This window comes from Schistocerca cancellata, chromosome 8, assembly GCF_023864275.1.
Source record: "Schistocerca cancellata isolate TAMUIC-IGC-003103 chromosome 8, iqSchCanc2.1, whole genome shotgun sequence".
In the NCBI taxonomy this organism is placed as follows: Eukaryota; Metazoa; Arthropoda; class Insecta; order Orthoptera; family Acrididae; genus Schistocerca; species Schistocerca cancellata.
Window position 1 is genome coordinate 349,940,706 of NC_064633.1, and position 288,358 is coordinate 350,229,063.

General features: G+C 44.4%; 1 protein-coding gene, 1 long non-coding RNA gene and 1 pseudogene across 2 annotated transcripts; all 3 read right to left on the reverse strand.

Moving 5' to 3' along the window:
* Nucleotides 1-32,001: 32,001 nt before the first annotated feature.
* On the reverse strand, nucleotides 32,002-44,319 carry LOC126095116 (uncharacterized). The gene is made up of 2 exons (XR_007521910.1): nucleotides 44,148-44,319; nucleotides 32,002-32,890 (listed from the first exon to the last, which is right to left on the reverse strand). It is a non-coding gene; the product is annotated as an uncharacterized LOC126095116 (long non-coding RNA).
* A 3-nt stretch (nucleotides 44,320-44,322) lies between these two features.
* LOC126095576 (uncharacterized) lies at nucleotides 44,323-226,715 on the reverse strand (the record flags this gene model as incomplete). Its single annotated transcript, XM_049910352.1, has 7 exons — nucleotides 225,955-226,715; nucleotides 157,791-157,847; nucleotides 88,356-88,430; nucleotides 75,347-75,601; nucleotides 60,364-60,561; nucleotides 53,573-53,809; nucleotides 44,323-44,502 (listed from the first exon to the last, which is right to left on the reverse strand). Coding segments are annotated over exons 1-7 (1,173 nt in total), but the record flags the coding sequence as incomplete, so codon positions are not given.
* On the reverse strand, nucleotides 120,041-120,158 carry LOC126095821 (5S ribosomal RNA; annotated as a pseudogene).
* Nucleotides 226,716-288,358: the final 61,643 nt, after the last annotated feature.

A 288,358-nucleotide genomic window follows, 5' to 3' on the forward strand; every position in this document is an offset into this window, starting at 1 on the left:
TTTCTTTAAATGGAACCCCGTTAGTTTTGTTAGCACATCTGAACATATAAACAAATACGTAATCAGTGCCGTTTGTTGCATTGTAAAATGTTAATTACATCCGGAGATATTGTAACCTAAAGTTGACGCTTGACTACCACTCCTCAACTGTTCGATCGTGTGTATCGGAGAGCACCGAATTACGTAGGGATCCAAAGGGAACGGTGATGGATCTTAGGTACAGAAGAGACTGGAACAGCACATTATGTCCACATGCTAACACCTTTTTATTGTTATTAGCCCGCATCTCGTGGTCGTGCGGTAGCGTTCTCGCTTTCCACGCCCGGGTTCCCGGGTTCGATTCCCGGCGGGGTCAGGGATTTTCTCTGCCTCGTGATGGCTGGGTGTTGTGTGCTGTCCTTAGGTTAGTTAGGTTTAAGTAGTCCTAATGGCTCAGAGCCATTTGAACCTTTTTATTGGTCTTTTTCACTGACGCACATGTACATTACCATGAGGGGTGAGGTACACGTACACACGTGGTTTCCGTTTTCAATTACGGAGTGGAATAGATTGTGTCCCGACATGTCAGGCCAATAGATGTTCAATGTGGTGGCCATCACTTGCTGCACACTATTGCAATCTCTGGCGTAATGAATGTCGTACACGCCGCAGTACATGTGGTGTAATGTCGCCGCAGGCTGCCACAATACATTGTTTCATATCCTCTGGGGTTGTAGGCACATCACGGTACCCATTCTCCTTTAACGTACCCCACAGAAAGAAGTCCAGAGGTGTAAGATCAGAAGAACGGGCTGGCCAATTTATGCCTCCTCCACGTCCTATGAAACGCCCGTCGAACATCCTGTCAAGGGTCAGCCTAGCGTTAATTGCGGAAAGTGCAGGTGCACCGTCATGCTCATACCACATACGTCGACGCGTTTCCAGTGGGACATTTTCGAGCAACGTTGGCAGATCATTCTGTAGAAACGCGATGTATGTTGCAGCCGTTTGGGCCCCTGCAATGAAGTGAGGACAATGAGGTGGTCGCCAATGATTCCGCACCATACATTTACAGTCCACGGTCGCTGTCGCTCTACCTGTCTGAGCCAGCGAGGATTGTCCACGGACCAGTAATGCATGTTCCGTAGATTCACTGCCCCGTGGTTTGTGAAACCCGCTTCATCGGTAAACAGGTAGAACTGCAACGCATTCTCTGTTAATGCCCATTGACAGAATTGCACTCGATGTTTAAAGTCATCACCATGTAATTGCTGATGTAGCGACACATGAAACGGGTGAAAGCGGTGACGATGCAGTATGCGCATGACACTACTTTGACTCAGTCCACCGGCTCTCGCAATGTCCCGTGTACTCATGTGTGGGTTCATGGCAACAGCAGCTAACACACCAACTGCACCCGCTTCTCCTGTGACGGGCCTGTTACGGACCCGTTTGCGTGCTACGACCATACCTGTTGCATACAGTTGGCGGTAGATGTTTTGCAATGTGCGGCACGTTGGATGCTCTCTGTCCGGGTACCGTTCTGCATACACCCTGCAGGCTTCAGCTGCATTTCGTCGACACTCGCCATAGATGAGTATCATCTCCGCCTTTTCAGAGTTCGAATACACCATGGTCACAGTTCCTACAACACTACACTATCACAGACGTCTGGTAACACTGTGTACTACAGTTGGTCTGCGTGCGGAATAACAATAGCAGCAAGCGTTAGATGCGGACACTGCGACAGCTAGACCAAACCACAACAGTGCACTACAGCCACACTCGTAAACACGGTCGTCATCGTAAACATGTCCCTGCAGATGCTGCTCGCCGACCGTGGCCCGTGTTTGTTACAACACGCAACTGAGCGTCAACTTTAAGTTACAATATCTCCAGATGTAATTAACATTTTACAATGCAACAAACGGCACTGATTACGTATTTGTTTATATGTTCAGATGTGCTAACATAACTAACGTGGTTCCATTTAAAAAAACGTAGGTGTGTGTTAAAAAACATACTTCCGTGCATTTTTGTATGGTTTATATTAAACAATTACACTAGCCCCTCTCCTCACGTTCGGTCTGTGGAATCGGTTCGTCAGTATTTGATGTGGTTTACGAAATATATCCAACGGTAACGTTAGGTGACTCACCCTATATATATATATATATATATATATATATATATATATATATATATATATATATATATATATATATATATATATATATATATCTGTGTGCGGGGGAGGGGGTGCGTAGGATACAGTTCTTGGAAGGGGGTCCAGCGAGGGAAGAGAAAGTTTGGAAAATGAGAGGGTGTAAATTTTATTACAGCTGGGAATAATATCTGCAAAATTTTACAGAAAAGAAGTTCTTCGCTTGATTTATTCTATCACAGATAGATTATAAAATATGTAGTCAATTCCCAGACACTTTATAAACCTTCATCTACCTTCTTAAGATCATGGTATAGCCTTTCACCTGTATTTCAATCAATTCGCTTTCAGTCTTGAAACGTACGTTATGACATTAGAAAATAAGAACTATATTACCCGGAATTCATTATTTTAGATGTGCTCAGAATATGTATCGTGAAGCCATCGTACAACAGCATCATGAATCAGTACTGAAGAAGTTAAGCATCAGTTGACCAGTTGTCGAAAGTGTGTGATTCGTGTTGAATCCTGTCTAGTGGTCGAATAGGGAGTGTCTACGAAAACAGCTTTCTCGGATCGCTAGAGAAACAATTCAAACAAATCATGTTAATGAGTTTTACTATGAAATGAACAATGACAGTACTTAACTTTCAGTATGACCAGATGTGTCGCAAGCAGAGGGTGACAGACAAAATAAACAAGCTTCTTCAATATATACAGTTTCTAAGTCGCTGGTCTTGAAGTACCTTATCTTGATGATGTTGTAGAAATGGACTGCGACCAGTCGGCGCTGGGATTATGTCCTCGTCGCGTAGAGGCCGCTGGTGTCGTATTGTCGTCCTGAAGAAGGTTCGGTCAGCGTGGAAATGGCTGACGTCGTCTCACAGCCCTCTCTGCTCTCCCGTTTGACTGGCATGCCAGCGCTTGACTTTACGCCATAACATCCGTCCGCCACCCACCTTCCCCTCCCATCTTTCTATTGTAAAGGGAGCTCGACAACGGCGGGGCAGACAGGAGTGTGTATGCGCTGACTGGAAGCTGTGGCTACAGGGGACGTCAGACTTCCAGTATCCCGCCATCCGACCTTCGCTCTGGCGGAAAACGACCCGAAGGGTACACATTCACCACCTGAGGCCCATAACCAGATGTAGAGGGTGTCGGCTCCTGCGGCGTGGGCGGATCCAGCTCCATGTGTAGGACGAGAGGAGGTGGAGGAGGCGAAGGCACCGTCTCCGTGGGGTCGTCCAGCGGTGTCGTGTTGACATCCTCTGGCAGCTGGTATGACCACGCTGTCCTCGGGATCCTGAACCTGGGGGAAGAGATACAGAAGGATCACCGTGAAAATGACAGTGGAAAATTTGATTGCGATGCCGGCGCTGCAATCCGTCTGGGTCTCAAATGAGATACATCCATGTGCCAAGTCGACGAAGGATCTCGTCTCGCGCTCACCGTCTGCTGCCGCTAAAAACGCTGAAAAACACAATATCATGCGGCGGAAGTGATACTTGCTGCCGTCCTTCGGCGTCGGACACTGAGGGGAGTGGACCAGGTGGAGCAGTGACCGATGGCGGCGGCCGTGAAGCAATTCCGCCGGCGATGGTCCATCTCGTGGATGCGAACGATACAAAGCGAGAAACGATTGCAATGCTTGATCCGTCGTGTGTGGGGTGCGAAGTTTGGCAATGTGCTGCTTTAAGGTTCTGACAAACCATTCCGCTTCGCCGTTTGACTGTGGATGGAACGGTGCACTAGTTAGATGCTGTATGCCATTGCGTTCACAGAATGTTTCAAATTCATACGACGTGAAGTGAAGGCCGTTATCAGACACTATGACTTCAGGCAAACCTTCGAGGCAAAAAATTGAGGACAATACCTGAATTGTACTACGTGAAGTTGTCGAGTTCATTGGCACAGCAAAAGGAAACTCGCTATAACAGTCTGCCACGACCAACCAATGAGTGCTCCAAAACGGTCCTGTAAAGTCTACGTGCACACGTTACTATAGTGATTGCGACTCAGGCCAAGCAGAGAATTTTTGCGGCGGAGCGAACTGATTTTCCGCACATGCTCTATTTGGGGATCCGTACACTGCCAAGTATAGTGTCGACGCGCTGTTTCGTACGAACAATCCCCCAGTCTCCATGGTGAAGTAACTGCAACACTTCTTTTTGCAAAGCTTTGAGAATCAACATACATGACTGTCCACTGTTATTTTGAATGAGAATCACGCCTTTCTGTACAGCGAAGCTATGCTGACGTACAAAGTATCGAATGGTTCAAATGGCTCTGAGCACTATGGGACTTAACTACTGAGGTCATCAGTCCCCTAGAAATTAGTACTACTTAAACTTAACTAACCTAAGGACATCACACACATCCGTGCCCGAGGCAGGATTCGAACCTGCGACCGTAGCGGTCGCGCGGTTCCAGACTGTAGCGCCTAGAACCGCTCGGCCACCGCGGCCGGCCTACAAAGTATCGGCGCACTGCAGAGTTCTTTATGCTATTCAATGAGCGAGCGTGACCTGTGCAATTTCCCGATAGTTTAGAGCAAAGGACTAAAGCAATTCAGAATCCTGAGCGTCTAAGATGCATCAGAAGCTTCGAAGTCTGTGTCAAGGCTAATCGGAAGAAGTGAGAGTGCGATTGCATTGCCATGTTGAGATGTCGGACGATACACAATCTCGTACTGGTATTGTGACAACAACAAAGCTAATCTTTCCAATTTTTTGTCAGTTCGTACAGGAACCGGCTTCGTCGGATGAAACAAGAACTTCCGTGGCTTGTGATCCATTACTAACTAGGGAACCTCCCCATCGCACCCCCCTCAGATTTAGTTATAAGTTGGCACAGTGGATAGGCTTTGACAAACTGAACACAAATCAATCGAGAAAACAGGAAGAAGTAGTGTGGAACTATGAAAAAAAATAAGCAAAATATACAAACTGACTAGTCCATGCGCAACATAGCCAACATCAAGGATAATGTGAGATCAGGAGCGCCGTGGTCTCGTGGTTAGCGTGAGCGGCTGCGGAACGTGAGGTCCGTGGTTCAAGCCTCTCTCAAGTGAAGAGTCCTCTTTAATTTTCTTTATTTTCGCAAAGTTATGATCTGTCCGTTCGTTCATTGACGTCTCTGTTTACTGTAATAAGTTTAGTGTCTGTGTTTTGCAACCGCACCGCAAAACCGTGCGATTAGTAGACGAAAGGACGTGCCTCTCCAATGGGAACCGAAAACATTTGATCACAATGTCATAGGTCAACCGATTCCTCCACAGGAAAACACGTCTGATATATTCTATACGACACTGGTGACGGCATGTGCGTCACATGACAGGAATATGTTGTCGACCCACCTAACTTGTACACTTGGGGAATGGGTAAAAAGATTCTTCTACCTAGCCCGATTTAGGTTTTCTTGTGGATGTGATAATCACTCCCAAAAAAGTAATGAAAACATAAAGAGTTTGTCAGATAAACTGCAACAAATGAATGCAACGGTTTCACAGTCGCACAATTTTCCCTGTACTCTGTCAAAACATATGTTTCAACGTTTTCAAATTTTTTCGTTTAGGTGTAGCGTCCCCTTACTACTGCGCAGTTACCTCGCATCGGACGGACGGATGGACAGACGGACAGATAATAATTGTCTGAAAATAAAAAATTAAAATTTTCGCTTGTAGAAAGACTTTTATTTTTTTATTTTTTTTACCTGGATTCATCCCAAAAACAGACGTTTTGCCATTTTTTTGTTGTTTTTAATACATTCTTAATGTGGTTTTACTTTATACCACAACAAAAATAAATGTATCTAGCACCGCATCGTGCTCTGAGAAAAAGAAAACAATATCTCGGCATGTTCCTACACCGAGGTGATGTATATGGGAAAAAAAGTGCTTCATACACGATGCAGAAGGGTGTGTCGCTACTCTCCTTACGCTACATCATCCAGGTACGTCTTAACGTATATCATGTTGTTCCACCGAGAATCGAACTTAGTCATGTCAGCTCACTCAATGGGTATCTTCTCCTACCTATTGATGATCCAGCTGCGTGGAGGGTCGCGTAGGGCATTCCCTAAGTAATTAGAAAAATACTGTCTGCATTTTGGGTTCCGTACGATCTTGCAGTGTCGTTCTTGTAGGTAGTTCCAAAAGTCTAATACATCTTTAGGTCCATCGTGAAATTAGTAGTGTACCGTATGCGCACGGATCCACGTGACAGCGTTGGTCTTGGCACGCGGGAAATACTGTTGATCCGGAAATAGTAGAAACCGAGGTGTAATGTGTTCCGGAGTCACTCGTAGAAAATACGACAAAATTTGTCGCACCAAGCGCCATACGTCTTCTGCCGCGCCACATGTGAGACGGTGTTCGTCCGTGTCTGGTATCCCGCAGTCTACGCAGACAAGCGATTCCGCTATGTTTATCTTGTGGAGGCGTGATCGGGTGATCTGTTTACCATTGACTGTGATGTACCATGTGGATCGGACGGCTGTGTCCAGTGGAACCGCGTGAATCGTCTTCCACACCACCTTCCAATTAACCTGAGGGCTTTTGGTCTCCACGATGTTTGGTGGGCGCCTCTGCTGTAGGACGTGATATATATCCCGCGCCGACGCCTGTTTCGTCGGTGGTACTACGATACGGACATAGCTGTGTTCCATGTAAAAGTTCCCGAAGTAGTATAAGGGTGGGGGTATGTCTTGTGTCGTCAGTGGGGGCATAAGGGAGGGCGGAGCTAAGGACTCCAACAGCAAACCTGTCGAACTTTCCGGGTGGTGGGGCCACAGCTTATGTGTGAGCTGACATACAGGGCCACAGCTCTGTCGTGGACATGGACTAGACCAAGACCTCCCCTTTCTGGTGGAAGGGTCAGTGACCCATAACTGACTTTGAAGAGCATGCCTGTACTGACGTAGGCTCCGAATGCCGCTAATAGACGTCGAGCCATCAGTAACGGTATTGGGAGAACACGCGCTATGCCTGCCGGAGAGACCGAGCGGTTCTAGGCGCTACAGTCTGGAGCCGCGCGACCGCTACGGTCGCAGGTTCGAATCCTGCCTCGAGCATGGATGTGTGTGATGTCTGTAGGTTTGCTAGGCTTAAGTAGTTCTAAGTTCTAGGGGACTGATGACCTCAGAAGTTTAGTCCCATAGTGCTCAGAGTCATTTGAACCATTTTTGAACACGCGCTATGTGTGGAAGGCGCGATGCGAGGTAAACATTGACGAAGTGTGTCCTTTGGAGAATGTCGAGGGTTCGCAGACGAAGGTTGAAGATCTGGACCCGAATTTGTTGTAATAAGCGGCGGTAGTTAAGAGCCGCGGTGCACCGTATGTCGTCGTGAAACTCTATTCCGAGACATTTGATAGTGCCACGAAGCTGTAGGGGCTCGACACACGCTGGGGTCAACCCGTCTCCTATGGCCATGGCGACCGATTTGGCGACGTTGAGACAGCTGCCGGAAGCCACACCGTACGTGGTAATCCATTCTAGTGCTCTGGTGACATCGTCGTGATTGCGGAACACGAGAACCAGGTCGTCTGCATATGCTGTACAGCGAAATGTGACGTCACGTATGGTAAGACCGGTGAGGCGTTGACGGAGGCCACAGAGGAGCGGTTCCAGTGCCAGAGCATGTAGTAACGTCGACAAGGGGCAGCCTTGACGCACGGAGCGGAAAATCGGGACTGCGAGAGACGCCCGTTAAAGAGCACTTTGGAAGTCGCCCCTCGGAGGAGGCGCATCACGACGTCTGTGAATTGCTGTGGGTACTGCATGTGCTGGAGAATGGACGTTAGGTACGCGTGATCCACTCGATCAAAAGCTTAGCTAAAATCTAGTGATGCCAGCGCTCCCGGGATGCGGCGTGCCCTGGCTAGGGCTATTAAGTCACGGTATCGACACAGTGCTGTGTGGATGTTGTTGATACCCCCTAGGGAAGTCTGATCTGGCGAGATGACGTAAGGTAGGGTCGGTCGTAGACGGGTTGCTAATAGTCTGGTGAATATCTTCATGTCGCAGTTGACGAGTGTTAGCGGGCGGTAATCTTGTATTCAAGCCCCACCTTTAGGCTTGTGAACCGGTATAATTATTCCTTCTACGAAGGCCGCTGGGAGCGGCACCGTGGGGGACATAAGCTCCCGACAGATGTCTGTTAACTTGGGAGCCAGTAAATACTGGAAAGTTCTATAAAACTCCACAGGGAGCCCGTCGGGGCCAGGAGACTTATTCGCCGCTCCTTTACCGATGGCGTCGATAACTTCTTCTTCCGTAATGTCGTTCAATAATTCAGTTTGTAAATCCTGTGGGACAATGCCGTAAACCAGTTGTGAGACTGCTGTCACCGTCGTCGGGTCGGAACATTGAGCAGAATAAAGTCGTGCGTAACGGTCGAAGAAGGCTGCAGCAATATCGCGTTGTGTGGTGTGATGATCGCCGTCCTCAGTGGTGATAGCATGATCGTCCCTTCGAGGTGTCGGCGCATATGGACTACGATCTGTGGTTTCGTACGCTGAACTGTCAGCTGTCGTTCCGGTGTGGGTGGCAAGGAGGCGCATTCGCGAAGGACGGTGAAATAAAAATCAAGGGTCTGCCGCCTCCAAGCAGCAGTCTCACGACCATACGTAATAAAGGTTCGCCGTAGGGCCGGCTTGGCGCAGGTTAACCACCAACTAATCGACGTAGGATACGTTGGGAGGCGGAGGACGCACAACTCCACGTGTCTTCGATGGCGCGTCGACAATCCGGAGAAGCGAGATGAGCAAGGTTTAATTTCCAGGGATGTCGGCTGCGCCACACCCGTTGGCGACTAAGGGTGACGGCACATATATAGGCCTCGTGATCAGAAAAGGCTACTGGCCACACCTCCGCGCCACTCACCATTGCCGCGAGAGAACGGGAGACGTAAATCCTATCGATGCGACTAGACGAGTGACTCGTGAAATGGGTGTATCCCGGTCTATTTCCTCGGACATGTTCCCATGTATCTACCAGCTGGAGATCGCCGATGAGTGTCCCAAGTTTGGGGCACGGTGAATGGCGTGGCAGCTGATCTTTAGGTGCTTGGGTGCAATTGAAATTGCCCCCTAATATCAAGTCATCGTGCCTGCCCTGAAAAACCGGTGCTATTTCTTCTGCGAAGAAGGGCGATCGGTCACGACGGCGATTCGTTCCGGAAGGGGCGTACACATTGATAAACCGGACGCCTTGCACCGTTACGGCCATTCCTCTAGCGTCGGGGAGATATCGGACTTCGTCCGCCTCGAGGCCCTCTCTGAGGAGAATGGCGACTCCACTGTTAGTTGGCGAGGCGTGGGACACATGAGCCGTATAACCATACATACCCGGGAAATCGGCTACGAAGACTTCTTGGAGAAAGACAATGTCAACGTCTGCTGCATTGAGCATGTCTTGGAGCAGCGACAACTTCGTACGTGTCCGAATGGTGTTAATGTTGATGGTCGTTAAGCGATAGGTCTGTAGATCGTCTCCTGCGGTGGGGGCTGCCGTCAGTGTCGCCGTAAAAGGTGGGGCCTGTGATCTGCTGGCCGCGTCCGCGCCGTCATCTGTTGCTACTCGGGAGGGACCGATGTGTGGGAGGAGAGACCCCTCTCCTCGTGCACCACAGCGGCCGTAGAATCGTCTTCAATGTCATCCGCCCAAGGTCCATAAGTTAACGGTGGCTGCGGTAGAACACTTGTGGGCTGAGTGACTAAGGGTGAATCCGCAGTTGTTTCCAGTTGTGTATCAACGGCGGGCGCTGTGCTGGCCATCCGTTTGTCCGAGAGAGCGGAATCGGGTTTGTCAAAATCAGACAAAGTGACAGGTGAGGGCGATCTCGTGTCATCCATTTTCCTCGTCGTTTCGTCGGCCGTCCGGTCGTCAACGGGAGAAGACGTCCGCTGGAGGCAATCGTCTGAGGGTGTGCGACGTCGCTTTTTATGTTTTCTCGGTGACCTTTGTTTGCGGACGTGGGTTTCTGTGTCCGAAAGAGTTTGTGGTTCCCATATAGCATCCCCCTCAGGTTGAAAGGCAGAGGTCGGTACAATCCTAGCGTCGAGTTCCATTCTTTCGTCCGAATCTTCATGTAGAGTCGATGGGCGACGTTCTTCAACCCCTGCAGACACCGTAACAGTGTTGGTCAATCCAGGACCGGCGACAGGTGCGCATTCTAACGCTTCCTGTCTTCCGGGGGCGTTGTCGTCTGTCATGACGGTCGATCGTGTCACCTCTGCGTAGGGCCGTGAGCGTAGGAGGTGGTGTCGTGTCATGCAATGGAAGTTGTGTAACCCGACGTTGAATACACGCCGAGCGCACATGACCCTCCTGGCCGCAACCAGAACAAGTACGAGGTTGGCCGTCGTACATATTGCTCGACAGCCACCTATGACTAAGTAGGACGGCACATGTTGCTTTAATTCAATTTTCACTTGTCGGACGCCGTTGAGGACTTGGTACGTCTCGAAGGTGTTCCATTTTTCGGCCACGTGGCTAATTACCGTCCCATAAGGGCGGAAAGCTGAGGTAACGACGTCCGGTGGTACTTCGAAAGGGAGTTCGAAGACTCTTAGTGTGCGTCATCCTAGTCCAGCATGGTCAACAGTAACCTCTCCGATGTGACCATCGGAGTGTTTGAACATGAGAGTGTTCGCGCATATGTTCACAACTGCGTGACATAACTCGTCATCGACCATCTTGGCGTAAACGACGCTACTTGTGATGGATAGGTGGATACCGATGATGTGCTGTGTTGGTATTTGAACTTCGTCACGGATGAATCGTTCGACTTCAAAGGCTCGTGGTCGTGCGTAGTCGGGCTGGAAGCTGATCTTGATGGTAGCTTTCCTGTACGAAGGAGCCATGGCGACTCAGTGTTAACGGACGCGAGTATTAGCTGCGGCGAGGAAGTAAACAAACTACGCGCGCTCGCGACTCTGCGGACGGGACCGCGACTCTGCGGACGAGACGTAAACAAGACGTCCTCGCCGCTCACCGGCCGAAAGCAGACTGACTTGAACCAAGGACCTATGGTTCCGCAGCTGCTCACGCTAACCATGGGACCACGATGCTCCCGACCTCACATCGTCCTTGATATTGCCTATGTTGCGCATGGACTCCTCAGTTTGTATATTTTGCTTATTTGTTCATAGTTCCACACAATTTCTTCCTGTTTTCTCGATTGATCTGTGTTCAGTTTTTCAAGACCTATCCACTGTGCCAACTTATAACTAAATCTGAAGGAGGTGCGATGGGGAGGTTCCCTTGTAAGTAGAAAGTTCTGACATACAAATAGTGGTGGAATTTGGTGAAACCACACACAGTAGCCAATGCCTCTTTCTCAATTTGTGAATAGTTACACTGAGCTTTGGACAACACTTTTGATGCGACAGCAATAGGCCTGTCTTTATCACCAAATCTACGCGAAAACTTTGCACCGATTCCGTAAGAGGAAGCGTCAACTAGCAACATAACTGGTTTATCAGAATCAAAGAGAACCAATCATCGATCACTAAGCAACGCTTCTCTAAGTATTTCAAAAGCTTCTTGGCACTCATCTGTCCAAACAAAGGGAACACTCTCTCGATGCAAGCGGTGCAACGGATCTACGATTTGCGCCGCATCTGGTATGAACCGAATATAATAGTTCATTTTGTCTAAAACTGATTGCAATTCTGTGGCATTGCGAGGAACTGACACATCACGTATGGCTAACAAATGTGACTGAAGAGGATGTACACCTTGACTATTTATGACGAAGATACTGCTATTTAGGTTTAAAAAATCCACACTTGTCCAGTCTACACTATAGTCCTGCATCAGACAACACACGGAACAAAGCACGCAAATTTGCGATGTGTTCTTCAGATGAAGGACATGCTACAACAATATCGTCCAAATACTTTGAACAGTTTGGTACTAGAGCAGTCAGCTGTTCCAAATACCATTGGAAAATAGCGGGTGTGGAAGCACAGCCAAAAGGCAAACGCAAATATTCAAACAAACCCAAAAGAGTGTTCACAATACACACGGTTTGAGATTCTTCATCTAGTGGTATTTTTGAAGACTTGCGTAATTTTTGAAAAGTAGCGACCAGCGCCTAATTTAACACAGAGATCCTCTGGTTGTGGCAATGGATAAGTATCATTCGCAGTTTGTGGGTTGACTGGCGACTAAGTATCAATCACAGTTTGTGGGTTGACTATAAAGTCAACACAGAGGCAAATGCGACCTGAAGGTTTGTGGAGCAAATCAAGTGGATTTGCCCATTGACTAGTTTATATGTGCGCAATAGCTCCGCTATCTTGCAATTCTTTAAGTCCAGCAGCCACTTTAACCAACAATGCAATGGGAACAGTTGTGGCCTGGCAAACTTTCGGCTAAGCATTGAAAACAAAGTGTCTAGCCTTGCCTAAACTCTCAGAAAAGAGTTCTGGGAATTCTTTCAGCAAGCTAGCTATACTGTCTTTTGCATTGAATGCAGTCAGTGGCAACACAAATTTCCTGAATTTTAAAGGCAAATAAATCTAACGAATCAAAACCAAATATGTTCTCACACTCGCATGATTGTAACACAGTGAAAGTTAGTTCACATCTGCAAGAGATAGAGTGCAGGCAAAGCACATTTTCTGAGAATGGAACTGTCGTTTCCGTTATAAGCTATCAGGTGCATGCTTGTTTTAGACAGGTGTGGGGAGCCTAACAGTTCAAATGTGTTACAATTCAGCAATGTAACAGAGGCACCAATGTCCAACTGAAATTTCATACATTTTTCACTAATATGCAAATGAACAAAAGTTTGTTGGACTGCTGTAGCACCGTAGAAACCATTCGCTTGCTAGTTCTGCTAATACCCGCAGCAGGCTTTGAATACACTGCATTGATTACATCGGCCTTGTGAAGAGATTTTTATGAGTGGGCGGAATTCTTATGTTGTTCCATTGCATGCGACCTTTTTGGCCACAAGAATAACACTGTGTTTTTCGGGACGGACAGGCTTGACGTTTGTGCCATGAATAGCACCAAGGGCATGACTTAATTCTGTTTGCCTGTTTGGAGAACTTCTTATGTGGCGTGGTGAACTGTTTATGTGGCGTGGCTGGTGCAAGCTGTTGCTGCCTAGATAGTGTCGGAAGATCCATGCGGCTTTTCGCGGATGATGCTGTAGTATACAGAGAAGTTGTAGCATTAGAAAATTGTAGCGAAATGCAGGAAGATCTGCAGCGGATAGGCACTTGGTGCAGGGAGTGGCAACTGACCCTTAACATAGACAAATGTAATGTATTGCGAATACATAGAAAGAAGGATCCTTTATTTTATGAGTATATGATAGCTGAACAAACACTGGTAGCAGTCACTTCTGTAAAATATCTGGGAGTATGCGTGCGGAACGATTTGAAGTGGAATGATCATATAAAATTAATTGTTGGTAAGGCGGGTACCAGGTTGAGATTCATTGGGAGAGTCCTTAGAAAATGTAGTCCATCAACAAAGGAGGTGGCTTACAAAACACTCGTTCGACCTATACTTGAGTATTGCTCATCAGTGTGGGATCCGTACCAGATCGGGTTGACGGAGGAGATAGAGAAGATCCAAAGAAGAGCGGCGCGTTTCGTCACAGGGTTATTTGGTAACCGTGATAGCGTTACGGAGATGTTTAACAAACTCAAGTGGCAGACTCTGCAAGAGAGGCGCTCTGCATCGCGGTGTAGCTTGCTCGCCAGGTTTCGAGAGGGTGCGTTTCTGGATGAGGTATCGAATATATTGCTTCCCCCTACTTATACCTCCCGAGGAGATCACGAATGTAAAATCAGAGAGATTAGAGCGCGCACGGAGGCTTTCCGACAGTCGTTCTTCCCGCGAACCATACGCGACTGGAACAGGAAAGGGAGGTAATGACAGTGGCACGTAAAGTGCCCTCCGCCACACACCGTTGGGTGGCTTGCGGAGTATAAATGCAGATGTAGATGTAGATGCCTACTGGGCCGGTAGTGAGCAAGTCAAGGCGCAACCTGGTGGCTGCTCAGATTTATCGCCCAGCACAACATCAGAATCGTACTGATCTAGTATCTGCACTAGGTGCTGGAATGATGTATCACACTGTTTCAAAACCTGTTCTCTAAGTTTGACATCAGTTACACTGTACACGATTGCATGATGCAACATCAGATCTGAACAGAAAGCACCACAATCAAATCTGAATTTTGCATTTCCTCGTCATACCCTGCAAATCTATTAGCCACTCGCAATGCTTGCTCTAGCCATTTCTTATTACGAAAGGATTGGTACCCAGCTGCCATTACGTTCACTTGTTGGTCATAATAGTCAGTTAGTAAAAATATAACCTGATCACACGAAAGTTTATTCAGAGTGGCGTTAGGGAACAATTTCTAAATGAGGTGAAGCACTGCACTTTGTACCATTGACAAAAAATTGTCCATTGTGAACAATTACGTGAGCTTCAAACTGTATCAACCACTCGAGCCGTTCCTCTTTTTTTTCATGAGACTGGCGAAATGGCGGAATGGCACTCGGAGTTACAGTTGTATTTTGCACTGGTGTGGTAGGTTGTTTCACCAGGAGCTGCTGTACTGTGTTTAGCAGTGCAGCGATTTGTTGGGTCTGAAACAGCAACATCTCTGTTAGCTGTGTCGTATCTATTGCTTACAGCTGAGGCGCCTGAACAGGGGGTGGGGGAGATGGGTTGCTCATAGTGGGAGAGGTAAATGCGATAAACAGACAATGCAAGCAATGAAAATGAACACACAATCAAAGAAAATTTCGGCAACGCCCATCTGAAAACATTGATTAGCAAAACCACTATACGAGACATTGGTAAAGCAAGTAAACATACCTCTGCAACGGCAAAGACAAAGTAGAATTAAGGAGGCAGGAAAGCACAACAGAAAATTTCTGGCAGCTAGGATCTGGGTTCCATCCCACCCTCATTGCCAATGTTGAAACCTGCCTAGTCATCGAATATGTGGTCTCTAGGAAACCTTTCTCGGATCGCTAGACAAACAGTTCAAACAACTCGTATTAGTGAATTTTATTATGAAATTAAAAATGACGATGCTTAACTTTGAGAACGACATAGATGTGTCACAAGCAAAGGGGACAGAAAAAATGAACAAGCGTCTTCAGTATATACAATTTCGAAGTCGCTGGTCTTGAGGTGCGTAATCTGAGTGCTGCTGCAGAAATGGGCTGCGACCAGTCAGCGTGGCCCTTACGCCCTCATCGCATAGAGACCGCTGCTGTCGTGTTGTCGTCCTGGAGAGGGGCCGGTCTGCGTGCAATTGGCTGATGTCACAGCCCTCTCTGTTCTCTCGTTTCTGACTGGCGTGCTGGCGCTTGACTTTACAATGTAACAATTCACTTACCAGATATTCAGGATAATTTCTTACCTGATCTCTAAGCAGGTATCTTTTACCACAGGTTTTGTTCATGGTGTCGTAGCTTTTCATGATTTTGAAAATTATATAGACATGTACACGGCAACTGATACAACCATCAATATTTACTACGCCACACATGGAATGAACATGAGTATATCTGGTATTGTGAAGCACAGTTAACCGTATCTAACTTTTTGAACCAAATGATGGTCCACTCCAAAATTGAAACTAATGCTAAATGAAGAGTGCGCTGCCATACAGGTGACTAAAACATAACACTAAGGAAGTTCCTAAAGGCTGCTGATCACAGTTGTTTTAGCTATCTTTCTTATCATATTATTTCCTCTTATTCGCTCGTGAGGGCAACCCACTTTGATTCGCAATAACTAAATGTGCTTGTTCTACACGGAAACGTCCGCACTTTGTCGATTATGATTACCTTAAGCCCATACTTTGCATACACACGTCGAAAAAACTGCGTCAAGAAACATACTTCTGTCACATTTTCAGAATTTGAATAATAATTTCGTTATGTCATTGTAGTCCAGAGAATATTTTCTACACTTCTGAGTGCACTACATAGATTTTCACGACGTTCATAGTCGTGGTTAGTCTAAGGAACAGTATTTTTTTTATCCACAGCAATCAATCGAAGTCGAAATATTTGGTTATGTTTAGACTATCTTTTCATTTATGAATTTCTGGATAATCTTAAGATAAGAGCCTCGAGACCCTCTTCTACAGCTAACCAGATATGCTTCATGTGTTGCCAGTACATTCTTTATGACACTTACTGTATGCTAGTACAGGTACAAAATTTAGTATGTAATATATCATTTAGAAATAATAGTGATTCTACGCCATACTATTAGGAAAAACAAATTTATATTCGTTTTCATAGAATGGAATAGTAGAGACAGTTAAACAGATTAGTCATGGCAGCTGTGGAACTGCAGCCAGTGATAGATGAGAGAGAGGAAGTAAGAGAAATTGTAGAATGTAGGCAACGAAGAGAAGAGCGAAACTAAAAGTTTAGGTGAGTAACAAAAAAGGAAGAGTAAAAGTTTAGGTGAGTGAAAAAAGGAAGAGTAATTGAGGAAAGGGCGCTATAAAATACTTGCTGACATCTTCTAGTGTCAAACCTGTGGACTCAAGACATATTAATTCCTGAGATTGAACAATCTTGATTTGTTGTTCACGGAAATGTGGCCGATATTTGTTATAAATACGGAATGCGTCAAAGTATTCAATGGTACAGTATAACATAATGGGCGATGAAGTGATCTTTTTATGTTCTGTGTTGATTCATCTCTAGCTAGTAGCACGAATGCCAAAAATTAAAGTGTTTAAAATACGTCACTTTAATTCAATCGAAAGCATACCTTGTATACTGAATCACGCAACTGAAACAAAAGGTTTTCTGCACCATTATACACCAAGTTCAGAGTAGCCATTCCTAGCAGGTAGTGTGACTTACTGTGAGAAGTACCAAGGCCGTTATTCTGCTGTACTCCTCGCTTAAGCGGCCGTAGGTGAGAAGACATTTACTACATAATATATTTTAAATTGGTAATTTGTTTATTACGTTGTTCATAATTTTTATTTTTCATGTGGAGCACATCAGATGTACAACATTTCGACTGCAGTACTTTCACTTAAACGGCCATCGTACATCCTGAGACAGAAGTAATAGGACCAAAAAACAAAAAAAATTGTCGACCGCAAGAAGATTCCAGCGTTGAGGCTGCAGACCACCGCGTTCACCATCATAAAATTAATAACTGAACCTGTGCTGTTTCGTAATGGTAATAACATCATCATCATCATCATCATCATTTAAGACTGATTATGCCTTTCAGCGTTCAGTCTGGAGCATAGCCACCCTTATACAGTTCCTCCATGATCTCCTATTCAGTGCTAACATTGGTGCCTCTTCTGATGTTAGACCAATTACTTCAAAATCATTCATAACCGAATCCTGGTCCCTTCTCCTCGGTCTGCCCCGACTCCTCCTACCCTCTACTGCTGAATCCATGAGTCTCTTGGGTAACCTTGCTTCTCCCATGCGTGTAACATGACCCCACCATCTAAGCCTGTTCGCCCTGACTGCTACATCTATAGAGTTCATTCCCAGTTTTTCTTTGATTTCCTCATTGTGGACACCCTCCTGCCATTGTTCCCATCTACTAGTACCTGCAATCATCCTAGCTACTTTCATATCCGTAACCTCAACCTTGTTGATAAGGTAGCCTGAATCCATCCAGCTTTCGCTCCCATACAACAAAGTTGGTCGAAAGATTGAACGGTGCACAGATAACTTAGTCTTGGTACTGACTTCCTTCTTGCAGAAGAGAGTAGATCGTAGCTGAGCGCTCACTGCATTAGCTTTGCTACACCTCGCTTCCAGTTCTTTCACTATGTTGCCATCCTGTGAGAATATGCATCCTAAGTACTTGAAACCGTCCACCTGTTCTAACTTTGTTCCTCCTATTTGGCACTCAATCCGTTTATATTTCTTTCCCACTGACATTACTTTCGTTTTCGAGATGCTAATCTTCATACCATAGTCCTTACATTTCTGATCTAGCTCTGAAATATTACTTTGCAAACTTTCAATCGAATCCGCCATCACAACTAAGTCATCGGCATATGCAAGACTGCTTATTTTGTGTTCACATATCTTAATCTCACCCAGCCAGTCTATTGTTTTCAACATATGATCAATAAATAATATGAACAACAGTGGAGACAGGTTGCAGCCTTGTCTTACCCCTGAAACTACTCTGAACCATGAACTCAATTTACCGTCAACTCTAACTGCTGCCTGACTATCCATGTAAAGACCTTTAATTGCTTGCAAAAGTTTACCTCCTATTCCATAATTTTGTAGAACAGACAATAACTTCCTCCTAGGGACCCGGTCATATGCCTTTTCTAGATCTATAAAGCATAGATACAATTACCTGTTCCACTCATAACACTTGTCCATTATTTGCCGTAAGCTAAAGATCTGGTCCTGACAACCTCTAAGAGGCCTAAACCCACACTGATTTTCATCCAATTGGTCCACAACTAATACTCGCACTTTCCTTCCAACAATACCTGAGAAGATTTTACCCACAACGCTGATTAAAGAGATACCTCTGTAGTTGTTACAATCTTTTCTGTTTCCATGTTTAAAGATTGGTGTGATTACTGCCTTTGTCCAGTCTGATGGAACCTGTCCCGACTCCCAGGCCATTTCAATTACCCTTTGTAGCCATTTAAGACCTGACATTCCACTGTATTTGATGAGTTCCGACTTAATTTCATCCACCCCAGCCGCTTTATTGCACTGCAATCTGTTGACCATTTTTTCCACTTCCTCAAATGTGATCCTATTTTCATCATCATTCCTATCCCATTCTGCCTCGAAATCTGAAACATTACTAATCGCATTTTCACCTACATTGAGCAACTCTTCAAAATATTCCCTCCATCTGCCCAAGGCATCCACAGGATTCACCAGCAGTTTTCCTGACCTGTCGAAAATACTTGTCATTTCCTTCTTACCTCCCTTTCGAAGACTGCTAATTACACTCCAGAATGGTTTTCAGCAGCTTGACCCATAGTCTCCAACCTGTTTCCAAAGTCTTCCCACGATTTCTTCTTGGATGCTGCAATTATCTATTTGGCTTTGTTTCTTTCTTCAACATAACTTTCTCTGTCTACCTGGTTCTGGTATGTAGCCATGGTAATAACAAAAAAATTAAATTAAAATGTGTTGGTTTGAAGTCAATTCTGTGTTATCAATTCACTAGTACTGTTTTTGTTACTGGTATGTACGCGCACATCGTTGAAACTAATAAATTATAATGAATAGTGAGAAAATCCAAAAAGAAAAAGTTTCATTGATTATTGTTATGGGAGCAACAAGATGAATCGTTTAACGCTAATAAAATGAGAAAAAATTACTCCAAGAATAGTTTTAGCAAGTTGTTGTGGTTTTCAGTCGGAAGAATGGTCTGACGCAGGTCTTCACTATAAAGTATTCTGTACAATCCTGATCATCTCTGCATAACTACTGCAACCTACACCCATCTGAACCTACTTACTACACTTCAAATTTGCTCTCCCTCATTTAGCCAAGCTATGCCACAAATTCGCTTTCTCCAGTTCGATTTAGTACCTCCTATTTAGTTACTGCATGTACCCATCTAATCTTCAGCATTATTCTATAGCAACACATTTCATGTCTGTATCGTTTATGATTCATGTTTCATTTCCGTGGAACAATGTACTCTATATAACCATTTTAACCAGTGACTTTCTAACAATTAATTTTATATTTGATTCTTTTTCAGAAACACTTTTCTTGTTAGAGCCAGTCTGGGTATTACACTCTCTCTACTTCGGACATCGTTGCTTTGAAGGCAATTCTCGTCAGTAACACACCTACGATGTTAATAAATAACGCTATTACTAGTTTTATGAAGTGATATTAACTGAGAGATTACTGCAAAAAGAAACTGATTTTAATATCAGAGCTAATAAGAGCTCCAAGAATACCTCTGTGTTTCCGTGAGAACAGATTGTAACTGCAAAAGAAACGATTATGATTTATTTCACCCATCAGCTATAAAAACTGTAATTTTTTGGTTTTCGAGATGCTTCTATAAATAGACAGAAACTAAATCCAACTAAAGTTTTCACTTTACTGAAAAAGACCATTAATCGCGAGTTTCAAAAATAGCTGTGAAAATTAGGATCTGTAGTGATGAACAAAATTGATGACTCTTACGAACGCACTAACACAATACGAGTTTATCTTCGCACAAATAAAGGAAAAAATTACCGCGTGAACGAGACAGTGGACCGCCTGGTTCCGTAAAAAGTCGAGGAGGGTGCGTTCATAGTTCATATCTGTTGAAGTACGTACTTGATAAAGAAGAGCGCCTAGGAGCAAGTACCATATATGGTGCCACACCCGGAGTTTCTTCCATAGCCTGACGCATAAACCGTAAATAGCATAAGAACTGATACGCTGTTATAGCAGGGGCTCATCCCTCCATATCAGACCCAACTGGAAGAAGGGATGTACGGTGTGCTCTATTACACAGGATATCAATACGAAAATAAGAAGTTCGTGCTCCGCATGCCAGCGCAAAGCGAGGGGAGGGACAATGCTCCCATAACGCCTCATGCTGATGGGGAGATTGAAGTGATGCCATGGGGAAAAACGTGCGACGTACCACAACTAGTTCCGGCAGACGGCCTCACTGACTGAAAGGACAATATTCATGCACAGAATGTGATTTATCTCCAAAACACGTTCACTCCATCTGTACTTCACGATCATTTCGATCAGCTGCTGTCGAGGATGCTGCTGTCGAGGATTAAAGTGCGTTTGTACTCGCCATATTTAACGGAAATGATTATCAGCGTTGCTCTAATCTGGCTTCAGTATACGGCAATACTTCTGATGAAACAGGCTGCTACATGTCGTTACCGAGGTGTTGCTGGTGTTGTCCGTTGGGGGTGCAGTACGTTCCTAATAGTCGGGTAAAATGTGTCTCCTTTCTTTGCTGTATCTCACGAATCGTGTGATCTGATGATTTTGCTTCATTTCACATTTTTGTCCACTTTGTTCACACACGTAGAGGCACTCGATTTGTTTCTTGGCTACACTCTACATGAATGAAGAAGTGAATAAAAGAAACAACCAGCAGCACTGGAATTATAAAGCTAAGTATAAAAATACTACTGTCTGATAAAGGGCATTCTCTCCACTATCGTCGTATTAGAATCAGATCCGCAGTAGTGAACAATAATTTTTAGGAGAAAATAAATATGATTATGATGATGATTAATAAACTGTATATTTTCTAAGTTTTCTAAACTTCTTGGAAGTGCCAACCTCTTCATCCCAGAACAGCACTTGCAACCTACACCCTCAATTATTTGCTGTGCGTATCTGGTCTCTGTCTTCCTCTTCAGTTTTTACTCTCTACAGCTCCCTCTAGTACCATGGGCGTTACTCTCTGATGTCTTTACAGATGTCCTATAATCCTGTACCTTTTCCTTGTCTGTGTTTTCCTCTCTGATTCTGCGCAGAACCTCCTCATTCCTTACCTTATCAGTCCACCCAATTTTCAACATTCGTCTGTAGCACCACATTTCAAATGCTTCGACTCTCTTCTGTTCCGGTTTTCCCACAGTCCATGTTTCACTACCATACAATTCCGTGTTCCAAACGTACATTCTGAGAAATTTCTTCCTCAGATCAAGTCCTGTGTTTGATAGTAGTAGACTTCTCTTGGCGAGGAATGCCCTTTCTGCCAGTGCTAGTCTGATTTTGATGTCCACCATCCTTCATCCATCATTGGTTATTTTGCAGCCTAGGTACTAGAATTCCTTAACCTCACCTACTTTGTGATCATCAGTCCTGATGTTAAGTTTCTCGCTGTTCTCATTTCTGCAACTTCTTATTACTTTCGTCGCTCTTTGATTTTCTCTGAATGCTTGTTCTATACTCATTAGACTGTATATTCCGTTCATCAGATCGTGTAATTTTTCTTCTCTTTCATTCAGGATAGCAATGTCATTAGCGAATGGTATTACATATATCCTTTCACTTTGAATTTTAATTCCACTCTTAAACTTTCTTTGATTTCAATCATTGCTTGTTCGATGTGCAGATTGAATAGTAGGGGCGAAATTACACCCTTTCCAATCCGAGCACTTCGTTCTAGGTCTTTCACTTTTATTATTCCCTCTGACTCTTGAACATGTTGTATATCATTTTGTATATCACCAGTCTCTCCCTACAGCTTAACCCCATTTTCCTCATAATTTCGAACAGCTTGCTCCATTTGACACAATGGAACGCTTTTTCCAGGTCGACGAGTCCTATGAACGTATCTTGATTTTTGTGGTCTTGCTTCAGTTATCAATTGCAATGTCAGAATTGCCTCTCCGGTGCCTTTACCTATCTTAAAGCTAAACTTTATCACATGTGTTTCTATACTTTATCACATGTTAATCACTTTCGAATACATCGTGGGAGCAGACAGTGATCAATGTTATTACTAACAGTTACTATTGAAATCAGTCTTGATCAAAAATTTATTGATTCTGGTAACCGGTTTCGACCACACCTGCGGTCATCTTCGGACCAAAATGCTGTATGAGCAGGAGCTTCCTTCTGGTGGTAAATAGAGCATTTTGGTCAGAAGATGACCACAGGTGTGGTCGAAACGGTTACCAGGATAAATAAATTTATGATTATGACTAATTTCAATAGTAACTATTATTTATCATATGTGTTTCCATGCGCACATGCACCAGCTTGGTAGCTCTTATGTCCGTTTGATTTACCCTGATCTTTGTATACATTACTTTCTACAGTTCATAGCTTTGTTCGCAGAGATATAGCGCATTGATGAAATTACCTAAACATTTGATTGTGACACTGCCAGAAAGAAGTAGCATAATCAGGGAGAACGTCATTTTACTGCCAAGTGAGATGACAGATAGTTCATACGATAGCAAATTCAGAATAAAAGAAACGTATGAAACATACATATCACAGCAAAAAGTATCCAAACAGTCGCATCAGTACATACTATACCCCTTCGGGGCGCTGCGCATGCCTGTATTCTCAATCAAACGATCATAAAGGTGCAGGTAGGCATTCTGTGATATACTGTCCCAGTCATCCTTCGGCTTCGGCAATAGTTCTCGCAAGCCCTGTAGAACAAATAAGTTCCCACTTGGTCATGTCCCACACGTGTTCAGTTGGTGAGAGACGTGGCGATGATGACGTCAAGGGCAGTTGTACACCACGAAAAGGACGTTGCATCACAGCACCCGTAACTGAACGTGCATTGTCTCACTGAAAAAACGTATCACCTTCCTGTGGAAGGAATGGTAGTATCACGGTGATAACCTGGGCAATGTAGCAGGCACTGATTACTTTACCCTGCAGAGCAGTCAGTTTGTAACTTATGCACCCCCCCCCCCTCCCCCCCCCCCCCCCCCACACACACACACACAATGAAGCCTCGTTGGGCACCTGTGGGTTGTGGGCACTCTGGAATAAGCAACTCACCAGGTTTACGTCATACATGTGTATGCTCATCACTCATGTAAGACTGAATCTGTTCTCATCACTGAAGACAACAGAGCGCCGTCCTACTGTCCAGTCACGACACCATAGTAGCAATGACTGGCAGTGTCGCTGTATCAGTGGGCCCCTAGCCAGAGGCACACGTGATCTTAGTCCTGCTGCAGTGGTTCCTGATGGCACAACAGGTGCATCACGTGCCCACTGCTCGCACAATGTGTCGATCTCGACGTGCGTCTACATTATGCGAACGCCGAGAACCTGGTCTACAGGTGTGGTAATGTTCTACAAAACACTGTTGAAATCAACGACACACCATCGATGCACTGAGTGGAACATATGAAGCAATCTGCTGATATATCCACCGTCCGGCAGGCCCACAATGCGACTGCGTTGAAATGGTTGAAGCTGTTCGACAGGAGTACCTATTCGTCGGTGTGGTATGATTGTAGCCTAGAATGTATGTAGCAAACACTGTTCACCTCTAAACTCACCTACAGTCACTGCCTACAGAGCCAAACCAGAGGGTTCACACAACAGGCCTCCTGAGCGTAATCTGATAGCCGATGGCCGTGACAAATGAATCATTAAGACTAGAAACCCTCAGAATGCACATCTTATACCTTGGTGTTAATTAACACAGTCCCGGAACGTGTTGCATTTTTTGTATTCGGCATTTTGTTTCATAGGTAATGAATATCTCAAGTCTTTTTACCAAACGTTAGTAAACAACTGATACCTATAGGAACGTCGAAGATATCTGAACCTTAGATACATGAAACTTCTGTATGCATTTCTAGTAACCAAAAAGCAAAAGTCGAAAGCGAGTCTGATTGTAACTGTTATACAGTCTCTCATATTGATAGTGGTGTCAGCAGTTCTCCGGTAAATTCCTCTTTCCAATACCAAACTGTGTTTCAACATTCCGGTAAAGATCACGAGTTAAAGTTTCGGAGGAAGTTCTACTTAAAAAGCCCGACTTCTCTTTTTGTTGCTAAAGTTTCATCGTGTCCTAACACGGGATAGAGGGAAGACAAGGGCTTTGAGATCATTCTGGTTGGTTGGTTGTTTTAGTGGAGGAGAACAGACAGCGAGGTCATCGGTCTCATCGGATTAGGGAAAGACAGGGAAGGAAGTCGGCCGTGCCCTTTAGAAGGAACCATCCCGGCATTTGCCTGGAGCGATTTAGGGAAATCACGGAAAACCTAAATCAGGATGGCCGGACGCGGGATTGAACCGTCGTCCTCCCGAGTGCGAGTCCAGTGTGCTAGACACTGCGCCACCTCTCTCGGTGAGAGATCATTCTGCAATTTCCGAGTGGTGAGGAGCAAATGCAGAAAGAGAAATTGCCAGTGAAGGCAAGCTGATGAACTGGATCACCGCCAAACACTGTCACAGGACACCTACGAGAGGCGCGGATTCTGGGACATGACAGGATACTCGCAGCAGGAGACTCATGGAATTCACTACACTACTTACTTGGAATCAGACTAACTACTACGCTGCGTAAGCCCACTGGCTTTGCAGTTCTCTGGAGCAAGTATCAAGCTTGCTGCCTCTGCTAAGACGTCCCGTTTCGTGACCATCTTGTACTCTGACCCCTTACAACAGCGTCTTGGCGGTTCTCTGAAGTGAAACTTCTCCCCTGCGACAGCTGCCTAGAGGGTCTGCAGTTTGCAGGTCTCTAATGATACCGTTTAGCTGCGGTAACCTAAACGCTAACACTCTTGCTTGCTCTCTGTATTGTGTCTCTGCTTTCCAATCTTGGAGCGTCCTTGATGGCTCCCAACAACCTTAAGGGTAACAACGTACAAGTGAAATGTGTGTGAATTCCTAAGGGATCAAACTGCTGAGGCATGGGTCCCTAGACTTACACACTATTTAAACTAACTTATGCTAAGAACAACACACATACCCATGCACGAGGGAGGACTCGAACGTCCGGCGGGAGGGGCCGTGCAATCCGTGACATGGCCGCGGTCACCGCACGGCAATGTACAAGTCATTAAGTTGTCAATACATTACAGTTTTTCGTTGTCAAAAACATAGCGAGCCACGGTCGCATGCATTAGTTTCGTTTCTCATTTCGCGTTCGAACTGAGGTCCATGTAAACACATTTGGCCTTAACATTATTTGGCGCAGACATTTCTCTCTCACAGACAGAGCAGTCCAACATAACTACCCACATTTCAGTCAACTGGAAAATAGCGAACTTACGGAGAGACAGGCTAAATCCAGGAAGATGGTACGTATCACACTGTAGTTAACTTGTTTTTGTAATATGTGTTTAAATTTTGGTTTTTACGTGGATTTATAGAATCGCCGTACAGCAAAACTGTTGAAAACCAAAATTATACAGAACGGATATCTATCGTCCACAGAGAATAATGGCACAGTGCGGTTAAGTGTTACTCCGCAATTGTCAGCTGACGATCGGTGACCACACTTCCACTTACCTGCTTATCTCAGCTGCATCCGGTGTACGACGGAGCTCTCGACAGTGCCACATGTCTCTTCCTCAAAACTTTCTATGTAAATTATTCTGTTACTATTTATAACACAGACTTCATTAGAAGATTCGTGATCATATCGTTGTTTTACAGTAGTATGCGCTGTGTACGAACAAAAAGTGGCTGGAAACATAGCAACTTAGATGTGTTTTTTAGCCTTTCTCTGTAACAATAGGGATTTTTCCCTTCCTTATATTTTATTATTTATCTCCTTAAGTTCCATATTTTAGGCGATTCTTGTTTTAGATATTTCTTACATTGTGACACGTTTTAGGAAATTAAAAAAAAAGTATCTGTGCGAAGGGGGCACTCTTACATCCTGTGGTCGCAGTTGGGTTTCTGTTGACCTCTACTTTTAGTTACTGACACACTTGCATGCGCTCCGGGGGCAATCAACTCCCTATATTTTAAGGCTGCGCCTTATACCATACGTTAGATGTTACAGAGAAAAATATTTTGAAAAGATTATTATAGAATGTTTTTTATTATTTATTGTGACTTTTTGATCGTAGGATCGCTTAATGATGGTAGTTAGTATTGTAAAATGGAAGTGCCCGCTATATTATTTTTCCTGGTCTACAAATTAATTCGACACCGTGAATAATTTAAGAATTTTACGAGTAATAATAGTTGTAATACACACAAATTCTTTTGAGGGAAAAAGTTAGGGAAATATTAATCACAACTGTTTATTTTCGTGCTCAGTTTCGGCTTACATTGGTTATCTTCAGATGTGTTATCGGTCATGTGGAGAAGATGAACTGATGATTCCAAATAATGTGACAGTTTGCATATAAGTGCGTTGATCACCTCTGGAACACAGTACAGTAGCGATTCTATGTGGCATGAATTCGAAAATTCCTTGGTATGTTTCTGGAGGGATGTGACATTACATGTCTACGTACAGACCACGTAGTTCCTACACATTAGAAGAATGAAAAATCTGGTAGAGATGGAAGTTGAAGAAAGTGAATTTGGGCTCCAGATAAATGTAGGAACACGCGAAGGAACACAGCCCCTTACTTCTTTTAGAAGATAGGTTCAAAAACTGTAAACCTACATTTATATGAGGAGCGTTCAATAAGTAGTGCAACATCTTTTTTTTTTCTTTTTTGGAAGCAGGTTTTTTTCAGGCTTCCCAAACTCCATACTATTCCCCACTCTTTTGGCTACAATAGATGCTTAGGGCGATTTCATCACACGTATCTCAGATCATAGCATTGACTACAGCTATCATCCTGAAAAGCCACTAAGTTTTATCTAATCAGTATGTACGCGACAGCATGCATACCTAATATGCGCTATGCATAAGAAAGGGATTCTATGGTGCCCGTACCTCGGCTTCTGTTAGTGATAAAAGGTGGGGTCAAATGCTTTGCATAGCCCTTGGCCTAGGAATCAAATGCATACCCAACAGAAGGATTGTCTACACTACAGGGTTAAAATATGAATATTACACACTTCCTCCTCCTTAGGCAAATGGAGCAAATGAGTTGGTTCCTTTTGCATTTGATGTGATATACGGTGGGTTTATGCGACTTATGGAGGCAGCATTAGTTCTTGGGCAGTTTCTCGGAAAACCCCTCAAAATGGGTTTTCTTTTGTTACATCTTCGCCGTCACCAGAGGACCAAATCACAACCGAGGATTTTATGCACAGCAAGCAGTTGAAATTCTTACGATACATACTTAAAACCTCGCTCACCAACTGCCTTGAAAATTTTCTTGATGGCTTAATCCATTTCCAGGATACAGAGGTTATAAATTACCCTACTTACACACGTAAAATCCGGTATGAGGCAAAATGTATACAATAAATAAGATACAGAGGTTCAAATTTTCCTTCTTGTTTATTTAAAGTACGCACATAAAAGCCTGTGTTAGGCGAAAACGTAGTTTATAAAGTGACGAAGCATGGTGAAGTACGCTGTAAAGTGTACCCATTATCATCTGGGAACCTCATACTGTAGTAATGAAACACATGCAAAATGTTTGTGCAAGTAAAATCTGGTGTGTGGTATAACATTAGTTCTGCGTTATTTCAATTTCATGTAAGTGAACTATCTAAATTTTACTGGCCAGTATATATATATATATATATATATATATATATATATATATATATATATATATATATATATTCCATATGAGTTACACGCTCCGCTGCACCAGGGAGAAGAAGGGAACCAGCGGAAAAATGCTTTTGGAGTACAAGAAAAGCGAATATGTTCGTGTTCATTTAAGAGACTTTGAGTGAAAAGTTTGGTGCCAATTGCCTCATTCTACCTTCCACACAGCCTTTAAAGATTTTGCAAAAAGCTGGCTTGTGAACAAATTCACACTTTTTTACGCTGACAGAGAAGAAGACAGCGCAGTGTCAGAGAGACGGAAAAGTAATAAATCTTGGAACATATTAGACAGTAGTTGTGTTGTAGGAAGAGTGAAGGAGGCAATGGTAGTGTGAGAGAATGCGAGGGACACAGTCGCAGTGGGACTTGGTTGTTGAAGAATGGTAGGAAAAGAATGAAAGCGTCATGTCGGGGGGACAGGGGGGGGGGGGAGGGGGGGCTGGAGGAATAAAGAGAAAGAAATAGTGGAAGTGGGTGAAAGCCAGTGATAACCAGAGTCAGAGTGTGTGACAGTGACAATGGGAAAGAGAGAGATATGACACTGAGAAAAGACAGCAGCAGTAGAAAGGTAGGAATGAGATATTAGCAGTAAGAGAGAGAGCAAGGGGAGACAAGGGGACTGTAGTAGTAGGACAGATTGAAGTTGATCGTGGCTGTGACACAGGAGAGAATGTCAGAGACCCACAAAGAACTAATGACAAGGAAACTTCCTGGAAGATTAAAATTGTGTGCCCGACCAAGACTCGAACTCGGGACCTTTGCCTTTCGCGGGCAAGTGCTCTACCATCTGAGCTATCGAAGCACAACTAACGCCCAGTACTCACAGCTTTACTTCTGCCAGTACCTCATCTCCTACCTTCCAAACTTTACAGAAGCTCTCCAGCAAACCTTGCAGAACTAGCACTCCTGAAAGAAAGGATATAGCGGAGACATGGCTTAGCCACAGCCTGGGGGATATTTCCAAGACAATGAGTTGGGCTGAATCAGTGAGTGAGTGAGGGTGACTGGTAGTGTATTGGTACAAGAAATTTACAGAAATGCACTAGTGGTTGGGAATGAGTTATAGTTAGGGAAGCTTGTAGGAGTTCAAGGTGAGTTCCACACTAAAAAATAGTGCAAGTATGTTTGCATGTCAAAATTTTTGTGAAAATTTGTAAAGGTACAGAGGAAGAGAGAATGAGGCAGCTGGTACCCCACTCTTCAGTAAGAGCCTTTTAAATAAACAGGAACATATTCCCATTTTTGGGCGCTGATAGGTGCATTTTCTTCTGCTAGTTTATTCCCTAACTTATTATGTGTTTGTACCTTTTCCTTTATGCAACTTTTTGTCAGAACATTGTATCCTCTACAATAACACAGCAATTGAATGCAGCATGAATACCTCTTATCTCGTCATACTTGTGTCGTTATTTAAGGAATGTGTTCCTATTTTTGCAAATTTGTTTAAATGTTGATTGCAACAGATATTAAAAACTGTGGTAATTTAAAAGTGGTCTATGTTTCTGCTGACGTCATCATTGAAAAGAGTAATAAAAGACACTTCTATCAGGCAGATATAGATAATTGTTTAAACAGTATTTGACATTATGTTTTTATTTAGTGTGAACAGTCTTGTACAAGAACACTAGCTTATTTATTTGTGAATAAACCTTACTTATAGTTATTGTGAATGTTCTGAATGTGACCAAAGGTTATAAAAGTCCTTTATTGATATATTGTTGTAATATGTTTGTTTAGTGCAGGAAGTGGTGAAGCTGAGTCAAATCCATGTCTGTAGAATGTAAGAACGATGTATTTTTGGTACGGATGGTCAACAGCCAATTGATATGTAGATAATGGTAGAATACTGCTGGAGTCATGTGGAGGCAGAACCCTTCCAAGTGTGCATCAAAGGGAGGAATTCTACACACATTTACAATAGTTTTGGAAGAAGGAGGACATGCCTGAGGGAACAAGTATGGTTTGGTCACTTGGGTGAGTGATTTCAGACAATGAATGTCTGTTACAGTACTCTTACTTCTCCACTTGAATTCAAGAATTGAGAACATACAGAGTATGAGTATCTACTCATTATCTGTTATGTGTTATTGTATCAACTGTCATGCTGAAGTACGAATTATTCTGCACTGTAGAAAATTTCGTGTACTTTGATCATAGAATGGACTTAGTTTTAGAAAGTCTGGATGACTGTTTATCTTGGGGATTCTGCTACCATTTTCATAATGCTCTCAGCCCAACTTTGCTGCATTTAATATGGTTATTATTCTTTTTATATGTCCATCCTTTGGACAGGAGGTCTTTGGGATGATGGCCGTTTACTATTCTGAGAAAATAAAAAGCCTACAGATGTCCTTTTATTTATTTTGCTGCAAACAGTTTCGATGCTTCAGTGGGCTATTTTCAGGCTGTAGTTGATGTGGAAGGGGTTGACACTATCCCTCTATATATTGCATCAGTGGCCAGCATAGCTGGCTACACAGGTTATCTGAAAACTTTGGTGTCAGCACTCTAGCTGTCAACTGCCAACTGTCTGTAATGTATCTGGTTATCATATGAGCACTTTCCATTTATTTCGAAATCCCTTCTTGGAAAAATATCATTCAACAGAAGTCTTTGGCAACATCTACATCAATTTCAGAGCCTAGAGTAGAACCTTTTTTTAATTAAATATTCATTTATCTGTTATTCAGTGTTACTATTTATTTTATTAATTCACTCTTTTATCTGATGCATAAACTCTTTGGTTGCAGCATCACAAATTCATGTTATTATTTGCCACATGTTACCTGCAGGGCATGAAAGTGTAGCTCAACCCTACAACATTACTGAGCTATTATTTTTAAATGGAGCTGAGTATAGCCCAGTTAACTAAGGTACAAGCAACAACAGGTAAAGCTGCAGTTGGTTTGCTCATGTGGAATACTGGTTAGAGAAGTTACTACTTAGGGTGTATCCATTAGGCAACATAGCAACTCACAGCAATAGTATTTTATGAATAGAGACCTGCATTATAAGAATTACACTTGGTGTCATTTCTACAGCATTCTGCAGAGACCTCTTCAAAGTATGTGATATCCGGACAGTTTTGTGATTTATACATTCATTACTGTTATTAGTTGCTTTAAATTTGATTCTTTATTCAAATATGTGGGTATAATTCAGTGACTTTGCATTTTTAGAGGAAAGAGTGAGATACATGTTTGTATTCATTTTCACCTGCCTGGTGGAATATGTTGAAAGTCCCATGGACAACGTTGATTTCAAGGCTGAATTAAAGGTTTTCCTTAAGTATTTTTGTGCCTACTATGCTAATACCAATATGGTTCCTTTGAACAGGACATCACCAATTCCTTGAATCACCTTTTTCATATTTAAGACTGTCTTCGGAGTCTAATGGCATTATCAAACATGTGAAAGGATCTAAGGTTTGTTCCTACTAGTCTTCTAAAGGTCACACACTCTCGATAATATACTGGATCATTGTGTAGTTGTTAGAACTGGTCTGTCATCATATTATGTATTAATGGTTCAATGCAAAATACTAGTCATCTTTTTTGTCCTTTTAGAACTACTGTTGTTACTAAATAGTTTTGTTCCATTTTGTCTCTTGTGTTATCTGCGGTGCAGTTTGTTCATAAGTAATTCTTTGTCTACAAAAAAACTGAAATTCTTGTTTTCAAATTTATGAGACCTGGTGAATGAATGTTAAATAATTGAATAATATTGTAAAAAAGTTTTATTGAAGAGAGCATGTAGAAAACAGTTCACTTATGTTTTCTTTCTCAGGCATTACATGTCTGTAAGAAATTAACTGTAAGTTATAGGATTTTATGACAGTGTTCAGTACCATACATTTAACAATGACACTAAGGAAATCAGAAGATTACATTCCCTATTAATAAGATAACACAGCAAAAATATGCAGAAGAATTTTGCTAGGAGTCCAGAAAGTGAATGTTACTCTCTGTAAGCAGGAAAATTGCGAATAATGTTCATTCTGCAATGTAATTTGTGATGTTTTGGAACAGTGACCATGCTTCTAGTTCTCATTCGAGAGGTAATACAAAACAATTAATAAACAGTGTCAATCTCATTAGATATACAATTTATACAACAAACACCTCTCACAAACATAAAGTCTGCTAAGTTCACGCATTGCATTACCAGTTATCTACAATCGACATCAGTAGAACAATTTTCCTTGAAAGAACACTTGCACATTGCAGCTCAGCACTGAAAACTTTGTTCTATATTTTGGCAGTCCATGCTAATCCATCATAAGCAAAGCATTCAAGTCACTCACATACCAATCACTTTACAATGGTGTATTTTGTCTTTTTTCTGTCTGAAAAGGTTATACACAACACAATCACTAAAACGAAGCCTATGGTAATATGTACAGGAGGAATCCTTCCATTCTATCGGCGTCCACTAATGAGAAAACGCTCGAAGTAGTTGACTAGACGTGGTTCCAGACACTCCTCAGTAGTTCAGCTGAATTCCAGCTGACAGCCCTCACCAGAGTTGAGGTCAGAGGAGTCAAGCTTGCACTTCGAGTGGCCTCTTCGATTCGTGAAGCGTCTCTTGTAGAATGTGCTGCCGTGAATCTGGGGACAGATTGGAAGAAAAGATAAATTACTCTCTCAGGAGGTACATCAGAGCAGGCATGCATCGCTATTCATTTACGAGTCTATGACAAGAGTAAATGTGAAGTTCACAATTAAGAAATTAAGTTCTTGCTTCCATTTTGTCACCAATCTGCAATGATCTAAGGATGTATACGCTACAGTTCGCAACTGAATATAGGAGTATACTACTAGACGGATACTCTCAATAGAAAAAAACGGTAATTATTATGGGTATAATGACGAATCATTGAGCCGTTTTCTGTTTTCTAGCTAGTTCCGTCAAGGTGTACGTCTAGTGGCTGAGTATAATCCATAACGTTCAAATGAGACCAGGAATATTGAGCTATATGAGTAAATAACCTCCCGAAATACTGCAGTTGCTTGGGTGCGAAGATAACGACAAACTAGTGCGATTTTTCACGAGAAGCATGAAGCACCTTGATAAATGCGCACGTTGGAGAACTTCCAGATTTTGGTAGTTCTGGTCATCGTTCCTTACACTCAACTTATCAAAAGCTCTGTTTGTAGTTGTGACCACGAAAAACCAGTACTGACGTTCCAGATGCTAAAAAAGAAAGAAAGCTCCAGCGGGAAGAACGACACCCATCCAGATAGGTGAGTGAGTTCAAGTGTTCGTTTCGTGTCGGCCAGATTGGTTGTGGTTTTTTGGTGGTTTTCCACATCCACAGAGGTAAACAATGGGCTGGTTCCCTACTCCGCATCAGTTACATGATTTGCAAATACTTTTAAAATCTTATCACGTTTGACCACGCAATGTACACAAGACACAGACGGAATGGGTACACAGATTCCTCCTTTTGAGAGTGGTGACCCCATAGTAATAACAGCCGATATTCATGTTCTCTGTGTGATCGGAGAAGTGCCACACTAGTTCTCGGACGGCATTGGCTGGATAAAGGGATTTAAAGGTAGAATGAATGTGTCACTCTGCGGCGGGGGTGAGAGATGTTTTAAAAATTCCTGGTAGAATAAAATTGTGTCCCGCCTGGAACCTGGAGCCTTGCCTTCAGCAGGCAATGCACTTAGCGACCTAGCTGTTCTGGCATATTTCACAACTCATTTTCAATGCTTCTCTTATGCCAGTCTCCCCTTAATTACATTCCAAAACTCCCCAAGCGCTCTCCTGCATACCTTGGAAAACTAGCACTCCTAGAAAAATAGAGACCACAAGGCATTTTTTCTGTGATGGAAACAGTGCCACGTGTCTGTGTCTGCTTGAAGCGTAGTGCAGCATCGAATCAACGTTACTTAGCCTGCCACAACAATGTGTAACTTAATTTTTGAAGTCCCCTCCTATTTGACGTAACAAGATGTACTGTTTCTTTAAATTTTTGATCTGATGATGCAATCTGCCGAAACGCGTTCTCCATTTGAAGGAATAAAGTGCGATACATGCAGATAACTTCTGCGAAAATATAGAGTGTATCTGTCGTAGTAGTTTTCGACAAGCCGCCCTAACCACAAAAGCTGTTACTGGAAAAGCTCTTTAAAATGACTACTGAAACGTGGAAGACTGGATTCTAGAATCTACTTTTAATCTAGTTTTAAAAAGTACTTGCTCAGAGTTCGTGCATCACTGTCGCAGTTAGGATCCAATGCCTACGTCTGGCTAGAGACAAACTGATGCGATTCTTAGCAGAGGGCATCGTTCTATAAAAAGACACAAGAGATTCCTGTCACCCATCCCACTCCGGGTAGTCTCAAACGTTTGTAAATCAGAACCTTTTGTGGACTGGACATATATTCGTTCGATTTTTTTCGCTCCTCTCAAAGCACAGAGATCTAAATTTAATAAACCGCTCGGAAGATAAAATATTTCACCACTCTCAAATCTTAGCCATTCTTTTGACCACAAATCACATTCTCAGTACTCTGTTAACCACACATTCTCAGTACCCTCACCACAGAAAATATGTAGTTGACAGTAAAACAGCATGCTTTCTCAGTCCAGTTCACTAAAGCGCTCTTTGTCTTTAATCTTTAACGGAAAAGTGCCGTTTCGTGTACAGTGTTCTGTTTGTTAACATGCTTCGGAGTGCCACTTAAAGGTTAGACCACGAGCACATTGTCACTTTACGTCAAGAACTAGAGTATACCTCTCAGACTATTCAGCAGGTCTTAGGAGACACACGACACTGAAGCTCTGTTTCTCAGAGGTTTCCCGCGGTCAACAACATCAACAACACCAGCTGACGACGTTTACTACAAACTATAGCTCACAGGTGGAGCAAAGAGAACGCAACTCAACCACGGGATAGCTTTTGGAGACACTGGTAGTGTTCGTCAACCCAGACAGCATGCCATCGTCTTCACCTACAGCTATGCTGCAAATAAAGCTTAAGTACATGACATAGGGTTCATCGAACCAGAACCACATTCACACCGTTTCACTACCACACTTACGACAAAGGTATGTGAAAAAAGAGCACTTCACTCTTCCCGACGGAGCTCTGAATTCTTTTCTTTTAAATACATTCATCAGTTCTCCCTACGAAGATTGGCGTGAACAGAATATTTTCTAATTCGATGGAGAAAGTTGATGATTGAAATTTCGTGAAAAGATCTCACGGCAACGGAAAACGCCTTTGTTCTAATGACTGCCTCCGCAATTCGCGTATTACACTACTGGCCATTACAATTGCGACACCAAGAAGAAATGCAGATGATAAACGGGTATTCATTGGACAAATATACTAGAACTGACATGTGATTACACTTTCACGCAATTTGGGTGAGAAATCAGTACCCAGGACAACCACCTCTGGCCGTAATAACGGCCTTGATACGCCTGGCATTGAGTCAAACAGAGATTGAATGGCGTGTACAGGTACAGCTGCCCATGCAGCTTCAACACGATACCACAGTTCATCAAGAGTAGTGACTGGCGTATTGTGACGAGCCAGTTGCTCGGCCACTATTGACCAGACGTTTTAAATTGGTGAGAGATCTGGAGAATGTTCTGGCCAGGGCAGCAGTCGAACATTTTCTGTATCCAGAAAGGCACGTACAGGACCTGCAACATGCGGTCGTGCAATATCCTGCTGAAATGTAGGGTTTCGCAAGGACCGAATGAAGGGTAGAGCCACTGGTCGTAACACATCTGAAATGTAACGTCCACTGTTCAAATCACCGTCAATGCGAACAAGAGGTGCCCGAGACATGTAACCAATGGCACACCGTACCATAACGCCGGGTGATATGCCAGTATGGTGGTGACGAATACACGCTTCCAATGTGTGTTCACCATGATGTCGCCAAACAAGGATGCTACCATCATGATGCTGTAAACAGAACCTGGATTCATCCGAAAAAATAACGTTTTGCTATTCGTGCACCCAGGTTCGTCGTTGAGTACACCATCGCAAGCGCACCTGTCTGTGACGCAGCGTCAAGGGTAACCGCAGCCACGGTCTCCGAGCTGATAGTCCATGCTGCTGCAAACGTCGTCGAACTGTTCGTGCAGATGGTTGTTGTCTTGTAAACGTCCCCATCTGTGGACTCAGGGATCGAGACGTGGCCGCACGATCCGTTACAGCCAAGCGGATAAGATGCCTGTCATCTCGACTGTTACTGATACGAGGCCCTTGGGATCCAGCACGGCGTTCCGTATTACCCTCCTGAACACACCGATTCCATATTCTGCTAACAGTCACTGGATCTCGACCAACGCGAGCACCAATGTAGCGATACGATAAACCGCAATCGCGATAGGCTGCAATCCGACCTTTATCAAAGTCGGAAACGTGATGGTACGCATTTATCCTACTTACACGAGGCATGACTACAACGTTTCAACAGGCAACGCCGGTCAACTGCTGTTTGTGTATGAGAAATCGGTTGGAAACTTTCCTCATGTCAGCACGTTGTAGGAGTCACCACCGGCGCCAAGCTTGTGTGAATGCTCTGAAAAGCTAATCATTTGCATATCACAGCATCTTCTTCCTGTCGGTTAAATTTCACGTCTGTAACACGTCATCTCCGTGGTGTAGCAATTTTATTGACCAGTAGTGTATATCTGATACACACTCTCCCCTGTTTCGTAACAGTTCATTACAACTGCCCTTCTTTGACTTTACTGATGTCTTCCGACAATCCTGTCTACGCACGGACATGCGTAGCTTGGGCAGTGTCAGTGGGTTCGTTGCATCGTCTAAGTGTCCTGAATATAAAAAAAGGCAGTTTTTGGTTCTCCTTCCCCATATTTCCTCTGTGATCGTTGCAGTTTACGTTCTCCGTAATTGTACTCAGGATATTTAGCTGAATCGGCGGGTTATCGTGTAATCGAAAAGTAATGCATTCCGTTTAGTACTCATGCGGATGACCACACAGTTTTCAGTTTTTGAAATCGATTGACACTTTTCGCAAGATACAGATATCTTTCTCAGTTCACTTGCCACGTCAATTAGAGATAAAATTCCAATCTTTCGATGAGATCCAGCATCATCCTTATCAGGGACTAAACCTGAGTGTCGTGAGTTGGCTAGATTCTCAGTCCTATACCCCCTCCCCCCAGAACGGCATCCGATTTTCTGCATAGCGCGTACAGAGGCTGGGCACTATGTCCGTAGACTTTCTTTGCTTGCACTCTCTATCTAACATTGCTTGCATCACTATCCATTGCATCAGGCAGTGAACTGAGGGGAATTATTCCTCTGTGTTTTATTCTTGTCAAGTACACGCTTCCAGGCCTTGCGAAGGGCATAGTCTCTATTGAAGTTGTTTTCAAAGAGTCAGTTTTCAACAGAGTCCCATTAGTTCGAAGCGTGAACCAGTATTCTAGTTTCTTTAAACGAGATCTTGTGTTTACTTAATAGCTTGTGCTCTGTCATCACTAATCTATCCAAATTATTGTACGTAAGATGATGCTTGATCCAACGATCGGCAACCGCCCGTATAGACTGACCCACTTGATTCTTGCTACCCTCACATAGCATGTTACAAATTCCCGGCGCTGTCAATTCGAGGCTACCCTTTAACTGGTCGCAACATTTCTTTAATTTTTCTGGGAGGCAGGAAGAGTGTTCTGATTCCTTGCCTGTTTAGGACTTCACCTATTTTGGTAGTTGTTGCACTGCAGAATAGAAGCCGCGGCATGTGTTGGTCCTTTTGGCTTGTTGGAAAGGAGTTGTGTCTTGGTTTTCTCAATGCGTTGTTCTGATGTCACTGACAGGATGCCTGGTGCTTTTGAACACCGTCGTGCATAATCTCGGAACCCAGGTGATCCTTGTACGAAACACGTCTGGCTCTGTTACTAATGTGTTCAGAGTAGCTCTTTTCAGAGTTGGATGGTGAAAGCTTCGGATACATATCCGTATCAGTCGGTGTTCTGTACACAGAGTGGTCCAGTCGTCCGTCTAATAACCCATAGCTGTTCCATCAGTCGTTTATCACTTAGCCCATGCATGGAAGAGTGCACTTGACAAGGAAAAAAAAAACACAGGAGAATTCTGTACTTCCCGCAGTTCACCGCCTGTTGCGATGCATGACACTGTAACAACGCCTGATACAGAGCGCGAGCGAAGTCTACGTACGCAGAGCGTAACACCTCTGTACGCGCCTTAATGACGTAATCCAGTCGACCGGATGCCGTTCTTACGATATAAAAGACGGAACCTTGCCAGCTCACGACAGTCAGTTTTAGTCCCTGACGAAGGCGGTGGTGGATATCATCGAAACCTTGTAATTTTTACCGAATATTACGCGGCAAGTGAACCGATAAATTTTTACGCGTGGACGCTGCTGCGAAAAGCTTTGTATCCATACATCTATCTTGTCTACATCGTTTGGAGTTGGTCCTCACATTCTGATGACTTTACTAAACGATAATTGGCAGCATTGCCTCCAAACAACCTAAGATGACTGTTCAGATTGATCTTCATTTACAAACGTTAAGAACAGCAGAGGGCCTTAACACTTCTTTGGGGAACATCATGTATCACTTCTGTTTAACTCGATGATCCTTATACTATTTCATAACAATAAAGAGTGATTCACGACGAGCGAGATCCTCTGAATCCGAATTGTGTGAATATATAATTTTGTCGGAGGTTATACGTAATTTTCGATCACGGTAGAGGTCTATATGAACCAAAATCTTGCTGCAAACCGATGTCAGTGATATGGAACCCTAATCCAGACAATTATTCCTATTTCATTTCTTATGTACTGGCGTGACTTGTACAATTATGCAGTCCTTAGGTAAGGATCTTTCGTCGCGTGAGCGGTAGAATATGGTGGCAAAGTATGGGGTTATTATATAGGCGTAATATGAAAGGAACCTAATCCAGTCAGTCAGTGTGGCCTCTTGGGGTTCATTAAAGTTAACTGTTAAGCACCTAGTACTGTGGCGCGCGAAGAAGGGGTGCAAGAGATAGGAACGGGTAATTACGGAGTCGGTATTTCTTCACCGGGGAGTGCAGGATTTTTCTGAAGCATAACGATTGTTGTAGAGCAGTCTGGAGTCGGCTATGTGGCAATGAAGGTCTCAGGGCTACACTGCCGCGAGTGCAGCCATGAGATTAGTCAATGACATACCGGGCTCGTACTATGTACAGATGTTGGACAGCTCTCATGGCTATCGGGTATAAATGAGGACTGTGCAGTATCAGGATGTAATCTACCAGCCCTGCAGTCAACATTTCTATGATGCACGTTTTCTTTCGAGACCACACCACAGCCACCTCTAGAGTGCTTTCCTGCAGGGAGCAGGAATCAGCAGAGAGGAATCGCATGCAGTACCTGCTGACGTGAAGCAGACTGTGTGATACCATTAGGCCCTAGAGGTTTGTCGTCACACTCTCGTTCACGCTGTTCCAGTTCGCCTGCCCCTAGGTGGGCAGCTGGGCACTCACAGGTAGCAGTTGCGCTGGGACGGGTAAACAGCTGAAGTATGGGCAGGGCTGTCAGGTCGCAGCACGTGACAGTTTTGTTCTGGCTGAACACACGCGGGCAGGGTTGACCAAGTTATTCGCACATGCTGAGAATGCGTGGAACAGAGCCACCTGGTGCGTTGCCTATACTTAGTCGAGATAATGCCGTGGGCTGAGCATGGCAGTTTCGCGCGCGTGCCTGAGCCAATCACGTAACGGGAGCTTGTCTGTGTGGGAATGTTTCATTGTCGCTAGAGTTGTGTAGGCCATTGTTTTCGCCTTCAGCCGTTTGCTTTACGCATTTGAAACCTGGCAAGGGAGTTGCCCGCCGTTAAGGACCTTGTTACGCCCCCTCGATTATAGCGCCACAGCTGAGGGGCACCCGGCAGCGCACGCGCCCTCTCGGGCAGTGTTAGTACAGACTGCTTTAAGTGGCCTCGGAATGAGTCGCCGTCGAAGAGTGGGACAGAACTGACCAGCAGCGTCTCGACTACAATGAGGACAGCATGCCAAAGAGTAGCTGACTATGTTACGAGGAGCTTTCAATAAGTATTGCAACAAAAAAATGGCTCTGAGCACTATGGGACTCAACTTCTGAGGTCATTAGTCCCCTAGAACTTAGAACTAGTTAAACCTAACTAACCTAAGGACATCACACACATCCATGCCCGAGGCAGAATCCGAACCTGCGACCGCAGCGGTCTCGCGGTTCCAGACTGCAGCGCCTAGAACCGCACGGCCACTTCGGTCGGCAGTAGTGCAACACATTTTTTTTCTGAAAGCACCTTGATTTTATTCAGGATTCCAATACACCTTATTATTCCCCACTCTTTTCGCTACAAAACCCTATTTTTCAACATAACCTCTGATGAGTACGACGGTCTTACCCCAGGACCTATATGACCACAATGGTAGTTCTCTACTGGTCGACGTTGGAACTAACGTCTTGCTCCATCAATAACCTCCCCATCATCCACGTTGAGCTTCCCATGGAGTGCACTCTTCACTGGGCCAAACAGATGAAAGTCGGGAAGTGCTACAGGGTGGATGAGCAATAACGGACCAGTACGTTTCGTGAGCTACTTGCGTTGTCATGTAGAAGGACAAGTTCGTTTGCATTTTTGTGGCGCCAAACATGCTGATGTCGGTTCTTCAGTTCCCTGAGAACAGAGCACTACACTTCAGAATTGATCGTTGCACCATGACGACGGACATCAATTAGAATAACCTCTCCATAGTCCAAGGCAAACCTACGTTTCTAGCATTTGTAGATTTAGAGAAAGCTTTTGCCAATGTTGACTGGAACACCCTCTTTCAAATTCTGAGGGTGGCAGCGGTAAACTACAGGGAGCGAGAGGCTATTTACAATTTGTACAGAAACCAGATGGCAGTTATAAGAGGTGAGGGGCATGAAAGGGAATCAGTGGTTGGGAAGGGAGTGAGACAAGATTGTAGCCTATCCCTGATGTAATTCAATCTGTATATTGAGCAAGCAGTAAAGGAAACAAAAGAAGAAATCGGAGTAGGAATTAAAATCCATGGAGAAGAAATAAATAGTTTGAGGTTCGCCGATGACTTTGTAATTCTGTCAGAGGCAGCAAAGGACCTGGAAGACCAGTTGAACGGAATGGACAGTGTCTTGAAAGGAGGATATAAGATGAACATCAACAAAAGCAAAACGAGGGTAATGGAATGTAGTCGAATTAAATAGGGTGACGCTGAGGGTATTAGATTCGGAAATGACATGCTTAAAGTAGTAAATGAGTTTTGCTATTTGGGGAGCAAAATAACTGATAATAGTCGAAGTAGAGAGGATTTACAATATGTAGACTGGTAATGGCAAGCAAAGCGTTTCTGAAGAAGAGAAATTTGTTAACATCGAGTATAGATTTAAGTGTCATGTATGGAAGTGAAATATGGACGATAAATAGTTTGGACAAGAAGAGAATAGAAGCTTTCAAAATATGGTGCTACAGAATAATGCTGAAGATTAGATGGGTAGATCACATAACTAATGAGGAGGTACTGAACAGAATTAGGGAGAGGAGAAATTTGTGGCACAGCTTGACTAGAAGAAGGGATCGGTTGGTGGACATGTTCTGAGGCATCAAGGGATCACCAATTTAGCACTGGAGGGCAGCGTGGAGGGTAAAAATCGTAGAGGGAGACCAAGAGATGAATACACTAATCAGATTCAGAAGGATGTAGGCTGCAGTAAGTACTGGGAGATGAAGAAGCTTGCACAGGATAGAGCAGCACGGGGAGCTGCATCAAACCAGTCTCTGGACTGAAGACAACAACAACAACAGTCTCGGAAGACCGCAACTACGACTTTACTAGCTGAGGGTGCGGCTTTGGTATTTATCTTTGGAGGACAGGGTGGTGTGGCGCCACTCCATGGATTTCTTTCCGGGTGGGAGAGATGAACCCACATGCCATCGCCTGTGACGATGTTCGATAAAAAGTTGTCACCATCAGCCTCTTAACGACTTCCGCACAGATCGTCAATAGTAGCTGTTTATGATCTTCTGTCAGGTGGCGTAGAACCCAGCGGACACACACACACACACACACACACACACACACACACACACACACGCCTTTCAGTATCCCAGCTGGTGGACGAGTATGTCAGCATTACCAAAAGAGACATCTAGTTGAGCCGCGAGGTGTCTGTGATCCGACGATCTCTCTGAATGGGAGTGCCTCGACGTTCCTACATAACCGGAAACACAACTGCCGGCACGCGGGAGGTCGGACTGATTTACGGCACCTTATAGCGATGTTGACAGACGTCTGGCCCAACGACTCAACGTGCTTTTGTTCTCTGCCAGGTCACTGTACATATTCTGTAAGCGCCTATGAATATCCGTGATGCTCTGGTTTTCCACCAAAAGAAACCTAGTCATAGCTGACTGCTTGGAAAGCACCTCCGCTACAGACGCTATTTTGAAGGCTACGTATAACGCCACCACCAATAGGAACATAAAAATACAAGTGCTGAAGCGGGAATATTCTACAATGTCAACAACAAAGTCTGCATTTTTTTCAACAGAAACTGTCAGAAAAAAAAAAAAACGTGTGGCATTACTGATTGAACGCCCCTCGAGCGATTCATGGCGCAGAGCATCACGGTATTTAATGTTACCCCACAGATCTCAGAGATGACCACTTTCACAAAGACTGCTCTATATTTGTTGTTTATTAGTTTTTATGTCACAGTAAAGCTATTTCTTCAGTTTTCAACGTATAAATTTTACACTCCCATTTCCCACCGCCGGGGACGGCCATGACACACATGGATAAATATACAAGTGAGGAAAAACATTTTTGATCACTTGGATAACGTCATATTTCAGAATCCACGAAGAGCTGCAGATTAAATCTTTATTAACTACTTTGTTAACACCTTCAGGAATCATACAGTTACTTACAACAGCCTGCATCACAACTTTCTTACGGTTATTGTCATTACAACGCAGTGACCTTTCCATTTTTGACTGTCGAAGGTTGTCAACCTTAGTTGGAGCAAGCTCCGATTTACAACTCAAATTACAGTAGATGACCTAAAAAACAAGACAGAGAAAACCAGAATACTGCAAGACCCGCAAAGCAGACTACAAATGAAAATCAATAAAAGGAGTACAGGAAGAGTTGTCTCAGATGAAGAAAGAAAGAAAATATCTGAAAGAATGAAGAAATATTGGGCAGACAGAAGAGCAAAACACCTTTCATATAAGAATAGCCTCTAATAATTATATTACCTAAATATATTAAGTTATTGTCGAACCAAATTGTATCCATTTGTAACAACTTGTTTAGAACTTTGTATTTTTGACTACAGTGGTCCAATGAAGGCCATAAAATAAATAATAATAAAATAAAAAAAATAAAAAACAACGCAGTGACATAAAATGGCTATCATTTTATGTGATGGCACAATATAGGCTGTTCTAAATAATTTGATGGTATCTGAAGATGACCATATGATCGAAACCAGGAGTTAGTAAAGAATTATTTTATCAGACGCCGTGCGGGGTAACCAAGCGGTCTAAGGCAAGTTGTCACGGCCCGCGCGGAGACCCCCGTCGGTGGTTCGAGTCCTCCCTCGGTTATGGGGAGCGTTAGGTAGATTAAGTAGTGCGTAAGCTTATGGACCGATGACCTCAGCAGTTTGGCCCCGTAAGACCTTACCACAAATTTCCAATTTTTTGTTTTGTCAGACGTTCTTTATGTTTCTTAAATATGCCCTTTTCTTCCTAAAAATTAGGTGCTACGAGGCATCAGCTGCACATAAAGGTTTTGGAGAATTTAGTAGCGGTAGAAGCAGTGGATTTGTGGGTTACCTGGCAGGTCGGTGGTGTGCACGCCGGCCTCCTCGTGGCCGATGAGACTCCACTTGTCGTCGCCGGGGGCGGGCGTCCGCCTGCAGGCGCGGGAGGCGCAGTCGGCCAGCAGGTAGAGCGCGGGCGTGGCGAGCGCCAGCAGCGTCAGCGCCACCAGGGCGTACAGCGAGGCCCAGGGCAGCGCCGGCCACTGGCCGCGGGCCGGCGGGGGCGGGGGCGGCGCGGGCCTGCCCGACGCAGAGGCGGCCTCGGGGGCGAACAGCTCGCGACGCACGGCGGGCGCGCTCACGCCGCTCGTGTCCAGCCGCAGGGGCTCGCTGTGCGACAGCGACCGCGAGTGCCACATCAGCTCCACCTGCCGGCCAGCGAACGCACTCGCTCAGGAAGGAAGACAGCACCAAAGTATGGCTTTACAGAGGAAAAAGTCTGTCTAGGATGTTAATAACCAAGATTTAAACTTAGTGCAGGATTCGTAAGTCCAGTACGCCTTCGCTACTGTGATATACCTGAGTGTAGAGAAAATCCCACTTCAGACCATGCTTTACAAGCCAGGAGGAAGAAGGGACGTAGGAAGACCCAGAACGAAGTAGCAGTAAAAAGTGAAGACGGAACACTTCAAGGGCACTTAGTTTCGATTAGCCAATGTGGCTTTCGTCCAAATTTCTCCTCCGATGACCAACGTTTCTATCTCACACTTCTTCTATCGCATAAGCTTAGGAACTGACAATTTTCAATATTCGGATACCTTCCTCTCGAAAATACCTATGTGTTACTCTTTTTTTGTTTTTTCTTTATTGTATTATGATTTTCCCCCCCCCCCCCCTAGAGGAGGGGGCGGGCTCTGCAGCCTACGGATAAAGTTAAAAAACATAATGAGACAACAATAAAAAGAGGTGATAAAACGGTGTGTGTTTAAAACTGGTACATGGCGGAAAAGTTTTGAAGAAAACATAAAAAACAGTTTAGAGATGCTGTAAAAACACTTAGGAAATAGGCAGGCACAATTAAGAAAACATGGCTACCGTCTGATATCTGTTTGCAGCACTGTAAAAAGGGGACTCACAACACTGAACATGCACAGAAAACACTGCACTATAGAGTACAAAGGCGTATGGGTATGGGGAGGGGTAGGACCCGGACAGATGGGGGGGGGGGTAAGAGGGGGCAGCTGATGGAGGGAGAGGTCACAGAAAAGGCGGGAGCAGGGCGGATGCGAGAAGGGAAGACAGTGGAGGTGAAAGAAGAAGGACTCAGGGGGAGAGAATGGAGTCAAGGATTGGGTAGATGGAGAAAAACAGGATGGAAGAGGGGGGAGAGGAGCCCTGGGAAAGGACAGAGGGAGGGAGGGGGAGGTGAGGATCATAGTTGACAGGAGGGATAAATGGAGGAGAGAGATCATCATCCAGTTGATGGAAGCCACCTCAGGAAAGGAGATGAAGGGTGCAGAGGTGGAGGGTAGGGGGGGACACAATGGTGAAGGTGCAGTAGCGGGTGGGGGTTGGAGAGGAGAGGAGAAACCAGGAGATGAGGGGGATCAAGTTGGTGGGAGGTGTAGACGACACAGACATGCTCGAGGAAAAGGAGCAGATGGGGGAAAGGAATCATGTCATAGAGGATCTATGTGGGAGACAGAAGTCATATACAGAAGGTGAGGCAGAGTGCATTGCGCTTAGGATCTGAGGGACTTGGGGGGGGGGGGCGGATATCCAGGTGGGACTGGTATAACAGAGGAAGGGATGGATTAAGGATTTGTAGGTGTGGAGGATAGTAGAGGAGTTCAACCCCCATTTCCGAACAGAGAGGAGTTTAAGGAGATGCAATTGTGGGTTTTGGATTGGACAGAGCGGAGGGAACCAGGTGACGTGACGGTCAATGGTGAATCCAAGGTAGGTGACGGTGGGGGAGAGGCCGACAGGACGAGCAGATGGTAAGGGAAAAATCAAGAAGCCTGAAGGAGCGAATGGTACGATCTACGATGATTGCCTGGGTCTTGACCGGATTTATTTTGATCCACTGGTTACACCATGTGGCAAAAGGTCTAGGTGATTGTGGAGAAGACGTAGGGACTGTTGGAAGGGTAGGAGTGAGGGCAAGGAAGGCGGTTTCATCGACATACTGTAAGAGATGGACCAGAGGGGGGATTGGGGCATATCTGCTGTGTACAGGAGGTAGAGGAGAGGGGAGAGGACAGAGCCCTGGGGCACACCCCAGAGGGTGCGGCAATCGGCGTTATGGATGGTAACGTAGGAGGGCCGGTGGAAGAGAAGGAGGCAATCAGACAGACATAGTTGATCGGAAGGGAGTAGGTCGGGAGTTTAAACAAGAGACTGGGATGCCATACATGGTCGTAGGCCTTTTTGAGGTCTATGGAGACAGAAATGGTGAAGCGACAGGAATTAAGCTAGAGAGAGAGGAGATGAGTGAGGTGTAGGAGTTGGTCATCGGCAGAGAAGGAAGGCCGAAAGCGACATTGGGGAGGAGGTGGTATCAGTGGAAGTGGTGACAGATGTACCAGGCAAGGATGGATTCCAAGAGCTTGCTGAAACACCCAGGTGAGACATATAAGGCGATAGACAGAGGCATCAGATGAAGGCTTGTTGGGTTTGGAGTACATTAGGATATGGTGGGTTTTCCACAGGTCGGGGTAGAAGCCAGTGGCAAGGATAACGTTGTAGAGGGCAGCATGGACTGCAATAAGAAGGGAGGGCAGTGTTTGAGATGGCAGTAGGTAATGCAGTCGTGGTCAGGAGCGGTATTGCGTTTAGTGCAGAGTGTGAATCTGATTTCCTGTATAGTGATGGAAGTGTTGAGTCCTAATGGTGGTGTGTGGCCCAAGTACTGGAAGCTAGGAGCAATGGGAGAAGTGGAGGTATCCGTACATTTGATGATGTTGGGGAAGAAGGACTAATAAAATTGGGGATCATTTGGAATGGAAAAGCATCGGATAGGTGGGAGGCAAAGTGGTTGGTCTTACTGAGGTTGTCAGGAAAGGGACGGTCATCAAGGAGGAGAGTGTACTGGGAGGTAGGGCGGTTCCCAGTAAAGCGGTGGAAAGCAGACCAATACTTGGAAGAGCTTCTCGGGAGCGTGGCGTTGAGTTGTGTGCATGTCTGTCGCCAGGCACGGCGTTTCTTCCCAGTAAGCAAGTTGCGGGTGTGGCTTTGAAATTGCCGGTGGCTGGTGAATGTGTCCCGGTCACGAGTGTGGAGGAAAGATCGGTAGGGACGACGGGATTCACGAAGGACAGGCAGTGAGGGTGGATGACTTTGGTAGGGACATGGGTGGCGACAGCGTCAGGCAAGATCTGGTGGAGGAAGGTAGCAGTTCAGGAGATGTCAGCGGGAAATTGGAGGGTAGGGTCGTGTCGTTCGACCTGGGTGTGTATGGAATCCCAGAAGACATCCCAAATGGCACGGGAGTAGTCGTGGACAAGTTTAGGAGGAATGTCAGGGCGAGCAACGGGGCGGGGATAGCGACCATCACTGTGTTGACATTACAGTCTCCTCTTAAAACTCCATACATATGCACTTACAACTAACCATGTCTGTCTCATTCATTCCTTTCTATCAAACTACCTACTTTTCCAACTTATAATAATACCCAAACCATCTACCGTGCTGAAGATATATCTCAAAGCTCTCTCCTACACTACGTGATCAAAGTAATCCGGACATCCCCAAAAACTTACGTTTTTCATATTAGGAGGATTGTGCTGCCACCTACTGCCAGGTACTCCATATTAGCGACCTCAGTAGTAGTCAGACATCGTGAGAGAGCAGAATGGGGCACTCCGAGGAACTCACGGACTTCGAACATGGTCAGGTGATTGGGTGTCACTTGTGTCATACGTCTGTACATGAGATTTCCACATTCAAATGGTTCAAATGGTTCTGAGCACTATGGGACTTAACATCTGAGGTCATCAGTCTCCTAGAACTTAGAACTACTTAAATCTAACAAATCTAAGGACATCACGCACATCCCTGCTCGAGGCAGGATTCAAACCTGCGACCGTAGCAAAACCTGCGGCCGGCACTTTCCACATTCCTGAACATTCCTATGTCCACTGTTTCTGATGTGATAGTGAAGTGCAAACGTGAAGGGACACGTAATCCTCGTCTGTAGACAGACAGACTGTGGTTACACATCAATAACATCCCTGTAATGGACTGGCTTGCACAGAATCCTGACCTGAATCCTACAACTTCGGGATGTTTTGGAATGCCTACTTCGTGCCAGACCTCACCGACCATCGATACCTCTCCTCAGTGCAGCACTCCGTGAACAATGGGCTGCCATTCACCAAGAAACCTTCCAGCACCTGATTGAACGTATGCCTGCGAGAGTGGAAGCTGTCATCAAGGGTAAGAGTGGGCCAACACAATACTGAATTCCAGCATTACCGATGGAGGCGCCACTCTAACTTTTAAGTCATTTGCAGCCTGATGTCCCGATACTTTTGATCACATAGTGGATATTCTCTACATTGCCGATATGCCAAAAATCACTCCATGCAGTCCACATCATTCAGTATGTTTATAATGCTGCTTTCATAGCCCCTTGCCCAACACTTCATAAATCCTAACGACCTCTCCAACTCCATCGTAATCAGATTTCCTTCTGGAGAACTTGTGGCTCCAGAAATAGAACCCTCCAAAATGCTGACAGTAATTATAGAATAAACTATTCATACAATTGGGTGTGAAGGATACTTGGAGAATGCTACTTATCAGCGTGCATAGTAACAGTAGTGAAGTACGAGAAAATGGTTGAGCCGCAGGGTGTTTCAATGTCTTGCATCACGCTCCAGAAGTGGTTACGTTTGTCCGAAGATAGCGGGTGCGAAGCATGGTGCATGGAGGAGGCGGTAAGCGTCGGTGACATTGAGACGGTTTTGGAGTGAGGACGGGAGAACGAGGGTGGCTTAACAGTGACAGAGTAACGGTCGGCTCGGTCTGTACTGTGGGAACGTGGTCCCATACTGTGAATCCTCAGGTTTGTGCGTGGTATGTAGCCCGAGTGCCTGGGGAATGATTCGTTGGTGACTAGTGAAGCAACGTAAGTGGATCAAGGTGGATCAAGGTGGAACCGCCTGACCAGCGGAAAGACAGTGCTTTCAGCATTATGCTGGATGAGCAGCTGTGACAACTTTCCTCACCATTAACGTTTCGCGGTCGCTGTGTAAACATCTGTGAAATATCACTGTATGTGGTGTGCGTGTCTCATCTGAGACCATCGGCACTATGGTCACTCCACCCCGTTTCGATTTGTGCTCGGACCTACTAATTTTGGCCGAGTGGTTCTAGGCGCTACAGTCTGGAACCGCGCGACCGCTACGGTCGCAGGTTCGAATCCTGCCTTGGACATGGGTGTGTGTGATGTCTTTAGGTTAGTTAGGGGTAAGTAGTTCTAAGTTCTATGGGACTGATGACCTCAGATGTTAAGTCCTATAGTGCTCAGAGCCATTTGAACCATTTTCAACCTACTAATTTCGTCTCGCCGAGGATTTGGAAGCACAAGTATTAAAGGTAGGATTGCAATCACTAGTCAGCCTTCCTAGCTTGAAGTGCCACTAATGTGTACATTTCTGAGGTGTGTTAAATTTTAGTTTTTTTTTCTTTTTTTTTAAAAAAAAAAAAAGACCACTGCTGTGCATTTTATGTGTGTTTCCCTAATACTTAATGTCCGGAAAAAATTTTGCTGGTAGTTTATGCTATTGGCAATAATTAGGTATTAATAGCCGTCTCTTTTTCTTTAGAGTATTTCGTGGCATGTTTATACTTACCAAGAGTACTGTGCTTCTCAAATGGCTCTGAGCACTATGGGACTTAACATCTGTGGTCATCAGTCCCCTAGAACTTACAGCTACTTAAACCTAACTAACCTAAGGACATTACACAGATCCATGCCCGAGGTAGGATTCGAACCTGCGACCGTAGTAGCCGCGCTACTGTGCTTTTCCCTTCGTTTAAGTTAATCATCTATTGTATGATCTTGTTGTTTCGCCAAATGTTGTGCCTATCTTTTATGGGAGGAGCATTCATCCATATTTGGCACCTGCATCCTACTTAGAAAATTTTGCTTTGTTAATTTTTGAAAAGGTTACCCGCACCTCCCTCGAGTTAAAAAGGTAGTTATTGCACTGTGCTGCAGTGTGAGAGAGCATGGTGTTAACCGCTCTATTGTGGGCTTCCGTAGTGATTTACCACAGTAGCTTTCTTGTCGTAAAATGTCTTATGGCACTTCATTTGGCCAGTGAAATAATTTCCTCTTCCCCTGCACTTTTGCGGTTGGTTCCATCAGTGGGCTTACTGCGTGGCTCTGCAATACATTTGGATGCAGACCATGTTAATTCCAGGAGGAGATTTTCACTCTGCAGCGGAGTGTGCGCTGATATGAAACTTCCAGGCAGATTAAAACTGTGTGCTGGACCGAGACAAAGGCAAAGATCTCGAGTTCGAGTCTAGGTCCGGCACACAGTTTTAATTTGCCAAGAAGTACCATGTTAATTGTTTGTTCTGGCCTGATATTTAAAGAAAGGTGTCAGGGTTATGGTGTTGTTCACTCTTTAGTCACTTGTATACTTGCAGCTCCCATTTGTGAGGCGTCCCTTTGTGGCATGTCATCAGCCACTGGTGGCTTGTTGATAAGCAGAGTTTCTTACATGTGTGAATGCGTTCGCTCCTGTTAACATGGTCCTTCACTGGTAATTTTCTCTAACCCAAGCAGTGAGTATTCATAATTTGTTCAGGCACTTACATGTCTCTGAACAATTTGTTCTAAAATCACAATTAATGATTTTTAGAAACTTTTCTTAAGGCAAGCGCTGAAATTTGTTATTTGTTCAGACAATTGTTGACTTCTTTAAGTAATTTGTTCTAAATCAAGGATTAATACTGTTTTAATTTACCATAAAACAGGCATTTGTATGGTCCTTCAATATCTGATTGCAAACAGGGTGAATGTCTTTATAACTGTTTAAACAGAAAGGTCAATGTTTTGTAATATACTTGCGTGAGTACAATATTTAATAAAAGGAATTAAAAATTGGTTGAGTCACTGTTGTCCAAGTGCTTCTGATCCCATGACAACCAGGAACAGAAACTGTGTACTGGTGGCGTTGTGGTACAGTGGCGTTTGTGATTATTACAGTGCGGTCACTTTATTGTGTATAGTAAAATCTAAATGCGAAAGTATGTTCTCGCTGTCAGATGTGAAAAGATGGTCATCAGAAAAAAAGTGTTGTCAATACCTAATTTCGTTGGTTAAAATGTTATAAATAAAAACCTTCCTGCAGTGCAATATTTACCAGTCTTCCAGCCACATTGCGCATTCTATATTAAAGGTATCTTGATTGGACTTTCTTCTAAAGTAATACAACAACAAAAATAAAAATATGTACATATAATATTGAATCACAGGGAAAATTGTGCTGCGACTATGTCGCATCTCATTTTGTGGACATAGTTACAGTAGCTACCAAGACCTTTTCCTGATAGGCCTACTTAACTTGATCGTCAATTCGGTCCGCGCTTTTCTTTATTTTTTTAGTATAATACAACCAGTTCATGCTTACGAACCTGCCTTACCACTGAAGGCGTCAATTTATCTTTTTCCACATTTTCTCTAAGTAAATTAGAACAGAGAATTCATTCCCATTACCGATAACACTGTATAGTGGCAGGAAAGTATCTGTATCTTACTTAGAAAAGCAGTTTCTACATAAACAACCATACACACACATACACACACACACACACACACACACACACACGAACAAACCAAGATTGACATTTGAACAAGAATTCTTTGGGCAAGAGTAACAAAAGACGCCAAAAGTACACTGTGGTTTGCCTGAACCAGCTATCGATTTTGTTATTTGATGTCTTCAGTAATGTCTGAAAAACACTGAAAGTGCTACAGTTTAACATTTTGGTTTGACAATTCGGAATGGGTGGGCGGATAGGCGGACGGCAGCGCAGTTGGGGTGGAAGAATATATAGAATTCTTTACATTCGCTCCAGAAGCCCCCACATAAACTGCTTGCTTACAGTGCTCATATAATATTACAACTTCATGTTTCTTAGGTGGACTCTATGAAATACGAGAGTGAGTCATATCAAAACCTTAAATATTTTTTTAAAAATATTATTTATTGTGCAGAAGTGGTACAAAGCTGTATCATTTTTCAACAATCTCCCCCACGCTCAATGCAAGTCCTCCAGCGCTTACAAAGTGCATAAATTCCTTTAGAAAAAAATTCTTTTGGTAGTCCGCTCAACAACCCATGCACCGCGTAGCGTACCTATTCATTAGAACGGAACTTCTTTCCTCTCATTGCCTCTTTGAGTGGTCCAGACATATGGGAATCACTTGGGGCAAGGTTTGGTGAGCATGGTGGATGAGGAAGACACTCATAATGTAGGTCTGTGTTGCAACTGTTGTACGGGCAGTGTCATGTTCCAAAAGGACACCTGCTGACAGCAGTCCACGTCGCTTTGATTTGATTGTAGGCCGCAGATGATTTTTTAGGAGATCAGTGTATGATGCACTGGTGACAGTGGTCCCTCTAGGCATGTAATGCTCCAAAATGACGCCTTTTTCGTCCCAAAAGAGAGTCAGCATAATCTTCCCTGCTGATGGCTCTGGTCGAAACTTCTTTGGTTTTGGTGATGGGGAATAGCGCCATTCCTGGCTCGCTCTCTTCGTTTCCGGTTGGTAGAAGTGAACCCAGGTTTCGTCCTCAGTAACGATTAGTGCAAGGAAGCCATCACCTTCTCGTTCAAAGTGCCGAAGAAGTTCTTCACAAGCATCAACACGTCGTTCTCTCATTCAGGCGTCAGCTGCCGTGGCACCCATCTTGCATACACTTGGTGAAACTGGAGCACATCATGTGCAGTGTGGTGTACTGATCCATGACTAATGTGTGACCACGTTGCAATGTCGTACAGTGTCACTCGGCGGTTTTCCTTCACTATGGCTTCGATTGCTGCAATGTTCTGTGGAGTCACAACTCGTTGTGCCTGACCTGGACGAGGAGCATCTTTCACTGAAGTCACACCATTTGCGAACTTCCTACTCCATTCGTAGACTTGGTGTTGTGACAAACATGCATCACCGTACTGAACCTTCATTCGTCGATGAATTTCAATAGGTTCACACCTTCACTACCCAAAAACCCAATAACAGAACGCTGTTCTTCTATGGTGCAAGTCGCAAGTGGGACGGCCATCTTTATACTGATACTGCGACGGTATGTGTGCATCTGCACTATGCTGCCACCTACAGGCCATTTTGCACGCTGTTTGTAGCACGCTTACCGACTTACAGGATAACGGGGCGAAATTTCGATTTGTTATTACAAATTTAAAGTTTTCATTTGACTCACCCTCGGATAATGTATGTTTGTAACAAGAAAAATTTACCCGAATGTGAAACACAGTGTCAGGCCAGAGAGAGAGCGTGACGCAGGAGGAGTCGGTGTAGAGGTTTCCGGTGATTCCCCCGCCGTCCACCTCCCACGTGACTAGGTACAGCGGGGAACCCCCGTCGCGTCGCGCGGCCAGCAGGTCCTTGTCCGGCGCTCGCCACGATAGCTCCGCGATCACCAGCACTCCCTGGTGGATCACCGACAGCACCTCGACCGACCACACGCTGCCGTCCTGCAAAACAACACAAGGCACACATGCTCTCAGTCCACCTCTCACCTTACATGAGAATCAGTCGTGCCCACGAATAATCACTATGACCATGTGCAGATTAACATAGACACTGATAATGCCGCTTTAAATTTTCTTCTCTTTCATTATCCTTACTGTTTCTGATAACACTAAGTACGGCTTCAAATTTACTATGATAATCAACAGACTTGTGAATCTTGTTTTTCTTTATTATTATTGTTATTATTATTATTATTATTATTATTATTATTATTATTATTAGCGCCAGGCATAATATTGGCCTCCCCCATGAACCATTATTGTTGTGCTTGAATAATGTAAATTGAAACCAACAGCTGTATTGCGATTCAGATATCGTTTGTTCAAATCTTGCTACCAGTTAGAAAGGCAAGCTTCTATAAAAAGTTTATAATGACAATGCTTCTATTGGTTGTGCTCTTGATACAACTTTCCCGAAGTTCTGAAGAAACACTACGTAAGACTGTAACCTACTGTGGAAGTATTCTATAATGAGCGAACAGTTTCGATCAAAGACCACCACTCAAGTTAACAACAAGAGTTACACTGGAATACAATGACGGCAAAAAAAGGAGCACAGTGTCGAAAATTCGACTATGCCTTTTCCGATCTTATTTTTAACATTCTGCTCTTTAGACGTCATCGTTTTCCGTTATAACTCTTGCTGTTAATCGAAATTGTAATGGAGGACGACATTCTTTGGAACCGGTCGCTTGTTAAAGAAATTTTTAACAGCACCTTACGGTATTATATGGTGCCATTTCTAAAACACTCTTAAAGGTCAAGCAGTAAAGAGTGAAAGCAACTATGAGCTACAGCGAGATCTGAAACCCAAAATCAGAGTAAAGACAAACCTGTCAAAAGCTGTAATTTTGCTTCAGTAAGACGCGCCCCCAGCACATTCAAAATCTTTGTTTTCAGCTGCTGGAGCATAAACGGTGTAGGTCTGAACTTGCTCCAACCAATCTCCACTTTTTTTGATCGGGTGAAGTAGCACCGTCTGATTACGAGACAATGCAGGCGATCCAAGAGTTGATCCCACAAAGCTTTTTTCAGGACGGAATTGGGAAGCTTATCAAGCACATACAGGTTGGGGAGATTACAAAAATGACTGATGCTACTCACATTGTCATTTTCTCACTACTACATTGCCTTTTTGAATTGCCCTTGTAAAATCTCTAAGAAATAACATCCCGTAATTTCCCTTTCCATCTCGACTCCCTAATTCTGAAGAGACATCTACACCTGCAGAGCGCTCTTGTTATTCTGTTCGACACGCAAGTATCGTGAGAATTCGATAGCGTGCAAACATTTAGCAAACTTTTTGTTCCTTCACAGTTCTTGTTGTTTACTTTGTAATTCACAGCTGAGAAAACACTAAATGAAACAGTGGTTTTACTTTTCTCATAAGGAATGACAACGACTGATACTGATTGCAACACAAGCGAAACATATTTGCCAACGCAGTACATTTTTCTGTCACCTACGACTTGAACAACTCTTCTGGCCTTGTCGGGAGTCCTCTCGTAATCTTTTTCATCCTGACGTAATATCTGGTCCTGGCTACTTTCTATACTAAGAGCTTCCCCAGATTGTCCGAGAAAACCAATAACAGCAGACGGAAAAGCAGGGGCATGGTCACCAATCTTAAAGATAACGCTAGGCTACGCCCAGGCAACGGCACGCAAGCTGCACTCTGCAGATTGCGTTTTGGTTGTGCTGAGGTATATGGCCTTCGTCGATCGATTTACAGCGTGTGTGTATGGTTGCGGGAAGTTTTCTTCGTGTATGAGACCAACCACATACTAAAACTTGCCAAAACGCAGGTTTCCGCTGTAGAGGAGAGCTACTACGCCCGTAGCAACTGAAATCACTCAACAGAGGAAAGTCCACTGGACCTGACGGGATACCAATTCGATTCTACACAGAGTACGCGAAAGAACTTGCCCCCCTTCTAACAGCCGTGTACCGCAAGTCTCTAGAGGAACGGAAGGTTCCAAATGATTGGAAAAGAGCACAGGTAGTCCCAGTCTTCAAGAAGGGTCGTCGAGCAGATGCGCAAAACTATAGACCTATATCTCTGACGTCGATCTGTTGTAGAATTTTAGAACATGTTTTTTGCTCGAGTATCATGTCGTTTTTGGAAACTCAGAATCTACTATGTAGGAATCAACATGGAGTCCGGAAACAGCGATCGTGTGAGACCCAACTCGCTCTATTTGTTCATGAGACCCAGAAAATATTAGATACAGGCTCCCAGGTAGATGCTATTTTTCTTGACTTCCGGAAGGCGTTCGATACAGTTCCGCACTGTCGCCTGATAAACAAAGTAAGAGCCTACGGAATATCAGACCAGCTGTGTGGCTGGATTGAAGAGTTTTTAGGAAACAGAACACAGCATGTTGTTCTCAATGGAGAGACGTCTACAGACGTTAAAGTAACCTCTGGCGTGCCACAGGGGAGTGTTATGGGACAATTGCTTTTCACAATATATATAAATGACCTAGTAGATAGTGTCGGAAGTTCCATGCGGCTTTTCGCGGATGATGCTGTAGTATACAGAGAAGTTGCAGCATTAGAAAATTGTAGCGAAATGCAGGAAGATCTGCAGCGGATAGCGGATAGGCACTTGGTGCAGGGAGTGGCAACTGACCCTTAACATAGATAAATGTAATGTACTGAGAATACATAGAAAGAAGGATCCTTTATTGTATGATTATATGATAGCGGAACAAACACTGGTAGCAGTTACTTCTGTAAAATATCTCGAAGTATGCGTGCGGAACGATTTGAAGTGGAATGATCATATAAAATTAATTGTTGGTAAGGCGGGTACCAGGTTGAGATTCATTGGGAGAGTCCTTAGAAAATGTAGTCCATCAACAAAGGAGGTGGCTTACAAAACACTCGTTCGACCTATACTTGAGTATTGCTCATCAGTGTGGGATCCGTAGCAGATCGAGTTGACGGAGTAGATAGAGAAGATCCAAAGAAGAGCGGCGCGTTTCGTCACAGGGTTATTTGGTAACCGTGATAGCGTTACGGGGATGTTTAACAAACTTCAGTGGCAGACTCTGCAAGAGAGGCGCTCTGCATCGCGGTGTAGCTTGCTCACCAGGTTTCGAGAGGGTGCGTTTCTGGATGAGGTATCGAATATATTGCTTCCCCCTACTTATACCTCCCGAGGAGATCACGAATGTAAAATTAGAGAGATTAGAGCGCGCACAGAGGCTTTCAGACAGTCGTTCTTCCCGCGAACCATACGCGACTGGAACAGGAAAGGGAGGTAATGACAGTGGCACGTAAAGTGCCCTCCGCCACACACCCTTGGGTGGCTTGCGGAGTATAAATGTAGATGTAGATGTACATGTAGATGTAGATGTAGATGTTTCTTCAGGGAAGCCATAGAGATTCACAAACATAAAAATACGGAACGACAAAAAGCCTTAAGGTATGCGGTTCCTGGGTTTCCGAGTTTCAGCGAACGATTGTTGCAGGTAATGAAGGAAAATCACAGTGCTAAAGACCAGGGAAAAGCCTTCAGATGTTGGCGCGATAGGTACGTAAGAAGAGTGGAAATGCAGAACGTTCTAAAAGCCATTTCTTCGTAAAACGCATTTTTAGTGCTGTTGTGTTCTCGATAATCTGTTTTATGTCCCGAGCTTTGATACAGCTGGCAAACGAAGGAGAGAGACATTGAAACATAAATTAAAGGATGGCGCCAGGTCTTTATGTCAAGCTATGTATACCTCTGAAGTTCCAAAATTTAAAAGATAGTGAGTGGTTTCAGTTGACCACACATTTCTACGAGGTGGGGCGAACAAAAGTGGCCCAGACGAGTGGATCCAAGCGTTAAAGGAGGAGGAAAAGACCTACAGCTACGTGCAACAGGATGCCGTGAAGGAGTTGTTAGCAGAGGTCAGTCTCGTCGTGGCCCACCAGCTCACCTGAACTGCCAGAGTACGATTACTTGTGTGGGGAATCCTAAAGTCTGAAGTGTATCGCAACACTCCTCATAGTGTTGATGAACTGAAGCAGAACATTTCGGATGAGATTGCAGCAGTTTCAGCAGTCCAGATTCGATCCGCCTTCAGCAGCTTACTGATCAGGGCCTAGAAGTGTCAAGACATGAATGGTGGTCAATTTCATCATCTGCTACAGTCAGATTAGCAATACATTATCCTTTGCCCTCCTGTGTTTCTTTGAACCCTGCAACTCTGTTCTCCGGGACACTTATTTGCCGCACCCTGTGAAAGTGAAAAGCTTACTCTTTTTCTGCTGTGTTCTCACAACTACAACCCAGTGTCTCTGTATGAATGGCACTTCGAATAAAAACATTCTTCCTGCTATTTCGTCGAAAACTAACATTTTGAGACCGTGGCTAAGTACAAAACACAAGCTGATCCTTGCAAGAGAACACCAATCAGCCAGTCCTTCTTTTCTTTTTTTACACAAATAGTGCCGTTACCGGTTCCGCACCGATAGCTTCATCTGCAAACGGCTGTTCATGTGTATATTACGTCAGTTGTTGTTTACATTAGCTGTTGAAAAGAAACAAATGCAATATACACATAAACAGCCGTCTGAAGACGAAACTGTCGGTGCGAAACAGGTAACGGCATTTCTTTGTAAGAAAAACAGCATTATTAAGAGTAGCTGGTTGCTGTTTTCTTCTTTGCAAGAACCAACCTGCAAAAAATTTCTTATTGACGACCTGTAAAAACTTTTCTATCGGCCGCTAAAATCAGTCATTTCCCTGATATGGCACTTAGAACGTTCTTAATGAAGTGTTTCTTTTCTAATTTGTTGGAATTTTTATACCGTAATGCGATGAATAGCATAATCCGAAGGTATCAGACTACCTTCTCAATTTTCTGAATGTAAATGAGTTACGTAAAAAGAAAAGTTCCCAAGCCAAGATCGCAGAAAAAAAGCATTTTGTTGATCGACCGGTTTCGACAGGGCCGAGCAGTAGTCATCGAATCTTATACTTTTCAGTTTTTACAACATATTAATCATCAGTGTTACTAATCGCTTCGCACTGCATGCGCTTTGTATTGCATTCAAAAGCATGAGATCCGATAATGACAGCATAGCTCTGTCGAAACTGGTCATCAAATAAAATGCTTTTTTAGCGATCTTGGCTTACGAATTTGTCTTAGTTACCATACATCGCACATCGCCTCCAGAGTGTCCGCGTCAGGACCATACGAGGTGATTCCTATCGACGTTTGAAAAAACCAGAAGCGAGTTAGATGCCGTTGCGACAAATAAGTTTAAAACAAGAATCACACGGAGCCGCAAAAGTGGATGACAAACGTTGAACATATGACGTCGCAAGATGACGTACCACGCCGCACGTGCAGCGGTTGGGCTTGTTGTGATCCTACATTCGCTTGTAGGGGGCAGTGCTACACATCGCTGCATAACGGGGAAAATTTCGAACACCTTTTGTATATGTGATTTTTTGAAAAAGCAGAAGCCACAGAATTACTGTCATCGCTGGAACCAGGCAAAATCTGTTCTTACTTTAAGTTTCGTTTCTTTTGTCACTCCTTTTTATTTTTTCCAGACTTTTTTAGTGAAGGAAATAAGGCCCTTTTCTGGTAACGACGGAATTCAGAAGCTTATACTCATTTACTTGTGACACAATACGGTAGTTTTTTTGTTGTAGTGCACTTTTCAATAAACCAGCGGAGAACGTAAGATCGGCAGATGAAATAATCTCACCTAAATGTAAACACATACTCGTCTAAGTGAATGAAAAACACACTGCCTGCCTGACGCAAGACTCGAACCGTGAGCCCTACGTGCTGAAGTAGCGCAAGTAGGCTCAGCGCCACACCGGCGTGAATACTAAAGTTGGGTTTGGATGATCAAATGCTACAGACCGATAGGCTCAATCACTGCGCGCGCGGGGCCGTACGAATATGTTATCTGGCGACTTCACATGTTGATCGTCTGTCACCCGCTTTCTGCGGCCCTGTGTTTCTTACATTAATTTACTTGTCCCGGCGTTATCTTTTTTTCTGGCATATGTGGGAGCTGGCAATCAGGACGTGTCCATTTCCACTCTACATATAATCTGTGGCCGCGGGATAGACTGCAAACCGTCGCCAGCGTTAGAGGATCAATCTAGAGCTGGCGAAGCGGTATAAAGAAATTTTGGAAATTTGTGGTAAGGTCTTATGGGACGAAACTGCTGAGATCATCGGTCCCTAAGCTTACACACTACTTAACTAACTGAAACTAACTTTCGTTGGGACGACACACACACACACACACACACACACACACACACACACACACACACACACACATGCCCGAGGGAGGACTGGAACCTCCATTGGGGGAAGCCGTGGTATAAAGATCAGTAAATAAACTTCGGTTGAAGGTAACGTGTAGAAGCCAGCAGGAAGTACTTTCATTCAAACATATCACCACTTGTTAGTGGTGGGTACTGAAGCCTGACGGAATTGTCCAGCAGTACGTGATGTTACTTAGAAAGTGAAGCTTACCCCGGTGGCGGTGCTGGGTCCAGCGGGGGTGGGGTGCCGCACCGAGGCGCCGGCCAGGTCGCGGGCGGCTACGGGCCCCAGGGAGGCGGCGGGGGCGGCCCAGGCGGGGGTGTAGACGGTGCGGAGGCCGCCGGCGTCTACAGCCAGCACTCGCGCCGACCCGGAGGCGGACGGAACGCGCGCCCCGCACTGCTCCGTCTGCAAAACGCCAGCAGCGCGCTGATGATGTGCGTGTCGCCGAAACGCTGCTAACAGCTACTGCCTTACATTTCGGTATCAACACCGACTTAAGTTAGGAATAGCTCAACCATGGGGATACACTTGAATTAGGAAAGAAAGACAGATATAGGAGAAACAAAATAAGGCATGAGTACATCAGTGTGGTTTGTAAGGAACATACTAACGATGTTTTCACAGGGCGCCCAAGTAAAATGAACTGTCCTGTGCAAAAGCTGAAAGGCAAGCAAGTTATAAAAATCAGACTGAAACCCATGCGAGACTGTTGTGTGCAGCGATCGCTGACTATAGACAACGGAGAAAATAACAGCTGTCGATGGCGAACTCTTTTGTTTCATTACAGCAGATCTGGATTTAGACTGTTACATAGTTACCTTCAGGGCACACGACAACAAAGTGTCGCGTAATACCCATTATTGGTGTAGAGCTTACAGAACTCTAATTTGAACTGTCACCTGTTCTCATATGCACTGAAGATGACTATGTAACTGTAATCTAGATCTGCTATAATAAGACGACGTGTTTTGCGAACTATTGATGTACTTTTCTCTACTGTCAACTTTTAAGACTTTAAGAGAGATTACGTCTGTGCTCTAAATCTGCACTTCATCTTGGAGAATTACTTCAATCGAGAAATGTTATTACAAAAATTCATACTCCGAAATTATCCTTAGGGAGATGTGCTAGCAGTTTGGGGTAAGGGATCTGCGATGTTAGCAAATTGTCGACGCTGATTTCTATGTCATCATCGACGTTAATCACCGTTGATCGAAAATAATCGATACGAAAATATCGACATTAAATGATAAATTTATAGGATTGGGTTAAAAGCAACATACAAACACTTCAACACCATACATATAGACCCTTAAATACAACACTAATTAACATTACATATCCCACATCACACTGTATACAAATATTAAATATAAAATTTTTAGGAGAAGTTTCTCTTTAAGTCTGTTGCGTTGTTGGTCATGCTTTTGGCGTCTCTCAGTTGACGATTCGGCTATGCAGCTCAAATATTCCTGTATAATATTTTTTGGCTTTGTATGTGTATTACCGATTACGTGATTCCACACTTGTTTCTTTTTCTAATATTTGGAAAGTTTTTTTTCAGGTGATGCTGGGACTGCTTTATTCTGGTGTTATTTACTTACGTTCGCTCTATAAATAAAATTTGCTTCCACTGTTTTCTCGCAGTGCATCAACGTGTTGCCCATTTTAACTGACAGTCGTTTCAACAGTTGCAAGCAAATCCTGATGGTTTTATTTGTCACTGAGCATGCTAAAGCATCTTGAAAGTCTTTTTTTTTTAAGACGATAGTTAACATCTTATATGTACTCATGCAAGATCAATTAATGGGTATCCTTATCACCTCTGGTATTTTACAGTTATATTTTCATTATGTACGGTTTATGATTTCTTGTATTTTAACACTTGAACACTTTATGACTCCCGTTCTTTTGTTATATCGTATTAGGCGGCAAGTTTTAGTTAAACACATGACATGGCATTTGAGTAAAGTTTTCTATTAACAATTTTAAGATATTTTCAGTGTAATCTGAACTTTATGTGTACGTGCACAAGAATATAGTATTACTATCGGTCTTTTTAACCTTCCCATTTACTTCCTCTGTATGAGTGCAGACTAAATGGGATACCCTGGTACTACGGGTTGGCGGTTGGGCGTGGAGCCAACTCACCCACACCATAAAAAAGACAATCGTTACGAAATGCCAAGAAACAGCCTCGCATTCGGTATGGAGAAACTGGAAATGACACCAGAAAGTGAAAGGTTAATGCTAGAATATTATGGAACAATCACAGACTGAAATGTGGCACTTGGAACGTAAGATCACTTTACACTCCTGGAGCGGTGAAGTTGCTGGATGAAGAACTGAAGATGTACAGGCTACACATACTGCAAGAGTTCAGATGGCCTGGGGCAGAGATGCATAAAGATAAATTCTGCTGCTATTTCTATAGTGGAAGCAGAGAAGGTATACATCAACTTAGAGTTGGTTTTGCAGCAGCCAACAGAATAAGAGGAAATATCATGGACTTGTGAACGAAAGAATATGCCGGATAAGAATGAAAGGTAACAACCTAACAATGTTCTCATATCATACACATACGGGAGATAAAGACCATAAAGATAACGATAGTTTCTACGAAGAGGTGGAGTCAATATATGAAGACGATTATCGTACGATGTGAAAATGTTCTTAGGTGATGTCAGTGCCAAAGCTGGAAAAGAGGCCATCCTGAGACCCTACATTGGCCTCCATAGTCTCCACGATTCCTCCAACAAAACGGAATGAGATTAGTCAACCTGGCAACATCAAAAAACCTACGGATTATGAGCACCAACTTTCCTCGCAAAAACGCTAGAAGATAATCTGGAAAACACCCAAAGGAAGCACACAGAACCAAATAGACCACATGTTAGTGGATGCTAGAGACAGAATTGGTATCGAAAATGTAAAATCTCAAAGAGATGCAGATATAGGATCAGACCACTATCTTGTGCAGACTACTATTCGTGACAGGATAAAATGCAGAAACTGAAGGAGGAGAGATGCAGACCTGAACACAGATCTACTTAAAGAGGACAGATATTCATCTGAAATTCGAAACGAGTTTCTGCCCTGGATAGATGTACACAAGTTATGATCCAATCCCAAAGTCAGATACGCAGCAAATGAAGTGCTGAAGCCACTGGAGTGAGGGAGGAGCAGAGAGAGAAGAGGCTAAAATGTTAAGAGTGACAACCGAAGAAGACGAAAGATTAAGACTGCGATATATGGAGCCAGCTGGAGAGGCAAGAAAAGTCCTCTGAATAGAAAAGCGAGAGGGCATGAACAACAAGATAACACTGGCAGAAAAGGATCGAACAGTAGGCAATACAAGAGACTTTCACAAGACAGTCAGAATCTTCAAGAAAAGATACAACGCTACGATTGACTTGATCAAATTTCAAGTAGGACAACTGATAACAGATTGAAGAAAGCTATGGAAGAATAGAAAAACTATTTCGAAAATCTCGTGAATGTAGACGACACCATCAAAAGTTGCGACAGCAGCATCAGAAGAAGAAGAAGAAGAAGAAGAAGAATTTCACGGAGAAGACAAAGTAACAGTACCAACAGCAGAGAATGAACTGCTGAGCATGTAAGACGTAAGGGAAGCTACAGAAATGCTGAAGAGACGAAAGGCAACAGGAATTGATGGCACACCTAGAGAGATGCTGATAGGGGGAAGAGATATCCTACAAGAGAGAGTATACCATCTAATCAGTTTAACTTGGAGGAAAGAAAGGATCCCAGCAGAATGGAAGCAGTCTGTCATCTGACCAATACTAAAGAAAGGAGATCCAATGAGATGTGGCAACTACATAGGAATCACCTTACTATTCACAGCTTATAAGAGCCAGATCCCGTTGTCGCTGATGTGGCTAACACCATACGTTGAGGAAATACTTGGATTCCAGCGAGCACGGATTAGAAAGCGAAAATCAACCGTAGGCCAACAACATATAATAAAGCAAAAGCTATTGAAGAGGTAGGAATTACACACAGATGTTCACTGCTTTTTTGTGGACTTCAAAAAGCGCTTGATAGTGTGAACAGGCAAGTAATATGACAAGAACTGGAAAGAGCACTGGTTATACAAGAGACAACATGCCTGGTGAAAGTGAATAGAAAGATGTCAGAGGAATTCAAGGTGAAGACTGGAGTGCGATAGAGAGGCTGCCATTCCCCCTTCTGTTTAATTTAGTTCTGGAAATAGGTCTGACAAAGGTAACCAGCCTGGAGACAGGAATACAGCTGGGTAGAAGAATCAACACTCTGGCCTAAACGGATGATGTAGTTTTAATAGCGCAGAATGAGCAAGATCCGGTTCACATGGCAAGAGTGTTACTGGAAGAGGCAATGAGAGCGGATCCGAAGATGAATATGGATAAGACCAAATACCTTACTGTGAGCATAGGAAACGATGACAGACATCTTTAGATGCAGATGGTAAAATCTTTGAAAAGTTAAAAAGAGTTCAGATGTCGTGGAGTAGTACTCAGCAAAAGGGATGAGATAGACCAGGAAATAACGGCAGGAATCCAGGCACGAAACAGGTCAAGGTTTGCACTCGGAAAGCTGCTGAAGTTCCGGCTTTTATGGAGACCCGCAAAGATAAGTATCTACATAACAGTAACACAACGTGTCTTCCTGTACGGAGCAGATACCTGGACTATGACACAGAAGATAAAAAGAAAACTCCTGACATTTGAGAATGCTATTCTGATACAGATTTTTAGGCTAATACAGGATGGAGACGACTGGAGAAAAAGGAAAAACAGCGAATTGTAGGAATTGTAGAAGTCGCTCGACATAGTAGCTATGATTAGAGATAGGAGACTGAGGTGGTAAGGCCATGCAATGCGTCGAGAAGGGCGTATCACCTTGGAGCTAGTGCCAGAAGATATCAGAGACAACAGACCGAGGGGAAGAGCACGGCTGAGATGGTTAGCGGGATCAGGGAGGATACGATGTGTAAGATGGGACCAACAGGAGAAGACTACATGGACCGAGGGAGGAGGCTGACTGGCGAGAGCCGACTACGGTTTTTGTGGCCAACCTAGTGAATAGTAAGTAAGTATGAGGGCATACTTCAGAAATTTATTCTCTTTCTATTTCTTTTAACTAATCGCTGTGCAAATGAAGTAAGCACATTCACTCTCAGTATTAACTTTAGTACTGGTTGTCTGTTCGCATCCGCCCCTCCCCGTATTAAGTAGACAAGTAATCTGACTGATGTAGGATTACATGTTATTTTGATCTGTTCTCTTGGAGTTTAATGTGCTTTTGTATAATTGGAAATCGATATCATACTATATTCCTTAACACGATTTCATTATATTGGGTTTCAGTAGGTTTGGGTTACATATTTTCACTTCCCGGAAGATGGATTTATGACATTTTGTATTTCAGTACAGGGACATAGAAGGGCTTATGTATTTAATTTTCTCATACTTATGGTTGGTTTTGAGTTCTTGTTCTTCGTAAGAGTAACGGATGAGGACTTATTTATTTAATTTCATCATATTTTTCTATTCATGTGTTAATAGTTTGCCGGCCGAAGTGGCCGTGCGGTTCGAGGCACTGCACTCTCGAACCGTGAGACTGCTACGGTCGCAGGCTCGAATCCTGCCTCGGGCATGGATGTGTGTGATGTCCTTAGGTTAGTTAGGTTTAACTGATCCATTAAATTTCGGGCATGCAGCCGCGCAAATAAAATTTCTTCTACTGATATTTCGGCCGCGTATCGTCCGGCCATCTTCAGAGCGAGTCACAAGACTGGCGACAAGGTGCCAAGCGCGGCCTTATATGCTCCACCGCGGCGGTACTGCGCATGCGGGTCACAGATGCTGCGCCGCCTGTGGCGAAAGCCTATGGACGTTCGATGTGCTTATCGATGTTTGATCGGCGGCGGTGACACGGTGACGACTTCTCTGCAATTTAATTAGTCCAAGAGCCGGATTCCATGCTTTGTCCAAATTAAAACCTTTATCTCTGTTTATTAAATTGGTGGCTAATCGAATTTCTATGGCTTCCTTGAATACAGATTCCCAAAAAGAAGAGGTGGATGTTAAAATCTTCACATCACTGTAATTCATGGAATGACCCGTATCAATACAATGTTCGGCCACAGCTGACTTGTCTGGTTGTGATAGGCGAGTGTATCTTCGGTGCTCCACACACCTCTCATGAACGGTGCGTGTTGTTTGACCTATGATCACCTTAACACAGTGTTTCTCAAGAATACGGCCTATCTTTGAAGAAAGGAGAGCTAACATACCTCAAGAGTATTTTTAAATCGAATGGATATTCTCCGCAACAAATTCGTAGAGCATTCGATGCAAAACCTAAAAAGAAGGTATACGATGCGGAAGAAGATAGTAATTTCTTCGGATCTAGGGCGTTTCTGCCTTATGTGGGTGCTCTTTCTTCAAAGATAGGCCGTATTCTTGAGAAACACTGTGTTAAGGTGATCTTCCGGCCCCCCACGAAGATTGCGGCTTTACTCGGCTCTGTGAAGGACGATTTATTGCTTCGTAAGGCGGTTGTGTACCAGATTCCTTGCGGAAATTGTGAGCAGTCACACATAGGTCAAACAACACGCACCGTCAATGAGAGGTGTGTGGAGCACCGAAGATACACTCGCCTATCACAACCAGACAAGTCAGCTGTGGCCGAACATTGTATTGATACGGGTCATTCCATGAATTACAGTGATGTGAAGATTTTAACATCCACCTCTTCTTTTTGGGAATCTGTATTCAAGGAAGCCATAGAAATTCGATTAGCCATCAATTTAATAAACAGAGATAAAGGTTTTAATTTGGACAAAGCATGGAATCCGGCTCTTGGACTAATTAAATTGCAGAGAAGTCGTCACCGTGTCACCGCCGCCGATCAAACATCGATAAGCACATCGAACGTCCATACGCTTTCGCCACAGGCGGCGCAGCATCTGTGACCCGCATGCGCAGTACCGCCGCGGTGGAGCATATAAGGCCGCGCTTGGCACCTTGTCGTCCATCATCTAGAGGGTTGGATCCCCTCCTTCGAAAGCGGTCAGATTGCAAAGCCTGGGCGACTCTCAGGGTGGAATCACCGTTTTCGAAGATTGTGTTGTCTGTCTGTCTGTCTGTCTGTTGGTCTGCCCGCCCGCTGCTTGCTGCTACCGCTGTCCGTCCGTCTGCCTGCCTGCCTGCCTGCCTGCCTGCCTCCCTGCCGGCTCGCTGTCCATCGCCGTCGTCGTCACTGCCGCCGCCGCCGCCGCCGCCGCTGCTGCCGCCGCCGCCTGCTGCACGTCCGTCTGTCCGTCGCCGCCGCCGCCGCCGCCGCCGCTGCCTGCTGCACGTCCGTCTGTCCATCGCCGTTCGTCTGCAATGAGTGCTCCCACCTCTACCGTCATCTACACCTCCCCCTCCCCCTCTACCACAGTCACCTCCTGGAGTGCCGCCCCTGGCCTCCCTCCTTTCACCTCCCCTTCCCTTCCCCCACTTACCCATCCCCCTATCTCCTCCCCTGCTGTATACCCGCACCTCTACACCCTTCCTCCAGCCTCTACACCCTCAACAGCTCCCACTACTACCCCCGCCCTCACGTACGCCTCTGTTGCCGCCTCTGCTGCCGCCCCTCAGGTGGTTGGCTTCCCGTCTCTAGCCGACCCCGTCGCTTCGTCTTCTGCGTCTCCCGCACGCATCACGTCGCGTCGAGCCACCATCGCCACCACTGAACCAGCTGCTTCTCCCGGTGCCTCCACTACGCCACAGGGATCTGCCACCCGCCACCTCCCTCTCCTCCCCATTCCTCTCCCCTCCTCCCAGCCTCCTGTCTCCAAAAAACCCCAAAAGCGCTTCCTTCCCGACTCTGCTCCCGCCACTTCCCACAAAAAATCAACACCACCTCCCCCTCCCCCTGCCGTCACCATGGACACCACCCCTCCTCCTGCCAACCATCCCTTGGCCCCCACCCTCCACACCTTTGTCCTGTCAACTCCCGATCCTAAGTTCCTCGACGCTCGTACCCTCACCAAGGAAATACGAAAGTACTTGCCTGGTGCTCCCATCTCCCAACTCATTCCCCGCAGGGACTCAGTCCTTATCAAGTCCCCGTCCCCATCCTTTCACACAGACCTCCTGCAAAAACTCCCACGAGTTATGTTTGGCCCCCACGCCTCTCTGACACCCTTCCTTTCCCCTTCCACTCCTCGTCAGCCCCAACCTCCCCGTCGCCCCCCCACCTACACCGCTGTGATCACCAAGCTCAGCCCGGTGATCACGGAGGATGAGGTGTTGGTAGAACTGAACTCCCACCCGGACTTGGAAATCCGCTCGGCCCGCCGTATCCACAATGCCTCTGGTCCCACCTACCTCATGCGAGTATTCTCTGAGTCTGCCCCGTCCATAGACCATCTCCTCACCCAGGGTGCCCTGATATACCACCGTCGCCACCCTGTTGAATCCTCCAAATCCCCTCCCCAATCCTACCGTTGCCAGCGGTGCCTGATGTACAACGACCACCTGACTCCCAACTGCAAAAACCCCCCCACCTGTCCCCATTGCAAGGCCTCCCACTTTCTTAAGAACTGCCCCAACCTCGATGCTCCTCCTTCCTGTAATACCTGCAATGGCCCCCATCCCACTTACTCCCACAAGTGTAAAGCTAAACCCCCTCCAGCCACCCCTGAACTTACAGTCCCCGTTCGTCCCGTTGATCCCCCTGTCCATCCCAACAATTCCCTCCGTCCACCCCCCACGGCCGAGGACGTCATCCGGTTTATTACCGTTGTCCTCCAAAACATTCACCCTTTTCAGCGCCCCCACACCTTCCACCAAATATCCCTTGCTGCTCGCTCCGTTTTCCACCTGAACACCTTCGCCACTTACTCCCACAACCAAGCCCACTTCACCTTCACCCGCCTCGACACCCTAGTTTAAGTCTCTTCCCTTCCCTCTCTTCCCCCCCTCCTTCCCGTCATGGCGCGGCATGAGCCTCGCATCCTCTTCCAGAACATTCGCTCCTTCCACTCCAACAAATACCTCCTCATGCACACCCTCTCCCACCACCAGGTCGACACCTTCCTCTTGAACGAAACCTTTCTCCAGCCTCACCACTCTATCCGCACCTCCCCCTATAACCTCCACCGCACTGATGCTCCTGGTCCTCGTGCGCAGGGTGGAGTCGCGATTGGCCACCTTAAGCATATCCCCGTCCGGCCACAGCCTCTCCTCAATGACCCTACTGAACACCTTATCCTTAGCGTCTTCTTCCCCTCCCTCACCATTACCTGTGCCACAATCTATGTCCGCCCCACTGCTCCTCTTCCTTATGACTTCATCTCACACATTGACCGCACCTTCTCCACCTATGTGATTGCCGCCGACCTCAACATTCATAGCCGCACTCCTGCTGCCCTTCGGCAGTGGCATCAGTTCCTCTCCACGATCCAAGGTGACCTTGTTCCTCTTCCCCAGCACACCCGACCCGAAAGTAACACCACCCCCGATGTTGTCATTGCCTCCGCCAACCTCCTTGGGCGTATGACTGTCGCCGTCCTTGACCCCACAGGTAGCGATCACCTTCCTGTCCTTCTCACCGTAAAGTCTGCTCACCGCCCCCCTCCGGCTCCGCACCCTGCACCCCCTCCCAAGGTCGTCCATGACTATCGCCGTGCCAACTGGGATGCCTACCGGGATTTCATCTCCACCCAGGTCGAGAGCCACCCTCTTACCTATCGCCATCCCGACGACATCATCCACGCCTCTTCCTTCCTTCAGAAGGTAATTACTGACGCCGTGGAGGCCCATGTTCCTACAAAGACCATCCACCCACACCGTCCCACTCTCCCTCCGCGGGCTGTCCTCCTCCTCCGTGAATCCCGCCGCCTCTATCGCTCCTTCCTGCGCACTCGTGACAGGGATACACTCCAACGCCACCGGCAAATACAGCGACACGTACGGAACCTTATTACAGCAACGAAACGCCGAGACTGGCGCCAGACCTGCACACGACTCAACGCCACCCTCCCTATCAACTCCTCCAAGTACTGGTCCGCCTTCCATCGCCTTACTGGTTCCCTTTCTGCTCCCAGCTACCCCCTTCTCCATAACGATCGCCCCCTTCCTGACAACCTCAGTAAGGCCAACCACTTCGCTTCCCACCTTTCCGAGGTCTTCTCCATCCCCGATGATCCCCACTTTGATTATTCTCTTTTCCCCGCCGTCATGGAACGTGCCGATACCTCGGTCGCTCCACTTGCTCCTGGTCTCCAGTACTTGGGGCAGTTGCCCCCCTCCAACATAAACACTCCCATCACGGCACAAGACATTAAACTTATCCTCCGGTCCAAACGCAACACAGCCCCTGGTCACGACTGTGTCACCTACCGGCACCTTCGCGAAAGCCCCTATTCCTTCCTGACTGTCCTCGCCCAACTCTATAATGTCGTCCTCTCTACTGGCTTCTACCCTGACCTGTGGAAGACCTCCCGCCTCCTCTTATTCCTCAAACCCAACAAACCCCCTTCTGCCGCCTCTTCCTATCGCCCCATCTGCCTCACCTCCGTCTTCAGTAAGGTCCTTGAATCCATCCTCTCCCGCCGTATCCATCAGCACCTTTCTCAACACCACCTCCTCCCCCTTACCCAGTGTGGCTTCCGACCCTCCTTCTCTGCTGACGACCAACTCCTCAACCTTGTTCACCTTCTGTCCCTCCAGCTCAACTCCCGCCGCTCCGCCATTTTTGTTTCCCTTGACCTCCAAAATGCCTATGACCGTGTATGGCATCCCGGTCTCCTCTTTAAACTCCAAACCTACGCCCTGCCTATCAATTTTGTCCGTCTGGTCGCTTCCTTCCTCTCGCACCGTCCTTCCTATGTCACCCTCCACAACACCAATTCCCGTATCTTTTATCCCACGGCTGGCGTCCCCCAGGGTTCAGTCCTCTCCCCTCTCCTTTATCTCTTGTATACAGCTGATATGCCCAAGCCACCCCCACCAGTCCACCTTCTCCAGTATGCTGATGACACCGCCTTCCTTGCTCTCTATCCTACCCTTCAACGGTCTCAACGTACCCTCCAAACCCACCTTAACCAGTTCACCACTTGGTGTAACCAGTGGTTCCTCCGTCTCAACCCCTCCAAAACCCAGGCAATCATCATAGGCCGCACCACTCGCTCCTTTCGCCTCCATGATTTCTACCTCACCCTTTATGGTCGTCCTATCCAACTCAACCCCACCCTGAAATACCTTGGCCTCACCCTTGACCGACACCTCACCTGGACCCCTCATCTCCTGACCATCCAGCAGAAAGCCCATTCCCGCCTCCGCCTTCTGAAACTCCTGTCTGGCCGGACCTGGGGATTGCATCCTTCTACCATCCTCCACACCTACAAATCCCTCATCCGTCCTATCCTCTGTTATGCCAGCGTTGCCTGGATTTCCGCACCCACCCACTTTTACAAGGCCCTCCAAGTCCTTGAACGCCATGCGCTCCGCCTTGCCTTCCGTATCCGCCTTCCTTCCCCCACACGGCTCCTGTATGAACTGATCCCCTTCCCCCACCTCCTCCTGTTCCTCCAACATCTCCGCATCCTTTACATTGCTCGCAGACTTGATCCCCCCCACCCTCTGGTTTCCTCCTTCCTCTCCACCCCCCGCCCGTTGCCACGCCTCTATCGCTGTATCCCTCCCTCTCTCCACCTCCACACCCTCCATCTCCTTCATCAGGGCAATTTCCAACGCCTCCCCCTCCCGGATGACGAACTTCGCCGTGACATCTACCCTTCCTTCCAACTATAACCTGGCCTTGTTCCCCCCCCCCCCTCCCCAGGGCCCCCTTTCCTCTTTCCTTCTTCTCCCAGAGCGGATTTCCCTCCGTCCCCCCTCCCCTGAGACCCTGCAACCTGCCTCTCTCCTTCCCCCCCCTACCTGGCCCTCTCCCGTACGCCCCCTGCTCACCTCCCCCATCTCTTCCACTCCCTCCCTTCTTCAGGTCTCCCTCATCTCCTAGCGCCTGGCAGATCCTCTGTATCGCTCATCGTCAGTGTGCCACATCAGTGTTGTGTTTAGTGCTGTTTCTTGTGTGTGTCAAGAGATGTGATTTTAATTGTGTCCTGCCTTGAGGTTCGCCGTCAGTGTTACGTTGTGTGCTATGCCATCCGTCGCTACTTTTAGCTCCAGTGATACTGTGCCTTGTGTTCTTTTAACCGTCGCCGTGTGTGGCTTTTTATATGTGCTACTTTTAAACAGTTTTTATTATCTCCATTTTACAGTCAACCCGTTTTGTTTTGTTTTGTCTTCCATGCTGTTCCCCCCTTTTTTTATATATATATGTTCACCTTAGTCTCTCCTTTGCTGTTTTTAATGTCTTCTATTGTTTTGTACTGTCTTTCGGCTGAAGAGCAGCGCCTATGCTGCTGCCAGCCCGCCCCGATGGGGAATTGAAACACAATAAAGGAAAAAAAAAAAAAAAAAAAACCTTGTCGTCAGTCTTGTGACTCGCTCTGAAGATGGCCGGACGATACGCGGCCGAAATATCAGTAGAAGAAATTTTATTTGCGCGGCTGCTTGCCCGAAATTTAATGGATTATTCATTACGCCGCGAGAAGTTGAAAATGCACAGGTTGAACTAGTTCTAAGTTCTAGGGGACTAATGACCCCAGAAGTTGAGTCCCATAGTGCTCAGAGTCATTTGAACCATTTTTTGTTAATAGTTAATGGTTTTTTAATGACCTGACATGGAATCTTGAACCTGTCCAATGCATTTCTCACGCATTTGGTTAGTAATAGATTTTCATCCATTTGGTATTAGTAGGTTACTTTGACTTCAGTTTGTGCCTTGTGCTTTACGTTTGCGTGTATGCACAGATTTTGTATTATATTTGTTAGTATATATATGTAAAGAATATGCGTGCTTTGTGCATGTATTTTGGCCGTAGAAGAATCCCTGCGTTGAACATGGCCTTTTCACTGTTATGATTTTATACTATCTTACGACATAATATTAAGTATATTTATATGGATATGTCCGAAAGAACAGACACCATTGATGACCTAGAACGAAATTAGAATTATATTTATACCGTCAGCTGCGCACTGGCGTTGATATAGATCAACGGGGACAGGTGAAAATGTGTGCCCCGACCGGGACCCGAACCCGCGATCTCCTGCTTACATGGCAGACGCTCTATCCATCTGAGCCACCGAGGGCACAGATGATAGTGCGACTGCAGGGATTATCTCGTGCACGCCTCCCGCGAGACTCACATTCTCACCTTGTATGCCCACACACTACATTCGTAGTGTCCCACCCCAACACACTCATTACTCGTGGAAGACATTCTTCCAAGTCCCGTAAGAGTTCGGGGAATATGTGTGCATCCGCACAGAAGAAGAATGCCATGGCCGGTATTGCCAGAACTATATATTTACAGGGCTATTACAAATGATTGAAGCGATTTCATAAATGCACTGTAGCTCCATTCATTGACATATGGTCACGACACACTACAGATACGTAGAAAAACTCAAAGTTTTGTTCGGCTGAAGCCGCACTTCAGGTTTCTGCCGCCAGAGCGCTCGAGAACACAGTGAGACAAAATGGCGACATGAACCGAGAAAGCGTATGTCGTACTTGAAATGCACTCACATCAGTTGGTTGGTTGGTGGTTGGTTGGTTCGGGGAAGGAGACCAGACAGCGTGGTCATCGGTCTCATCGGATTAGAGAAGGATTGGGAAGGAAGTCGGCCGTGCCCTTTCAGAGGAACCATCCCGGCATTTGCCTGGAGTGATTTAGGGAAATCACGGAAAACCTAAATCAGGATGGCCGGACGCGGGATTGAACCGTCGTCCTCTCGAATGCGAGTCCAGTGTCTAACCACTGCGCCACCCCGCTCGGTAAACATCAGTCAGTCATAACAGTGCAACGACACTTTAGGACGAAGTTCAACAAAGATCCACCAACTGCTAACTCCATTCGGCGATGGTATGCGCAGTTTAAAGCTTCTGGATGCCTCTGTAAGGGGAAATCAACGGGTCGGCCTGCAGTGAGCGAAGAAACGGTTGAACGCGTGCGGGCAAGTTTCACGCGTAGCCCACGGAAGTCGACGAATAAAGCAAGCATGGAGCTAAACGTACCACAGCCGACAATTTGGAATATCTTACGGAAAAGGCTAAAGCAGAAGCCTTACCGTTTACAATTGCTACAAGCCCTGACACCCGATGACAAAGTCAAACGCTTTGAATTTTCGGCGCGGTTGCAACAGCTCATGGAAGAGGATGCGTTCAGTGCGAAACTTGTTTTCAGTGATGAAGCAACATTTTTTCTTAATGGTGAAGTGAACAGACACAATGTGCGAATCTGGAGGTAGAGAATCCTCACGCATTCGTGCAGCTAATTCGCAATTCACCAAAAGTAAACTTGTTTTGTGCAATCTCACGGATTAAAGTTTACGGCCCCTTTTTCTTCTGCGAAAAAAAAAACGTTACAGGACACTTGTATCTGGACATGCTGGAAAATTGGCTCATGGCACAACTGGAGACCGACAGCGCCGACTTGATCTTTCAACAGGATGGTGCTCCACCGCACTTCTATCATGATGTTCGGCATTTCTTAAACAGGAGATTGGAAAACCGATGGATCGGTCGTGGTGGAGACCATGATCAGCAATTCATGTCATGGCCTCCACGCTCTCCCGACTTAACCCCATGCGATTTCTTTCTGTGGGGTTATGTGAAAGATTCAGTGTTTAAGCCTCCTTTACCAAGAAACGTGCCAGAACTGCGAGCTCGCATCAACGATGCTTTCGAACTCATTGATGGGGACATGCTGCGCCGAGTGTGGAAGGATCTTGATTTCGGCTTGATGTCTGCTGAATCACTAAAGGGGTACATATCGAACATTTGTGATTGCCTAAAAAAACTTGAGTTTTTGTATGTGTGTGCAATGCATTGTGAAAATATCTCAAATAATAAAGTTATTGTAGAGCTGTGAAATCGCTTCAATCATTTGTAATAACCCTGTATATGGATATGGTGTCTGTTCACCATGTCCCTAGTTCGTGCAATAAGATGGACATTAATTTTGATTCAGAGCAAAGACAACTGTGAGGCAGTTAACAGTATGGCTTATGAGTGTATCCCCATGTGCGGGGGAGTCGAACAGTGGGAGGCTGACCTGCGTGACCTGCCGCCAGTGGGAGGCGTCGTCGGGCCTCCAGACGACGACGTAGACGAGCCTGGCGGTGCCCGGCGCGGCCTTGGGGCCGGTGGCGTTGCGCGGCAGCCGGCAGGGCCAGTAGAGGTCGCGGCCGGCGACGGCGAGCAGCGGCAGGGCGCGCGTCTGCGCCACCGGCGTCTGCTGCTGCGGGGGCGGCGCCGGGCCCGAGCCGCCGCCGCGGAAGAAGCGGCACGCCTGCCGGCAGCCCGGGAACTGCAAAAGCACACACAACACGCGCTGCCGTCACGCCGGTCTGCTAGCAAAGTGAGCTGTGGAGCGGAAGTCGCCGGGGGCCGTGAGGGTGCAAATGTACAGGGGGCGGACAAAAATATGGAAACACTACCAATTTCTGAGGATGTACGTCTGGAGTACAGCATTGTATGGTAGTGAAACGTGGACTGTGGGAAAACCGGAACAGAAGAGAATCGAAGCATTTGAGATGTGGTGCTATAGACGAATGTTGAAAATTAGGTGGACTGTTAAGGTAAGGAATGAGGAGGTTCTACGCAGAATCGGAGAGGAAAGGAATATGTGGAAAACACTGATAAGGGGAAGGGACAGGATGATAGGACATCTGCTAAGACATGAGGGATTGACTTCCATGGTACTAGAGGAAGCTGTAGAGGGCAAAAACTGTAGAGGAAGACAGAGATTGGAATACGTCAAGCAAATAATTGAGGACGTAGGTTGCAAGTGCTACTCTGAGATTAAGAGGTTAGCACAGGAAAGGAATTCGTGGCGGGCCGCATCAAACCAGTCAGTAGACTGATGAAAAAAAAAAAAACAGCTTATCATCAGGCCTAATACAGTGTCCGAAAAATGTTTGGCATTCACGACAGTTTCGAATGGTCTCGGAACAGATAAACTCGGGTACTGTGTGGTTTTCAAGGGAATCTTATACCTGTCTGTAAGGGTGGCAGAGGTGGATAGCGGTCCTACACCATTCTGTCCATAATGCACCACAAAGGCTCAGTAAATAATGAAATCTTCTGACTGTGGTGGCCTGGGGAGATGCGGTAATTTGTCCTCGCGCTCGCAAAACCAGTGCTGCACAATACGAGCTGTGCGAACCACCACACGAACACGAATCATTTTTCCGCGGTCGATAACGGTTATCTATCTGCGACATAATGCACTAATAACTACACAGAACACTTGAAAGTTTTATGTATATATATATATATATATATATATATATATATATATATATATATATATTGGAATGTTGGCTATTGATTCTGCTCTCGCGTGCATACACAGACTCCGTGTCTGAGATATTATTATAGCGAGTGGCAGCGAGCGAACAGTGGTGAGAGTAGACGGACGCAGCCTCGCCTGGAGAGAAGCCGCGCATCAGCAGAGGTCGCACCATTCCCTGACCGTGCTAGTAGCGCCAGGGGATATTTTTGTAGTAATGGAGGATTTTTGGTAATCTGTCCTTTTGCTGCGCGTAGTTATTGCTTACTTGCGCTCTGGAGGGATTTTGTCCGATTTGTGTAAACATACATTGAAAGTAACATTCGTATCTTCGATGTGATCAGATATTTATTATTGGTTAAAGAAATTGTGGAATAATTGAAGCTTTTTCTACTCAAACTGTCGAAGAAAAAGTAAAATTTGTCAGTGTCTGAAACGTTAATTTTTAGAATATAGAAAACTAAAATTTGCTCCTTTCATTTTTTACACCGCTACTGGCCTGTTTACCAAAGCCCTTCTGATTATTCAGTTACTATTAAAAAAGGGGACAGTGCTTGCATCAGTAGTTGTGACCATGAATTACACTCTGCATGGAGTGCAGTATTTCTTTTGTATTATTTAAGCATGTCGTTGGATGCAGAATATTCGCGCAGCTACAGCGGCAATACCAGACAAGTTGTCCCTTCCGTGCAGTATTAATTGCTAAGAGATGTTAGAGAACATTTTAAAATCGCGTTCAGATACAACAGTATTTTTCGTGTTTTATAGGATGAGTAATAAATTTCTATATTTTGTTCTCAGTCAGAATACTGACATGTCCGATTAATACAAGTTTTCATAATACAAGTTGTACGCCGGCCGGTGTGGCCGAGCGGTTCTAGGCGCTTCAGTCTGGAACCGCGCGACCGCTACAGTCGCAGGTTCGAATCCTGCCTCTGGCTGGATGTGTGTGGTGTCCTCAGGTTAGTTAGGTTTAAGTAGTTCTAAGTTCTAGGGGACTGATGACCTAAGATGTTAAGTCCCACAGTGCTCAGAGCCGTTTGAACCATCTTGAGAAACCTTTCTTCTTGCCAAATTTCATGATTCTACGTCAAGGCGGAGTAAGCTATAGGTTTTAATGAATGAGTTTGCATGAAAATGGCCGTATCTTTTGATTGCATTGACTTAAAAGCTTCGTCTTTTTACGTAGTCAATTTCATGCGTCTGTTTGTTCCTGAAAAAAAAAGAGGGCGTAACAAACTGACGGACAACACACCGTCAGAAAACTGTTGACAATTTTTTTCGAGTGATGTAATAAAGGAATTCACAATTTTAGGATTTTAGCTTTCCTTTTACAGTGAAACGCTGCTTCTTGGCAAACTTCATGATTGTAGGTGTGGCGTCGATAGTTACGACGCCACAACGTAGGTGCACGCTCTCGTAAGTTGGCACTACAAGAGAAGACTAACTACGCCGACCACAACGCCCCCTGGCCGACGCTGTGGAGCTCAGCGAGTGCTGTTTGATTTCTGCCCCTTTCCATCAAGAGCAGACGACCTGGAAATATCGCTTCCACTAACGAGTGGGCTAGCTTGCTACTGAGACTTTGTATTATTTAAGTTCAGTTAAGGTTTGGACAGCAACGAGTATTTGTTTGCTTTGAGATCATACAGAAGAGTCATCCTAACTTCACAGGATTGGACACTGACTAAGGCTACGTGCTCATCCTAGCCATAGTTATGTATTTGATATTTACTTGGGTTTTTGGACTGTATTCTCCCCCTCCCGGATGATGAGCTTCGCCCTGACATTTACCCTTCCTACCAACTCTAACCCCCTCTTCCTGCCTCCTCCTCAGGGCTCCCTCTCCTCCCCCTCCCTCCTCCTGAGCGGCTTTCCCCTCCTACTCCCCCTCCATCTCTTGTGCCTCCTTTCAGTGTCTCTGCGCTCCCTCTTACTCTGTCGTCCCTTTTCCTCTCCCACCCCACGTGTCTCCTGCCTCTTAGTGAACCCACAGTTGCCCCTCCTCTCTTCATCCCGCCGCTTCCCCAGCTGCCCCATGCTCTCCCCTCCTTTTCCATCCTCTCTGACCTTTCCCTCGGCAGGTCCCACCTGGTAGTTTTACTCTTCGTCGTGTGTGCTTCAAGTGGGTTTTAAGTGTGTTGTTTCGGAGTGTTTTTACTACTGTGGCCAACTTTTAACCTGTGCATGCGCATTCAGTGTCTTCTCTGTATTTCAAGAATCGCCAACTGTGTTTTTTAACTTTTTGGTGACTTTAACTGTCCCCCATGAACGTCTACATGTCGATGTATTTTTACCTGCATTTTCTCCCATTACTCTGTTTTATGTTCCCCTTTTATATCTCCTTATGTATGTATCATTTTATTCTTGTTTTAGTTGTTGTGTCACTCGGCTGAAGAGCGGCGGATTGTGCCGCTGGCGGCCCTCCCCTGCCCATATGGGGCAGGGGAATGAAATCACAATAAAGAAAAAAAAATTGGTATGTATTAAAAGTGTTAAAATGACATGCAGTACCGAAGTGCTTCACCTCTCCTGCTCCTACTCGCTTCCTTCACTCTCGGCCTATATTACAGAAGCAGTTCACAGGAGCAGACACATGCGCCGCCTGCCTATCCAGGCAAGATACAAAAGTAGGCTAACGGAAAGGACCCTATAGTATTTGGTGCTTGAGTATCAAAATATGTTACATGAATAGCCTTATCTTTTGATTGTAATGACTTAAAAGCTGTATTTCCTTACATCTCCAGGGGACCGTAGACCTTAATATATGGCATAATTTTCAACTTGATACGTCGATTCAGTTTTGCGAAATAAGTTTTTGAAAAGTCGGACTGGCAGACGGATGGACGGACAACAAAGTGATCCTATAGGGGTTCCGTTTCTATTGATTGAGTACGTAACCGAATGAACAAACTGTGAAGGACTGAAATGAAATTAAAAATCCATAACATTGCCCTCGCAATAAATTTAATGTTCCTTGCGGAACCTTGCATGCAGGCCACTCGGCACAAGGCGCGGTCACTGTCCGTACTCTCTCCAGGAAAAGACTTCTCGGGAACCAACACAACGTCTAGCCCGTACTCTGAATTTGTCGCCGCTATCTCTCGTCCGACTGCAACCGCCCACCGAACGTCAAGGCGTTCGCCCTAAGTTCCGGCTGTTCAGCTTCTCGCCGCACCATCGCATAACAGACTTCTCGAGAAGCATGAAACTACACCTTAACCCGCCTTCCTTTCTCGGAAACCAAGACAACACCGGACTGCGCAACCTCCGTGCGGCAGACGCCGCTATCTAGCTGCTGTCAGCCGCCGTCTGCACTCACTCCGAGCTCCTGCTGCTCCGCTGCTTGCCGCAAGACCCAGCGACAGACTTCTAGGAAACCTAGTCAGCACCGTACGGCGCGCCCGAGCTGAATTCGACACCCCTATCACTTCTGCCAGTTCTGTCTTCCGAGGTCCTGGTGCTACGTTCAGAGTCACCTGCTGCGATTCATAAACTAGTACACTCAGTTATTTCAGATAGATTCACACGGTTTTAGAAGACTGTACCTTCTACACGAATTGAGATAGAACTTTGGGGGAGATTTTGAGCTACGCAATGAGACAAAGTGTACCTCGCCTCCTTGCCGATTCCTTTGCCTGTCGTTAGCGGTCACCTTGGTGTGCGTTTAACTACCTATGCTCAATGTGTGTCGAGTTGAGATGGCCATGACACGGCAACTAGAGGCATTTTACTTCTTCGTTTCGACAGGAGCAATTAAGATACAACTCTATGATGTGACTTTCGGCTAGAGCATGACACTGCAACGATGGATAGCCGTAAGGTGCCTATGGATCTCTAGTTGCACCACTGGTCAAAAGGTCGCCTGATATATGCTATTTTTGTACGAGGTGCTATGAAGGAGTCCATCTCTGTGGCAATGTGTATCTTCATCCGGCAACTTTGAGTGAAATGCGACGCTTCACAGTAACAGCAACGAATACAGCAGCTCAAGGGGTGCTCGCTAAAGTGTGGTTGCAGTTTGACTATCGTCTGGATATCTGTCGTGTGTCCGATGGAGGGAACATTCACCATTTGTGAAAAGTAAATCAAAACGTTGGTGACACACGTAATTGCGATAAGTACCTCAAGATTGTGTAAATACATACACTTGTAAAACTAGAAGGCCGTGTTTCGAAACAATAACTTAGTGCATTATGCATAAGGTAAATATTATTTCTAGTTTCTATCTTCTTCCATGCAGAGCATATAGTCTTGTGAATCGGACGAATTTTTTGAGAATCTGTTAAGTCTAGCAGTTAGTTCGAGAAGGTGCAGAGATTGGCCTGCCTTGCCATAAATGGTGGGACTGTAGCACACCCATTGCTGCGATGTAGACCATCAGCTTTGGGTTAAAATACAAGCAGCGGCAGGAGCATGGAAATTTTAGGATACCCATAATACCCATAATGAATGTGATAAATATAGGAATGGTCGGACAAAAGTTGGCTCACTATAAATCAACTTCGGTCTTTCAGTAATCCTTTAAATGTAGCAGTTTAAAGTATGAAGCAATGGGAGAATGAGCCACGATACCTTTCTCGTGACAGTTTGGTTTACTCATGGGCCGAAATCACACGAAGGCGCTGAGGCCGGGATGTACGAATACAGCCTGTACTAGAGACCGCAGTCTCTCTCTGGAAGCTGGCAATGGTATCCCAGGTGGAGGTACTTGCTATCACTGCGAGAATCCACGTTGATGCCACAAGGTTCGTAGAATCTGCATTGATTCAGACAGCCAAGTAGCTACGAAATCTCTATTAGCCCCACCAACGACAGTCAAGATCGTTGCAGAATCCCTGGTAAGGTTAGGAGAAAGTAACTGGGTAGACATGCTGTGGATTCTTGGCCGCTGAGGTATTACTAGTAACAAACAAGCTGATAGCCTAGCCAAGACAGTGGAAACGATCCCATTTGTTGGACCGGAACCTTCCTATCATGAATTTGTGGATAAAATGTTAACATATAGCTGGAGCAAAATGCAGCACGTAGAACTTTGGACTAAGAGCTCATAAAGACACATGATTGGCTAATGATAACCGAAATCATGTTCAGGGAGAAGTTCTGCAATCCTAGACTTGAGCAGGAGGCTGATTAATCTCAAGGTAAGTATAATGCCTGGTGGCCAAAAGAAGAGACTGTATCTAACAATGACTTAGCAAAGAAACTTCTTCTTCCTTTCAAGAATACTGGCTTAACTAGACTGACACGATCAACCGGGGGCCAAAACCACTGTTGTTTACCTACCTGATTAACTCAAATCAAATCGAGGTTATCCGTTAATTTCTCCTGTTCGGTGACTAAATGGGTGTTAGTTACAAGTTCCAAAATCATTTGAATGATTCTTCTAACGAAATGATGTGAACGTTCAGTTCACGGGATATGTATTCACAATTAGTGTTAGCATTAATGAACACATTAAATATTTTTAGTCTTACTCATGCAACTACACTTATTTTGTTTATTTATTTATTTATTTAGTTCTCCTGGATACCAGTTTTTAAGCAGAAATGCGTCAATCGAAAAGGACTTGTCCAGGAGAAATGATTTTAAATTAGATGTAAAACTTACTTCGGTATCTTTCAGATATTTTATGTTATTGGGTAAAAGATCAAAAATTTTTGTTGCTGAGTATTGATCCCCTTTCTGAGCCACTGACAGCCTTAACAATGAGTAGCAAAAGTTATTTTTCCCTCTAGCGTTGTAGGCATGGACATCACCGTTATTCTAAAACTATGATTTGTTATTTATGACAACTTTCATTACCGAAAATATGTACTGTGACGGCGCAGTTAAGATGCCTAGGTACCTCCATGACATCCGTGGGTGAAAACCACACATTATTCTTACTGCTCGCTTTTGTGCAATCAATAATTTCTTCCTAAATGATGAGTTACCACAGAAAATTACTGAGCGAAAATATGCAAATACGTCAGGAGGTTGATACGTCTGTTTCGAAGATTAACAATTAAACGAAAAGCAAAAGTAGCTAAACTCAAATGTTTGAGAGGCTCAGCAACTTTTTTTTTTCAAAATTTAGGAAGAGCGTTTTTTAGACAACACTTCTTTGGAAAATATTGTTAACCAACTCTTCCGTTTCTTTCCTTCTAACCGGATTTATCATAATACTAATATAAACAGCAAGAAGTACCGATTTTCCTTGTCGAATGTTAAGTGGAAGATCACTCACGCATAAGGAATAGGAGTGAACACAAAACTGAACGCCGAGCGAGGTGGCGCAGTGGTTAGACACTGGACTCGCATTCGGAAGGACGACGGTTCAATCCCGCGTCCGGCCATCCTTATTTAGGTTTTCCGTGATTTCAAAAAATGGTTCAAATGGCTCGGAGCACTATGGGACTTAACTTCTGAGGTCATCAGTCCCCTAGAACTTAGAACTACTTAAACCTAACTAACCTAAGGACTTCACACACATCCATGCCCGAGGCAGGATTCGAACCTGCGACTGGAGCGGTCACGCGGTTCCAGACTGAAGCGCCTAGACCGCACGGACACACCAGCCGGCTCCGTGATTTTCCTAAATTGCTCCAGGCAAATGCCGGGATGGTTCCTTTCAAAGGGCACGGCCGACTTCCTTCCCCGTCCTTCCCTAATCCGATGAGACCGATGATCTCCCTGTCTGGTCTCCTTCCCCAAAAACAACCAACCAACAAAACTGAAACCTATGGGATTCCCTTCGTAACTTTTTTCCCTCACAAAAATTTCTACTTTTCCGATATCGTCTGACTTATTCATCACAACCTTTCGCATTCCGTTTATTACGATTCAAGTCAGCTGTGCGTAAAACCATCAATTCCGCAAAATTTGAGTTTTGCTAGGATAGTAATATACCCTATACAACCCGAAGACTTCGTGTGAACATGGAATTTGGCAAGACACGCACAGTGAATTTTACACCTCCAGGCCCTCGTGGAGGTATACAACAAACTGTGCACATGACTGTAAAAGTACTCGAAACAATAAACTCTTTATTATGAATCTGATGAACTACGTTCACAACCCCAGGTACAAATATAACCGTCTACAAACACTTTTTTGCGAGGAAAACGGACCATCTGTGGGAAAATCAAACCGAATAACGAAATCATGGTGTCGGCGTGTCTCTATATATAAGAATATTTAACTCGCTCTGCCACATATGTTTATACAGTTTAGCATCCGACTGCTACAGGAAATCCGTGAACATGTGTAACACACCCATAAAACACACAATAATCTACACTACCGTAATCAAATAGACCTCTCTGACGATGACTTTGGCATATTAGAGGGAGGATTCCACTGCGATTGGCCCTGGAGACATATCGATACCCAGCAACAGCACCAATATGTCGTTGCACCTATACATGAATAGTCGTTGCTGGCAACCTAATCCGCCAGCGCACCCAACACCCATGAGGACCACGGCCTGCCACCGGAATTTCTTTGCTCTAAGCCTATCCGCTATCTCCTGGACTGGACCGTATTACTGATAGCACACACACCCAGACGTATGAACAACTTGACCGGCCCACATCCTGTACATCCGTAATTGCTAAAAACCCTTTCTCAGTCGTGGCACTGGAACTTTTTATGCTGGCTACCATGCAAGTTCGGCGCGGAGAGGCTCCATAGCAAAACTGGAACAATTACGAACGCGCTGTCGTGAAGAGAGGTAATACAGATCGCCGTACCCAGCTGACGTGGAAGGTAATAATAGTAGAGCGCAGAGCAACAGGTGGCAAGGCGTCCGCCGCCGTGCTGTGCTGTGCTGTGACAAGGAGTCAGGGCAGCGGGGTCACGCCGCCTCTGGACGAGACAACTTGTCGCGGCGCAACAGGTGGAAGCAGTCTGCGGCCTCAGCGCACGGCCCCCTCCGCAGACGCCTCCCGTCCGGGTGACAGCCGACGCCGAAGTCATCTGTCAGCGGTTCTGCATCTGATACCGCATTCCCGTGCCTGCGCTACTTTCCTCACCGATTTAGGCTAAATAACATGTTTTGAGACGCTACAGTAGCTCAGCCTTACACTCAGCTAACGTTCTCCAGTTTGATCATAGAATGAAGGCTTTCACGGCAGGTGTCGTCATCACGTAACACTTCCGGGCTGAGATGCCGTGGTCCATACATAAGACAGCCCCCTGACTGCAGAAGGCTTCCTCCGAGGGCAATCTGCGAACTGCGACGAGAGCGCGAGTGAGCGCCGTATATCCAAAGGGCGCCGTTGTCAATCACGTGACGTCGGGTGTGCTATGATCTCTGATATTGCCAACTTTCTCAGTTGAAATTAATCGATTGTCACACTGTTGCTGTAATGTTGACATCCATATCTTATCAAGCTTAATGGTTCAAATGGCTCTGAGCACTATGGGACTCAACATCTTAGGTCATAAGTCCCCTAGAACTTAGAACTACTTAAACCTAACTAACCTAAGGACATCACACACACCCATGCCCGAGGCAGGATTCGAACCTGCGACCGTAGCAGTCCCGCGGTTCCGGACTGCAGCGCCAGAACCGCTAGACCACCGCGGCCGGCATCAAGCTTAATGCCTTCATCTTTTCTATTAAAATTATTGCAGTGTTTGGCAATCTCAATGGCCTCTCTGTACATTCGCGCATAATAATGCGACGTCTTTGCTGTGACGGTCGCCTCACTAAACTTTATTTCATGATCATCTTCCTGAAACACATGTTCCGCTACAGCCGATTTATCAATATGTCCGAGACGGAAGTTCCTTTTATGTTCACCCAGACGCTTCTTTTTGTTGTGCCTATATAGACCCATCCAAAACTGCACGGAATTTTATAAACGCCTGGTGTAGCTAGAGGATGTCGTTTATCTTTTGCGGATCTTAAACATTCTGCCGGCCGGAGTGGCCAAGCGGTTATAGGCGCAACAGTCTGGAACCGCGCGACCGCTACGGTCGCAGGTTCGAATCCTGCCTCGGGCATGGATGTGTGTGGTGTCCTTAGGTTAGTTAGGTTTAAGTAGTTCTAAGTTCTGGGGGACTAATGACCACAGCAGTTAAGTCCCATAGTGCTCAGAGCCATTTGAACCAGCCATTAAACATTCTTTTATTTTCGTGGTGGGTCTGAAGACAGTTTCCACATCGTACTCGCTTAAAATTTTTCAATGCGATGAATGTTAAGAACTGATGAATGGTAAGAACACTTTCCCCTTGGGTTGGTGTCGATCCTCGTCCATCCTGGTTGTCAGTCTAGGGCGTAGTGCACGATATATCTCTCTGTTGGAATACCCGTTTTTCTTGAAGGTCGCTCTAAGCTGTTCAATCTCATCATCTAAGTAAACTGGTTCACATATCTTGTGTGCCCTGTCTATTAATGTTTTAATGACCCCTCTTTTATGTCTTGGGTGGTGGTTGGAATCTTTCTGCAGATAACGATCAGTGTGTGTGTCTTTTGTGAAAACCTTATGACCCAATGATCCGTCCTCTCGTTTGATTACGGTCACACCTAAGAAGTTCAGGCGACCATCGATTTCCCTTTCCATAGTGCATTGAATTCTTGGATTAACACTATTCAGATGTAACAGGAAGGCACCCAGTTCCTCTTCCCGTTGCGTCCATATAACAAATGTATCGTCTACATAACGATACCATCTGGCTGGTCTTTTTCTAGCTGTCTGCAGCGCCTGTTGTTCAAAGTTCTCCATGAACTAGTTAGTCACAGCTGGACTAAGAGTACTTCCCATGGCACATTCTCCAGTTTATCTAATTTCTGTTACAGTCTCTGGGTTCCGTGCTGTCTCCTGACGTCGATTTTTCAAATAGAGGATGGGACCAGCGATAGTGTGACGCATTCTTCCGATAGACCTCTCATTTCCACGGCTTTGGCTATAGTTACCGTCCACGTTCCCAGCGGCCTCCCTCGGCTTCTTCTTTCTGGAGAAGACCAGTTGAGTAAACACAGCTGGCATCGTTGATCCTTCATTCATCGGACACGTCCATACCATCTCACTGTTCGAGCATCAATCCTGCCTAGGACAGGTCACAGTTACCGAATTTCTTGCACGAACAATCATCTTTTTGAAGCACATTTGCTGCTGGTAATCACACACCTGAACTGTTCGTTTGACTTACAGTGACATTTGATCTGGGAATGGGTACATTTTGGCATTATCAGTGCGATGTCACCATCAGAATTTCATTAATGAAATTAATATAAAAGTATGCCAATGGCCGGGAAAATGCCGGCTCACTATACGATAGCCTCTAGTCGCTTCAACAGACCTTTCAAAGTAACAAATTTGGCCAGCTGTCAAAAATCATCCGCATCTTCATATTATTTTAGACGATTTCTTATCATGTTATTGGCATATGCCAGCAACATACGAAAGAAGATGAGTAATTACGTAGAAAGTAGAACAGTAACACAGTTCCTGCTGTGGGGAAACGTTATCAGGACGAAGGACGGGTGGTAAGAAAAATGGTAAGAAATTCGTGAGCTACTATTTTATGAATAAGAAGACGAGCAGGGTAGAACAACTATAATTATGAACAGATATCGGGATTTAAATCTATACCCCCGAAGTCCGATTAGAATTAACAATACTTAGTTTGTAAAATTTGTAGAATCATATTACATATCAAATGAACACGAGTTAACTTGGTGTTAATCGCATTGTACGTCACGGTTTGTAGACTGAATATTTTATCTCTAAAAAGCAGTAGCTGATATCATGGGGGACTTAAGCCTTGTACGGTAGATGAATTTTTATGAATCTAAAATTTGTTTCAAATAGACGAAATTTCTCTCAGCTACGAAGGACATATTTCTGATCACGTACTTAGTAACTGAATGTTGTGTGTGGAAAACTAGTAGGGAACAGGATTAACACAAAAAGCAATGAGGTTTCACTACATGTCAAAACCAAATGCGAGCAACAAAAATGAACGAAACTAGAGAGGCAAATCGTGTACAGGGTGCAAATTCGATACAGTCAAGTATGTATTCTGTAGCATTCGAACACAAGTACATTTCAAACGTTGAATTATTTTTCTGTCAGATATGGAAATCGAGCTAGAACGCTGCATAAAACGCCTTCACATATCGAAATGTAGCAATTTCTGATCCAAAACATTCTATCGAAATCACACCATATTTTTATGATTGCTGTATCGAATGAAAATAAAAATCATCTAATAATCACATGGAAGTGTCACAATGGGAACATTTTCAAACTTGCATATTTCATTATACTAGAGAGACATACATGTTCATTTACCGTTTTACAGTTGTGTGTGATGGGAACGCGTAATCGGTACCTACATTTCTTTTCAGTTGCAGAGCTTTGTTGCTAATATAATGTGAATGAGATTGAAACGTTGCACACCGAAGAACGAATGGAACTTTAACACAATTAAGATGTCTGCTACAAGATGGAATTTCAAATGTCCGCTTAGTGTGTGACAGGATCCTTGCAGCATTCAAGTTAGTACCTCCGGAGTACATTCTTTTGCAACATATTCAATCCACGATTCACCTGAAACGGGCATAATCACGGATTCAAAATACTCGTTAAGAGGCTGTAAACAGACCTGAGAGAAACTAGTTTCATCATTGCGATTTAAATAATCTTGTAGCACTCGACTGACACAGCCCAAGACCTCTCCAAAATATAGTGCGTCTGATCCACCTATTTACGGAGCATGTGGTGGGTGCTAAGAAGAAAAAGCTATATATTTGTACATAAGCTTCAGCTGTACTTACACAGACACTCTGCTCGGAGCACATGGAGCCCCACACCGACCAATCAGACTGCAACAACTCGCAGTTCTCCCAACACTGAAACAAGAAAGCGTCATGGGTAAATAATGAACAAAAACGAAACGTTACAACAGCTTTGATGTCAAGAAAAAAAGCTCTGATGAAAGAAAACTACCTTCCCTTGTGAAAGAAATTCGGGACGAAAATTACAGCATTTATTTCTTCAATAACAGATTGAACGTAAATATTATTTTAAGATTATTCACAACCACAATATTGCAGACAGGGCAGAGCAAGGATGGGGGTTGAAATCGGACACGGGTCTGTTGAAGGAACCACAATACCACTCACCAGTGGAAACTTAAACATCGATTACGTAATGGCGATTTGAATCCCGCTCCTCTCTATATGATTTCAGTGGGTTACTTCTGTGATACAACGCTCGTTAGAAACTATGTACTCTTTTCGAATTACAGATGAGATAAAGCAAATGGCAATGGTCATGCTGTCAGCACAAGTAACGGAAAAATGCACTATATGTCCAAAACATTCAGGTCGTTCAGCATTTTTCGCTCCAAAATTGTCATTCATAAAACCATTAACGTTATCACTGTCTTCGTGTACTATTGCACGTAACAGTTCATAGAGGTCTCCACTAAGCATTAGTACGCTGAAGGTGAAATTTATTTCCATCCTTCCTGTATCAGGGTGGAATGGTATCGCCGACTTCATCAGCGAACTTGCCTAGTGTATCAGTGTTCGAAAAGATTTAGTCTGGGACCTTAAGCACGTCGAAAAAATCAGCTTGATTAAATTCTGATCGCTGTGAAATTGTCCTTGTTTTGGGAGGTTGGGTATTATGATGTCGATAAAAAGTACACTATTCCAAGCCCGTTATCACCCTGTGCGGTACATGTCACATACAAAAACATCTCCATAAACACCGATGCTCGTTTTGTAATAGTCAAAACGTAATCTTTGTTAGTCAAACATACACAGGGTGGTCATAAAAAGTCTGCAGTGGACTAGAGCTGAGAAATAATTCTCAAGAAGAAAATTCGATACCTTGCGCCGAGTTGTTTAGCATGGACGTTAGTCAATAAGGCCGTTGTGCGAGTAGATTCAAGCGACCAGCCAGATTCAGTTAGTGTCAGTAGTTCTCATAGCGTGTATGATAGAGCAGGGCACTGCTCGGCCTTTTGCTCAGGATCTATCCCTTCTACCGCCCCATGTCCAATTTTTGTATCGCTCTCCAGTTCGGTTTTAGGGGACCAAACGAGGAACAAGTTTGGCGACACTGTCTCCAGCAAGCTGCTTGAATGTGAGCGCGCAGCGACCTGACTGGCTAACTTCAATGCTAATTAAATTGGAAACGGCGCAATGCTTCGATTTTTTCCTTAACACATCTTTCTCAGTACAATCTACCCTGCAATACCATTACAAGTTTTTAGACTGTTTCTGACCAACCTTTGTATACAGCACAGATTGATGCAGTTGCCCCTACTGATAGGTTTTACGCAGCCCGCAGTACTTTCAAAAAAACGACGTAAGATACTTCATATTCTCTCGCTCGCAACATGCAAACTGTTAACCTTACAGAAAAAACTTAACAGGAGCTTTTTGTAGAAAATTTAATGAAGTTAAATTTGCAGTGGGATACGTTTCCGCTGGAGGACATGGTTTTCAAGAAAAATGTATCTGAAGGTCACTTTTGTACGTTTTTGTTGAATAATTCGGCCTCTAGCGAAAAAGTATCGCATTACAAGATTCAACTACATTAAAGTTCCTACACAAAAATTCTGCTCATGTTGTCTGTAGGCCCATTTGCTTGAGCATGCGAGCGAGAGAATATGAAAATCTTATACCTAGTATTTTAAGGTGTTTCGGGTCCATAAACTCCATGGGTCTTCAGAGTCTTTGCCATACACGTCTAGGGCTGATAGATCACGTTCTACGGAATTACTTTCTTTCGAGACAAAACATCTGCTGACACTTACCGGCGACGCTAGGTGTCTTTCGACATTGGTTATGCCGCTGACTGACGGCAGGTAGTAGAGACACTGCGGTATGTGTATGCATTATGTGTTGCGCTTAGTAAGATACATTATGCAGATTTTCTGGTCGATAATCACGTCAGCTTACTGGGGTAGGCAATATGAAGATGCAGCACACCCGCTTAACAGACCCAGCTAGTCCGGACAAATCTCTTACAGTTGTTCCCCAAGACATGATCCCTCACCCCCACACGTTTGACGGAAATACTTATAAACACCATCCATACACTGAAGAATATTTGCCATGTAAATGTTTCTTTGCGTAGCTTGGCAAAGCGTTTACTAAATTTCTAATGTATTTAAATACAGTCATCGACTAGACCCGTCATTTACTCTAATGTGAGTTGAGTCTGAGGCCAATACAACGTATTTCAGTATGTGTAAAACAGAAAAAAAATATATAAATAAAAGAACAGTGCGGTAAAAACTTATTTCACTGTCAGTATCGACGCTATACATGTCTTATTTTATTACTGGCATGAAAACGTTCACATATTAGGCCTAGTGAGGAGGGATACGAAAAACACATTTAACGTATTGTATACTGTGTACAATAGAGAAAGAGTTCGTGCTAATGTGTGACTGTCTTTGCTTGCCTGTTTTTGACAGTTTTGCAAGCTCGGCCAATATTCTATGTGGGCACATTTTAGCTACCCAACAGTTCTACGGTGGGGAAATGACTTTCAGTACAGAGGGTGTGATAGTATTCCTTCCGACTCTTCCGCCACTTTTATTAATACAATATGAAACAATTTGATAATTTCTTTAAAAATATGCTATTTTCCTTTACTACAATAACTTCTTTCGATGTAGACGCATGACTAGTATTCTACTAACGTGAAATAAAATAATCAAACAAATACAACGCTGTCAAAGAAATTAGTTAAGTTACTGAACATAAAATTACGCCTGCTGCCCATCAAAATCATGTGGAATCATGTAAAGATTTGTGATTCTTGAGTTTCTCCCGGCGTATTTGATAATCAAAATATCCACAAGTGTACTGCCGGTCTACAGTGTCCAACGTGCACAATATTTCGGCGATCATACATGTCGCCATCATCAGCTGAACTGACGGACTGAGCTCCTGTGAACGTGCCGGTAGTGAGATCCGTACGCTATGGCTGCTTAGGGGGAACTGGCTTCGGTCGCGGCGGCTGCCGATTTAAATACCCTCCTTGCTTGCTAGAGCATCTTCTTCAGGGTACGCCCTCTTACCCTGGTTGGTCGGAGTTCTTGCAGGATACCCCTGCATTGCATCCATATCATCTCTTCGACGAATTGTAGTTGGTTCTTCACTTTTTGTTGGTGTCTTCTCGTTGCCCTTCTAAATACCCTCCGCCCGCGGCGCACTCCCTCCGCCGTCCGCGCCGCGCGCCACGGTCACGCGGTAGAACAGATTGCCACGGCGTCTGAGATGACGTCAGTGTGATGGCTCTGTCCGCCGTGGTCGTCACAACTATACGTTTGCTCGATTTACTCTTGATTAACCCAATCGCTGGTTCCCAAGCCTTGCTAAGATTATAGCCACAGTCATGGTTTATGAGGTCGTCATTGGTGCGAATTTCGATGGCCCCCTCTAACAACGCTGTCCCAGTATCTCGACGTCTGTACCAGAATCCTCGTGCGTTCATACTCCATAGCGTGATTTTCCGACAAACAATGTTCAGCGACCGCCGACTTGCTCGGATACACCAGTCGAGTGTGCCTCTGGTATTCACGGCATCGATCCTCGACGGTACGCATCGTCTGACCACTATACGACTTACCACATTGACACGGAATCTGGTACACGCCGGCCTTCCTCAGACCGAGGTGATCTTTGGCGCTCCCCACCAGTGCACGAGTTTTATTCGGAGGACAAAACACAGTTCCGCCCCAGTGTTTCTTCAAAATGCGGGCGATTTTCCCCGAGAGTGCGCCTGTATATGGAATAAACGCAGTGCCTACCACCTCCCTAGTGATTTTATCCATCTCCACAGGTTGTGCTGTAGTGGTTGGGCGGAGAGCACGTTGAATCTGCCACTCTGAGTACCCATTTCCTCGAAATACAGTTCTCAGATGTTCCAATTCCTGGGGTAGACTCTCTGCGTTAGATGTTCCAATTCCTGGGGTAGACACTCTGCGTCAGATGTTTCAATTCCTGGGGTAGACTCTCTGCGTCAGAGAGTCTGCCCCAGGAGTAGGAACATCTGAGAACTGTATTTAGAAAAAGTGGGTACTCAGAGTGGCAGATTCAACGTGCTCTCCGCCCAACCACTGCAGCACAACCTGTGGAGATGGATAAAATCACTAGGGAGGTGGTAGGCACTGCGTTTATTCCATATACAGGCGCACTCTCGGGGAAAAAGGAAAGAAAAGAAGCGAAGCTATTACACTGTGTTGCAGATTCCATGATAACATGTGGGTACTCCTACAATGTCGGTCAGGTAGGATCAGAGCAAACCACATTCAGTAGAAATATGCCTAGCGTAGCACTGTAGTGTTCAAACTAATCTTTGGACAGCTTACAGCTTCACTTAAGATTATTGTTCAGTCTAACTCGTACGCGCGTAAACCATCATTCATTCGTATAGCTTCTCGCCCCTTTGTTTTCCCTCAAGCAGTCATTTTGGTTTATGTAGCGAAATGTTTCCGTCGGTTCAGGAGACCTGTGGGACGTTACGTACTGATAACCAGCTGTATTAAATGGAACGTTTAACAGACTTTGTACAATTTTGATTTTTTTTTTTGTATTTCCTCGAATTATTTTAAAGTTTGAATTTGGTTTAGCTGTTATTCCTAGGATGTCTTTAAAGTCGATGATCGTCTGTTAGTGTACTGGACCGATTTATCAACGACTTTTAGAACGTAGTAAGTATCGTCAAGCAAGGGAAAAAGGAAGTGTGTAAAATTGATTACTCAAAACTCCTGGGCGGGCATATTGATCAGAACTCGAATTGTGTAGTAAACATTGTAGATAATCTAAAGCTCGTGAATCCAGTACCGTTTGATGCGTCTGGAGCAACTACACCTATAGACACATTCATTGCCAAGAAACGAGTTGTAAGTATAATACTTGGTGTCAACCCTCGAACTTCACATAGGATTTGGTTAAAAAATTAGGCTTATTTACGACGGCCTCAGAATACATATACTATCTTGTGAAGATTGTTGTTAGGAATCAGGTTTAATTTGAAAATAATAGTAGTATCTATGACTAAAACACTACCAAGAAAAAGAGCCTCCCTGTCCTTAGCTGAACCCTATTGTTGCACAGAAGACAGCAAAGTATGCATTCATAAAATTAGTTGCCAGTCTTCCTTGTGAATTAAATGTGCTAGCAGATAGTGAAAAGTTTAGCAACAGATTAAAATTACTTCTGACTGAGAACGCCTTCAGCTGCATAGACGAATACCTGAGGAGATAGTATTTATCTGGCCTACTTTTATCAAATTTTGTTGTCGATTAAGATTTAAAAGATCTAGTCGTGTAAACGATCAGTATACAGCCGTGTTTTCACAGAGAAAACGGCCAATTAAACCAACAAATCCTGTACATAGGATTTCACCGGTCACATAAATGTGTTGTAGCTCGTTACACTGTAACTGCACAAACAGAACGAGAACAGAACATTTTCAAGATTACTTTGGCTGTATATTATACGTAGGAATCTAAACTGTGGTGCACCGTAGCTCGATGTTTAGTTCAGGCTGAAAGTTGACAGTGCGGTTGTGAGCTCCCGTCAATCGAATATCTCAGTTGTACTGAGGCCTGGGTAGGACTGAAAGGTAACAGTCTGCTTTTGAAGTGGTGAAGGCAACAAACGCTATTTAATGAGAATAGCTTCAGTTCTTGTTATGTTGTTTATGTTACGAATATTCAATTTATATTAGACCTTGCCGCGCTGCTCCCCACGTCGGAGGTTCGAGTCCTCCCTCGGCATGGATGTGTGTATGTCCTTAGCTCAAGTTAGTTTAAGCTAGATTAAGTAGTGTGTAAGCCTAGCGAGCGATGACCTCAGCATTTTGGTTCCATAGGAACTTATCACAAATTTCCAAATTTAGATTAGACCTTAACTCATTCACATTGCTGACGTCGTCGGTGAAAGCCGACGGGTAGTATCGAAGACTTCCATTGGCTCATTTTATCTTATTTGTACACCTTTCGACGATCCACATCACAGAGCGTTGTCGTGAATAAGATTCAAGAAGAATGCAAAAACCTAAGTGAAATTAAGCTATATATCGTCAGTCGCTCCTCACAGAGCAGTCCGCATTTTCTTGTACACCAAATACACTGCTCGTTCAATAAAAAAAAAAAAATAAATAAAAATAAAAAAAGCATCCAGAAGGGGATTATGAATCGAATGAAACTTCACGGGCTGAGCATATGTGATATTATGTCAGTGATTACAATACCATGCGAAATGTAAAGAGAAATTGGTACTTCGCGCTTGCCTACCAATAGGACATTTCAGCCAGGCCGCTTTGGAACCATGCATGATTCAGCCTGGAAGGGTGTTATAAAGCTATTATATTCTCTTCTGATAAAGCTATTACATTCTCTTCTGAAGCTAGATGGCGCTGGTTCTTGATAGCCCGGATTCTGGCACTGGGACACAGCTGAAGTCCGAGCTGGTTCCACAGATCGGGGACAGATCTTGCTATTGACAGGACAGCTCATAGAAAGACCTGCCAGGTATGAGCGGGCGTTATCCTGTTGGAAAAATGCACGATAGCACTGTCGCATGAGAGGTACCATGTAAAAGGGAGTGATGTTCGTGACGCACAATCACTACCAGTCGTGGCCTGAAGCCATGCGCGATGGCTGCCTATACCGTCATGCCAAGAGTAACACCGCTGTCTCTCTGCAAAATGTTGGAAGAATGGGACCTCTCCCCAGTCGCCGCCATGATCACCCCATCGCTGAACACTATGCGATGCCATTTGTGAGCAGTCCTTGATGTCCAGGTCACAGCACCACACCAAATGCAACCGTTTGTTTTGTGGTGTTCAAAAATGTTCAAATCTGTGTGAAATCTTATAGGACTGAACTGCTAAGGTCATCAGTCCCTAAGCTTACACGCTACTTAACCTAAATTATCCTAAGGACAAACACACACACCCATGCCCGAGGGAGGACTCGAACCTCCGCCGGGACCAGCCGCACAGTCCATTACTGCAGCGCCTCAGACCGCTCTGCTAATCCCGCGCGGCTTTTGTGGTGTTAACGGCAGCCTACGCAACGGTCAGTAATTTCCTAATCTGGCTGTCGCTAGTGTAAGGCCAATGGTGCAGGATAACACAAAATGTAGTAGTCAGTATTTTACGCGTTGACGGCTGTCAAGCGACTGTGTGAAGAGGTTACTATATGCTGTTGTCCAATACGGCGAACCTTCTTTGTGGTGGCCAGTTGCGGCAGACGACGTCAAATGCGCCAGCACTCACTTTCACATGTCATACAGTTTCGGGCCACTGTCTCAGTTCAGTGTCCATGAACTGCGAATATTGCGCGATTAAACCATTCGGTCAAATGGAGACCCGTTGAAACTGTAAAGTGTTCATAACCCTGTCCCATACAAGTAGGCGGCTTCTCCGTGTCCTTGAGAGCTATCACGTGATATCTAGTGCTGTTCACGTACCACATATGCCAACATGGCTGAGCAACAACACTAAATACGAACAACACTAACGCACTCTGGTGGCTGGTGTACCTGTCACAGATAATTGCAACTCTGCTCGTATGTGCGTGTACTAAGTTACACTGACAACCGACGGTGGCTTCTAGGTATTTCACTTTTGTTTTGTCACCCTGTGTAATTGTACACGTTTCCAGGATCTTTCAATGATGGCATGAGCTAGTTGGTTTCCTTTCTGCCACTCTCTGGAATTTAAACACAATGGTCCTCTACAACCCTGAACCAGGACATACACCCCACCACTGCCCCCCCCCCCCCTAAACTCGATGCTCCGATGTTACGTATTACCGCCACAGAGGGCTGGATTTACACTGACAACATTCCGACAGTCTGCAGAATTTTATGTGGATCGCGTTTCACAGGGTATCCAATAAAGCGTTCGCGTCGCGGAATTAAAGAGAATTTGTCAGGCCGGGGGCCTTTAGCGGGCGCTGAGCACCCTGACGTGGACGCGCCCTCCGCCACCGTGCCCCGCCGACCACAGCCGCCGCTCCCAGAGGGCATTCCGGCGTTCCGGAGCCTCGTCAATAATTCTGCAGCCGCCCAGAGAGGCCGGCCTTAATATTTAAGCCCCACCCTGCGCCGTGTGCGAGCGCGCCCCATCCATCCATCCGCCGCACTGAAACTTTAACAGTAATCTCCACCGAATCCCGCTGCGTCGGCCGCGGACTCTCCGTAAATTCCGGAAGGGAAGGCTGCTGCCGCTGCAGTCCGGGAAAAGGGTTTGTGTACCGTCCCGGCCCGCTCGAGGTAAGCCTGAATTAATTAACAGGCGTGGGTGCGCGCTGCATCCTCTGCGTGCACGCATGTGCGGGCCAAGCGCGGCGGACACAGAGGTTGGGGGGAGAGGGGGGGGGAGGAAGCGCAATTTGATTGCGTGACGAAAGGGCCCGCACAGATCCAGCAGTGGGGCGTCCACTCTGCGAGTACCACGGCTGCAGGCTCAGGCTGTATATCCCTCTAAGCCGACCTACTTGCAACAGGAGATATCCCCTTGACTTACAGGCCATCCCGCAGAGCATGGCGCTCTTCAGCACATAAACGCTTGACTCTCCACCTGATGTGGCATCTTATTGCCGTGACTATCCTACTACTTTTTTTTGTGTATGTCAACAGATGTCAGAATGGCCTGATAGGCGCGCCACGTCTTCATATCATACTAGCATTTTCTCAGCTTTTCCCTTGTACAGCTCCCATCAGTACCATTTATTTAGCCCGCATCTCGTGGTCGTGCGGTAGCGTTCTCGCTTCCCACGCCCGGGTTCCCGGGTTCGATTCCCGGCGGGGTCAGGGATTTTCTCTGCCTCGTGGTGGCTGGGTGTTGTGCGCTGTCCTTAGGTTAGTTAGGTTTAAGTAGTTCTAAGTTCTAGGGGACTTATGACCACAGCAGTTGAGTCCCATAGTGCTCAGAGCCATTTATTTACAATTATTTATCTTTACTGATGTTACAACAAATGGTTCAAACGGCTCTGAGCACTATGGGACTTAACTTCTGAGGTTATCAGTCCTCTAGAATTTAGAACTACTTAAACCTAACCAACCTAAGGACAACACACATCCATGCCCGAGGCAGGATTCGAACCTGCGACCGTAGCGGTCGCGCGGCTCCAGACTGTAGCGCCTAGAACCTCTCGGCCACTCCGGCCGGCGATGTTCCAACACCCATCTCACTAAACTGGCTGTTTTTAATTACGTAATGAAATGAACGTTGTACCAAAAAATGCAAAGTTGGTATTGTTATTCATTGAAACAGCAAGGGTACACTGCTGTAATTTTTCTTGCTAAGAAGTAGCCATAAGTAACCAACTTAGATTCCATAGGGAACCGTTGTGCACAACGATCGTAGACTATAACGAAGGAGAGGCGCAAATTATCAGTCGCAGTCCCATTACCTTTTATTATTCTTGCAAATCTAAATTTCGGCTGTAAATAGCCACCCTCAGTGCATTTCAGTTACAATCCAACAGACGCGCGGTAGGACATGTCACCATTTTTCCTTACAGGTGTATACGCATAAGGAAACAAAAATGTTTCTTTCTGCCTATACATCTGTAAGAACAATGGAATTGAGACTAATAGCTGTGTGCGTCTCCTTTCTTGTAACCATATGTTATTGGTAGGAACGTATTTTTATGTAACACATTTTTGCTTGTCGTTAAGTATGTGTAACTAAGACAGAAGTTCCCGAAACAGCACAGCCCAATCGTATACGATTTTTTTTTCATATAAAATATACATTTTTGTAATATTTTCTGTAAAAAAGTATGTTAAATAATTTTGCTAAAAATACACAGTCAGTCACTTTTTCTTGTTACAAATTTGAAATTGGACGGAAAAAAAGTCTCGTGTGTTGTCATATTGGGAGAACGTAGTTTGAATGAACCTCATTCCTAAACACACTGCGTTGTGAGTGAGTTCCACAGCACGTCCTGCTTCGCTCTCTGTATCGGGAAATCTTTATTTATGATGTGGACGGCTGATGCATTACACCCAACAATCATTACCTTCCTCTTGCTTTAATCAGATTGTCTATACAATGCGTTATCCTAAGTGAAGTGATAGGCCATATAATGCCGAAACAATATGTTGTCGAACGTAATGGCAGCTTTTCAACTGATGGAAGAATTCTATTTCTTCAGAAATGTAAGTAATCAGTGAATGCAGACAAGATAGCCGAAGTCTCACAGCATTTGGTAGTTAGTAAATATCGAAAAGCCGTCTCGCGTACAACTTCTAGACAGGTTATTTTAGGCAAAGCAGCTTCTTCACATATCCTAGTTTCAAAAAGTTCCGAATATTATGCAGATATCATGCACATTTTTCTTTCGTGTGATTTACCTTTAAAATGAGAAGCTCATGGTTCAGAATTTGTCTTACGAAACAAGCAAATCCCGAAACACCAGAGGAACCGATATTAAAACAAAAATTCTATTTGCTTGCCTGCTACGAAAAAATGCCAAGGAAGATCAGAGTAAGATATGAAAATAAAAAGAAAATTGGGTAAGAATTGACGAATCATCAGATTTTTTGCGGTAGGAAAGCGGGTTATGTTCTGGTAAATGTTCTAGAAAATTGTGAAATGGTTTCCAAGCTGTGTTTTATATTGCCATGCAAAGAACTATCAACATCGAATCATGTAACAATGCCTCGCCTATTCAAAGAATATCTACTGTTGTTACGGCCGAATGGGGTGAAATCTGATTAAGTTCAACCCTTGGTTACAGATGCCTTTCTGTAAGCATCCCACACGTGATAACATACCTTGTATAATAAGCACATGGGTTAGACTGAGTGTGTGAGCAGATACGTATATCGTATCCTAAAGTGGACGAATTGATCTCAAATGACAGAAAGGAGTTTGCAAAAGCGCCAATAATAACTGATTTGTTCAGTAAAACTACAGATCTTTCACTTCCACCTGGACCCATAATTACTCGTTGGGGGACATGATTGGAAGCAGCAGTGTATTATGCAAACAGTTTTGAAAATTTTAAATCAGCAGTTGATGAACGAAATACGGATGACACTTCTTCAGTTGAAATTCTTCACATCTTACTCAACGATAGTACACTAAAAATGAACTGTCTTACATTTCAAATCTTCAAATGTGAGTTTTTTGTTTCGCTCTATCAAAAAATTAGAACATGAACCAGCTTGTTAACTCAGACAGTTGATGAATGGCATGACATTGAGAAAAAAATTAGTTTACTTAGGGTACGAAAGTGGAAACTATTATGTAGAAATTTACAAACGTGTTCGAAAAAAATGGTGAATTTCATATTACGTGCAAAATTGCCAAGGTTTTGGAAGGAGAAGTAGATGTTCGTGAAACCGAAAATGTGTATGTCAGTGACCTTCGTTCGAAGAAATATGCAGTAGGAGATGTTGAAAGGTCCTTCTCTCTGTATCGTGCATTGCTTCGAGACAACCGATATCGGTTTGTGATGGCAAACTTTGAGAAAATTCTGGTGGTTCACTGCAGCAGAAAGTTGTTTCAATCCACTACCCACTACCACGTCAGGATGACTGGTGGGTTCTCTTCGTAACGTAATTTTTACAGCTTTATAATACTGAAACAAAATAGTTTTGCATTTTATGCATACTTTTTAAATATGTTTTCTACATAAGAAATGAAATATTTTAATGTTTTTCAGTACATAAAAAATTGTTCCCTATTTATTAGCAGTTTACCAATTAAATCTGCAAATGGAAATGAACTTCAACTAATATTACACGAAATCTAATAATAACAACAATAATAACGGTTTTAGACGCGCCCCATGCAATGCAGCGTAGCATCGCTCGCCAGCGTGCGTCGGGTCACTAGTTTAAACCCAGCGCCCAGGGACGATTTGTTATTCGATATTTATCTTTCCTAGAAGGTTCTCGAAATTTCTTATATTTTTAATGTTTGTATATTCTGGAATGTTCGGTGTTTGTAAACAATAGTTCGCTCCCTCCACGGATTAAATTTCCTTATTACTGTAAGTTGGTGTTCGTAATAAAAGTACGTTCATTGTTAGTGTTGTACTGCATTGACTACGATACTTTTAGATCTGGAAATGTGGGTATCAAGTAACAGTAACAATAATAATAACATAATAATGATACAAGCTGATAAAAGGGAAAGAGCAAACGGTTTGACGAAAAACATTTGCAACAAGAAATGCGTAACACCTTGGTAGACCAGAATGTTTATATGCATTTAATTGTTTAACGATAAACTATAAGCGGGGCAGAACGGAGAAACTGGAAAGACGTCTGATTGTAAACATGATGAGTGTTACGCAAATTACAGACGGCTGGATGCTAACGACATCTATGAAAAGATGTAGAAAATGTCAGAAGTAATGGCAAAGCAATGATTGTTTCCTTCGACTACTCTACTGAATTATCCGGAACGGATTGACGAAACAAATATTCTTACATTTCTGTATTACTTGTATTTCTTGTATTACAAAAATAAGAAAAGAAGCAGAAAGAAACAATATCAAAGGTACGTAGCAGAAAGAAAACCTTTACGAACAAAGTAGTATATTTAGAAGGCTTACAAGGCAGAGGATGTAAGAAATCGGGAACAACATGAACAGATGAAAGGGAAAAGCTAGAGCAGAAGATGAAGGTGTACTGGAAAAATAAGAAACAACGAAGTAAGAACAGGAATTGAAGTTTAACGTGATCCTAGTTGATGAATACCAAAGTACTGAAAATAATAATTAAAGAGGAGAAATAGTAATAAGAAGTTAGAACGACAATGGAAATAAGAATAGAAAAGAGAAAGAAAAAGAAAAAGAAAGGAATATGTCTTTGTTAGGAATAATACGTGGAGGAGACGACGAACTTTATGGTAATTTTTCAGTGAGCTTACGTAGCTTCCTTCTATTGCTGGGGTACTTTATGTCCAGTTTTCTTTTCACACTAGCTTTAGGAGCGCTGAAGAAGGTGTCCCTTCTAAGAACGTGAAACAAAACTGATCATTCAGTAGCACGCGGTCAGCTGTACCTAGGGTTCTACTATCATAGCTTTTTCTCTAGATTCAGCAATGTAAGGAAAAAATAGATTGCTACTTACTGTAAAGATGACACGTTAAGTTGCGGATAGGCACAATTAAAAGACACGTACACGTTAGCTTTCGGACGCAGCCTTCGTCACAAAAATAAAAACACACACACACACACACACACACACACACACACACACACACACACACACGCTAATAATCGGTCGAGTATTTCGTTAATTGGCCTCACGAGTCCTCAGACTGCTTAGCAGTCCTTCCACCGAGGAAAAAATGCCGAACGAAAAAATTCCCCTAGCATGGGAGGCAGCCATGCTGATCTCCTCCTCACAGTACCTGCTTCCAAATTTCTCGGAAGTTATCTCGCATACCTAAGGAGACTAGCGCTTCTCGAGGAAAGGACATCGCAGTAAAACAGCTTAGTCGCAGCCTACATGATGTTTCTGGAAAGAAAAACTTTGCGGTGGAGCGTACACGGACGGCATTATAGCATTTTTATGCCCCTTTACGTATATCATCTGGTTTCGCATCCATTTGAATTTGACATCACTCGTATGGAAGAAAACATGTAGTGAAATCTACTCTATATACAATTATGCCCTTCTTTATTGACGAGCACTAAACCATTCAGAGAAGAAGACGCTATGCGTGCTCTTTACTCAGTGTTCTCAAGACACTGATACGCCGTACTCAAATAGCTCGTGTCGTTGCCGACAGTTGGCACCGAAGACCATTTGTATACTTACTGAATTTAGTGCTACATTATTAGACTAACCTTTATGACACTGTTGTGTAGGTACTACAGACTTGTAAATTGCATTACTTGTGCCTGAACCTAAGACGCTCTTCCGGAATCGCGTGAGACGGCGTAATAAAGTGGCTGAGGTTATGTTACGGAGCAGGCGAAGGCCGATCGTTAAACACCTCGTCATCTTTTCCAATAAAGCATCCTGTTTACTAGTGAGTCGTCGTTCGCTGAGCAGCTGCATTATAGTAGCCTAAATTTATTGGCTCTTCATCGAATATTATAGTCTTGCTGCAGCAGTTTAGAGGACCCTCTATGGGCGTTTATTATGCTTATACCGCAGGGACGATGCGCAAGACTTGGAGTTACGGCCGTATTATGTTTATGGGAAGTCGTAACAAAATGAACGAACCAGGCTTGCGGCGCAAGTTACTGTCACCGATAACGACCGACATGATTCGCTAAGTACTCACGGACATTGGCTGTAATACAGACAGCTCCGAGTGGGTCCTGGAGAAAAGAACCGAAGAAAGACCTCGGTGGTTCATTAACTAATTTTTTAAAAAAATTAATAATCTTCGCTTCGTATCACTCAAAGACCATCACCAACCTACGCAATGTTTCCTGCTGTCCAGAGAGAACTACGAGTATATTTGTTTAATAGCTACATTTTTTTAAGAGCATGTATTCTCCAATAGCTGCCCATACCGTTAGATGTCAAGAGGGGCAGGGTGTATTGTTTTGTCAGTAGAGAAACAGTAACAGCGGAATGGACCTGTCCGGATATCTCGGTGATTTCAAACGTGGGCGCGTCATTGGATGCCATCTGAGCAACTGTTTCATCCCGGACGTTTCAAACGTTCTGCACCTGGCCAGACTGATAGTTCATTACGTGACTGCGAAGTGGAAACGCTAAGTGATAACCATAGCTAAAACAAGTCCAGGAGGAGGAGATTAGCGTTTAACGTCCCGTCGACAACGAGATCATTAGAGACGGAACACCAGCTCGGATTAGGGAAGGATGGGGAAGGAAATCAGCCTCGCCCAAAGGAAGCATCCCGGAATTTACCTGAAGCGACTTAGGGAAATCACGGAAAACGTGAACCTTGATGGCTGGACACGGGTTTGGACAGTCGTCCTCACGAATACGAGTCCAGTGCGCTAACGCTAAAGCCCAGGGAGACCTTATATACCAACGGGCAGGGTCCGTCGAATATTGCGGAGGATACTTATAAAAAATCGCATGAAATATTCTGAGTGAATCTCGAATACTGCGGAGGATACTTAGAAAAAATATGAAATCTGCGGAATTAATCAATCGTGAGTTTCAAAGTCCAGCTAGATAACGATTGTACCTGGGAAGTCAAAAAGAAGGGGTACAGGGAAGAGTAGCTCCTTAGAAAACACACATTTTTTGTAGTCAATGCTAAGAGAGATGTGGAGAGCGCTGGGATAAAGAGCGATGCCGTTGGACACGGATTGACTGGAAATGGGTGCTGAGTCAAGCTACATCCTGTGGCAACCCGCTGGAAAGATTTGGTTTTTAATGAATGAAGTTCGCCAACAGCCTTGTAATTGTTATTTTATGTTATTTTGACTACGAGTTTCAGCATTCCACTATGCCATCTTCAGGCCCCATATGCATGTCTCAAAACTGAACGATATTGTCATACAGTGCCGTATATTGCAGAATGTCGTGAATTTACGAATGACGAAACTGATAGTCAAAATAAAAAACATCTCAATTACACACATCAAAAAAGTTTTGCATCACCCCAGTTCCCAGAACTCCTGAAGATAGACGTTGACTGTGGATATTATGTCACAGACGCAGTCCCTTTGACTGTACAGAGATGTCACTAAACCCGCCCAAACATGTAAACATCCATGCATGAGCAGCGCCTATTAGACTGAGGGCATCCGACAGCCTATCAGTTCCAGTCATTCCATCAGGAAGGAAATACACGGCTTTCAACAAGGGAAGTGTCCAGGCTTCTCGGAGTTAACCAAAGCGATGTTGTTCGGACATGGAGGAGACACAGAGAGACAGGAACTGTCTATTTCATGCCTCGCTCAAGCCGCCCAAGGGCTACTACTGCACTGGATGACCGCTACCTACGGATTATGGCTCTGAAGAACCCTGACAGCAACGCCACCATGTCGAATAATGCTTTTCGTTCAGTCACAGGACATCGTGCTACGTCTCAAACTGTGCGCAGTAGGTTGCATGATGCGCAACTTCACCTGGCGAGGTCCATCTTTGCAACCATGACACCATGCTGCACGGTACAGATGGGCCCAACAACATGCCGAATGAACCGTTCAGGATTGGCATCACGTTCTCTTCACCGGTGAGTGTCGCATATGTCTTCCACCAGACAATCGTCGGAGACGTGTTTGGAGGCAACCCGGTCAGGCTGAACACCTTAGGCACACTGTCCAGCGAGTGTAGCAAGGTGGAGGTTCCCTGCTGTTCTGGGGTGGCATTATGTGGAGCCGACGTAATGCCGCTGGTGGTCATGGAAGGTGTCGTAACGGTTGTACGATACGTGAATGCTATCCTCCGACCGATAGTGCAACCTTATCGGCAGCATATTGGCGAGGCATTCGTCCACATGGACGACAATTCGCTCCCCCATCGTGGACATCTTGTCAATGACTTCCTTCAGGATAATGACATCGCTCGACTACAGTGGCCAGCATGTTCTCCAGGCATGAATCCTATCGAACATGCCTGGGATAGGTTGAAAAGTGACCCACCAACCACCCTGAATCGCCGCTGAGCAGTGGGACAGTGCCTTGATGGATTTGCGGATAGTATGCCACGACGAATACAGGTATGCATCTATGCAAAAGGACGTGCTACTGGGTATTAGAGGTACCGGTGTGTACAGGTCTCGTTGTATGGTGGTACAACACGCAATGTGTGGTTTTCTTGAGCAATAAAAAGGGCGGAAATGATGTTTATGTTGATCTCTATTCCAATTTTCTGTGCAGATCCCGTAACTCTCGGAACCGAGGAGATGCAAAACTTTTTTGATGAGTGTACTTGGCGGTTGGTGAATTTCATTGATAATTACTTGACCAGCTAATGTCGGTGCCCATGATGGATCAACAGAGCCTGGATTTGGTTTTGGCGAATGGACCTAGAAAACATTATCTGCCATAGTGTGTTGTGCCAAATGGTGGTGTTACTTTATGGGGTGTTTTAGATGCTTAGAGAGTGTTGCTCTTACTGCACTGAAGAAAATGCCAAATGAGGAAGGATATGAACACATTTAACAGATTGTATACTGTGTACAGTAGAGAAAATGTTCCGTGATGATGACTGTTTTTGGCAGCATGACAAAACACCCCGCCACAACGCCCCACTACAGTGAGGCAACTGTTTGTGGACCAATATACGTCCCTGATATAGACTGGCATGCCCAGATCCCCGACCTGAACCAACGAAATGCTTCTTAGATGAGTTAGACTGATTGAACGTCGACTTCGATTTAGATCCCAGCGTTCAATTTCACTACTTTCATTGGTTTCGACTGTTGAAGGGTAGTATGGACTGGCATTCCTCCAGAGACATTCACTCACTGAAAGAGCGCCATCACAAAGACGGAGGGCTCACTCATCCCACGTCAATATCCACTAAAAGGTGTGCGGATGCTTTTGATAAGGTAGGGTACTTGCGAGGTTTCAGACCCGTCTTGCTCATTTGCTTCGCTATGCCCACTGAAACCAACTGGCCGCTCTGTTCTGTTCCTTATTAGACTGCGATACTATTCATGCGAGAGAATGTACGAACAGTGAGTACACGTCGAACAAGTTACCGACTATTGTCCAGTTGGTCAGCGAAGACCTGTCTGTCTTATTTATTTTTATTTACACGTCATGTTCCGTAGGACCAAATTGAGGAGCAAATCTCCAAGTTCATGGAACGTATCAGTACATCAAATTACAACATAAAACTAACAATAGATCAAAATAAATGTTTATGGACCCGAAAAATGTCAAGTCATTAATTTAAGTAAACGCAACAAAAAATCAGTTCAATTTTTCAAGGAACTCCTCGACAGACTAGAAGGAGTGACCCATGAGGAAACTCTTCAGTTTCGATTTGAAAGCGCGTGGATTACTGCTAAGATTTTGGAATTCGAGTGGCAGCTTATTGAAAATGGATGCAGCATTATACTGCGCACTTTTTTGCACAAGAGTTAAGGAAGTCCGATCCAAATGAAGGTTTGATTTCTGCCGAGTATTAACCGAGTAAAAGCTCCTTATTCTTGGAAATAAACTAATATTGGTAACAAGAAACGACAATAAGGAATATACAAACTGAGAGGCCATTGTCAAAATACCCAGACTCGTGAACAGAGGTCGACAAGAGGTTCGTGAACTCACACCACTTATTGCCCGAACTGCCCGTTTCTGAGCCAAAAATATCCTTCTAGAGTGGGAAGAGTTACCCCAAAACATAATATCATACGACATAAGTGAATGAAAATAAGCAAAGTAGACTAACTTACGTGTCGAAGTATCACTCACTTCTGATACCGTTCGTATAGTGAAAATGGCAGTATTAAGTATATGAACCAAGATCCTGAACGTGGGCTTTCCACGACAGCTTACTATCTATCTGAACACCTTCAAATTTGAACTGTTCAGTTCCACTAATCATATGCCCGTTCTGTGATATTAAAACGTCAGGTTTTGTTGAGTTGTGTGTTAGAAACTGTAAAAACTGAATCTTACTGTGATTTAACGTTAGTTTATTTTCTACAAGCCATGAATTGAGGTCATGTACTGCACTACTAGAAACCGAGTCAATGTTGCACATAACATCCTTTACTACCAAGCTAGTGTCATCAGCAAACAGAAATATTTTAGAGTTACCCATAATACTAGAGGGCATATCATTTACATAAATAAGGAACAGGAGCGGCCCCAACACTGATCCCTGGGGCACCCCCCCCACTTGACAGTACCCCACTCAGATCCCACATCACAGCCGTTATCAACATTGTGAATAATGAGCTTTTGCTGCCTGTTGCTAAAGTAATAGGTGAAATAATTGTGAGCTACTCCCCCTATTCCGTAATGGTCCAACTTCTGGAGCAATATTGTGAGATCAACACAGTCAAATGCCTTTGTTAAATCAAAAAATACGCCAAGCGTTCGAAACTTTTTATTTAGCCCATCCAGTACCATACAGAGGAAAGAGAATATAGCATTTTCAGTTATCAAACGACTTCTAAAGCCGAACTGTACATTTTGTAGCAAATCGTGTGATATAAAATGATCAATTAACCTTACATACACAGCTTTTTCGATTTATCGTTTTCATAAATTATGGCAATGAATCATTAATATCAAAAACACCTATTGGAGAGTGCAAAATCTAGCCGTAGAAGAAGTAATTATTTTGCCCAGGACACAAACTAATCTAACAGAGAGGACAAACAAGAGCGACGATGAAAGGTTTCTTTAATAAATTGGTTTCAATAGTTATTAAAACTGCAGCAGAAGAAAGAGGAAGTAGCACATACTACTGCTGAAAATAAGTCAAACATAACAGAGAGATGTAGACAGAAGATAAATGGACAGTGTGAGGCCACTAGAAAGAATGAAATCTTAAAAAAGAAACCATTTTGGCATCAATACCTGTAAAAAGAACGTATGCATATGAATCTTTTGAGAAATAGCCCACTAAATCTACAAAGCCATAAGCGGTTTATTTGAAAGGTAATACCCTCATGAATAGCTTAACATTCTATTTTGACTGTAGATGCAGTTAATGAATAAACATTCAGCTCGTGGCGTACGGTCGCCGAGAACAATCTGTTCCGAGAGCTGGAAGGGGAGAAAAAGAGTTTCGTTTCCTTCCGTGGTAATCGACGAGCAAGCAAGGTCAGCGTTTACCTGTACCACGTCGAAGCGCATCTGCAGGCGTCAGCCACATGGCGCCCCATTACCGGAGCACTCCGATTGGTCGCAGTGCCACGTGGAGCAGCATCCGCCGCTGCAGGTAGCACCATCAATCGGGCACCTGTCGCCTGGCCTTCACCCTCGGGGGCCGGCGGCAGAAAAAAATCTAAGCAGCAAATCCTCCGCCGGCTGCGCATTTGGGGCAGGTAGCGGGGGTTATTAGGCGCACAGATTGGGGAGGCGGCGGCCCGCCGCCACCTGCCGACCCTGCTGCCATCTGGCGGGGGTTGCTGGGGTTGGCGGCGGTCCGAGGCGCCTCGAGGAATGTGTGCCGTGCCGGAGTGCGGTGTGTGTGCCAGCTGCCACGGCCGCCTTCGTAATTGCGCCCGCCCAAAGTTGTTATTGGTTTTTTCCCCTCGTGAAGGGTAGGGCACGCCGGCCGTTACAGGCGGCGAGGAACACTCGAAGCTTCTGATCGCTGAACTCTTCCAGCCGTCAGTTCGTATAACTGTTTTATACACTACTGGCCATTAAAATTGCTACACCACGAAGATGACGTGCTGCAGACGGGAAATTTAACCGACAGGAATAGGATGCTGTGATATGCAAATGATTAGCTTTTTAGAGCATACACACAAGGTTGGCACCGGTGGCGACACCTACAACGTGCTGACATGAGGAAAGTTTCCAACCGATTTCTCATACACAAACAGCAGTTGACCGGCCTTGCCTGGTGAAACGTTGTTGTGATGACTCGTGTAAGGAGGAGAAATGCGTACCATCACGTTTCCGACTTTGAAAAAGGTCGGATTGTAGCCTATCGCGATTGCGGTTTATCGTATCGCGACATTGCTGCTCGCGTTGGTCGAGATCCAATAACTGTTAGCGGAATATGGAATCAGTGGGTTCAGGAAGGTAATACGGAATGCCGTGCTGGATCCCAACGGCCTCGCATCACTAGCAGTCGAGATGACAGGCATCTTATCCGCATGGCTGTAACGGATCGTGCAGCCACGTCTCGATCCCTGAGTCAACAGATGGGGACGTTTGCAAGACAACAACCATCTGCACGAACAGTTCGACGACGCTTGCAGCAGCATGGACTATCAGCTCGGAGATCATGGCTGCGGTTACCTTTGACAGACAGAAGTGCCTGCGATGGTGTACTCAACGACGACCCTGGGTGCACGAATAGCAAAACGTCATTTTTTCGGGTGAATCCAGTTTCTGTTTACAGCATCATGATGGTCGCATCCGTGTTTGGCGACATCGTAGTGAACGCACATTGGAAGCGTGTATTCGTCATCGCCATACTGGCGTATCACCCGGTGTGATGGTATGGAGTGCTATTGGTTACACGTCTCGGTGACCTCTTGTTCACACTGACGGCACTTTGGACGCTACATTTCAGATCTGTTACGACCAGTGGCTCTACACTTCATTCGATCCCTGCGAAACCCTACATTTCAGCAGGATAATGCACGACCGCATGTTGCAGGTCCTGTGCGGGCCATTCTGGATACAGAAAATGTTCGACTGCTGCCCTGGCCAGCACATTCTCCAGATCTCTCACCAACTGAAAACGTCTGGTCAATGGTGGCCGAGCAACTGGCTCGTCACAATACGCCAGTCACTACTCATGAAGATCTGTAGTATCATGTTGAAGCTGTATGGGCAGCTGTACCTGTACACGCCATCCAAGCTCTGTTTGACTCAATGCCCAGGCGTATAAAGGCCGTTATTACTGCCAGAGGTGGCTGTTCTGGGTACTGATTTCTCAGGATCTATGCACCCAAATTGCGTGACATTGTAATCACATGTCAGTTCTAGTATAATATATTTGTCCAATGAATACCCGTTTATCATCTGCATTTCTTCTTGGTGTAGCAATTTTAATGGCCAGTGATGTAGTTCCTCGACGCCAACAGTTGTCCGACAGAAAGTCGGATACTTTCTCCAGTAAATGAAACCCTCTTATGCAGAACGTATTTCGGAAGAGCTTTCGCACTTACGGCGAAATCAAAATGTAGCACACCTTTTCTTATCAGAAAATGAATATCAGGGTAGCAAATGGCATGTGGATTGAATGTGAGTTTTAGAAACAGCACTTAGCTTTTAGGATCAAGACACTATTTCCTTTTCTTTGTTACTACGGATAGCACGTTGTTGTCTCCCTTTTGTATTGTAGTTGCAGGACGTGTAAGTGGTGTAGTTGTTATCTTCCCACATCAGAACAAGACACTAAAAAGGTGGAACAGTTCCACCAATCTGTCGTCTTCATATGTCGTTGCCCATCACAGTGACGGCGCGTAGATTTGAGTCCGCTACATTTGACGAAATGTCTTTATGTAACTACAGTGAAATAGGTCAAGGCTTTTATCGCATCGAAATAATGAAGACGCTAATCTATAGGGATAGCAGCAATTTTTTATTATAGTGATATTCCGTCAGAGAAAACAGCAAAATGCATTCTGCAGTATACGTAATCATTACATGATAAATTTTCTGTTACTGTTGTCAGAATCAGTTTTTAAGCACTTCAATACTTAACAATACACATTATTAACATATCAAAAGTCAACTTAAGCATTTCTAAACTCGTAATATAATCTGCTTTTCTCGCAGGTGGCTGAGCTTAACCAAGTACTTTCTGAGGCCATGCCATAATACTTAGCGCTGTCTGGTTAACGCCTATCGGTTCACTGCAGGTCATACAACGTAATATAATATAATAAATATGAAGTAATATTCACACACGATGTTCACAGACTTTGACTCACTTCTTATGATGTGGCAGGGAACCGACTCATTCGGTGTAATAGCTAGATTTAGATTCTGCGACACAGCTCCAATATGAAGTATAAAACATTTAGCTCGTATTTTCGGACGAAGATCCCCTATCACTGAAATGGCTTGTCGTAACTGCTATATGAGGTGGGGTTTACATTACAATTTTCCGCACCTACTCTGACCCCTTTCCGTTGAAGAGATTTAATTTCAGGGATCAGTATTCATTGCAGTTTCAGAACTAAACTGCAACGAATGATTAATACAATTACCTGTCGCATTTTCTCGCTCTCTGTCCACGTTCAGTAAACAATACTGACACCATTCTGTTGAAAGATAACGAACCTGCATCCCTGTACATCCAAGAACTGAAACAGTGACCTCATCAGTGGGACATTAAACCTTAATCCAAGTATTGAAATCTGTCATCCGGAAAGAGAACAGTAGTTTGCATTTATCCAAGTATCATTCTACATATCTGTGGAATGGAATAGAGCCAAGCTATCGGACGATTTGGCGCCTGATGGAGGGAAAGACCTCTACCAGCTATACACTGCCTAGCAAAATAAGGGAAGCTCCCAGAAGGACAGGAGGAAACGAAGAGAACCTTCCGGCATTGAGAGGGAATGTGACGTTATTTCAGTTATTACAAGAGCGAGTCAAATTAACAAAGAACTTGACAGTAGGGGCCGACATATCAGTCTGACGTTGGCACCCCCCTACAGCCTGGAAGCATGCACTGATGATGTTGGGAAGGGTGTCATACACCGCTATATGCTCCCCTGAGGCAAACTGGGCTACCACTGTTGTAGCTGGTCCTTGACATCCTGGATACTGACTCTGGAAGTTGATGTCCGACCTAGTACCACACAGGTTCTGTTATAGAAAGATCTTGGGACCTGGCTGGCAACAGGAGTCCCTCAGTATCAAGCAGAGCATTATCCTATTGGAAAATGGCACTACGAGATCGTAATAACAAGTAAGACATGAGGATGCAGGATGTACGTCAGCCACTACCAGCCGTCATCTGAAGTCATACCCGATGAATCCGCACACCGTGTCGGCAGGGGTGGCATCGCTGTGGTTCTCTAAATCACCAGAAGAATGGGACCTCCATCCAGATCGCCGCCGTATTCGCCGACACCAGTCATCCGGCGTACTGCAGAACCGCAATTCACAGCTGAACACAATAAGACACCATCAGGATGCTATAGGCCTTATAAGAACTCTAAAAACAGACAGTACTAATGCACCTTTCTATTTGTCGCAGAGAATTCCAACTCCAGTCATTTACATACCCGCCGGTGGTGTGCACGATTTCTCGGTCACGGGACCAGTCTGTGTTTCGTGCTGACGGCAGTATAACTATGCGACAGTAATTACATAGACCGGTTGCTGCTTGTCTCCCACCAATGGTGTGGGATGACACAGGATGTTGGAGCGAGTCCAGTACTTGTTCTCCAATGGCAGTCGCAGATGTGAAGGGTTACGATGTGTTTGGTGCACAACACAGCGAACGTCCTTTGTTGTGGCCATATGTGGTCGACCAGATACTTTATGACGTGTATGCCAGCCATCACGTTCACATGACGTCGAACTTCGGGCCACTGTCACATCCGAATGGCCACAAATCTGGATACTGCATGATTCAACCAGCTGGCCAAATTAAGACCCACAATAAAATCCCTTCCACAGTCTGTCAGATTCTGACAACACTGTCTCACACAACAACGCGGCATCCCCGTGTCTTTTACAGTGATCACGCTACTCTGACGCTATTCACGTCCCTAATATAACCTACCGCGCGTGGTAACAGCACTAAACGTAAACAAAGCCAAGGCCATTGTTCTTGTCACAGAGAACTGCACCTTTAAATCATTTACACCATCGCCCATGGTGCGTACGTATATGAGGTTGAAATAACGTTCCACCATATCTTTTGGGTACTTCTTCTTCTTATTATTTTAAGGCAGCGTAATTTGACATTTGGATTCTTCGACAAGTACGACGCTACTACATGCAAACGTGTTCCAGCGATGCACTGAGAATGAATAAGCGAGATTGCAAACCGTTAAAGAGGCTGATAAAAACGACTCAGTCCGGAGAACATGTAGTTCGCTGACGGTTGGTAATTAATTTCGTTGGTCCGATCATAAAATAGGAAGTACAGTATGAACGAAAGGAAATGTTCCTATCAGTGGGACACCTAAAGAAAATGTGTAATAAAAGCCTCACAAATGTAGTAATAACATTATTTTCAGTGTAACTTGAACCTCATCTTTTACACTTCACTACAACAGACACAGAAGTCGTAAATAATCACGGTTAATGAAATGTTTGAAAAATAAAATCATCTGTCATTGGCCTAATCCAAGGCGACTGGTGTCATTCATTAGGCCAAGCAGTTTCCATGAGTGGGCAGTAGTGTATTAGCTTTTAATTGCTGTACACACCTAAATAAATGTCAACATATTTCATTTTTCATTTTAGGAGTTTTTTTTTGTCATCTGAAACCGAATAACATGTATTCGAAACCAGGTTTGCTAAAAGTAGAAACGTCACCATAAAAAGGGGGGAAGGGGGAAGCCTTTAATGAAAACCATTACTTAAATTTTATTGATAGTGGTCTACTTAAGCCTAGGTTGTCCTGATTCAAGGCAAATCGCAATGTTTCGGTTAACAATACGTAGTATGTGTCCACAGCACTTAAGCTTATATTTTGAATATGACAGAATGATATGAACTGGATGTAATTTCCAATGAGAGCTGCAGAACGTTAATCATTATTAGTATGTCAGTATGACGTTTGAATCACTAATACTAGACAATTACAAGTCCCCTGTGCAAATCCTATCTTTTTTCACTGTTGCTTTGTGTCTTCGTTAGCCGAGCGGTCTAAGGCGCTGCAGTCATGGACTGATCGGCTGGTCCCAGCGGAGGTTCGAGTCCTCCCCCGGGCATGGGTGTGTGTGTTTGTCCTTAGGATAATTTAGGTTAAGTAGTGTGTAAGCTTAGGACTGAAGACCTTAGCAGTTAAGTTCCATAGGATTTCACACACTTTTTTTGTGTATTCGGGGAACAACTCGTCAATAATATGGTGGATCTTTGGCAAAGCGGGGTATGCACATATTTTAATATCGACAGAGACATTGAGCGGCCCATCGAAGGAACTGGAGCGACGATAGTGTGCTCCATTAACGTAATGGAAAGTGAGGTTCCACAATTGATAGTTTCCACTACATTATCAGATTACGCAGTAAGAAGATCAGATCTATTTGACAGATGCTCAAATAGCGAGAGCGACTTTTCTAGACGAAGTATGTCACTGTATTTAGGGAGTACATACAATGACAGTTCTCACCGTACAAAGGTTGCGAAAATTTCTTGAACGCTTTAGTCCATGTCTTAAGTGAGAGAACATTTAAGCTCCTCAAGATACGAAGTAGCTTTAGAAATTCCCTTTTTTGAGTCATCAATCATCTACACCTACATCTAAGTCCACATAGATCCTCCGCAAGCCACTGTAAGGTGCGTGACGGAGACTATCCTGTACAATTACAGGGTTGTTACAAATGATTGAAGCGATTTGACAGCTCTACAATAACTTTATTATTTGAGATATTTTCACAATGCTTTGCACACACATCCAAAAACTCAAAAAGTTTTTTTAGGCATTCACAAATGTTCGATATGTGCCCCTTTAGTGATTCGGCAGACATCAAGCCGATAATCAAGTTCCTCCCACACTCGGCGCAGCATGTCCCCATCAATGAGTTCGAAAGCATCGTTGATGCGAGCTCGCAGTTCTGGCACGTTTCTTGGTAGAGGAGGTTTAAACACTGAATCTTTGACATAACCCCACAGAAAGTTAAGGCGGGAGAGCGTGGAGGCCATGACATGAATTGTTGATCATGATCTCCACCACGACCGATCCATCGGTTTTCCAATCTCCTGTTTAAGAAATGCTTCTGCTTTAGCCATTTTCCGTAAGATTTTCCAAACCGTCGGCTGTGGTACGTTTAGCTCCCTGCTTGCTTTATTTATCGACTTCAGCGGGCTACGCGTGAAACTTGCCCGCACGCGTTCAACCGTTTCTTCGCTCACTGCAGGCCGACCCGTTGATTTCCCCTTACAGAGGCATCCAGAAGCTTTAAACTGCGCATACCATCGCCGAATGGAGTTAGCAGTTGGTGGATCATTGTTGAACTTCGTCCTGAAGTGTCGTTGCACTGTTATGACTGACTGATGTGAGTGCATTTCAAGCACGACATACGCATTCTCGGCTCCTGTCGCCATTTTGTCTCACCGCGCTCTCGGGCGCTCTGGCGGCAGAAACCTGAAGTGCGGCTTCAGCCGAACAAAACTTTATATGAGTTTTTCTACGTATCTGTAGTGTGTCGTGATCATATGTCAATGATTGGAGCTACATTGAATTTATGAAATCGCTTCAATCATTTGTAATAGCCCTGTACTTGACATTTCCCCTCCTCTTCCACTTGGAAATAGAGAGAGGGAAAAACGACTGTCCATACGCCTCCATATGAGCACTAATTTCTCGTATCTTATCTCCGTGGTACTTTCGCGCGATTTATGTTGCCGGGAGCGGAATGCCTAGTCTCTAAATTTTCTCAAGAGTGTTTCACGAAAAGAATGCTGCCTTCCCACCAGGGATTCCCATCTGAGCTCCGGAAGCATCACCGTAACACTTACGTGTTGTTCGAAACCTTAAATAAGAAATATAGCAGCCCTCCTCTGAATTGCTTCGATCCCGTCCTTCAATCCTACCTGGCCCGCATCACAAACATTCGAGCAGTACTCAAGAATAGGTCGCACCAGCGTCTCACGTGCGGTCTCCCTTACAAGTGAACCACTCTCTCCTAAAATCCCGCCTATAAACAGAAGTCGACAATTCGCCTTCCCTACCACAATTTTCAGATGCTCATTCCACCTCATATCACTTTGCAACGCTAAGTCCAGATGTTTAAAGGACCTGACTGTGACAAGTGGGACACTATTAATACTCTGACTGACCATTACAGGTTTATTCTTCCTACTCATCCGCATTAACTTACATTTTTCCACACTTAGGGCTAGCTGCCATTCATTATAGCAACTGGAAGTTTTTTCTAATCCTTTATCTTCCTACAGTCACTCAACTTCGACGTACCACCTTGCACCATTGCATCATCGGCAAACAACCGCAGGCCGCTGTCTACCCTGCGAGTCAAATCATTCATGTCTATAGATAACAACAGCGGTCCTATCACACTTCCCTGCGGCATTCCTGACGATACCCCTGTCTCTGATGAATGCTCGTCGTCGAGGACAACATACTGAATTCTATTATTTAAGAAGTCTTCAAGCTTATAATCTATCTGTGAACTTATTCCATACGATCGCATCTTGGCTAACAGCCTGTAATGGGGCGCCGTGTCAAACGCTTTTCGGAAATCTAGACATATGGAATCTGCCTGTTGTCCTTCATCCATAGTTCTCAGTACATCATGTTAGAAAAGGAAAAGCTGAGTTTCGCACGAGCGATGCTGTCTAAAACCATGCCGAGTCGAGGACATAAGCTGCTAAGCCTCAAGAAAGTTGATTATATTCGAACTGAGAATGTGTTCAAGGATTCTGCAGAAAACAGAAGTTAGGGATACTGGTCTGTAATTTTGCGGATCCGTTCTTTTACCTTTCTTATATACTGGAGACACCTGCGCTTTTTTCCAGTCACTAGGGACTTTGTGCTGGGCGACAGATTCACGATAAATACAAGATAGATAAGGGGCAAATGCCGTAGAGTACGCTTTGTAAAATCGAACTGGTATTCCATCCGGACATCGTCATTTATTTGATTTCAAATCTTTAAGTCTTCTCTACGCCAGGTATGCTTATTTCTATGTCGTCCATACGGGAATCTGTCCGGTGGTCAAATGACCGTAAGTGTGTACGGTTCTCGTGCGCGAACGATTTCTTGAATGTGAAATTTAAAACTTTGGCTTTCGTTTTGCTGTCTTCAGCTACCACATCAGACTGGTCAAGATGCGACAGAATGGAGGCCTTAGACTTTTACATATGACCAGAATTTTCTCGTGTTCTTTGCCAGGTCTTTTGATAAGTCTGACTGGTTTGATGCGGCCCTACACGAATTCCTCTCTTGTGCCAATACTTTCATCTCAGAGCAACGCTTGCAACCTAAGTCCTCAATTAATTCTTAGATGTATTCCAAACTCTGTCTTCCTCTACAGTTTTTACCCTCTATAGCTCCCTCTATTACCATGGAAATTATTCCCTCATGTCTTAACATTATGTCCCATCACCCTGTCCCTTCTCCTTGTCAGTGTTTTCTACACACTCCTTTCCTCGGCGATTCTCCAGAGAACCTCCTCATTCCTTACCTTATAAGTCCACATAATTTTCAACATTCTTCTGTGCACCACATCTCGAATTCTTCAGTTCTTTTCTGTTCAGGTTTCCCCACAGTTCATGTTTCACTATCCAACAATGCTGTGCTCCAAACGCAAATTCTCACAAATTTCTTTCACAAATGAAGGCCTATGTCTGACTTTAGTAAACTTCTCTTGGCCAGGAATGCTCTCTTTGAAACCGCTAGCCTGCTTTTTATATCCTCCTTGCTCGGTCCATCATAGGTTATTTTCCCGCATAGGTAGCGGACTTCATTAACTTCGTCTACATCGTGATCCACAATTCTGAAGTTAAGTTTCTCACCGTTCTCATTTCTTTCTTCGATTTACTCTCAATCCATATTCCATACTCATTAAATTGTTCATTCCATTCAGCAGATACTCTAGTTCTTCTTCACTTTCACTAGGGATAGCAATAGCATCATCGGCGAATCTTATCATTAATATCCTTTCATCTTGAACTTTAACCCCACTTTTGAACCTTTACTTCCGTCATTGCTTCTTCGATGTATAAATCGATCAGTAGAGCCCAAAGACTACATCCCTGTCTTGCAACCATTTTAATCCGAGCACTTTGTCCTTGGCCATACGCCTTATTGTTCCTAATTTGTTCTTGTACAAATTGTGTGTTGCCCGTCTTTCCCTACAGCTTACCTTTATTTTTCTCAGAATTTCGAACATCTTGCACCATTTGACATCGTCGAACGCTTTTTCCAGGTCTACAAATTCTGTGAATGTGTCTCTATTTTTCTTCAGTCTCGCTTCCATTATCAGTGAACTGGCTCTCTGGTGTCTTTACCTTTCCTACGGCTAAGCTGACTGTCTTCTAACAGATCGTCGTTTTCTTTTCCATTCATGTGCATATTATTCTTGTCAACAACTTGAATACACGAGCTGTTAAATTGACACCCGTAGCATCCCGAAAATACAGAGAAACTCAGCGTCAGCATATGGAAAATCTGCAGTATAGTGCAATAAATCGCGTAAATTATGGATGATTGTCTTGAAACACTATTGCAGCCAAACAATGGGCATACTTAAGGTGTATTTTAACTCCGATTATACATGCATTCGTGTTTGAACTTCCCGATTTATCGGGTTATATGATACACAGGACATTAAGTTCTAAATATAAATGGCTCAATACTTCTTGCGCTCTCGTTTTTATGGTGACTCTTTGTGACTGCAGAGCCTCGTCACAGACGTACAGAGCTTCGCATTTTTCTTGGCCGGTGTATTGCTAGTACGTATCCCTTCACGGGCAGTTGCTCATGCAGAGCTAAATGCGTAACGACTGGAAAACAATAACAGCCGAATACTTCAGTAATAAGGACAACGCCTTCGCCTTGAAGCACGCAGTTGGGAACTATCTTTAGCTCTGCTTTTTCCAACGTTACGTTATGCTCGGACGGCCCTGCCCATCAGCCTTTAAACCTACAAAAAAGGTACCCCAGTCTTAATGGTGCGGTCGCACAAAGAGCTTGAATGCCATACAACAACACTCGAGATCGAAGTCTCCGTACACCGTAACATTCTTCTCCTTTTTTTAAATTCTTTTTCCCTCTTTAACCATGTCCACTCAAGGTCGTACTCACTAAGCACGAAATAAGCCAGGTGGCAGTCAAAAAGGAAAAGCTGTAGTCATGTAAGAATGTAATTATTTGGACACTTGGGTGCTAGGCAACTTGTGTCCCTAAGAAGCTGGAAAATCGATACGAGATGGTAGTCTGTAACGAGGGTGTCTCACAGCGTAGAGGGCAAGGGCTCGCATACTACTTCCATTCCCAAACCATGCTCTGGGTTCGAATATACGTAATAAAATTCCGTGAGACAGAAAAGCTTCTGCTATAAGCAAATCTGCATGATTTTAGAACGAATATATCTTTTTACACAAGACATTTTGCGAATCAGGATGAAGGGCAACAGACAGATTCCATTTTCATAGAATTCCGTAAAGCGTCCGAGCACCCGGGCTAACTTCCTACACCTGTGAATGGCTCGGAGACTTCTTAAGCAACAGGACCCAGTGCGTTACCCTGGACCAGCGAGTGTGTACCAGTGAGAGTGGTATTGTCAGGAGTGTCCCGGGGAAGCATGATAGAAGGGCCCTTAATCTCTATTAGCTGAAAAGCCTGGCGTTGCTCGGTTATTCATTCTGAATATTTCATATTAGTATCTTACACTTTCTGCACGCTGGGTACAGCTGCTTCACGTACCTACAATGCCATTTTCTAAACGTTCCCGTGTCAACGCTTCTTCACAGCTTTGTAGACAACTACTGATGTCGCCCACAGCCTTTTGCGCTTTGCAGTTGCAAGCTGTCAAAAGCGCTGCTCGGTGTCGGGCGTTTCCTTGAGCTAACTAACTCCGTCTTCAGGCCACGAGTGACCTACCGGGACCATCCGACCGCCGTGTCATCCTCAGTGGAGGATGCGGATAGGAGGGGCATGGGGTCAGCACACCACTTTCCAGGTCGTTACGATGGTATTCTTGACCGAAGCCGCTACTAGTCGGTCGAGTAGTTCCTCAATTGGCATCACGAGGCTGAGTGCACCCCGAAAAATGGCAACGGCGCATGGCGTCCTGGATGGTCACCCATCCAAGTGCCGACCACGCCCGACAGCGCTTAACTTCGGTGATCTCACGGGAACCGGTGTATCCACTGCGGCAAGGCCGTTGCCATATTTCCTTAAGCTAGCTGAATAAATGTATTAAATCTTCATACATGATACGGCATTTCAACGCAGTGTCTGTAACATATCTCTTAAACTATGTGCAGTACTATATTTGTGTAGGTACATTCAGTAGTATACGAGGTACGACAATGAAGTAATGAGACTGATGTGAAAAAAATGTTGCTTACCATTTTAGTCAAGTTCAGTGTTGTCTCCTTCAAAGTAATTCCCTTCTGATTGCACGCACTTTTTCCAGCGCTTCTCCCATTGATGGTAACATTACTGGAACTCGTCTTCTGTAATATCCTCCAAGACCCTCGTCACAGCTTTTTGGACATCTTGTGTTGTTTGAAAACGGTGTCCCTTGACCGCCTTTTTGACTCTTGGAAATAGAAAAAAGTCGCACGGAGCAATATCTGGTGAATAAGGTGGCTGTGGTAGTACTGAAATTTATTTTGAGGTTAAAAATTGCTGTACTGACAGAGCAGTATGGGATGTCGCATTATCGTGATGCAGAATCCAATTATCAGCAATATTGGCACGGGCACAAAGAACTCTTTTACAAAGTCTTTCTAAAATTCCTTTGTAGTACTATTGGTTAACTGTTTGAACAATTCCCTTGGAATCAAAGAAACACACAAGCATGATTTCACTTGTTCTTCAACATTCGTTCTGCCTTCACTAAACATTTTACGCCAACGAAAAACTTGATCTCTTCACGTAACATCCTCTCCAAAAGCCTTCTGAAGCTTACCTTAAGTTGTCGTCGCGTTTTCACCCAATTTAACGCAAAAAGAAATGGCATACCATTGCACAATATTATGCGGTTCCACTCCATGACGAGAGACACAAACACGTGTTAACTTATTACAGCACAACTCACGACTGATTGGTTGCATCGATGTGCTGCTTGGACTAGAAGCAGCTTATAGACCAAGGTCAAAGATATTGTGCCTACGCAAGCCTGCAGGGTTGCCACATCTTGCAAAGAAAATCACTCTCATTACTTCATTGTCGCACGTCGTATGTGGGTACTATCTGCGAAATATGCTGCGAATAGAGTTATTAGCAAAGAAAGAATAAATTTAAACGTCATGCATGATGCAGCAGTTTTCCGCGCATCTCAGTGTTTATGACTTCGTATCTTCTGATCTGTTCGTCACACAATGATATAATTTTGTAGGTACGTTCACCGGGATACGTGGGTACTGTCTGAAAAACATGTTGCGAATAGAGTTTGTAGCACAGAAGTTTTAAATTTAAACACCATGCTGAATGCGCCAGTTTTTCAGGCATCTCAGTGTTTATATCTCCTGAAGCATCTGTGGTACCGTGATATAATTTTGTAGGTACATTTAGCGGTATATGTGGAAGCTGTATGCGAAATTTATTGCGAATGGAGTTTGTAGCACAGAAGTAATAAATTTAAATGACATGTATTACATAGCAATTTTTCAAGGATCTCATTGTCTATCAATTGAAGGCGGACCTTTAGAATTACTGTGCCATGTCATTGTTTACGACGTCATATCTCCTGAACTATGGTAGGCAGGTGGCTCGTATCTCCACAGCGATTGTTGACTGACTATAAGGGGTTTGTGTACCAAGTTTAGTTGAAATTTATGCACTGGTTTAGGAGGAGCTGTGGAACACACACACACACACATTTTTATAGTAAGTATGGATTACGTAAGTGGTCTGACTGACAGGGTGAGCAGTAATCTGCGGCTGTTTGCTGACGACACTGATCACGTCGAGTGACTGTAAGGGGATGCAGGACGTGTAGAGAAAAATTCTGCTTGGTTTGATGAATGGCAGCTTGCTCTAAATGCAGATAAATTCAAGTTAATGCAGATGCTGTTTCGTACATTCAAGTCGATTAAATCAGAAGATCGACTTCGGCGTGTTAGTAGAATTTTAGGGTAAGTGTAGCTCATCTATAACGGAGACCGCATCTGGAATACCAATGCACCCATTCTTGAAAATCAGTAGAGTGTTAACGTTCCCAACGTGGTCGGAATGAAGGAAGACATCGAAGCGGTTCAGACGCGTGCTGCGACACGTGTTACTGCTAGGTTAGATCAACAAGCGAGAGATGTTTCGTGAACCGCGATGGCAATGCCTGGTGGGAAGGCGACGTTCTTTTCGCGGACCAGTATTGAGAAAATTGAAGAGAACGGCGTCTGCAGCCGACTGCAGAGCGATTTTACAACCACCAGCGTACACTTCGTGTAAGGACTGCAAAGACGAGAAATTAGTGCTCTTACGGAGCCATACAGACAGTCGCTTTCCCTTGTTGCATTTGCAAGTACAACATAAAGGGAACGACTAGTTGTGGTACAAGGCACCCTGTGCCTTGCACCGTATAGTGCCCTGCAGAGTATGTTTGTAGATGTAGATATAAACAGCGGTAATACTCCATTGACTTCACAACTTCTCAGTCGTAGAAGCCTACATCATTGCCAGATTCACATTACGACGTTCTATGATTGTGAATGCATTAGTTTGTTTATTACGTATTAGCAATTAGTTTATCTGACGAATGCAAAATCTTTGCTTTTATTTTTTGTACAGCTACATCTTTGTCAGTAAAGCTAAGCAATAGGTTAACAACACGATACCCCGTTGTTAGCGTTGTGGTCTTCAATCCGAAGACTGGCTTCATCAGCTATTCACGCTAGTCTGCCCTGTGTACGCCTCTTCATCTTTGAGCAACTGCTGCAACCTATATGCATGTCAAACTGCGTTCTGTATCCGCTGCTTGGTCTCCCTCTACAATTTTTATCGCCCTGCGTAAAGCCTTCCTCACACGGGCCGAGGCAGGCAACGCTGACGTGGACGCTGACGGGAAATCCAACCTCACGAAACGCAGCGCCAGGCGTCACATCGGACGTGCTCGTTAAAGTGATTTGCAGCTGAAGCGCTCTCCAACGGCAGCTATCGGCTGTATCTGTCTCTCAGACCATGCAGTTTGTTTACGAAAATAAATCCTAAGTTGGTTCAATTAAAACGCGCATTTCCTCCCTTGTCCATATAACGGTCATGTTGCTCTGCTTCTGGCATACATAAATAGCGACTTCAACACTCAAACAGGTTATAAGACAAAAAGAAAAGTTCCATGTCCAGTCAGAAAGGACATTAGCTTATAAAACTTTGCAGAGAGAGACTGCACTTATATTAACTTAACACTGAATATTACACAAAATTTATTGTTCATCGAGGTATGTTCCACACTTGCAAAAGCCATACACGTTTTGTTTCTTTTATTTATGAAGCATCTCCAGTTGCCTGTAATACATGTTTCCTTTTACATAGGCAATAAATGCATAACGTAGTAGTTAAAAGTATGTTAATATGTCACATTTTGTCACGTGACATTTCATTTTTTTTTCAGGTTAGAAACAACTTTATTTCTATTAATGTAATAAGAAAGTCGCAGAATCTTTTTAGAAATCACGAAGGTTAGAAGGAAATTTGATACACGAACATCTGAACTCGCTACACTTTGTTTTGTAATGGCGCTTCTATAAGCTGCGCTTTTCTCAACTTTATACAACAAACATGCTGCTATTTTAGTTACGATCTTCTGAAGACTTTAATCGCCATTACGTTATTAACAGATGTAACTGGTCTATCGCGGCTACTAGAAAGATTCCGTTCGAGGGCCGTACAGTCCACAATTAGTATGCCAATCAGCAAAATCGCCGTGAGCATTGAGGTTGTCATGCCACCGACGCACCAGGTTGAAAATACACGTTTGGCGAAACACAGTGTCATGCTGCGTGAAGAAGTTTGTAAGTACCTGCTGCACATTCTCATCCAACAGGAATCGCCGAGCCTTCACGGTCTTCTTCGAGGATCCCAAGGCGTGACGACAGCAAGGGGAGAGATCGGGACTATAGGGCGGGTTTTCGAGTGTCCCCCCCCCCCCCCCCCATGTTTAGCGTAACTTCTGCATTAAAACAATGCGATAAGGAGGTGTGACGTATCATGAAGCAGCAGCACCCTTTGTCACAGTTTCTCCGATCGTTTCGTGTTAATTGACGGCGTAATTTCTCCAGCATTGCGCAGTACGATTCCCCAGAGATGGAGACACCAGGTGCCTTGAAATCATTAAGCAATGGCCACCGCAAATCAAAGAACAGGGCACCATCACCATTCCAGCAGATGAGTGGTTCTTGAACTTCATGGTACGAGGGGACAGTCACGCTGCCCCAGAGACACTTCGCATTCTTCGATGGATATGTGTTTGTGCTTTGGCAGGCAAGAGAATAATAACAGCACATTGGTTCCGTTTGGACGAATTTCGTAATAACGCCGCTGTAGTTCACTTTTCCGCATTTACGGCACGCACTACGGAAAGGCACGAATGCCTGCTTAAATGTCGGTGCTCATACACCCACATCAGAGTTGCGCTACGATGCGTACACGTTGCAGCAACGACCTCAAACGGAAATTTTTTCATCGCTCCTTGTACGGGGTTTTTGTTTTGAAACTTGGACAACTAAATATCTCGAAAAAGACGCATCACACTTAAAATGTTCTTGGTGAAAAGTTAGTATCAGTAAAGGTGACAAGTGTTTGTGCTACATCCTCTCCTGAATGGGCGGGGTCAACTGTGTCAACTGTCTGTTTCAAAAGGGACCCACCCCCCTTTATATTCTTATATTGTAAACTCGGATCTACGCCAAAAAATGGGTACGGTTTACTTAAACCACTGTTGTCCATTCACGGTTGATCGAGCTGTGAATTGGCAGATGTCAAGTGTGCGTTCTCCTTCAATGAAGAAGTGGTGCATATGATTCTATATTTCATTTACAATGCAAATGTAAATCTTTGTTTTCTAAAGGTTGGTACTTGTCCTCGAAATCTACTTTAGTGTTGCAAATTTGACTGTAAACTACAGTACGGTTAGCTCTTTCCATGACTCGTTAGAAACTACGTTTAGCATGATCCAGGAACAACGACGTGGATGTAACAGTTATGTGTTCCCATCGCGATGATCGATTTCGTTGAGTCACCTTGCCTCTCACCGTTGGGGTGTTTGATTTCGGTGAGTATCCCTGGCGGGCGCGCATGTCACAGTCACTTCATGGACATTTCACATTATTGCTCTGGCTGTTGTTTGTATTCCGCCAGTAGCTGCTTAGCGACCAGAGCGAGAGCTACTGCGGTTGGCTAGCAACACACACAGTGCAGCCACTCTTATGACAGGGTTCGAGGGTGGCCACCGAAGCAATCCGATGGTTTCGTGACTCACAACAGTCAACGCAATAGCTGACAGAAAACTGCGTTACCATAGAGGTAGTGAAATGTCAATGTCTAGCCATATTATTTGCACTTTACGGTTACATTTGCAACACTCAAGTAATGTTTGAACATCAGTATCAAGTATTAACACACAATGGTTTAAATTTTACATCGTAAATGAAAGGTACGGAATCCAAAATTTTCGGGACTGGTGCTGCGATCTGGAAAGCAGGAGTAGTATATCTTTGCACCGATAGGTGGCGAGAGATGCCTCTCTGACGAGTCAGTGTGCTGAGTGGAATTCAGTTGGATGAACGTGTTGCGTGTCCACAGTGATTTCCGTAATACTCTGGTGTGTGGCGATTTTACGACGGATCCGCGAACAGAACAGCGCGTGTGTATCAAATTCTGTGCGAATTTCGGGAAAAGAGCTGCGGTTATGACCCAGAGACAACGCAACCATCGTCCCAGCGGAAGAGCCCGGGCTCTCCAAGACCCAAAAAAGCGAGCCAGATGAAGAGCAAAGTGGAGAGCATGATCATCGTCTTCTTTGATACCAGGCGAATTGTGCACAAAGAACTCGTCCCAACCAGCCAAACAGTGAATTCCGCGTACTGCTGTGACGTTTTGCGACGGCTCCGTGAAAACGTGCGGCGACGACGGCCCGAACTTTGGCTGCGAGGGAACTGGCTGCTGCATCACGACAACGCGCCCTGTCACACGTCCTTGCTCACCAGGACCTCTTTGGCAAAAAACAACATGGCGGTTGTATCCCACCCACTGTACTCGACAGATTTGGTACCTTGCGACTTCGTGCTATTCCCAAAACTGAAGCAAGTTGAAGGCCGTCGGTTAGACAGTTAAGAGAAGATTCAAGAGCATCGCTGGCGGTGATAAACACCCTCAAAGAACAGGACTTCCAGAAAACGTTTGACCAGTGGTAGAAGGGCTGGGACTGATGTGTAAGTGCGGATGGGAACTACTTCGAGGGTGATGGTGACCATGTGTCGCTTCCTCACCTCAAGAAGAGGTGATGTTTCGATTACAGAGCCATCCATCCACCACGAATGGATAACAGTAGTTTGAGTAAACCGTACGTATTTTTTGCAGTAGAATGGGAATATGCTATGAAAATTGGGGGGGGGGGGGGGGGAATCCCAATGGAAAACCCCGCCGACGCAGAAATGATGGTTACGAGGTGTCCAGTTGTATCACAGACAGATGACCCCTTTACTGATAACTTTTTACCAACAATTTTTTTCCGTACGATTCGTCGTTTTCGAGATATTTAGTTGCCTCAAGTTAAAACAGACGCCTTTTAAAATAAAATCTACCACGAACGACGCATTTTTAATGAGTCTCCATTTGCTGTTGCCTTAAAACAGCGTACTTTTACAACACCCGAGTTAAAAGACGATGGTTGTTGCGGGGAAGGAGACCAGACAGCGTGGTCATCGGTCTCATCGGATTAGGGAAGGATGGGGAAGGAAGTCGGCCGTGCCCTTTCAGAGGAACCATCCCGGCATTTGCCTGGAGTGATTTAGGGAAATCACGGAAAACCTAAATCAGGATGGCCGGACGCGGGATTGAACCGTCGTCCTCCCGAATGCGAGTCCAGTGTCTAACCATTGCGCCACCTCGCTCGGTTTAAAAGACGAAAACAACTAAATATTAAATGCTGTAACCAGTAATATTTCTTACAACAAATCGTACCAATGAGGACGCGTTTTCGAGGGATCGTCAATATGCCACTGCTTAGGAAAAGTATATATTCATAGGTTGCAAGTTACAAGATGAAACCCACCAAATATGGTCATCAACTGAAAACAACAAATACAGTATGGCAGGTAGAGAGTTCTGCTTGTGAAGCAGAGAGCTTTCTTGACTCTTATTGGTCCAGCCTTTCGTGGCGCGTTACCGAAACTAGGCAGAAGTTATTTTGTGTTTCACGAGAGGCAATGCCTCCTGAACTTGAATCAACCGGAAGTGACGTCACAAAACTCTTACATCTCCACGTCAACGTCGGCTAAGTCTTCCCGTGTGAGGAACGCTTAAGTACGTTTCCTAGTAGGAAATTCTTTCTTTTTAGCGTCCTCTTGCGCCGGAGTACTGCAAGACAGTGCGATATTTAGTCCAGTTGGAAGCCGTGAAAAGCTGATAGCCTGCACCTGGCGCTTGGCGACGGTTGTGAGAGTGAATGGAACGGACTGATTGGGTGGGGGCAGCAAAGAGAAGGCAAGAGAATGGAAGACAAGAGGCTGCTGGCGCCACGACAGGTGGTGAACGGATGCCTGGCAGCTGCCAGCGCTCACAGTCTCTGCCGGCGGCCGCCTTCACCTCCCGCCTAAGTGCCTCATCTCTTCTGCTCGCCGGCCGCCATATGACAGCCGTCACTCCCCACTTCCGGCGAGCATTTCTCCCACTGACGGACTGAGCGGAGGGGAGGGGCGTGTGTCGCCATGGAAACTCTTTGAACTGTAATTCTGCCGGCTTCCGCGGCCGGTGTCACTGAAATTTTTCTGGGTTGTTAGGTCGTATCGTTTTTCTTCTATACGAATGACGTTTCGACACATCCGCTGCAATCCTCTTCAGTATCTTGTCGTGCCAGCGATTAATTTAAGAGATACTCGGTCCCGGCCAATAAAAGTCTAAATAGGCCTTGATTTGAGAAAGAAATATCTCAGAATGTACGTCTGGAGCACAGCATTGTATGGTAGTGAAACATGGGCTGTAAGAGCAGAATCGAAGCATTTAAGATGCATTGCTACAAACGAATGTTGAAAAGTAGGCGGATTGATGAAGTTAGGAATGCGAAGGTTCTCCAAAGAATCAGCGAGGAAAGGCATACACTACTGGCCATTAAAATTGCTACAACACGAAGATGACATGCTACACACGCGAAATTCAACCGACTGGAAGAAGATGATGTGATATGCAAATGATTAGCTTTTCAGAGCATTCACACAAGTTGGCGCTGGTGGCGACACCTACAACGTGCTGACATGAGAAAAGTTTCCAACCGATTTCTCATACACAAACAGCAGTTGACCGGCCTTGCCTGGTGAAACGTTGTTGTGATGACTCGTGTAAGGAGGAGAAATGCGTACCATCACGTTTCCGACTTTGATAAAGGTCGGATTCTAGCCTATCACGAATGCGGTTTATCGTATCGCGACATTGCAGCTCGCGTTGGTCGACATCCAGTGACTGTTAGCAAAATATGGAATCGGTGGATTCAGGAGGGTAATACGGAACGCCGTGCTGGATCCCAACGGCCTCGTATCACTAACAGTCGAGATGGCAGGCATCTTATCCGCATGGCTGTAACGGATCGTGCAGCCACGTCTCGATCCCTGAGTCAGCAGATGGGGATGTTTGCAAGACAACAACCATCTGCACGAACAGTCCGACGACGTTTGCAGCTGCATGGACTATCAGCTCGGAGACCATGGCTGTATTTAAACTTGACGCTGCATCACAGACAGGAGCACCTGCGATGGTGTACTCAACGACGAACCTGAGTGCATGAATGGCAAAACGTCATTTTTTCGGATGAATCCAGGTTCTGTTTACAGCATCAAGATGGTCGCATCCGTGTTTGGCGACATCGCGGTGAACGCACATTGAAAGCGTGTATTCGTCATCGCCATACTGGCGTATCACCCGGCGTGATGATATGGGGTGCCATTGGTTACACGTCTCGGTCACCTTTTGTTCTCATTGACGGCACTTTGAACTGTGGACGTTACATTTCAGATGTGTTACGACCCGTGGCTCTACTCTTCATTTCATCCCAGCGAACCCCTACATTTCCGCAGGATAATGCACGAACGCATGTTGCAGGTCCCGTACGGGCCTTTCTGGATACAGAAAATTTTTGAGTACTGCCCTGGCCAGCACATTCTCCAGATCTCTAACCAACTGAAAACGTCTGGTCAATGGTGGCCGTGCAACTGGCTCGTCACAATACGCCAGTCACTACTCTTGATGAACAGTGTTATCGTGTGAAGCTCCATGGGCAGCTGTACCTGTATACCCCATCCAATCTCTGATTGAGTCAATGCCCAGGCGTACCAGGGCCGTTATTAAGGCCAGAGGTGGTTGTTCTGGGTACTGATTTCTCAGGATCTATGCACACAAATTGCGTGAAAATGTAATCAAAATGGCTCTGAGCACAATGGGACTTAACTTCCGAGGTCATCAGTCCCCTAGACTTAAACCTAACTAACCTAACGACATCACACACACCCATGCCCGAGGCGGGATTCGAACCTGCGACCGTGGCGGTCGCGCGGTTGCAGACTCTAGCGCCTAGAACCGCTCGGCCACTCAGGCCGGCGAAAATGTAATCACATGTCAGTTCCAGTATAATATATTTGTCCAATGAATACCCGTTTATCTTCTTCATTACTTCTTGGCGTAGAAATTTTAATGGCCAGTAGTGTATATGGAAAGCGCTGACGAGAAGATGAGACAGGATGACAGGACATTTGTTAAGACATCGTGGAATGGCTGCCATGGTACTAGTGGGAGCTATATAGCTCAAAACTGTGGAGGAAGACAGAGATTGTAATCGAGGACGTAGGCTACAAGTGCTACATGAAGAAGTTAGCACAGGAGAGGAATTCGTGCCGGTCGACATCAAATTAGTCAGAAGACTGACGACTAAAAAGAAAAAAAATCTAAAATATACAGATATCACAGAGATGAAAACAAACACCCACCCGGAGGGTCATGAAATACTATATCCGTACCAACAGAGTTGAAATATTGTCGTTTTTTCAAGTATTGTTTCTGACGGCTGTAGAACGCAGAAACCGTACATATTTGTGGGGATTCCTCGCTATAAATTGTCTCGGAGTCACTATCTTACGAGCCAAGTTCAGTGAGCAGTGCTCCGGATTTTTTTATGCGATGCATCCCATTTGATAAAGCAAACACTAGAAAAGACCGAATATGTATTGACAAGTTAGCATCTATTCGCGAAAATCTTATTATCTTGGCGAATTGTGACAGTAGACGAGATGTCTGTCTCCTTCATTCAGCATATGGCAAAGAAACATGCGAAATACGAAATGAAAATGTACGCAAGGTGCGGCGCGCGTACGAATTTATTGCTGGAAGCAAGTATGGGGATCTCTGTCGCGTAAAATTAGCCTTAAGCTGTAGTTGTGCGATTGGTTGATAAAATAAAACAGTAAAATCGTAGCATTAGTACGGACAACTCTATCTACAGTTATCCACTTCCAAAATACACTCCTGGAAATTGAAATAAGAACACCGTGAATTCATTGTCCCAGGAAGGGGAAACTTTATTGACACATTCCTGGGGTCAGATACATCACATGATCACACTGACAGAACCACAGGCACATAGACGCAGGCAACAGAGCATGCACAATGTCGGCACTAGTACAGTGTATATCCATCTTTCGCAGCAATGCAGGCTGCTATTCTCCCATGGAGACGATCGTAGAGATGCTGGATGTAGTCCTGTGGAACGGCTTGCCATGCCATTTCCACCTGGCGCCTCAGTTGGACCAGCGTTCGTGCTGGACGTGCAGACCGCGTGAGACGACGCTTCATCCAGTCCCAAACATGCTCAATGGGGGACAGATCCGGAGATCTTGCTGGCCAGGGTAGTTGACTTACACCTTCTAGAGCACGTTGGGTGGCACGGGATACATGCGGACGTGCATTGTCCTGTTGGAACAGCAAGTTCCCTTGCCGGTCTAGGAATGGTAGAACGATGGGTTCGATGACGGTTTGGATGTACCGTGCACTATTCAGTGTCCCCTCGACGATCACCAGTGGTGTACGGCCAGTGTAGGAGATCGCTCCCCACACCATGATGCCGGGTGTTGGCCCTGTGTGCCTCGGTCGTATGCAGTCCTGATTGTGGCGCTCACCTGCACGGCGCCAAACGCGCATACGACCATCATTGGCACCAAGGCAGAAGCGACTCTCATCGCTGAAGACGACACGTCTCCATTCGTCCCTCCATTCACGCCTGTCGCGACACCACTGGAGGCGGGCTGCACGATGTTGGGGCGTGAGCGGAAGACGGCCTAACGGTGTGCGGGACCGTAGCCCAGCTTCATGGAGACGGTTGCGAATGGTCCTCGCCGATACCCCAGGAGCAACAGTGTCCCTAATTTGCTGGGAAGTGGCGGTGCGGTCTCCTACGGCACTGCGTAGGATCCTACGGTCTTGGCGTGCATCCGTGCGTCGCTGCGGTCCGGTCCCAAATCGACGGGCACGTGCACCTTCCGCCGACCACTGGCGACAACATCGATGTACTGTGGAGACCTCACGCTCCACGTGTTGAGCAATTCGGCGGTACGTCCACCCGGCCTCCCGCATGCCCACTATACGCCCTCGCTCAAAGTCCGTCAACTGCACATACGGTTCACGTCCACGCTGTCGCGGCATGCTACCAGTGTTAAAGACTGCGATGGAGCTCCGTATGCCACGGCAAACTGGCTGACACTGACGGCGGCGGTGCACAAATGCTGCGCAGCTAGCGCCATTCGACGGCCAACACCGCGGTTCCTGGTGTGTCCGCTGTGCCGTGCGTGTGATCATTGCTTGTACAGCCCTCTCGCAGTGTCCGGAGCAAGTATGGTGGGTCTGACACACCGGTGTCAATGTGTTCTTTTTTCCATTTCCAGGAGTGTATTTGCTAGCAAACGGTTTGAAGTCCTTAGAAACCCTAAAAAAAAATATATATATATAAAGATTGGCTTATCAGCCGAATTTACTACTGAGCATTATAAATTTGTTCCTGGAAATTATGTTTGCGGGCAGAAAAACTTTCGTTTCCATGGCTAGAATAAAGAAGAGAGTCGTGGCGGCCATGCACGATACGAACAGTACGGGCAGCGACGCTGGAAAGCCTTATCAGATCGCAGACTACAATCCTACTACAGGAGGAGTGGACACTGTGGACCTGATGCGTGCAAAGTGCTCTACTTCAAGAATGAGAAGAATATGAACGATGGTCTTATTTTTTCTGCAACTTGATGATTCTGCAACAAATTCCTTTATGATTTTCGCGATAATTATCCTAATCTTAAAACTATTAGACCAAAATATACATTTAAATTGGTAATTAGGTCTCATGGAAGAAAATTTGAAGCACCAAGAAACACTGTGGAATCTTCCACAAGAATTTCAGTGTTTCTCGAAAAAATGCAAAGAACTTCCCCGCACCATGAGCTTCGGGTTCGAAAAGAGCCAGAATCTTCAATAGCTGTGTCACATAAATGTGAAGAGAACGTCTGAAAACCCACTTCACCAAGAAGTAACTCGCCATCAGTGTGCTGAAAAATAGATGTGTTAAGGCTGAAGGTTTGTAATTGAAATTTCCCACACTACAAACGTAAGATTGTTTTGCTTTTTGTATAATTATTGTCTTAGAAAATAGGGTTCTGATGCCAAGGTTCCTGAGAAAGACATTTTTTAGATGATTTATATTGCTTTGTAGGAAAAATTTGCTTTGATGTTTCTGTTTAGTATTCTCTCTTTTTGACATGTTTTCAAAGCGTGGTTCCTACAGAATGTCTGATGATGACCTCTTGTTATATCCTGAAGTTTTCATGATGTCCTTAAGTTTTTTCGTGCAATAAGTATTTTGATGTAATAACTTTTTTTTTAAACTTTCTGTCTTTAAAAATCACCTTTTCTTTAACATAAATAAATGATTTCTTGAAATCCTTGACTGATTTCATCCTATAGCTCGATATCATAACGCATGGACATTCAGAAACGAAAATCAACTCATAGCAGTGTAAATGACGTCGCGCCAAGGCGAACTTCGCTCGCTTCGAGCGAGCGTCTGAAGCTTAATAAGGCATATACGGGAAGAAAAAAGGAAACCCCGCACACACACACACACACACACACACACACACACACACACACACACACACAATAAACAAGTAGTGCCAGAACAGAAGCAAAGATGAGTAATGTCAGAGGTTATCGCTAGTGAATACTAATTACCAATGGGTGAGTAAGTAACATTAACTCTGTGCCCCTGTTATTTGACCAGCATTCGAAGCACAATTTCGGCAAAGACCTTCATCTCTTTTAATAAGGTCAATTCTTAATTTATTCTCAGTTTCTTCGTCTTAATAAAACTATTCAATAGCCGGAAGTGCACGCCAGAGAGTGTTGTTATATTCCATACGATGGCAGGTATCGAGGCAACTTTCAGCAGTAGTAGATCTGCTCGGCTGTTGTACGCCTGTGTGACGCTAATGATATGCACACTGGTCCTTCACGGCCCTGATACAACATGATACAATTGCGTTGAATACGATAGGCATCCGCCATTTGCAAACTGGTATCATCTCTCACAGACCGTAGAAGAGGGCCAATCCGAGATATACTGCCAATTCTGCTGAATATGTTACCCGCTTAAAGCCAAAATGCCGTAGACGTTGGTGTCAAAGAGTTATTTTAATTGCTTATCAAATTCAACATAAGTCGATACCACAACGCGCGTCTAATCTGCCTTTCACTATAACAATTCAGGCGGAAGCCGACTGCAAAGTGGGCATCGCACACATCTCTCTCATCGTAGCTACGCCCTGAAAATGACGATGTATCTACTTGTCGAATTACTACTGTTGTCGAAAATGTCACCCAGTTGCATTCCCGTGAATTGTTTCAACAGTTTCTACGCCGGGAGAAACTCAGGTTTCAGTTCCGGCCGTTTTACCAGTGTAGATGTCCTATGAAACAGCCGTACGCAGGTGTGTATCGATTCACAAGCCACAACCCAAGGGAATACGAACGGATTAAGAGAGACCAGTTGCACATGAGCGCCTACATGCTAACATTGCTGTTTTGGTTGGTGTTGCGTCTTCAGTCCGAAGACTGGTTTGAAGCAGCTCTTGTAAGTTGTCATGTCATTTTGATTTTTGTAAGTGATCGTTGCACACGTCAAAGGGAGAGCAAGTTATATTACTGTTAAACAATTTTTGGCCTTGTTGTGGCACAGTGTTTGCCTCTGCGCAGTCTGATACGTTCCTAGTTGAAGTGTGGTAGGCGATGGAGGTATTCAGCAGTGTGCTGTGTTGACTTGCGATTTTATCTGTTGTATTGTAAAGGACAGGAAGAACGAAGATGAATTACATATCGAAAGGCCATAAGAATATAAATTTGAATTTATCACGGTAAATGATGACAGCCAAAACAGTTGCAGGATAAAGATTTATTAAAATTCTTGACCACGGTTTCGGTATATACTTCATCAGAAGTAAAATATCTAAAATTACATCCTGCAATGGAGATTAATAAAACAATTGTGCCAAAGCCGTCGTCAGTAGTTACAACATCATCTCCATTTATACAACATGATTATGGACAGAGGATCGATGCGAACACAGCTTCGCATCAGTACGTCGCCTATGAACTATTTTGGGTAAAGTGTGTATTTTTCAGCTACAATTATAGCTAGTAATCTGTTTGTGTTTTATGAGTGCGACTCCGTTCCTATATTTAACAGCTATCTCAATTTGTAATGGAATGTTTACAAATTTCTATTTACAGGGTATTGACCTCTTTCATTTTCATTTTTTGACGGTCATTTTAAATAGTAATTAATGCTAATAGTTTCTGTGCTGTCCTGTTTCAGACTTTCCCGACGTAATAATTATTTCTGCGGTTTACGGGCGTAGCGAACGGATAATTTTGTGAAAGCTGCACAGTGTTTCACCGAGAAAGCTGCTCATCGTCGTCCGACGCTTACTGAGGTGTCGCTGTAGCCACTCGCCGATATATCGCATGCGCAGGCTCGCTAGAAAAGCGCATTAGCCAAGAGGAAGGCTATAACACCATCGTAGATGTATCATAGATGACGACATCCACTGTCCGCTAGGGAGAGACAAATATCCTTTCTTCCGCCTTTAAAGGAGCATTCGAAACAAATATAAGTAACGACCTGATTAATAGAGGTACGGGATAACAACTCAGAGGTATGAGAACCAGCACTGGAGGGGGGGGGGGCGCAATAAGGCATCGTCGGTCGCAGATGACTGAAACCCAGTCAACACAGACGGAGAATGGGAATTCACAAACTTAATAAACTGGGCGCCAACACAGCCTGCGCTCGCGCTGGGCCGTGATTTGCGGCCGAGCTCTTCCCTCGTCGCGCATGCGTAGACCGTGGCCCGTGTCTCCGGCAGGGGGCACTGGATGTCGCCGTGCTCTATGATTCGTCTACGATAACTTGATAGCCCCACCCCTTGGCGCTTGCGCTTCTCTAGCGAGCCAGCACACACTGCGTATTGCCGAGCGGCTGCAGCGACACGTCAGTAAGAACCTGATGATGACGGTCAGCTGTCCCCTAGAAATATTGTGTATCTATGACAACATTATTCGACGCGACGCCCGTAAAACACTGAAGTAGTTTATCTGCTATGTGTACGTTCCATCCAGAATTGACATAGCGACGTTTTCCAACTTGAACTGGAGCAAAGAAGTAAATAAATAAATGAAAATAAAAAAATTAACATTTCTGTTTGTAGGTATAAACACACACATACTGTATGTTTAACTTCGTACGTCAGCTTAACGAGCTGGAAGTGGTTGTGAGAGCTGCAAAAAGGAACACTTTTCTCTCTGAGACGCTGGGGCGATGTTGGCTGCATGCAAATTGTTACGGCAGCTGTTTGTTTTGGCTGCAGAACAGGGAGTACAGCGGAAAGTGGCAAGGAACCGGTTCTACCCGGTGCTCAAGTGCACCTCATTTACACCGGACATTACCTGGACGCCGCCGTCGTGTTTTCCACTTTTTTCTCTTTTTCTTTTTTATTTTCGAGCATGCATGTGGATTGTTTATTTGAGGAAGTGCGCGAACGTGTGTGTGTGTGTGTGTGTGTGTGTATGTGTGTGCGCGCGCGCGCGCGCGCGCGCGGGACAGAGATGTAATGTAAAAGTAACTTCAAGCGTGCCAGAGGGAGATGTGTCGGCAACTTCTCTCCTCGAGTTGTATGTTAATGACCTGGAAGACAACATTAAGAGCAAACTCAGACGTTTTGCAGATGATGAAGCTACCTATAATGAAGCACGGTCTGAAAAAAGCTACTCAAATACTCAGTCAGATGAATTTCTAACAGCTGCTCGTACAGGGCTTTAGCTCTGGAACGGTGAATGAGACCCACATCGAATTCACGAAGGGGAATAACGACCGTGGCTGGTGCACCGGCCACCAGAATGTACTTTTAGGCGGTTTCCCACGCTCGTTAAAACGGGTCCCCAATTTCTGCCTCGAAAAATACGACCTACAAAATTAGCACTTGAAATAAGTTGTAACTGTAAGAAAATTTCCAAAATTCTCCAAAGAACAAAGAAAAATACTTTAAAACATTTTAGAAAATGAACGAAAATTCTACTGCTTTAGCTGTTCACTGATTCTTTTATTAGGCACCACAACCACTTTTACACCATTTCAGGGGCACCTTCAGGTGACTGTATTGAATACAAAAATATATTTTATAAAATGCTTTTACTGCTTAGTGTGTAACAGCGAGAAAGCAAGAACATGATTCACTGACCTTTCACTTTATGAAGCTGGAGAAAATATACGATGTCGGAACAGCCATGTTGTAAACCCATTAGTCCTGTAACCTCTCAAAAGGATGACCACTAAATGGCTAAACTCAGGATTATGTACCGTAAGGTGGACGTCGGAAACGTCATAACTAAAGCTCCAATAAAAAAAAAAAAAAAAAAAAAAAAAAAAAGGAAAGAAACCTAGAGAACAGGAGCAGATCACTGCGATTAAAACATAAAGGGCCAAAAGTGTGATACGAGGACATCGTGTAGTGAAAGATGTCACTCATCACTGTTGTGTTATAATATACTCAGTGTCAAAAATAAGACAATACAGAAGCAAGTTTGCGCGATTTACAAACAGGTGATGTTCTCGTTGACCCTCCCTTAAGGAACCGATGACTGCAACGGCAGGAAGGACATCCGGCGGAAATGTTAAAAAATAAAATCTCTAAAATTTTGAGCACAGCGGACACCGTACTAGGATGAACGGTAGGTTAGGTTACGTTAGTGTTAGAAGAAGAACATCTTCACAAAATTTCAAAACTGTGTAAAGGTTACTTTGAATTTTCAGAACTGTAAAACTCTTTACTTCACAAAACGCAGAAACATAGTACCCCATGATTATAAAATCTCAATCACTCACAACTGGAATCAGGTCAGCTCCTACAAGAAAATCGGAGTGTAGCCATTTGTAGGGGACAGCCTATAGTTCATTGGAAAAACACTGGGAAAACGCAGTAAGTCTACAAAAGGTATTGCTTACCGTCCACGCGTGTGACCTACCCTAGAGTACGGTACACGTTTGTTCGACCCATACGAAACAGCACTCAGGGAATACTGAAGATGTATAATTAAGGGAATCACGAATGGTCACAGATTTGTTCAACCCGTGTGAGAGCCTCATAGAGTTGTTGATAAACAACAACTGATAGACGTGAATTATCCTGTTGCAGCTTACGAACTTTTAAGAACCATTACTAAGTGAAGAATTAGGAATCTATTACAATGTTTTACGTATCGCACCTCTAAGGTCTCTGAAAACAGGATTAGATTAACCCATGGATGGGAACAACCAACCTCTTACAATCGACACCGCTATTTTAGTTATGAATAACCGGTCTCGGTTATTGTGGTGTCACCGCCAGACACCACACTTGCTAGGTGGTAGCCTTTAAATCGGCCGCGGTCCGTTAGTATACGTCGGACCCGCGTGTCGCCACTATCAGTGATTGCAGACCGAGCGCCGCCACACGGCAGGTCTACAGAGTCTTCCTAGCACTCGCCCCAGTTAGACAGCCGACTTTGTTAGCAATGGTTCACTGACAAATTACGCTCTCATTTGCCGAGACGATAGTTAGCATAGCCTTCAGCTACGTCATTTGCTACGACCTAGCAAGGCGCCATTACCAGTTACTATTGATGCTGTAAAACATGTACATTAGTTTGAAATACTGTATTACGTTATCATCGAAGACGGGAAGACCGATCACTGCTACATTAGTAACAATGCCGACAGAAATGAGCAACAAAAACATGGATAAATATCAGGACAGCATTGCTGACACGATAACGTCCTTGTTGCCGACCGGCCGCTTGGCCGAGCGGTTCTAGGCGCTTCAGTCCGGAACCGCACTGCTGCTACGATCGCAGGTTCGAATCCTGCCTCGGGCATGGATGTGTGTGATGCCTTTAGGTTAGCTAGGTTTACGTAACTCTAAGTTTAGGGGACTGATGACCTCGGATGTCAAGTTCCATAGTGCTTAAAGTCATTTGAACCACTTGAATTTCAACATTAAAAATAATTTTAGCATTACATTCCCTTCAGTTGGTCAAAATCCTTATATTTGTAAAATAAAAACAAAAAAGAAAATATGGTCGGTGAGTTACAATAATTTCAGTATGCCAAAGTTTTTCGTAGCGTATCATGAGGTCTGCACTTATATAACAACGAACCCTTTTTTCTCAAACAATGGACACCGACGTGACGCAACATCTGGTTGTAAAACTCTGTAAGAGAAGATGGCTGAGATGAGACAGTACAAATTTCATCCTTACGAAAACCACTGAAATTTGTGCATTAAAATCTTCTCGGGTTTTCGCCTCAATCCGCAGGGGGATCGTGACGTTTTTAGGAAGGCACTCTGCACACTTTCCAGTGTTTAATGTTTGCGGGCTATATTTAGGCAAGCAAACTGGAAATGCAATTGCCATTCACCTAAACGAAAAAGGAGAAATACACTACTGGCCATTAAAACTGCTACACCAAGAAGAAATGCAGATGATAAACGGGTAGTCATTGGACAAATGTATTATACTAGAACTGATATGTGATTACATTTTCACACAATTTGGCTGCGTAGATCCCGAGAAATCAGGACCCAGAACTCTGGCCGTAGTAACGGCCCTGATACGCCTGGGCATTGAGTCAAACAGAGCTTGGATGGCGTGTACAGGTACAGCTGCCCATGCAGCATCAACACGATACCACAGTTCATCAGGAGTAGTGACTGGCGTATTGTGACGAGGCAGTTGCTCGGCCACCATTGACCAGACATTTGCAGTTGGTTAGAGATCTGGAGAATGTGCTGGCCAGGGCAGTACTCAAACATTTTCTGTATCCAGAAAGGCCCGTACAGGACCTGCAACATGCGGTCGTGCATTATCCTGCTGAAATGTAGGGGTTTGCAGGGATGAAATGAAGGGTAGAGCCACGGGTCGTAACACATCTGAAATGTAACGTCCACTGTTCAAAGTGCCGTCAATGAGAACAAAAGGTGACCGAGACGTGTAACCAATGGCACCCCATACCATCACGCCGGGTGATACGCCAGTATGGCCATGACGAATACACGCATCCACTGTGCGTTCACCGCGATGTCGCCAAACACGAATGCGACCATCATGATGATGTAAACAGAACCTGGATTAATCCGAAAAAATGACGTTTTGCCATTCGTGCACCCAGGTTCGTCGTTGAGTACACCATCGCAGGCGCTCCTGTCTGTGATGCAGCGTCAAGGGTAAACGCAGCCATCGTCTCCGAGCTGATAGTCCATGTAGCTGCAAACGTCGTCGAACTGTTCGTGCAGATGGTTGTTGTCCTGCAAACGTCCCCATCTGCTGACTCAGGGATCGAGACGTGGCTGCACGATCCGTTACGGCCATGCGGATAAGATGCCTGTCATCTCGACTGCTAGTGATACGAGGCCGTTAGGACCCAGCACGGCGTTCCGTATTACCCTCCTGAACCCACCGATTCTAATGGCTAATGGTTCTAATGGCTCTGAGCACTATGGGACTTAACATCTATGGTCATCAGTCCCCTAGAACTTAGAACTACTTAAACCTAAATAACCTAAGGACAGCACACAACACCCAGTCATCACGAGGCAGAGAAAATCCCTAAACCCGCCGGGAATCGAACACGGGAACCCGGGCGTGGGAAGCGAGACCGCTACCGCACGACCACGAGCTGCGGACCCACCGATTCCGTATTCTGCTAACAGTCACTGGATGTCGACTAACGCGAGCAGCAATATGACGATACGATAAACCGCAATCGCGATAGGCTACAATCCGACCTTTATCAAAGTCGGAAACTTGATGGTACGCATTACTCCTCCTAACACGAGGCATCACAACAACGTTTCACCACGAAACGCCGGTCCACTGCTGTTTGTGTATGAGAAATCGGTTGGAAACTTTCCTCATGTCAGCACGTCGTATGTGTCGCCACCGGCGCCAACCTTGTGTGAATGCTCTGAAAAGCTAATCATTTGCATATCACAGCATCTTCTTCCAGTCGGTTAAATTTCACGTCTGTAGCACGTCATCTTCGTGGTGTAGCAATTTTAATGGCCAGTAGTGTATATTTAGGCAATAAAATTGAAATGCACTTGCCATTCACATAAACGAAAAGGAGAAATATGTATAATGGTGGTAGATGGCACCGTAGGTCGATGGCTATTAATGAGGCAAAGAGTGGCTGTCTCGGAATCTTGCATAGTCCCCAGTGCCCAAATCTTCCGAATTCTCCTTAAATTTCCTGCGTCGAAATAAGACCTGCGGCAAATGACTCGTTGGTTTTGCCGCCAACAGGACACAAATCCAGACCAGCACGCCGTTAATTAAAACGCGGCTAAGCCGCCGCGTCTTGGAGGCGCGGTGTGGTGGCAGGCTTGACGCCTACCGGCTACTCCTTTGTTCGGGAGGCAGGTCGCGCCGGCACCCTCCCACGCCTACCAACCACCCTGCGGCAATTTTCCGCTCGACTTGAGCAGCGCCGGGGCCGGCACGCCGCGGATGGCTGGAGCCGACCTGCCCTGTTTTGTGCACGGCAGCCTCCCAGTTCCACTTCCCGGCGGGCGCTCGCCCCACGCCCCCTGCCCCTAAATAGGAGACGCTACCTGCTCCGATACAGCCCCACACCAAACACGAGCGCCAGATTCCAATCCCGGCGGATACCGCCGAGTAGACGACACCCACAGACAAGAGTTTTGTCTACAGCCCTGCTTTCGTTGGGAGACTGACACAGAGAATATACAACTACTGTTCTTTCAGTTTTCACAGAGACTTTCGAAACCGAGCGAGGTGGCGCAGTGGTTAGCACACTGGACTCGCATTCGGGAGGACGACGGTTCAATCCCGCGCCCGACCATCCTGATTTAGGTTTTCCGTGATTTCCCTAAATCGCTCCAGGCAACTGCCGGGATGGTTCCTTTGAAAGGGCACGGCCGACTTCCTTTCTCGTTCGTCCCTAATCCGATGAGACCGATGACCTCGCAGTTTGGTCTCTTCCCCCAGAACAACCCAATCCAACCCAAGACTTTCGAATGCCGCAATCGGGAAACATTTAATCGTGATATTATACACTCCTGGAAATTGAAATAAGAACACCGTGAATTCATTGTCCCAGGAAGGGGAAATTTTAGTGACACATTCCTGGGGTCAGATACATCACATGATCACACTGACAGAACCACAGGCACATAGACACAGGCAACAGAGCATGCACAATGTCGGCACTAGTACAGTGTATATCCACCTTTCGCAGCAATGCAGGCTGCTATTCTCCCATGGAGACGATCGTAGAGATGCTGGATGTAGTCCTGTGGAACGGCTTGCCATGCCATTTCCACCTGGCGCCTCAGTTGGACCAGCGTTCGTGCTGGACGTGCAGACCGCGTGAGACGACGCTTCATCCAGTCCCAAACATGCTCAATGGGGGACAGATCCGGAGATCTTGCTGGCCAGGGTAGTTGACTTACACCTTCTAGAACACGTTGGGTGGCACGGGATACATGCGGACGTGCATTGTCCTGTTGGAACAGCAAGTTCCCTTGCCGGTCTGGGAATGGTAGAACGATGGGTTCGATGACGGTTTGGATGTACCGTGCACTATTCAGTGTCCCCTCGACGATCACCAGTGGTGTACGGCCAGTGTAGGAGATCGCTCCCCACACCATGATGCCGGGTGTTGGCCCTGTGTGCCTCGGTCGTATGCAGTGCTGATTGTGGCGCTCACCTGCACGGCGCCAAACACGCATACGACCATCATTGGCACCAAGGCAGAAGCGACTCTCATCGCTGAAGGCGACACGTCTCCATTCGTCCCTCCATTCACGCCTGTCGCGACACCACTGGAGGCGGGCTGCACGATGTTGGGGCGTGAGCGGAAGACGGCCTAACGGTGTGCGGGACCGTAGCCCAGCTTCATGGAGACGGTTGCGAATGGTCCTCGCCGATACCCCAGGAGCAACAGTGTCCCTAATTTGCTGGGAAGTGGCGGTGCGGTCCCCTACGGCACTGCGTAGGATCCTACGGTCTTGGCGTGCATCCGTGCGTCGCTGCGGTCCGGTCCCAGGTCGACGGGCACGTGCACCTTCCGCCGACCACTGGCGACAACATCGATGTACTGTGGAGACCTCACGCCCCACGTGTTGAGCAATTCGGCGGTACGTCCACCCGGCCTCCCGCATGCCCACTATACGCCCTCGCTCAAAGTCCGTCAACTGCACATACGGTTCACGTCCACGCTGTCGCGGCATGCTACCAGTGTTAAAGACTGCGATGGAGCTCCGTATGCCACGGCAAACTGGCTGACACTGACGGCGGCGGTGCACAAATGCTGCGCAGCTAGCGCCATTCGACGGCCAACACCGCGGTTCCTGGTGTGTCCGCTGTGCCGTGCGTGTGATCATTGCTTGTACAGCCCTCTCGCAGTGTCCGGAGCAAGTATGGTGGGTCTGACACACCGGTGTCAATGTGTTCTTTTTTCCATTTCCAGGAGTGTAGAAAGGAAATCGCACTGCCTTACAGCCTGGTCTGCTTAGAAGATTACTGCAAAGCTGTACGCTACAGGCTTCCATTCCTGGTGTTATAACGCTTTAATTGAAGGGTGTCCTTGCAAGAAGCCCTTATGCGTCGTCGATCTACCACCTATTTCTCTTTAGCCGTTTGTTTTGGACGCCATTATAATCTGTGGAAAGAAAGAAAGGAAGGTTGTACAGACGTACATAAAGTTCCGCTATCATTTCAGTATGAACAGGAACCAAGAGGAAACAATAAGAATGGAAGAGCGGGAACGAAGTGATCGAATTAGAAAGGGAGTAAGATGGTTAGTTGGTTGGTTGTTTCGGGGAATGAAACCAGACAGCGAGGTCATCGGTCTCATCGGATTAGGGAAGGACGGGGAAGGAAGTCGGCCGTGCCCTTTGAAAGGAACCATCCCGTCATTTGCCTGGAGCGATTTAGGGAAATCACGGAAACCCTAAATCAGGATGGCCGGACGTGGGATTGAACCGTCGTCCTCCCGAATGGGAGTCCAATGTCTAACCACTGCGCCACCTCGCTCGGTAAAGGGTAAGACATGGATGTAGTCTTTCGCCTACTAATGTTCAAATAACACATCGGAAAGCTATGGCGGAAATAACAGAAAAATTTAAGAGTGGAATTAAAATTCAGGATGGTTCAAAAATGGTTCAAATGGCTCTGAGCACTATGGGACTTAACATCTGTGGTCATCAGTCCCCTAGAAATTAGAACTACTTAAACCTAACTAATCTAAGGACATCACACACATCCATGCCCGAGGCAGGATTCAAACCTGCGACCGTAGCGGTCACGCGGTTCCAAATTGAAGCGCCTAGAACCGCACGGCCACAATGGCCGGCAATTCAGGATGGAGATAGGTCAACGAGAAGATTCGTTGATGACACTGATATCGTTAGTGAAATTGGATTTACAGGAAGCGTCCCCTCGACACTTTTTATATGCCCTCCACTGCTAGTGCTGCCACCAGTCATCTGTGAGTGGTTATTGCACTTTTACGTCGAACATAGGCAGTGGTCATATTAATGTGACTGGACTGTTTAGCTAGCAAGGAACAAGTGGAAAAATGAAGCTGTTTAAAACTTCGATTGTGACTCCTGATTTTCCACCTCTTGCAACAGCATTAATACAGTTGATACCAAATGTGTGGTATTTCGTACTGAGAAGTTGTCCTTGTGTAAGACATCACACTGTGGTTGATGAACCATATCAAAAAAAGAAAGAAGAGAGCACAGAAACTGCAGAGCACAATTTTTTTTTTCTTTCGAGATTTACAGTTTTATAGGATGGGGTGGAGTTAAAATCATGGCCACGTAAAGAAAGAAAGCCGTGGTAACTTTGAGGCGAGACTTTCCGATTCCACGACGACGACGGCGGCGGAGGCGGCGGCTGCGCCCCGGGCTGAAACGCGATATCGTTCTCGCCGTGACGTCCTGAGTCAGGATCCCTCCTCCCCCTGTCTGCTTTCCTTTTTTTTTCCTTTTCTCTCCGGGCCAGCGTCGTTTATACGGCGAGGTGCAAAGTCACTAAATTTCTGTTTCTCTGCGTGGGCAGTATAAGGTTACAGCTTCTTTTGTCCCGTTATAAAAATTGCTGTCACATTCTTGGCAGTTATGGTCGAAAGCGAAATAAAGGACCACGTTGCAAGTTATTTATCGCCAGGTGAGAGACACAACACAGCCGGAAACCCCGTGAAACAGAGTGTTCGGCCAGTGAACCTGATAAACAACTACCTCTCAGAGTAGATTTAAACTGCGACCAGAAGAAAGTATTGTGCACTAAAAATGCCGGTAGAGCACGATTCGGTGTGACGTGAGAAAACGACGATCAATCAGGACCCTACATTTTTTGACACTGGCGCCTATGACCACGCAGAGAGATGGTATGTAGATCGAGGACACTGGCTCGGATGTACTGATGATCAAGATGAGATTCAGAGTAAGTGAGAAATAGATGCAACTGTCAATACGCAAGTAAAACAGTGAACAGTTTCAGTCATCCAGGACATAAAACGGGCTGAATTTCAAACCGCAGGTTTGAGAAAGTAAGTAGCATGGATGGAAGTAACTTAAGAACATAGCAAACTCGTCGACGTAGAAATGGGAAGACCACCTTGGCGTTATTATTTCTTACCTTTTCACAGATATGGTCAACAATCTACAGTTCATGGAAATCTTAACAAATTTAATTCTATATTATTGTCAAGAGTTTCCTCTCGAAATTTAGCGGAATTAGTACAGTATGTCTATGTCAAAAATTTTATTCAGCACAGTGTGTCAGTCCCACATCGTTACACTGGCATCCGAACAGCTTTCACTGCCAAACAATATGGTTATGGCACAGCTGTAAATGTCCACCTAATAACTTCTTACCGTGGGGCGGTAACTTTAGCGTTTGAACGGGACCGGTACGTTCACGATACTGTGACATTCGTCCGCATTTAATGTAAACTAAAATTCTGTACCAAATCGACTTTGCACCGAAATTTGTGCAGTCCAGCCGAAAGAACACGACTTTACTGTTCAGTTTTGGACTCCGAGAAGAAGCAGTGTACTGTTCGCCCATTTCTGGTATGTGATAAATGGAATACTAGGTATAACCTCTTACGTTCCGTGTTATTCTCCTGCATGTATATAAAATACATATGAATAAGGATAAAAGCTGGTTAGGGTCACTGCACCTGAGGTAGTACCAAATGCGACTGCAGTCACGGATTTCACTGGTTAGGATATAAAGCTACAGTTCGTCGGAAATCACTTGCTGTGCAAGACGTCCCTGTGTTCATACGCCGGTAGTGTGAAACGTCTAATGGATGCACTGTCCTAAGTCTACGATTTTAAAGAAAGAGAATGATCTGTGTTTTCGAGTGAGATATATTTGTTTTTCCAATAAGTATATATCGCAGGTAATGTTTACAAGTCGAACACGAGGAAACATTTGCCAGAATTATTTTACATTTTTATTACTTAGAACACTAGAATCAAGATATCAAGTCCGTGTGAGCTTTGGGTCTGTAATGTCTTTTGAGCCATTCCCCTGAGAGTCGCATCACTGTGCATTTTCTCCAGTTGTCTTTGGGAATGTTGTATTACTGTGTTCAGTTGATTTAAATGGTCAACAGAGTCTTCTTTTCGATTCCTTTTAGATCTACATAATTCTAAAAGGTGGGTGTCTGATCAGTTCACTGCCTGAAGAGGTGTGAAGGTGTTAAGTAGCTCTCAACTAAAGCTTTACAAATATTGGAATACGTTCTCTTCACGTAATAAAGAAATTTTTTCTCAAATACCTCAGGACGTAGAGAAACATCTCAGACTTAACTGAGCCAAGAGAAACGTCGTTAAAGTTGTCTGACGTGATTTATGGAAATGGCGGGATAGCTAATCCAGAACGGCTGGAACCCACAACTTCAGAAACTTGTGATCTGCGTGTGCATTCCACCTTCCCGAGCGACTCGTAACAGCAGTGTCTTGAACAACATGCTGTATGTTGGGGAATTATCTTCGTTGAAGGCAAATGTTCCGTGCCTATCGCTTTACTTTTTTAGTATTAGTTGCCTCTGCCGCCACGAAAATATCAACACCATTGTTCCATTGTGAATGTAAATTTCTTGTCGACATTTAAAAATTTTTACACATACGATACGTGGTAGTTTTGGCCTCAGAAGCCAAATTCAACACTATGTGTCTCGGTGGCTGAGTGAGTGGGTGTGGAACTGCAACACAAAGGCTCGGAGTTCAATCCCTGCTAATGATTTATGTTACAATATTCAGCTTGCTCCATAATCCAAGTTAAGTTTTAGGTCCTCATACAAGTGGATGTTTAAGTTAGTTCGGAGATCGATAGAGAAGGGCGTAACATCTACAACAGATCTATTACTAGCAAAGTTGGAGGTTCAACGTACGCATGTTCTTCACAACAAATTATGAACGCAGATGGACTTTAAATACGCGAAGTGTTACATCGACCAATGAGTTGGAACAGACAGACACGTCAAATACCCGGCTACCATACACACACGAAACAGGACAAAGGACGGAACTTCAAACTGTATTGAGCCACACTTCCTCGATACAAACAGGACGGAATATGTGTACGTGAATTACTTGAAAACACATTGAGTTTCACCATCATAACTATGTTACTTGGGGAAGTTATGTTTCGTGAATATAGAACCACTCAGTTCGATCGTTCTGCCCAAACTTCAAAGAATAAATAATGGGTGTCAATACTTCATCAACAATCCAACCAACGGGAACAAAAGTACGTCTGTGAAATTAACTGTACTTTATATTCTACCTTCTCTTATTTGAAAATTGTTTGCACAGTTTCGCTCTAAATCGGATTGCACCACAGAGAAAACCTGCGGACACAATGCTTCTTCGCCCCCGTTTCTCACACTAACGCAACCGCTCTCTTGGCCCCGACAGTCCACATTCTTGGGGAGATTAATACCACCTCGCTATTTAAGAGATCACGGCAGGCATCAATTCCACTAAAAGGGGAAACCTCCATTATTTCTTCGGCTTAAGGCTTATTTTGCTGCAATCCTGTTGCGTAGACGCAGAGAATTCGAGCTCGTAATTCTGAAAGTTTTGACACGCAAAGCCGAGACATTTTATAACGGGCCGCACGCCGCCATTTGCATTTGTTCCGCTGGGTCGAGATTTGTGGCTGTCGTGGTGGTCGTTTGTTGTCGCCGGTGCCCCGGTCCGTACAATGAGATTTTCCAGCAAAGCAGAACCCCGCCCGCCGTCGCCGCAGAGACGTATGGGAGCGTGTCACGTATGAAGAATGCGCAGGGCGTGGCGGGGACGGTTTCACGTTGCAGAGGAGGAAAGAGAGCTGCTGAAACGCTTAGCGGCAACTGGGTGTGAAACAGGCACTTTCAGTCGATTGCCTTCAGAAGCTAAGTGAATGGACATTCCTTGTTAGAGCAGTCTAGTCATGCGAAGTAACTACTATGATATGTAAGTCTGCACGCTTTCGTGGCCGTTGTCACTGAAGTTAAAATCTTCTGGGTTATTAGGCCGCGTCATGTTTCTTCTAAAATGTTCGACGTTTCGACCCCTCTGCTGGGATCTTCCTCAGGATCTTTTGGTGTCCACTACTGCTAGAACACTTAGAGAGGACACTGAAGGCAAATGGGTATGATAGTTATTCAATCGACAGGGCTTTTAGGCGGAATGTTTATACCGCTAATAAGAATGACGAGGAACCGCCTTCTCACTCAGTCAGGTTACCGTTCGTTTCTGGGGTCACTGCAGAATTTTAAGAAAAATGGTATTCAGACATCTTTCTTTAGTCAAAACAAAATAAAAGACTTTTTCCGACGGAAAACGGATGCACTTGATTACCTCCACAATGAAGGCGTCTATCAAGTGTCTTGTGGCTGCGGCAAAGTGTATATAGGCGAAAAGGGAAGAACTGTTAAAGAACGCATTAAGGACCACGAACGGCACATGCGGCTAAATCAAAGTGCAAAATCACGAGAACTGTGGCTCTGATATCGATTTTAATAACGTACGTGTACTGGATAAAGAAACAAACATTTATAGAAGAAAGGTCCGAGAAGCGGTTGAAATTTCTAAGAATGCATCTAATTTCAATAGAGAGGACGGCTATATGCTTCCGGCATCGTGGCTCCCCGCCATCAAGGAAGTAAATACGCGGCCGCGGTGTGTGAGCGGCATAAACAACGCGCTGTAAGTCACCTAGGCGGACAGTAATATTTTGGGTAAACATTGCCCCTCTCTTGCTCTGTCCGTTTCGAATCTAGCCACTGATGACGACCAACCAATAGCGGTAGCAGGCATTTCAACCAATAACCCTTCTCTAGCATGAGTGTGCAACAGTGCCTTTCTATCCAATGACGATGACCGCCAATTTTATCCACAGGAGATGAACTACCAACGCCCCTTCTTCTGTATTAGCCTGTATTAGCCACATGGATTTTAACCAATACTATCACTTCTCCAGCACGAACGCCAGAAAATTCCCCCTTTAAAAGTGGACGCGACACTCATCTCTGACAGTATTCTAACAGTAGTGGACACCAAACGATCCTGAGGAAGATGCCAGCAGAGGGGTCGAAACGTCGAACATTTTAGAAGAAACATGACGCGGCCTAATAACCCAGGAGATTTTAACTTCAATCAACTACTGTGATACTCTGGTTGTAAGGGACTTCATGACGTCAAATAAAACATAGAGGAAGGGCCCTATTTTGCCCAAGATGTCTACAAACACCTTGCAGATTCCTCTTCTCATGTTCTTAATGTATATTGTACACTTCAAGTGCTTGCCTCAATTACTGTGGTACTACAGATTGGTTTGATCACTGTGGTGCATTGCAACCCATTATCCTGGTGAGGGTCGTCTGCCTGTTACTTCCTACAGCTTGAGCTACACTTAAGTGACGTGACGGAATAGCGATATGCACATACACAGATGATAGTAGTGCCGGCCGTTTTGGCCGAGCGGTTGTAGGCGCTTCAGTCTGGAACCGCGCGGCCGCTACGGACGCAGGTTGGAAACCTGCCTAGGGCATGGATGTGTGTGATGTCCTTAGGTTAGTTAGGTTTAAGTAAGCTTATGACCTCAGATGTTAAGTCCGATAGTGGTCAGAGCCATTTGAACCATTTAGATGATGGTAGTATCGCTTACTCAGGGCAAAGTTGGGCAGTCCATTGGCAGAAAAAAAATGGTTCAAATGGCTCTGAGCACTATGGGACTTAACATCTGTGGTCACCAGTCCCCTAGAACCTAGAACTACTTACACCTAACTAACCTAAGGACATCACACACATCCATGCCCGAGGCAGGATTCGAACCTGCGAATGTAGCGGTCGCGCGGTTCCAGACTGAAGCGCCTGGAACCGTTCGGGCACAACGGCCGGCTTTAATATTCCGAGATCGACTGTGTCAAGATGGTGCCGAGAATTACCAAATTTCAGACCGTTCATATCACCGCGGAAAACGCAGAGGCCGACGGTCTTCATCGACGACGGAGAGCAGAGCCGTCTGCGTACAGTTGTCAGTGTGTGAAATAACCGCAGAAATCAATGTGGGTCGTACAACGAACGTATACTTTACGACAGTATGACGAAGTTTGACTTTAATGGACTACGGGATCAGACGACTGACGAGAGTGCCTTTGCTAACAGCACGACATCACCTGCACCGCCTCTCCTGGGTTCGTGGCCGTATCGGTTGGATCCTGGACGATTGGAAAACCGTGACCTCGTCAGATGAGCCCCACTTTCAGCTGACAAAATCTGATGGTACGATTCGAGTGTGTAATGGTAGGGTTAGAGAGTGGAGCAGACTCCATGAAGCCATGAACCCAGTCTGTCAACAGGGCTCTCTGCGAGCTGGTGGTGGCCCCATAATGGTGTGGTTTATATTTACATGGAAGGGACTGAATCCTCTCGTCCAAATCAACCGACCATTGGCTGAAAATCGTTACGTTCTGTTAGTTGGAGAGCATTTGCAGCCAATCAGCGATGGATATTTTACGGGTGCAACGCACCATGTCACTGGGCCACAACTGACATAAGAGTTTTCTGGGTATGGTACCGCGTCATAATGTAAAACCTACTGCTGCTGGATAGCACACTGGACTCGCATTCGGGAGGACGACGGTCCAATTCCGTCTCCAGCCATCCTGATTTAGGTTTTCCGTGATTTCCCTAAATCGTTTCAGGCAAATGCCGGGATGGTTCCTTTGAAAGGGCACGGCCAATTTCCTTCCCCATCCTTCCCTAACCCGAGCTTGCGCTCCGTCTCTAATGACCTCGTTGTTGACGGGACGTTAAACAACACTAACCATACCATACTGCTGCTGGAAAAAAACCAACGTTTCGGCCACAGTTGTAGCGGCCTTCTTCTGGGTCTAATGGTGCGTTCTAGCTATGCAGTGTCCTTTACATTTTGTTGTTACTGCTCACTGCGCATGCCATTAAGTCATTTTAAAAGGTAGTTAGTTTCATTGGTCAGTTAAGGAAATGTGAAAAATGTTACTGACCGAATAGGCAAGCACCTTCGCCGCGTTGTGGTGCAGCCTGTCTTCTATAGTGATCGTAGGATCCAGGACGTACTAGGCTCCACTAAAGACAAGGTGGATGCATTACACACTGCAGGCGTTTACAAGGTGGAATGCGAATATGGAGAGGCGTACATCGGCGAGACTGGTAGGCCAATAGCAACGCGCGTGCGGAAACACGAGCGCTATATTCGTCTAGGGCAACACAACAAATCCGCAGTGGCAGAACATCAGCAAGACTGCGGAAAAGAAATAAAATTCAGCGAAGCCTGTGTGTTGGCCAAGCAGCCACTTATGACGAAACGCAAAATCAGAGAGGCCAACGAAATACTTAAACACCCTAATAACATGAACAGGGAGGACGGACTCCGGCTTACCCCATCTTGGCTGTCAGCAATCAGAGCCCAACAGACCGCACTGTCAACACGAGGCACGAGCACTACCGGCGAGTAACTGCCGCCGCGCGGCCGACGTCCAGCAGTTGGTAAACAGCAGCAAACTTCTCATTCGACGGTGACCACCAATCATGGCACAAAACACAAGAGCCAATATACAACAGAGTTTACGTTCTCCCTTCACCGCAATAACCTATTAAAATAAAGTTCCCTCTCCTTCTTCCTTAACTGACCAATGAAACTAACTACCTTTTAAAATGACGTAATGGCATGCGCAGTGAGCAGTAACAACAAAATATAAAGGACACTGCATAGCTAGAACGCACCAATAGACCCAGAAGAAGGCCGCTACAACCGTGTCCGAAACGTTGGTTTTTCTCGAGCAGCAGTAGGTTTTACATTATGACGCGATACCACACCCAGAAAATTTTTATGTCGTCTGATTCTGGCCGTGGAAGTCTACGCAATTATATGGGCCACAATTGTTCGCGACTAATTTTAAGAATGAGCTGGACAGTTCGAGCGAATGATTTGGCCACCCATATTGCCCGACGTGTATACCATCGAACATTTATGGGACATAAACCAGAGGTCAGTTCGTGAATCACAATTATGAACGCTATAGAGGCAGCACGGCTCTATTTTTGAAGAGAGGACTTCCAACGAATTTCTCAGTCCATGCCACGTCGAGTTGTTGCACTACGCCGGGCGAAAGGAGGTCCAACACGGTATTAGGAGGTATACCACGACTTCTGTCGTCTCAGTGTATACTCTTTACCGTGAATAAAGAACCCTGACATTTAAAAAAGCTTGTCGTGGTTGCTTCACGCGTCTGCCTCGAACGATCACGCAACCTGATACTGAATATTTCTCTATGGCAACACGTCGCAGTTATGTAGACGACTACTGTTTTTGCTAACAGCCGTTGGAGGTATGCAGTTGAAAGCTGGCGTCAGTGATGTCAGCTACCAGGATTCTTCTTTCAGAGAGTGAAAAATATTTCTGATTGTAGCGTATAGCTGGAAATGAATCTGAGCAACTGTGAAACTTGAAATTTTTCAATAAACAAAGCTTTGTCAGCCATTATAAATGCAAAAAAAAAAATCTAGATCAACTAATCTTTAGTACATCCATTAAGTCAGTGACTATTCTGAGGAAGTCTCTGTTGATCGATTGTAGGCTGGTCAAATATTTAACGAAGAAATTCGCCAAACAGCTGTGCAAATTGTGGAATTATTTTACTTTCTCTACCAGTTTCGGAAATTCAATACACCATCTTCAGGCTCCAAATGCACCTCTCAAGATGGCATATTCAATTGCCGAAACTGTTAGCGAAAGTAAAATAAAGTAACTTCTCAATTTGCACGGCTGTTTGGTGAATTTTTGTGTTAAAGACCTAAAGAAGAGTTGAAATACATTCAGTAAGTGGAAATTTGGATGGAACATCGCAGTCTTCTAGCAGGACAGATTGCTGAACATCATGAGCTGCACTTCAAAAGAACACCACCATTCCCTATAGCGGAGGAAAAGTTAGGTTATCGCATATCTTGAAAAAACACACTCGACCAGCCATATGGTCAAACATCTAGACAACGTCCTTCACCTAAGCAATAAGATTTGCCTACAGAACTTTAACAAATTGTAACAAGAATATCCATACGGCAGAACGAGGGTTTGAGTCACAACAGTCAGGAATTCGTGTCCAGTACAATTTCCAGTGGGTCATCTCACGCTTAAATAGCAGCACACTTAAAAAAAAGGAGCTTCAAAATTATCGTTCATGTGCGAGTAGTCACAAGTATTCTGCACGTATGGGAAGCTCAACCGATGAATGGGTTTCTGGCCTGACAGCAGGAAGAGTGCAGCCTTTGTTTCGCTTCGGCACTAGCCCCGACTGCCTTTCACCCCTGTGGAAAGAACCCTCCACTCAATCTGAATGCAGACTGAGTGGACCTGAGGCTGTCTTGGGGGGAAGGGAAAGAAAAAAATTCCCAGCCCTTTCCTAGGACTGAACCCGGGACCTGAGTGGCTGGGTTTTGAAATCTGCCGGCTAGACCACTACCCACTCCTTTATTTCCCAGACCGCTTTTTTTTAAAGACGCTCCTTTTTTTTATTTTTTATTTTTTTTTTTTTTTTTTTTGGAGGTCAGGGCGTACATGACGCACTAGCAGTGGGGTCTCTTCACGGCACTGCCAGTGCGTCGAGGTCCAAACCCCTCCCACCCCTTTTTTCATGTCCCCTGTTAGGTCATGGGTCATGGCACTAAGAGTGCAGAAATCTTAACACAAAACTCCCATTCTCCGAAGTAACAAAGACAAAGAAACCTCTTCTCTGAGTAGAAACTGAACACTGATAAAACTTAACAATTCTTCTTGAATCACACAAATACTTTGGAAGCCGAACACGAGTAATTCTGAACAAAATGTTTTGAAAAAACTCTGCGTGTAACGTAGAAGTTTCGGAAGCAAGGTAATAGTAAATAATAATAAGACCACAAGTGACTTTTAATTATCTTCTGTTCGTTCTCGTTCAAGGTGTTGTAGTGGTTCCACATATTTAACCGACACCCATTATTTCAAAAATGATCTTCAGCATGTTGCCGTAGTGTTTCTTGTGGTTGCGATACGTGCTGATTTTTGCGTATTCACACTTCATGTAAACGCAGAATTCTATCTCGTTGTCCGACCCAAGTTTGTTGATGACATAACTAACATATTTTCCCAGTAACCAGCTAATGGCGTTGGTTTTTAATTTCGGAATGTATGTCATGTCTGGTCTCAGAAGGAGCGATGGCGTTATACACTCCTGGAAATTGAAATAAGAACACCGTGAATTCATTGTCCCAGGAAGGGGAAACTTTATTGACACATTCCTGGGGTCAGATACATCACATGATCACACTGACATAACCACAGGCACATAGACACAGGCAACAGAGCATGCACAATGTCGGCACTAGTACAGTGTATATCCACCTTTCGCAGCAATGCAGGCTGCTATTCTCCCATGGAGACGATCGTAGAGATGCTGGATGTAGTCCTGTGGAACGGCTTGCCATGCCATTTCCACCTGGCGCCTCAGTTGGACCAGCGTTCGTGCTGGACGTGCAGACCGCGTGAGACGACGCTTCATCCAGTCCCAAACATGCTCAATGGGGGACAGATCCGGAGATCTTGCTGGCCAGGGTAGTTGACTTACACCTTCTAGAGCACGTTGGGTGGCACGGGATACATGCGGACGTGCATTGTCCGGTTGGAACAGCAAGTTCCCTTGCCGGTCTAGGAATGGTAGAACGATGGGTTCGATGACGGTTTGGATGTACCGTGCACTATTCAGTGTCCCCTCGACGATCACCAGTGGTGTACGGCCAGTGTAGGAGATCGCTCCCCACACCATGATGCCGGGTGTTGGCCCTGTGTGCCTCGGTCGTATGCAGTCCTGATTGTGGCGCTCACCTGCACGGCGCCAAACACGCATACGACCATCATTGGCACCAAGGCAGAAGCGACTCTCATCGCTGAAGACGACACGTCTCCATTCGTCCCTCCATTCACGCCTGTCGCGACACCACTGGAGGCGGGCTGCACGATGTTGGGGCGTGAGCGGAAGACGGCCTAACGGTGTGCGGGACCGTAGCCCAGCTTCATGGAGACGGTTGCGAATGGTCCTCGCCGATACCCCAGGAGCAACAGTGTCCCTAATTTGCTGGGAAGTGGCGGTGCGGTCCCCTACGGCACTGCGTAGGATCCTACGGTCTTGGCGTGCATCCGTGCGTCGCTGCGGTCCGGTCCCAGGTCGACGGGCACGCGCACCTTCCGCCGACCACTGGCGACAACATCGATGTACTGTGGAGACCTCACGCCCCACGTGTTGAGTAATTCGGCGGTACGTCCACCCGGCCTCCCGCATGCCCACTATACGCCCTCGCTCAAAGTCCGTCAACTCCACATACGGTTCACGTCCACGCTGTCGCGGCATGCTACCAGTGTTAAAGACTGCGATGGAGCTCCGTATGCCACGGCAAACTGGCTGACACTGACGGCGGGGGTGCACAAATGCTGCGCAGCTAGCGCCATTCGACGGCCAACACCGCGGTTCCTGGTGTGTCCGCTGTGCCGTGCGTGTGATCATTGCTTGTACAGCCCTCTCGCAGTGTCCGGAGCAAGTATGGTGGGTCTGACACACCGGTGTCAATGTGTTCTTTTTTCCATTTCCAGGAGTGTATATTCCGTCGAGGATCAGGTGAGAAAGGCGATTTGTTGCCCGATCCAATTCCAGTTATTCACATTACCGCCACAGGTGAATCTGTGGATGAGTGTATCCACCAGACTGCATTTTCCACAAAGGTGTGTCTGGTTTAAAACGATCCCATATAGTCTCTCGTTGGTGCTGATGACATTGTTAACTGTTTTGTACCATGCGGATAGCGTCTGTAGATAGCCCGGCATAGTTTATGTTCCGTCATACGGCTTTCCGGTCACAGTTAGGGAATTTCTTTACAATTTTGTTTCTGCCCTCATTTAACTTCCTTTCAAGTACGATGTCGCGCGCTGTGATACATGCGTTGCTTCTGATTTCGTCACTAACGTAACTTGCTTCGAGGAAAAAGTTCCTCACATACTGCAGACGGGCATTAATCCTTCGCACATCAATCGGTGCTTGCAGGCTATGGGGTGTCACAGCCTCAAAGAGCTTTGCGGTTGTACATTGTGGAAGTTCTCTGAGTATATGGAAAGTCCGTTGGTCACTTACATAAACCAACAAAACAACAAAATGAAAACATAATTTGCAACATTAAATTGCGACTAAAAGGAAAGAAAATTATAAGTACATAGTAGCAGAAAATTCTATACTTCACTAATATTTATTATTCTGCAACAATTAATACGGCACGGAACTGAAAATCAGTCGGAATCCGTTTAGGTCTGTCATAGAAACAGAAATGTACAGCAGCGATAAATTTACGAAAACGATAACAGTTGTCAGATTGAGGACATAAACACTGATTTTGTAGAACTCGTAACGTGCCAACGTTCTGTTTATCTTTTTAAACACGTGAATGGCCGGCTAAAAGCTTTTTTTGACCGAGAAGCAAAGTAATTCTGACATTTAGTAGCTGTTATCGTTTATGCTACCCGTGCTGAAAGGTGCAGCAGAGAAATAAACGTTCCGTCGGCATTTGTCTATGTGTTTATGAGTGGAGTTTAAACTCGCACTCTATTTTGATACTTCACACGAACCTAAAGTCATCACGTTATTCGGCACATTACCTTTACAGTAACATCTTAACGCTCACAAGGCTGATGAAATAGAAAACAATTTAAGAGAACTTAATTTTGAAGGCATCCCTTGAAGCCCATTGACTGCCATGCCGTGGTCGTCGGCCGCTAGAGAATTACTTAAGAGATGCAAAGAACGACATGTACTTAACAGTGTGTTCCGCTGCTGTTGCTTCACTTTTCCACAAATACATTTATGAACCATAGCATTCGAAACCTCGTTTTCCTGTAATCGAAAATTACAGCTACATGGATTTACCCACAAAGATAATGAAGAACATTCTTCTGGCACAATAGTATCTTGGTGAAATGTGAAAAAAAAAGATTAGTTTTACTGTTGAAAAGGAGATTTTCGTAATGGTTGTAAGAAATACAAGTGGATACCATTGTACGCCTTCAACCCGCTCATCAAATCATTGTTTATTATTAGGCTTACGAATTCTGTACTTAACTGAGAAGTGTATGGTGGCAGCAATGTTTTTAACCCATTTGTAAGTCGAAAACAGCTTCTGATGATTGTTAACTGAGAAGCAAAGAGCTATAACATGCTATTTATATTTACATTCCTTGCCATTTTGAAAGTAGTGCTACCAACTTTTTTTTTTTAACATGCCAGGTTTCTCTACAAAATGGAACGTACAGGCTAAAACATTTTCAGACTTATCTAAGAATTGATGCGGCTCGTTTATGAAAGTACTACTGAGTGGAGAGCAAGGGTTAACTTTCAGAGGCCTTAGTTGCTACGGGTCACTTGCGTAAGCTTAATAACAGCCTTACCATGAAGCAATCTCGATGCAGCTTACAGGAAGGATCCTTTCCATAGGTCGGCAAGAACTGCAACAAAAGACACGTCCACCATTAATTACTGTTACGTCATTTAAGCAAGATAGGCACATTATTATTAAGACGTCACTGTTATGACGCTGCTGCCACGGAATGGTTAGCAACAACAAGCAGAAAAGATGAACAAAAATGACAAAATATATATGTCGGTACAAGCCGAAATGTTTCGGACCTAACAAGCTACGGCTTCATACCGGCCGGGGACACTGCGTCAGAAATCCACATTTCACAGATAATGATAAGGATATTGAGCCATTCGGGCGGCCGGCCGCTGTGGCCGAGCGGTTCTAGGCGCTTCAGTCCTGGAACCGAGCTGCTGCTGCGGTCGCAAGTTCGAATCCTGCCTCGGGCATGGATGTGTGTGATGTCCTTAGGTTAGTTAGGTTTAAGTAGTTCTAAGTCTAGGGGACTGATGACCTCAGATGATAAGTCCCATAGTGCTCAGAGCCATTTGAACCATTCGGGCGCACTGCCTGAAACGTTCACCATGCCTCGATCCTTTTCTCCCTCTTCAGAGTCAGTCTTTCGAAAGGCATTTGTTCCAAGTGAGAACAAAAAAAATGTATGTAATTTCAGTTTCACTGTTCAAGATCGCGCCATTATACCCTTTAATTCAACAGGCAGAAGCAAAGTACAATGAGGCTCTTCAGCTCGGCAGCAAAGTAGTTTATGTTTCTCACTGTTGTTACCTCCCCTCTCCACACACATCAGGTTCTCTCCTCACATGTAGCCTTGCCATGCAATTCTTGCGGTTCCCCCCCCCCCTCTCCTCTCTCTCTCTCTCTCTCTCCCCACAGTTGGCTCTCTGCTGCGTTGGCTTATCCGAGGCAGGTTGACGAGTTGCATCCGCAAGTTGCTTGTAAAAAATAGTCAGCCCCATACCGTACGACGTTAATGACGCTATTCCATCGGCTTTGGCGAGGCTTGATCGTAACTCACAAACAGAACATTAAGGTGTGAATCTTTCGAGATATTTATTGCGCTATCTACAACCTTCACATCATCGATGCTAAGTGAATAAATAAATAAATTTATAACATTCTCCAACCGTTTTGATGTTCACACCGTCAACAACTAGCTGGTCCGTTTTTGCTTCACACCTTAAATTACATTAGTGCAGCATGTTTCAGAATGCAAAAAAATAAAAAACTAGAGATTCGACCTGATAATGATGGCGTCAATACTGAAAATCTCACCAAGCACATAAAAGAGTGGTACGAAGAATACTGTTTTAATCAAATGAAACTGTTTGGTTCCAGAGATATTTTCAAGTCTGAAATATCTATGATGTATATATGCAGTCTGAAATGACAAATGAACATTTGTACAAGACCAAGATTCGAACCCCTGTCTCCTGCTTACCAGGTAGATGCACTAACCAGTACGCCACCCTGGCACAGTGGCACTGCACTACAGCATGGACTACCCTTCCTCCTCCTCAATCCAAATTCCCATTCACGTCTGAGCCCATTTGGTATTGCCCCTAAACTCTAACAACACTGCAGGGGCTCTCCAACTGTTTTGGAATAACGCCCCAGCCATCGTGCGAGGGTGGTGTAGTGGTTAGCGCATCTACCAAGCGAGCAGCAACCCTGGTCCGAAATATCCCAGCCTTGAAACTTCCTGGCAGATTAAAACTGTGTGCCGGACCGAGACTCAAACTCGGGACATTTGCCTTTCGCGGGTAACTGCTCTACCACCTGAGATACTCAAGCACGACTCACGCCCAGTCCTCACAGCCTCACTTCTGCCAGGACCTCGTCTCCTACCTTCCAAACTGTACAGAAGCGCTCGCAGGAGAGTCGTGCTGGGGTAGCTCAGTTGGTAGAGCAGTTGCCCGCGAAAGGCAAATGTCCCGAGTTAGAGTCTCGGTCCGGCACACAGTTTTAATCTGCCAGGAAGTTTCATATCAGCGCACACTCCGCTGCAGAGTGAAAATCTCGTTTTCAATCCCAGTCTTGCTGCCAATTTTCATTCGTCGCTTCAGTCTGCATATATACATGAAAGTTGTTTTATTTGTGGATTGGCACACTTGCAGCGCAGCAGTCCATTATTATTTAATAAAGGCTTAACTCTTGGAACAAGGATATTTGAAGATGCCTAGCTTTGAAAATAGAGACGTATTTGGTGAAAATGGCAGCAAACTAGAATGATTGAAATAGATTGCAAATTTTTGGCCAATTCGAATCAAACGTTCGAGATAACACTAAGTAAATGTGACGTTTGAGCTGTGTGGGAGTCAGCCAGGTTAGTATACTCCGCCTCGTTGTATAATTTGTATACGAGGTTATTTTTGTATTTTGTGAAAAATGCTGGTCCTATAACTCCCTTGAGGCATGACCGAAGTTACTTTTACGTCTGAAGGCTTCTCTCCGTTCAGAATGACACGCTGTGTTCTGTTTGGTAGAAACTCATCAGTCACATCACGTAGTTACGATTTTACAGTACTTGTGTTATTCCGAATTACAATGGAAAGTTCCTTCGCAAATCGTATTTTATCCGTGATTTTAAAGTGTCTCCCCTGTACAGGAACATACGTGATAGATTTACAACAACAGGTTGCAGACATATGGTTCGCGACGTAAGGAAGTTTGGGTCTGGCCCCAGCTCGGATAGCCAAAACGTAAGGCGGCCGCTCGCAATAAGCGCGAAATCTGCGATTGAGTAGCGGTCCGGAGCAAATTTTCATTGTCACCATTCCACTATAAAGCTGATGATTGTCCATATTCCCAGCTGCGAATACATTTAATATGCATCACACAGTTGGTCTGATATAGTTTACGCGCATATTTAGTTCATTAGGTGACTGTGCGAATTTCTATAAGCAGTGATTAAAAACACCCTTTTTTTCGGCTACGGTTTTGTGTATTTGGCGAAAGATAAAACCGACCAAATACGTAATATAATGTCTGATATTTGCGTGCCTTTCTTTGACTACTCTACGCTACTGTAGGGTTGCCCACCGACTCTGATCGAAGTACAGGGTGTCCCACAAAGAATAACCCGATTTTAACTTGTAATAATATTGAGACAAATGTCACTAGGTAACTGAAACAGCGCTAGATGTAATCGGCATGGTCTAGAGTTTCAGAAAAAATCCGCTAGATGTAGCTACGAGCGCTGACTTGGAGCGTGCAGCCAATCTCGCGCAATATAGCGTCCGCGGAACGGAAGGCGTATTGTGTTATTGAATTTAGTCGTACTCAAGCAGTGATCGCAGTTCAGCGGGGGTTTTGAATTCGATTTCTTGCTAAACCACCATCACCAAAGAACATTCGACGGTGGTATAAACAGTCTGAAGAAACAGGGTGCCTCTGTAAAGGCCATGCGTTCCTGAAAAAACAGTGGAACAAATCCGACGAGCATTTGAGCGGAGGCCCCGCCAGTCTACGCGTCATGCTAGCCGAGAACTTGCATTACCGCACATGACAGTGTGGCGTGTGTTACGGCGTCGTTTAGCCCTCAAACCATACCGATTACAACTGGTACAGACCCTTCGAGATACTGACAAAGTGACGCGAGTGGACTTCAGCAATGCTATTCTAGAGGATAGAAGATGACACTTTTATGTCATGGTTGATATTCAGCGATGAGGCAGCTTTCCATATTAGCGATAATGTTCACCGTCATAATGTGCGTTTATGGGGGCTCGAAAATCCCCATGAAACAATTGAACACGAACGTGATTAACCAAAAGTGAATGTTTTTTTGTGCTGTTTCGCATCGCAAGGCTTATGGACCCTACTTTTTTAGGAAGAAACCGTAACAGGACAATCATATCCTGCAATGCTACGGAACTGGTTATTCCCACAACTTGACTCTGACAACTTCATCTGTCAGCAAGGTGGAGCACCACCGCACTGACACAACAAAGTGCGCAGTCTCCTCAATGCCAACGTTCGATAGGGCGTACAGCACCGCGAGACCAAGCTTTACACTCTTGGCCTCCTAGGTCCCCTGACTGAACACCATGTGATTTCTTCCTGTGGGGATATGTTAAACAATGTGTTTACGTTCCTCCCTTACCTCGTGACACTGATGAACTAAAAACCAGAATATCAGCTGCTGCAGCTTCAGTGACAGAAGACAACTCACACTCAGTATGGGATGAATTCGGCTATCGGCTAGATGTCGTCTGTGCAGCCAGTGGAGTACATATTGAACATTTATGATTGATTTTTATAAACTTTAGTATGCAATTTGTTGGTGTTAAGCCCTTCTTCCTAATAAATAATTGTATTTAAAATCGGGTCATTCTTTTTGGGACACCCTGTGTATCCAAGGCTCCAATATTGATGTATTATTTCATCCAGTAAATGTTTCTGGTGACGAAAATGACAACTTTAATTCTTTCAAACAGATGAAATGAACAATTATTTTTAGTCTCGCTTTCAAATACCTAGCGCTGGTTCACAGACACTAAGGCAACGCAAGAAAGTGGTTAGCAAAGGGCAGTGGTGTTTAAAACAGGCCTCTGGCGAATGAGTTAGCACTTCGCTTTCAGATCCTGCTATTGAACTTCCATCGACAAGCACCATGTAACAGCGGAGTAGCAAAAAGGGATGTTGATTCGCGAAAGTGTGAAAGCCGTGCATGTTTTGCTATTCACGGGCGCTATTTATCGCGACGATGCCCTCTCGCGGTGAAGTGTGAAACATTGGCGGAGTGGTTCCCTGCTGCTGTGATGGCTACATAACGAAGAAAACAAAAAACGGAGCCTTTTACAAAGAAGGTCCCTCCAAAGAACGGGGAAGGCGCGCTCGGAGCATGTGAAGTCCGACACGAAGGCGCCCGAAAATAAACGAAGCTGCCCGGCCGCACGGACTTCACGGTTTAACGGTAACACCTTAACAAGGCAGAGATACGACGCCTCGATCCCCCGAGCCCACGCCGCGCTTCCCAATCTCTCACATTTATTTTCCCGTTAACGGGGCAGCCACGCCATAGACCGCGCCGCGGAAAACGCGCTCCTAATTTTTATCGATCACGGCTCCGAACAGGAACGACGAGACCCCACGGCCGAGCTGAGAATTCCGTTGCCCTTTTAACACGGTTCCCAGATTAATAGGACCGCTCCGAAGAGGTAGCGTCAAATATTTGATTGACCGATATATTTGCTCGTGGTATAACGAGGCTCGTTTCAGAACGAGGCTGGGCGCTCGGAACGGTCGCTCGCCCTCGAGAACTTTCTGGGGGTTTCCGAGAACCAATGTGCTTTCACGACTCCGACAAAAGGGTAAATGCGGTGCGATATGAACCAAGGTACAAGCTGCGCTCTAAAATTTGTATTAATTTCATATTTCCTTAGCCTCTGCGGGCAATGTAATTCCTTTTATTTTTTTCGTTTTGAATTACTAATTCTACAAGATGTCATGTTCGGAACCACATGGCTGATCTGATTAATTCCATATCCATTTTTCACATTTTTTTTACTTAATGATAGGCTTGTCTTGTGCAACCGTGAATGAACGTATGCAATTTTTTTCTGATTCCTGCGAACACGTGTACAACTTCGTATCCGTTTACCACCTCTGTACGAGTGTGTGTGTGTGTGTGTGTGTGTGTGTGTGTGTGTGTGTGTGTGTGTGTGTGTGTGTGTGTATAGACAGAGAGAGAGAGAGAGAGAGAGAGAGAGAGAGAGAGAGGAGTGGGAGGGAGTAGGAGTTTAGTCTCTCTCAATTGAGATGGAATTCACTGTTCATTTCCTGTGATGTGTGGTGAATGGTCGGTGTATCATATTTTGATGTGCTGTCACATTATCGATATTATTCCGGTACTTCAACTTTTTTATGCCATCGTTGTTCGGTCGACTTGTCACAAATTCGTCTGCTTTGCTAATATCTTCATCTCAGAGTAGCGCATACACGGAACTACCTCACTTACATGTTCTAGATAAGCCATTCTCTCACTTCTGCTAAAATTTTTCACATCGACGACTACCTATAGCACCACAGAAGCTATTGCTTCACTCCTTGAGATCTTAACACATTTCGAAATACTCTGTCCCGGCTTCCGGTTAGGGTGCGGATATTCTTTTCTTCACTGATTCTGCAGAGAATTCCCTTTATTTCTTATCACTCCACTTAAATTGCAGCTACATTGTAAAGCATAAAATTTCGGAGACTTCGATCTCTTCTTCACAGAATATCTAACATACGAGATCATGAGGATATCGATACAGTGTTCTACGAAGAAACGACGATACTCTTATTCACTTTCTCCTGATGGACATAAGAATGACTTGTTTTCCGAAGTGCCTAATACATATATTCATTATTGAAATTCGTCATAAATAATCCATCACAAACTTGAGAAGAACGGTGATTTCCATAACTGCATAATTAGAGGCAGAAATGGCATTTATTACGAAGTGTCAAAGCTGTCAGTTGCTCAGAGACGAGTTAAATATGCAGCAACGAAAATTTTTGATCATTTGGTCAATAACAGAGTGCCTGACGGGTAGAAAAGCAACTTTTAAATCTAATTCAGAATCATTTCTCCTGAAAAACTCTTTTTCCATTGACTAATTTCTACTTAAAAACTGGAAACAAGAAAAAAATATGGGTAGTTGTATGAGTACGACTAACACCAATAGCGAGTACATTAACATTAACACATTTTTTATCCTGTAAACAGACTCGTTCCGTATCACTTGATACCAGAATCGTTCAAATGACCAAATGAACATGTACCTAAGTAACTAACTAACTAAGGCTTTCTTATACCTGACTTCGTTTCTTGTTCACCGCAGAATAAATGATAAAGGTTATGTACCTGTACATCGAAGCAGTGTCCAGACAACAGCTTCGTTTTAAACTGACAGCATGGCTACCAGCCTACAATAGGGAGGTAACTGTCATTCTTGTATATCGATCTTCCAATCAAATGTCTTTCTTTCCTCACAAGGCTATGGCAATGGCTATTTCAATGCCAGAAGGAAACTTTTGCAATTAAAGCGCAATCTTCCTAAATTACTTTCTATTATCCTTTATGAAGTTTTGCATCCTTCATAAGCAGTTGCCGCACAGTATCTTCTATTTCCCTTTGAGTGCTTTAAATACAGTCCTCATCCTAATGGGACTGAAGACCCCCTTATTTGCTTTTTTTTTTTTTTGTGCGCTTAGTTCTCTCTTCTACGATGTAGAGCGGTCTATTACCATAGAACATCCCACAGAACATTTTCCCTTCTTCCAGCCCAGTAATTATCAGTTACTTGGTTTGGATATATATGTGTGGTGCAAATGCCTCATTAGAGCATATATGGATATTACTAGAGGCTTGAGTAAGTCCATGTAGTGCTTCACTTGCCACCTTAACTATGTCTGTATCCTCACACACACACACACACACACACACACACACACACACCTGGGGTGTATACACAGATATTCTACTATCGCCTTCAGACATGGTATCGAAATAAGGCACAGCGAATAATGTGTAGCTGGATTAATTGTACTTAACTCGATACCTTGAGGATAATCTCCCAGGTTGCTGCTTCTTATGCAAGCTTGTAAGAATAGACCACTTCAGCACTGTCGGGTTGGATTAGCATTTGGATGAGTCACCGACCGGGTCTGCCGAACGCTGTTGGCTAGCGGGGTGATCTCAGCCCTTGTGATGCCAACTGAGGAGTAAGTAGCGGCTATGGTCATGAAAACTGACAACGGCCATGAGAGCGGTGTGCTGACCACATGTCCCTGCATATCCGCAACAAGAGATGCCTATCGACTAAAGATTACACGTCGGTGGTCAATACCGTTAGGCCTTCCGAGGCTATGTGTTGCATATTTCAGCTTGAAGGTTCCTGGCAGATTAAAACAGAGCCATGCCAAGACTCTAACCGCGAACCTTTGCATTTTTCTACTGACTGAGCAATCAAAGAACGACTGCCGGGCGGAATGGCCGAGCGGTTCTAGGCGCTACAGTCTGGAACCGCACGACCGCTACGGTCGCAGGTTCGAATCCTGCCTCGGGCATGGATGTGTGTGATGTCCTTAGTTAGGTTTAAGTAGTCCAAGTTCTAGGGCACTGATGACCTCAGAAGTTAAGTCCCATAGTGCTCAGAGCCATTTGAACCAAAGAACGACTCACGACCTGTCCCCACAGCATTACTTCCGTCAATACCTCGTCCCACACCTTCCACTCATCACAGAACCTCTCCTGTGAATCTTGTGTGACTGTCACTTCTTGAAGAAACGATACTGTGGTGACATGGCTTAGCCACAGATTGAGAGGTGTTTGCAGGATGAAATTTTCGTTCTGCAGCGGAGTTCGCGCTGATATGAAACTTATAACCGTGTGGCGTACGGAGACTCCAATTCGGAGCTTTTGCCTTTCGCCACCAAGTGTTCTAACGACTGAGCTACCCGAGCACGACACATGACCAGTACTCAGAGCTTTACTTCCGTCAGTATTTCGTCTCCCACGTTCCACACTCCGCTGTAGAGTGAACATTTCATTTTGCAAACATCCCCCACGCTGTGGATAAGTCACGTGTCCGCAATATCCTTTCTTCTAGGAGTGCTAGTCTTACAAGGTTCGCACGAGACCTTGTGTAAAGTTTGGAAGGTAGGAGAAGAGGTACAGGCGGAAGTAAAACTGTGAGGGAGGATTGTGAATCGTGCTTCGGTTGCTCAGTCAGTAGAGCACTTGCCGACGAAGGGCAAAAGTTCTGATTCGAGTCTCGGTCCGGCACACTGTTCTAATTTGCCACCAAGTTTCATATCAGCGCAATATGTTCCATTTCGCTGTCTCTTGGCATCATGAAACACTACACATCATTACCTGAATATCTTCACTACCCATGGTAAGAGTTGTCTAAGGGTAATAGTGACTTATGTACCATCATATAAAACTATGCTCCACAATGAGAAGCCCATGGCAGAGGGCACTTACCACTGCATCACTTACTGCAGTTTCTTCCACATCCAAATGTGTAAGGAGCGTAAGAGAAATGATTGCTTAAATGCGTGTAGGAGTGATTTTCGTGATGTAAAGAATTGTAGTATATTCCCAGATTTCATATTTAACGCTGGTTCTTGTAAACTTTCTGTGTAGACTTTCGTAGGAGAGTGGGCGCTTATCTTCAACCGTCTGCTAGTTCATGTTTTCCATGATTTCGACGATCCTCTCCCAACGATCATAAAAATCTGAGACCATTCTTGCTGCCTCTCTTTCGTAATTGCTACTTGGAATATGTCACAGTCTGCAATCTTCGAACGTCTTTCAAGAACAGATCTAGAGGGGCTGGACAAAAATATCGAAACAGCACGAGAAACGCATGCTTTAACGTAAATACAGATGCTGGACAAGTCTGCAGGTTGCGCTATTCTATTTGACAACCAAAGGCACCTGTGCAATATCCTCAATACGCTGCAACTCTTCAGAATAGTGTTCTGCCTATTTGAGAGTGCATTATGTCGGAGGTGAATGACACTGAACTTGAGCAAATTGTTGGTGCTCTTAAGGTGGCTGCTTCCAAAACCAGCGTAGTCGAAGTATTTTGTGTTTCAAGAGCCACGATGGCTCTAATATATTAGGACATGTTCCTATAAAACAGATCTGAAGATGGTCATTGCTGACCGAAACCGGTATTCTAAGGACTTAAAAGTTTGTGGCCATAGGCGCGAAGTAAAGGAAATTTATTCTATTTTCGGGTCACTGTTCAATTCTCGACCATGTCGCAACTTGTGAAATTGTTTTGCAGTGAACACATAGTGCGTAGTGGGGCGATCACTCTGTTGTAGAAATAACTCAGAAGCCAAGATCGCTTAAATACTGTTTACTGGATAACCGGTGTCAACGCACTAAAGCTAGATTTAGATCCGATGATGGCACCTATAGTGTGTAGAAACCGGTTATCCAGTAAACAGTATTCAAGCGATCTTGGCTTTTGAATTTTTCTATTGCGAAACTCTACCGAAGATTTGTACTGCATACAGGGAAAGCGAAAAAACATCATCTGCTAAATCACAACGCAGGCGAAACTGTACGTTGACTGATCGTGATAGATGCTCGTTGAAGAGGACTGTGGCGATAATTAAGATGCCCGGAATACCTACCCTTATACAATCGGTGGGCACATGGCAGACAAATAAGCTTCCACTCGTTTCGGAATGGACAAGTAGAGGTCCTCTGTGGTTTCCAAGTGAATCGAATGCCATTTTCCCCACAACGTAGTGGCTGTCCTGGTAACGATGACGGAAGTGGGTAGCGGTCGCACCTAAGTAGACCATAAAGGTTAACAATAATGAGATCTGTTGACTGTGGAGGCCAGGGGATCTGCGACAATTCAACCCCGTGCTCACAAAACCAGCTGCAAAAGCCGCTGCAGAACTGGATGTCGCACTCGCGAACCGTGCTAGCACCAAAACAACACGAAAGAACCTCCAAAAGCAGGGAATTGTAAAGCGTGCTGGAATTCCAAAACCACTTATCGGTGATGCAAATACGTGGTGCTGAAGGCATAGAACCTGGACTCAGGAGCAATGGAAGAAATTGATTTGGTATGATGTGTCTTGTTCCGCAAGGGGTTTCCAACTCCTGGCCGAATTTATGTCCCAAGGGTGATACGTGGTGTGGGTTCGGTGGTCATTTTGGCAGGCATGTCATAGTGTTCCATGTTCCCCATGGTTACTTTGCGAGGTCCCAGTACTGCCATGGATTAAGTGACCCATTTTAGCTGACCAGGTCCATACTATGGTATAATGTTTGTTCTGATGATGCTGTGTTCCAAGACTACAGGACTCCCCGTCCACTTACCACGCATCGTCCACAACTGGTTTTGTGAGCACGGGGTTGAATCGTCGCAGATCTCCCTGGCCGCCACAGTCACCAGATCTCAAAGCTGTTTAATCTTTATGGTCTACTGCGGTGTGATTTCTACCCACTTCCATCATTGTTACCAGAACAGCCTCTATGATGTGGGAGCCCGCCAGGCTAGCCGTGCGGTCTAACGCACTGCTTTTCGGGCGGGAAGGCGTGCCCGTCATCGGCACCAATCCGCTCGGCGGATTAGTGTCGAGGTCCGGTGTGCCGGCCAGTTTGTGGATGGTTTTTAAGACGTTTTTCCATCTGCCTCGGTGAATGCGGGCCGGTTCCCCTTATTCCGTCTCAGTTACACAATGTCGGCTACTGCTGCGCAAACACTTTCTCCACGTACACCATAATTACTCTACCACGCAAACATTGGCGTTACACTCGTCTGGTGTGAGACGTTCCCGGGAGGGTCCACTGGGGGCCGAACCACACAGTAACCCTGAAAGAGTGGTTCTGTGTGGGGCGGCGGTGGGATGAGTGTACTGCTGTAGCCTGTTGTGAGGTTGTGAACCACTGAGGGCTACGGCGTGGACGAAGCCTCTCCGTCGTTTCTGGGTCACCAATTCCATACAATACAATACGTTGTGGGACAAAATGGTATTCGATTCTCTTGAAAACCACAGAGGACTTGTATTTATCCATTCCGAGACGATTGGAAGCTTTTTTGACTGCCAACAGTTTTTCTACACCGTATCAGGCAAGGTATTATGTTGTATTCTTGTGTTTCCATAATTTTGTCCACCCATTGCATAAGGATAGGTATTCTGGGCATGACGTGACATACGGAATAAAATTCCTTCTTGTTGATTTCCGTAAACTGCATGAATATTACCGTCCATGGACAAAAATTTTCCACTGAAGGAAGTGAGTTCCTGCAGTCAACCCGCAAAGAGTCTGCAGTGCTCTAGTTAAAAATCCGTCTCTCTCTAGGCTCGAGGATAGATGCAGCCTGCATTCGTGGGGTCTCTCTTCAGATAATGATCTTCAGTTGCTTAGGCCGGATCCGACTGAGCTGCTATTTCCGGCACGGCTCCGACGTAAACGCAGGCCCGATGGGAGCAAGAAAGTGACGCCTCCGGCCGTCACACCGAACCCCTCGTGACGTTATCAAGCTCCGGCGTCAAACAAACAGCGCGCCTTTTTATCAGTATTTGAAGACGTCGGAACGCACGTTTTATTGGAACTGTATATTTACCAGCGCGCTGATGACATACGTCGTCTTCGCCGCTACAAAGCAGTTGTCATGTTTAAGTGGTGATGATATACAGGACACCTGTCTAGCATGCTGAGGCGCTGTCGACGCAGAACGTCTACTTCGTTGCGGAGATCTGATGACAGCCCACAGTGGCATATCTGAAACGCGAGTTCTGCGGCCAGCCCAGGCCAACACCGACCGACGTTCGCGAAGCCACTGTTCGTAGCGAAGCGTTCATTGTATTACTTGAGCGTTAGCATGGTTCTGAGCCCACATTAATCTACAGATCCTCAAATAACTACTTGGCTGTGCCAGTTCAAAGACAAAGGAAAGGGCAGACCACCTCGAAGAGGACCTTACCTAGTAAAACAACATGGTGTTCAAACCAACATTTGTGTTGAGTGCATCTCTAGCCTACCTGCCTTGTATATGAGTGGTGAGAACTGCCTTCGTTGAATCTTCAGATATCTTTAGGATAGGACTGCACCTAGCATCCGACTGCACTTAAACACTATATATGGCACAGAAACACAGCTAAGACACGGTGAAGAATGAAACTAAAATATTCAGTTGAAATTATTTCGTAAAATCGTACATCCTAGTGTAAAGATTCAGTTGGATGACTGGAAAAATAGGCGTAGCCTTTAAACGGAACAGTCCTCACCTCATCTCAAATAGTTTAAGGAGACTGTAGAAAACCTAATTCAGGAAGCCCAGTGGGGATTTGAAGCCCGTCAGGTGCTACATATCTTAATATTAATTGTTTCTCCAACGAATAAAGCTGGAGCCTAACCTTTTTATTTTCCTCGACTAAATGTTTGTTTCCAGAAGTTTACAGTTGTGGGAAGCATCTTCCACTGGGGAGGCACATTTGGGTGCGTTCTGTCAGCCTCTCGACATTTACAACTTCTGTCAAGTATCAACTACCTGACCTGTCGACTCGGGTCAGCGCGAATGCTGTTATGCCCCTTGAAGACTGGGAGAGGCGTCGTGGCTGAAGCACCGGTGTTGGGAAGAGCGACTACCGCCATACCTAGGTTTTCCGCAGCTTCCGTAAATCGCTGTAGACGGGAGCGTTTCCTGCGTAGCCTTTCACTTACAGAGTTCGTATTGGATTTAGCGACCCCGACGTCGATGGGATATTATATGTTAGGTTCGTACAGCATTTTTATTCCTTTGGACGTCTCGAGCCTTCACCACCATGCACTACCGTATTCTATCAGTCACAAATTCTACTATCTATCAAGCTGTTTCGCTTGTCGAATTTTACTCGCAGAAAATAAAATGAAGAACGGTGTAGCGTGTGCGCGCATTTCATCTGCAAGGTCGCATGTCGGGCTATCACAACGTGTTTTAACTTTTCTTCCAATATAAGATTGGTTGGTTTGTGGGGGTTGAAGGGACTAGACTACAAAGGCCATCGGTCCCCTTACAATATAAGAAACACAGTTAAATAACATTTACGCTTCCAGAAAAACAACTTTAACTTGATGCAGAAGCGTAAAGACTGAAGTACAACTGGAAGCAGTTAATACCATAAATTATCTGGGAGTACGCATTAGGAGTGATTTAAAATGGAATGATCATATAATGTTGATTGTCGGTAAAGCAGATGCCAGACTGAGATTCATTGGAAGAATCCTAAAGAAATGCAATCCGAAAACAAAGGAAGTAGGTTACAGTACGCTTGTTCGCCCACTGCTTGAATACTGCTCAGCAGTGTGGGATCCGTACCAGATAGGGTTGATACAAGACATAGAGAAGATCCAACGGAGAGCAGCGCGCTTCGTTACAGGATCATTTAGTAATCGCGAAAGCGTTACGGAGATGATAGATAAACTCCAGTGGAAGACTCTGCAGGAGAGACGCTCAGTAGCTCGGTACGGGCTTTTGTCAAAGTTTCGAGAACATACCTTCACCGAAGAGTCAAGCAGTATATTGCTCCCTCCTACGTATATCTCGCGAAGAGACCATGAGGATAAAATCAGAGAGATTAGAGCCCACACAGAGGCATACCGACAATCCTTCTTTCCACGAACAATACGAGACTGGAATAGAAGGGAGAACCGATAGAGGTACTGAAGGTACCCTCCGCCACACACCGTCAGGTGGCTTGCGGAGTATGGATGTAGATGTAGATGTAGATGTAGAAGTCCCTTTTGAAAGCATGCATGAATTGGTACATGCTGACTAATTATACGGTTCTTTTCTTTCATGAGTTGTTTCTTAACTTTGACCAAACAAGCCCATAGGTAGTGAATTGACCTTTTCGGAAAGGTAATATCAGAAAAAATCATGATAGGACTTTCTATAAAAACACAATTTAACCCACTGGGTTGGTTCTTAGAAATATACGGTTTTTTTGTTTTTTTCTCAACCGCTGCCACACACAGACGAGTAGCGAACATCGCAGCACGTCGCGATGCCACTGGCTTTGAATATTGAATGATAATCGGTGCAAAACGTGTGGGTCAGAGCATGTCTGAAATACACATCTCTGGTTTCCTTCGTTAACAGTGTCTAGTGTGAATCTTCAGTATCGTAGAAACAATATTTCTACACGCGTTAACAGCAGCAAGGGGCAAACATACGCGTTTGAGGCACGACGACGCCTGATTTACCCAGTCTTATGGGGGCGATCGACGAGATGTTTTCGGCCCACCCAGGCAGCGGAAACATTAGAACGACTGTCTCACAGGGGTAAATACGACGTTATCTTGCAGGAAGCTGTTTTGTAACACATCCCTGCCTGAATATTTTCCTTCCTTTGTCGTTGTTGTTGTGCTACGTATCTAAATATGAGTCGACAGGAATCCCGTTTCACCAGGCCTGTACGTAGGCTTCAGCCGCCAATAAGCGACTTGTGCCCCAGTGCCTTCCCATGATCTCTTTGCCCACGCACTGTTTGTTCGCTACTAAGCACTATTTGCCATCAACTGGAAGTAATCCTCATAATCGGCATTTAATGGGCAACCCACCCACAAGAATAGTCTCTGCCAGAAATGCTCCACCAATTCGGCTTCGTGAATTATCCTTGAGGAATGTACCACCCCAGCATGCAACGCTAGGAATCAGGTGACGTACCGCAGCTGTTGAAATAGCCGAGTGTAACCGTGTGCGCTTTAAGAGCTGTGGACAGGTATAGCGACATCGAACCGAGGCGCTGGCACAGTGCCCAGCGGCAACATACTGTTTAGGCTGCCTTCCAAGTTTACGTAGCTGGCTCGCTGCTGGATTATTTGAAGATTTCCGTTCGAATTATATTTCACAATCCTGTCTTCTGTTCAGTTCTTTATTATGATTATTACTTCTTTTTGTTGTTGAACTACGATCTCGACTTAATGTGTCAACGCGGGCTCGCCGCCGTCTGTTACTACAACATCAAAACACTTCGGAGGACTGATTAGAATTATACGAGAAGCAGCTGAGATGTTTTCGGCCCACCCAGGCAGCGGAAACATTAGAACGACTGTCTCACAGGGGTAAATACGACGTTATTTTGCAGGAAGCTGTTTTGTAACACATCCCTGCCTGAATATTTTCCTTCCTTTGTCGTTGTTGTTGTAGTCCGAAGACTGCTTTGATGCAGCTCTCCATGCTACTCTATCCTGTGCAAGACTCTTTGTCTCCGAATAAATGCTGCAATCGACATCCTTCTGAATCTACTTACTGCATTCATCTCTTGGTCTCCCCTTAGGATTTTAATCCCCGCTCAACCCCCCCCCCCCCACTCTCCCCTACACATATACTTCCTTCCAGTACCGAACTGGTGACACTCTGATGTCTCAGAATGTTTCCTATCAACCGATCTCTTCTCCTAGCCAGGTTGTGCAGCTAATTTCTTTTCTCCCCAGTTGCATTCAGCATCTCCTCATTAGGTATGTGATCTGCCTACCTAACCTTCAGCACTCTTCTGTAGCACCAGATTAGAAAAGCTTCTATTCTCTTCTTGTCTAAACTCTTTATCATCCATGATTCATTTCGATACATTGCTATACTCCATATAAATATTTTCAGAAAAAACTTCCCGACACTTAAATCTGCATTACAGGGCTATTACAAATGATTGAAGCGATTTCATAAATTCACTGTAGCTCCATTCATTGACATATGGTCACGACACACTACAGATACGTAGAAAAACTCATAAAGTTTTGTTCGGCTGAAGCCGCACTTCAGGTTTCTGCCGTCAGAGCGCTCGAGAGCGCAGTGAGACAAAATGGCGACAGGAGCCGAGAAAGCGTATGTCGTGCTTGAAATGCACTCACATCAGTCAGTCATAACAGTGCAACGACACTTCAGGACGAAGTTCAACAAAGATCCACCAACTGCTAACTCCATTCGGCGATGGTATGCGCAGTTTAAAGCTTCTGGATGCCTCTGTAAGGGGAAATCAACGGGTCGGCCTGCAGTGAGCGAAGAAACGGTTGAACGCGTGCGGGCAAGTTTCACGCGTAGCCCGCGGAAAATTGGCTCATGCCACAACTGGAGACCGACAGTGCCGACTTCATCTTTGAACAGGATGGTGCTCCACCGCACTTCCATCATGATGTTTGGCATTTCTTAAACAGGAGATTGGAAGACCGATGGATCGGTCGTGGTGGAGATCAAGATCAGCAATTCGTGTCATGGCCTCCACGCTCTCCCGACTTAACCCCATGCGATTTCTTTCTGTGGGGTTATGTGAAAGATTCAGTGTTTAAACCTCCTCTACCAAGAAACGCGCCCACCGAGCGAGGTGGCGCAGTGGTAAGACACTGGACTCGCATTCGGAAGGACGACGGTTCAATCCCGCGTCCGGCCATCCTGATTTAGGTTTTCTGTGATTTCCCTAAATCACTCCAGGCAAATGCCGGGATGGTTCCTATGAAAGGGCACGGCCGACTTCCTTCCCCATCCTTCCCTAATCCGATGAGACCGATGACCACGCTGTCTGGTCTCCTTCCCCAAACCAACCAACCAACCAAGAAACGCGCCAGAACTGCGAGCTCGCATCAACGATGCTTTCGAACTCATTGATGGGGACATGCGGCGCCGACTGTGGGAGGAACTTGATTATCGGCTTGATGTCTGCCGAATCACTAAAGGGGCACATATCGAACATTTGTGAATGCCTAAAAAAACTTTTTGAGTTTTTGTATGTGTGTGCAAAGCATTTTGAAAATATCTCAAATAATAAAGTTATTGTAGAGCTGTGAAATCGCTTTAATCGTTTGTAATAACCCTGTAGATGTTAATACATTTCTCTTTTTCCATCACTAGTCTGCAGTTTATATGCTCTCTAGTTTGGTGACCATCAGTTATTTTGCTGCCCAAATAGCAAAACTCAACTACTAATATAAGTGTTTCATTTCCTAATTTAACTCCGTCGGCATCGCTTGTTTTAATTCGACTATATTCCATTATCCTTCTGTTGCTTTTCTTAATGTTCGTCTTATTTCCTCCTTTCAAGACACTGTCCATTCCATTCAACTGGTCTTCCAAGTCCTTTTCTGACTCTGAATTACGTCACTGTCAAACCACAAAGTTTTTATTTCTTTTCCCTGAAATTTCCTACTCCAAATTTATCTTTGGTTTCCTTTACTGCTTGCTGTATGAATAGATTGGGTAACTCGCTGTTCAGTTTGAATAGCATAGGCGATAGGCTGCAGCCCTGCCCCACTTCCTTCTCAATCACTGCTTATCATTTATGCTCCTGGACTCTTATAACTGCCGTCTGTGTTCTGTACAAGTTGTAAATAACCTTTCGCTCCATGTATTTTATCACTGCTACCTTCAGAATTTCAGAGAGGTTATTCCAATCAACATTGTCAGAAACGTTTTCTAAATCTACAAATGCTATAAAACTAGGTTTGCATTTCCTCAACCTATCTTCTAAGATGAGTCGTAACATCAATATAGCCTCGTGAGTTCCTACATTAATCATTCTCGAGGTCGACTTCCCCCGGTTTTTCCACTCTTCTGCAAAGAATTCGTGTCCTTTAAGGCATGGAATATGGAAGAACTCTTGCATCCCCGTTCGATAATCAAGATTTAATTCTTTTGTTGTTCATCCGAAATGTTTAAGCGAAACGCAACGATGGTTCCTTTGAGAAAATCGCTGTCTCTTTCCTTCCCCACCCATCGCAATTCCATTCTTGTGCTTCGTCTCTGAAGACTTCGTTGTGGACGAGATATTACACCCTTATCTCCATTCAGTCCATGCCATTTTCCAGTCGTACATGACACAAACTGAATGTCAAGCTGATTTCTCTAGTTGGACTACAGACAGACATTCAAGAGCATTCCACGATGCACCTAAGAATATGACTAGGTATTAAAAATATTTTTCAGAACAATCGAATCGTGAACCATACGGGCCCCGCAGTAATACACCTCCTGTGTGAAAATCTGAGAATATCTTAGAAACCGCATTCCTCTCTCTGCACGTAGGAACAAGTTTTTTTTTTTTTTTTTGTATGGTGTCCACGCATCTAGAAGCCCATTTTCTACCGTTTGTCTTGCATGACGAAAGTGATACTTTCGTGGTAGTTTATGGGTCTGGTGGTACTGTCTAAAGAAGAACTGACTTCGGCTTTCAAGTCATCAGTCTTCTGACTGCTTTGGTGCGGGCCGCCACGAATTCCTCTCATGTACCAACCCCTTCATCTCAGTGTAGCACTTGAACCTACGTTCTCAATTATTTGCTGGATGTATTTCAATATCTTCCCCCACAGTTTTTATACTCTACAGCTTCCTCTAGTACCATGGAAGCTATTCTCTGGTACCTTAACAGGTGTTCTATCACCCTGTCCCTTCATTTTGTCAGTGTTTTCCATATATTCCTTTCCGCGACGATTCTACGGAGAACCCCCTCATTCCTTACCTTATCAGTCCATCTAATTTTCAATATTCTTCTGTAGCAACGCATCTCAAATGGTTAGATCTTAAGGGCGAAGTAGCCACGTTAAGGGCGAAGCACTTTTGTCAGCCTGACAACGATACTTTCTTTCATATTAAACTTGCCGAATTTAGAACTAACAGCTTTGTTCTGGCATGCACTGATAAACGTTAGAACTTTTACTTTCTCACTGGTCAGCAGACTACACTATTGTAGAGATCTGATACCCGCTTTGGCAGACGTATTAGCTCCATGGTGCATCTTTCAACGATCGCACTGGTTGCTACACAGAGATAGTCCCTTGAAATCTGGGCTAGTGCACAAGACTTCATCACCAGTATTTGGCCGACAAGGGGAGTAGAAGCAATGGTTCATATTTCCGATCACCATACTGCGTGCCCACGTCCCGCAGTGCTCCAAAAATCTCAGTGAGTTTCAAAGTGATGAAGTGCGACGAATGTGATCGGTTATCTGCCAGTCTGAGGAAAACTGGAACATCAGGGGATCCGTTCTACTTTTGCAAAGGAATTGGTTAATGTGCTCCCCCTGAATATTGTCTTCTCTGTTCACTACATACCTATACCAAACACTTAGACTTAATAGTATGTACTTTTCTACATATCGTCGTCGCAACCTATACCAAACACGTCGACATAAGAGTATCTATGTAAAATCACATGTTGTAAATGAAAGATGTCAAGGTAGGAGATAAAAAAAATTACTTCTGATTATGTGGCTGAGCATCCCATCAGGATTTGCCATGAGACAATTCCAAGTAACATTTTTCTTCTTTACTCTTTAATAATCTTTTACGGAAGTAAGCGTTACATTGAATAGTGCACATAGTTCTCTGGGTACAATACACGACTTGCACATACACTCCTGGAAATTGAAATAAGGACACCGTGAATTCATTGTCCCAGGAAGGGGAAACTTTATTGACACATTCCTGGGGTCAGATACATCACATGATCGCACTGACAGAACCACAGGCACATAGACACAGGCAACAGAGCATGCACAATGTCGGCACTAGTACAGTGTATATCCACCTTTCGCAGCAATGCAGGCTGCTATTCTCCCATGGAGACGATCGTAGAGATGCTGGATGTAGTCCTGTGGAACGGCTTGCCATGCCATTTCCACCTGGCGCCTCAGTTGGACCAGCGTTTGTGCTGGACGTGCAGACCGCGTGAGACGACGCTTCATCCAGTCCCAAACATGCTCAATGGGGGACAGATCCGGAGATCTTGCTGGCCAGGGTAGTTGACTTACACCTTCTAGAGCACGTTGGGTGGCACGGGATACATCCGGACGTGCACTGTCCTGTTGGAACAGCAAGTTCCCTTGCCGGTCTAGGAATGGTAGAACGATGGGTTCGATGACGGTTTGGATGTACCGTGCACTATTCAGTGTCCCCTCGACGATCACCAGTGGTGTACGGCCAGTGTAGGAGATCGCTCCCCACACCATGATGCCGGGTGTTGGCCCTGTGTGCCTCGGTCGTATGCAGTCCTGATTGTGGCGCTCACCTGCACGGCGCCAAACACGCATACGACCATCATTGGCACCAAGGCAGAAGCGACTTTCATCGCTGAAGACGACACGTCTCCATTCGTCCCTCCATTCACGCCTGTCGCGACACCACTGGAGGCGGGCTGCACGATGTTGGGGCGTGAGCGGAAGACGGCCTAACGGTGTGCGGGACCGTAGCCCAGCTTCATGGAGACGGTTGCGAATGGTCCTCGCCGATACCCCAGGAGCAACAGTGTCCCTAATTTGCTGGGAAGTGGCGGTGCGGTCCCCTACGGCACTGCGTAGGATCCTACGGTCTTGGCGTGCATCCGTGCGTCGCTGCGGTCCGGTCCCAGGTCGACGGGCACGTGCACCTTCCGCCGACCACTGGCGACAACATCGATGTACTGTGGAGACCTCACGCCCCACGTGTTGAGCAATTCGGCGGTACGTCCACCCGGCCTCCCGCATGCCCACTATACGCCCTCGCTCAAAGTCCGTCAACTGCACATACGGTTCACGTCCACGCTGTCGCGGCATGCTACCAGTGTTAAAGACTGCGATGGAGCTCCGTATGCCACGGCAAACTGGCTGACACTGACGGCGGCGGTGCAGAAATGCTGCGCAGCTAGCGCCATTCGACGGCCAACACCGCGGTTCCTGGTGTGTCCGCTGTGCCGTGCGTGTGATCATTGCTTGTACAGCCCTCTCGCAGTGTCCGGAGCAAGTATGGTGGGTCTGACACACCGGTGTCAATGTGTTCTTTTTTCCATTTCCAGGAGTGTAGTTGATATTCTTCTCAGGTTTCCTTCTGGGTTGAATCACCAAAGACACTTGCCGTCACTTTTACGTGACAGATGAGGATTATAATCTGGTTCACTGGGGTGTCAACATATTCTCTGTCACATTAAGGCATGAAGTTCTGCGCTTGCCATACTGAGGAATTCTAGGAGTGTGAATCCAGTGATGACTCGGCGGTTACTTTGTCTCCAGAACGCGGCTCCATTCCCCCAACTCAAGGGGCTCACGATAAGAACGACTTTAACTATTGTTGGGATTTAAGTTTCATGTATCTCCCAAGAACAATGAGATGAAACAATAACGGGTAAATGCTTGTAACCGACCCGAGTCATCCGGTTGAACGTCAGTTCCTTGTGTACGCTCAGTACATTTTTCTGATTCCGATTATGAAAGGGATTTTATAAAGTTAGCTTTTGAACCTTTCGCCGAAAGGTAACTGGAGCTCAAAGGTGTTCTTACTCAGCATCTCCCATCCTCCAGTGTTGATTTAAGGGGTAATAATGAGCCTAGTAATAAGAGAAAAATTCGAGCATAAAAGCGAAGTTACTCTAAAGGAATAGAAGAGATTTTACATGTAAACAGTATACTAGCAACTAATGAAGACGCTACTGGCAGAGAAGACATTAACCACAAAAACAAAGTGCTGCAGATGCTTTGCGCCCCATCTAGAAAATACTGAAAAACAAGTAAAAGAAGTTTGGCAAAAAAATACCGATTTATAGGATCGTCTGTCTTAGTGTATTGTTGATTTACCAAAATTAAAACATGTTCAACAAGTAGTTGAGCGTTCTTTTGCTGACTGTCAATTTGTGGTTATAAAAAGACAGTGTTTTAATTGGTCTTATAAAGATATTGCAACGGCCGCGAATTTACGTTCCATATGCTGTAAAGAGTAACGTTTTAAGGCAAATGCACGTTTATTTGTAGACGTGACTAAGAAATAAGTTAGTAATGAAACACTTTATAACGTGAAAGATCCCAATCGTACGCGTTAAACAAGTGTGAGCACTGTGCCTACCTGTATTACTAAAAGGCTAACCCGAGGCACTGTCGCAGTTGCAGGTTCCCCGCATAATGGCTTCCACGGGCACCAAAATTTGATTTTCCATATCTCATACAGTTATGACCGAATTTAAACACAATATCAAACTCTTACGAACATTTTTTTAGCCGACACCTGTTACAAATTGAAGAAAAGAAGAAAGTTATCGCCTACTACATATTCGCTGCTCATGCAGTAAACGTGCAACATCTGCCATGACGTTTTAATTTATTTAATTTTTTACTACTGAATCTATTCACAACACATTTTGCTGGCAGTATCCACGTATACCACTGAATGTCCCTGCAAAATTGTATCAGCGTAGGCCAAATAGTTCTAGAGATGTGACCGTTTATAAAATACGGGAAATAAAGGATATCTCAGTGGACCAGCGCCTCATACCGCAGTAGTTATCTGAAGATGGCATGGTAAAATCGTTGCCGAAACATCGGTCAGAGCCACCGATTCGGCTCGGCTTGAATAGCCGAAACAATTTGAATTTACGATTTGTTTTCACACATATATTCCGCAATTATACGTATTTAAAGGATTCTCAGCATTGTTTAAATTGTGTATATTCATATGTTTGAATGATTTTGGTAGTTGTCTCTACCGACCGACAAATATCCTGGATGGCTCAAATATATATGATCTTTGCCTGCCAGGCGCTACAGTCTGCAGCCGCGCGACCGCTACGGTCGCAGGTTCGAATCCTGCCTCGGGCATGGGTGTGTGTGATGTCCTTAGGTTAGTTAGGTTTCACTAGTTCTAAGTTCTAGGGGACTCATGACCTCAGATGTTAAGTCCCATAGTGCTCAGAGCCATTTTTGAACCTAACTAACCTAAGGACATCACACAGATCCATAGCCGAGGGAGGATTCGAACCTGCGACCGTAGCGGCCTCGCGGTTCCGCACCGTAGCGCCTAAAACCGCTCGGCCACCCCGGCCGGCCCATCAGACACCAGTTCAAAAGTTCTGAAGTGTTTCCGCTATACGTTTCCATCTAGCACCATTAAGCGGTGGCTTATCGGCACAGAAGGACCGCAGCAAAGCGTTCAGCAAGTGTCGTGCACGTGCGATCTATAAACAGCCCGTGAGTGACGGGGGCGCTTGGTGCCGTGTCTGCCACCGCGCTCGCACACAGTTCGATCGTCCCCACAACGCAGTATCTGTAAATAAACTCGCCATGCCAGTGTATGCAGTACGTGTTTGACAACGACCGATCCTTCTCTATGTCCCATCATACGCACGGACATTCTCTGTCTGACACACACACACACACACACACACACACACACACACGCACGCACACACATATGCACGCATGCACGTACACATACGTAGTGTCACTCAAACACTTTTTTTTCCCCACCACCGCATGTTGCGCAACTTGTGCTTTTTTGTACTCCCTTTTTTCCCCGCTTGTCGTCCCGCTGACGCAAATGCAATTATTCCGCCTACACGCGAAATTAATTTTCAATACTGCCGTCGCCGCCATTACTGGATTACAGACACGCGCGCGCACCCACACGTACGCCAGACGGGCCGCCCAGCTAAGCTGCTGAGCGATCGGGCGGTGGGAGGTTAAATGAAAGAAATTATTTCGGAGTAATGGAGAAGCTGTCAGGGCCGGGCGGTGCCGGACGAATAAACAGAAAAAGAGAGAGAGAGAGAAAGGAAGGGAGGGAGAGAAAGAGAGAGAGAGAGAGAGAGAGAGACAGTGGCGCAGGAGCAGCCGGCGGTGGGCTGGGCCTGGGTCGTCCCGCGTGTGCGGCCGCCAGACGTGCATGTGTGTGTATGTGTGTGTTTGGAGTGTGTGTGCATTAGGGAATTAATGGCGGGTATTGCGTTTCGCGTGTCCCGCGGGGCTCGACGGACAGCCCATAATTTTGTGTCACGGCGCTGGCCGGCCGCCAGAGCCGACTCGCCGCCCGGCTGGTTTATAGCGCCGCCAGGAGGCGGCAGCACCGGCAGCAGCGTCTCCCCGGCTGACGGCAGACCCCAGGGTGCGTAGACCCTACCTGTCCAGTCTGCGACCGGCCGTCTGCAGCGTCTGGGGGGCCCGGCTCACTACAGATCTTGTTGGGAGACACAGCCTCCCCCCCCCCCCCCCTGGTCGCTCAATCAACACGTTTACTACGTGGCCAACGGCTTGAAACACGTCCTGGACAGTCGTCAAGTGTAAATTTTGACCCTGATTGATTTCAGCAACGCTTTTCATTCTGTTGATTGTGGAATTCCTCAAATAGTGCAATGTAGCTACCTTAAAACCGTATGTCCCTCAGATAAATTTCTATGGAAACATTTACTGTACTCTCTCATGTCCCACAGGGTTCGATTCATAGTCCACTTTTTTCGGTGTATAACAATGGTCGTGTGACTAGAGCCTCCCGTCGGGTGGACCGTTCGCCGTGTGCAAGTTTTTCCATTTGACGCCACTTCGGTGACTTGCGCGTCGATGCGGATGAAATTATGATGATTAGGTCAACACATCACCCAGCCACACAACACCCAGCCCCTGAGCGGAGAAAATCTCCGACCCAGCTGGTAATCAAAGCCGGGCCCTTAGTATTGACATTATGTCGCGCTGACCACTCAGCTACCGGGGGTGGACTATAACAGTAGTAATTCATGTGTGCTTCGTTTTCTTAACACCAGTTATATGGCGACGATATCTGATAGTACCTAAGTGACCGCCGTAATATTGTCGCTGCTGCTGTATCCGTAAATACACGTAATTTAAAGTCCTGGTTCAAATGGCTCTGAGCACTATGGGACTTAACATCTGTGGTCATCAGTCCCCTAGAACTTAGAACTACTTAAACCTAACTAACCTAAGGACATCACACACATCCATGCCCGAGGCAGGATTCGAACCTGCGACCGTAGCAGTCGCGCGGTTCCGGACTGAGCGCCTAGAACCGCGAGACCAACGCGGCCGGCAGTTTAAAGTCCTGTGATGTGTTTTTCTGTCTCTAAGTGAAGTTTACGGCATTCACTGATAGACAGCTTGATTACTGCAACGATGAGTGTATGAATTATCTATTGTTGTTTGTTTCATATTACATTGTCGTTTGGAGTGAAATCTCGTGGCAATAATGGGAGATAGGACCTCGTCAGGTACAGATGAAAAGGTATATCGCGGGAAAAGCGGTAAAATAAACAGCGTCGCACCCTCACACGTCAGTGAAGCTTGACCAGACACTATACTGCTCAAGCGTCCTGTAAAGCTTAAAATTATGTGTGGGACCGAGACTCAAACTGAGAATCTTTTTCCTTTTGCAGACAAGTGCTCTAACAATGAATGTTGGTCCGCAACGGACAAATACAACTTCTTGAGCGTCAGTCACTTATTTTGCTACTACGGATTTCGAGGTTCACAGCATCATCTTCAGGCGGAGAATTGTTTATTCACATATCTGGTGCTTATGAAAAATACAGACGTCTTTTCACAGTAGCAGACCAAGGACGGCATAGGTTACGTTTCCCATTTTGCTAATAACTCTGCTGTCCCTGCAAGTACAATTCAGTGTTGGAAATTCATATCTTTTAACCTTAATAGAGCCTTTTATAAATAAACAATTTTTATCATTAGCAAAAAACACAAGATTGCTGACAATGCCCTTTGTATGTACTCATCACCAACACCAGCTATGTAAAGACACAAATCTCCACATGCAGATGATGGTTTGAACCATCGAAATGCAAAGTGGCAAAATAAACAAGTGACTGAAGCAGAAATTGTTTTATTTGCAAGTGTTCTACTAAATATGCTAAGTTCGACTCACACCATGTTCTCACAGCTTTACTTCTGCCAGTATCTCATCTCCTACATTCCAAAGCTGTGAGGGCAGATCGTGGATCGTGCTTCGGTAGCTCAATTAGTAGGGCATTTGCTCGCGGAAGGTAAAGGTCGCGATTTCGAGTCCCAGTCAGACACACAGTTTTAGTCTCCCAGAAAGCACGTCGCTGCAGAGTGGACATCTCACTTTGCATCTATACATCTGCACATACACTGAGGTGACGAAAGTCATGGAATACCTACTAAAATCGTGTCGGACGTTCTTTTGGGCTTGCAGCAACTGGATGTGGCATGTGCTAAACAAACCGTTGGATGTTATAACGATATGTTTACGTAATGTGTATACATAAACATACAGTTATAAATGTCCCCGTTCGTAGTCTCTAATTATAACAATATGTTACTTTTGTGCTGTAACATATAGCTATAATCAGCGGTGGAAACATATTTGCGAACGCCGACCGTGTGCGGCTATTTCTTGTTGGATCGTCTGATCAGTCGGAAGTTGCATTGCAGAGGAGAGTAAATGCCTATTCGAAATATAATTATTTTTGGATAGCTCAACATGAATTTCCTAAGGGACCGTAGTTTATCATGCATTTGCCAGTAGAATATGGCGCGGAGAAAATATTTCGCCGCATGCAACTTCCGTCCGAACTCGACGAAAGAATTTGTGACTGTGAACTCTCTATTTGGCAGAAACATAAAGAAAATTAAATAACTTCATGAAGGAGTGAGACATAGATTCTATATTAAATAAATAGTCCATACACCAGTTCCATTTAAGTCTGAATTTATGGCAATTAATAGACGAACTTACACTGCAATGAAAGATTTAACATGGATGCCGTTTTGACTGGCACTTCTCGTAATGAAAACAATTCCTTCGACGTTTTCACATACACGTCGCACAATAAATCTACTGCTAGGCACTTTTAGTACTACACATTTACTTTACACTGTAACAATATCATTTTTAACGATAATAATACGGCGGCAAGACATGCGCGTCCGACACAGGTTACAAGAGACAAGAGAAGAATGAGTAACTGTTCATCGAGAATATCTCGTACCTAAAAAAAAAGAAATGTGTAAAAGTGTTCTTCTTCTGTCCGTTTTTCGCGCCGCGGTTTTCAAAGTCAATAACTCACTGCATCTCTGACGGCGCTTCGACAATAAACAAGTTACGTCACAGGTCGTTCACCTTTTACATTCTCGGAACATTATTTGCTAACTGTAGCTGTTGCCGAGCGACTGCTCGATTAGTGAATGATTTAAAATGATAAGGCAATCACATAATGTTACAATGTCCCTTGTAGAAATATTGACCCATGTTGCGCTTATACCGTTCACAATTGCGAAAGTGTTACCGGTGCAGGATTTTGAGCACGAACCGACCTCTCGTTTATGTGACATAAATTTGCCATGGAATTCATGTCGGGCGAGCGGGGTGGCCAAATCATTGTCCCTAATATTATTCAAACCAGTTGCAAACAATTGTCGCCTGGTGATATGGCGCACTGTTATCCGTAAAAATTCCATCTTTATTTGGGCAGTGAATGGTCTCCAGGTAGCCGAAGACCATTTCCAGTCAACGAAACACCACCAGCTTGCACGATGCCTTATTGACAACTTGGGTCCGTGGCTTCTTGGGGTCTGGACCACACAGGGACCCTACCATCAGCTCTTACCAATTGATATCGGGATTCATCTGACCAGGGCACGATTTTCCAGTCGTCTACATCTACATTAATACTCCGCAAGCCACCCAACGGTGTGTGGCGGAGGGCACTTTACGTGCCACTGTCATTACCTCCCTTTCCTATTCCAGTCGCGTATGGTTCGCGGGAAGAACGACTGCTGGAAAGCCTCCGTGCGCGCTCGAATCTCTCTAATTTTACATTCGTGATCTCGTCGGGAGGTATAAGTAGGGGGAAGCAATATATTCGATACCTCATCCAAAAACGCACCCGCTCGAAACCTGGACAGCAAGCTACACCGCGATGCAGAGCGCCTCTCTTGAAGAGTCTGCCACTTGAGTTTGCTAAACATCTCCGTAACGCTATCACGCTTACCAAGTAATCCTGTGACGAAACGCGCCGCTTTTCTTTGGATCTTCTCTATCTCCTCTGTCAACCCGACCTGGTACATATGCCAAACTGATGAGCAATACTCAAGTATAGGTCGAACGAGTGTTGCCGGCCGGTGTGGCCGAGCGTTTCTAGGCGCTACAGTCTGGAACCGCGCGACCGCTACGGTCGCAGGTTCGAATCCTGCCTCGGGCATGGATGTGTGTGATGTCAAAAAAAAATGGTTCAAATGGCTCTGAGCACTATGGGGCTCAACATCTTAGGTCATAAGTCCCCTAGAACTTAGAACTACTTAAACCTAACTAAAGGACATCACACACACCCATGCCCGAGGCAGGATTCGAACCTGCGACCGTAGCAGTCCCGCGGTTCCGGACTGCAGCGCCAGAACCGCTAGACCACCGCGGCCGGCGTGTGTGATGTCCTTAGGTTAGTTAGGTTTAAGTAGTTCTAAGCTTTAGGGGACTGATGACCTCAGTAGTTAAGTCCCATAGTGCTCGGAGCCATTTAAACCATTGTTTTGCACGATTGTTTTGTAAGCCACCTCCTTTGTTGATGTACTACATTTTCTAAGGACTCTCCCAATGAATCTCAACCAGGCACCTGCCTTACCAACAATTAATTTTATATGATCATTCCACTTCAAATCGTTCCGTACGCATACTCCCTGATATTTTACAGAAGTAACTGCTACCAGTGTATGTTCCGCTATCATATAATCATACAATAAAGGATCCTTCTTTCTATGTATTCGCAATACATTACATTTGTCTATGATAAGGGTCAGTTGCCACTCCCTGCACCAAGTGCATACAGGACGCATAATGGCAAACGGCTACCATGTCATCTTCTACCACATGGGGTCACACCGATGTGGTATGGAGGTGCCTGGGGACAACAAATCATTCTCGCGGTGGTTGTCGGCTTTCCAGACCATGGAACAGCCAATTACGATGCAGACAGCTCTGTAGAAATAGCTTTTGACTGGATCCCGATCCATTCATCCGACCACTGAAAACTCCCTGGGAGTACTGCAGACTGATCATGCGTCCTTCGCATGGCAGGGACACACACTTTCCACACAGCTATGGAGAGAGACATTTTGGTGGATGGAAACAGGATAAGTAAGTAAACTTTCCGACTTCCTCATCTCCATAATCTGATACTATCCACGAAGTAAACGTTGCAGAAATTAGACGTTTAAGTACTGTAAGTTTAAGTACTATAACGTCTGAAGCCCATTCCCCATTCACATCAACACAGGTTGAGTTTGCTAAACTGGGACAGAATAAAGGGCAGAAAAATTTTAATGGTCACAGTTGCACTCCGGGGGAACTACATCAGCTTGAAGTATGAGATAAAAGATCTTTGACTAGGTTTCAATGACTGAAAGGCACATAGAAATACTCTGCCTTTACAAGTGTTTTAATTCCATACTGAAGAGTATGGTGAGCTGGAGAATCATCATGTAACAGTCACGTTACACGCTTCCAGTGATGCGTCGTCAGTTACTTGCAGTGCGGGGTTAGTTCGTAACAGGCCACGACACCAAATAGCGACCAGGCGAGTGTCTAATTGCTGGACTAGCAGTGAGAATTAAAGTTTATAATTGCAAGATTACCGATATTGCTTGCAACAGGGCTGTTATTGATGAGCTTGTATCACAACGCATGGACTCTATTCAAATTAAGTAGCAGCTCCCTGTACCTGTAAATAAAGAACCATATTAATCCACGTGTGCATTTGTGATGTAGTTTGTGTGCATTTGTGATGTAGTTTGTACCACCAAAGGCACGTCTCTCAGAATGTGAGGTAGGATCACCCACATGGAGTACAGACGTGCCTCTCCTGAAAGGTGCTCTGACGTGATGACTGGGCCCACGTGGCGGTCACCAGTAATCTCACCCCACACATTCAGGCTGAATCATAGCTGATGGTTCACTGACTTCATATGAAGCGGATTCTCTGTGGCTCTTGGGTGAATGCATGACAGAATTCCCAGAAACATGCTAGCCTGTGCGACGAACCAGCGCCAAAACCATCACTGCAGAGACAAGTCTGTAGCTAAGAAGTCCTGCACAACGTTTTGATACAGACAGCGGTAGTATTTGTAGAGAAGGTTCCGTAAAGTCGTCTGGCTTACTCAATGCTGACAGGCCACCTTGAAAGGTGGCTAACCTTTCCAGCTAGTCACTTCTCCATACAAACAAAGATGGAAATGGAGTATTATGCTAATCACGCTTTTAATGGGACAGCTGAATTTAGAATTTTAAGGATGGATATGACAGCGAATCAAGGGGCAGTGATAATTTCCTGCGCCTTTTCTTTTCTGCTTCGCTTTCATGCATGCCATATCACGACGTGTAGAGGGAGACACTGAGTCGTCCAGGGCACACGAGCGCTAGGGAGCGAGGGGCTACCACAGGGGTCATTCCCAAGGGCCGCAGGTGGCAGGGTCTTTTCATCAGCTGGCCAGTGAACTCAAGTCAGAGAGAACGTGGGAGAACCGACTCTGTGCAGGAGGATGGACAGTCGCTAGGCCAGCGCCGGGCCATATACCGCGAAGGCCTTGGACAATATAGCAGGATGGAGCTAAAGATGCAAGCCCCACTGTTTTCCCTAGGCCGACATGCGGATCGGACAGTACGCCCCAGGTGAAAAACTTGCCGTTCATCTATATCTACATCTACATCCATACTCCGCAAGCCACCTGATGGTGTGTGGCGGAGGGTACCTTGAGTACACCTCCATCGGTTCTCCTTTCTATTCCAGTCTCGTATTGTTCGTGGATAGTTGTGTGAAAGATTTCAAAGGAATGTTATTTGCGGAGTGCGAAAGTACAGACACTGGGCACAGATAAAGTCTTTAGAAAGCACACCACAAAATACCACTTGCTGTGACTTTAATATGCAGCTGGTGGCCCATCAAACCGAAGCCGAGTGGATAGAACTTTTCTTCATTTTTTCCCCTCAAGTGTGCTCTTGGTAGGCGTCTTGTGGCACTACTCTTCATTTCCATTTTTTGGACAGAAAAAGAGGGAGGATGCAGGACATTACAAAATAATGTCACTGGCGAATGTTTGTGACAAACTGGTTGACTTGCCAAGGAAACTACCGCGGGTCGCAGAGGAGTCTGCTTTCTAGACATTCCAATCGTGACTTTTGAGTACAACGATCTGACTGAAGCACTGGGAGAAATCTGAGGACCAGAGTCATTCGCTCTCCACCTCACACCTGCGGTCACTGCATGCATACCATACGACTTCATGGTTTTAGTTATCGTGATAATAAATCGTCATAACAAAATCACCATCCCATCCATCTCCGAATCTTGTCAACACCTAGTTAGTCATTGATGTAACAAATGTCCAATCCTTGGAAGATTTACTATTCCGTTTGTGAAATAAATTAGGACTATCGTATTATGCGATTTTACTTTCACGGTCAATGAATTCCATTTCCTCAGGTAGAAGGTATAAGTTCAATGAGACCCACACAGGATACAGACTTTCAGGCCACCTATAAGAGATCACTTTTTCATTATGTTCCGTTGCCTAACTGGATTAATACGCACTGGCTCCTGGGGTGTGATCTGTGACCGTGATTGTAACGGTAAGATCAGCCAGGTGACAAGTGGTGTGAAAAGGTATGTATGTGTGGGGGGAGGGGATCTTACAAACTGACTGGTGCTGATACTGGGGTGACTGCCAACGATCTTTTACCTCCAGTCTAGCATTAGGATGGGTAACCGTCGAGGTCTGCTGTTGGCAAGCGTGTGCAGCATTCAGCATTTCGAGTCCAATTGAGGAGCTACTTGACTGAGAAGTACCGTCTCGGGTCACAAAAACTGACAAGGGCCGGAGGAGCAGTGTGCTGGTTACATGCCTCTCCATACCAGCAGCCAGTGAAGCCTATGGGCTGGGGATGACACGGTGATTGGACGTTATCGTCGGTCTATTAAGGTATGTTCGGACAGAGTTTGGTTTAGTGGTCCAGTTCTGTGTACAGAACTGCACGTTTTGTACAAGACCACCGACAGAAAGCAGCTAAATTGTCATCCCGATGTGGGCAGATGAAAACACGGTCGAAACGTCGCTTCTGTTTCGTAGTAGTTCTCAGTGTTACTCATCGCCGCGAGAGAGCATGTTTGTATAATGTCTCGTATCGCTACGTTTTCGAAAACAGCGGACACGCTCTCGATCCGTTAGCACCTCTGAGTGTTTCATCATGCATTCTCCAATCAACAGAATGGCGCTCCAAAAGCCTCCTCTCAATTTTTAATTCCAATTCTGGGAATAGGCAGGCACGCAACCACGCGGCGCGGCGTCGGGTGCGGGCGGCGTTTTGTTCAATAAACTGTGCAGGACGGCGAGTGAGACGCAGGGCCCGCGCCCACGGGCGGGGAGCGGCAAAAAGAGCGACACGTGAGCGCCACGCCGCATGCGTGTTATTAGTTTTGCTAACACACACGGCCGAGTGGCCGCGTATTTTTCCGGCCGGGCTTCCCCCTGTACCCCCTCCCCCCCACTCCTCTGCTACCACCGCGGGCGCTCCGCTATTGTTCACAGTTAATATTTTTTTGTTTTGTTTCGTTTCTCGATTTTTTGTTTCAAGTCACTGCGCGTATAAACTTTGTCTTTGCTCGTTGGAGTTAAATATTTACAGTGTAATAACAGCTACCGATAGCCGTGATGCGTGTGTCTCTTCCGGCAGCTCAAACACTGAATTCAACACCGGCCTCAGAGCGCCGTATGTAGTGGTGAACTCAGCCACGTTCGTCCGAATCTGAGGTCTGACGCCTCATACGTAGAGAAATGAAAGGTAAGTGTGAGAACTATTGCACAACCGTGGCTCGTACGTAGAAAAAGGCCAGATGAGTGACAGGATTATTGCACAATCAGTTTAACAGCTCATGCATCCAATTCTGTTCACAAGAATGATGTGTAGAAGAATAGGAACGAAAATTCAGAACCTGTCACATGAAGATCAGTTTGGGATCAGGAAAGGTAACGGCACAAGAGAGGCGCTTCTCACTTTGCGCTTAATAATGCACGTAGGACTTACGAAACACCAAGACACATTCATAAGATTTATAGATCTAGAAAAACAGTTCACTCATGTAGAATGGTGCAAGATGTTCGAAATTCTCAGGAAGATGTGTGTAAACTATAGAGAAAGAGGGGTAATATGCAATATGTACAGAACCAATAGTGAAAAACGAGGGATGGAAGACAAAGAACAAACGTGCTGTGATTGGAAAAGTGATATTTGGTAGTCAACTTCTGGACTAATATGTCTCATTTTTTATTGTCAGGTTGACCACTATTTCATTTGGTTTCAGTCTGACTGAAGCTAGTTGGTATATTCTTACGTTTAGTAGAAAGCAATATTCAGTGATTGCGGAAATCAGGGCGTCATTTAGAGTCTTCTTGTCCTCTATATTGGAAGTCGAATGCAAATCTTCCGGTAATTTTTGCGAAGGGAGAATCCTACAAAGTCGCACAGTTTGACGATCTTGTTTTTCTCAGCTGAGTGAGGTCTCATTCTGCATCCACATGGCTATTGGCAGGTATCGGATTTCGTTGCGGCTGAGCGTAAGAGCCGGCCGAAGTGGCCGCGCGGTTCTGGCGCTGCAGTCTGGAACCGCGAGACCGCTACGGTCGCAGGTTCGAATCCTGCCTCGGGCATGGATGTGTGTGATGTCCGTAGGTTAGTTAGGTTTAACTAGTTCTAAGTTCTAGGGGGCTAATGACCTCAGCAGTTGAGTCCCATAGTGCTCAGAGCCATTTGAACCATTTTTATGAGCGTAAGAGTTGCTGGGCAGGGCACTGTCAGGATTTTTCGTACTAGCCGCGGTGAGACCGAGAGCAGTCGCCATGGTGTATTTCGCACCATGTGCAGTCCGGTGCCTTCCTAGTTGATCGTACTGTTTAGCGTGAGACCAGTCGGACCATCCGACGAGCTTAGTGGGCAGGAGGAGCGAGGCGTAACTTTAAAAATGGATCTTGCCATTGCGCAAAGTTATGTAAAATCATCGGACTGGCGCTCCAAAAGGGACACAGAGTTGGTCTGCAGAACGTACCATGCTTCATATCCGGCCGATGAACTGGAGACTTCTATTCCGGCCACCGACTACTAGACTTACCCACCGTGAGCCCACGAGGGCTGACTTTCTCTCCGCCAGCAACATTTAACAGCATATCATGACTTCTCCTCCACTACATGTAGAGTTTGGTAAGATGACACGAGCTTAGGGAGAAAATTGGGGAGACCCATAAGTTACTAGTAGATGCTATCACGGAATTGAGAAATAGTTTCGGGCATTGTTATGTCGTAGAGAGTTGGAGGGCAGATTCACCTTCTGTGCTAATGTCTGTTCTTTGGCAAGCTTTAGTATTAGTCCTTTTTCATTTCGTAATTAGATGACCTCCTTGGCACTACGTCAATAGATAGCTAACCCTAGTCGCATAAGTTAACCCCCTGCGGCATATTCAAAGAATTCACGTGAGCCTAAGGAAGTTCAGTCATGTCACTGGTGACCAACATATGGTAAAATTTATGAGGCAGAAATGTAGCCTTTCACCCCCTGTTGTTTAATCGCCCGTACTGTTTAATCTATACGCGAAGAAGCAATGGGAGAACTAGAAGAATGGTTCACTAGTAGGATTAAAACTCATGATGAAGGTATATGAACGATAAGATTAGCAGATGACATTGACGTCCTTAATTAAAATGAAGAACAGTTTCAGGACCATTTGAATGGAATTAACAGTCTAATGAGCAAATAATGAGGTTGAGAGTAATGAATAGTAGAAATGAGATTAGCGATAAACTCAAAATAAAAATTGGGGACAACGAAGCAGACGAAGCGAAGGAACTCAGCTACCTTCGAAGCAAAATAACGCATGGCAGACGGAGGAAAGAGGAAATAAAATACCGAGTAGCACAAGCAAACATGACACTTTGCCCAAAAGAAGTCTGCTAGCATCAAACACCTGCCCTAATTTGGATAACAAACGTCTGTAAATGTATGTTTGGAGCACAGCATTTTATGGAAGTGAATAATGAATTGTGGGAAAATCAGAAAAGAAGAGAATCGAAGAGGTTGATATTTGATACCACATAAGGATTCAGAAAATTGGATAGACTGACAAAAAAAGAAATGAAGAAATTCTCTGCAGGTTCGACAGTGACTTTGGGCATAAATACTCCCCTGAAACGAAGAGATTTGCACAGGAGATGAATTCGTAATTCATAAGAGTGAGAGGGCTGGTGATGACCTCCCCCTCCCCCCTCCCCCCCCCCCCACCAAAAAAAAGAGTACAAAAAATGTTCAGTCCTACAAAACATTCCGAAGAGTCGTCATAAAGTTTTAATTTCCACGTTGAAAAAAAATCAAGCTGTGATTATGAAAATCGGTGATAGTGCTTCTCTACATATTCACATTTTTTTTTGTTTTTTTTGCAACTGACGAGTTTGTGAAGAATTTGGATGTAGAAGTCTGCATTTCGGCTGTTCAGGAAACGTTCTATCTCGGAAAGCCTTGCACACGATGAGCACTTCGTCCCAGGAATTCGCACTGGTACCATGTCATGCTTGTAAAGTAGAAACTGCTAGAGATTCACTTTATTTATCTTTCATCATTAGAACTTCTTTATTTTTATGGTTTAAATTACTGCAGTAATTCACTTCTTATTCAGGTTGATTGATTAATATAAATACTCAAACGTTATATTCAGCTACAAGAGCTCTTGAGAAGGGCGTCTAAAAAAGAACTTCTTTACAAAGCACCAGCTGGTCCATTCTTTGAATGTATGTTAAGCATTGGACTAACGCGAGACACTAACCTAACTGAGAACTGTCCTATTCAGTTCAGCGTTAAGTCCGTAGCTGGGTGCAATTTGGCATTTTTCACTTTAACCAATCATTGCTACAGGTAAAAAGAACGATGAATGAAAATAAAAAAATCGTAGTACCGATGCGGGAGAGACACCTCGTATTTACTGATGGAGCTAGCGAACCCGACAATTGTTACCAGTTAAACACACGCATCCAGCCGTTTACTAATGGGAAGTTGTTACATCTTATAAAAACCATGTAAGTAGCGAGAACAAAGTTGGCAAGTTCTGAGTTACGAAGGAAGAAAAAGCAGAAATAGCTTCCAAAATTTCAATTCAAGTGTCACCTGGAAAATATAACGATCTGCTGCTTTACTTCTTCTGTACCGTACTGGATCACAATACTGTGAACGCAGGGACGTCTGCCGGAGACCTCGGCAGGCCACGATCCACAACCTGTCCGTGCCGAAGTGCTATTGGCGGTGTCGTCGCGTAGGAGAGGATTTTACGTTAGCCGCGCGTGCCGCGTTTTATGCGCCATTTGTCACCAGAGCAACCGCCTCTGCCGTCGTGCGCTGTATCCACTGCCTCGAAACCGTGACGTCGTGGAATCGAATCTTGGTCGGACTGCGGAATTCTGTCAACCTTTAATAATAGCCTTCGCCTCCCAGCGATGTGATCCCCCCCTTCCATCCTCTTTCTTCCCCACCTCCCCTCTCTTTGCCCCCCTCTCTCCCCCGAGTCCTTTTACATTTCCCTCCTCTGCCTCCTCTCATTCCCTCTCGCGTCTGCCCTTCTCCCCCTTTATTAGTCCTCTCCCTCCTTGGTCCCTCCCCTTTTTTCGTTTTTTCCCTTCCTCCCTCCTTGTTCTCCCCTCTCTTCCACGTCCCCCCCCCCATCTGCCTTTGGCTCGGGAGTGTCATCTTTGTGCCACCACTTTTGTGCAGTGTTCTACATTGAGTGTTTTATAGTGAGTGTTTTACAGTGAGTGTTCCGTGTTGTGTTTTTTGGGAAGTGTTGCGAACGGCCATCATACTGTCGCTGGGTGTGCCTTTTATCTCTTGCGGACAGAAACCAGACTGTCGCCGTGTTTTTTAATCGTGTGTGTACTATGTTCTTGTCTGATTCCCGTGTCTTTTATTAACGTTGCCAACCCCTTTTGCTTTCTGTATTAACTTTCCGCATTTTTCCGCCATTTTACACTTGACGTCACCGTTTTATCGCCTGTTTTTCTTGTTTCTTTTCTTCTTCCATTTTTAAAATAAAAGTCTGTAGGCTGTAGAGCAGCGTACTAAGCTGCTGCCAGCCCGCCCCCTTCGGGGGGAATTGAAAATCAATAAAGGAAAAAAAAAGCGATGTGAGAAGTGACATGCGATTTGGATTCCACATTAAACTGCAGGTCCGCATTTCACCCATTGATAGATTAGGGCCGCGCGGGGTTAGCCGAACGGTCTTGGGCGCTGCAGTCATGGACTGTGCGGCTGGTCCCGGGGAAGGTTCGAGTCCTCCCTCGAGCATGGTTGTGTGTGTTTGTCCTTAGGATAATTTAGGTTAAGTAGTGTGTAAGCTTAATGAGTGATGACCTTAGCAGTTAAGTCCAATAAGATTTCACACACATTTGAACATTTGAAAGATTAGGGACAAGCATGTCGCCAAAGTGTCATGCAGTTGAAAGTCTTGCAATCGACCAATAAGCCACAAGAAGTTCCATTATTACACCTAGAATAGTTCCACCACTTTAGAGTCCCACGAACAGCGGTGAACTGCGTTTTGTAAATTTTGTATCCCGCTAGATACACGCGCCGAACGAGAGTCCCGAAAAGCGGTGCCCGGGCTGTAGTTCACAAGCAATAGAACGCGAGACTTGCAAAGCGGTCCTTGATTTCGAGACCACAACCGCTAAACGATGATGGATTAGCAGGAGAACGTAAAGTTCACGTTCAGAGTTCGGTCCTGCCGGGAGATGGGGACGAGTGATTTCACATATGTTTGAGCCAACCGTTCTGTAAACAAAGTCCGTCAGCAGAAGAGTACGTTGAAGGAGAAACTTAACACAGAAAACATGTACATAGCGAGGTCGTCAATACTGAGCTAGTAAGGTGCGCTCCGAACACCTTCGTAGGTAGAAGTAAAATGTAAATGCCGTGTGACTAGGGCCTCCCGTCGGGTAGACCCTTCGCCGGGTGCAAGTCTTTCGATTTGACGCCACTTCGGCGACTTACGCGTCGATGGGGATGAAATAATAATGATTAGGACAACATAACATCCAGTCCCTGAGCGGAGAAAATGTCCGACCCAGCCGGGAATCGACCCCGGGCCCTTAGGATTGATATTCTGTCGCGCTTTTTTTTTATGTCGTTGTGTTCGTTCATGTTCGTTGCCTTGTTCGGGACGAACGTCCCATGACACCCGTTGAAGTTCGTTACTGATCCATTTTTATTTATTACAGAGGGCTGCTACCCCTCCGACCGAACACACTGAGCTACCGTGCCGACTACCACTCAGCTACCGGGGAAGGACGTAAGAAGACGTGATCCTCTGTGTCTACCTATATGCTCTGGTACCCACCGTATGCCTCACGGCGCAGTATACCTTCTAGTCATTTCCCTTCTTATTCCACTCGTAATTAGAGTGAGGGGCAAATGGCTATTTGCCTCCGTATCAGCTATAATGTATGGTTATTACGCAAAATATACGTTCGCGACAGTAGAAACTAGCGTTAACTCCCTGAACTTTAACTTTGTCGATAGTGTCGTCTTCCGTCCAGGAATTCCTATTTGAGGCCAGAAAGCATCTCCCCAATACTATACGCGTGTAGATCTAACCTATCAGTGACGAACATAACAGCACGCTTCTGCCTTGAAATCGCTTTGATGTCTTCCTTTAAGCCCGCTGCCTTGGCCGAGCGTTTCCAGGCGCTTCACTCCGAAACCGCGCTGCTGCTACGGTCGCAGATTCGAATCCTGCCTCGGGCATGGATGTCGGTAATGTCCTTAGGTTAGTTGGGATTAAGCAGTTCTAAGTCTTGGGGACTGATGACCTCAGGTTTTAAGTCCCATAGTGCTGAGAGCCATTTGAGCCATCTTCCTTTAATTCGACCCTGACGTACTCATTCCATTTCAGAAAAGTTTGCCAGAGGGACAATCCTGGCTTCAGATTACAGAAATCGGTGTCCGTAAAAATAGTTCAGGACTGCATTTCTTCCCGGGTTTCGGATTTAAGAGAAATGTTCTGACGCTATCTATATCTTCTCCAAATTTTTGGGTGGACCTGTATTTGAAAGCCAGCTTTTAAGCTAAATAATGGAAGTCTCTATTATCACAGTTACTTAGTGCCCCTTAAGATGTATTTCTACTTGGTAGGGCCGCGGAGTTTCCATTATTGTTCAGTGTTTCAGTCCAATTTAAGTTCTGCAGCAACTTGGTTCCCTGTTTGTCTGTCTGAGTCGTATCGGATTAATTTGTTTTTAAAGTGTTTGACTGTTTGAACTGAAGTCAAAATGAAAAAGAGGACGTGTTGAGTCCAAGAAAAATATTCAGAAGAATGGTTTTTCATAAAAGGAGGGAGGAGTGGCCTGAAGTACGATGTGTAACTTGTGTTTGTGTTTCCATTGCACTTAGGGGAAGAGCAGATATTAAGGATCAATTAGGTACAGTAAAGCATAAATCAAACGTGTTCTCTAAAAGCACTTAAAACGGACCGTTATTTAGTTTCCAATTTGTTTGATTACTAACAGCTGCGGAATTACCAAAGTGCTATCATACCATTTAACATCAAATGTATTTGAAATCAGTGGAGTGTACTTCGAGGCTAAGCTGCAAATATTTTAATGATTCCGAAGCAGCACAAAATATGACTTTGGGCAGAATAAATTCTACAGCAACTTTTTAATCAGTGTTAGAGTGTGACACTGTCAAATTTTTATATGCGATGAACTTTCAGTGGTCAATTATTTTGGTGTAGCTGAAGACAGTATTAATTACAAACCCAAGAAAATATTTTCATTAATTAAGTCATTTCTTAAGCTCAAGAGAAGTGTACCAATTCGTTTCGGTTTCTGCTTTCCATATTATGTCAATTTTTAGCCATTTTAAGAGAAATGTCGCAGTCCGTTAGAAATTATGGAACCGTTATTTCAAATTGCTTTGCAGAGTTACGCCTAAAACATAGGGTGACAATTATTGAACTAAATAAAATCAAGTTCTGAACGGTTTTCGTTAGGACGTCCAAAGTGCACGGTATGAGCATGCAAGGTTCGGTTTACAGACCAAGCCCACTTCCATTTCGGTGGCGCATCTGGGGGACTGAGAAGACGCATTTCGCGCTCGAGAAGCGGGTCATGCAGAATTTCGCTATTCGTCGATGCCACATTATCGCCAATGATGGCAGGCATATCTAACATGTCATAGCCTAAACGAATATCTATAGTGACGTTTACATGTTGAATAAAGTGTGCATAAGCCTTAGTTTGTAGCTAATTTACGTTTATTTTCATATAGTACACACTGTATTTGATCGAGGTGACAATGCCAAGCAGCACAATACAAAACAAGTCATCTTGTTGATGGTGTTAGGACAGCAACCAGCCACAAATTTACTTTCAGTTCCTTTATTCAAAGAGTGCCGGTACCAGTTTCGAATCGTGATTCATCCTCAGACGGTTTACACGCTTTCTTTATGACATGTGGTGTGTTTTTTACAGATTAATTGTCCTAAAATATAAATAATACATAATTATAAACAAGCCACAGACAGATGATTGCAGCCGTGCGGTTCTAGGCGCTTCAGTCTGGAACCGTGTGACCGCTACGGTCGCAGGTTCGAATCCTGCCTCGGGCATGGATGTGTATGATGTCCTTAGGTTAGTTAGGTTTAAGCAGTTCTAAGTTCTAGGGGACTGATGACAACAGCTGATAAGTCCCATAGTGCTCAGAGCCATTTGAACCATTTTTGAACAGATGGTTGCGTTACAGATTTTTGTTGCATATGACTTACGTGAAACGTCGGTTTGGACTCAAAAATTCAATGTCTCTGTACTAGTGTAAAAGGCATTGCAGTTGCGTAAACGAATATATAATACTTTCCAAACATAGGACATCATCGTCAAATGTTACGATATATCATAGCATCTTTGATACTCATATGTTTGTAAGCTCTTTGTATGTATCAAAACATGTGCTTGGTCGAAATCTTGTCAATGACAAATCTAAAGTGTTCAGTGAGAACAATTTACGTGTACAACAATAAGAATGCAGTGGGAATGTATTCACATCTGTTGGACGGATGTTATGAAAACAAACACTCCAAACCGACGTTTCACGTAAGTCACGTGCAACAAAAATCTGTAAAGCAACCATCTGTGTGTGACGCGTTTATAATTATGTATTATTTATATTTTAGGACAATTAATCTGTAGAAAACACACCACATCTCATAAAGAAAGGGTGTAAACCGTCTGAGGATGAATCACAACGATTCGAAACCGGTAACGGTATCCTTTGAATAAAGGAACTGAAAGTAAATTTGTGGCTGGTTGTTGGCCTAACACATTTGTGCTGTCCTAACACATTTGTCTTCAAACAACAGCCACGGTTTCCATCAAGTCATCATATGACAAAATTGCAAGTCATCTTGTGCCCTCCCACAGTCACAAGACATATTAGCTCTGATGTACACAGTGATGGACTTGCACAAGCCGCCTTGCTCCAGCGGGTCACAATACAACACAGTCGGCGTCTACAGCGCATTCCAGCTGTGCGCGAAGCCTCTTGTCTGACTGCTTGTTGTTGTTGGGTTGTTTTTTGGGGAAGGAGACCAGACAGCGGGGTCATCGGTCTCATCAGATTAGGGAAGGCCGGGGAAGGAAGTCGGCCGTGCCCTTTGAAAGGAACCATCCCGGCATTTGCCTGGAGCGATTTAGGGAAATCACGGAAAACCTAAATCAGGATGGCCGGATGCGGGATTGAACCGTCGTCCTCCCGAATGCGAGTCCAGTGTCTAACCACTGCGCTGTCTGACTGCCTCCCAGCGGTATGTCCTGTGCTGGTCATATCCAAATCCTTATCCAGCTGTTGAAGACACGTCTCTGCTTCTTCATCGCTGCAGGATGTAATGGTACTTGAATTACGTAACCATTACGGCACCTCACCTGAACTTCTCGGTACCAGCAACATTCTACTGTGTTTCTGTAAAGTAGTTGACATACACTCCTGGAAATTGAAATAAGAACACCGTGAATTCATTGTCCCAGGAAGGGAAACTTTATTGACACATTCCTGGGGTCAGATACATCACATGATCACACTGACAGAACCACAGGCACATAGACACAGGCAACAGAGCATGCACAATGTCGGCACTAGTACAGTGTATATCCACCTTTCGCAGCAATGCAGGCTGCTATTCTCCCATGGAGACGATCGTAGAGATGCTGGATGTAGTCCTGTGGAACGGCTTGCCATGCCATTTCCACCTGGCGCCTCAGTTGGACCAGCGTTCGTGCCGGTCGTGCAGACCGCGTGAGACGACGCTTCATCCAGTCCCAAACATGCTCAATGGGGGACAGATCCGGAGATCTTGCTGGCCAGGGTAGTTGACTTACACCTTCTAGAGCACGTTGGGTGGCACGGGATACATGCGGACGTGCATTGTCCTGTTGGAACAGCAAGTTCCCTTGCCGGTCTAGGAATGGTAGAACGATGGGTTCGATGACGGTTTGGATGTACCGTGCACTATTCAGTGTCCCCTCGACGATCACCAGTGGTGTACGGCCAGTGTACGAGATCGCTCCCCACACCATGATGCCGGGTGTTGGCCCTGTGTGCCTCGGTCGTATGCAGTCCTGATTGTGGCGCTCACCTGCACGGCGCCAAACACGCATACGACCATCATTGGCACCAAGGCAGAAGAAACTCTCATCGCTGAAGACGACACGTCTCCATTCGTCCCTCCATTCACGCCTGTCGCGACACCACTGGAGGCGGGCTGCACGATGTTGGGGCGTGAGCGGAAGACGGCCTAACGGTGTGCGGGACCGTAGCCCAGCTTCATGGAGACGGTTGCGAATGGTCCTCGCCGATACCCCAGGAGCAAAAGTGTCCCTAATTTGCTGGGAAGTGGTGGTGCGGTCCCCTACGGCACTGCGTAGGATCCTACGGTCTTGGCGTGCATCCGTGCGTCGCTGCGGTCCGGTCCCAGGTCGACGGGCACGTGCACCTTCCGCCGACCACTGGCGACAACATCGATGTACTGTGGAGACCTCACGCCCCACGTGTTGAGCAATTCGGCGGTACGTCCACCCGGTCTCCCGCATGCCCACTATACGCCCTCGCTCAAAGTCCGTCAACTGCACATACGGTTCACGTCCACGCTGTCGCGGCATGCTACCAGTGTTAAAGACTGCGATGGAGCTCCGTATGCCACGGCAAACTGGCTGACACTGACGGCGGCGGTGCACAAATGCTGCGCAGCTAGCGCCATTCGACGGCCAACACCGCGGTTCCTGGTGTGTCCGCTGTGCCGTGCGTGTGATCATTGCTTGTACAGCCCTCTCGCAGTGTCCGGAGCAAGTATGGTGGGTCTGACACACCGGTGTCAATGTGTTCTTTTTTCCATTTCCAGGAGTGTATTTCTGAGATAGCATTCAGATTTGATTTCATTAATGTAGAGGTATTTTGATACATCGATATGTTTATGTTGCAATGATATTATTCTTATGTGTATTCTTTCTTTTGTCACTATGATCTTTGACGTACTTGTAACTCTGATTTTTGGGCGCGTAAGCGATTACTAGTTTGTTAGAGAGTCGGACCTTGAAAAAGTTATGTCTTGGACGTTATGTTGGAAAGACGCATATTGTAGCCAGGTTATACAATGTGAACTTTAACAGTGAGGAAGATGTTTTCAAGTATGTTTTGTATTGTGAAGTGATGCAACAAAAGCAATAAAAAGAAGTGTAACTTGAATTCGGAGTGCTGATTACTTTTTTTACATCACCATTGTGCTAACTTTCAAAGATTTAATCTTCAAGAATGGTTTGTGAAACACATCTATAAAACTTTTGAATATAGCAGAATAAAACCTAGGCCTCTTTGCATCCGACCTTGGAATCATCACCACCTAGATTTTCGACGACTGAGCCATGATTTTACAACGAGACCAGCGTGGGAAACACGTAAAGATGAGTGCCTAGTATATTTATTATTACATGAAATGACTTTATTAACTGTGCTCTAATGACACCTGCCACATAATAACTTTGTTGTTGCCCGAAAATGCAGTATTTAGCAGCGTGAGCAACACCATAATCATTATTAAATGTTGACCTTTGTTGTGGTAGGATCGTTAGAAGGAGCAACTAAAACGAGTAGGGTACACGCGGCTTTCGGCTGAAATCGACCAGTTAAACTCGGCCCGAACGTAAACATTAGCATACGCTACAGGTCAACCAGTAACCACAGATTCAATCTGGCGTTCGCATTCCTTGGCTTCACGAACTCACACACGAAATGGCCCAGACCTCGGGCTACTCTGCAGGTCTACCACCACAACCATAGCCGCGCGGGATTAGCCGAGCCGTGAAAGGCGCTGCAGTCATGGACTGTGCAGCTGGTCCCGGCGGAGGTTCGAGTCCTCCCTCGGGCATGGATGGGTGTGTTTGTCCTTAGGATAATTTAGGTTAAGTAGTGTGTAAGCTTAGGGACTGATGGATGACCTTAGCAGTTAAGTCCCCTAAGACTTCACACACAGCCAACTAACGACAACCATACCGACCGATTACAGCTGAACACCAGCTGTGCCGTACTTACTTTAGTTACTCATCGCCGCCGCCGGATGCAGATACAATGGTAAACGAAATCTTTCGCACAAAAAAAAAAAAAAAAGAAACTGCAGCATATAAAGAGAAGAGGAGACCTGTCTGCTCAAAGCGGGATGGGCGGTAAGCTGGAGCAGCGTTTCGTGTCGAATGTCTTGTTCACTGTGTGTGTGTGTGTGTGTGTGTGTGTGTGTGTGTGTGTCAGAGAGGGGGAGAGAGGGACGGGGAGAGCAGAGTCGTGACAGCAGCACCTGCAGTCCCGCGGGGCGTCGTGTCGGGTCCCGTGTAATTACGGCCGGGGGCGGCGCGGCCCCACTCGGCTGTCCCTGGTCGGCGGGGCGAGCTGCCTCGCGGTCCGGGTCCCCGGCACGACGCCTGACCGCAGCCGGAGCCGAAGCGACGCGGTCGTGTGCTTGCGCTGTGCTGTGGTGTGGCGTGGCGTGGGCGCCCAACCATGCCGCCGCGCTGCAGCTGCATCACGCCTGCTCCGGCCTCCCGCCACCAACCAGCCGTCTCCACATGTGCACATTCACTTTACTTTACTTTACTTTACTTTTCCGTGTCCAGATCAAATTTTATTTTTCCAATAGTTAGCCACCACTACGGCTTTGTCGTTGTCTTGTAGCAGGTCACTACGAGGTGCATTCAAGTTCTGAAGCCTACGATTTTTTTTCTAATTAACTACTCACCCGAAATCGATGAAACTGGCGTTACTTCTCGACGTAATCGCCCTGCAGACGTACACATTTTTCACAACGCTGACGCCATGATTCCATGGCAGCGGCGAAGGCTTCTTTAGGAGTCTGTTCTGACTACTGGAAAATCGCTGAGGCAATAGCAGCACGGCTGGTGAATGTGAGGCCACGGAGAGTGTCTCATTGTTGGAAAAAGCCAAAAGTCACTAGGAGCCAGGTCAGGTGAGTAGGGAGCATGAGGAATAACTTCAAAGTTGTTATCACGAAGAAACTGTTGCGTAACGTTAGCTCGATGCGCGGGTGCGTTGTCTTGGTCAAACAGCACACGCGCAGCCCTTCCCGGACGTTTTTGTTGCAGTGCAGGAAGGAAGTCGTTCTTCAAAACATTTTCGTAGGATGCACTTGTTACCGTAGTGCCCTTTGGAACGCAATGTATAAGGATTACGCCCTCGCTGTCCCAGAACATGGACACCATCATTTTTTCAGCACTGGCGGTTACCCGAAATTTTTTTGGTGGCGGTGAATCTGTGTGCTTCCATTGAGCTGACTGGCGCTTTGTTTCTGGATTGAAAAATGGCATCCACGTCTTATCCATTGTCACAACCGCGAAAAGAAAGTCCCATTCGTGCTGTCGTTGCGCGTCAACATTGCTTGGCAACATGCCACATGGGCAGCCGTGTGGTCGTCCGTCAGCATTTGTGGCACCCACCTGGATGACACTTTTCGCATTTTCAGGTCGTCATGCAGGATTGTGTGCACAGAACCCACAGAAATGCCAACTCTGGAGGTGATCTGTTCAACAGTCATTCGACGATCCCCCAAAACAATTCTCTCCACTTTCTCGATCATGTCGTCAGACCGGCTTGTGCGAGCCCGAGGTTGTTTCGGTTTGTTGTCACACAATGTTCTGCCTTCATTAAACTGTCGCACCCACGAACGCACTTTCGACACATCCATAACTCCATCACCACATGTCTCCAACTGTCGATGAATTTCAATTGGTTTCACACCACGAAAATTCAGAAAACGAATGATTGCACGCTGTTCAAGAAAGGAAAACGTCGCCATTTTAAGTATTTAAAACAGTTCTCATTCTCGCCGCTGGCGGTAAAATTCCATCTGCCGTATGGTGCTGCCATCTCTGTGACGTATTGGCAATGAACGCGGCCTCATTTTAAAACAATGCGCATGTTTCTATCTCTTTCCAGTCCGGAGAAAATAAATCGGAGGCCTTAGAACTTGAATGCACCTCGTAAAACTGCAAGGCTCCGGCAGTAGTCGGCACATGAGCAGATGTGCCTCGTCTTGCACCTCTCCGCATCCGCAAAGAACGTCGTCATAGTTAGTCAGCAGTCCCAACTTGCACAGATTAGTTTTGCATCTGGGTACACCAGCCCTCAGCCTATTTAGTGTTCTCCACACTGTATAAGGAAGTAAGTTTCCAGGTGCCATTTGCTCTTTTGGTATTATCTGCAGTGCGGTTTGTTCATTCTCCCACTTACCGTCTCTATTATCTTCCTGTGAACCGTCAAGGGTCTTGCAATAAAGCTATTTCTAGACTTAAGCCCCCGAGCCTGAGTGACGTGCCCATTCAGTGGGTGTCGAGAATCTGTTTCTTTCCTTGTTCTCTTAGCGTCTGCTGCCACCTGCCTTCTGATCTTGGATGAGGCAATTCCAGCAAGTAGGTACAAATTCCCCGTTGGTGTGGGTCGGAGACAGCCTGTAACAATTCGCATTGTCTCATTTACACTTACATCAACATGTTTAGCATGTGTAGATGCTTCCCATACTGGCACTGCATAGTCTGCTGCAGAAACGCACAGAGCAAGTGCTGATGTTCTCAGTACTGATGGTTGAGCTCCCTATTCATAGTTTGTCAGCCAGTGGATGATCTCCCCATTCATAGTTTGTCAGCCTGCGGATGATGTTATTCCTGGAGCAGACTTTAGCCTTGGTGTTTTGGCAATGCTGCTTGAAGGAAAGCGTTCTGTCAAGTACAACCCCAAGGTATTTAGGTGTTGGACAGCGCTTTAGCTTCTTACCTTGCCATGTAACGTCGAGCTCAACTCCAGCATCTCTATTGCGCAGATGGAAAGCACATGCTTGGGTTTTGTCAGGGTTTGGCTTGAGGTGATTGGCGTCGTAGTATTGAGCCAGTTCTTCAAGCGCTCTAGAGAGATTTCCAGATGTTGCATCAAAATTGAACCCCTGGACCACCACAGCGGTGTCATCAGCATATACGAACAGTCTTGCATCTTGAGGTATAGGTTGGTCATTGGTGTACACATAAAGGATGGGAGAAAGTACACTTCCTTGTGGTAAGCCATTCTTCTGCAGTCGCCATCTACTGTTCTTACCATTTAGGGAGACATAAAATCTTCGATTCTGCTTAGTGGTGATGTTACGAACTTTCAGGGATGGCGAAGAAGAATCTGTTTGAGGTAAGTGACCCTGGTCTGGAAACAACCCAGCCGAAAGTTATAAGAGAAAATCATTCTGATACCTCTGACAAAGAATACGTATACCGGTAGTATTGGCACTAAGCTTGAGCGATAGGCAAGTTTCTACATCTACATCTACATCCATACTCCGCAAGCCACCTGACGGTGTGTGGCGGTTGGTATCTTGAGTACCTCTATCGGTTCTCCCTTCTATTCCAGTCTCGTATTGTTCGTGGAAAGAAAGATTGTCGGCATGCCTCTGTGTGGGCCCTAATCTCCCTGATTTTATCCTCATGGTCTCTCCGCGAGATATACGTAGGAGGGAGAAATATACTGCTTGACTCCTCGGTGAAGGTATGTTCTCGAAACTTCAACAAAAGCCCTTACCGAGCTACAGAGCTTCTCTCTTGCAGAGTCTTCCACTGGAGCTTATCTATCATCTTGTAAGTAGGCTGTTTCGGTTTTTTTATTGGTAACGCCACGTAGCGCTCTGTATAAAAATCACTGGCTGTGCTGTGTGCAGTCTGTGGCTGATTTGCATTGTTGGAATTTGCTGTTGTAGTGTTGGGCAGTTGGCTGTTAACAGCGCATAGTGTTGCGCAGTTGGGGGTGAGCCGCCAGCAGTGGTGGATGTGGGAAGAGAAATGGCGGAGTTTTGAGAGCGGATGATCTGGACGTGTGTCCATCACAGACAGTAAATTTGTAAGACTGGATGTCATGAACTGCTATATATATATATATATATATATATATATATATATATATATATATATATATATATATATATGACTTTTGAACACTATTAAGGTAAATACATTGTATGTTCTCTATCAAAATCTTTCATTTGCTAACTATGCCTATCTGTAGTTAGTGCCTTCACTAGTTTGAATCTTTTATTTAGCTGGCAGTAGTGGCGCTCGCTGTATTGCAGTAGTTCGAGTAACGAAGATTTTTGTGAGGTAAGTGATTTGTGAAAGGTATAGGTTAATGTTAGTCAGGGCCATTCTTTTGTAGGGATTATTGAAAGTAAGATTGCGTTGCGCTAAAAATATTGTGTCAGTTTAGTGTTGATCAGAATAGATAAAAAGAGCGAAATGTCTGAGTACGTTCAGTTCCGCTCAGCTGTTTGAAAATCAAATAATGTAAGAGGTTTATCAGCACAGTAATTCATTAATTTTTCTAAGGGGACGTTTCACTCTCCGTAACGCTTTCGCGGTTACTAAATGATCCTGTAACGAAGCGCGCTGCTCTCCGTTGTATCTTCTCTCTCTCTTCTATCAACCCTACTTGGTAAGGATCCCACACCGGTGAGCAATATTCAAGCAGTGGGCGAACAAGTGTACTGTAACATACTTCTTTTGCTATCGGATTGCATTTCCTTAGGATTCTTCCAATGAATCTCAGTCTGGCATGTGCTTTACCAACGATTAATTTTATACGGTCATTCCATTTTAAATCGTGGCGACGGCCTTGCCGCAATGGATACACTGGTTCCCGTGAGATCGCCGAAGTTGAGCACTGTTGGGCGTGGCCAGCGCTTGGATGGGTGGCCATCCAGCCGCCATGCGCTGTTGCCATTTTTCGGGGTGCACTCAGCCTCGTGATACCAATTGGCGAGCTACTCGACCGAATAGTAGCGGCTCCGGTCAAAGAAAACCATCATAACGACCGGGAGAGCGGTGTGCTGACCACACGCCCCTCCTATCCGCATCCTCACCTGAGGATGACACGGCGGTCGAATGGTCCCGATGAGCCACTTGTGGCTTGAAGACGGAGTACCTTTTTTATTCCATTTTAAATCACTCCCAATGCCTACTCCCAGATAATTTATGGAATTAACTGCTTCCAGTTGTTGATCTTCTATATTGTAGCTAAATGATAAATGATCTTTCTTTCTATGTATTCTTGTCTAAATTGAGATTCAATTGCCATTCACTGCACCATGCGTCAATTCGTTGCAGATCCTCCTGCATTTCAGTACAATTTTCCATTGTTACAACCTCTCGATATACTACAGCAACATCCTCAAAAAGCCTCAGTGAACTTCCTGTTATCCACAAGGTCATTTATGTATATTGTGAATAGCAACGGTCCTACAACACTCCTCTGCGGCACACATGAAACACCAAAACAAGAAAAAAATATCAGGTAGACACGGGCTCCAAAATGCATATCTTAAGAGCTATTAGCACTTGTTCAGGGGATGTTTCACAGTAGCGAAAATGGACAAGTGCTCATAGCTCTTAACACATGCACTTTAGAGCCCATGTTTACTGTACATTTTTTTCTTCTTGTAGTCCTTACTATTACCGTTGAAAGTTGCCTACTCTACAGTCTTGTAAATAACAATACTGGTATGTGCTCCACTATCACATGTATAAAAACGATTTTCGCTTGGAACTTTCGACTCGGTAGTTTCCGGGCCAGTGTCCGTTACCGTATGGATAGGACGTTCCACGTACGAGTCGGTGCATCAACAGCGAGGCAAAAAAACAGGCGAGAGTGCTGCAGGCGTCCGTTCTAGGCCACGTGGTGTACTTCCTTTACACCTTCGACACACCGAAGGTACAGTTGCGTTAGCGCTGTATGCGGACGACACTGCTCTATACAGGAGGTGTCTTAATGCGGACATCATGAGCCTGAACCACTAAATGGCGCCCGAGATATGATGTCACAAACAGTCAGTCCCTGACTATCACATGAAAAAGAGTGCGTGCCGAGATCCACCCGGATCGTGGGAGGCCCCACCCTATGGTCTCGCACTGAAAAATATCTGGGCGTGATACTCGATAGGCACCTCTCATGGGAACTTTCGTATACCCTTGTCGCCAGTTTTGTAAGGGCCTCGTCCACTACTCCTTTGTAGGCCGAGTTGCTACTGTAGGCCGAGCTTGAGGGATCGTGAAACGGCTTCTGGTGCATTACACCGCTAAGAAAATTTCTCCCTGCCACTGTTACACAACCGTGTCACAGGGTCAGGTAACAAGATAGGAGACGTACTACAGCACTCCAACGAATGAGTAACAAGGTCACACAAATGAGTTAAAAGGTCTACTTATCTTTGTGACTTGTCGAATGATGAAGTCTGCAACACTGCATGTAACACAACACAAAAAAAGGCCAGCAATGGCTTAGCGCAAATAATCGTACGTAAACTTCACAGTGCCGGCCGGTGTGGCCGAGCGGTTCTAGGCGCTTCAGTCTGGAACCGCAATACTGCTACCTCAGATGTTAAGTCCCATAGTGCTCAGAGCCATTTGAACCATTTTTTAATCAGTAGTAATACACACTTTCTAATTCACACTTTCTAATTCTGGGGTGCAGTAGCCGCGCAGAGTGGCCGTACGATTTGAGGCACCATGTCACGGACTGAGTGGACCCTCCCCCTGGAGGTTCGAGTCCTCCCTCGGGGCATGGGTGTGTGTGTTGACCTTAGCTGAAGTTAGTTTAAGTTATATTTCTGGAAGAGAAATTAGTTAACATCAAACATAAATCTAAATGTTAGAAGGAATTTCCTGAAAGTTTTTGTTTGAAATGTAGTATTAAATGCAAGTGAGACAACAGCGACAAACAACATAGACAAGAGAAGAATAGAAACTTATGAAATACTGTGATAAGTAAGAAAGCGGAAGATAAGTTGAGCAGATGGAGTAAACAATAAAAAGGTTCGGCACATCGATTTAGAGAGAACTTACATATATGGTACAATGACAGTAGAAGAAGGGATAGGTTGATAGGGCATTTTCTGAGGCATCGAGGAAAGTTTTAGTCGTGGAGGGAAGCAAGGGGCGACGTTGACGGGGGGGGGGGGGGGGGGGGGGGGGGAGGGGGGAGAAAGGGGGGGGTCCACCGTTACAGAATTAATCAAGGCTCCAGTGGATGTGAGTTTTAGTATTACGCACAGATGGAAAGACTTGACTTTTGCATGACAGGCTAGCGTGGAGAATCGTATCGAAACACTCTGCAGATTGAACACAACATCTCTCAATGTATTACAAAGTTTCGTTATGCATCACTGTTCACTATCTTGACCTTGGACAAAATATTAATACAGCTACTTTTAACGCTGAGATACGTTCACCTCTTAACATACCATCCAGTTTGTCCCAGTCACGAAAGGATTTTCGATTATCGTCTTCATCGGTACACTGCGGGTGTATTGTTTCAGCAGACTTCACATTGAATAAGGTAATGCCCTTGCTGCATACCTCGAACGGCACACAAATCGGCGAATAACACTTTAAAGACTTTCCTTGCTGCCAAGTGGTACAAATCCAGGTGGATATTGGCGAGGCGCTGTGCAACCTAACATTCGACTTGTGAGCAAGTAACTGCACACAGCGTTGTTTGGGATACTCTTCAGAGACTCGGCAACACAGTACTGAGTCAGTACTTTCAGTTAGCGACGACGCAGCAAGAAATTGACGGTGTTTGAGGTGAGAAAGAAAAATTTATAAGCCATGCTGTAGGCCAGGGACTGTCCAAGAAGTAGTGACAAGAGTTCGATGTTGTATGAGATATTTGGTGTAGTTCTTTTGTAACGATATATGCAATTACTTTAAAATAACTTGTCCTGGGTAGCATATTACACAGTGCGCAAAAATTCTGAGCCTACTATATTTTGTAAGAAGGCATTATTCAACAAAAGATAACAGTAGTTTTCATGTAAGATTCACATATAATGAGTACCAATCGTATCAGTTTTGCTATAACATTACAAAAGTTACTTGTACCCTCGAAATGTTCAGCTGAGAGGCAAGGAGTAGGATTTAGAGGTTCTTTCGAAGGGCTGACACCTGTGCCTTTCTGACACCTGCGCCTTTCACCAGTATTTGTCAGTGAATCCATCGCATCTACGAGTACATTGGACGTCACTTACAGTCCTTCGGTTGACATTGCATGAGAGACAGTTGTATGTTACGTCTGATATCGAATAGCATGTCGGTCGCCATAGCTACTGCTGACGTCAAAGTGGTACGTGAAAATTGAGACGTCGCTTGGTTACGGCGTGACGTTGTTCTCTCGTAGCGTAACAGGGCAACGCTACGGGCAGTGACGTCGTACTGAAGTTATATAATTCTATGTTGTAGTGCTACCATTCAGTCCAGCTGACGACGACGGCATGAATCCCACCTGGCACGAATAGTAATGATGCACGTTGCTCTAGTATCCTGATCCATTTTGTTTCTTTCCAGCACGACTGCACAACTGTTCTCTAAGTCACCTTTTATTTGCAGCTACACCACTACGGATGTAACAAGTCTGTAGTTTTCACAAGCATACTGTGAACTACTTATAAAGATTGGTGCAGAGCCGTCGAAACATTTATAGTCTCCAGTTATCCATATGATTACGAATTAGTCACCGAAAGGATTAGTGGAGGTTTCTTACATTAACCATAACTGTTGAGATATTTATTCGAAGAGATTTCGGGGTTGCAGACGATGGTCGTCAACTTCACCCCACGATATTTCGTGCCACTCATATTTATTACATTGGGAAAAACACCCTGACTCAACAGCACTGAATAAATTAACATGCCGTCATAAATACATCGCCGGGGTGAAACTACATGCCCGAAAGTCGTCTTCCGGACATAACAGGAATTTGGCGATGAAAGGTATGTCACGTATAGAGCCACGGTGTCAACGTACCTTCTTCGGACCCAATGAAAAGTTTCATAGGTACCTTCCGATAAGTCTGGGTCTGACATCTGCCCACCTCACGATTTTAAATTGTCGCATCAGCATCTATTGAATACAAACAAATGTGACATGCGTGGTATGGGGTACTTCTCATTGCAACACGTATTAGGGCTTATTTCCGTTCCGTTCGCGTGTGGATCGTGGGAAGAATAGTTGCTTAGATGGCTCAGTGCCAGTGGTAATTACTTTGATATTGTCTTCGAAATCCCTGCAGGAGTCATACGTTGGGGCAGTAGCATATTCCTAGGTTATCGAAACATTTTAAGTACCTGTTCTGTGAATTGTTGGCATCAGTCTTCAGAGATGTGCCACCTAAGCTTTTGCAGCTTCTCTGTGACGATTCCGTAGAGGTCACGTGGTGTCCTTCTTTGTATTCCGTCAGTCCAAAAAGTAGCGAGACTGGATTAGTAAAAAACTCAGAAAAGATGGTGGTTTTAATGCTTCAGGTATTCTAGTCTCCAGCCCAGTTCAGTACAACCCACAGAACGTTCATATAACAATGTGGAACTCTCAGTAAATTCCTTCTTCTTGGTGTTCAACTCGCTTGTTACACTGGATTGAATGGTAGTTACGCCATCAAAGCGTTGACGCTTCATCTGAGTGGCAGGTTCATATTGTTAAAACCAAATCTCATCCACCCCCCCCTCATGATGTTTTCCAGGAAGTAATTGACCACGTTTTGCACTTCAACCAAGCCGTCCAAGGCGTCCACGAGTCGTCGTTTTTGTTCGGGAGTCAAGGTATGAGCGATAAACTTTGCGGACACTATTCTCTTCATCAAAAAATTCTGGAGGACGTCTTGAAAGCCTTGATTTGCAGATGTTGCTCTACTGTAAGTTGCGACACAACAACATTGACGCACTGCTGTCGCACGTACACTACTGAAACTGCTTCCTCACGACTGAATGGCCGCATGGACAAATGTTGCTTACACCTGTTAAAGCTGCCATTGTAGTTGCTGTCCTGTCGTCACTTACACGCAAGGAATGAAATCAGCCTGGAAATTTTTGGAGTGGGTAGTAGGCACTGGCTCGATATTTGAGCGCTTTGCAGCCAATCTCCTTCTTGTAACCGGACTCTATGGTCCCTGTATCCTACCAGTGAATATATGTCCGCCACCAGCTCAGCCTATGAATGATAAAGCGATCGCCGTTTAAGGGACCACTGTGCTTTCTCACTTGCTTACCATCAGTACATCCCTAAGCAGATTCATTGCAAACATTTGCCGGGCAAGGACGCTGCAGCAAGGTCTCGGCCGATCACTGTGTGTATATGTGTGTGCGTGCGTGTGTGTGTCTGTGTGTGTGTGTGTGTGTGTGTGTGTGTGAGTCTGCCCCTTTGGGCCGCCCCTGCTGCTCCTTTTTGTGCTGCCTTTCCTTCCCCTGCCCGCCTTTCTCGTCGCCTTCTTTTTTCGGCGATTAAGAGGCAGCAGCAGCAGCGGCAGCGGCGGCGGTGGCTGGGTATACGTTACGGTTGTTGGCCCGCAGCGCAGCGCACCGCAGCGCGGCTCGGCGCACAGTAATTAGGGGCAGCTAGTCTCCTCTGCTCTCGTCTCGTCCCAGGAGCGGCCTTGGCGACCGCAGAAGCTACTCGCACACGCGCCCGCAGCCTTGGACCTTACCGTACAGCTTTGCCTGCGGTCGCACTGGCTCCGACATCGGCCGAACAAGGCGGTCGGTGGAATTCAAATCATTTATTTTCTGCCGTCTTTAATCGGCCGACATTACAACATGCAAAACTTTGATTTGAGAAATTCTTTTTTAGTTTAGTACAGCCGGTACTACACTATCAAATTTCTTTGTCAAATATCTTTGTCCAATATCTTTGTCAAAGATATTTGATGGTGTAATAGGGAACTTTGTCAAATGTCGTCCAATATTTGATCAAATCTAGGACCTCGCTGTAGATTTAATCAAAGAAGTCGCTTGTCTTTTGTTCACTGCAATGTGACATGTTACCACATGGAGCGCTAGCATCGCTGCAGCATTGTGTCGTCTGTAGTGTTTTTATAAACATTACCGGTAAATACAATTAGTGTGTGCCGACAACTACAAAATTAATAGAGATGTATAAGCTGATGAGGTGCTTTACAACGTGAGCCACGCTGAATACAAAAACAGATTAAGAAGATTGGAGACCTGACCTGACCTAACCTAACCTAACCCAACCCAACCCTCTCTTGTAGCAAGGAATCCGAGTGTTACAGCGAGCCTGTCTTCTGCAGATGCCGCAGTTCTTAAGAATATTGTGCTTTGCGATTTGAGGATACACTTCATTGAGCACATACAGAAATGTATGCTCATCCATTCTTAAGTAATTGATGTACGACTTGACGTCCTCCACTATAAGCTCGCGTAACAAGTTTTGTTGAATGCTTTTATCGTGTCGTCAAACCCACGGCTTCACCCAGGTATGTTTCCTCCCCCCCCCCCCCCCCCGCTTCTCTTACACATGTGCACACAGTGCACAGTGCAATTGTGGTACATGCAACTGCTGCAGTTAACAACAAGTTGTTGTCAGCCATGTTGAACTTTGACGAAAAATGTGATGACAGTGTAATACCCCTTCTAGCGATACATCAAAGATCTTTGTCAAATATATTTGACGGAATATTTGATCACATCTTTGATCAAATCTTTGACAAAGAAATTTGATAGTGTAATACCGGCCTACGAAAAAGAAGGAAACCATAACATCCTGAGGACGAGTAAGGTTATAACAGAAAAAAAATGTCTCGGAACGTGTGGCCTGAAATCACTACTTCATTCGAAATCACGGTTTTCTAACAAGTTAGAAATTTAGTAATAGTTTACTGAATGTTAACTTACGTTACCTCATGCATGTTCGGGGCTGTCTATACATTTCAGTCTCATGTCTAATCAATATGTCATCAGCAATACAGGCGAAACTTGCATCGGAAATTGTAGGTTTAGTTTGTATCTTCAGAAAATTTTGTTGTACGAGAAAGATGGCGTATGTCCATTTTGGTAGTAGTTAAAGTTTCTGTAGTGGACAAAGTCAAGCTTCACTGTTTGCTTTGAGTTATGGTAGGATGTAATTACCTGTCCACAAATTATTGTTACTGCTTACTGACATTCTTAAGGCTACCATTTGGTTAAGTGTCTTGCGGCAGGTTTACACTTCGTAGGCCTGTATGCTTCTATGTCCTCTACTTTCCTTCCTCATTCTACGGTACCCTTCTTCCGGTCTACTGACGACGTCCAGCATCTGGCTCTTCTGCTCTTCCCTCTTTTACCCGGAATAGAACCTTCAATTGTCTCTACTAGAAATCATTCTCGTCCCAAATTAAGCCCTGTCCAGCACTGGTTCCTATTCTTCAGTTTCGCAATTTGTTATATGAGGTGGTCTGCAAATGTGTATGAGCAGAACGAATTTTCGCTCTGCAGTGGAGTGTGCGCTGATATGAAACTTACTGACAGTTTAAAACTATGTGCCGCACCAAGACTCGAACCTGGGTTATTTGCATTTCGCGGGCAAGTGCTCTACAACCTGAGCTACCCAAGCAGCCTTACTTCCACCAGTATATATAATGCCTTCCAAACTTCACGGAAGTTCCCCTGTGTGACTTGCAGGACAAGCACTCTGGAAGAAAGGATATTACGGAGACATGGATTAGCCACAGGAAGGGGATTGGTGTAGGTGTTTCCACTTTTCTGTGCTTTAGGTGTTCGGACTATATTATTATAAAATTTGTGTTTGTCTTTCACACATATGCTAAATGACCCTCACGGAAGCTTAATTGACGTTTTGCTTTATTTATTTGAAGTTGTGAAGAGTGTTTGTAATCTTACCTTTCAATGTCACAATGAATCATCTCGAGCACGTAATAAAACGTTTTTCTCTTCGTCTCGTATATTTGCAAAACTTGTCTGGTTATTCCAATCACTCACGGAAAGAGATTCTAACCTCCTTAAGAGATCCACTGTAACCAAGCTGTTGGCCTATTTAATCTACAAGTCAGTTATAGTATGTCATCCATAGACAAAATAAGATAAACTACAGTTACAAGGGAGATGGACACATGTGAAAACCACAACAGTTTCCTCTGCAACAAATGGATTTTACTGTCTTCCATAAGACGTTGTTATGAAACACTTTTACCAGCTTGCTGAAGGCCCATATTGTGATACGAGATCTCTATCCACCTAGCACGAGCTCAAAGTAGATCCTTTTCTCTCAAAAACTGTAAACCAACTTTACTGGTCACAGAGGGACGGCTCTCAGTTTTGCGACCTGCTACAGCACGAAACCGTTTTCACCTACGTCTACAGCTACATGACTGCTCTGCGCTTACAAGTGTACTTGGCAGAGGGTTCCCAGAACCACTTTCAGATTGCAGAACTTTCGGCCAATCAGCTTCCAGAGCAGGAGATATGCACTTCAACTGGCTATTTCCTGCTAATGCTCGTATTTTTTTATGTAAAGTGCTGCTTCCAGCCAAGTCTATGGGAAGATTCTTTTAATATAGGTATTAAGAAACAACGACTTTCCTGAGAAAATCACTTGGCTTTGAAAACAGCACAGTCGGTCAACTCCACTGCTCATTTTGCCGAGAGGGTCCTTGCCCATTCTCCAGGCTCGAGAACAGCCGACTTCTGGGGAACCCGGGAAACCGATTAGCCAAGGGTTGCGACCGGAAACGATATGTTATAAATGCTGCTTAGCTTCAAATACGTAACTGCTTTTGGTTTCTGCATCTCCAGAACTCCACCGACAAAGGGGGCAGTGTAGACCAAAATAAGAAAATCACGGGCTATAAAACGCATACCTTCAGAACGATGAGCACTTCGATACTGTAAAACTTATTTCTTCTACTGCAAGCTGTTTATTTTCCATATTTTGGAAGGAGGTAGTATGGACAAAAACAAGGAAAAAAGTCTGTCAAATGCATAGTTTCACTTTCACATTAGAAACAGTGGACCCTTGGGAAGTTAAGGAATGTGGAAATCTCCCGTACAGACATATGAGAGAAGTGACACCCAATCACCTGACCACATTCGAAGTCCTTGCGTTCTCCGGAGTGCCTCATTTTGCTCTTTCACAATGTTGAATGACTACTGAGGTCGCTGATAAGCAGTACCTGGCAGTAGGTGGCAGAAAAATGCACCTAATATGAAAAACGTATGTTTTTGGGGGTATCCGGATACTTTTGATCTCATAGTGTGCATAGCTGCGAGTGGTATGCCCTTTCTGCAGACTGCAGAATAGTCCTTTCACATGAAATGGCAGCTTGCTGTAAGTGTAGATAATTGTAAGTTAACATTCGAATAACGTTCGAATACAGCATTAGTAGGGTACAGCTTGGCAAAGTCCAGGCGTAACGTCGCAAAGCGATACGAAATGCAATGAGCATGTCAGGTTGGTAGGATGGAAGGCGAATGTTCAACATACTTTTATCGTGAGAATTTTGGGAAAGCATAGCTTCATCCGTTAAGGAGACGGCTTATAGAAAGATAGTGCGACCAGTTCTTGAGTACTGTTCGAGTGATTGGGATCCCCACCAGGTCAGATTAAAGGAAGATATTGAAGTAGTTCGGAGGTGGATTGCTAGATTTGTTAACAGTGGGTTCAGTCAGCACTCAGGTATTACGGAGGTTGTTTGTGAACTCAAACGGGAATCCATGCAGGGAAGACTGTGCCAAAAAAATGTTCAAGTGTGTGTGAAATCTTATGGGACTTAACTGCTAAGGTCATCAGTCCCTAAGCTTACACACTGCTTAACCCAAATTATCCTAAGGACAAACACACAGACCCATGCCCGAAGGAGGACTCGAAACTCCGCCGGGTCCAGCCGCACAGTCCATGACTGCAGCGCCCTAGGCCGCTCGGCTAACCCGCGCGGCAAGACTGTGCCCTTTCCGCAAAGCATTATTGTGCTTTGAGGCCGACTGTACAGTGATTCTACTGCCACCAACGCATATTTTGCATAAAGATCACGAAGAAGAGAAAAATTAGGGCCAGTACGAAGGCTTTTAGACAATACTTTTTCCGTCACTATATTTGCGAGTTGAACAGGAAATTATTAGTAGCGGTACAAGGTACCCTCCGCCATGCACCGTACGGTGGTTTACGGTATATGTGTGGAGATGTAGATTACTTGTAGCGACGTTGGACGGTCCGTGTTGTATATATGCAACAAATAGGGCAACGTCATTCACATTGTAGTCTTCGGCAGGTCTAAACATTCGGTGACGTCTCCATTTGGGCTCATCTTACAACGCTGACTGCATACAACCGACTAACACCAACACATCGCTTCACTGAAATGACTTGCATCATCAATGGGGGCTCACATTATCGACTGGTTGTAGTTGTACATTATTTGCAGCGTTGCAAAGCGACCAAGTGCTCTTTTAGTGTGGTTGCTAGTATTTCGTCTAGTTTTATTATAATATTATTTTATAAACTTCTGTGACAATTACAGCACTAATAGAGAAACTGCAACGATTTTAATTGCACTAGCTTAGTCACACACGACTGATTTTAAAATAACCGTACGCAGATGTAACGGCTCCAGATACGTCATACATTTGAACTAAATGAAAATAAGCAAACAACTGCAAAATCTAATCGTACATTGTGAAGTGGATTTCTTGAGTGATCAGCATACTTCTCGAATGTTGTCTATCATTTCGAGATGACACACAGCGTGAGTGAAGCTCAGTAATAATAGGAGTGCGGTTCAGTGGCCGAGTGCAAGTCTTTTAATTGGATGCCACGTCAGGGTCTCGTATGTCTCTAATGTATCCCCTTATCCAGTTGGAAAAGCGTGACGTAGAGTTAAACGTGGAACTCGAACCACATCTCGTTCCTGGCAACTCCTCGCATCGTTGAAAGTGGAAGGTTAGTTTAAACTCAAAGTGGTCCGGTCGGTATTTGATCTGGCCACCTCTCGGTTTCCAGTCACGCGCCTTACCACTACCCCACCAGGCCTGACGGTAAAGCGAGACGCCACATTTAGGGCAGGGAAAGCAATACGTCACTGACGATCCATTCGGTACCAATAGCAGCGACATTTTATTTTAAGCTACGATATGAACGGTAATTAAGGAGCACCGTGCGCAGATGAGTGGTGGTGCATATTTCACGCTTACTGACGTCACGGCGACAGAAAATTCTAGAGTTAACGTCTAAATGTAGTCACAACAGGTGCTCCCCTCTCCCCCCTCCCCCCGCCTTTCCCCCGCTGACCTGCATCCGTGTTACGTAAGCTTAAGGCACCTGCTATCGATTAAGTGCTGCGGTGAAATTTTGATGAACGATCGGGTCGGACGAGAAGGGCAATAGAAGTCGATAGAGATAAAACGGAATGTTGTTCCAGCGCTGGCCCGCACGCAACCTCGGCACTAGTGCGACGTCACAGGTGACCGCCGGCTCAAGCTGCGGCACGCCGAGCGTTCTGCGGAAACAGGAGGGTTGCTGACGGAAGTCTTGGACAAGAACACAGTTGTGAACATGCGAAAAGATGCACGTCTCTTAGTAAGGGACGGTAAACCATTTACGAAGAAAGATGTCATTATAGAGGCAAAAAATAAAGTAAAATCAGTGAAAAAATTTTTAAAAATTTCAAGAAGGATGAACCAGGAAATTTATATCCCACAGAAACCATCCCCACAATTCTACGTGAGCATCCACAGTAGGTAAGCTACTATGATAATGGTAGAGAGCACGTTTCATTCTGCTACATATTAGTGTTTCTTGCCATTGCAATCGCACTTGGAACACGAGAAAAAACTAATGTTTAATGATTCCGTGCACGATGCAATTAGTACAATCTTGGTCTGTTACGCTTATTTGATACGGGGTCGAAAAATCAAGGCAATTTTCTGGAACCGGTCGCACGACTGTTTTGTAAGAACGTTTGTAACCAGTCACCATTGTAGACCAACTGGATTTTCCTAGTATCCTATCATTGAACCCATTCCTTTTCGTACGACACAATCACAAAAACATGTTACAATGTAGCAACCGACTTTCTACTACCAAATACAACATGTAACGCTTATTTACTATGCCTATACAGAATTTTTTTGTTTAATACGTTCACATCGTCATGCTTATGTGAATCACACTCCTCCAATACACCCTCCATCCCACCCCCAACCCCTAACCCCTAACCCCAAATGTTGACCTTTGATTAGATTGCCACCACAGTCCAAAACTCGCAAGGGTTGCCAGGATGTTAACGGAGGTGATCCAAGTTCATATCAGCAGCCCATCTTAAATTACGACTTGAGCTGAAAAACATCTATCATTCATAAGAGATAAACGAAAACTTTTACCTTTAACATAACTGTAATAAGTACCCCAAGGTCTTACACGCATGTATGTAAGAGATACATCCTAAAACTGGGTGGTTCTTTTCAAAATAAATGTTTTACAATTCTATGCATAAGTTTCTATCTTCATTTGGGTAGAAATTGTCTTGCGAAGTATGATGAACTCTTTATATCACTTTATTGATTATCTGTACCACGTAGATGTGGATGTTGAGTCTCAAATTTTATACAGCAGACTTGTTTTCCCTCAGTGTATTTTATTTTACATTTGTTCCTTAATTTACAGCTGACAGCTAATTTAATTCTTACCTGGATGCGTCTAATATGCATTATAACTCTCTACCGACTTACAGGTATAACTTAGGATCCATCGCGAAATGGAGAACTCTGCGACGAATTTAAGATTAACGACTATGTCGTGTTTTCACTTCGAATAAAAACTGTAAAGCTTATAACAAAAAGCTGCCATTTCAAGCTTTACTGTAATACCAGGAAGGATAAAGGTAAAGCCGTTGGACGTTTGTCACTGCAGTCTCCACATTTAATTTATTTCCATTCCGTTCCGTACACCTGCTGGCATTCTTGCCGTCACGCATGACGGAAGCTCATCAGCAATGCTTCATTATCCCCTCATCGGCCTTCTGCCAGCGTTGTTTCCACCGCGACTGCATGACATAAGCTCTTCTTGGTGTCTATCGCTTCACAGAGAAAAACGCATCTTCAAGGACTTCATGATTTACATCCCGCTTACTATCCACAAGGATTACGGAACTAGCCGTGAATAATGTAAATTGCTGGGGAATCTGCTATGACGCCGTGGACTGGAAGTCATCATCGAAAGCAACATAACATCGGCTGGCAGTAAGCGTAACAGGATTGCTCCTGCTCACAATAAATATGAGTGAATTAATAAGTATGTTCTAACAGCAGTGAGAGATTATTCCGACATTTGCAAAAGGTGATAAAAAGGTGTGAGTTCAGGAAGGCTTGCAATAAAATATTGCCGGTTGATTAATCACGGCGCTAACAATAAATACAAGCCAATATTTACTACGAGAAGAATGTAAATAGCCCTCGCATACAAATAAGCTACTGGAATTCTCTGTAAAATTTCTTAACACAGTTATTAAGATTTATTTAAGTTCGAACTACCGAGAGACTCGAAGTAAAATGGCTCTAAGCACTATGGGACTTAACATCTGAGCTCATCAGTCCCCTAAACTTAGAACTAAAACCTAACTAACCTAAGGACATCACACACATCCATGCCCGAGGGAGGATTTGAACCTGTGACCGTAGCAGCAGCGCGGTTCCGGACTGAAGCACCTAGAACCGCTCGGCCACAGTGGCCGGCGACTCGAAGTAAGGAAGGACTTGTGGTTATAAGTTTGACATAATTAACATGTCGCTTCACATGTTATACGAACATGATAGCATCACAGCAGTTACAATACCTACAGAAACATCGAAGCAGTCTATCATGGAACCGTGCGACCGCTACGTCGCAGGTTCGAATCCTGCCTCGGGCAGGGATGTGTGTGTTGCCCTTCAGTTAGTTAGGTGTAAGTAGTTCTAAGTACTAGGGGAGTGATGACTTCATATGTTAAGTCCCATAGTGCTCAGAGCCTTTTGAACCATTTGAAGCAGTCGATTATGCCCGACAGCACCCTTAAACGACTGAAAGCAAAGAGCGCTAAGGCGTGCCCGCTTTTAAAGCGACGTGAAGCAGTACGTGCGATATGAGAAAATTACGCTTTACTGTAACCGTTCAGGAATGTTTGTTTTAATGTAGATTAGCGTATACCCAAGTCCGCTTGCTTCCTGAGAACTGGTTGACCCTGCCAGTTACTTGTTAGTATTAAGTAATTTTCAAGTTCGGTCACGTCATATACTAGGTATTGCCAGTAGTGATAGTCACTTCAGGTATACAAAAATGCACAACCATACCGACTCTGTAACTCTCGCGGTTATATAAGTAATGTTACATTACGTCGATGAAACAATCGATATGGGCTACACAAAATCCGGTACTTCGATGTCATACGGCGCGCGATGGGCATATGAATAGCACTATTTATGAGAAAGCTGCAGGATTCCACCACAGCTCTTGAGAACTGACTCTGGCTTCGTTTTACGTCAGCGAACAAATACCGTAATTCACATCAATTTCGGCATTTCCAACTCCTGCCATCAGCTGGGAGGTGCGGTCCCAGTGATACAATACATCACATTCTTGTTTACCTCCTTCTGCAATGAACAGAACACTAAACTGACGCTACGGTCGCAGGTTCGAATCCTGCCTCGGGCATGGGTGTGTGTGATGTCCTTAGGTTAGTTAGGTTTAAGTAGTTCTAAGTTCTAGGGGCCTTATGACCTAAGATGTTGAGTCCCATAGTGCTCAGAGCCATTTGAACTAAACTGACAAGTAAATAGGTTCCTGAGATGCCGTAGCTCTTTCCCCGACTCAAAACAAAGTTTTGTTCACCACCTTTCTTAAAGCGCATTCCACGTAATGGATTTAGTGAATCGAAACTATTCTCTCTTCCAACGAAATGATGTAAACTGCTATAGCTTAAAGTCAGAAGAACAGAAATTAACAAAATAACACAAAAGCCGAAAAGAATAAGTATGTCATATTCTACATATTTTGTAACGAAAACCAGTTGCGAAATTTAGTTGCAGTGTGAGGTAACATTACGGGGAATGGTAGTCGTTAGGTTGAGTATTCAATCAACGACGTAATGCGCTGAACAATCCCGCGTACGCAGCGCTACGAAGATCTTGATTGTATTGTCCGTTCTTCCTGTGTGTGTGTGTGTGTGTGTGTGTGTGTGTGTGTGTGTGTGCTCCTCCAGCTTGCAACACCGCTTACTCTAACGAAAGTGAAAGCAGTTATTCTTCTGCCTTCAGTTCCCGCGCCTTGTTCTTGACCCTAGCGGCGGAGTCACCACTGGAATACAAGCACAGAAGCATTTCACAAACTGTGTGAGTAATCGTCGTCAATAACAATACAAAGATAACTTTTAATATAAAACAGCCTTTAGTGAATTTTAGAGGAACGTTAGAAATTGTTTTGATTATTACTTTACTCATTTTACCACAAATAGCGCAATGTTGTCTTCTTCAGTTACGATTTCATTTATGGGACATACGTTATTCATGATAAAAACACTCTGATATATGTTTAACGGCGTACTAGCTATCTTTTATGCGACCTTTTACAAGAGCTGAAGCCTGATCGAATACTCTTACAGTTTAACTCCATAGGAACTAAACATTTAATAATATTGAACAGAAAACACACTTTCAAATGAAAGTAAACTACTTTTAGCATTTTGGATCCAGAACTCAAAATTATACGCTACCTCTCATGATTTGCGGGGCATCCGAAGAAGATAGACAAGAATGCTCGATCCTATAAAGAAAATCTGTTCGTGTTTGTTAATTCTTGCAAAGGAAATTTACAGATTGTCGGAGTCTTGGCTACTGAATATTACGTAGCACACCTTTGTTGTTGTCTGTTATTGCACACATTTCCTAAATCTATGGTAGATTTTCTTTCATAAATGCTGAAACAATACTCCTCGCGTATATTATGGCTTGTTGATCACAGCTGTGATGCTATATTAACATTTATCTAGATGATATCTGCATAAACCGATCATTCGATTGCTCAGAATACTGAAATGGAATGAATATGCACATTTTGTCGTTCATCTCCGTGATTCCGGTCTGCAACTGGACGATAAATGTGTTTAGTATCATCGAACGCGCAATAATTAGCTAAATATTTTATTCCTTGTTTGATGAAACATAACAGTATATCAAATTTTTAATACACGCATAACATTGAAGTTGTGTTGCAATGATTGAGGCTAACAACTGTTGAAAGATGTGAAAGGATGTCGATATGAGTTCGTCGTGGGTAAATCTGGAGGTTAAATACAGTTCGGCAGTAACACGTTTGGAGAAGTGCAATTCACCTGCAATCACAACACTTAGCTAACGAAGCGTCACTGCGACTTTACACTATGGAGAAAGGCACTTCTGGCTCCACTATCTCGTCTTCACTTCCCTGTTCCGTTCACTAATGGTTCCTGTGTGAATTATTCGCATTGAAGCTGTGCATGGGCTCTACTTTATCTGATTTTGCCGGTTCACCATTTCGTGAGATGTGTGTGAGTGGAACTAGTATGTTACTAGAGTCTTTCCGTTACCTACTTTCTCCGAATTTCAAGAGAAAACCTCTCCGCGATGCACAACACCTGTCTCGTAGCGTCTGTCAGTTGAATTAGCTGGGCATCTCTTCCAGACTTTAGCGCTCAGTAAACGATTCCGGGTTGGTACTCTTCGTTTGATCTTGTCGCTTCCATTTCATCCTAGTTGGCAACGGTCCTAGACTAATGTACAGTACTGAAGAAGCTGTCGACCAAGTGTTTTACAAGCCGCTTCTTTCGTAGATGAACTAAATTTTCTAAATTTCTCCCAATGAATCCCAGCCAGGATCCTGTTTTTCCCACTGTTTGTTTTACGTGACCGTCCGTACAATTACTACTAAGTATTTTATAGGACTTACTGTTACCAGCGATTTTCGTCAACAGTGTAACGGAAGTGTAGTGGATTTCTTTACATACTTATGCTACAGTCATACTGTTCTAGATGTCGCTTAAGTGTCTTTGGTACTGTATAAAAATAGCGAATATCAAATGTGCGCAGATACAGGAAACTAGTCTACCCACTTACACTTCGAGACTATGGTACACCGGACTTCCAGAGCCGACAGACGCTTCAAAATGACTGCGTTAAGCTCGAGAAAATGTCCACATAACACAAACAACAGATTTTTCACGAGGAATCCAAAAATCCTGTAAGTATTATGAAGCTTCGATTCGTATAATTGCCATCCTGTACAAACAGCCGGTATTTAAGCCACCATACCCTAAATGAAACATTCGTTGTAGCAACACAAACACTTTTATTGCATGGAAGTATAACTCCGTGTGTACCTCCTCGTACACTTGTTCAAAAATGTGTACGAACACAGACAAAACAGATCGTCGCTAACCAGGAGGTACTTTCCCAGAGACGCTAAGAACCTGGTTTGGCAAGTTTTCGTGAACATAAACTGTTACATCAGGGGAACCTGAGAGACAAACATCGTGCATCCCACACAGATTTGGGCCTTTTTTACACAGTCGGGGATCTTCGATCAATCATTTACAAAAGCAAAGACCACCATGCAACCTTTATAAAAACAGCCAGTACACCATCAAATACTCTAACTGGACCTTTGTAGAGAGAGAGAGAGAGAGAGAGAGAGAGAGAGATCTTTATTCATGAAGCGAATACTCTACTGCTTCATTTGCAAAATAGAAACTAGCGACCCGTTTCGGCTTCGCTCGGATAGCACCAAGAATCTACGAACGGACGACTTATCTAACATAGCAGTAATAGATTATATGCAAACATGCCTTCCTTGTGAATCAGTTTGCTACTGAAAACAGTCTCCAAGTCCCTACAGTAGTTCCTGAGATCAGCCTTCACATACATACAGGAAAACACATTGGGAGCACTTTAATTCACCATAGCTCAGCCAGTTCGCACGAAGTATTTATAAATTATACACACGAATCTTCGTAGTGAATCGGTCGGCTGTTAGTGAATGCCGTTTCACAATCCCTATAGCAGTTCCTGAGATTAGCCTTCAAATAAAGACAGAAAAACAGGGCTGGTGACTTACACACTGTCTGTGCGTACACAATTAACGTAGACTTTCATATTGTGTTTTCAGTATATATGTGAGCGTATGGGTGTATTTTGAAAATATATAACACATTAAACACTACTGTTTTCCTAAAGAAAATAGCAGTATCAGGACGAGGAATACGGAGGGAAAAAGAGAATTTTCGGCAGGAGCCGTGTTTTCCAAGAATGAAATTTTTTCTCCAGTCGAAAAACCAGACATTTCGCAAAACAAAACAGTTCTAGTCGCTGCTGCAAAGTAGAACAATTTGTACTCAGACTATAGTTTGACAGTGTTAGTGACAATACATTTTTTTTTTTACGTGAAACGATGGTTACTGTCATGCAAGGTTTTCGCTGCGGCAGCACGTGCTGGTCTTTCTCAACTGCGAAGCTTATTCCGCGCGCTCGCTCACCTGTCGCAGACACGTGGCCCGGCAGTGCGCGACGGCCAGAGGGGACCACGTGGGGTCCTCCAGCGAGTCGGCAGCGCCACCGGAGGCTCCAGAGACGGCGCCGCTCCAGGACAGCGCCAGCAGCAGCACGCGCGTCGCCGCCGAAGCCGACCTGCCCGCACTCACAGCCATCGGGAGACGAGATGATGGTGTCCTCCGATCAGCTGCTCCTCACATAGCGGACACACGTCACAATAGGTCACTCTGCGCAGAGCCGTAGCGCGCGGCGGTGCTCGGGTGAAACAATGATACGACAAGTGCAGTTGCAAGCGTCCGCGCCGCTAGCAAGAGCGAGTACTGTGCTTTTCAAACCTAAGTGCAACGGATGTCACGCATCACTTCATTAAACAAAAAAATACTGCTCGCTGCTTGTATTCCTCCCATGCTCCACTTCAGGTCACTGACAAGCGAAACAAAGCGTGCGATCGTGGTTTTACTCAGTAACCGTAAATATGTATCCCACTCGTTAGTGATGTTTTCGGATAACTTTAAAGCGAGGTACCTGACACATTGACACACTTGTTCTACTCACGACATTGACTGCGTCATCGGATCGAATGAGACGGTGCTTGCATAGTGTCGTGACACACCATATAGGTTGACACTGCCTCTTTGGAACGATGTCCTTCCCTCGAAATAGAAGCTGCGTTGAAGCACGATCCAATGTGCGCCTGCTCCTTCTATTAGAAATCCCACCTTCCCCGCGTGCGTTCGAGCACGCACTGAAAGTTAGTCTGCCACCCGAGTAGCTACAGCTGCTCCATCCCCACTACCGTCGCCCGGCGCCGCGAGTCACGTGACTGTCCCTCACCACAGGCAGGTCCGCCCCATCTGACCTCTGCTGCCACCACGGCGGGAGCGGCATTCTCCAGAAACAGCCAACAGTCCGCGTTGGAACATCGAGGCTGTCCTCCTAAGCTAAGCTGTGGCTGCCGCTGCAAGTCAAACACCCTGTACGCTAGAAGCGCTTGTATTCGAAGGAGAACGCTAAAATGTTTCCTGCTCAACAACATATCTGCATCTTGAATCTGTGAATTGCCGTGAAGGACACGTTTTATCGTTTGCACTTTTCACAGTAGTAGGGTCAAAACAATATCCATAAGCTGCATTTGTTCTAGTTTACCAAATCTAAATGAGCACAATTTTGCGGTAGAGTCGAGCCTCCTTAGGAAGCGGGGATCTTGGTGTGCTAAACAACAGAAAAATAACAAAAAAATGTTCACATGTGTGTGAAATCTTATGGGACTTAACTGCTAAGGTCATCAGTCCCTAAGCTTACAACCGCGTGACCGCTACGGTCGCAGGTTCGAATCCTGCCTCGGGCATGGATGTGTGTGATGTCCTTAGGTTAGTTAGGTTTAATTAGTTCTAAGTTCTAGGCGACTGATGACCTCAGAAGTTAAGTCGCATAGTGCTCAGAGCCATTTTTGAACCCAAGCTTACACACTACTTAACCTAAATTATCCTAAGGACAAACACACACACGCATGCCCGAGGGAGGAGTCGAACCTCCGCCGCGGCCAGCCTCACAGCCTTAGACCGCTCCCCTAATCCCGCGCGGCAGAAAAATAACAAATTTATTGCATCACAATACAATTTACACATGGCACGCGCTGATAGCATTAACACATTTCATCTTCAGATGCCAGACACTTATACTACAATTATATAAGATTGCGAAGCATTAATTAAAAGCACTGCCCACATTAAGTGAATGACTTGCGAAATAATTTCATGGCGCTAAGTATCTAATTAGCTAGTAGCTTTTGGGTTTTTAAACGCGTCACCGAAAATAATTGAAAGATCATGTACTTCCAAAAAAGGGCGCTAAGGATTCATTTTAAAAAATTTGAACTTCAGATTTTTAATGCGCCAATAATCACACTTAACACAATTCTAAGGCGCCGTTGAGAATTACCACGAAAAACTTTTTCTTAAAAAAATATCAACGGTAAATCAAAATAATGTAACATTAAAAAAACTAATTTAAAAGCCTCAGTGACCATCTCAGTTCCTACAGGCTTCTACTGATACAGGCTGAATTATAACTGTTGTTTTATACCAAAATCCTGAGGTAGTAACTATCGAAAACCAACCCCTCACCCCTGAGGACCTTGCCCCAAAAGATAATTTTCATATTCGACATTAGTCCCAACAGTCCATGCCGTTAATTTTTATCTACGTGGAATAAAAACAGATTTTAGAACTGTAAAACTGAAAAAACAACGATGTTACAACACGTACAACCTATAAAACACTATCTGTATGAATCGCTTTAAAGTTAGTTTTATTCTTTGTATGTGGACTATTTCATCATGGAATTTATTTATATGGAACGTATGATCACGCTCTATTTAATGCTAAGGTTTTTTATTTTTCACTGTACAGCTTTTTCTCCAGTGATTATGCTTGTAACATGTGAAACGGGCTTAAAAATTAAGTTGCACGATTACAGCTGAAGGCTCAAGATGCTTTATTTCAGCCACCATAAAAATCTTACAGATCATTTAATATGTGAGCCCTCCTTGCATATCCTGCATCGCTTAATCATTAGAATAAATATACCAATGAATAATCAGTTATTATGTGACCCCTTTTATCAAACAGCACGCCTTTAAGCGAATTCCGACTCGTTTGGTTTCAAGAGGACGACTCGGGTGGTATAATAGTGCAAAACAGTGAAATCACCTAAAGCACACGCAAGTCAGCACTGACACTGCCTTGAAGAAATGAAACTGCTCGTCAGTGATGGTGCTTTGGAACACCCACGATGGCTGTCAAATTTGGAGCAACTCAGTTATTATCCGACACCGCAGACAGGAGCTCACAATCAGCTATTCGTATGATGTTAATAACGGCCTCGCGGTCTCTCAGCAGCAACTTCGCGGTGAAATAACTTCGCCTCACCGGCTTGTATGTTCCATACCAGCAGTAGAGATGCCACGAAGGAAACGACAACTTGGCCTGTGGCTATTCCTCACGTAGTCGCCCTAAAGGAGTCACTTCACCTGTTGCCCAAACATTAAATGGTTCAAATGGCTCTGAGCACTATGCGACTTAACTTCTGAGGTCATCAGTCGCCTAGAACTTAGAACAACCTAACTAACCTAAGGACATCACACACATCCATGCCGGAGGCAGGATTCGAACCTGCGACCGTAGCGGTAGCTCGGCTCCAGACTGTAGCGCCTAGAACCGCACGGCCACTCTGGCCGGCCCCAAACATCATTACACTTTCATTAAATAACTTTTGGTTCATTAATTACTTTTTTTCATCCTTTTAACAGACCTAGCACATCGTTTCTTACTTCGTCTCCTGCCGAAGAAAATTCTTTCCCTGTGTAGTGCCTTAACAGATTTACAGATTATCTATGCTGTATGTGAAAACCATCAGTCCAAGGGACTGTGAACTTTTCTTCAAAATTAAAAATATATTAATATCCAGAAGAGGTCGGTCTCGGCTTTTAGCACATAGTCACATGGTACTAGAATATGCACGTTGTATCACAATGAACAGCGATTAGGGTGAAATGGCACGATAAGAGAAGCAAAAACTGTCGAGTAAACAAGTGTCCGCAAAGAAGGCTTTTGAGATGTAACTGCGTATGTGTGGTTAAAATCCGACAGTGATTATGGATATACAGTACTACCCTACTAAGTGTAAATGTCCTTGAAATGTAAACCCTCTGATTAAGTTCCGATCTAAAAGTGCTCAAAGTTCGTACATAGCCCATGGTCGAAGGCAACGTACAGTGCTAAAAAATGGATGCATAGAATAAGGCCTTCAAGATCACCTGACTTCAGTCCTTCGTATATTTTTCTTTTTTATCTTGAGTCATGTCACAAGGAAAGTGTACGGCAGTGTTGATGAGGTTGAAAAACTGAAGAAGCGACATTTTAAGAGATGGGCGGAGGTGTTTGAAGGGGTCATAACTCACTACAAACACGAGTGGAGTGTTGCACGAAAATTCTACGACGACACTTGGAAACCTCCGATAACAGGTATAAGTGCTCATTAAATTGTAAAATGTAGCCTGTTGCACTAGTATCGTGTTTCTTGCTAAGGTAGGTCATAGGTGACATTTGAGTCAAGTTAGTTCAGGACTTAATTTTTAAAAAATAATTTAAATTCTAAATCTGCGACAGGAAACAAAGGGTGTTTACAGGAAAGATGCCCTTATTATACTATCAGGCATCATCCGACTAGGAATTAACTACATGCGAAGTCAGACACGGTTCCATCTGTTGGACCTTACTCTTTCTTGTGTATATCAATGACCTTTCATCTATAACATTACCTTGCGCCAAGTTTCTTAGTTGCAGAAAGTACAAACATTGCAATAAAAAACAAATCAAGTATAGTCTTCGAAATATCAATTAATGAAATATTCATAAACATTAGTGAATAGTTCCTGGCCAGGTCCTTGTTGTCAAACTTTCAAAAGACACAGTACGTGTAGTTCAGGAGTTTAAGAGGTTTCCCGCCTGTATACACCTAACGTACGACGACAAACAGAAAGAAGCAGTCGACAGTGTTATATTCTTGCGATTGCAGCTTCATACCAAATTCAACTGAGGGCAACATACCATAGAACTGCAGAAGCACCTAAACAAATCTCAATTTGCAATCTGGATGTTGCCGGACTTAGGTGACATATGGACTAAAGAAGCTAGCATGTTGTGATTACTTTCATTCCATAATGTTATATGGGATTATTTTTGGGGTAATTCCTCAGGCCAAGCAAAAGCTTTCCGTGTCCAAAAACGTGCAATAAGAATTGTTCGTGGTGTGAACTTATGATCGTCCTGCAGAAGTCTGTTTACGGAACTAGGGATACTAACTGCTGCTTCCCAATATATTAATTTCTCAATGACATTCGTCATTAATGTATATATCGTTTTCAAACCAACAACTTGTGGAATCAAGCCTAGAATTAAGAATAATTTTCGCAAAGATTTGAAGTAAATTACTTTGGTCCAGAAAGATGTCAACTACTCAGGAACACACATTTCCATAACTTTCCAGCAGAAATAAAAAATTGAATCACAAAGAAAGTTTAAGTTAAGAGGAGACTAAATAATTTTTTGGTCTATATCCCTCCACACCACTGATAAATTTCTTAGTATAACCAAATGATGTATATGTTACGAATAATACAAAATAATGCAAGTATTAGTACTATTTGACTCCTGTACAAATTCGATGTAGTTATGCGATCATGTAAATAAGTTTTAACATGGTTTTTCTATTCGATAATGCATGGATTCAGTAGCCTAAGAATTATCAAGTATATCATGTGTATCGAAACTTTACATGTCTTGTGACAGGTTATTTATTACCTTTTAAATGAAAATACGTTTAAGATTTTATTCACTTATTCCAAACCCATGAAGAAGATTTCACCTAGGATCTGTGTAAGATACATCAGTATATTTGTTTTTATTTGTAAATATTTGTTTATGCTTTTTCTCCAGACATGATCTACATCCTGAAAGATCTCCACGCTATGGACCTTCCGGAATGGAAGGGCATCTAATCTAATCCGATCTTTACATTTCAAGTACATTCGATGACAAGGGTTATGTTTCATACTGAATTCAGTGGCGGCTCGTAATCACACATTAACAACACCTCGTAGGCCAATGGCTGTAACTTTATATTCACGGAGATAAAAGCTAGTTCTTTCTGCCGTTGATATAAGTATACCAATGGAAATACCGTGTGGCTAGGGCCTCCGGCAGATAGACCGTTAGCTTGGTTCAAGTATTTCGAGTTGACGCCACGTCGGGGACTTCCGTGTCGATGGGGATGAAATGATGATGACAAGGACACTTTTTTTCACTAGCTGCTTATTTTTTATGACCTACCGTCTAATTTCTTATTGTGGGTCGTATGTTGCCACTTAGCCGCTGTGTGCGGGGTCCGGTGTGACTGAAAGTGACACCACCCTGGCTCCCGTCCCCACTCACACCGTTGCCCGTGTCCCGCCACGTGGAGGCGGGCTCTATTTGTTTACATCCAAGCACAACACAACACCCAGTCCCTGAGCGGAGAAAATCTCCGACCCAGCCGGAAATCGAATCCGATTCTTTAGCAGTGTGCGATTTGCAGGGGGAATGGGGGGGGGATTTCCCTCCCTCTCCATCAGACCATCCCCTCCTCTGGCTGTAGTTTATGCATCCCAACCTGGGATGTTTATTTCCCACGCACTGGAATAAAACTTTACATATAATTTAAATTTGTGGAGCCGAACACTGAAAGTTTTTAATACAGTCTTACTATTAATACTGTTAATATGTTTGCTTATTAAATTTGCAAAAGTGTTATGTAGTAGTTAAGCATTTAAAAACATGTAGAACTAAATCATCATTGTCATGTTGTCATTGTTGCTTTCGTCTAAGGTGCGTCATCCGTTTACTTGCGAGCTTGCGAGGAAAGTAGTGTGGCAGTCAAACCGCAGCAGTCGCATCGCAGAGTTGGGTGAGCTGGGGGCTGAAAGTCCCACCCACAGGGTGGTGACCGGCCCGGTACCTGTGCGAACATTTACCGTTAGGCCATCTTTTGGCAATGGTATGGCGCGGACTAACGTGCCTGGGACGAAAGCACACATTACTAAATAACGCACAACCGTCTGCTTCTAGTTCCTAGGATACTATTTCTTGGACCTTCTTTAAATACTCTTCCACCATCGCTTACTTTTCCTTTGGTTTTCATTTCCGTTGTTAGCTGCATGTGCAAGTACCAAGTAGGCCGCCGCTGCGATACTTTATCATCCTTTATACTGCAAGACCGACACACGTGTGGCACAAATTCTGTTGCTTTGGTATAAATTAACCTGCCGCATGCAACGTACGCCGCAAGAAGTTGCCTGTTGTAGCATGCTACAAGACGACGCACGCCCCATTTCTGTAGCATGCCACAATGTGGCAAGACGTCGCCCCAGCGTAAACGAGGCTTTAGAGCCAGGTCTGTATTGTATGATGGAAGTGATGTGTTGCGTACGAAACTAAAACCTGCAATCAGAGCCAAACGTCGTGGAAAACTGTGAAGAGGTGTCATCCTGCAGCAAGATAACGCTCGCCCATATTCTGCCAAACAGACATCAGACGCAATAAAGGAGATTGAAGGTGCTGTAACATCCACCATACAGTACAGACCTGGCTCCAAGTGATTTTCACATGTTTGGATCGTTAACGGAAGCACTACAGGGAAGAAGATTTAAAGGTGATGAAAACGTCATTGCTGAGGTGCAAAATTGGTTACAGATGCAACCGAAAAACGTGTTTTCTGATGAAATAAAAAAAAAAAAAAACTCGTAAAACCTCAGGAAAACTGCATTGAAGTCCAGGGAGGTTACGTAGAAAAATATCGCATGTTTCAGTTTTCTATCATCAGAATAAGTACAGCTTTTCACAAATGTGCCTTTACTTCTTGAATTCCCGTCGTATACCTGTATGTAGATGATTTTGTAAATAAGCTTTACCTATAATGTACTTTTAAAGATATAACAAGGGATGGCTTCTCTGATAGTGCATACGCGTTAATAGTGAGTTTCGGCATTAACATCTATTTATAAATAACTGTTTAACCATGGGTAACGTCACGGTCTAAGCTAGTGACATATATAATTATACTAACCCCCTAAGACATCCCCCCCACTGGTAAAAGCACAAATCGCACACTGTTCGTTAGGCATGACATTCCCACGCGCTGACCACTCAATTACGAGGAGCGAGCAAATGTAGCAATCACACCCAACAAGCAAGAATTAGATGAGGGAATTTTAATTAATGTCATTCAGAAAATTATTTAGTGGTTTTCTGCAGATCGACTCTTACTGAATTTTGAGTAAACAAAGTATATTCCGTTTTGTAAATATAGACTTTGAACCGAAGTATGTTGCTGCAGAATATTTGAAATTTTTGGGTGTGTGCATTGATGAAAAACCGAACTGGAAGAAGCACATTGATGATTTGCTGAAATGTTTGAGTTCAGCTACTTACGCTATTAGGGTTATTACAAGTTTTGGTGATAAACATATCAGTAAATTACTCTACTACGCCTCTTTTCATTCACTGCTTTCACATGGCATATTTTAAGGGAAATCATCATTAAGAGAAAAAGTATTCATTGCACAAGAGCGTGTAACCAGAATAATAGCGGGAGCTCACGCAAGATCACTTTGCAGACATTTATTTAAGAACCTGGGGATATTCACACTGCCTTCACAATACATATATTCAATTACGAAACTTGTTATTAATAACCAATTCTATTTCAAAAATAATAGCAAAGTGCGTAGCTACAACACTAGAAGAAAGGATGTCCTTCACTATTGTGGGCTATATCAAACTTGGGCACAGAAAGGGACGAACTATGCAGCCACAAAAGCCTTTGGTCATTTACCAAATAGCATATTCTATTTTCATCGACGCGCAATTCTCTTAAGTGGCGTCAAATAGAGTGACTTGTACCAGGCGGGCTAACGGCTCTACGTGGCGTCTACATGCCAATAATGCCATACCATCATTTCATTTCGTAGCAGGATTTTCGTGAAGCCATGATGACCAGAATATTTAGTTTATTTTATCGTACATTTTCATCCCTCTCAATTTTCGCTGTTGATTACGATTCACCCTGCATATGCGCGTCAACAACATTTCTGCAGCGATAACTCATTACAGTTTAGGGTATGTGTGCATCAACGGAAACTTTAGAACACTGAGTGACATTTGCATCGAGAAGTAATTTTTACATTGACAGTCTGTGACATTACCGACAGTATGTATTACATTGCGTTCACAGTAAAAAGTTGAGAAGAAGGTTTACAAAATGCGTCAGGCATGTAGAGGTTTTCCTGTGTGTTATCGTAAACTACTTCACAGAAACTAGCGTTTTCGTCGCCAACTTACCGTACTACCAAGCGTTCACAGGAGACCTAGAACATTCAGCCCTAGACTCAGAGCTGCAGCAAGAGATGAGGAGCTTTGTATAATATGCAGCTTCGGAACTGTAGCAATTGTCGATTCCTAACGACAATCCTAAACGTCTTTTGATTCCAGAATTGTTGTGAAGTGCGCCGTCATCGCCTTTGCACTCATTATTTCGTCAATTAAATGTGGTCGCCCTTATATTGATGATGCAATTGAAGTTTTTCTTCATTAGTTTATGTACACGTGTCGTGCACAACGCTCAAACTGCATGACAAGATTCTCCTTTGGTTCAGTACACCTGCTGTTTCCATCTACATACCATATGTTTTTTCGAGCATTATCGTCATGGCTGACCTGGTGGTATCGAAATTGGAGGACGAAGAATCCGTAATTTGTGATACGCTGATGCCACCATGGTGTGCAAGAAGCACAATTCGAAATGAAGTGACTACTGGATAAAGAGAGAAAGTAAGAAACTAGAGTTTCCAGTGAATAAGAAAACGACCAAAATCATGATAATTTTGAGAGGTGAGTCAGTAGCAGTACATGCGTTCTAAAGTGTTGTAAGTATGTGAGATGTGTGTGCTGTTTTTATTCTTTTGTTTGTTATGAAATAACTTTAAGAAATAGAAAATGTCCTCTTTTTTCATCCTAAAACATGGAACATGTCCTCTTTTTGGCAGTCCGAAATGTGGTCACCTTACGTTAGCTTGCACCCATATTTGGAACCCAAGTCCCTGTACTTTATGTGGACCAATCTTAAAGGCACGTTGCACAAGCCGTCAACAGTGGTCATCATATAGAAACAACTTATATGAATAAATGCTCAACACGCTGACACGAACCAAAAAAGAAGGCTCAGAAAAGAAAGTATATCCATATGAGACTGAGAACAACGCGTATAAATAGAACACTTGTGTTACAAACGACTAATAATAAATACATCGTTGCAATGTAAATAGGTTAAAACAAATCATGAAACCCCTGTCATCAACACGTAATATGATAAACACAACGCAATGTTGTAGAGACAAAAAATACTAATTCAGCAAGCCCCGTAGAAACGCAGGTGACGAAACAAAGAAACTTTCTCTAGACAAAAAATACAGTTCAGCCGGCCCCGTAGAAACGTAGATGACGAAACAAAGAAACTTAGTTGAAAAAGGAGTAGTGGTGGGAGGGGGGGAGGACACATGTAAACATGACGTATTAGAAGTCGTAGCACAAACTAGTGGAGATTGTCGAGTCGGTAAGAGTAGTTCCAAGAAACCGTCTCACACGACACACTGAAACTGATATAATCTACTGAAAATGCTCATAGAGTAGCAAGACTAAATATTTACAACATTACCACGTCTTTATCATTTTACGTGTCGATGACATGAGCTTCATGTCTCTGGTTTAAACTCTTTTCAATGCATCGTTCATTTATTTTCAGTGGTTTCTAACGCGTGTATCCTCTTTATATGGGTTGTCCTCAGTCTAATGTGGTTACATTTTCTTTTCTGATCCTTCGTTTTTGGTTCGTGCCTGTGTGTTTTGCATTCATTCACACATGTTTTCTCGTATACCATGACCACTGTTGGTCTTTTAAGATTGGTCTTCATAAAGTATGTCTCTATACCAAGCCCATTCTTTGTGGTATGTGTGGCCTGCTTCTTTCCTTTAGGATTATTCCGCATAAAGTACGGTGACTTGGTTTTCCAGTTATGGTTGCTGACGAAAGTACAACTTATTGAAGTTTTACATTTCTGACCGTTTGATTCATTGATAATTACAATGATGTTATTACTTTAATGGGGATTTATTCTTTAGTGTACGAAAATTTTATTGATATATTTTTCTGGTCTTAGATCACACTATCCTCTGTCTTAAACCTATATAACGCTTACATGTCATATAGCGGCAATTGCGTTTGGTTTTTCTGATTGAATGAATGTCTTTCTGATATTCTGTGTACACTATGTGATCAAAAGTATCCGGACACCTGGCTGAAAATGACTTACAAGTTCGTGGCGCCCTCCATCGGTAATACTGGAATTCAGTATAGTTACAATGAAATGAATACCCTTAGCTGCATACAGGCGAGCCGGCCGGAGTGGCCGAGCGGTTCTAGGCGCTACAGTCTGGAACCGCGCGACCGCTATGGTCGCAGGTTCGAATCCTGCCTCGGGCATGGATGTGTGTGATGTCCTTAGGTTAGTTAGGTTTAAGTAGTTATACGTTCTAGGGGACTGATGACCTCATAAGTTACGTTCCATAGTGCTCAGAGCAATTTGAACCATACAGGCATTGATATAAGTCAACGGGGACAGTTGAAAATGTGTGCCCCAACTGGGACTCCTGCTGTATCCAACTTTTTTTATAATTTTTTTTTCCCTGGCTAGTGCTCTACCATCTTTTTTTCAATATAAATATTATGTAAATAATACATGAATCATTAAATATTGATGATTTGCAGTCATAATAAATCTATTGTTAGAATCACATGGGAGTAAAAAAAAAGTAGCTCCAGCGAAATTCGTACCAGAGACTTTTTTTTTTTTTATTAGAAGAAAGGCGTCTGTCAGTGACGACATGCAAAATTAGAATTTACATTATAGCAATAACAGAACCGGAGTAGCTTCGAAACTGTGAAATGGAATTTGAAACTAATCGTATAATGATAGATAATACAGAAAGAAAAATGTAATCTAGTCTTGCACGCCATTCCATGTGCATGACCCATCTGCGTACAGATTCCATGTTCCAAGTTGATAAACGTTTCGCAGCGTGTGGAGTTCCATAACGGCGGTCATCCCCTGCCCGGTACTCCCCCACTGTGAGGGGAGTTATCGAAGACACTGCGCAAATAGTTCGCAAATAGCTGTTGGTATCGGGTTGTGCGCTCAAGTGTGCTATGACTGTTCTGGAGAAATTGCCAGTAATCAAGTACCATCTTCTCATCATCTCGAAAGAGACTTCCATTTAAACCATGTGAGAGCGTGAGTCTTCGCGGGTGGGAAGTAAGTATCCTCTGGACAAAGGAGGAGCCGTGGCTCAATTGTGAGAGGCGCGATACGCAGGTGTAATAGGCAAGGATCTTCTGCACTCGCAGTCACACCTCTAACGCTGATTCACGTGTTAAACCGTGTTCATCAATATCCACAAGGTGTCAACGTGGGCAAAGGTGGCAATCCGTCATCCCGATAGCATTCAGCCTATGTCTTGTTACAACTTTCCCGTTCACAACCTGGTACCACGTGGCTCGTACCCACGTGGGGAGGAACGGCTTCGGGACCGCTCTCAACACTGCTGGCCATAGGGTGGTCGGGCTTTTTCTCTCACTCACATTGCGAGGGATGGACCTTAGCAGGAAACTGTAAATGTGTCTCGCCTTGGGAGTGCGAGTGTTGGGAAGGTCTGGCGAGAGATGCGAGAGTGAGGCAGCAATGTGCGCAATCGTGACAGGTGGCAGAAGAGGCGTCCGCATCAGTTCCTCTAACAGACATCCCGTAAGGGAAGCATCTTGATGGGTCCAGAATTTCATCACTGTGCACAAGTATAACGCTGTAGCTCTCCCTCGTACATTTGTAAGTCCCAGTCCGTCTTCACACGGAGGGAGGGTGAGTGTTTCGTAGCGGACTTTGAATAGGAGTCCACCAGTAAGGTAATATCCAAATGCTGCTTGCAGTCTGTGTGCCATCGTTGTCGATATTGGTAGAACCTGAGCCATGTGGATCATCTTAGTCGGGTGAGGTATTCCACACGCTGTAGGAGGTCCATCCGTCGAAATAGGTTACGGCGAACTTCTGTGCGTATCGCCTGTAGTAATCCTTTATAGTTATGGCAACTGTGCGGCACGCATCCTGTGTAAATGTTATGCCCCAGAACCGGATCTTGTTGACTATTGGGAGTGGGGCTAAAGCGCCATCCTGTAGACATCTCCCAATGGGCATCGTTGCCGACTTGGCCACATTCATGAGGCTGCCCATTGCCAATCCGTACCGATTGATCCATTGTAACACCGACCGTACCTCCTCACCAGATCGGACAAGTAATAGAAGGTCATCAGCATATATTCTGCAGTGAAAGGTGTGATCCCCTAACGACCCGCCCGAGAGCCTGTTTTTCAACCCTCCGACAAGTGGTTCTAGTGCGATCGCGTAAATGATCGGGGAGAGTGGGCATCCTTGGCGAACTGACCGTCGGATCGGCAAAGGACCCGCAATCCACCCATTCACCAGTACACGGGATGAAGCTCTGCAGAAAAGTCGCTGAAAGATGTCAAGAAAGTCAGGCGGGAAGCCCAAGCGGGCCATAACTGACTGAAGGAACTTGCGGTGAATTCTGTCGAACGCGTGGTCGAAGTAAATGGAGATCAGAGCAGCTAGAAGGCGACAGGATGTGGCGATGACTATTAAATCTCTGCATTCGCTGGTTGCCGTTTGCATGTTGGTCACTCTGTCCTGTGTCGTTTGCTCCAGGGATAGGAGTAGTGGCAGAACCTTCTTTATGCGGCTGACGAGTAGTCGGGCGAAGATTTTATAGTTCGAGTTTAGCATTGTAATTGGCCTGAAGTACTCAACCATCCGACCTCTGGAACGATTGTGTATCGGTATGAGGAGACCTTCCACGAATCCAGGTGGCACGTGGGAACCGGGGGTCATCAATTCCTGGTACATGGTGATCCATCGGGGCATCATGAGATCGCGGAAAGTCCGATAAAACTCCGTCTGGCCCGGGCGACTTGTTGAGTGCTCCCTTGTTAAGCGCATCCTCGATGTCGTCCCGTGTCAGTCCATCTGAAAGTGACGCCGATGCTGCGTTGTCGAGGGTGTGCGACACGTGCTGCAGTATGTCGTGATCGTCCGCGTCCTCCGTAGTCACCTCTTTGTAACACCAGCGATAGGCTTCTGCAACCGCCGCCTGAGTCATTACGACCCTACCATCGGGAAAAATGAGATCCGTGATCAGCTGCTCTCGGCGTCGGCGGGTGTCGTGCACGATGTGATGCATAGACGGGTTTTCTCCTCCCGCTCGGTCTTGACGTCGCGACCGCACGACCCCCTCCAAACGTTGCCTTGTAAGAGACAATATTTTATATTTAATTCGGCGGCTTTCCATTTTTCGGTCTGGTGACGGTGGTTGGATGGCGAGTTCGCAGAGCATTGTGAAATAAAAGTCCAACGTGTGACGATGCCACGCTGCGATGTCTTTTCCATATTGTGTTAGCGCAAGCCGAAACGCTGGTTTTGCACATTCTATCCACTACGCTAGAGTCGAAGGATATCGGGGAAGACGACGTTCGCACTCCATCCATGTGCTAGCGATAATCTGACGGTATTCAGGGTCTTGAAGGTGCGCCACATTCAGCTTCCAGGGTCCACGGCTGCGCCATATCCGCTGCTGCTGTAGAATAACCGTGCATATGAAAGCGCTATAATCGGAGAAGGCAAGCGGCCCACGTTCGGCGTCCAACACTCCCATTGCTAGAGCTCGTGAGACATGAGGTCAAGGCGACTGGCTTAGCGACTAGTAAGGTATGTGGGTCCGGGACGGTCATCATGCATTTTCTCCATAGTGTCGGTGAAAGGCAAATCTTGAACCATTAGCCAAAGTTCTTGACTAGTCGAGAAATGTGGGACTTGGTCTTTGGGGTGGAGCACACTGTTAAAGTTGCCGCCGAAGATATACTGATCGAAGCGACTAATAAAGAGGGGGGTGATATCCTCCGAGTAGAACTTCGAACGCTCGCGGTGTTGGTCAGTTCCTGATGGAGCGTAAATGTTAATGATTAGCGTGCTCAGTGTTGTGATCGACAGCCCCCTTCCTGACGGAAGGTAAGTCACTTCTTCGATGGCAATTCCGTCGCGCACTAGTATTGCCGTACCGCTGCCATTTCGGTCCGCCGGTGTCACATAACCATAAAAGACGGGGAGAGCCGCTATATACACTTCTTGCAACACAGGAATGTCAACAACCGAAGAACGAAGCATCTCACGCAGCAACTGGATCTTCACTGCCGTTCTTATCGTATTGAGGTTAATCGTGACGATACGATACGCTTGTTGTCGAACCGCAGGTGCTAAGTTGAAAGGGTACAGTACCGCCCGACATTGAAAATAGGTACAACATACTTCATTATTTTTGTCAGAACAACACATTTTTTCTGTAAAATAACTCAATTTCAATTAATACAGCGAAGCCGGATACCAGTGTGGGAAAGAATGACAACTTATTTATTTAATTGATCACATGTGCACTCCCACAAAATAAATCCCTACATCCAGTTTGGTGAGATCTGTGAAATGAATGAATGTATGGTCGTCTGCTAACCGCAGATAGTGAATGTGAATATATGATCATCTTTGAGACGATCCTTTGGCCACCTTTGGTGGGACCAAAGAGATTAAATTTACCTGAGCTTTGAGCGCCTGAAATGTGGCTGACCAATACGGTAGCAAGGTGCTCCCCCACTTCGGCAGAGGTGCGAGAGAACCTGAAGAACGGCCATGTTTCAGCACTCTGCCGCTGGATCTTGTGCTGTTAAGACCTGTCTTAGGTGTGCTCCGTAAAGACAAAAGAGTGGAGACATGGTACGCATGTGGAATACTTAAGAGTAGTTTGAAATAATAATTTCTCTATTTCAGGAACTTTTGTAGGGAGAATTAAATGTTAGGCAGGTAATATTAATGGGATTGTAGTAATCTTCGGAAGTGACCAACGGTCACAATGAAACCACGTGTAGCAATAAGTTGAAATACTTCCGTGTGCTTAAGTTAAGCTGAATTACTAGCATGTGTACTAAAAGTTGAAATATTTAAGGAATGGCGTGTGCAGGACTTGAAATTAGAGACGAGTACTTCCACGTGGTGAGTACTGTGTGAGTCTCAATCTGTGTATGAGACAAAGGATAAAGAGAAGTACTCGTCCATGGTATCAGTTGAGGACTCGCGTGTGTGATGAATATGCTCTTAATATTACTTTGCATGTTATGTTTCCGTGTGACGCTTGATTCAAACTATAATACTCAGAGAGAGAAGCAAGGTGAGTCAGCCGTCCATTCCAGCAACGCCACTTGGCTTGCATTGCACAGGAAGACGTGCATATATCTCCATAGTTCATAGTAGGAAAGAAGAATTACGAAGTGGGGCAGTGTCGTGTGAAACTGGGATAAATACTAATTGAAGTGGGAAAGCTGAAAGTGATAGTGTTGTGAGTATTTATTGTGTTGTATTCCATGTTGTAGTGTGGTGCATGTCATGTAATTTGGGTATGTGTGGTTTGCATGGGAGAGTAGCTAGGTAGTTGCAGAGGTAGTGGGTTATGCGTGTTCCTTTTGTACCGCTCGGTCTGGAGGAAAGTTTCGTGATGATGGTTGTGAGAGTCGAAGTGTGAGATATAGCAAAAAGATCCACCATCCTATCCAGAAAGTGCACTAGCGTTGAATAATTACGAGACCATAAGATAAAGAATCACCCATGCAAAGCCATGCCCACTGGACGGAATTTCTCATGTGTCATTGTTGTAGGTTATAGAATTTATCGGAATAAAAAAGATAGTGAAAAGAAAAAGATTGGTGGCCTTTTCCTTCGAATTGTATGTTGTCATGATATCCAGAATTTATAATGTGTGCGCCACTCATATTCAGTGCGATGGCCACGTGTTGATAAAAGCCGTTAAATAAAAAAAGAAAATGTGGTATTGCCAGTGCGTAGTGAACAGTCAGAGTTCTGTAAATTACTGATAGTCAGACGTGCGTTTCCGTTGCGCATTATTCATACAGGAGGATAATTTGTAACTTTATTGTGAGTACGAGAGTTCATGTTACTCGACAGATATGAATGAATCCACTCGCTTGGCAGACCACTCATCTTGCAGGCCTGACTGCTTGATGCCACAGTATGAGCAAGGCATGTGGGTGCCTCTCAAAGTTATCCATTGAGATTGGAAATGTCTATGGAGCTTCCGATATATTGGCTCCTCTGCATCCCCCCAAACCTCACCTGCAGTCGTTTCTAGACAGTCAGCGCCAATGGCGTGGGCCCTGTTGGCGTAACTTGCATGGTGCCGTTGTTCTCGTGGTCATCTGCCCACGCCGGGGAACTCGAAGCAGGATCGGCTTCCCTAGCTTCCTCAGGACACGGCATGTGGGCCTGCATCTAGAATGTGGTGGGCACCATCTGTCCTGCATATTGGCATCCGATTGCGCCACTATGGATATGTGTGATTCGTCCTCAGTTCGGTGGTGCCACACTGCAGCAAATGGCGACTGCCTCTGTGGTAGTGTCGTCATTGAAGGTGAAGTACTCGTCCTCTGGAGGCTGTGTCGCATCCCGTTCGGAAGTCGCTCTCCGACTCCGCTTCCGTCGCTTCGGAGAGCGTTGCTTCCTGGTGTGTCCTTCTGTGTCACACGATGGCAACGACTCACGACGTTCCGGCACAAAGGCCGCTGTTGGCACAATAAGCGGGTCTACTGCCATGCTATCGTCATGTATCGCGTCATCCGTCGACGGGGGCGGCGCCATCGTTGAATCCGTAGCATGTAGAACGGATGTGTCGTCATCGCCCTGTGTTGGAGGATGGAGCGGCAACTCAACATTGGATATCGGCTGTCGTGGTGAAGTTGTAGCGGCCGTGAGGGCTGCTATATAAGTCACAGGAAGCAGCGTCGGCAGCGATGGCGGGTCCTTGTCAACCGGTGGCAGGTGAGTGATTCGACGTTGGATACATTCGGATCTGAGGTGTCCCTCCTTCCCACAACCAGAGCAGGTCTTTGGTTGCCCGTTGTAGATGACGATGACACGGCAACCACCGATATTCAGATATGAAAGTACATGTCTTTTAAGTTATATTCGGACCTGGCGGATTCCGTTCAGTACAGGATACGTCTGCAATTGCGTCCATTTTTCCACAATATGATTATACCCCCCCCCCCCTCCCATGAACCCAGGGACCTGGCCGTTGGTGGGGAGACTTGCGTGCCACAGCGATACAGATAGCCGTACCGTAGGTGCAACCACAACAGAGGGGTATCTGTTGAGAGGCCAGACAAACGTGTGGTTCCTGAAGAGGGGCAGCAGCCTTTTCAGTAGTTGCAGGGGCAACAGTCTGGATGATTGACTGATCTGGCCTTGTAACACTAACCAAAACGGCCTTGCTGTGCTGGTACTGCGAACGGCTGAAAGCAAGTGGAAACTACAGCAGTAATTTTTCCCGAAGGCATGCAGCTTTACTGTATGGTTAAATGATGATGGCGTCCTCTTGGGTAAAATATTCCTGAGTTAAAATAGTCCCCCATTTGGATCTCCGGGTGGGGACTACTCAAGAGGATGTCGTTATCAGGAGAAAGAAAACTGTATTCTACGGACCGGAGCGTGGAATGACAGATCCCTTAATCGGGCAGGTAGGTTAGAAAATTTAAAAAGGGAAATGGATAGGTTAAAGTTAGATATAGTGGGAATTAGTGAAGTTCGGTGGCAGGAGGAACTTTTGGTCGGGCGAATACAGGGTCATAAATACAAAAGCAAATAGGGGTAATGCAGGGGTCGGTTTAATAACGAATAAAAAAATAGGAGTGCGGGTAAGCTACTACAAACAGCATAGTGAACGCATTATTGTGGCCAAGATAGACATGAAGCCCACGCTTACTACAGTAGTACAAGTTTATATGCCTATTAGCTCTGCAGATGACAAAGAAATTGAAGAAATGAATGATGAAATAAAAGAAATTATTCAGATAGTGAAATGAGACGAGAATTTAATAGTCATGGGTGACTGAAATTCGATAGTAGGAAAAGAGAGAGAAGGAACGTAGTAGGTGAATATGGATTGGGAATAAGAAATGAAAGAGGAAGCCGCCTGGCAGAATTTTGCACAGAGCACAACTTAGTTATAACTAACACTTGGTTTAAGAATCATGAAAGAAGGTTGTACATGGAAGAAGCCTGGAGATACTGACAGGTTTCACATAGATTACATAATGGTAAGACAGAGATCTAAGAACCACGTTTTAAATTGTAAGACATTTCCAGGGGCAGTTGTGGACTCTGACCACAATCTATTGGTTATGAACTGTAGATTAAAACTGAAGAAACTGCAAAAAGGTGGGAATTTAGGGAAATGGGACCTGGATAAACAGACTAAACCAGAGGTTGTACAGAGTTTCAGCATAAGAGAACAATTGACAAGAATGGGGGAAAGAAATACAGTAGAAGAAGAATGGGTAACTTTGAGGGATGAAGTAGTGAAGGCAGCAGAGGATCAAGTAAGTAAAAAGACCAGGGCTAGTAGAAATCCTTCGGTAACAGAAGAAATATTGAATTTAATTGATAAAAGAAGAAAATATAAAAATGCAGTAAATGAAGCAGGCAAAAAGGAATACAAATGTCTCAAACATGAGGTAGACAGGAAGTGCAAAATGGCTAAGCAGGGATGGCTAGAGGACAAATGTAAGGATATAGAGGCTTATCTCACTAGGGGTAAGATAGATGCTGCCTACAGGAAAATTAAAGAGACCTTTGGAGAAAAGACAAAAACTTTTATGAATATCAAGAGCTCAGATGGAAACCCAGCTCTGGACAAAGAAGGGAAAGCAGGAAGGTGGAAGGAGTATATAGAGGTGAAACGTCCCCTTAGAACAATTTTACATGTGAAACGTCCACTTAGAACAATTGTACAAGACTGTGCTTAACCTGACACACAATAATTTTAGCGCAACGCAATCTGACTATCAAAAATCCCTGCAAAAGAATGGCCCTGAGTAACATTAAACTATACCTTTCAGAAATCATTTACTTCACAAAAATCTTCGTTGCTCGAACTACTGCAATACAGCGAGCGCCACTACTGCCAGCTAAATAAAAGATTCAAACTACTGAAGGCACTAACTACTGATAGGGATGGTTAGCAAATGAAAGATATTAATAGAGAACAAACAATGTATTTACCTTAATATTCATAATTGACATCCAGTATTACAAATTATCAAAACTCCGCCATCTCTCTGCCCACATCCACCACTGCTGGCGGCTCACCTCCAACTGCCCAACGCTACGCGCTGTTCACATCCAGCTGTAGCAGTTCATGACAACAATGGCAGACAACAATGCAAACTAGCCACATACTGCACACAGCACAGCCAGTATTTTCATATAGAGCGCTACGTGGCATTACCCATATAAAAATCTAAACAGCCTACTTACATAGCCCCCATGCTCCCCACAAAAAATTTTACAAAATATTTTTGGGCAGTGGCCAATAAAGATTTAATAAAATTTTTCATAATTACAATAACAAAGATATCAAATGCACACACTTATTGATACAATGTTGGTCAACAGCTAAAATTTTTTTCACAGTCAATAAAGACAGTCCTGATCATTCATCATAAGAGTAAACCTGCAGTTTGTTTGCTCAAAGTCTGAGCAGTAAAATACAATGCACACGGAAGTAGTGGATTTCCATGCAGTCTTGAAGAAGTAGTATTGTCCTTCCAACGGTAAGACAGTGCTGACTCTTGACATGCTGACAGGTAATGGGCCACAACAGAGCAAACCCACAGCAGAGTCAGTCGACGTTTCGAAGAATATTGGTAGGTAGGTCATCACAGAGTAGACCCACTGTAGTCCTGGTAGAGATTGTGGTATTGGTGGGCCACCAGAGGTGCAGACCCACTGTAGTCCTTGTAGAGATGGCCAGCAGCCATCTGTTGCGACTGTGCAGGTGCACAATCACCATTGAAGAGTCTTGCGGATAATAGAGCAAGTCCATAACCACCACTTGTGCACTCACAAAGTTTTTGGAATTGTCCTTAGAACCAGCAATGCTGTTATCCAGTCCCTTGCTGAATTAGTAACACACGTGCAAACACTAACAGTCCCAACTTCTCACATAGTGTCCATATAGTATGACCAACAGAAAAGTGTGCAGTGAAATGAATGGTTACAAGTTAATAATATGATGAACTGGTGTCAATTACAATTTTATGACGTAAGAATACAATTACAAAGGTACAAAATACATCATTAAAAACATAACAATACAGATAACATTTGTAGTAATAGGGGCTTTACAAAAGAATAGAAATAAACATATACATCAGTGTTACAGGAATGATGACATGAGTACAAAAATAAAAGATCAGAATCACTTTCGAAACATCAATTTCACACATGAGCATTAAAACAAAACAGAATAAATAATGTCTAAGCATCATTACAAAGAAAATAACAGAGTATTAGAAAAATTCTACAACATAGCTCTCATCAGCTAAACACATAAAGACAGGAAAAACACAAATACACAAGGGTACACAAACATCAATGACAAAATATAGAAATGGCAAAGCAAGCAGCATAAATTAGCAAAGCAAGTGCAATATTACAACTAATATAAGGCAATGCAGGAAACAAGAAAAACTAGCTTAGAAGAGTAACACAAAGTCAAATTCAGTAACACTATGCCTGGCAAACAGCAGCAACTTATACCTAGACATGACATAGCTCAAGCAGAAAAAATATTACAGTAAAAACAACAGTGCAGACAAGGGAAATGTCTATTCACATCTTAATGTCTATGTAATTAAAGTGGTGCACCATAACAACTTATTGTAAAAAAAAATATTACCATGTACTTGAAAAGAAAATTATGTGTTACTGTTACTAGTTCCTTCTTATTGTTCTTCCCTTTCCAAGTGCTCCTTTTTTAAAGAATGTGGATCATAAAATAATTATTTAATAGATCTGTTGACAGAAAGAGTTCACATTAGCAAATGCATCTCAGTTTATTTTGTAAAACTAATGCTGCAACACAGCTGGAAACCAGATATTAAATGAAATAAGCAACTATGAAAAGCAAAGCATAAAAATATCATTCAATAGTCATGTGGCATTTCGTAAGTCAGTAGCACTCAACTCTCGGAGAAAGACACTTGTCATAATCAGGTGTGCAGATGTACGAATATTTCCCATCAATTCATAAGCATTTCAATAATTAGCACAAAGTGCGAGTAATCATATGTTTTTAAGTAACGAGGGTGTCGCATTAGCGATGAAAGGCACACCCTAATGGCTTGTTCTCCAGGTGTTTGACGCAGCTGTGTGCCCACAACGCATTACAAAAATCATATGTTTTCAAGTAACGAGCGTGTCGCATTAGCGATGCCCTCTACAAAGGATTGTCAATAGCATGGTTAACCCCTTTTTTGTTTTTCTACCTGTGCTTCCGGAAAGGCCCTCACTCTAATGGCTTGTTCTCCAGGTGTCTGACACAGCTGTGTGCCGACGACGCACGTGCAGGTGGTCACTTTCTTACGGAAATATTTACGACAGCAGTTTCCGCTGCAGTGACAGTCTCATTCACGCATTTACACACACATTTCATAACTCTTAAAGTACGATTCTTGGTTTCCAACAACCTTTTTCACAAGTCAAGAGTCCCTATCGTCTATTCATTATTCATATACATATAAACAGGTAATCACCTTCCTCATATATGGTAGCATCATCTTATTGACATAAACATACCTCAACAGCATAATACACATCGTCGTCGTAATAATAACATCATAACACCTCAGTCAAATCTCAAAAACGTCGTAGCTTTCTGCAATTGTTTCAAGACCTAAAGAAAATTCTCTGCTCATTTCAGTAGTGTCATCTACCTCAAACGTACTTTAAAAATCATGATCTCATACCAAATACATCATTCAAAGCTCTCATAATATCACAATGGTTCCGAAAAAATATGAACAGTTCACAAAGTACAGACAAAGTACAATTTCTTAAGTGTGAAGTAATCCAACTCTGTAATTGCGTAAACATGTGTCACTGACGTAGTAAAAAGATGTTTGTTTCTCTGTTAAATGATCAGATAGCTGTGTAATTTATGTGTTAGAGAAATATGGTACCGATGTGTTAAATTGTATAAGCAAATACCATATTAGCTAGGGCTCCTTGTGCTTGCCAAACACATGGTACACAAAGTAGGCGTGTACCCCCCTGAGGTTTATTGTAATTACACCCTCAGGTGTTACAGATTACAGCTATGGAATGAAGTGTATCACGAAAAACCTTCTTTGTAATTCAAAAATCTTTAAAAATAAATGTTTTAAGTACAAAATTAATCACTCAAATACGTGTCCTTTAGCGCTAAATATGCGTCTTGCTGTAAGATAATCTCTGGGAAGTGTCGTAGTTATTGTCCTCCGAAAGCTAAGTTCTGCAGAAGTCAATGTACTTACCTCATGATACACAAAAGTGAAATGCTTTGCGTATAGATAACTTAGTTATTACGCTTATTGCCGTGATGAAGAAAGTACTGTGCTGTAACGTATTGTTGTGCTACAGAAAAGGCTGTTTCCTTGTACCTATCCCACAAAAGTCACCACTAAAACATGTCTCACTGTATAGAAGAATTCAGAAAAAACTGTGCAGATATAAAACAGATACACCGCAAAAGCAACATTGTAAATTGTCACGCATTAGCAGCGTCGTGATAAAATCGTGTAGCTGTCACATAAACTAACCACTGTGTCATCTGGCATTTCACATAAAGCACCTCAAATCCAGAATCCACTCGTAAGCAAACCAAAATGTTGCATGTTAACAGTTTCTCAGTGTGACAAATTGTACAAGTAGCGTGAAGTGAAAATTGCAAAGACTAAGTTAAAAAGCAGATTATCTGTCAATAAATGGTTTTACATGAGAAATGTGGTGTAAACCTTTACTCTTCCTAGTACGCAGAGTTTCAACTTCAACGCAATTATCATGTGGTATACGTCGGATTCTGTAAGGTCCATTGTAAACTAGAAAGAATTTGTGACTCAAGTGTTTCTTCTTATGTGACAATGAATGAGCTTTAATGAGAACTTTCTGACCAATATATAATTTCTTTGCATTTGCTTTACCGTGTAGTTTTCTCCTTTTGTCTGCTGCAGATTTTATATTTTTTAGAGCCAAATCAATTATGTCTTTGTGTCGAAGTTTACGTGTATTCGGGAAAGGTACAAGCTCTCTGATTCTGTTCGGAGGTTCTACATTCTTCAGTACAAGAGTAGGTGGTAAAGCAGTGGAATCATGAGGCATTTCATTCAGCACATTTTGAAATAAGTGTAAATATCTGTCCCAATGCTGGTGCTTTCTGTGACAATAAAGTCTGCAAAGCTTATTGATTTCTTTCATAATCCGTTCAGACGGGTTACAGTGTGGTGAATACAATGAAATAAAAACAGGTTTGATTTTATGATTCCGAAGCATGCGTGACCAAACAGCAGATCTGAATTGCGGTCTGTTATCTGAAATGACTTTACTAACGTGTCCCACTTCACGTAAGAAATTTTTAACAAAGGCGTTGGATACAGACCGTCCAGTGGCTTTACGTAACGGAGTGAAAGAAACAAATTTTGAAGTAAGTTCAACAGCGACTAGAACGTACGAAAATCCATTCGATGTTCTGACAAGGGGTCCCAAGAGATCAACAGCAGCAAATTCTTTTAATTTAGAAGGAATGATAGGAAACAGCGGAGCACGATGGGAGACAGTAGATGGTTTCGCCTTTTGACAAAGTTTACAAATAGACAAGACTCTTCGAATTCTCTTTTCCATATTGTTAAAATAACAAGTCGTTCGAAGAATATGATAACATTTTCGTGGGCCAAAATGTGCGTAGCTGAAATGAATGTACCAAATGAGCTTATTAACAAAATCGTCTGGAATGCAAAGTACCCATAGCTTGTCATCAACAGTGCAGCGTTTGAACAGTATGTTGTTTCTAACCAGGTAATAATGCCGAATCTGAGTGTGTGTCTTTTCATGCCATTTACTTTTGATGTCTTTCCAAATCGGATCTTTATCTTGTTCATGAGCAATGTCCTTTAAAGATGTGGTGATGAAGTTTTCAAAGGCGACTTTCTGAATGTAAAGAATACTGAAATTTTTCTCGAGGTTGCCTTCTGTGTTACTTTTCTCAAGCCCAGCCGGTGCGCGTGACAGCGCGTCCGCAACAATGTTCTCCTTGCCGGGAATGTAGACTATTGTGAAGCGGAATTCTTGCAGAAACAATGCCCAACGTTTTAACCTATCATGATTTAATTTTGAAGACATAAGAAATTGTAATGCACGATGATCACTGTATACTTTTACGTGCTTACCAGAAAGAAAGAAACGGAATTTGTTAAATGCCCAAACGATAGCTAAAGCTTCTAATTCAGTAACGGAATAATTTTTTTCAGATTTTGTTAGCACTCGGCTAGCAAAAGCAATGGTTTTCTGAACAGTAATGTCATCTTCTATGGCTTCTTGAAATAAATGGGCGCCAAGACCAACTTTGGAAGAATCAGTGCTAAGGCAGAAATCTTGTGACAGATCTGGATGAGCTAGTATTGGCGCGTGAAGTAACGCTTCTTTCAAAGAATTGAATTCCAACTGTGGTTGTTCGTCCCAGTTCCAAATAGTATTTTTTCCAGTGAGAGAACAAAGTTTTGGTGTAACTAGAATTTGCATATTCAGAAAACGACGGTAAAAATTTACGAGACCTAGAAAACTGCGGACTTGTTTTTTTTGTGGATGGAACTGGAATGGCTCTAATTGCTTCTAACTTTTCAGGATCCGGCTGAATGCTTTCAGAAGAAATAATATGTCCCAAAAACTTCACCTTTGACCTACCGAATTCAGACTTTTCCAAGTTAACTGTAATTCCAGATTCTGCAAAAATACGTAACAAACTGTTGAGGATGCGGTTATGTTGTTCCCATGAAGCTTCTGCTATTAGAATATCGTCCACATATAAGGTGATGTGACGTTTTAAGAACTCAGGTAATATGGAATTTAACCCGCGAATGAATGCTGCCGAAGAAATGTTCAAACCAAAAGGAAGTTTCCGAAACTGATAACAAACGCCGAAACAAAGGAAAGCTGTGTATTTTCTACATTCTGGATGAAGTTCGATCTGATAAAAGCTGGATCTGAGATCAATGGAAGATAACACTTTTACACCATTAAAATTTTGAAGAAGTTCTTCCATCATCTGCGGCCTGTCTGTTTCAGGAATGATGATAGTATTGATTTGTCTCGAATCTAAAACAAGCCTGATCGATCCATTCTTCTTCTCAACAACATGTAATGGGTTGTTGTATGAGCTTACTGCAGGCTCAATAATGCCCTCAACAAGCATAGATTGTATTTCTGATCTAACACGGTCCCTATAATGCGCCGGAATTACGTATGGTCTAACACAAAATTTAGTATGCTCACGAACACGAAATTGGTATTGAAATCCCTTCATTGTTCCTGTTTTGTGAGTAAAAACTGTGGAATGTGCTTGTAAAATCTCAAAAAGGTCCTGCCTATCAGTGTCATTACAATTCTCAATTATTTGAATTTTATTCTGAATTAACTCATTAATTTCAAATATGCCGTCAATATCATCCCTTTCAGTACTTGCAGAGTGATTGTTGGTGTCTAGTTCCGTAGAAAATTCCGAACTGTTGTCTAACAGAACGTAAAGCCGATTAATGTCCTCATCATGGTTTGAGAGCTAGTCTTCAAATTTCAAAGCTATTGACTTACCTTCTTTCTCTAAACTTATTTCAGCATCGTGAAAGCTTAAGATTGCTTTATATTCATTCAAAAAGTCTACTCCCAGTATAATTTCCGTCGACAATAATGGAACAATAAGGAAGTTCATAGAGAAGCTGTGGCTTTGACAAAAGAATTCTAAATTGGTTTGTTGGCGTACATCTACACTTTTTCCAAAGATTGCACCTTGTAATTTAATCTTACGTAACGGAAGTGTGGGGCAATCGTTCGCTTTGTTGCATTTGCTAAAAGCTGTTTCGCTAATTACTGAAATGGGACTGCCAGAGTCAAGTACTGCCGTAAATTTTACGTCATTTACAGTAATATGAATCACAGGATATGCAATGTTGTTATGTTTTACGTCGTGTTCCTGGAGTAAGATGTCCCTAATGTCTTCCATTTTTACGTAATTGCTAGCTACGGCAGCTGCGTCGTCAGTTTCATAAGTACGTCTTGTGGCTGCCAGTGGTGTGAGTCATCGCCTATTGTCTCTTTGTTGGCGCGCGTCATTATTGGGATTTGGAGACCTAACTTCTACAAATTCATCGTGACGAGAGTGCTCTGCTCTATTTAAATCTCGCCAGTTCTGATGCAATTCAGGTCTGTCGTTACGATCATATCGTCTGTCGTCATGTCGGTAGGTTCGATAGTTTCTTTCTTGTCGGTCATGTGGTGGAGAATTTCTCCCAGAATCGTAACTACGCACTGGACCGTTGCGTCTAAAGTTATTCTGTCTCCCTTGATAATAGTTATTTTGGTTCCCATATTGTCTGTTTCTCTGATTGTTTCTGTGATAGTCATTACTGCGGAGAGGTGATCTTTCCCTGTAATTATTACTACTCTGCCAACGGTTGTCATACGGGTGGTGTCTGTTTTGGTCACGATTTGCGTTGTAAGAATAGACTTGTCGTGTCCAGTTATTATTTCTGTCGTCACGGAATTGTGACGGATGTGACCTGTAGTGATTGTTTTCCTGTTTTCGCATCCCGCGACTGTCTGTGTCAATTTCTAATTCTTGTAACAGTCCCTGAAAAGCTTCAATGTCGTCTTTGCAACGTCCTGCTAAAATAATATGTCGTAAATTTTCAGGCAGTTTGATTAAGCAAATGCGGATGAGTTCTGAGGGGCTGTATGGGTTTGACAGGTATTGATTCTTGTGCAACATGTCTTCAAAATATTTCACAAGACTGGAAAATTCAGATTGTTCGAAGTGTTTCGTCATCATGATGCTATGTTTTACTCGGTCCTGTGTGGCTTGAGACCAATATGCTGAGAGGAAGGCATGGTAAAATTCTCCTTCACTGTGGCAATCGTGAATGACCGATCGCATTCTTACAGCTGGTTCATTCTCCAAGTAGCCACACATAAATTCTAACCTGTGCTCCAATGACCAGTTGGGAGGAAAACAATGAGAGAATTGATGGAGCCACGCTTGTGGATGAATGTCGTTGGCAGAATTCTTAAATTTTTTGAATTTACGTGTAGTAATGAACAGCTTATAATCAAAATCATCGTGTCGGCGAGTAGCATATCGGTCATTGTTACGTCGTGTCGGCGATTCCATCTCAAAATTCGGTGTACCTTGCCAATTTCTTTCATAATTACCGAAAAGCCCTGTGTTATTATTTTGTGGCTGTTCCGTATTTCTATGTCCCTCTTCCCTTATTGGGGCGCGAGTGTCCTCTGAAATACGTAATTCTTGTATTACCTGTGTCAGCTGATCTTGTACTTCCCGCATTTCTCTTTTGTATTGCGTATTAATTTGATTCTGATTTTGTTTGAATTTTCTTATTTGTTCATACTCTTCTGTGTCAGTGAAGGCTACGGGTCTTGTGTCATTCAGATCATCATCTACCTTTGTAGATAAGTTAGTGACCTGATCCGAAAGTTCAGCTACTTTCTCCGATAGTGAACACATTTCCTCAGTGTGTTTTTCTGAACCAAGTTTCAGAGTGTCCAATTGTGTTGAAATCGAATCTACTGTGTTCTTTAAGTTTTCCTGAGTTTTTGCCAGTTGCGTAACCGAATCGGTAGATGCAACTGAGTCAATTTTAGCCCACAAGGTCTCATGATTTTCATGAACAATGGTTTGCAGCGCTTTTATGGCTGCTTCGTGATTCTGTAATGCATTTTCATGCCGCGAAAAAATAGGTTGGAAATGCTCACAAATTTGTGTTTTTACGTCATTACAGACTTTTTGACATTTCGATTCGATGTTATGTAACTCAGTAGTTAAATCTTCACGTGTTTGTTCAAGTGTGGTGTCTAACTTCCGAAGATTTTGTTCCATTGTGTCTAACTTTTGCTGTGTTTGTCTCTGGTGTTGTTCCACTGTGTCTAACTTTTGAAGCTTTTGCTGTGTTTGTCTCTGATTTTGTTCCATTTGTTGCATTAGTTGTAATAACAATGCATTAGTGTCTGGAATCTGTTCCTCTACTCTTTTCGGCAGTGCATTTGCACCGGCAACATTCACATTTTGACAAGCTGAAAATGTGTCTTGACTTATTTGAGAAAACGGTGAGGACGCAAAACCTGAATCTACAGTATTTGCAAAATTGTGTCCTATCATTTCGGATTCCTGAGGCGAGCTGTTGCCGACCGATCGATCGACAATGCTTCCCTGTTCACTACCTGTTTCACTGCCTACGCCATTGTCTGACGCCCGCTCCATTTCCCTATGCACAGTTACCAAATTACTACTTTGAATATTAGTTAACTCATTACATGGTGGGGCCAACACACTGCTTTCGTCTTCACTGTCATTTCTTAGTTTACTTTGGAGCCGAGTGTTACGTTTTTCACACGCCATTATTGTCACAATATTTCACACGATGACACAGAAAAGCACAATTTGAATAGCAAAAATAAGAGAACACATTAACATAGCACTGAAAATAATATCTAGTTAATTGCAGCAGCGAAATACTTGGCGCAAAGCTACATGCATGCCACAACTGTTTTACTGTACAACAATGAAAGACTGCAACTACCAAGGAGATTCTCTCTACAATTACGCGCTAAAGCTACACTAAATACACAAACTACAAGAAAAAATCAGAAGATTCCAGTGAGGTATCCTAGGCTAAGGGTCGACATATGAAACGTCCCCTTAGAACAATTTTACATGTGAAACGTCCACTTAGAACAATTGTACAAGACTGTGCTTAACCTGACACACAATAATTTTAGCGCAACGCAATCTGACTATCAAAAATCCCTGCAAAAGAATGGCCCTGAGTAACATTAAACTATACCTTTCAGAAATCATTTACTCCACAAAAATCTTCGTTGCTCGAACTACTGCAATACAGCGAGCGCCACTACTGCCAGCTAAATAAAAGATTCAAACTACTGAAGGCACTAACTACTGATAGGGATGGTTAGCAAATGAAAGATATTAATAGAGAACAAACAATGTATTTACCTTAATATTCATAATTGACATCCAGTATTACAAATTATCAAAACTCCGCCATCTCTCTGCCCACATCCACCACTGCTGGCGGCTCACCTCCAACTGCCCAACGCTACGCGCTGTTCACATCCAGCTGTAGCAGTTCATGACAACAATGGCAGACAACAATGCAAACTAGCCACATACTGCACACAGCACAGCCAGTATTTTCATATAGAGCGCTACGTGGCATTACCCATATAAAAATCTAAACAGCCTACTTACAGAGGGCCTATACAAGGGCGATGTACTTCAGGGAAATATTATGGAAATGGAAGAGGATGTAGATGAAGATGAAATGGGAGATATGATACTGCTTGAAGAGTTTGACAGAGCACTGAAAGACCTGAGTCGAAACAAGGCCCCGGCAGTAGACAACATTCCATTAGAATTACTGACAGCCTTGGGAGAGCCAGTCCTGACAAAACTCTACCATCTGGTGAGCAAGATGTATGAGACAGGCGAAATACCCTCGGACTTCAAGAAGAATATAATAATTCCAATCCCAAAGAAAGCAGGTGTTGACAGATGTGAAAATTACCGAACTATCAGTTTAATGAGTCACAGCTGCAAAATACTAACGCGAATTCTTTACAGACGAATGGAAAAACTGATAGAAGCCGACCTCGGTGAAGATCAGTTTGGATTCCGTAGAAATGTTGGAACATGTGAGGCAATATTGACCCTACGACTTACCTTAGAAGAAAGATTAAGGAAAGGCAAACCTACGTTTCTAGCATTTCTAGACTTAGAGAAAGCTTTTTACAATGTTGAGTGGAATACTCTCTTTCAAATTCTGAAGGTGACAGGGGTAAAATACAGGGAGCGAAAGGCTATTTACAATTTGTACAGAAACCAGATGGTAGTTATAAGGGTCGAGGGACATGAAAGGGAAGCAGTGGTTGGGAAGGGAGTGAGACAGGGTTGTAGCCTCTCCCCAATGTTATTCAATGTGTATATTGAGCAAGCAGTGAAGGAAACAAAAGAAAAATTCGGAGTAGGTATTAAAATACAGGGAGAAGAAATAAAAACTTTGATGACATTGTAATTCTGTCAGGGACAGCAAAGGACTTGGAAGAGCAGTTGAACGGAATGGATAGTGTCTTGAAAGGAGGATATAAGATGAACATCAACAAAAGCAAAACGAGGATAATGGGATGTAGTCGAATTAAGTCGGGTGATGCTGAGGGAATTCGATTAGGAAATGAGACACTTAAAGTAGTAAATGAGTTTTGCTATTTGGGGAGTAACATAACTGACTATTGTCGAAGTACAGAGGATATAAAATGTAGACTAGCAATGGCCAGGAGAGCGTTTCTGAAGAAAAGAAATTTGTTAACATCGAGTATAGATTTAAGTGTCAGGAATTCGTTTCTGAAAGTATTTGTATGGAGTGTAGCCATATATGGAAGTGACACATGGACGATAAGTAGTTTGGACAAGAAGAGAATAGAAGCTTTCGAAATGTGGTGCTACAGAAGAATGTTGATGATTAGATGGGTAGATCACATAACTAATGAGGAGGTATTGAATAGGATTGGAGAGAAGAGAATTTTGTGGCACAACTTGGCTAGAAGAAGGGATCGATTGGTAGGACATGTTCTGAGGCATCAAGAGATCACCAATTTAGTAGTGGAGCGCAGCGTGGAGGGTAAAAATCGTAGAGGGAGACCAAGAGATGAATACACTAAGCAGATTCAGAAGGATGTAGGTTGCAGTAGGTACTGGGAGATGAAGAAACTTGCACAGGATAGAGTAGCATGGAGAGCTGCATCAAACCAGTCTCAGGACTGAATACCACAACAACAACATGATTATGCACTGTGCCGTAGGGGCGCAGCGCTGCCACGACGACCTCCGCCGGTAGTTCGAATGGAAGTTCGAAAAGTCTGATCGTGCGAAATCCCATGCCAGAGTAATCGACGTGCACAGTCCCTACATTGCCATCAGCATGGCAGAAACGGAGGCCCTGTTTTGTCTCCCGAAGGATTCGTTCACTTGTTGCGTCGTTGATGATCTTGACATATACGATGCTACTCACAATGGACACGTGAAGGCCAAGAATGTCGGTCGCCGGGATTTTTGCCTCTTCTCGTACGAATCGTTAGACTTCAAGTGCTTTGGGTCGTGCAAATTCGTTGCGGAACGTAAATTTGAGCGTCGATTTTCTGTATTGGTGCGCCATGGAGATCTGTATGCTGAGTACGGCACGCGCGAAACGGCGTAGTAGATGTAACCAACACGAGCGCTCGCTCCAAGCCCGGGACACAAACAGCGCGTCCTGACCGCGGCAGGGCCAAAGGCCAACTCGATCCAACTGAGCCACCGAGGACACAGAGGATAGTGCGACTGCAGGAACTTATCTCTGGCACGCCTCCTTTGAGACTTCATATATATATATACAGGGTGTTTCAAAAATGACCGGTATATTTGAAACGGCAATAAAAACTAAACGAGCAGCGATAGAAATACACCGTTTGTTGCAATATGCTTGGGACAACAGTACATTTTCAGGCGGACAAAGTTTCGAAATTACAGTAGTTACAATTTTCAACAACAGATGGCGCTGCACGTGATGTGAAAGATATAGAAAACAACGCAGTCTGTGGGTGCGCCATTCTGTACGTCGTCTTTCTGCTGTAAGCGTGGGCTGTTCACAATGTGCAAGTGTGCTGTGGACAACATGGTTTATTCCTTAGAACAGAGGATTTTTCTGGTGTTGGAATTCCACCGCCTAGAACACAGTGTTGTTGCAACAAGACGAAGTTTTCAACGGAGGTTTAATGTAACCAAAGGACCGAAAAGCGATACAATAAAGGATCTGTTTGAAAAATTTCAACGGACTGGGAACGTGACGGATGAATGTGCTGGAAAGGTAGGGCGACCGCGTACGGCAACCACAGAGGGCAACGCGCAGCTATTGCAGCAGGTGATCCAACAGCGGCCTCGGGTTTCCGTTCGCCGTGTTGCAGCTGCGGTCCAAATGACGCCAACGTCCACGTATCGTCTCATGCGCCAGAGTTTACACCTCTATCCATACAAAATTCAAACGCGGCAACCCCTCAGCGCCGCTACCATTGCTGCACGAGAGACATTCGCTAACGATATAGTGCACAGGATTGATGACGGCGATATGCATGTGGGCAGCATTTGGTTTACTGACGAAGCTTATTTTTACCTGGACGGCTTCGTCAATAAACAGAACTGGCGCATATGGGGAACCGAAAAGCCCCATGTTGCAGTCCCATCGTCCCTGCATCCTCAAAAAGTACTGGTCTGGGCCGCCATTTCTTCCAAAGGAATCATTGGCTCATTTTTCAGATCCGAAACGATTACTGCATCTCGGTATCTGGACATTCTTCGTGAATTTGTGGCGGTACAAACTGCCTTAGACGACACTGCGAACACCTCGTGGTTTATGCAAGATGGTGCCCGGCCACATCGCACGGCCGACGTCTTTAATTTCCTGAATGAATATTTCGATGATCGTGTGATTGCTTTGGGCTATCCGAAACATACAGGAGGCGGCGTGGATTGGCCTCCCTATTCGCCAGACATGAACCCCTGTGACTTCTTTCTGTGGGGACACGTGAAAGACCAGGTGTACCTCCAGAAACAATTGAACAGCTGAAGCAGTACATCTCATCTGCATGTGAAGCCATTCCGCCAGACACGTTGTCAAAGGTTTCGGGTAATTTCATTCAGAGACTACGCCACATTATTGCTACGCATGGTGGATATGTGGAAAATATCGTACTATAGAGTTTCCCAGACCGCAGCGCCATCTGTTGTTGACAACTGTAACTACTGTAATTTCGGAAGTTTGTCTGCCTGAAAATGTACAGTTGCCCAAGCATATTGCAACAAACGGTGTATTCGTAGGGGTGTTGCAGGGCAGGTTGCACCGTGACATAAATGTTAAGAAAAACTTCGATACGTTGCACCGTTTCCGAGTAATTAAACACTGAATGTAGCCAATCGGGGCGTCGCGCGCTCACATTCAAGCGGCCTGCCACGGGCAGTGTTACCTAACGAGGGCTTTGTTTGCTTAGCAGAAATTTGAATTCGCGCGCCCAACGACCTTCTTGGCTAACTTCAATGCTAAATATCTCGGAAACGGCGCAACGTATCGCCTTTTTTCTTAACATTTATGTCTCAGTACAAGCTGCCCTACAACATCACGGCAAGCGTTTCAGACATTTTCTGACCACCCTGTATAATGGTGTTGGCCCACCCTTAACCTTGATGACTACTTCCACTGTCGCAGGCATACGTTCAGTCAGGTGCTGGAAGGTTTCTTGGGAAATGGCAGCCCATTGTTCACGGAGTGCTCCACTGAGGAGAGGTATCGATGTCGGTCGGTGAGACCTGACACGAAGTTGGCGTAACAAAACATCTCAAAGGTGTTCTATAGGATTCAGGTCAGGACTTGTACAGGCCAGTCCATTACAGGGATGTTACTGTCATGTAACCATAGGCCGTGCATCATGTACAGGTGCTCGATCGTGTTGAAAGATACAATTGCCATTCTAGAATTGCTCTTCAACAGTGGGAAGCAAGAAGGTACTTAAAACATCAATGTACGCCTGCGCTCTGATAGTGCCACGTAAAACAACAAGGGGTGCAAACCCTCTCAATGAAAAACACGACCATATTTTACCATAGCACCACCACCTCCGAATTTTACTTTTGGCACTACACACGCTGGCAGATGACGTTCGCCGGTATAAAATGCGTTTGAAGCTGCAATACTTACCAAATGAAAATCCGAATTCTTTATCAGCAGAGAAATAAATATGGAGTTGACGGAACATTAAAAACATGATAAAAGTCGTTTCAGTGCTGTTCGAAGCAAAAATGGCATCTTTCCCACACTAATCTACAAATTTCGTAGTAAGTCTTCCAGGACAGTAGCTTCTCAAATTCTAATTAGATTCATTTCTTCAAATGATCAACATCATTAATCCTGATGGAACAAACCTCATTTTTGAGGACACTACAGACTGAAATATTTATGGGTGTGATATATGGAGGTTAGAGTCCTCCCTCGGGCATGGGTGGGTGTGCTTGTCCTTAGGATAATTTAGGTTAAGTAGTGTGTGAACTTAGGAACTGATGACTTTAGCAGTTAAGTCCCATAAGATTTCACACACCTTTGAACATTTGTGATATATGGGATTCGTAGAGGCCATTCAGTTGCACACCATCTGCCAATCCATCGATCAGAAGTTTGCTGTAGGAAGACTCTTGCTGTAAGTCCATAATGCGGGGTGTCCCGTTTTGGCGCCATAACAATTTTTCTTAACCAGCTGTAGATGTTCAAAAAGTGGAATATTTTGCAGTTTTGACAACACTTCTTGATGCATGTCTAGGTAATTTACAGAACTGATTGTACATTAAAAAATTTGGCTCTCTTAAGCCACCACTGAAAATCCTGCCCTGTCATGAACACATGGGGCTTCGTAGAATCCCACTAGACATATTTGTGTTTGATCACCTTAAAACTCACTTCGTCGCACCAAAGAACGCGTCTCTAAAACTTGGGACAACTTACAGAATTCCGTACGCATCTCCTGTTCACCTCCATTTATGCCTTTTACACTGTACAACAAAATTAAAGGATCGTTTTTTCCTCCCAATTGCGACACTTAAGTTTGAAATTTGGCTCAAAGATGCTTTCATCCTTCCTCTCTAATGGTGAAAAAAGTGTCGCTCTGCAACATCTCCCTCAGACTTCACGGCGCTTCAGACAGTGAGGTGTCGACACTAGCAAAAAAGGTCACAGCTCAGAAGTTCATGTGACATTTAAGGTCGGTTAATACTGTCATAATGGCACAAAATTTCATTACAATTATGCCCTATACCAACGAGAACGTGTCGCCCCAACTCACCTACAGTTCACCACTTCTTTGACGCCTCTGCGATGGAGGTCTTCTTACAAGTGGCCGAGGAAAAAGTCTGAGACACACCACCTCTCAGATTAGGCAGAAAATGCCGCAGGGAAGACTACCAGTGCCTGCTGGCAGGCTATGCTGCCGTCCTCGCGCCTCACCGTAGGCCATCCGGAATCGGAGGGTGTCAAAGGGGTTGCGGGTCTGCAAGCGCCTAGGACGTCGCCACGTCGTCTGCCTGTACAGGCGCATGTCTAAAACTCTTAGTGAAGAAACTATGGGTCTTAGAGAGACGCTTTGGCGTTCTATTTATACACTACTGGCCATTAAACTTGCTACACCATGAAGGTGACGTGCTACAGACACGAAATTTAACCTACAGGAAGAAGATGCTATGATATGCAAATGATTAGCTTTTCAGAGCATTCACACAAGGTTGGCGCCGGTGGCGAGACCTACAACGTGAAGAAAGTTTCCAACCGATTTAACATACACAAACAGCAGTTGACCAGCGTTGCATGGTGAAATGTTGTTGTGATGCCTCGTGTATGGAGGAGAAATGCGTACCATCACGTTTCCGACTTTGATAAAGGTCGGGTTCTAGCCTATCGCGATTGCGGTTTATCGTATCGTGACATTGCTGCTCGCGTTGGTCGAGATCTAACGGCTGTTAGCAGAATATGGAATCGGTGGGTTCAGGAGGTTAATACGGAACACCGTGCTGGATCCCAACGGCCTCGTATCACTAGCAGTCGAGATGAGAGGCATCTTATCCGCGTGGCTGTAACGGATCGTGCAGTCACGTCTCGATCCCTGAGGCAACAGATGGGGACGTTTGCAAGACAGCAACCATCTGCACGAACAGTTCGACGGCGTTTGCAGCAGCATGGACTATCAGCTCAGAGACCATGGCTGATGTTACCCTTGACGCTGCATCACAGACGCGCCTGCGATGGTGTACTCGACGACGAACCTGATTGCACGAATGATGAAACGTCATTTTTTCGAATGAATCCAGGTTCTGTTTAGAGCATCATAATGGTCGCATCCGCGTTTGGCGACATCGCGGCGAACGCACATTGGAAGCGTGTATTCGTCATCGCCATACTGGTGTATCACCTGGCGTGATTGCATGGGGTGCCACTGGTTACATGTCTCTGTCACTTCTTGTTCGCACTGACGGCACTTTGAACAGTGAACGTTACATTTCAGATGTGTTACGACCTGTGGCTCTACCCTTCGTTCGATCCTTGCGAAACCCTACATTTCAGCAGGATAATGCACGACCCCATGTTGCAGGTCCTGTACGGGCCTTTCTGGATACAGAAAATGTTCGACTGCTGCCCTGGCCAGCACGTCCTCCAGATCTCTCACCAATTGAAAACGTCTGGTCAATGGTGGCCGAGCAACTGGCTCATCACAATACGCCAGTCACTACTCTTGATGAACTGTGGTATCGTGTTGAAGCCGCATGGGCAGGTGTTCCTGTACACGCCATCCAAGCTCTGTTGCACTCAATGCCCAGCCGTGTCAAGGCCGTTATTACGGCCAGAGGTGGTCGTTTTGGGTACTGGTTTCTCAGGATCTATGCACCCAAATTGCGTGAAAATGTAATCACATGTCAGTTCTAGTATAATATAATTGTCCAATGAGTACCCGTTTATCATCTGCATTTCTTCTTGGTTTAGCAGTTTTAATGCCCAGTAGTGTTCAGGTGTCAATCTCACATCCCCTGGCGAAAAAATCAGAAACGTTCCTAGGTGTTATGGATTACGTTCAGATTTCGTCGAATGGTTTTGAACCGTCCCTAGTGGTTCTAACCCGTACAAGAAAGCAAACATTCTAGTCGGCTGCGCTCCAAACGGGTACGATCACATTCAATTGATACGCAGCCCCCCATTGCTCTTAGAGCAGGGTTGAACCACCCAAGGGTGCTAGCTGCAATTTTCGACCACGAAATGTGCGAGAATCGACGCCCCAGGAAAAGGGGTGGTTTCATTGACGATCCCCTGTGGCCTGTACGTGCCGATTCAGACCGGTGGAGTGGCTGAAATGTTTTCCTCGGCCGCTCACAACATAACAGCGTGATTTCAACGCTGGGCATCCCGGTTCTGATCTCCGTTACAGAGACGTCAAAAGAATGGGGTGAAATGTGCGTAAGAAGTGGTGCTACGGCCTTTCGATCGAGTGATACGTCCACGGTGGCACTAGACAGAATTGTGATGAAATTTGGTGCGAATGTGAATTATTGAGCCACCTAAACGTCACATAAATTTTTGAGGTGTGGCCTTTTTTTCGCACGTGTCGACATCTCTCTGATTGAAGCGTCGTAGGGTCCGAAGGTGACGTCGCAGGACGACAAGCTTTTGCACCGTCACAGAGGAAGCGTCGCAATGGATGGGGATTACGATGTTTAGAAAAAGTGACCTTTTAATACTGTTGCGCATTGTAGTAAAGTAGCCCTATAAGCTCTCGATTTCAAATTTCTGAATCCCTCGTAGGCTTGTTCTTGCCGTTCCACAATCGTTGCACACTTTTCTTAGATATTTATTCGGTGACTGCACGAAACATTGCACTGTAACATTAAGATTATAGGTTCGCAGTGTCTGTATTAACAGTGTGTGTGATGAGTACTCGACAATGTCCTTCGGACATGCATGTACGTATTTGTGAAGGATCAGATACTACCGGCAATCTACAGCCGTATTAAGTCGAAGAAATAATTTCGCAAATTCTGGCAGGTTTAAGACAGCTCTAACTCTGCTGGAGAGAGAAAACTTCGACTGGAAACGTAGTACTTTTTAAAGTAGGCCAGTATTGTCCTCTAGTTGGAAGCAACAGTGCGTACGAGTGTACATGCGTGCATGTGCGTGTACGTGTGTGTGTGTGTGTGTGTGTGTGTGTGTGTGTGTGTGTGTGTGTGAGTGAGTGGGTTTGTGTGTATGTGTGTGTGTGTGTGTGTGTGTGTGTGTGAGAGAGAGAGAGAGAGAGAGAGAGAGAGAGACAGAGAACGGGTGTGTGTGTACGTGACGTGATTGCAAGGCGGTCGTCGGCGAATGGCCCTCCACTGGGGTCATACGCTTTCGCCAGGCGCTAAAGTGTGGCCATCTGCAGGGAAAGCTGCCAGCGGCACAACACCGCAGGTCACCCATCCCTGCCGCTGACCCCTTGCTACCAACCGGCTTCCTGACTCCCTCGCCCCTCCTCGTGATACATCCCAACAGACAGCTTTCGCTCTCCCACTGTCTCCTCTCACTGCATCATTGCGAGATTTAATCAGACACCGTCCAGTGGACACCTATCTACAGCGCTTTATCGCCTCAATTCGTAGAGAATGTCCTTGGAGAAATGAAACGTCCCGTAAAGTAAAAGCCCTTTGTTACAGTGGCGTGCAAGCAAGATTGGCGGCTGCGTCATGTGTTCTCTACAGAATGATACGGACAGTACTTCGCAGTCGCCAGTGTGCTGTGGTCTCCGTCTCACGTGCTAGTTGTTGCCTACCCTGGTAATGGCAACGCTGTGGTGAGTGCCACGTTGGGCCAGTGTTTTTGTTTCTGACTTCTTATAGACCGGTACTCTAAAACTTATCGCTGTTGCTTGCTAACGTTGAACAACGACGGCCAGTAATTGGTAGTGGCTGGAGGAAGGGAGCGAGGTGAAAGGGCTGTTTCTCTCTATTTGAACTATTATTTATTTTCTGCAATTGTGTGCAAAGTAGTACATCGATTCTAGGAAGGAAAGGAGATTAGGATTTAACATCCTGTCGACATCGAGGTCTTTAGGGGCGGTGCACAAGCTTGTAATGATGCAAGGAAGTGGAAGGAAATTGGTCGCTCCCTTTAAAGGAAACACCCCGGCATTTGCCAGGAGAGAGTGCACATTAACATCGAGAGCATGTTATATCTTCATAGTGAATGTCTTGTAGATTACTGCAAGGTAAAGATGTTGATACTATAAGAATATACTGTAGAATACATTCACAAAACCTGTGGAAGGTATGCGAACAAAGACAAAACTCTCTTTTTCATACTAGTAGACTCAATGATAAATGAAAGTGAAACAACTCGAAGAAATCACGCGAGGTATACATAACTTTATACAACTAGACTTACCAGACAAGTATTAGTCACATTCTTCAAAGAACACACTAGAGGCTTTAAGCGCTGTAAATGATGTGGAATTACCAGATGATTTTTGACCCTCCACCACTAACATAAGTCGTGGCAGGGGAATGTTGTTTAGGTGGTAGACAAGGGTAGCTAGAGCTGAGCTGCAGAGGAACGTAGCAGCTGTCGTCGTAGGGAAACTGGACAGAAGCAGAAATGATTAGCAAACACTTAGGTACAGTAAACAAAAATTTTACTAACTTGTAGCTGTCTCCAAGTGTTGCGAAGGAACTTTAGAAAAGAACAAACAGATACTAAGACCAGCTGTTACAATAATCAAATTATAGAGCATCGTGCAAAATGAGACTCCCACTACGAATGCATGAGCGAACTGTCGAAGGCCAAAGGCTGTCGAAGACTGCGACTGAGACTGGTCCATATAGCTGCTGCCAGCCACCCTCCATCGTGGCAACAGAGGCTGCTCATAGCCAGAGCCGCTGAAGGCATGGCTCAGCAGGCGCGCATCATTGGGACCGCTCGGTCCTCGCACGACTTTTGTTGACATCTGGCGGAAATGTGCTTTTCCGCTGCCAACCGTGAGACGGCGGTCAGGGTGCTATCGATATGTGATACCACAGAATTAACGCAGTAAGCTGGATCACGTGCAAATGTGACAAAAAGGAGCTGTCGTATTTGTCTGTGCCCATGATCATACCGATTTGTTGATGTGTCACTGCAGACTGCTCAGTGAACCTAGAACGAACAGTGTGCCACTCGCGACCATGGAATACACCATAAGAACGGTGGTCCTAAAAGATCCTGGGATGGACAGAACGTGAGGGTCACGTTTTATCGATAAAAACAGGTTTCAGATTCGACAGCCATTGTTATTTTAAGTGAATGCATATGCATCTTAACCAGTTTCCGTACGAACAGTGCGAAGGAAACGACGTGCAATGGTCATCTGGAATCAGACACCTTGCAGGACCTTTGGTCTAGGGTCAGCGTCTTTGACTAACAGACGAAGTCCTCGGTCCTGGGTGCGCTCCAAGCACTGCTTAAATTTTGAATAAAAATCATCAGTAACGACTGTCGAAAGTTTCTGCTATACGAAGTCACCTTCGTTCTGTTAACGGCTTCACGATACCATCGTATCTCTCGCTTGGGAAATCGACCATAAAATGCAGAAGAATCAGCAATGGCCAAAGGCATGAGGATGTGGAAAAGAAATGGAAACCACTGCATTAAAGACTCACTGAGGTTATCAACAGAAAATGTGGCCTGTAATGATGATAAATGCCAAAAAAATCCATATTAGTCCCTCATTCGCAGCTAGGGAGGGGTTTGCCAAGGGGGAGGTAACTGTGAAAAAAGTACTGAACAACCAAAGGAAAAGTAACATACTGTGAGTCGGAGGGTGGAATGTCAGAAGTCTGAACATGGTAGGAAACATGGAGAATCTGACCCCTGAAATGCAAGAGCTAATTCTAGATGTAGTGGGGGCCAGTAAAGTGAAATTGAAATAAGAAAAGGGTTTCTGATCAGGCGAATATAAAATAATATCAATAGCAGTAGAAAACGGTATAACGGGAGTAGTATTCATTATGAATAGGAAAGTAGGGCACAGAATGAACTGTTGTGAAAAGTTCAGTGACACGGTTGTTCTCACCAGATTCACACCGACACGCCGACAACACTAATTTACAATACATACCGACGTCGCGGAAGGTGAAAAGATAGAGAAAGTATATGAGGCTACTGAATGGCTAATTCAGTATGCAAACGGAGATGAAAATGTAATAGTCAAGGGGACTCGTAATGCGGTCGGTGGGGAAGGAGTAGAAGAAAGAATTGCGGGAATGGGAATGGGAGAGGAGAAAAAACGCGAGTCCTGCCGTAAATTTCAGGCGGTAATAGTGTATACTGTGTTCACGAAACACAAGATGAGGAATTATACTTGAAAGAGGTCTAGAGACACGGGAAGAATCCAATTGGATTACATCATGGTGAGACAGAGAATCCTAAATCAGATATTGGATTCAAGCAACGATACAGACACGGATCACAATCTAGTAAGCTTTTGAGACTTGTCCGGAAGAATCAGTGTCCAAAGAAATGAGATGCTAAAGTACTAAGAAATTATTAGAGGCGCTTTAACTTCTCTGAAGCTGTAGATGCCGTGATAATGAATGCCTCAGTAAGCAGTTCCGTTGAAGAGAGATGGACATCTGTAAGAAGGACAGTCACAGAATTTGGAAAGAAAAACATGGGTCCAAGGAAGGAATCAGCGAAGAAACCTTGGATAACAGAAGAAATACTTCAACTGGTCGGCGAAAGATGGAAGCACAGAAACGTTGGGAGAAAGATAAGATAACAGGTATATGAGTTACTTAAGAGTGGAATAAGTAGGCAATGCAGGAAAACCAGCCCAAAGTGGCTGCAGGAGAAAACTGTGAAGACATAGAAAAAGAACTGGTTTTAAATGGACTGGTTCAGCGTATTCAAGAGACAAAACGATATTTGGTGAAACTAAAAGGAAGGGTATCAGCATTGCAACGCAATGTAAATTCCACTGTTAAACACAGGAGAGCGGATAGGTAGAAAGAATACATTGAAGGCCTATTCGAGAGGAGGAACCGTTCGATGGGGTGACAGAAGGAGGAAGACTCTGAATGTCCATCTTTTTAGAGATGATTGCGGGACTCGGCTGTTCAATACAGCATGTCAAGCACCTTACAGCTGTCTAGTTTCCAAACTTATTTTATATGGCTACCAGTTTCAGCGTTTTACTACGACATCTTCAGGCCCCTGGGCGACGTGTAGGAAGATTCCTCCTCGATTCTGATCAAAACATGGGCCAGCAATACTGATATTGGTAGATTTTTGATATAGCGATCACTTCAACCATCATCTGACGACCAGGGTGGTAGACTGATAGGATAAGTAACGAGGAGGTTCTTCACAGAATCAGTAAAGAAAGGAACATGTGGAGAAACTGACAGGAAGATGGGACAGGGTGATAGAAAATGTGCTAACGCATCAGGGAATAACCTCCATCGCACTAGAGGGAGTTGTAGGGAGTAGAACCTGTGGGGAAAGAGAAGACTGGAAATCATCCAATAAATAATTTTGGACGTAGGGCGCAAGTGCTACTCTGAGATAAAGAGGCCAGCACAAAGTTGAACGTCTTCAGTGGTCTAAACTACACAAAAACCGGACAGTAGCTGACTGGAGACGTGTACTGTGACGGAGTGTCGCGATTTTGTCTCTTTTCAAATGATGCGAGCTGTCGAGTACATCGCCAGTCCAACGACGCGTTTAACCCCAAATGTGGTTGGTTCTGTGATGTTTTCGGGGCGATTTTCGTACCTTAGCGTGCGCTCGTAGATTCAGGTCACCGTGAACATGAACCACGGTATTTATTTCAACATCCTCGCGACCATGTGTTGCCCTGTCTTTTGCGTCTTAGTGACGGGTATGCTGGAGAAATTTACATTAAGACGGAGATGATGTCAGCCGTGTTCACAGGGCTACACACATACATTCCTAGCTTTACGAACACACCTCCCTGTCACACCACCTTTGATCCACTTAATCACCCAAATCCACAGAAAATGTCTGAGACTGCTTGGAATAACAGGTGAAACTGATACCATCCTCCTCCCTCCTCACCCCTCTCCCGTTTGGGAATTCCACGGGATCTAATCATCTGTGAGTGACACTCTACCTCACGGGATTGTTACACGATATTAGAGAGTTGCTTCCTGGGGATGACAAATACTTGTCTGTTGTGCTCACGGGTGTGCTCACGTATCATCGGCTTAAGGTGTGTAAGTGATTTGAGTTGCAATGATCTGTGGCGGTTAGACTTGCCTTCAGATGCATTAGTGTTGAAGCACGTGAAAACGTTGTGAGACTTTTCGGGGTACACTGGATGCCCAAGGAGGAATGGTCATTATTCAGAGATATTAAAGGAACCATAATTTGAAACAAAAGGCTAGTACTTAAGTTGGCACTAAGACCGCCCTCTAGCAGGCGCCGTGCAGATCCACGAACTCCGCTGCAATTTCACCCATTTCATCAGGAGCCGACGGCCGGGACCCTTCGCTTCAGCTTGATACAGTGCTCACCTGTACAAAGTTATGTATTACTCTTCCTGCACCAGTAAACCACTTTTACTTTCTTGCAGTACCGACGTGTATTACCTTTTCCTGCTCCTGCTCCTACCCACGCTCCGCCTTCCAGGCGGCATACAAAAACTACACATGGGCTATAAAATGTAAAGCTTTAGAGCTATGAGCATTATTTCATCTTCGATTCCGTTAACCAAATCTCTTCTCTTCCAAGTTCTTTGTTTCCCATATTTTCAGAGGTGGTAGTATGGATCATAACAAGAAAAGTCCAGCAACGACGGGCTTAAAGTCCTTCTTTATCTTCGCTACTGTGAAACATTTCTTCTACTGAACAAGTGCTCATAGCGCTGAAGGTATGTAAGTTAGAGCCCATGTTTACTGGACAACGTACTCTTGTTTTGATGTTTACTAGACTCTTTTCCTTCGAATGATCGTTCCTTTCACATCTGTGTATAGTGACTATTTCTCTTGGGACACCCTGCATATTGGGCGATCACTGGATCAGTTAGTGGGCACTGTAAGAACCCGCGGAGAACGCTGCATGTCGTTACCAGCACCTGTCAGAGTTTGCAACAGGCATCATTGTGGGTCCGCCTGAGACCGGCTCGTCGTATCATGTGATGTCTAGGCATTCGATGCGGGTGTTAAGATGTGAAAATGATCGGATGCTGGACTGAATAGGAGCATGAGGGAAATCATGCGCTTCCTCAAGATGCTGATCGATCCACTACAAGAGATGTTAATGCACTTGTCAGTTTTCCTTATGTATTTCTTGTTCGAAAAAAAAAGAAGCGAATAAGGAGTAAAACTGATAAGATTAAATCCTTAAACAATATCGCTCTCTGTTCATTTGGTATGAGCAACATCCATATTAATTCGTTTCGGTATGTCCTATCGATGTCCATAACTAAGAAATTCTCTTGCACTGTAACTGTTGTCGTAAGGCTAGAAAAATAAGATTCATGATGAGTACGATGCCTACGGAAGTGGTCATTATAAGTGTAAGAGGTCCGAGCAGATGTAATTTTATGTAAGAGGTCCGAGCAGATGTAATTTCGATGTATTGCTCATGCGCTGCCTGCGATATGCAAGGTATAAGAGAATCGCTGACCAGAGAGCAGTGTTGACTGAGTAGGTACTGTGTAGCTGTAGCAGTAAGTTGTTGCTAGTCTGCGCTTGTCTGGTGTGGAGTCTGCTCTGGTCTGGTCTGGTGTATCGTGTTGGCTGGCCGGTCGCGGTGCAGCGATGCCGGAGCCTGAGTATTATTGTATAAGGTAAAAAGCAGCCTCGCGCATATCTAGTAATGTTATGTGAACTCCCATGAAAATTTAAAAAAAATGTCCTAATAATAATCTTTCTGATATAAAGTAATTTTTAACAAGCATTCATTTCAATTTAATGAATTTACTAATTTCTTCAATCCATGATCATTCATATTGTTGCAAAAGAAAAATCAGTTGCTTCCGTTCATAAATAACAAATCTATCGACCAGCATAGCACAGAGCTGTGCCGGAAAAATTTTAGGTAAGAGCAGATATATTCGCCGTTTTTATTGCGGTAAGAATTTTTGCTTTTTTTTATTCAGAATGATCTTACAGGGCCATGACGCAGCACTGCTGTCGTCCAAAATTTACCAGGTTACTGAATTTATTTTTTTATTACGAGGTCTAGGAATTTTTCTGTTTCGAGCTTACATTAAATGAAAAAAGAATTTTGTGGGTACATTAAATGTGAATGCATTTCTGTACGGGGATTATAAATGGGAACCAATTTTGTTCTGAGGTTAAACTAAAATTAGAAACATTATCCATATTTATTTATTTTTTATAATTTTTTGTGGGGAGGTTACACAAAAATTAGAATCATTATCAAAATAATATTATTATTTTTTGTGGGGTGGTTACACTTGGCGACAAACGGCCAGGATCGTATTTCTTTGTGAATCTCTGAGAAGTAGTCATATATCTGCTCTTATTTACTTAAATGTAGTTTGCATCTGGCGCAAAGCATTTACTAATTTGTCACTTTTTCTTTCACAGATCATCGGCAATTTATTGCTCCTTGTTGTAATTGTGTTTGTTCCATTTTTGCTTTGTCTTTGGTTCATTTTGTGCTTAATTCTGATTTGTGAAAAATGCCACGAAAAAATGTTAACAGTATATCGCGATGTGCAATGAGTGAAATAGCCGACTCGAATAGTTTGACAGATAATACTAGCGACACTCAGTGTAATAGTGATAATCCTCCATTTACAGACAATCAGTTCGTACCGACCACTAGTAATGATTTTGATCCTAATGATGAACAAACAAATTCAACTATGTCCACAGTAAATGTAACAATTGATGACGCGGCACGTTCCGTTACAATGATCTCTGTCCAGTTTGACACGCCTAATTTGGGAAATTTACGTAGCGAACAGATAATTGTTTCTAACGAAGGTGAACAATGTACTCAAAGTACGTCAGATTTATTTGATTCCGAGGTAGTGACTAACAATGCACATCCAATTGGTGAACCTGTTCAAGAATCAGAGAATGACCAAATGGTTATACAAAACGCGACAAATGCACATACACCATTACACAGCATAGAAAATACAGTCGCTAATTTTGGCTTGGATCAAATTATGGCAGTATTGCTACAGTCTAAGAAAGAACAAGACGACAATTTCAAACGACTTAATGAATCGAACAAACAACTTAATGAAAAACAAGATAACCTTAATGAAAATTTCAAACAGTTGAATGAAAAACAAGACAACCTTAATGATAATTTCAAACAGTTGAATGAAAAACAAGACAACCTTAATGAAAATTTCAAGCAGTTGAATGAAAAACACGACAACCTAAATGAACAGAACAAACAACTTAGTGAACAGATTGCAGCCGTTGCCGCGCAATGTCATGAACAAGAACAATTACGTGAGGAAATTAAGGCTTGTGAAGAAATTAGGATCTGTGGCAGAAGAATTAAATAATACACATGCAGCCACAACTAAAATACTTAGAGACGAAATTAGTGCAGTCGCTAAACGATGCTCTGAAAACGCAACACAGTTACGCGACGAGTTTAAATTAATGTCAGCAGAACTTTCACACACACTGGACGCGAAAGTAGATACGAAATTTGACCAACAGAACAGCCAAATTAACGAACGTTTCAATCACCACCTACAAAACAGTGAAACGCGTTACCGTAAATTTATACAGGAACAGAATAAAGTAAAACGTCAAGTCATGGAAACAATTACTGCACAGAGACAGGAAGATAAGCGCAAATTGTTTACGAAAGCAAAAACATACGTAGACAACAATATTGCTACAGTATCAGACGAAATTAATGCTATCAAACAGTTGAACACCGAATTACATGATGAAATCTCTGATCTTAAAACAAAAACAGACACACACACAGTAGACTTTCAGACAGTGACCGACAGACTTGAACAATTAGAACCAATACAGGATCCCGATGCCATCAAAGCAGACGTTAAAAAATTGAACAAAATCACACGCAAAATACAAAAACAAATTAATGCTTGCGATAATAAAAACGATGATCAGGTAAAAGCACTGACTGAAAAATATGATGAATTGGCCAGTCGTATTGACGTTATCGAAAGTAATAATGACACCAAATCAGACGATACGTCACCAGTTTCGTTTAATCAAACACCCGAATTCCAAAATTTACAGCAGACGATCAGTGAGATAGGTTCGTCCAATAATACATTACGTAGAAAATTGTCATCTTTACAGCACGAAGTGACGGAGATGAAAAATATTTCAGCCTTTAACGCATCACAGCATACGCCACTTTCCGAACATTTGTCAGACTAACACAGCCAGTATAATTTGGTAATTTACAGAGAGTACGAGACTTAGACTCCGAACAGTCACAGACAAATAGATTCTCATACAATCCTGAACCTGTTCAGACATACAGAGACGATAATTTTTATTACAAACACTTTCTATCCGTGAGAAAATTTAAGGTATTTAAAAATGACAGAGCACAGGTAAACGCTTTGGCCTGGATACGACAATTTGCTTTTGAATTTTCACCGGCATTACCTGTAATGCAGAAACTAAAATTTATTTGTAGCGCGTAATAGACCTCAGGGGATTCATTACACTTCGATGAATATGTGCCGTAGCGTGCACAGGTCCCCAAGCCGTAGTAGTGCTATTTCATCTTTAGTTTTCTGCACTGCTGCCTTCTCTTCTACTATCCTTTATATCTATCAAAACAGCTCTTCAACTATCGATCTATCTAGGATTAGAAACGTGTAAAGAAAACACGATATGACAAGTTTTACCGAAAGTGACAGTTTTCATTAGACACTCCTGAAATGACAAGCACTACCAGCATAATTTTAATAACAAACAAAATTTTAATCATCAGTATGTACAAAATTATCAGCAACAGGAACCACATTTTGGTAACAATAGAGACTTTTCCCCGCAACAGCAACAAAACCAACCGGTTAGCATACCTAACCAACAATGCAGTCTGCAAGGTCAACCAAGCTTTAATGTTTCGCCGCCTACACGTATAGTGTCGGCCACACCAAATAGTAACGCACAGCAACAAGGAAATCAGTACGTATAGAAAACACACCATTTCAACTCATATCGCAATGCACCATATAGAAATGACTATCATGACAGACGTAAAAATAATTAGCACAATTTTCAGCGTACGTTTAATAACAGTCGGTCTTACCAGCAGCAAAATCAAACGCAACAACAGATTATCATGAATGAACCAGACAGTAGATATCATCCCGAACGTAATACGTCAGGACGAAGTAACAGAACAGTACAAATAGTTGAAATGCAACAGCTTCCTCCCGAAAATAACAGCACAGGTTGCATCTTCCAGCAACGCAAGCAATACTTTTGACACACAGAATCTTGTTCACGAAAATGTTATTACGTTTGACGACATCCGAGACACTCTTTTGCAGGAAAAACCAGTTATTCAAAAACCATTTCCCACCCTTTCATTGAAGTAAAGATTGGATCATCTAAATTTTCAGCAGTAATCGATTCTGGATCACCTATGTCAGTTATAAATGAGGAAACTTTCAACGAATGTAACAAAGAGAATACCTATCCTACGTTACCAAGAGGCAAAACTAAAGTAAAAGGAGTAGTATCTGGTAAAGGAGTAGATGTAAAGTTACAGACACACTTATCATTTTGTACTGCAGGTCATACGTTTCACTCAAATTTTTGGAATGTTCCCTTATTGACAACAGACGTTATTTTAGGTACGAATTTTCTGCTACAACACAACGCAGTTATTGACTTCAAAATTCCTATTTAATGTTAAAGGATGAAAATGTACAACTGGCTTTAGAATTTCAGCACTCTTTATCTGCAGAAGAACAAACAATTAATCGGACAGAGATCATTTCTCCATCACGTAACATAGACTGTCATTCCACATTGTTCACAGATACGTATGTTCACAACTACAACACACCAGACGAAGCCGACTATGACGTTATACAGATGATTTCTGATAAAGTTAAACAGAGCAGTGCAAATACAGACGACGAACGCACGCAACTACGCAAAATTCTTTTACAGCAAGCTCCAGTTTTTGACAACGTCCCTGGTACTATGTCCGGTTTTATGTATGAATTTCAAGTTAAATAGCACGACACATTTAAAGCCAAACATTATCCCATTCCTTATATTCACACAGAATAAGTTAAGAAAGAATTGCAAGCTATGCTTGACCAAGGTATTATTGAACCGGCAGTTAGTCCGTACATAAACCCACTCCATATTGTTAAGAAAAAGGATAGTTCACTTCGTCTCGTACTTCATTCGCGTCACATCAATGACATAATTATTAATGAAACAGATCGCCCTCAAACACTAGAAGAACTTCTAGAGAAATTTCATGGTACTGCTATTTATTCCACATTAGTTTTGAAATCGGGATTTTGGCAAATTCAGCTCCATCCGGACTGCAGAAAGTACACGGCTTTTCTCTGTTTTGGTGACTGTTATCAATTTTGTAAATTACCGTTCGGTTTAACTATTTCTTCAGCAGCATTTATTCGCGGTTTGAATACTGTACTTCCGACAGAACTTAAAGACAGAATCACAACGTATGTAGACGACATTCTTATTGCAGAAGCTAACTGGTCTGAACACAATCTGATTCTTGACAACTGTTACGAACTTTTCGTGCACAAGGACTCACAGTTAATCTCAGTAAATCGCACTTTGGCAAAACTTCTATAAATTTTCTTGGACATGTAATTTCAGCAGAAGGCATTGCGCCTGACCCGGAAAAACTTCAAGCATTACGTGACATTACTGTTCCTTCGACGAAGAAACAACTACGCAGCTTTTTGGGTTTAATTAACTTTTTTCGTAAATTTATTCATTACTCTGCTTTAGACACCCCTAGATTATGTCAATTGACGGGTAAAAACACTATTTGGTCCTGGGATAGCCAAGCACATTCTGAATTTGTCAATCTGAAACAAGCTTTGTTGAACGCACCACTTTTATCACATCCAGATCTTACTAGAAATTTTTCCATTGCCACAGACAGTTCTAACACCGCTTTAGGCGTACACATTTTTCAGGAAATTGAAGAAGATGGTTCTACAGTAATTAAAAACATCGCCTTTGCGAGTCGCATTCTGTCACCTGCTGAACGTAATTATTCTGTTACAGAGCTTGAAACATTATGTGTTGTATGGGCATTTACGAGATTTAGCATTTTCTTTATGGAAGACACACTACCGTTTACACAGATCATAGAGCTATACAGTTTTTACTTTCCGCTAAATTTACACACGACAGGTTAAGCAGATGGAAACTTTATTTACAGAAATTTAATTTTACAATTGTTCACATTCCCGGTACACAAAATATTGCAGCAGACGCACTATCCCGTTCTCTCAGCAAGACATCGCAACCAACTTCTGCAAAGCAAATTTCAGCGTCATGTATATTCAACAAGTTGCATTTGAAAATTTCATTTCGTCGTCATTACGAGACATAGCACAGGAGCAGAGTAAAGACAACGTATTGAAAGAAATTAAACACCTTTGGCAAGATAGGAATAATGTTAGCATTAGAAACCATTACACTGTACGCAATAATATTCTGTTTCGCAGCTCTCACCCTGACACCAACAACTGGTTACTATGCATTCCTGACGACCTCGTTAACAAATTAATTTGTTATACTCATTTAAGTTACGCACATTACGGAGCCAGAAAATGTTTTCTTATACTGAGACAGAACCGTTATTTTGCCAATATGGAGAAACGTATTCGACGAATTTTAGCGTCATGTAAAATCTGCCAGAAAGCTAAGTCAGATACAACTTCACATATTCCTCCATTACATCCCATTGCACCTGTTACATTGAGACACATGGCCGCTGTAGATATTTTTGGTCCGATTCCCAGAACCAATAGAGGTTTTTGCTACATCTTTGTCGCTGTTGAACTCACTTCAAAATTTGTAACCTTCACTCCGTTACGCAAAGCTACTGCTAAATCTGTTTCGAATGCATTTGTAAAACATTTTCTATTTCATGTAGGACATGTATTGAAAGTAATTTCCGACAATGGATCACAGTTTCGATCTGCTATATGGACACGTATGTTACGAGCAAGAAACATTTCTCCGATCTATATATCCAGGTACCACGCTTCTTCGAACCCTTGTGAACGACTAATGAAAGAAATTGGTAAACTATGTAGAATATACAGCTATAAAAAACATATTGATTGGGACACACACATACTGTCATTCCAGGATGTAATTAACTCGATACCAGATGAATCTACTATGCTATCTCCGACTGTTATAATGAAAAATGTTGAACCACCTAACAAAATTAAAGAATTAGTAACCTTTCCTAAATCGCGTCGAAAACGACACCATGAAATAATTGACATTGCGCTGAACAACATCAAACGTGCCGCAGAGCGCCGGAGAAGACAGCAAAAACAGGTTTGTACACGCCGTGACTTTCACATTGGACAGAAGATATTGGTACGTACACACTATTTATCCAACAGAGGAAAAAGTAGATGCAGTAAATTTGAGCTTCTATACGCAGGTCCATATCGAATTCGCAGCATTCCTCACCCCAATGTAGTACACGTCGAAACTCTGAGAACCAGAAAAAGTAAAGGCAATCACCATGTCTCCAATATTAAACCGTTTATTGAATGAACATACTTTATGATTTATCACACTGTAATGCCATTTTCTGATTTTATATGACCAATGATGCAATTATATTTATGTGACTACTTACTGATGATCATCATATTTTTTCTTGGCAAGTTCCCGGCAAAGTAAGGTTAGCAGATCGCTTTTCTTGTCGTTACACATCAGACCGTGCACATTTTCCATTTTTCGTGTATGTATGATTGTTTTCCTGTTTTGTTTGTATGCACTACGAAATCTTTAAGATATAACAAACACCAGTTGACTTTGACATTTTGCCTTATGATATCTCAACAGCTTGACTATTTTACATTTTTTGCTACTAAATTATGAGACTGTGTGTACATTTTTGCACCTGAACACTATGTTTTTGACATAATACGTTTTCTGTCATGCTTTGCTGTATGCTTAATTATATCACTAGAAACCAGTTTTTATTTAATGGGTATATGATTTAAATGCAAGATATTAATCCTTATTCATCATTTTCAGAAAGCAATAACATGTAAAAGAAATAAATTAAACAAACCACAGTGGATTACTATGAAAAGGGAATTTCACCTTTGGAATGAACGAAAGAAGATGCAATACCTCGTCACGAAGAATAAATGGATCAGAATTAACAAACATTAACAAGAATATACTATACACATCGTATGATAGCAGTCTTAACTAATTATTTTTCTTTCAGAATACGAGGCGATTGATGCAAGCTGTCAGACAGAACTACACATCTTAGTTTTAGTGATGAAATATGCTAGAAATAAGAAACTCTATACTATGAATAGTTGTATGAAATAAATGGTAATATGAATAATGAATAGTGAAGTGTCTTTTTTGCAGATGATAATGAATGGTGATGAATAGTTATATGAAGAATATGCTAATATGAGTAATGAAGTTTTTCTTTGCAGGTGCTGATAGTAATTAAGTAATGGTAATATGAATAACGAAGTTTTTCCTTGCAGATGAGAATAATGATGAAGTTTATATATTTACTATTAGTTAAGAGATGCTATGTAGTTATTTAAGTATTTGTTGCAGTTCGTTCTGACAGTATGTCTTATGTCGCATGGTATAATGACTGAATGTTTTGGAAAGGACAGCTAGAGTACATACATATTGAGTACACGTTTCATTACCTGTTAATTCGAAGTTCACTACTTTTCAGCACAATATGTGTTTCTTCTTTCAGCTTAATAATCCGTTTTGTATTTTTTCCAGGAGAAGCTATTCATGAAATTAATGTGCTATAAGCAGTTAGTCATTAAACCTGTTCTAGTACTTGCATTTTTTTACCCATTTGTGTGTGCCATTCATGAATGTGATCACATATACTCTACTTGTTTCATAACCTTGCTACAGCTGACTCATGATGAATGACGTCAGTACTCTTTATTTGCAGCAATAAGTCAAAAGCAAATATTTTCATGCCCCAGCAATTAATTATCGATCCAAACGCAATGCATTACTAGAACAAAAAAAGTATTACCAGTCCCAAATAATGCTACCAGTTTACGAGAGTTCTGAGTAATACTGAATGATGTTTTCTAACCACAGACCTTGAGTAATAGTTACAGTGTGTTACATTTTTAAATATGTCCTATGTCACTTGAATGATGAATTCTGAGTAATACTGAATTATGTTTTCTAACCACAGATCTTGAGTAATAGTTACAGTGTGTTACATTTTCAAGATGTCCTATATCACTTGAATGATGAGTTTTGAGTAATACTGGATGATGTTTTGTAACAATGCATAAATGCTATGCCAATAATTTCTGTAAATAATATTTTTGTTATACTCTATAAATGCTATGCCAATAATTAACTCTCATTTTTAATGATGACTTCTGAATAATACTGAATAATGTCTTATAAAACTATATGAATACTTTGTAACTGCCACTGTTTCTTATATTTTAAATTTGTCTTATGTCACTTACATGCTATTATATATAAATACCAGTAGCTTGATGCTACAATCATTAGCTCCTGTTTTGAATGATGACTTGTGATGGTTTGTAACTGGCGAATGAATGCCAGTGATTACTATAACTCGATAAATTATGTTAAGGCTATGCCATTAATTAGCTCCTGTTTTGAATGATGACTTCTGATGGTTTGTAACTGGCCAATGAGAGTCAATGATTACTATAGCTAGATGAATTATGTAAATGCTATGCCATTAATTAACTCTTGTTTTGAATGATGACTTCTGATGGTTTGTAACTGGCCAATGAGTGCCAATGTTCACTGTAATCAGATGACTTAGGAATAATATTTTGTAATACTTCATACAAAGTACAGAAATGTTTAGTAACTAGGCAATGAGTGCCACCAATTACTCAAATCGGTTGACAGACTAGTGTAATTCTCGATGATGACTAGCATAAGACTTAATGTCCTTCACCTTCTGACCTAATTACCAGAAATTACTGCAATATCCGTTTGTCCTGTCCATCCTCATGATCATGGAGCACGATATTTGGTTTTTGCACTAATTCTACGTTGGTGTACCTTACAAGAACGTGGTGTTGACACGACATGCTGTCCACCACCTTGAACGATGGAGATGTTATTATGGTCCCACTGTTTGGTGAACTTAATGTACTACCAAAATGATAACATTGAATATTAATACGACATTTCAGTGTCTTGGCTACACTGATTAATACTTCAGAGAAGAGAACTTCAGATTGTCTCACTTGGTGTTGTGCTTCTGTAGAAAGATATGGACTTTCAGTGCAGCTACAGGCAACCTACTGTGCTACAACCATGATGCAATCCTTCCCTTTCCTATCCTAGTTCTTGTAAAATGGTGAAAAATATATACAGTGCGTGTGCACTTTATGTCATTTGTTAATGTGTTTTGTACTCATTGCGTATACATTTTGTAATTTCTTGATATGTTCTGTACTCAGTGCATGTGCACTCTATTTCATTTTATGTTCTGCACTTATATATATAAACTAGTTAATTAAGAAAAATTTGTTGCTCATGGCAAGTCCAATTGACTCACCATCGCTGCCAAATTTTTGCCCCCCCCCCCCCCCCCCCCAGTGGAGGGTTATGTAAGAGGTTCGAGCAGATGTAATTTTGTGTAAGAGGTCCGAGCAGATGTAATTTCGATGTATTGCTCATGTGCTGCCTGCGATATGCAAGGTATAAGAGAATCGCTGACCAGAGAGCAGTGTTGACTGAGTAGGTACTGTGTAGCTGTAGCAGTAAGTTGTTGCTAGTCTGCGCTTGTCTGGTGTGGAGTCTGCTTGGGTCTGGTCTGGTGTATCGTATTGGCTGGCCGGTCGCGGTGCAGCGATGCCGGAGCCTGAGTACACTCCTGGAAATTGAAATAAGAACACCGTGAATTCATTGTCCCAGGAAGGGGAAACTTTATTGACACATTCCTGGGGTCAGATACATCACATGATCACACTGACAGAACCACAGGCACATAGACACAGGCAACAGAGCATGCACAATGTCGGCACTAGTACAGTGTATATCCACCTTTCGCAGCAATGCAGGCTGCTATTCTCCCATGGAGACGATCGTAGAGATGCTGGACGTAGTCCTGTGGAACGGCTTGCCATGCCATTTCCACCTGGCGCCTCAGTTGGACCAGCGTTCGTGCTGGACGTGCAGACCGCGTGAGACGACGCTTCATCCAGTCCCAAACATGCTCAATGAGGGCAGATCCGGAGATCTTGCTGGCCAGGGTAGTTGACTTACACCTTCTAGAGCACGTTGGGTGGCACGGGATACATGCGGACGTGCATTGTCCTGTTGGAACAGCAAGTTCCCTTGCCGGTCTAGGAATGGTAGAACGATGGGTTCGATGACGGTTTGGATGTACCGTGCACTATTCAGTGTCCCCTCGACGATCACCAGTGGTGTACGGCCAGTGTAGGAGATCGCTCGCCGCACCATGATGCCGGGTGTTGGCCCTGTGTGCCTCGGTCGTATGCAGTCCTGATTGTGGCGCTCACCTGCACGGCGCCAAACACGCATACGACCATCATTGGCACCAAGGCAGAAGCGACTCTCATCGCTGAAGACGACACGTCTCCATTCGTCCCTCCATTCACGCCTGTCGCGACACCACTGGAGGCGGGCTGCACGATGTTGGGGCGTGAGCGGAAGACGGCCTAACGGTGTGCGGGACCGTAGCCCAGCTTCATGGAGACGGTTGCGAATGGTCCTCGCCGATACCCCAGGAACAACAGTGTCCCTAATTTGCTGGGAAGTGGCGGTGCGGTCCCCTACGGCACTGCGTAGGATCCTACGGTCTTGGCGTGCATCCGTGCGTCGCTGCGGTCCGGTCCCACGTCGACGGGCACGTGCACCTTCCGCCGACCACTGGCAACAACATCGATGTACTGTGGAGACCTCACGCCCCACGTGTTGAGCAATTCGGCGGTACGTCCACCCGGCCTCCCGCATGCCCACTATACGCCCTCGCTCAAAGTCCGTCAACTGCACATACGGTTCACGTCCACGCTGTCGCGGCATGCTACCAGTGTTAAAGACTGCGATGGAGCTCCGTATGCCACGGCAAACTGGCTGACACTGACGGCGGCGGTGCACAAATGCTGCGCAGCTAGCGCCATTCGACGGCCAACACCGCGGTTCCTGGTGTGTCCGCTGTGCCGTGCGTGTGATCATTGCTTGTACAGCCCTCTCGCAGTGTCCGGAGCAAGTATGGTGGGTCTGACACACCGGTGTCAATGTGTTCTTTTTTCCATTTCCAGGAGTGTATTATTGTATAAGGTAAAAAAGCAGCCTCGCGCATATCTAGTAATGTTATGTGAACTCCCATGTAAATTAAAAAAAATGTCCTAATAATAATCTTTCTGATATAAAGTAATTTTTAACAAGCATTCATTTTAATTTAAAGAATTTACTAATTTCTTCAATCCATGATCATTCCTATTGTTGCAAAAGAAAAATCAGTTGCTTCCTTTCATAAATGACAAATCTAACGGCCAGAATTGCACAGAGCTGTGCCGGAAAAATTTTAGGTAAGAGCAGATATATTCGCCGTTTTTATTGAGGTAAGAATTTTTGCTTTTTTTTTTTATTCAGAATGATCTTACAGGGCCATGACGCAGCACTGCTGTCGTCCAAAATTTACCAGATTACTGAATTTATTTTTTTATTACGAGGTTTAAGAATTTTTCTGTTTCGAGCTTACATTAAATGAAAAAAGAATTTTGTGGGTACATTAAATGTGAATGCATTTCTGTACGGAGATTATAAATGGGAACCAATTTTGTTCTGAGGTTACACTAAAATTAGAATCAATATTCATATTATTAAACATTTTAATACATTTTATGGGGAGGTCACATAAGTAACTGTTAAGGATGCCTCATATGGCTCTTATTTGAACTACCATACATTCAAATCCGACTGACAGTTTGACGCAAAACTCGCAGCTACGTGCGATCTCATGATTGGGTTATATCCTCTCTTTATATTCCCGTGATGTCGCAAAATGAAAACTCATCTAATTACAACGCTTTCGACGAACCATTCTTTTGACTGGTTTGATGCGGCTCGCCAAGAATTCCTCTCCTGTGCCAGCCTTTTCGTCTGGGAGTAGAACTTGCAACATACGTCCCTAATTATTTTCTGGATGTATCCCAATCTTTATCTTCCTCTACACTTGTATCCCCTACAGCTCCTTCTGATACAATGGAAATCATTCCCCGACGTTTTAACAGGTGTCCCACCGTTCTGCCCCTTCTTCCTGTGTTTTCCATATATTCCTTTCTTGGCCGATTCTGCATAGAACCTTACCTTGTCAGTCCAGTCAGTCTACCTAATATTCAACATTCTTCTGCAGCACCACATCTCAAATGCTTCGATTCCATTTTTTTCCGTTTTCCCACAGATCTTGTCTCACTGCCATTACAATGGTCCAAACATTCGCAGAAATTTCTTCCTCATTTTAACGAGTATATTTGGTACTGGCAGATTTGGCGAGGAATACGAAAGCTCCGGCCTGGTAACAAATAAAATTTCCACTTCTTCATTGAGATAATAGCATTATAGCTGAAATAACTGTGGCAAGACTACAGTATTGTTTTTGATGTTCTGATATCTACGCTTGCATGAGATCATCACGCGACTGTAGACTGTGTGTTTTACAAACGTCCCTAGGAATATGGTTCCTTTGATCTAATTTCGCTTCTGCTGTGCACGTGACGTGCGAACAAGTTTCTTGGCAGATTGTCATAAGCCGCTGAAGTGCCTAATGTTGTGGAATAATTAAGGGAAAGCACATAGAATACTGTGACTGATAATTATTCGGTGCGATTCTGGAGTCTCACATACACTGAAGAGCCAAAGAAACTGGTACACCTGCATAATATCGGAAGGGCCCCCGCGAGCATTAAGAAGTTCCGCAACACGACGTGGCATGGACTCAACTACTGTCGGAAGTAGTGTGAGCGTGTGGGTGCTATTCTGTCATTCTGCGCAACGGATTAATCTGAGATGTACCCTTTACCCTGTGGTTCCTGCAAGATGCAATTTCCATCCCCACACTACTACAGAAGTCAGACAGACGCTCCTAAAGTTCTAAAGAGAAATGCCTGAAAAACTTTCAGCAATAAATATCTTCTGGAGTCGTCCGCTGTAAGGAAATGACACAAAATTTCTTACGTAACTAGTGGGATACTTGGGTACTGGAGTAGTGCTAGTTAGTGTAAGAAAAACATGAAAATAACGAAAATTATTATTTATTTTGAAAAAATTCTGAGAAATCACAATGGCACTTTTAGTTAGGAACTGAACAAGTTATTTCCGGGTTCTTTTTCGGAATGTGAAGTTACCTCTTAAGGATAGGACGCACTAATGGAATTTGTATACAAAGTTTAAGATTGTTATTGACTTGGCAGAATGGCTCAGAGCCGCACCTACTAAATTTGAATAATTATTCGTTAGAATGTTGCTAGGTACGGTCGAGGCTGTCGTGTATGAAATGCAGTGAAGTGTACTGTTGTGGAGGAAATATGGGGCTCACAAGAGCTGTAGTGCACAATACCGTAAGTTGTGATGACTGCTGTCTGCGCCGTTCGCCACTGATAAATAAGATAACTCTCGTTCTATCTGGATTGACCTTTGCCAATCAAACTCTCCCTACACCTTGATGAAGTCAAGACTCCTATTCGCCCCTAGTTTAACTATTGGCGTGGTACACCAGTTAGATAACCAGTCCGCCACGATGCCACTCAAAAATTCGCTCACAGGCGTTTAACTATAACTCTGTCTGTTAACACCGCACAATAAGTGTGGCGGCCAACACAGTGAACAACGCTTAATAGCAAGGACTCAATATAGAGTCACACCCCGATTCGCTCTCGACAGAGGTGCTCTCCCAGTGAAGTACTGAGGAGAGACTTGTTCCTCGTTCTTTGAGTACACGTACGAGCGCACACACTCTTGTTACGTGTTGTCGCTCCAAGAGCGACAACAGAACGGCCCCTCTCCACGCCAAACGCGAAGGGGTATATCTTTCAGTCTCTTCCATTACTCCTTCAGCTCAAGGCGTCAGGAATATCGCCTGCCAATCAGCGTTGCTCTTCTAATATGGGAGAATGCCAATCAGCGTTGCTCTTCTAATATGGGAGAATGATGTTTCGTTTAAGGCGACCAATCCGGAAATCTGTAGCATCGGCGTTTCGCGTTTACTGTGTCCCTGTGAAAACCTCTGAAACTGCGTGCTATGTTTGTAAAGAATGCATAAGCTGGACGCTCCCACTCAATGTAGCGGAATTTGCTTTTAAGCTGAACACGGGGCTGTTCACACGTTCTCACGGTCCTCTGAAGGGAGCGGCCTCTCGGCGTGCGGTCCGCCTCTCCTGAACTAAAAGCCCCTGCGACCATCGTGTCTTGAATGTGTGCGTATACGCCAGCCTCGAGTATCTCAACCCCGGTGCGCACTTGTTATGAATTCATACAACATTGACTTTATCTTATTGAGTTTGGGTTCGAATGAAGCGTCTTGATGTGTGGAATATGATTGCGAGGGCAGAACATGTAAGCAACGAAGGTCAGGAGACACGACGTCTTACAGTAGTACTGGAGGGAACTGACACCATGAATCATGCATTGCTGTCCATAAATCTGTAAGGGTACGAAGGGGTGGACAGCACGTTGTAAAGCATCCCAGATATCCTTGATAATGTTCATGTCTGGGGTGTTTGGCGGCCAGCGAAAGTGTTTAAACTCAAAGGAGTGTTCCTGGAGCAACTCTGTAGCAATTCTGGACGTGTATGGTGTCGCATTGCCCTGCTGGAATTGCCCAAGTCTGTCGGAAAGCACAGTGGACATGAATGGATGCAGGTGATCAGACAGGATATTTACATATACGTCACTTGTCCGAGTCGTATCTAGATGTATAAGGGGTCCGATATAACTCCAACTGTACACTCACCACACCATTACAGAGCCTCCACCAACTTGAACAGTCCCCTGCTGACATGCAGGATCCATGGATTCATGACGTTGTCTCCATACCCGTACAGGTCCATCACCTCGATACAATTTGAAACGAGACTCGTCCTACCAGGCAACATGTTTCCAGTCATCAACAGTCCAATGTCGGTGTCGACAGACCTAGGCGAGGCGTAAAGGTTTGTGTCGTGCGGTCATCAGGGTTACATGAGTGGGCCTTAGGCTCCAGAAGCCCATATAGATGATGTTTCGTTGAATGGTTCGCACGGTGACACTTGTTGATGGGCCAGCATTGAAATCTGCAGCAATTTGTGGAAGGGTATAGCTCTGTCACGTTGGGCGATTCCCTGTAGTCGTCGTTGGTCCCGTTCTTGCAGGACCTTTTTCCGATCGGAAGGCTGTCGGAGATTTGATGTCTTACCGGATTCCTAAAATTCACGGTACACTCGTCAAATGGTCGTACAGGAACATCCCCATTTCATCGCTGCCTCGGAGATGCTATGTCCCATCGCTCCTGCGCCGATAATTCACACGTTCACACTCACTCATATCTTGATAACCTGCCATTGCAGCAGCAGTAGAACTAACAACTGCGCCAGACACTTGTTGTCTTACATAGGCATTACCGACCGCAGCTCCATATTCTGCCTGTTTACACATCTCTGTATTTGAATACGCATGCCTATACCAGTTTGTTTGGCGCTTCAGCATAGTTTGAAGTATTAAGGAATGTAATTCAGCATTGCATTTCAACGAAATGCGAGGAATGTTTAGATAGGAAAGTGTGAAAGTCTATGATTCGTTCTCGTTCTCGTAAAATGCCATGTACAGTACCGAGGGAAGATAGAACGAAACGCAAATCGAACATAAAAAACGGAAAGTTTAAAATGGTAGGTGAACGTAGTCCACTTCCTTGGAAGGTAGCGATCTAAACGTCCCTACACTAATACTGTAGGCAGTCTGTAGGGCCATTAAACCCTAAGGCACACAGAGAAGTCCGGAATTTTGGGCAGCATATTGGTTTTCCTAGCCTCAGGCTACGATTGAATGGCTGAGGGTCAAAAGGCAAAACTGTGATAGGCAAAGAAAGCATTGGTCTACCAATCTCTAACAGAAGCTTCTTGTGAACATTGTTGTGATAGGAAAAGGGCGCATGACCGTAAGAAAATGATATATGCATTTGCCGATAATTGTGGACAACTAAAGGTCTACTAACGTCTAGTGAAAGAAGCGTCCCACTTTATGAAGAGAACAGCGGATAACGTATCTTAACAGTTCAGTTGCAGTTTCTCAGCATACATTGCTCGCTTAAGAAAGCATAAATGTAATGCATATGGAAGACGCTGATCCGTTAGTAGTTCAGAAAAGATCCTGCAAGAACGGGACCAGCGACGACTACAGGGAATCGCCCAACGTGACAGAGGTGCAACCCTTCCACAAATTGCTGCAGATTTCAATGCTGGCCCATCAACAAGTGTCACCGTGCGAACCATTCAACGAAGCATCATCTATATGGGCTTCTGGAGCCTAAGGCCCACTCATGTAACCCTGATGACCGCACGACACAAGCCTTTACGCCTCGCCTAGGTCTGTCGACACCGAC